Genomic DNA, 288,358 nt, shown 5'->3' on the forward strand with positions numbered 1-288,358 from the left:
ACCCAGAAATTAAAGTGTAGCTACACTAAAAACTGAAACGGGGGTGTTAGTCAATGAAGACCAAAAGGCAGGAATTTTGAATAACTATTTCTCCTCTGTATATATTAAGGAAGAACCCATGGCAATAGATGTGCAAATGATTGCTACTAAAAACTTGCAGAATAATTGTAATTGGTTAACTCAAGACAAGGTGCTGCAGCAACTAAAGAAAGTTAATATAAACAAAGCTCCAGGGCCTGACGGTATCCATCCACGTGTACTTAAGGAACTAAGTGTAGAAATAAGTGAACCTCTGTTTTTAATCTTTCAAGATTCTTTTCTTTCAGGAAGTGTTCCGGAGGATTGGAGGAAGGCAGATGTGGTTCCTATATTCAAAAAGGGTTCAAAATCCTTGCCTGGAAATTATAGACCTGTGAGCTTAACTTCTGTGGCTGGTAAAATATTTGAAAGGTTATTAAGGGATTATATTCAAGAATTCCTTGAGAAGAACATGGTTATCAGCAAAAATCAGCACGGTTTTATGAAGCACAGGTCGTGTCAAACTAACTTGATTGCATTCTACGAAGAAGTAAGTAGAAGTATAGATCAGGGTGTTGCAGTGGAAGTGATCTATTTGGACTTTGCCAAGGCATTTGATACAGTTCCACACAGAAGATTAGTGTTCAAACTCAAGGAAATCGGTCTAGATGAAAATGCTTGTTCTTGGGTAGAACATTGGCTTAAAAACAGAGTACAAAGAGTTGTCGTTAATGGTAAATTTTCAAGCTGGACAGAGGTGGCAAGTGGTGTCCCTCAGGGGTCTGTTCTGGGACCCCTTCTATTTAACATGTTTATAAATGATCTTGAAGACAGCATTGAAAGTCATGTTTCAGTGTTTGCAGATGACACAAAACTTTGTAAAACAATACAATGTGAGCAAGATATTACTTTGCTGCAGAGGGATGTAGATAGACTGGAGGACTGGGCACTCAAATGGCAGATGAAATTTAATGTTGAAAAATGCAAAGTTATGCACTTCGGCGTAAAGAATACACAAGCAACGTATACCCTTAATGGAAGCGAATTAGGGATAACCACACACGAAAAGGACTTGGGAATTGTTATAGACAACAAACTATGCAACAATGTGCAATGTCAATCAGCAGTGGCCAAGGCCAGTAGGGTATTGTCATGCATGAAAAAGGGCATTCATTCTCGGGACGAGAATATCATTTTGCCTCTTTATAAATCACTGGTAAGACCACACATTGAATATGCTGTGCAATTTTGGGCACCTGTTCTAAAGAAGGATATTATGGCACTAGAAAAAGTGCAGAGGCGGGCTACAAAATTAATAAAAGGAATGGAACATATCAGCTATGAAGAAAGGTTAACAAATTTAAACCTATTTAGTTTAGAAAAACGTCGCCTGAGAGGGGATATGATAACATTATACAAATATATTTGAGGCCAATACAAACCATTGTGTGGAAATCTATTCACAAACCGGACTTTACATAGGACACGAGGTCTTGCGTTTAGACTAGAAGAAAGAAGATTTCGTCTAAGGCAAAGGAAAGGTTTTTTTACTGTAAGAACAATCAGGATGTGGAATTCTCTGCCTGAAGAAGTGGTTTTATCAGAGTCCATACAGATGTTCAAACAGCTACTAGATGCATACTTGCAAAAACAGAATATTCAAGGATATAATATTTCAATGTAGGGTAATAACTGCTTGATCCAAGGATAAATCTGACTGCCATTCTGGGGTCAAGAAGGAATTTTTTTTCCTAGCTTGTTGCAAAATTGGAAGTGCTTCAAACTGGGTTTTTATTTTGCCTTCTTTTGGATCAACAGCAAACATATGTGAGGAAGGCTGAACTTGATGGACGCAAGTCTCTTTTATGTAACTATGTAACTATGTATATATTTATGTATATAGATATATATTTCGTTCTACGTGTATTTTGATATATATATATATATATATATATATATATTATCACAATACAGTTAGAATGAAATAACAAACATATACTATATATCTTTTCATTATGTATTTTTAATTATTTTTTAAATTTTATTTTTTAACGTATTTAAAAAAAATTATATTCTATATAAATATATATATAACAATAATTATATATATATATATTTAATCAGTATCAGTCTATGTATAATTTGATATTAATATATATATATATATATATACATATATAGAGGGGGCGTGGCCAACGACCGCATGGAGTAGTCGCAAGCCGTGTGAGCTCCGTGTACCGCCGAGCCTACAGCGACAATTAAAGAGCCTAAACGAGCACGTAACCTACCTCCAACGGAGGCATCCACTGCACTCACCCTCATGGCACCCTCCAAACAGCTTAAACTGGCGGAATCGATCCGTTCCGGCAAAAAAGACCGCCCGCGGCAAACACAAGATGGCGACGATACTGCCGCGCAATCCCCAGACCCGAGCAACCTCACAGATGAGGAGACTGTACAAATCCCACAGGGAGATGCTTTGGTCACTAACCAGAGCCTACATACCATGCTGCAAGTCCTAAAGGAATCTCTAAGATCAGACTTCAAGCAAATTACTAAAGAAATCCGAGACGACATCCAAGAACTGGAGAGTGCCCAAACAAGCCGTTTAGAAACTAAAACGGATGACATCTGCTTGGCCCACAACGATATGGTAGACCAACTGCAGAGGTTAGAAGATGAGCAGGCTGCCCTTAAATTAAAAATGGCGGATATAGAAGATAGATCTCGCAGGAACAATCTGCGCTTCCGAGGCATCCTGGATTCAGTATCCGCGGAGGCCCTCCCGCAGTACCTACAGGCCGTTTGCGCCACTCTGGTCCCACACCTCGAGGCTGCCTCTTGGACGATGGACAGGGTACACAGGTTGCCCAGACCAGCTAGACTATCGGTCGACATGCCACATGATGTGATAGTGCGCTTCCACTACTACAAAGCTAAGGAAGCACTACTGACCGCGACGAGAAAACTGGACCGACTACCTGACCCATACCAAAATGTCAGCGTATATGCCGACTTGTCTGCAGCAACCATGGCGAGAAGGAGGGAGTTCATCAACGTAACCAAGACCCTGCGCAACCACCAAATTTCCTACAGATGGGGCTACCCGACCAAACTATTGATATGGCACAAGGGAAAATCGGTAGTAATCTTAGAACCAGAAGTGGGAATGGCGAAACTCAAAGAATGGGGTTTGCATCACAACATGGGTCACAACTCCCCGCAGAAAACACACCCCAAAAAAATTAGAGCAGACTGGACCATGGTAGGATCGCCTTCCAGGACGTTGGCGCAACATGAGGACTAATATTCGGACTCTACTATGCAGTACCAGAGTGACTCCGACCCCTTAAGTATCAATAGGGCTGCAATTGTATTGTTGTATTGTACCCTGCTAGCCAACCCCGTAATAATGAGGTGCGGCACCACCGCGCTGTTTAAGTTCCGCCACGTAACTCCCTTGCTTAAGACAACAACTGATCAATTATCTTAACGCACAGGTCGTGACTAGTTCTGGTCACAGAGCATTGACGGTTTGTTAAGCCACACTTGGGCAATCACCGTGTTAGCGTTGCCAGTGGGTCTGTTATTGAATTCACAAGCATATGACATTGCTCTGTACCGGTAATACTGGCTAAACCTATAAGCAGTAATTTTGGCACTCCACTGTAAATTACTTTATGCTCAATGTTCTTATAGCAATATTATGGTACTATGTGAGGTTAACCGTTCTAGACGCATTATAACTCTATGCAGCGGAACATCCTCTTCCACTAAGCCGTTTCTTCATCCTACCGCTAGCGCTGTCAAGAACGCAGGATTACGGCGTTATAATAGTTGATTGTTTACTACTTTTAATAGACGTCCAGACGTCTGGGTAGACCTACTGATACTAGACACTCACTCTTGGTACTCGCGCTACGTTACATTTGGAAGCTCGATAGGCTAATCTGCCATTAGAGGCTACCTGTCGGCGGGGACTCCCACCCCCTACTGCCCAACTCAGAGAGATGACAATCTCCTACAAGAGGCAGATTCTGTCCCTGCGCATTAGGCAGGTTGATTTTAATTTCTTCCCCCCAAGTTCATCCCCAATTTTGCAGTTTGTACTGATATGTTTTATATGTTTTATGTTGTTATTTGAAGGTATACACGTCCTCAGCTCACAATCACATGAGACTTATTTGCCCCGTGGTTCCCCTGACTCACCACTCATACGACACTCGAGAGAGCATGAACATCACCAACGTACACACCAACGGCCAAGCAGGCAATGTATGACAAACCTAGATAATTACATACCCACCCGTATACCTATTGCAAGGTTAAATTACAACACCCCTACCCTACCATGCGTGTTTATTAGACACGAGCTACACGAGCAGCATTCCTTACATATAACATTATGGCGGTAGCCACATTAAAAATTTATTCCCTCAACGTAAAAGGCCTCAATAGCCCACACAAAAGGCGCCTAGTTGTCAAAACTATGCACAAGTCCAAAGCCGCTATCATATGTCTCCAGGAGACAGACTTCTGCAGTCGCAACCCTCCGCAAATACGATCCACTCATTACCCCCAGGTAATCCATGCATACTCACCCCACAAGTCTAAAGGAGTAGCCATCCTGTTCCACAAGGACCGGGTGTTTCAGGAAACGAAGAGACACACAGACACAACTGGTAGACTGCTAATTCTAACAGGTAACCTTAATGGTATGCTAGTCACAATCGCCTCACTCTACGCCCCAAACGAGGCCCAACTTGCATTCATACTCAAATCCTTGAAATTAACAAACAAAATCCGGACAGGCCACGTAATCATTTGCGGAGACTTCAACAGTACCCTAGACCCCACCCTGGACATACAAAGGGAACATAACAAACCCCCAACCTCACACGCAGTCTCCACCTGTAGTGAACTGAGCAAAACACTTTTCGCCAATAACCTCTATGATGCTTGGAGATCCACATATCCGCGAGAGAGAGACTATACTTATTTCTCGCAGGTACATAAAACGTACTCCAGAATTGATCTATGTCTGGTGGACAAAGCCACACTGAGGAATATAGAGGAAGTACACATAGGCCAGAGGACCTGGTCAGACCACGCCCCACTGACAATCACATTCCGTTCCCTACACCAAGTCAGAGGCAGAGGGACATGGAGACTAAATGAAAGCCTCCTGGACGACCCAGTAGTGCTAGATACCGTAACCAAAGAGGCATCCGACTACTACACGTATAACACGACTGATTCCACCCCAATTCAAACCGTATGGGTCGCACACAAGGTAGTCATGAGAGGCATATTCATTATGGAAGGCTCAAAACGCAAAAAACACACCAATGATACCCAAAATGCTCTACACCAAGAATTGACAGTCTTAGAAGCACAAAACAAATCTAAACCACGCAAATCCTTAACTGCGCGCATCACTGAGGTACAGAGGGAATTACATGCACTCGACCTCATCACCACCGAAAGATGGATGAGATCACTCAAACTCAAATACTACACACAAGGGAACAAAGCGGGTAAAATGCTAGCCAAAAAACTAAAAACCAAACAAATGCAACCCAAAATTCCCTACATTGTATCTCCCACAAAAGGCAAGCTATATAACCCGCTAGACATAGTCAATGAACTGGTGGAGAACTATGACCGACTATACAATCTCCAAAACGACCGCACAACACCACAACCGACACCCAAAGATATAGATAATTTCTTGAAGGATATATCCCTACCACAACTATCACCTCAAGTAAGCACACTACTAGACGCCCCATTTACAACTGATGAAATTCGCAGGGCCTTCCTTTCCCTGCCCATAAACATAAAGCCCCAGGACCAGACGGACTGTCTAATTACTACTACCACAAACTGGAACCGCTTCTCACTCCACATCTCACCAACCTGTTTAACGCCATAAAAATGTCGGGCACCCTCCCTATGGAAATGTTGGAAGTGAATGTAGTCACCCTACCCAAACCGGGCAAACCACCCACATACTGCGAAAACTTATGTCCCATATCGCTACTAAATGCTGACATCAAGTTATATGCGAAACTCTGGGCGTTACGGCTAAAAACCCATCTCAAAGACTTAGTATCAACAGAACAAGCGGGATTTGTCCCCGGGAGGCAGGCAGGTGACTTTATAAATTTAATTAACTGGGCGACAATTAGCCAACAAGCAGGGATAGTTCTGGCGCTCGACGCTGAGAAGGCTTTTGACCGCCTGAACTGGGCATACATGAAAGCTACACTGACTAAAATGGGTCTCTCAACACAAACCCTAAGGGGAATTATGGCCTTGTATCAGTCCCCATCGGCGAGGATTTTCAACTCCGGCTTCATTTCAAATAAATTCCACATCAGTAACGGCACACGCCAAGGCTGCCCATTATCCCCGCTTTTGTTTATACTCTGTCTGGAAACTCTTATACTGCACATTAAAAAACACCAGGGCATAGAGGGCCTATCCACCCCTGCAGGTATCCACAAAATAGCTCTCTTCGCGGACGATGTACTCCTCTACCTCACAAACCCTACCTCCTCCATCCCACACCTGATGGCACTTCTCCAACAATACGGGCAAGCATCATACTATAAAAACAATCTAAAAAAAAACACAAGCACTTCCCATAAACATTACCTCAACCGAGCAACAGTCACTTAAAATGCACCACCCCTTTGACTGGAGAAAAACCTCCTTAAAATACTTAGGAATCAACCTAACCAAATAACAACACAATCAGTTGCCCCCAAAAAACATATCCCTTTAACCTACAAACTCCAAGCACAGTTGGACGCATGGCAACACCTAGAATTATCATGGTTAGGAAGAGTTAACACTATTAAAATGATGGCGCTACCCCATATCCTTTACTTGTTTCGCAACATACCCATACCACTAGGCGACAAGATAATCCAAAGATTCCAGAACATGTTTAATGCATACATATGGAAAAAGAAACCCCCAAGAATAGCCAGACGCCTCACGTGGCTCTCTCCGAACAAGGGAGGCCTAGGTATTCCAAACGTGAAAACTTACTACAGGGCGACGGCACTAGCACAAGGGTTAGATGCACTGTCACGCACCACCCCCCATATCTGGACCCCCCTAGAAAATGCCTGCATAAGGCAGTACACGGTAAATTCTAGGTTGAGGTCATACCGATCATGGGACCCAAACGAACGCAAACCCCTGGCCAGTACGAAGTTCTTAATAGATAGCTGGAGGAAATGGGCTTGTTCGCTCACAGGCGTGGACAACACCCTGTACTTTGCCCCGATACACACAATCTCAGAACTATCAGATGATATAAATATAGCACCATGGAGGCAACAGGGAATTACTTCGATATCCCAACTATATTCGAATGACGGTATCAAGCCGTTCCCAGTCCTTCAAAGAGAATTTGAACTCCCTCCTAGGGACGTATTCACATACCTCAGAACCAAACATATTCTCCAGTCCCTACACGCTCGCCACAGTGACAAGTCACAACTAACGACTGTTGGGCTGTACTGCATAGGGAGAAAGACGCAACTGAAACCACTATCCCTTTGTTAGACAGCACTGAACGATGCTGACCCATTCCACAAACACAAATACATAGACCAATGGGAAACAGAACTAAACACCAACATCCCTACCCCACTATGGTTACAAGCGATTCAAACTACAAGAAAGGTATCCCATAGTCTGACTCTTTGGGAAGCATACTATAAGATACTGATGAGGTGGTACTTCGTGCCCAACAAATTAGCGAACATATACCCCTCAGTATAAGATATTAACTCACAAATATAGAGCCAAAAGGTCACCTGGCTCTAGTGGTAAACGCCTCGGGATCTTTAGAAGGGGATCCACTACCCTTTCTTTGTCTCCTCCTGGTATCCTTCACTCCCAATGATTGTATGGAGATAGAAATAGGAAGATATCCAGATAATCAGGAAGTAATTTATTAAGTAAAATAAAAGTATCAAGAAAAAAAAACAAAAGATTCAATTGAATCAAAATGACAAAAAATACTTTTAAACATTTAAAGGATTTATTTTATGTCATTTTGATTCAATTGAATCTTTTATGTTATTTTTATTGATACTTTTATTTTACTTAATAAATTACTTCCTGATTATCTGGATATCTTCCTATTTCTATCTCCATACAATCATTGGGAGTGAAGGATACCAGGAGGAGACAAAGAAAGGGTAGTGGATCCCCTTCTAAAGATCCCGAGGCGTTTACCACTAGAGCCAGGTGACCGTTTGGCACTATATTTGTGAGTTAATATCGTATAGTGTTTCTTGCTCTATCTCACATTTTATTACACATGTCTGCATGATTTGGTTGTTTATCATTTACAGGATATTGTAATTACGGTTCCATCTGCATATATTGTTTATACATTTGTACAGGTATTTCAGTGCTCCACTTATATTTTATTTCTTTGTATGTAACTATTTGTGAAGGTTAAGGGAATCCTCCACTTAAGTGTAGAGCCTGATCTCACTTCGCTGTTAGAGTGTGCACTCTTTTGTTTTTACACAATATACCCCTCAGTACCTGACATGTGCTGGAGATGCGATCTCCATAAGGGAAACATGAGTCACATATTCTGGGACTGCCCCTTGATTAGGGGACTATGGCAAGCAATAGCCCGAGCTGTCGAAATGTTAACACCACGTAAAATACTGTTTACTCCGGAATGTTATCTGCTCCATCTTTCCCCCGATTTGCTTTTAGATAATAACAGATGGGTGATTATACACCTACTGACAGCAACAAAGACCAGTATAGCCAGCCACTGGAAAAGTAAACAGGTCCCTTCCCCGCTAGAAGTGTGGAACAGAATCAATGCTATCTCTGACTATGAAGGTATGGCGTATAAGTTGAAAGGCCAAACAGAGTTACACACTAAAAGGTGGGCAACCTGGCACTTGCACCGTACACAAGTGAAAAATATCAAACACACATTATAAAGTAAAATCCAACCACACGACTATGAGGTGAACACGCCACACTACATTGCAAGGTGATATATATACATACCTCAGCATACACTCTCGATCATCATCATTCTATATGTCGGGGTACGACTGAGCTATTATGCGCTCTCTCTCTTACCCTTCATTGTTTAAGAATATCCAGGGACGCAGCCTAAGTATACCAGTTCCTCCCTCCTCCCGAACTTTTCACTTCTACCCCCTGTGTCACCCCCTCCTCTAATATCCGTGGTACATATATTTTCCATCTGAACAATAGCAATAATCGTGTATAACGACAAGACGACGTCAGTATCATAAGTATTACTAGCTACACCATTGTTAGTATTTCAGTCGCTCACTCCATTGTAGAACACGAATGTTAGATTTGACCACTATGCAAAATGAGCGTTTAAAATGTTTAAAATGTCTGTATAAATCCATGATCTGAATGAACATGCAATGCTACTGTACAAATGTACCTACTACCCTCCCCGTTTTCTCTTCTGTACCCTAATGTCAATATCTTTTTTTACGTTGTGAAAAACAATAAAGTCAAACATTGAAATATATATATTAATAGTAAAATACACCTAGACAGTGTATGTGTGTGTGTATATGTGTATATGTATATATTTGTGTTAAGGGCTCATGATAGTACAGAAGATACATACACTGTTAGGTGTGGGATGGTATTAAAAGAGCAAGTCGGTTGTGGTGTGCCGAGAAGAAATGTAAGAAGAAGGAATTAATAATGAGGAGTGGGTGGGAGGGTGATGCAGCGCTGACCTCGAACGGTATGGAGCCAGGTAAGGGGTGTCCCTTAAGTAGGGAGAAGGTGAGTCATACGCCCATCCCACAATTACAGGCCAAAAGGCCTTAATACTTGTGTTAAGGGCTCATGATAGTACAGAAGATACATACACTGTTAGGTGTGGGATGGTATTAAAAGAGCAAGTCGGTTGTGGTGTGCCGGAACCGATGATGAGGTAGGCCTGTAAATAAAGAGGGCAAAAGTAGAAAATCTAATTTATTACGAAACGAGCAATATACATACTTTAACCAGACATATCTTGAAAGGCATTTCTAACTTCTTGTACTGGGTTAGGTATGTATCTAGAGTATGCAGAAGACTTCCAGCGTCCTAGTGACTTGATAACATGTACTGGAATGTTTGCACTGGACGCTGTAGTGACTGCTCCTATGCGGAAGGAGTGGCCCGAATAGTTAGTTGCTTTTAGGCCTAGTTGTGTAAGTAATGACCTGACGTGGGTCATGAAGGTGGTGGTAGTGAGTACAGAACCTTGTAGACAGAAAAGTGGTTAAGATGGTGATGCTATTTAAACCTGGGTATATGTGTCCAGTAATGTGACGGGGCACCATTCGTTGTGGGTAGGATAGTATCTAACCTCTACCGGAGGTGCGTGTTGATTGGTTTTGGAGTGATGCAGAGCCAGGATATAGTAATCCATGTGTTTTGTTAAGTGTGAGTGAAGCAGAATGTGAGTGGACTGGGTTGTGTTGATGGCGGTAAATTCTCTTGGTCTTAAAAACCCATAAAAAGCCAAATAGATAGCGGTTTTAATAGCAAGGTTTGTGTTGTTGGCAAAGGGTTTTAAATCTAGTAGTTGGGATAGATCTTTGAAAATATTGACGTCTATGGGTAGCCTTTGCGTAGTACGTGGGGGTTCGGATCTCTGAATACCCCTAAGGATGTTTTTGATCTGGTAGGAGGACATGAAACTAGTGTTGTTTGGTTGTAATGTTAACATGTGATGTTGTATGCCTGTTAGATATAGCTTGATTGTGTTGTATGATAATTTGAGTTTGAGGTGGCAAAAGGAAGCAAAACCCAACAAGGATGTCATAATGAAAGGTTGTGCGATATTGTGTGATGACAGAAATCTTCTAAACAGAAGGAAAGCCCTGTCATAGGTCTTCTGGGTATTGTAGGATAGCGCTAATTGTGACAATGTCCGGCTATGTTGAAAAAAATGGAAGAATGAGACAGCGCTTACTTAACTTATAGGCAGCAACCTTAAAAGGAATCCCTCAAACCCTTTAAAATAAGACAAGAAAAACAATAAAAAAGGCTGCGCCGCAATCAGTAATAAAAAGTCCAGTTAAAAGGCAAAAGTCCAAATATATTATCCTTACAAATGGTCTTTAGTGATGAGGTCTTCTACTATTGCAGTGGATCCACTTTATATGAAAGATAAAAAGAGAGAAGGACAACCAATGGTGCAGTATGTAAAATTCAAGTATAGACGTAAAGGAGTAATAATATAAAACTCACATTTGCCAGAGCTAATAACCAGCTCTGGGGTGAAGCGCATACAGCGGTTTAATCCCCGCTTGTGGGATATAAATGGATTCCTCTCCGTCACTGTTGTCCAATTCTCGGATAAAAAGAGACAACCAATAGTGCTCACTGTATGGTAATATTGATAAAAGAATAAAAGAATGTACTTACAAGACAAGAGCAGACTAACTGCTCTGTGATGACAGCGTGGGTGGATTTATCCCCACCTAAGGATTTCTTTAGGTACAGGAAACTTCCAAAGATGTATTTCAGAGGTTTTACATAAAACCAATAAAAGGTGAATAAGATAATACTAAAAAGCCAGGGTAAAATAGATTGTGTCTATAAAAAAGGTAATTGGCACAATAAAATGACCAAAAATACTTTAATATATATAAAAGAACACAATATTAGATATCCATAACGCGTTTCGTCAAAAAGACTTTTTCAAATGGAATAACAGTGATACCTGGCTAGTAGGTGTTAAATAAGAACAGAATTAATTTGAATTTGGCGCCAAAAATTGGAACATCCAATCAGAAATGAGAACAGAATTAAAACAGAATTAAAACATAAAATACATAAATAACTCAATGGATACATAGATAATACTACTATTAGATGATTCTGATACATAGAAATCTAAAACGATGGTGAGAAAGTGTGTTTTGGAGTGATTTAAAATAGTTTACTTCAGAACTAAACCGCAATGCATCAAAGGAGTTGTAGTAAAAATAGCCGTGAATTGCAGTAACTCAAAACATATCAAATTTATATGTATGTAAGAGGCTAAGAACTGTGTTTAATCATAGAATAAGTGGGATACAAAAACGAGCAGGGGAAATAGAATAAAATATAACTTTGAATAGGTCACATGATGATCAGCACTTCCTCAATTCAGAAGTTAGAGCCGAAATGCATGGTGGGAAATGTAGTTAACCACAAATCCACAATAGCAGCTAAATGTAATACAGCAAATCTAGCTGAATTATTCTCAAACCAATTAGAAGAAGGGGGTACTTACTATAAAACAAATATCAAACTAAAAAATCCTTTTTAGCAATTAAAAATCCATATTTAAAGGAAAAAATAGGGGGGAATAAAAAGTCCATAATAAGAGAAAGCAGAAGGGATCATCTTAAACATATAATAAATAAATAAATGGATAAGACAATATAATAATAAAAATAATAAAATACCAGTATAAAATGCATATATATTAAATAACCATACAAACATATATTTAAAGGTGCCGGCATCAAATTTTATAAAAAGTTGTGCAGATCAAAATCTGCATTCAAACCATGGGGTATAAGAGTCTGGAGTTTATACACCCATTCCATCTCCGTTTTTCCAAGCATCTTTTTTATGTCACCTCCACGCCAAGGGATAGAACATTTTGTTATACCAATACATTTTAATAGACGTGGATCTCTATTATGCATAATAAAATGTTTGGATACTGTATGGTTCAAGTATCCTTTTTTAATATTTCTGCAATGTTCGCTCAGTCTTATTTTTAAGCACCTAGTGGTCATCCCCACATATTGGAGGCCACATGGGCACTCGAGCAGATAAATAACATTTTTCGTATTACAGCATATAAAATCATATATATTATACACTTCTTTAGTCCTATTTGACATGAAATTTATAACTTTAGATGGGTTAGAATGATCTGTAGTTTTACATACAATGCATTGTTTGCATCTATAAAAACCTTTCGTTTGGGGGAAAAAAGATAGATTTTTGGAAGGTGATTTTTTAGTAAAATTTGTGGTTAAGATAGATTTAAAATTAGGTGCTCCTCTAAAAACAATTTGTGGGTGAGTGGGTATGATAGGGTTAAGTATCTCATCATGTTTGAGTATATGCCAATGTTTTCTTATTATTTTTTTAACATCATTTCTTTTATTATTAAAATTAAAAATAACTGGAAGTGAAATTGATTCGTTGTTTTCTTTATTTTTGTACATCAGAAGTTCTTTTCGTTCTTTTTGTTTAACTATACTAATTGTGGTGTTTAGATCGGGTTCTAAGTACTTTTTTTCCATGAATTTATTTTTTAAAACCTCTGCTTGTTCGTTAAAATCTGTGAGTTCGGAACAATTTCTTCGGAGGCGCAACAATTGACTCTTTGGAGCACTCTCAAGCCAGGGCTTATAATGGCAACTGGATCTATCTATAGCTGTGTTTACACATACTTGTTTAAAAAAGGTTTTTTGTATGAAGTAGTCCCTTATTGATAAAAATTTTAAGATCTAAAAATTAATAGATTCCTTACTGTATTCGTGAGTGGGAATAATACCCCTATTATTAGTATTTAAATGATTAATAAAATCAATAAGGTGGTTTTCTGGTCCATCCCAAATAAAAAAGAGGTCATCTATATATCTGAAGTAAGAGACTAGGTTTGCCCGCCATGTGTGATTTCCCCAAATCGCTTCGTTTTCCCAGTCCGCCATAAACAAATTAGCGTAGCTGGGGGCAAACCTAGTCCCCATGGCAGTACCTCTCTTTTGCAGATAAAATGAGTCTAAAAACCAAAAGTAATTATTATTTAAAATAATCTTAATACCTTCTATTATAAAATCAATTTGGATGTCTGGGATCCTAGCTTCTTTAGTTAAAATTTATTTTATAGCTTGGCAGCCGATATCGTGGGGTATAATGGTATAGAGAGACTGGACATCACATGTGACTAATATAAAATTGGTTTTCCAGGTAAAATCATTTAAAAATTTTAAAAGCGACATGGAGTCTTTTAAATAAGATGGCATAAGTTTAACCGAGGGCTAAAGGAGGGTATCAATATATTGGGATAGGTTACATAAAAGTGAGCCTATCCCAGAGACGATTGGTCTACCTGGAGGATGTTGCTAATTTTTGTGAATTTTGGGTAGGAAATAAATGACAGGGGTGATCGGGAATTTTTTATTTAAAAAATTATATTCATGTTTGTTTAAAATATTTAAATTAGAACCTTTATTTAAAAAAGTGGATAAAATAGTTTGTATATTTTTAGTAGGATCAGATAAAAGTTGTTCATATACATTTTTGTCTTTTAATTGCCTATGAGCTTCATCTATATACATTTTACTAGACTGAATAACCACTCCACCACCTTTATCGGCTGGTTTGATGACAATATCCCTATCTTTTTGAAGTTCTATGATTGCCTGTCTTTCAGCATTTGTGAGGTTTTGGGAATCATATTTTTTATATTTGATTTTTTCTAAATCTTTTTGGACAAGTTTCTCAAATAGGGTAAGAGGAGCCGATTTAAAATGAGATGGGTAAAACTTAGATTTTTCTCTAAGATGTGTATTTATAAAGGAAGTGTTCTCTATCTTTGGAGAGGGGGTGGGATAGATGGGATGAGTTCTTCATTATTTTTGTTTATAAAGAATCTTTTAAGTGTGGCTTTTCTAACGAATTTATTAACGTCAAGAAAGGCTTGGAATGAGTTAAAAGAAGAGGTAGGGGCAAATTTAAGACCTTTACTTAAAACAGACAATTGTGCAGCTGATAAAACTTTTTGAGATAGATTAAAAATACCACTACAGGATTTAGTAGAAGGTATTAATGTCTTTCCAATCTTTCTCTTTTGTTCCCGTCTTCCACTTCGTCTTCCTCTAAGCTTAAAATTATTTTTGGGAACATGAAGGGTGCGGTGTCTGGGCTAGTGAGGGCTGGTGGGTGCGTATCTCTAAAAAATGGTCCTCATTATCCAAGTCTGAATCGACTGATAACAATTGGTACCTGTTAGGGTGATTTGGGATAGTGGGTGATTTGGAGTAGTTAGAATACTCATTATGGTCATTCATGTACCTTGATCTTTGTGGTTTAGGTGAAAAATTAAAACCAGAGGAATTGTGATATCTGGGGGATTGGGGTACAGGGTTAAAATTATGGTGAGGAAATTTTCTTTGTTTGTGTAATGGTAGTTGATATGTGTTAGTGTTATCTTGATAGGGTAATTTGGAAGGGACGTGATGTTGATGAGAAAAAGTTTTGTGTGGTCTCATTGTAGATGGGGATTGGTGGTGAGGTTTCCGTTTATTATAATTCCGATAATTGGAGGGTGGTGGGTATGACATATTGTTGTAAGAATGGGAGTTATTGTATGTGTAGTTTTTATGATTTGGTCTAGAGGGATAGTTATCTGAGGCGTACTTTTTTTTAAGGTGGTACTTTCTTACTTGTTTATTTGAATAGTCTGTTTTATCCCTAATATATTTTCTGATTTTCAGATGCTTTGTGTCAACTTCAACTTTTTCAATTTTGTTTTGGATTAGTACAGAGTTTTGTTTATAGGCCTTAGTATCAGTAAATGGTAGGAGTTTTTCTCTAAGGTAATTTATTTCAATGTCGAAAATAGACAGTTTTTTACTTTTTTTAACTATAAGTGTTTCCATTAAACCAAACGTACATAGCTCCAATTTATTGTTCCACTCCTCCATGAACTCAAGGTCATCTTGATCAGAGGTGGGTAATTTTAAAAGTCTTAGACCCCGAGGGGTAACTTGCTCATCTATATATTTTTTAAAGGTGGCAATTTCCCATTTGAGCTTAATTTCTGTAGATAATGCTTTTTCTAATTTTGTGAATAAATCTTGTTGATTAAAATAATGAGGAATTGTTTGGATAGAATTAATTACCTCTGTGTTAAATACATTATTGACATCAATCGTATATTTATTCCGGAATTCGAAGATAGACATATTGAGAAAGTTAAATAGCAGCTATCCCAAAAGGGAATTTAATAGAATGTTGAAAAAAATGGAAGAATGAGACAGCGCTTACTTAACTTATAGGCAGCAACCTTAAAAGGAATCCCTCAAACCCTTTAAAATAAGACAAGAAAAACAATAAAAAAGGCTGCGCCACAATCAGTAATAAAAAGTCCAGTTAAAAGGCAAAAGTCCAAATATATTATCCTTACAAATGGTCTTTAGTGATGAGGTATTCTACTATTGCAGTGGATCCACTTTATATGAAAGATAAAAAGAGAGAAGGACAACCAATGGTGCAGTATGTAAAATTCAAGTATAGACGTAAAGGAGTAATAATATAAAACTCACATTTGCCAGAGCTAATAACCAGCTCTGGGGTGAAGCGCATACAGCGGTTTAATCCCCGCTTGTGGGATATAAATGGATTCCTCTCCGTCACTGTTGTCCAATTCTCGGATAAAAAGAAACAACCAATAGTGCTCACTGTATGGTAATATTGATAAAAGAATGTACTTACAAGACAAGAGCAGACTAACTGCTCTGTGATGACAGCGTGGGTGGATTTATCCGCACCTAAGGATTTCTTTAGGTACAGGAAACTTCCAAAGATGTATTTCAGAGGTTTTACATAAAACCAATAAAAGGTGAATAAGATAATACTAAAAAGCCAGGGTAAAATAGATTATGTGTCTATAAAAAATTACCCAAAATTACCCTACCCAAAATTCACAAAAATGAGCAACATCCTCCAGGTAGACCAATCGTCTCTGGGATAGGCTCACTTTTATGTAACCTATCCCAATATATTGATACCCTCCTTCAGCCCTCGGTTAAACTTATGCCATCTTATTTAAAAGACTCCATGTCGCTTTTAAAATTTTTAAACGATTTTACCTGGAAAACCAATTTTATATTAGTCACATGTGATGTCCAGTCTCTCTATACCATTATACCCCACGATATCGGCTGCCAAGCTATAAAATAAATTTTAACTAAAGAAGGTAGGATCCCAGACATCCAAATTGATTTTATAATAGAAGGTATTAAGATTATTTTAAATAATAATTACTTTTGGTTTTTAGACTCATTTTATCTGCAAAAGAGAGGTACTGCCATGGGGACTAGGTTTGCCCCCAGCTACGCTAATTTGTTTATGGCGGACTGGGAAAACGAAGCGATTTGGGGAAATCACACATAACGGGCAAACCTAGTCTCTTACTTCAGATATATAGATGACCTCTTTTTTATTTGGGATGGACCAGAAAACCACCTTATTGATTTTATTAATCATTTAAATACTAATAATAGGGGTATTATTCCCACTCACGAATACAGTAAGGAATCTATTAATTTTTTAGATCTTAAAATTTTTATCAATAAGGGACTACTTCATACAAAAACCTTTTTTAAACAAGTATGTGTAAACACAGCTATAGATAGATCCAGTTGCCATTATAAGCCCTGGCTTGAGAGTGCTTCAAAGAGTCAATTGTTGCGCCTCCGAAGAAATTGTTCCGAACTCACAGATTTTAACGAACAAGCAGAGGTTTTAAAAAATAAATTCATGGAAAAAAAGTACTTAGAACCCGATCTAAACACCACAATTAGTATAGTTAAACAAAAAGAACGAAAAGAACTTCTGATGTACAAAAATAAAGAAAACAACGAATCAATTTCACTTCCAGTTATTTTTAATTTTAATAATAAAAGTAATGATGTTAAAAAAATAATAAGAAAACATTGGCATATACTCAAACATGATGAGATACTTAACCCTATCATACCCACTCACCCACAAATTGTTTTTAGAGAAGCACCTAATTTTAAATCTATCTTAACCACAAATTTTACTAAAAAATCACCTTCCAAAAATCTATCTTTTTTCCCCCAAACGAAAGGTTTTTATAGATGCAAACAATGCATTGTATGTAAAACTACAGATCATTCTAACCCATCTAAAGTTATAAATTTCATGTCAAATAGGACTAAAGAAGTGTATAATATATATGATTTTATATGCTGTAATACGAAAAATGTTATTTATCTGCTCGAGTGCCCATGTGGCCTCCAATATGTGGGGATGACCACTAGGTGCTTAAAAATAAGACTGAGCGAACATTGCAGAAATATTAAAAATGGATACTTGAACCATACAGTATCCAAACATTTTATTATGCATAATAGAGATCCATGTCTATTAAAATGTATTGGTATAACAAAATGTTCTATCCCTTGGCGTGGAGGTGACATAAAAAAGATGCTTGGAAAAACGGAGATGGAATGGGTGTATAAACTCCAGACTCTTATACCCCATGGTTTGAATGCAGATTTTGATCTGCACAACTTTTTATAAAATTTGATGCCTGCACCTTTAAATATATGTTTGTATGTTTGTATGGTTATTTAATATATATGCATTTTATACTGGTATTTTTATTATTATATTGTCTTATCCATTTATTTATTTATTTATTTATTTATTTATTATATGTTTAAGATGATCCCTTCTGTTTTCTCTTATTATGGACTTTTTATTCCCCCCTATTTTTTCCTTTAAATATGGATTTTTAATTGCTAAAAAGGATTTTTTAGTTTGATATTTGTTTTATAGTAAGTCTTCTTCTAATTGGTTTGAGAATAATTCAGCTAGATTTGCTGTATTACATTTAGCTGCTATTGTGGATTTGTGGTTAACTACATTTCCCACCATGCATTTCGGCTCTAACTTCTGAATTGAGGAAGTGCTGATCATCATGTGACCTATTCAAAGTTATATTTTATTCTATTTCCCCTGCTCGTTTTTGTATCCCAATTATTCTATGATTAAACACAGTTCTTAGCCTCTTACATACATATAAATTTGATATGTTTTGAGTTACTGCAATTCACGGCTATTTTTACTACAACTCCTTTGCTGCATTGCGGTTTAGTTCTGAAGTAAACTATTTTAAATCACTCCAAAACACACTTTCTCACCCTCGTTTTAGATTTCTATGTATCAGAATCATCTAATAGTAGTATTATCTATGTATCCATTGAGTTATTTATGTATTTTATGTTTTAATTCTGTTTTAATTCTGTTCTCATTTCTGATTGGATGTTCCAATTTTTGGCGCCAAATTCGAATTAATTCTGTTCTTATTTAACACCTACTAGCCAGGTATCACTGTTATTCCATTTGAAAAAGTCTTTTTGACGAAACGCGTTATGGATATCTAATAAGGTGTTCTTTTATATATATTAAAGTATTTTTGGTCATTTTATTGTGCCAATTACCTTTTTTATAGACACATAATCTATTTTACCCTGGCTTTTTAGTATTATCTTATTCACCTTTTATTGGTTTTATGTAAAACCTCTGAAATACATCTTTGGAAGTTTCCTGTACCTAAAGAAATCCTTAGGTGGGGATAAATCCACCCACGCTGTCATCACAGAGCAGTTAGTCTACTCTTGTCTTGTAAGTACATTTTTTTATTCTTTTATCAATATTACCATACAGTGAGCACTATTGGTTGTCTCTTTTTATCCGACAGTGACGGAGAGGAATCCATTTATATCCCACAAGCGGGGATTAAACCGCTGTATGCGCTTCACCCCAGAGCTGGTTATTAGCTCTGGCAAATGTGAGTTTTATATTATTACTCCTTTACGTCTATACTTGAATTTTACATACTGCACCATTGGTTGTCCTTCTCTCTTTTTATCTTTCATATAAAATGTCCGGCTATGTTGCATGATAGCGTCTAGTCCATTACTAGTTGTTGGAAAGGTGGAGTGGTCGTGGCTGTGCGTGCAGCTGACGGAAGTATTTGTCGAAAAGCCTGTAAATTGAAACAAGACAAATGGTGAGCACTGCAGCCATGTTGCATACACCTGGGACATGCACACAAACCAAGAAAAAATTGTGACACGCAGCCAGCCAGGTGAGTTTCCTCAAGAACCTCATAATGGTCAGTGATTTGGATCGACCTTCGTTAATGATATGACATGTTGCTTGGTTGTCTGAGTAGCAACGTACTGACGCACCTGCCCATAGATGCCCCCATGTCACGGCAGCTGCCACAATGGGATATATCTCAAATAGAGCTGAGGTAGTTGAAAAACTCTCCAGGTCCTGAACCTCTGGAGGCCAACTACCCCAAAGCCATTCATTCCCGTAAATTGCTGCAAAACCTGTGGTAGACACCGCGTCTGACCAGATGGTAGGTGAAGAGTCAGACAGTTCAGGGAGGAACATGCTTATCCCATTCCAGGTGGTTAAAAAGTTTCTCCACATAAGTAGGTCTGCCGTGGCCTGGGTATCCAGGGGTAACCTGTGTGCATCATTGCTAAACAGTGGGAACATGTGTAGGAGTCGTGAGATGAAAGCCCGGCCTTGAGGTATAATGCGCATGGCGAAATTTAGTGACCCAAGTAGAGATTGTAATTCTTTGCGGTTGCAAGTACCGAGGTGTAAGTAAAGGTTGATGTTGGTAAGAATGTTTTCTATCTTGGTGTGTGGCAGGCTGGCTTGCATGTTGGCTGAGTCTAGTATGATTCCTAGGAAAGTGATGACTGTATCTGGTCCTTCGGTTTTGGTGGGGGAAACTGGGATGCCCACCTGTTTAAATAGACTGATGGTTTCTATGAGGCTACTGGGTGGGGAAATATTCTCTTCGATCAGTAAGAAATCATCCAGGTAGTGTATAACTGTAGGGCATCTGGCTACATTTAACAATAACCAGCATAGTGTTTCGGCGAATACGTCGAAAATGGCCGGACTACTTTTTGAACCAAACGTTAAGCGTGAGAAAAAGTAGTAGTGCCCGGCCCACTTAATGCCATGCAGGTGCCATAGTGTAGGGTGGATAGGCAATAATTTGAAAGCATTTGTTATGTCAGTCTTGCTGAGCCATGCTCCGACCCCTGCCTGCATGATAGCCGTAATGGCGTGATCTATGGTGGAGTATTGAAGGGAAAATTTCTCAGAGGGGATAAGGGAGTTCAGACTTGGTGTGGCAGAGGTGTGAGGTGCAGACAGATCGATGATAAGTCTTTGTTTGTGGGAAGACTTCCCCGTGACAATACCAATGGGATTTGTCCTCCATGTGGTAAAAGGAGAGGACTGAAAGGGTCCTAATAAGAAGCCCTCTGCCACTTCTTTGGCTATAAGAGTGCTAACCGCTGTAGGGTTTTGTTGGGCAGATTGCAGATTAGGGCATTCAAGGATTCCTGAAGGCATGTGTATTAGACCAGTATGGAATCCTTGTGATAGACCAGTGATGATGAAGTCTACCAGGTGTCTAGATGGATGTAGTGACAGTAGTGCCGTGAGTACAGAAATATTTATATCCATTAAGTATTGCTTAGGGTACATTTTATTCGGACACATAGTTTTCGCATGTGCCCTAAAACATTTTGAACATATGTGCAATAACCGACATCCGCTGTAATTACATGCACCGACATTGAAATTATTACATATTTGGGATTTCCCCAAAAACTTGATAGGACGTCCCAGTTTATCTTTGGGCGTTTTCTCTGCTGAACCAACGGAACCAGTGCCCTGAGAAGTAGTAGGTTCGTTTGCAGTGGTAGGACAAAAATTGGCCGTATGGGCCATGGCAGAGCAGTATGCACAGGCCGGTGCTCTCATACCTGCAAAGTGTCTGCAGAAAATGACCGTATCGATCTTACTCCAGTTGGACCTTTTCCCGTACTGAGAGAAGGCGCCAGAAACTTTTGCAGAAAAGGATCTATGGTAGTCATAGAAAGCTGACTCAACATATTTGTTGCCCAGGTCCACCAGCCTGTGCATATACAAGTCAAACTCCTCACGTCTGTGGGGATATACAGTACACCTCACATCACGATAAATACCAAAAGCTAAAACAAATTCTGGAATAGTAAATTTCCTATTTAAACGTGCATCCCTAGCTTTTATCACCACAGAAACATCGTCATAAGCGTATGTTTTATGTTCCACTATATCCTGGGAGGCAATGAGTAGTGAGGCCAGATTGACATCTTTACCTGCCAGGATATCTTTTTTGAGGTGTTCGGGTATCATGTGGGCAGGGTGAACCTCTTCGTCGTCCGAGGTGATGGCTGTGGAGACTGATTGCAATCCAGCCACTGCCGTGGGGATTGCCGCGGCCCTTCCAGCCATGGTGAGGCTGTAGTGACCGATTCAAGTGTCTCCAGCCTAGAATTGACCTTGCTCATAGAGGCCATGAGGGATGTGAGCATGCCATGTATGTCTCCTGGGTTGGACTGGCTAGATCCCTCCCCGGCGTCCCTATTATCGGTTGAGGTGTGCAGTAACTTGTAAAGTTCTGCTTTCCTTTCTGTTGCTGGGAAAGGGATATGTCGTCTCTTGAGTTCGCTAGTGATGCGAGGGATAGTCCACGACCTGAAAGAAGCTGGGCTAGCCATATCCTCCTCCTGTGATGGGGTGTTTGCTCTGGCCGGAGTACTCGGGATGGAGAAATCCTCTACCCCTTCTTGAGACATACTAGATGAAAAAATATATGGTTAGCGTGAAAACCCCAGGGGATGTACTGGCAAGCTAATTATGCCGGATAAGGCGAAACATTAATCTTGTTATTCGGTGACAGGTGAGGCCCTGCTAGTTGCCAAGTGGCTGTGAGAGGCTCTATCTATGCGTTGGCGCGAGGGGTTATTGAGGCCGCCCGACGTAGCGGCAGGAGTTCGTAGGCCTCTCGGTGACAATAAAAGAAAAACAGGGGAAGGGAGTGACAGGTGACGCCCTCTCTATAATTTTGCGAGGCGGCTAACTTACGTGTGGCCCGGGGGGCATTACCTCCGAAACGTTGAGGCGGGGTGTTGGCCTCGCGGACCACTAACCGATAGGCAAAAGCCCAGAGGGGAGATACCTATTTGGGCCTATAACCCCTACCATTTGCCAGTTAGTCCTCAAACTTAAAATAATTGCATATTAAGGCAATCCATAGGAGTTCCAGCAAGTAGTCTATAGGTGGTCCCTGATAAAGCTGAGAATTCAATAGAATATTCCTTAAAGCCTTAATCCCTTGCTCATGGGGGATTATCGTATACAAACTTTGGACGTCCAAAGTAACCAGTAGTATGTTGTCGTTTCTGTTAAACGCACCAGGGTATGTAACACATTGTATTACTGAAAGGTGAGTGCCAAGCTTTTGGATATATATAGATATACCAGGCTCATCCAATGCACAGTGGCGAGATTGGTCTCGTCACAATATATATATATATATATATATATATATATATATATTGTGACGAGACCAATCTCGCCACTGTGCATTGGATGAGCCTGGTTAGGCTCATCCAATGCACAGTGGCGAGATTGGTCTCGTCACAATATATATATATATATATATATATATATATATATATTGTGACGAGACCAATCTCGCCACTGTGCATTGGATGAGCCTGGTTGCCCGTCTGCTGCCTTTAGACTATGGCTCCATGTTGAAACGCTTGATTTTGCCCTGCAAAGAGACGAAAGCCGGGTCATTCGGTACTTGCCCTATTTGAATAGTGATACTGTAGCGGAGAGGCAGTATAATCCACAAGGTCTCCGCTGGTAGACAGGAACACAGGCAATAATCAGCATAGGCAGGTACAGCATACAATATTCCAGGTAGTGTAATAAGAATCCTTCCCTCCCAAGAACTAGACGAGACATAGGCTGGGAGTCAACTGAGTGCTTTATTCCAAGTTCCAGCATTTATGCAGGTCCCCATGCAAGGGGTTTCCATAATGACATAGCAGGGGCATTCCCCACGTTTCTCCCATCATGAATTGCATTTCTCCCATCAGGCACTGCTGGACGAGAGGGATACTCCCACTGGAATATACCGTTAAGTGGATTATCCCCTCGTGCAGCAGAACCGACAATTTACATTTAAAATCCATAACTTGGGTAATATTCGGTACATTAACATGGCTGGACGTTCAGTAGATAGCTGGGGTCTGAGCGCACATTTCGTGAAAGTACCGCTCTGATCCCAGCTTAAATAACCGAACGCCGCACAAAATACATATTATACTTATGCTTGCTTTAACCCCTTAAGGACACATGACATGTGTGACATGTCATGATTCCCTTTTATTCCAGAAGTATGGTCCTTAAGGGGTTAAATTACCGATTGAGCTTAGGAGACCACATTACCGAAAGACCGGGGCTCCCGAATGGCTTGGAAGTCCAGCGGTATTCGTGCCATCGAGTAGCCGATTTTAGTTCCAGGCGCTCGACGACCAAATCCCGCTGGACGAACAAAGGATCCAAAATGGCCGACCGCCGCATGGTCGGTAGTCGAACGACGGCCACCCTGAATCCTCTTAAACACCGATTGCAACATTGTTGCAATCCTTAATGGGGGCCACACGACCTCCTGTGTGTGGTCTCCCTTCGGTAGTTTGTTCATTTCACGAATGGTGTTGAAATTCACCGTTAGTGAAACGATTACCTGAATGCTGGTGGTTTTCATGCCGTCAGCATACGAATGCTAGCATTCCCCTGAACCATAGTACACATAATACATACACGCTTGGTTCTTTTAAAGGGGTATACACATACATTAACAGTGTTTATACATACAGGACAATATATAGTGACTGTATTTGCCACAATGCTCCCCCAGAACCAAGCCGGCATACACAGTCTGATCCTAACGGATCGGCTTGGGGATGTCCGGGAGAGTACTCACGGATCACTTGTCAATGTCTGTTTGTCTAGATAACCCGTCGGCGTTGCCGTTTTGTTTCCCAGGGCGGTAGTGGATGTTAAAGTCAAAAGGCTGCAGCGCAAAAACTCCAGCGCAGCAGCCTGGCATTGTCTCCGGACACCCTGTTTAGCCACACCAACGGGTTGTGATCCGTGAGTAAAGAAAAAGCTTGTCCATACAAATAGGGTTGTAACTTTTTGAGGGCCCACACCACAGCGCAGGCACTCCTTTTCAATGGCGGCGTAGCTCACTTCCCGGGGTAAAAGTTTCCTGCTTAGATAAGCCACTGGGTGCTCGCCGCCATCCGCTCCGACTTGGCTCAGTACTGCTCCCAATCCAAACATAGAAGTGTCTGCATGGACGAGAAATCGTTTAGTTGGATCGGGAGCCGAAAGTACAGGGGAGTTTACAAGAGCGGTTTTAAACTGCTGAAATGCCTGTTCGCACTCTGGGTTACTATCTTAGGTAGATTCTTGCGGGTAAGATCAGTGAGGGGTTTGGCGAGGGAGCTGTAATTGGGCACAAATTTATGATAGTACCCTGCGGTACCTAAAAATGCTAAAACCTGGGTCTTAGTGCGGGGGGTTGGCCACTTGGCGACGGCCTCTATCTTAGCCGGCTCAGGTTTCTTCTGACCGCTGCCTACCCGGTGTCCCAAATACTGGACCTCGGCCATCCCTATGTGGCATTTGCTGGGCTTGAGGGTCAATCCTGCTTCCCTAATGCGGTCTAGTACGGCTCCTATGTGGGTCAGATGTTCGGGCCAGGAGCAGCTAAAAATGGCGATATCGTCTAAATACGCACAAGCATACTCCTGGAACCCATCCAGTAGCCGATCCACCATCCTCTGGAAGGTAGCCGGGGCATTTTTCATCCCGAATGGCATGACTCTGAACTGGTACAAGCCAAACGGGATGACAAACGCCGGCTTAGGGATGGTGTCCTCGGCTAGTGGAATTTGCCAGTACCCTTTGCACAGATCTATTGTGGTGAGGTACTGGCCTCTGGCCATTTTATCTAGGAGTCCGTCTATCCAGGGCATCGGGTAAGCATCGGAGGTGGTTTTGTCGTTGAGCCTCCGGTAGTCTACGCAGAAACGGGTCGTCCCATCCCGTTTCGGCACTAGCACTACTGGGGAGGCCCAAGGGCTATCAGAGGGCTCTATCACTCCTAGCTGGAGCATCTCCCCAACCTCCCTATGCATACTCCCTTTTATGGATTCTGGGAGGTTGGCGAAGGGGAGTTTGGTCTAAAGTTTCTACTTTGTGGGTGGCTAGGTGGGTGTATCCGGGCAAGTTAGAGAAGGTGGCCCCTTTTTCCCTAATTAAGTGTTGGACTTGAGTCCATTCTTGGGCGGTTAACCGCTCCCCCAGCTGTATCTCTCCCAAATCTCCGGTCTGGCTCTCCTGGTCTAAGAGATCGGGGAGAGGTAAGTTATCACAATCCTCGGCTGCGGATGCGCAGTTCGCAGTGACCTCTTCTGTCCGCTCTTGGTAGGGCTTGAGCATGTTCACATGGAGCATGCGTTTGACCCCTGTGACTGGGCCGATCACATAGATGGTATCGCATATTTGCTCTACCACCTTGTATGGGCCTTGCCAGGAGGCCTGCAGCTTGTCTTTGTGTACGGGTCATAATATGAGTACCTTTTGCCCCACCTGAAAGCTGCGGTCTCTGGCTCCCCTATCGTACCATCGGCGCTGTCGCTGTTGGGCCGCCTGGAGGTTGTCGCGCACAGTCTGAGTCAGGGCCTCCAAGCATTCCCTAAACTCCAGCACATATGGTACGATAGGTGTGCCATTAATGGTCCCTTCTCCCTCCCAATGTTTGTTCCCTGATTAAATCGAGGGGCCCCCTCACTCTCCTCACGAACAGAAGTTCGAAAGGGGAGAATCCGGTGGATTCTTGGGGTACTTCCCGATAGGCGAACATTAAGTGGGGAAGGAACCTTTCCCAGTCTTTCTGGGTATCCATGAACATCCGGATCATCTGTTTGAGAGTGCCATTGAAACCTTCACAGAGCCCGTTGGACTGGGGATGGTATGCGGAGTTCAAAATTTGTTGCACTCCACATAGTTTCCAGAGTTGGTGCATCACTTCGGCGGTAAACTGAGTACCCCTATCCGAAATAATCTCCCGGGGAAATCCCACGCGGGAGAAGATTCCCATTAGGGCGTCAGCTACCGTTTCTGCGTGCACATTGGTCAGGGCCACTGCCTCAGGGTATCTGGTGGCGTAGTCTACCACCGTTAGAACTATTATATCGACCGCGACCCTGCTAAAGGGTTCTTCAATTATGGGGAGGGATCGTAGCCGGGCCTTGTAACGGTCACCCCTCTTCCCTACCCTTTGGCAGGTATCACAGGTCTGGCAATACCGCCGTACATCCTGGGAGATACCTGGCCAAAATAAATTCTGGGCTAACCTGTGTTTCGTCCTGCTAATCCCTAAGTGCCCGGACAGGGGTATGTTGTGCGCGATGCGCAGCAGTTCGAATCTATATTTCCGGGGGACAATTAATTGCTTAATAGGTATGGGAATTGCTCCTGCTATCACTTTCTCGGCTTGGCGGTATAGGAGTCCCTTATCCCAGATGTACCTTTCTCCCTCTAACCCTGCCTGATTTTTGTCTATCCGGTCTTTGTACAGTTTTAAGGAGGGATCTAGAGCCACTTCTGACCCAACTTCTAAGGGGGACGCCCAGGTGGTGATATTATGCAAGGGGTTACATTGCTTACCTGAGCCTCAGAGTGGTTAGGTGGTGCTGTGGTGCGAGCCTGTTGTCGAGTTACAACCGGATAAGCTTCCCATATAGTAGATTGGGGAACAAAAGCTGAAGTCAGCTCCCCCAGATCGTTGCCCAAAATAACATCCGCTGGTAAATCCTGCATTAGGCCCACCTCCACATTTCCATTCTCCGCTCCCCAATTCAGGTGTACCTTGGCAGTGGGGATCTTGTAGATCGCTCCCCCTGCTACACGTACTGCCACACATTCCCCTGTGAGGTGACTTTTAGGTACTAGGTGGTTGCGGACCAGCGTTATAGTGGCTCCAGAGTCTCGCAACCCCTGTACCTTTCTCCCCTCCATCTGTACCTCTTGCCTGTGCCCTTGCCGGTTGTCAGAGGCGGCTTGGACCGGGTTTACCTCATGTAATGTACCCAGAGGTTCCTCGGTGGAAGCTAGGACTTCGGGGACGTGGTATGTCTCGGCTTGGGCACAGTGCACCGCTGCTCGTTGGTTGGGTGCCGGGGGATTCCAGCTGGGACGTGGTAGGTCGCGGGGGCAATCCTGCTGCATATGTCCCTGTTGGTTGCAGGTGTTGTGGTGGAATCTCGGTAAAAATAAATTTAGTAGGCCGAGATTACCACGTGGCATGTGTACGTGCATATGCTGACGTATCGATCAGTTGGTTGCACGAGGCAAGATACGATCAGTAGTGTACGGAGCATGTGCAAGAATACAGGATGTAGTATTCCCCTCCTCCATTGTGCTGGACAAGCCATGCGGTCAAGCAGGAAGTTAATTCTTATTTGTATTGATTGGTCAAGAGAATGTGCGGGTGGAGCTTAATATGGGAGGAGTTATGTGCCTATATAAGGAGCCTGCACTATTGTCCGGGGCTCAGAACTTGCTGTATTTTGGTGACATTAGTCCCTCTGAGTCCCGATCGGTGATCCAATAAAGAATCTCTTCCTTCCTGAAGAAACCTGTGTCCATCTCTCTGTGCTTGGCTTCCATCAGTTTCTCCGGTATCATTTGGTGCATTGGCCGGGAAGCTCATCGTTCAACGGTAGCTGAGAGGCAGAGGCGTGAGACGGTCTATCTTTGCCCACGTTCTCTACGGCTGCACCCCTGAACTTCTGCGTGGACCTCCCTTCGTCTCGGCGCCACTGATCTGTTGTCCAGGAGATCATCGGCCTCTACGTAAGAAGTGCTGGGGTGTCCCCGTCGATGAGTGTGAACTCAGGTTCAGGAACGAGGAGGTAAGACAACTGCTGTTTTAGACGGCAGACCCACTAGGGGTATACCGATTGTGCGGTAGGCCCATAAGGGGTTTGAATTGTGTATGGAATCTGCCCCCTCTGTCGGAGGGAAGGAGCGAAGGCGCACCGCTCAATCGAACGCTCTTTAGTAAGACCGTTTGATTTGGTTAGTCAGGCGGGGTCCTGTGTAAATAGCCCTAGCCGGACACCGGTGTCTTGTCTAGACTAGCGTTCTAGGGTGTATATTACATTCGCTAGGTCGGAGGGACCGGGAGACTAAGCGGCGCCTGTGTAAATTCGGTTCGCTAGCTCTCAACCTATCTTGGCTAAGTGGGAAGGCGTGTAAATTTGGAACCCACTAGATTTTTGATAGAGTAATCGACTAAGAGGCGTCTGTGTAAATTCGGTCCTCTAGTTCGCTATATGTGGTGCTTGGGCAGTGTGGCTAACCAAAACGGGTGTACATAGTTTTAGGTAGTCCATTCAAGGTACTGGCCAATAGTTTAGTTGGGATTGTAAATGTGTTAAAGATTGTTAGTAAAGTGTATATCTTGTTAGATAGCGCAAGCTCAGCCGTCTAGCGAGAGTGTTAATAGTGTGTTGCTGTATCATAGTGCACGGTACCATAACCCTGTATATTTACTGACACTGTATATAAATACTAATCATTGTCGTCTATTGCATGTTTAACACCATAACCACTAATAATTGTATTGTGACCTTAAATTGTGCTTTGACCTATGCTAACCGTACTGTAACCACTATTTGTAAAAGACGATGTTACTGGGGTGTGTTATAGATGGGTAATTCATATATAGAGAATTATAGCGTGGGTGACTGTATAGTTTCGCCAAAGGGCATAATATTGATTATCTAGTGACTGGTGTAACAGCTGTGTGTGTACGGGAATTCCCTGAGTGTTTATTGTGTTATTGTGTACGTTTCACTTGGTAACCGTACCACGTGGTGCTGTTGCCAGAGGAAACGGGTGTGACTGTTGAATAGTACGCGTGCATAGTATTCGTTGTCAACGACGTTCCATTGATAAGTATGGGCGCGTCGGAGTCAATGATTCCGGATCCCTTAGGTTGTATGGTAAAGAATTTTAAAAAGGGATTCAAAACATGTGATTTTGGGGTTAAAATGTCTCCTGTACGTTTGGTTACTTTGTGCACTAGGGAGTGGCCTACTTTGGTTGCGGCATGGCCGCCACGTGGTAGTTTGGATCCAACCCTGATACAGCGTGTACACGTGGCTGTGTCAGGTAGGCCTGAACTTTACGGGCAGTTTCCATATATTGATTGTTGGAGACAGGCCGTAAACGACTCGCCAAAATGGATTCAGATACGCCACGAGGTCGCCTCATGGTGGCCAGGACTTGTTTGTCCACTAGGACTGTGGTTAGGCCCATTTTGGACACGCCCTCTGAGTCCGAGATTCCTTTGCCGCCCCCTTACTTCCCTTTAAGAGGAAATGACGCGAATGCAGGAAGTTCTATACCCCTCTCCTCATTGCCCTCATCCACTTCCGCTTCCTCCTCTAGTACAGAATCCACCCCCCCTCGTATTAAACCTCCCCTTCCGGAACCAGAACCAACCCCCGTTAGATCTAAATATCCTGATTTGGCGCCACTTCAAACTTCTGGTCAAGCTTCTTCTAGCTCGGCTGGGAGTATTCTATTTACTAACTTTTCCCAAAATCAAGCTCCCACATCCTCATGCCCTATTTCCCCCCGACTGGAACCTCTAACTGACGCCCCTCCACGTAGCCCAATACTAACCCGACAACTGACCGGTACCCAACAATTAAAACATTATCAGATGCCTCTTCATCTGAATCCTGGGTCAGCCTATATCGATGCCGCAGGTCAAATGGCACATGCTGACCCAGTCTTCGTATATGTCCCGTTCACGACTACCGATCTCTTGAATTGGAAGACCCACAATTCCTCGTACACTGAGAAACCACAAGCTATGACCGATCTGTTCACCTCGATAGTTCAGACACATAACCCGACATGGGCTGATTTCCAGCAGTTATTAATGACATTGTTCAATAATGAGGAAAGGACAAGGATTAATCAAGCGGCCATTAAAGCGCTAGAGGATAGAGCCCGTGCTTTGAATCAAGCCAATCCAGCAGCATGGGCCGCAACACATTACCCTAATACCGATCCCGATTGGAATGTAAATGGCGCAGATATGGTTCAACTCAGAGCCTATAGAGACGCTATAATTGCTGGCATGAAAGCCGGAGGGAAGAAAGCTATTAACATGTCGAAGACAGTTGAGGTGATTCAGAAAAGTGATGAAGCGCCCAGTGTCTTTAATGACCGATTATTGGAGGCATACCGCTTGTATACCCCCTTTAATCCGGAAGACGCAGATAATTCCTGAATGGTAAACTCTGCCTTTGTCAGCCAAGCTTACGGAGATATTAAGCGCAAGCTACAGAAGTTAGAAGGGTTTGCAGGAATGTCTATCACCCAACTAATGGAGGTAGCAAATAAAGTATACATGAACAGGGAAACAGAGACTAAGAAAGAGGAAGAGCGCAAGATGCGTAAAAAGGCTGATATGCTAGCGGTAGCGATCGCAGGCGTAGATAGACGGGGCCCAGATAGAGGCGATAGTAGATGGAGTAGGGAGCCTTTGAGTAGGAATCAGTGCGCGTATTGCAAGGAAGAAGGGCATTGGAGAAACGAGTGTCCGCAAAGAGAGCAGTACGAGAGAGACCTACCCAGGGCAGGTTACGGAAACTTTAGAGGTAGAGCGAGAGGTAGAGGAGGCCCCGGAGGGAGCAATGGTAATAGAGGGAGTAATGGGAACAGAGGAAGTGTAAGGGAAGATAGGTACTATCCAGCAGCGCAAAGGTCCCGCGATAGAGAAGGTAGGGACTTTGTAGGATTGGCTGACACGGTCATGGAGGACTATTGATACCGACCGGGCTCCATCCCCCTTGGTCGAGCGGAGCCTATGGTCGATGTATCAATAGGGGGAAAAAGGAGTGCGTTCATGATCGACACTGGTGCTGAACATTCGGTGGTGACTGACCTAGTTGCTCCTCCATCTGGAAGAACTATTACTGTAATAGGAGCAACTGGAAGAAGTGCTGCAAAACCGGTTCTTAAAAGTCGACTCTGTACATTGGGAGGCCACGTAGTAAAACATCAATTCCTTTATATGCCTGAATGTCCAGTCCAATTGCTGGGACGTGATATGCTATCTAAGTTACAAGCGCAGATTACGTTCCTACCAAATGGAACAACATCCTTAAAGTTTAATGGACCTTCAGGTATTATGACATTATCCGTACCAAAGGAAGAAGAGTGGCGACTTTATACAGCGTTGACTAGCCAAAACCCTAGGAGTGATGAGTCCTTATTCAACATACCAGGAGTTTGGGCAGAGAACAACCCACCAGGACTGGCCCGCAATATTCCACCTATTAAAATCGAACTAAAACTTGGGGTTTATCCAGTAAGCCTAAGACAATATCACATCCCGCAGAAGGCTAAGAAGAACATCCAATCTTATCTGGATAAGTTCATACGGTATGGTATCCTAAAATTCTGTACTTCCCCCTGGAACACCCCATTGCTGCCTGTTCAAAAGCCCGGTACAGATGAGTATCGACCTGTGCAGGACTTGAGAGCAGTCAATGATGCGGTTGTTAGTATACATCCAGTTGTGCCCAATCCATATAACCTGCTTGCTTTAATTCCGGGCGGGGCTACTAACTTTACAGTTCTAGACCTCAAAGATGCCTTCTTTTGCCTCCGAATTGCCGCAGAAAGTCAATGTATCTTCGCTTTCCAATGGGAAAACGCTGTAACGGGCTCAAAACGCCAAATGACCTGGACAAGACTGCCCCAAGGGTTTAAAAATTCACCTACCCTATTTGGTTCAGCTCTAAGTCAAGATTTATTGGATTTCGAGTCCATCCCAGGAGAGTGTGTATTGTTACAATATGTAGATGACTTGTTGATAGCAGCAGTTACAAAGGAAATATGTCAGCAAGCAACGCACGATCTACTACACATTCTCTGGAAGGCAGGATACAAGGTGTCTAGAAAGAAGGCTCAGTTGTGTTTGCCAACTGTCAAATATCTGGGATTCCATATCTCTGAAGGTCAAAGAATTATGGGGCCAGAGAGAAAAGAAGCTGTGTGCCAAATACCGATACCCAAGAATAGAAGACAAGTGCGAGAATTCTTGGGGGCAGCAGGCTTCTGTAGGATATGGATTCCCAGCTACGCGATACTGGCAAAACCTCTGTATGCAGCTATCAAAGGTACAGAGCACGACCCCTTCTTATGGACTCAAGAACAGCAAACGGCATTTGAAGATGTGAAGAAGGCTTTGATGAGTGCCCCAGCATTAGGTCTACCTGATCACACACGACCATTCTACCTGTATGTACATGAGCAAAGAAGAATGGCTGTGGGAGTATTGACACAGTACTTGGGATCATGGCAAAGACCTGTCGCCTACATGTCTAAGCAACTGGATGCAGTGGCCAGCGGACTTCCACCTTGTCTAAGAGCCGTAGCTGCAGCCGCCCTGCTAGTAGCTGAAGCCGATAAACTCACTCTGGGTCAAGAACTTTATGTACGAGTCCCACATGCAGTACAGACGTTGTTGGATTACAAAGGAAATCATTGGTTTAGTAACAGCCGTATGACCAAGTATCAAGCAATATTGTGTGAAAACCCAAGAGTGCATTTAGAGACTGTAAATACCTTAAATCCAGCTACCCTTTTGCCACAACCTACTGAAAGTCAACATGATTGTTTGGAAGTAATGGATGAAGTATTTTCAAGTAGACCAGATCTTCGTGATTTTCCCATCCAGAACCCCGATGTTCAATATTACACCGACGGCAGTAGTTATGTGAAAGAAGGGATCCGCTATGCGGGATATGCAGTAACAACGATAGACAAGGTGATAGAAGCTCGGCCACTGGTAAAAGGAACATCAGCACAAAAGGCAGAATTGATAGCACTGACATGAGCGTTACAATTGGCTGAAGGTTTAAGAGTGAACATCTACACGGACTCCAAGTATGCGTTTTTAACCACTCATGCCCACGGAGCTTTGTATAAAGAAAGAGGACTATTGAATTCAGAAGGCAAAGAAATCAAGTATGCAGCTGAAATCCTACAACTATTGGAAGCAGTGTGGGAGCCGAGAGAAGTCGGTATTATACATTGTCGAGCGCATCTGAGAGGAGATGGTGATGTAACCAAAGGAAATCGGATGGCAGATAGTGCAGCTAAGCGTGCCGCTGAATCGGGAAGACAGGAGTATGTGGGGCATACAGCTGCTCTTATACCAACTCCACTGTCTCAATGGACTCCAGTTTATACAGCTCAAGAAGAGGAGTGGTTAAAGACTGAACCTGGAAAGTATTTGGAGAACAAATGGTATCAGTTAGAAGATGGAAGAATAGTCATTCCAGCATCACTAGCGGTAGAAATTGTCCAAAACTATCACAACGGGACACATTCTGGGAGAGACAGCACAGAAGAATCTCTCAGAAAACATTTCTACATACCAAGATTGTCCAACTTGACTCAGGCCATTGTACGAAGATGTGTAACGTGTGCTAAGAATAATGCAAGACAAGGACCAGTAAAGCCACCAGGAGTCCAGTTTATGGGGGGACTCCCCATGTCCGATTTACAAATTGACTATACAGTGATGCCTAAATCTGGTGGACATCGCTACCTGCTGGTAGTTGTGTGTACCTATTCAGGCTGGGTAGAAGCATGTCCTACTCGTACAGAGAAAGCAGGAGAAGTTGTGAGATTCCTGTTACGAGAAATAATACCCCGATATGGACTACCCTGCTCTATAGGATCGGACAATGGTCCAGCTTTTGTTCTTCAGTGCCTACAACAACTGACTCATATGCTTGGTATAAAGTGGAGGCTTCATACGGCATATAGACCCCAGAGTTCTGGTAAGGTAGAGAGAATGAATAGGACTATTAAGAATCAGTTGGCTAAAATGTGTCAGGAAACCCAACTTAAGTGGAACGTTCTCTTGCCCATAGCTCTATTGCGAATCCGCAGTACACCTACCAGAAGGATGGGCCTCTCTCCTTTTGAAATCATGTATGGGCGACCACCTCCCGTACTTGGTAACTTAAGGGGGGATTTGAGTCAGTTGGGAGAAGGAATTACCCGGCAGCAGGTTGTAGAGTTGGGTAAGACTATGGAGGAGGTACAGAAATGGGTACAAGATAGATTACCTGTGAATATTTATCCCCCAGTTCATAGTTACCACCCAGGAGACCAAGTGTGGATTAAAGAGTGGAATAATGTACCGTTAGGGCCCAAGTGGAGAGGTCCTTATGTTGTTCTTTTGTCTACCCCTACAGCGATAAAAGTAGCCGAAGTGACTCCGTGGATACATCACTCCAGGGTTAAACCAGCAGCAGTCGATTCTTGGCAAGTTACAGCAGATCCAGAGAATCCCTGCAAGATCCGGTTAAAACGCACGACTCAGTCGGAGTGACGAGGAACTTTGTGGATTACAAATTTTATTGTTTCAGAGATTTGGTAAGTGAGTGAGAAGGCCATAATAAAGCCTGTCCGCTCACCGTGTAGTGTATAAGCCAGGAAAAGTCTCGAAGGGACCCCTGTGAAGACGAGCAGAACTCCATTCCCTGCTGCCCTTACATCCTGGAAGCTGAGGTGCCTTCGCACGGACGAAGACTGAGGATGACGACGAAAGATGTGTTTATGATAACGTTTATTTATGTGTATTTTTATATTCAGGAAGGTAGAGGTACCGACACTCCTAGCTGTGAGGTATGCATTAAGACTACAAGAACAGGTAACCATATTTCCCAAACCCTAATTTGGCATTCACAATACGAGTGTAAAGGAGATGTATCAAGATGTAGATACCTAAATATAGAATATAGTGTGTGCCATTTAGGAGTAGGAGAACCTAAGTGCTTCAGTCCAGAGTATCAACCTCGTACAATTTGGTTGACTCTCAGGAATGGAGATCCTCAGAGGACCCTAATTAATAAGACGGTATTAGAATCCGTACATTCTTCGGGTGTTCTGCTATTTGATGCGTGTAAGGCGATATCAAGTGGTAGAAAGCCGTGGAATGTATGTGGGGATCTTAGATGGGAGAGGACGTATGGGTCTAACGATAAATATATTTGTCCCAGTAGTAAAAATAAATATGTGAGTCCTAGATGCCCAAATAGAGATTATAACTTTTGCCCATATTGGTCTTGTGTGGGGTGGGCAACTTGGGGACAGACAGTAGACAAGGACATGATTGTGACTAAGTTGCCTACCAGCCCATATTGTAAGTCTATGGAATGCAATCCAGTCCATATACTTATAAATAACCCCGACAAGTTCTTAGATAAATATGGTAATTTATTTGGGTTTCAAATATATGGGACGGGTTTAGATCCTGGGACAGTATTGTTTATAGGGATAGAGACTGATACGGTATCCTCCCAAACTCATCAAGTATACCATTCCTTGTATGAAGAGATGAGCATAGATAATAAGATCCCCCATAATGCTAAAAACCTGTTCATTGATTTAGCCGAAAGTATTGCCGGTAGTCTTAATGTTACCAACTGCTATGTGTGTGGAGGTACTAACATGGGAGACCAATGGCCTTGGGAAGCAAAGGAGGTAATGTCCGGTTCTGAGGCAGTTGACCAATTAATCTCTACACAAGCCGATTATCATATGAGTGTTAGAGGTAAATCTGAGTGGAGATTAAAGACCTCCATCATAGGTTATGTTTGCATAGCAAGGAAAGGAATGATGTATAATACTTCTGTAGGAGAATTAACTTGTCTAGGGCAAAAAGCTTATGATGATGATACGAAGAATACAACTTGGTGGTCGGCTTTAAATGTCTCAGAACCATCTAACCCGTTTGCAAGATACGCCAATTTAAAGGATGTGTGGTTTGATCTATCCATCACATCTACCTGGAGAGCCCCAGCAAATTTGTACTGGATCTGTGGTAAGAAAGCCTATTCGGAGTTGCCACAGGACTGGGAAGGGGCATGTGTGTTGGGTATGCTCAAACCATCCTTCTTCTTGTTACCTATTGAAACAGGTGAGACTTTAGGTGTTAAAGTGTATGATGTGAATCATAGGAAGAAAAGGGGACCCATAGAGATAGGTGCCTGGGAAGATAATGAATGGCCTCCCCAGCGTATTATAGATTATTATGGGCCAGCCATGTGGGCAGAGGACGGTACCTTTGGTTATAGAACCCCAATTTATATGCTCAACCGTATTATAAGATTACAGGCGGTGGTTGAGATCATTACTAACGAGACATCACAAGCGCTCAATCTTCTAGCGAAGCATAATACCAGGATGAGGACAGCAGTATACCAAAATAGATTAGCCTTGGATTACCTTTTGGCAGTAGAGGGAGGTGTATGTGGGAAGTTTAACCTGAGCAATTGCTGTCTTCAAATAGATGACGAAGGGCAAGCAATAGCTGAGCTTACTAGCCATATGGTTAAACTAGCGCATGTGCCTACTCAGGTATGGAAAGGGTACAATCCAAGTAGTTGGTTTGGTAGCTGGTATGAGTGGTTTGGAGGGCTTAAGGCAGTGGTAGGTGGAGTCCTACTGATTTTAATGTTGTGTCTACTCCTGCCGTGTCTTATACCCTTAGTAGTTAGGTCTGTGCAAAGCCTGATAGAAAATATAGCAGAGAGTAAGGCTGCTGCACAGATAATGGCAATTTATAAATATAAGGCTCTAGATCAGGGAGAACCAATGCAGGAAGATGAGTGTTGAAGATTCACATCATAAGATAAGTCTGGTCTGGTTCAAGGTAACTTGCGGTGTATGCAAACTAAGGTTAAGTGATGCCTCAAGTAATTGTGAAATATCAAGAGGCATCAAAGGGGGGAATGTGGTGGGGGAATTTAGTAGGCCGAGATTACCACGTGGCATGTGTACGTGCATATGCTGACGTATCGATCAGTTGGTTGCACGAGGCAAGATACGATCAGTAGTGTACGGAGCATGTGCAAGAATACAGGATGTAGTATTCCCCTCCTCCATTGTGCTGGACAAGCCATGCGGTCAAGCAGGAAGTTAATTCTTATTTGTATTGATTGGTCAAGAGTTATGTGCCTATATAAGTGTCAGGGTACCTGCGGTCTCTACCTCCGAAAGAGGTAGAGACTTAGCTGTTCCTCCATCCAGACGGCCTGATGGCTCTCTTTACCACGGTCTATCCGGTCATGCAAGGCCGGCCGCGAGGGAGTGACTGCCTTTTACAGCATCTAGGCAGGAAGTTGTCATCAGGACACTCCTCCGGAACGACCTGTCACTCAATTGCTGCAGGACCAATCAGGACGCCTCGGAGGCGTGGTTACTGCTCTGAACAGGGTATTTAACAGAGCTTCTTTCATTAGCTCATTGCCCTGTCGTGGTTCTAGCTTGTTCTAGTCACTCAGTGCTTGTGTATTCTATTATTCCCTTTTGGTTTTGACCCGGCTTGTTTACCTTACTCTGCTTATCTCTGTTACCCTTGATTCGGCTTGTCTCTCGCTTACCTGTCTTCTGTTACCCTCGACCTCGGCTTGTCTTTGACCATTCTATACTGTACTACTTACGTTAGTCCGGCCATTCTAAGGTCCGGTATACGTATCTGGCTACTGTTTGTACTCTGCGTGTTGGATCCCTGTCCCGATCCTGACATTACGACAGGGCCAATGGATCCTGCGAGTACAAACAGTCAGCTTGCCTCTCCTGATCCTAGGTTTGAAGCCATGGATCACAGAATGGATCAGATGGCGCTTGCGCTACAGGCTCTATTATCTCGTGCCAATAACCCACCAGAGGAGATACGTAATACCCCTGTTTCTCCTGTCGGTTCAGGTCTAGAGGTAGCCACAGTGGGTGCTTCTTCTCGCATTACCCCCCCAGTACGCTATGGTGGGGCTCCTAAGAAGTGTCGTGGTTTCTTAAACCAAATTAGTATCCATTTTGAATTGCAACCTCGCTCTTATCCTACAGATAGGGAAAAGGTAGGATTTATTATCACCCTACTTATTGAGAAAGCTCTGAGATGGGCCAACCCATTATGGGAGAACGATAACCCATTAGTTTATAACTTAACGCCTTTGTAGCTGCTTTTAGAAGAACATTTGACCCTCCAGGTAGAAAGGTTAATGCAGCCAGATTACTGTTGCGTCTGAGACAGGAGAACCAAACACTGGTGGATTATGCACTAGAGTTCAGGTCTCTGGCGTCAGAGTGGAATGAGCAGGCGTATATGGATGTATTTTTGAATGGCTTATCTGAAGTAATCCTTGATGAGGTTGCTACCAGAGAACTCCCTGAGAATTTAGAGGATTTAATTTCGTTCATCTCTCGTATAGATGAACGTTTAAGAGAGAGACAGAACACTCGAGAGAGGAACCAGAGACCTTCTTTTAGGTTAGCCCCCGCTTTTCCAAGTCCTGACTCCACGGTATCTTTGCTTCCTAAACCTATGCAGATAGGGTATACCCGCCTCTCTGAGGAGGAAAGACAGTACAGGAGAAGAGAGGGTTTGTGTATGTATTGTGGAGCTAAGGGTCATTTACTCTCGAACTGTTCTAACCGCCCGGGAAACGCTCGCACCTAAGTCTCTCTAGAGGACAGGCCTTGGGTGTTTCTATTTTGTCCTCTACTCCTAATTATAAAGATCACAGGCTTCTGCTACCAGTTTCCTTAACTTGCGGGAGGGAAGTAGTAAGGGCTATGGCTTTGATAGATTCCGGTGCGGCTGAGAATTTTATCGACCAAGCCTTTGCTAGTGTAACGGATCGCCTGGCACCCCGACTTGGTACCTCCGTTAATGGATGCTCCTAGTGCTTCCTGAGGACTCCAAGCACTCTGGCAGACACCACAATCACCGAATCCGAGAAACCTTTTAAATTCTCCCAAGCCTATGAATGCTGTAGACCATTGAATAGGAACCATACGAATAGGCTTGTACTCCTAGCAGTCAACTGGAACAGCACTCAATAAATCCTTCCCCCCAATAATGAGACGACACATCACTTTGAGGGTAAAACAGGAACTCTAGACTGGGACACCCAGTCTGCCAACAAGTACATACAGGACACTCCCAGGGGGAGGATGAAATTAACCAATCACATGGATGTACCTCCCACACATTTCCTCCCCTTAGATTAACACTTAACACAATTATACTGTACACCTTTTTCCCCAATTCCTGGATGTACCCCAAATACATATGATACACCTCCAAAACAGGTATCCCCTGATAGCCCTTATTCAGGGGGACAACATATGTAAGAATCAGCCCATTCGGATAAATGGTTCAGGAGTTATGGGACTTTAAAGTATTGACCGACCGCATGGGTAAAGTATCCGAAAACAGTTCCATGCATTTTGGCCCTGCGGTCGGTCACAAACAGGTGAATGAAACATACGAATTACTTGGGTTATAGAGACTAAGGGGGATTCGCATGAATCCCCTAGTTCGTATGTTTCTTTCTACCGAACGGCGGGCCGTTCGGTAGTTTCCCCACGAAATCCTGGAAGTCTGGAGGTCTCAGCGGTGTTTACCTAGTCGAGTGTCCGATTTCAGTTCCAGACACTCGACGGCAAAACACCGCTGTTCGGCAGTTAAAGATGGCCGCCGCCACGTGGTTGTTTCCCGAATGGCGGCCACCCAGAGGACACATAATACATTACATGGATTGCCAATTACCTGTTTGCAACATTGTTGCAAACGGTAATTGGAGGCACACTTATTCCTGGGTGGTCTGGTTGTTCGGTAGTCTCATTCAATATAATGAATGGAGTGATTCTACCGAACAATCAGATGAATGCTGCATATATATCACCCAGGTTAAACTTAACACATAATACATATACAATATACAGGCAGTACAATAGGATAGGCTTCACAGTCTTAAAGGGACAGTAGTCCCAAAATGTCCATTGCTGGTTTTAAAGGGCCAGTAGCCGCAATATAAATTAGTACATGCCCAAATATAGTCTTTAGAGTGCAATATGTCCAGGGGCCATAGTCAGCGGGTAGGAGGCTAGCAGCCAGGCTTCTCCAGCCCACAGTGGCGAAGTTGGTTTCGCCACAGCTAGTAAAAACAATTTCCCATCCCAGCTAAGGGAGACACCCTTGGCCGTTCAGGCCATAGATGGTAGACCACTACTAGACCCTGTTATCTTTCGTGAGACCATACCCATTGAGTTAAATGTTGGTATCCTACACGTGGAGAATTTATCTCTTCTGCTCATTTCGTCTCCTTCCGTTCCCATAGTTCTGGGGTACCCATGGTTGAAAGAACATAACCCTATTATTGATTGGGAGTTAGGGGAGATACTCTCGTGGGGCCAGGGCTGCCAGGATCGGTGTTTGTGCAAGGTTTCTCCATTAGCTAATATTAACATACAGGAGAATCCTACTCAGTCCACAGAAAGACAAATACCAGACCTTTACCTAGACTTAAGGGCAGTGTTTGACAAGAAGAATGCCGATTCTTTGCCGCCACACAGGTCATTTGACTGTAAAATTAAGCTTCTACCCGGGACTATGCCTCCGAGGGGCCATGTATATCCTTTGTCTGTTCAGGAAAACTCGGTTCTAGAGGAGTATATTCAGGAGAATTTAGAAAAGGGATTCATCAGGAGGTCTTCTTCTCCGGCCGGGGCGGGGTTCTTTTTCATTAAGAAGAAGGATGGCACGCTGAGACCTTGTATCGATTACCGAGGCTTGAATAAAATAACTGTCAGAAATGCCTATCCTATCCCACTGATTACCAAGTTATTTGATCGTCTTAAGGGCTCCAAAATCTTCACCAAGTTAGATCTCAGAGGGGCTTACAATTTGGTGAGAATCCAGCAAGGTCACGAGTGGATGACGGCATTCAATACCCGGTATGGCCATTACGAATACACTGTTATGCCATTTGGACTATGCAATGCTCCTGCAGTATTTCAAGAGTTGCAACATGGTCTATACTGCAAATTGGAAAAGTGCAGTTTTGATCAGTCTCAGGTAGACTTTCTTGGGTACGTGATTTCTGGGGAAGGTTTTAAAATGGATCCTGGTAAACTCCAATCTATTTTAGACTGGCCTTTGCCCAAAGGACTCAAGGCTATCCAAAGGTTTATTGGTTTTTCCAACTACTATAGGCACTTCATTAAGGGTTACTCCTCTATCATTGCGCCTATTACCAATATGACCAAACAAGGGGCTGATACTAAGTTCTGGTCTGAGGAAGCTCTTGGTGCTTTTAAGACTCTCAAGGAACTTTTTGCCTCAGCTCCCATTCTAGTTCATCCTGATACGACTCTGCCTTTCTTGCTCGAGGTCGATGCTTCTGAGACAGGAGTTGGGGCTGTTCTGTCTCAAAGGTTAGGGGTGGATAAACCGTTACACCCTTGTGGTTTCTTCTCTAAAAAATTTTCTGGGCCTGAGAGCAGATATGACATCGGGGAGAGGGAACTGTTAGCGGTCATTAAGGCTTTAAAGGAGTGGAGACATTTACTGGAAGGGATACTACACCCTGTTACTATCCTAACGGATCATAAGAACTTGTCTTATATTGGGGAGGCTAAGCGCTTGTCCGCCAGGCAGGCTCGCTGGGCTTTGTTCCTCACTCACTTTAATTATGTACTTACGTATAGACCTGGTTCTAAGAACTCTAAAGCCGATGCTTTGTCTCGTCAATATGAACCATCCACTATAACTGAACCACTTCTGTCCTCCATAGTTCCTAAGGGGAATATCATCGCGAACACGAATCTCAGGATTCACTCTCCATTGCTTTCTGAGATCATGAAGTTTCAGCATTTGGCACCCAAACAGACTCCTGGGGATCGACACTTCGTTCCTGCCGCTCTCCAACTGGAGGTGCTACGCTGTCTCCATAACAGCAAGGTGGCTGGGCATCCTGGCATCCGCAAGACTTATGCGCTGGTCTCTAAAGATTTTTGGTGGCCTGACTTACGCAAGGATATTAAAGAATTCATCGGGGCATGTGAAGTTTGTACCAAGACCAAGCTACCCCATTCGCTTCCATGCGGATTTCTGCACCCTTTAGAGGTTCCTGAAAAGCCTTGATCCTGCCTGGCAATGGACTTCATTGTTGATTTGCCTATCTCTAAAAAGCAGACTGTCATCCTCACTGTGGTAGACAGATTTACTAAAATGGCTCACTTCATTCCCTTACCTAAACTCCCATCTTCGCCCGAATTAGCGGAGATATTCGCCAGGGAGATTTTCTGTTTGCATGGGATACCTTCCCAAATTGTCTCTGACAGAGGCTCCCAATTTGTTTCCCGTTTTTGGAGATCATTCTGCTCCCAACTAGGCATCAAATTGAATTTCTCCTCTGCCTATCATCCTCAGTCCAATGGAGCTGCTGAACGCACTAACCAAAAAGTTGAACAATATTTACGTTGTTTCGTTTCAGAACACCAGGACGATTGGGTCGGTTTGATTCCTTGGGCGGAGTTTGCACATAACAATCTCATTTGTGATTCTACGCATTCTAGCCCTTTTTTCTTGAATTATGGCTTTCATCCTTCCATCCTTCCTTCGGAGTCTTCTTCTCAAGGGATACCGTCGGTGGATGTTCATGTTGCCAATTTAAGAGAGTTGTGGGATCAAACTCGACAAATCCTTTTGCACAATTGTACGCTGGTCAAAAAACACGCTGACAAACGTAGAAGGGCAGCACCGGTGTTTGTTCCAGGCGATAGAGTATGGTTAAGTACTAGAAACATTCGGTTAAAAGTGCCGTCCATGAAGTTTGCTCCTCGATATATTGGACCTTACAGGGTACTGTCTCAAATTAACCCAGTTGCGTATCGTTTAGCGTTGCCTAATGCCTTACGCATTCCTAATTCATTTCATGTTTCCTTGCTAAAACCATTAATATGTAACAGGTTCTCCTCCACGATCGCCCCTCCCCGCTCAGTTCAGGTGGAGGGTCAGGAGGAGTATGAGGTCAATTCCATCGTTGATTCTCGAATCTCCCGGGGGAAACTGCAATATCTGGTCGATTGGAAGGGTTATGGTCCTGAGGAGAGAAGTTGGGTACCTCAGGAGGAGCTGCATGCTCCCCGTCTCCGCAGGGCGTTTCACTCTCGATTCCCTTCTCGCCCTGGTGTATTCCGCCCGGTGGGCGTATCTGAGAGGGGGGGTACTGTCAGGGTACCTGCGGTCTCTACCTCCGAAAGAGGTAGAGACTTAGCTGTTCCTCCATCCAGACGGCCTGATGGCTCCCTTTACCACGGTCTATCCGGTCATGCAAGGCCGGCCGCGAGGGAGTGACTGCCTTTTACAGCATCTAGGCAGGAAGTTGTCATCAGGACACTCCTCCGGAACGACCTGTCACTCAATTGCTGCAGGACCAATCAGGACGCCTCGGAGGCGTGGTTACTGCTCTGAACAGGGTATTTAACAGAGCTTCTTTCATTAGCTCATTGCCCTGTCGTGGTTCTAGCTTGTTCTAGTCACTCAGTGCTTGTGTATTCTATTATTCCCTTTTGGTTTTGACCCGGCTTGTTTACCTTACTCTGCTTATCTCTGTTACCCTTGATTCGGCTTGTCTCTCGCTTACCTGTCTTCTGTTACCCTCGACCTCGGCTTGTCTTTGACCATTCTATACTGTACTACTTACGTTAGTCCGGCCATTCTAAGGTCCGGTATACGTATCTGGCTACTGTTTGTACTCTGCGTGTTGGATCCCTGTCCCGATCCTGACAATAAGGAGCCTGCACTATTGTCCGGGGCTCAGAACTTGCTGTATTTTGGTGACATTAGTCCCTCTGAGTCCCGATCGGTGATCCAATAAAGAATCTCTTCCTTCCTGAAGAAACCTGTGTCCATCTCTCTGTGCTTGGCTTCCGTCAGTTTCTCCGGTATCAGTGTGGCATTGTATCGGGGGTCGAGCCGGATACCTGGGGGTGTAGATGTTATTGGTTAACCCCGGGCATGCTGGTACTGCTGCGGGCATGGCTGGTACTGGTGTGGTAGGCCCATATGTGGTTTTTATTTGGGCCCGCTGCTCGCTCCTGACATCCTGGAACTCATCGGCCAGCTGGGCTGCGTCTTGTAGGGTGCGTGGCTTCCGATCTCGCACCCAAACTTGTAAATGTGGAGATAGTCCTCCAAAGAACTGTTCTATTACCATAAGTTGGAACAGTTCATCTAGGGTGGTTACTTGGGTGGCTTCCAGCCAACCCTTGGCTGCCCTTTGTAAGCGGTGGGCCCATTCCGTGTGAGTGTCCCTGGGTAGCTTTTTAAGTTCTCGGAACTTTAGCCGGTAGGCCTCTGAGGTAATTGCATACGTGGCTAGAATAGTCTGTTTTACCTTGGCATAGTTTGTGCTGTCCTCATCTGGTACGGCACGATATGCCTCTGCAGCGCGACCAGATATCTTTCCTGCCAGTAGGGGTACTTGATCCTCCGTGCTGATATTGTGCAAATGGCATAGTCTTTCAAAGTCCTGCAGGTAGTCGTCTATCTCTCCGTCGGCTTCTGTATAGCTTTTGAAAGCTTGGTAGGGAACTTTTGCTTTCCCTGGTAGGCTCTGAACAGGTAATGTGCCTCCCGTTTGGGGGGTCATCTGCGACCTTCGAAGCATGATGTAATCCTGCACATCGTTATAAATCCTGTCAGCCATCTGGTCAGCTAGTGCTGGTGAGAACAAAGCCATCCTGCTCCTGTATTCCCTTTCAAATTCCGTTTGCTCCTCCTCCCTTGGAGGTGCTGCGGCTCTGTCCCTTTCCATTAGCTCTGCTATTAATACAGCCTTTGTCTTGCTGCTGGCTGTTGCTCCTCTTGCCTCCAGCAATTCTTTCAGCGTACTTCTCTTTAGGAGCGTGTAATCTGTGTTCATTTAATGGCCGTTCGTGAATAAATAAACTAACGAATTGTTGCTTTCGTTTAGAATTCTGCTGAACGCTGCTTTGCTGGGTAGTTGAAATCCCGTCGCTTGCCACCAATTGTAGCGGAGAGGCAGTATAATCCACAAGGTCTCCGCTGGTAGACAGGAACACAGGCAATAATCAGCATAGGCAGGTACAGCATACAATATTCCAGGTAGCGTAATAAGAATCCTTCCCTCCCAAGAACTAGACGAGACATAGGCTGGGAGTCAACTGAGTGCTTTATTCCAAGTTCCAGCATTTATGCAGGTCCCCATGCAAGGGGTTTCCATAATGACATAGCAGGGGCATACCCCACATTTCTCCCATCATGCATTGCATTCCTCCCATCAGGCACTGCTGGACGAGAGGGATACTCCAACTGGAATATACCGTTAAGTGGATTATCCCCTCGTGCAGCAGAACCGACAATTTAAATTTAAAATCCATAACTTGGGTAATATTCGGTACATTAACATGGCTGGACGTTCGGTAGATAGCTGGGGTCTGAGCGCACATTTCGTGAAAGTACCGCTCTGATCCCAGCTTAAATAACCGAACGCCGCACGAAATACATATTATACTTATTCTCGCTTTAAACTACCGATTGAGCTTAGGAGACCACATTACCGAAAGACCGGGGCTCCGGAACGGCTTGGAAGTCCAGCGGTATTTGTGCCATCGAGTAGCCGATTTTAGTTCCAGGCGCTCGACGACCAAATCCCGCTGGACGAACAAAGGATCCAAAATGGCCGTCCGCCGCATGGTCAGTAGTCGAACGACTGCCACCCTGAATCCTCTTAAATACCGATTGCAACATTGTTGCAATCCTTAATGGGGGCCACACGACCTCCTGTGTGTGGTCTCCCTTCGGTAGTTTGTTCGTTTCACGAATGGTGTTGAAATTCACCGTTAGTGAAACGATTACCTGAATGCTGGCGGTTTTCATGCCGTCAGCATACGAATGCTAGCATTCCCCTGAACCATAGTACACATAATACATACACGCTTGGTTCTTTTAAAGGGGTATACACATACATTAACAGTGTTTATTCATTAACAGTGTTTATTCCATTCATATAAATGAAAGACTTTGGCTCCATGGCAATTGAACTGTATGTACGTGATCTGAGCGCCATTCAGTAATAATGTGCGCTCAGATCTAAGCTATCTGGGGATATGTTGAATGTACCTGTTTTATGCAATAGCTGCACAGTTATATATTTTTATGTATTTTATTGTCTTTTGCTACCATGTGTTCAATGGAGTTTTGCCTCTGTCCTTGGAGATAATTGGATTTCTTCCCAATTATCTCCAGGATAGAAGACTCTGTGGAACTGGTTTTGGGCAGAAAAGCCATGCTTCATTTGGTCACAAAGGACTTCGATCTAACTTTTGAACCAATGGACCAATTTGGATGATTTTGGCATATGTTTGTATTTGGAGTATGCTGATTCTGAAAATGTGAATGTGATGTATACTTTTAAAGTTATGAATAATGTGGAAACGCTGTATTTCTCTGTCTGGGATAATTACATTAACCCATTGTGTAAGGTCATTGTATCACAGGCAGAGGGGAGGATTTTGTTTGGGAGTGTCTGAGTGTATTGTATGTGTTTATTGGTGGTTTTCCGAAACCCTGTGGGTGGTACTAATTTGTATATAAGAACAATAAACCCACTGCTCTGTCTGTTCACTGCTTGACCCTCAACACGGAGCTTTGTCTCGTTCTTGGGGGGGGGGGGGGGAGGGATGTATTGTATGCTGTTCCAGTTCGACTGCTAGGAGTGTAAACCTTTCGTATGGTTTCTCCTATTCGGCTGTTTACAGCATTCATATGGTTCCAGTTCGGCTGTTTATGGCATTCATATGCTTCTCCAGTTCGGTGGATTGGTGTCTACAGTAGCTATGCCTGTGTCTCTGGAAGGGGAAGATCTACTAAATGGCGGTTTAACCCTTTTATGCCTGGGGGTGCCGTTACATATATATATATATATATATATATATATATATATATTTAAATTCTAAAATTATACGTGTATATTTATGTAATATCTTAACATACTTATTTGATTTTACTAATTAAAATGTGAGGGACTTGCCTGACGACCCAAGCAGAACGTCAAAACAATTTAATTGGCAAGCCCTATATTTATCCCTGCAACTTTCCAAAATACCATAAAACCTGTACATGGGGGGGTACTGTTGCACTTGGGAGATGTTACTGAACACAAATAAGAGTGTTTCAAAACAGTAAAATGATGATGTCATCAGTGAAAATACTGTTTTGTTGTGAAAAATTCTAAAAAACTAATATGAATGCTAAGTTTGGCCAGCGTTTGTCACGAAGTGGCTACAAAAAAAGTCTGGGCTTAATTAGAGTTGAGCGGACACCTGGATGTCAGGGTCCTGGTATGTGGCCGCACAAACGCTGGTGCTCAACACCAGGGGGCGTGCGGTTACCCTGCACAAGACCCTGCTATTTAATTCCACACTGTGACTCCTAACTTCTACATCAGGCATACTGGGTCCCGGTCGTCCAACCGCCACCCAGTCAGTGTCTGGGTCCAGGTCACCGGACTGCGAAACTGCGAATGCCTCGTTAAACATGTTATGGTTATTTTTATCGCTTCAACTGTTACTTGGATAACTGTGGGAATTCTAAAGATAATATATGCCAATGAGCACTAGGGGACAGCCGCTCCACTTTTGCACCCTGCTCCCTCTTGTGCTGTGCTGGTGCCTCTGTGCGACCAGCGCCTCTTCCTCCAAACTGCACACTTCACTCGCATGACCTTGATTCCATGTGGGGTCTAGGACCCCATCATCATCCAAATCATCTTCCGCCCACTCCTCAACCCTGCCCTCCTTGCCGGTATGCACACTGCAGAAAGCCACAGCAGTTGGAACCTGTGTTTTTCCAGCATGTCTGCAAAGTCTGCAAAGGACATATGGAAATTGTATTAGAATTGTATCCAGGCAACAGTTTTCCCTATAAACTGACCTCTCAGTTCGACTTGTGAGGGTATTGCCCTAGAATTACAATATTGTGTAAGTACCCAGGGGCGTATTAGCCGCGAGGCAAACAAGGCATTTGCCTTGGGCGGCATTTTTCAGGGGGCGGCAAAAAAAGCCGCCCCCAAATGCCCAGGGCAAATGCCTTGTTAGCCTTGCGGCTAACAAGGCATGCTGGGCGGCCGGCGGGTTGCTGAGAAGTGCGGGTAGGTGGGCGGGCGGCGAGGGAGCACTTCCTCTGAGCGGTCTGCTCAGCTCCCTCGCGCGCCGCAGAGTGAGGCTGGGAGCCGGAATATGACGTCATATTCCGGCTCCGCCTCCCAGCATCACTCTGCGGCGCGCGAGGGAGCTGAGCAGACCGCTCAGAGGAAGTGCTCCCTCGCTGCCCGCCCACCTACCCGCACTTCCCAGCAGCCACTGGACCACCAAGGAGACAGATACCCCCCCCCCCCCAGCATTCCCAAAGGTAAGGAGGCTGGGGGGGTTACATTTAAAAAAAAAATGTATTAAATATGTGAGTGAGTGAGTGTGTTTGTATGTCTGTTAGTGTGTGTGTATGTCTGTTAGTGTGTCTGTGTGTATGTCTGTTAGTGTGTGTGTCTGTTAGTGTGTGTGTGTGTCTGTTAGTGTGTGGGTCTGTGTGTGTGTGTGTGTGTTAGTGTGTGTGTGTATGTCAGTGTGTGTTAGTGTGTGTGTCTGTAAGTATGTGTGTGTATGTTAGTGTGTTTGTCTGTTAGACTGTGTGTGTGTCTGTTAGACTGTGTGTGTGTATCTGCTAGTGAGTGTGTGTGTCTGTTAGTGAGTGTGTCTGTTAGTGTGTGTTTCTGTTACCTAGTGTATGCGTATTTGTCAGTGAATGTGTGTGTGTGTATTTAGAAGGCGGGACGGGGGAAGGGTTGGGTGGGGGTGGCGCGGGCGGGGGGGGGGGGGGGTTGGGTGGGGGTGGCGTGGGCGGGAGGGGGGCGCCTGAGTTTTGTCCTGCCTAGGGCAGCACAAAACCAGGATACACCACTGTAAGTACCTCTTAGCTATTGATAACTGGTTTAAATATAGCAGCTTGTTATCTGGTAGTTTCTAGTGTAGAAAATATAAATATGTTTTCTATCACTTAGATCTGTGTTGTAGATGTGAAACAATATTACAAGTGACCGATGTAGTATTGAATCAAAGTTCCATTTGCAAAAAAAATTCTCGCCCATCTTCTGTGGGTTATTGCATTTTTAAGATGTAGACTTATTGTATCACACTAGCCATGCACAGGTAGATTGTCTGGCACGTTGTTTTGGTGTTTGGTTTTTAACTTTGTAGTTGTGTCTTTACACAATATAGAAATGTATATGAATGCTTCTGTATATGAAGTGATCACAATAACACTTATTTTTCACTTTTTAAAAAAAATAAATCAGGCTAAACAAAAATTGGTAATTAACAATATGACATCTGAAAAGCACATGAAAGGATGCTGTATGATTTTAAAAAAGAACATACTACATGAAGGTCCTGTTCACTAGAGGGTGTGGTCATGAATGTAACCAGTAAAACTTTGTTTTTACAGCCACTTGTTGGCCCATACATATTTTAAAACTTGTTTAATTTTGTTATAGCATAACTTGTAGTCTTGTTTTTAACTTGCCTATAATACATATTATTGTATGACACTTAGTGTATTTTATTCATTGATTACTGAATTTTAATAGTCTAAGATCATTAACATGTCAACAGGCAAACGTAACCCGAATGATTTGTCTCAGTCTTGCCTTCTATACTACCTGCACCATAGGCAACATTTATTTGTCTTTAGACTTTCTTGAGAAGCGGTAACTAGCCGGTGTTGCACACATACACCAGATATGAAGTGCACACCCCAAATGTACTACATAGCACCCAGAAAATTAGAATGTTTACAACTGTGCTGTAAGCGCACTATTAGACGCTTCAATTTTACTCTCAGATATGAAGAGCAGGCCCCAAAATGTACTATTTAGCAGATTAGCACCGATAAAATAAGAATTTTACAAGTGCGCTGTAAGCGCACTGTTAGACGCTTCTATTTGACTCTCAGATATGATGTGCACCCCACTAAGCTACTATTTAGCACCAAAAAAATGTGACTTTTTAAAACTCTGATTTAATCGTTGTATTTGACGCTTCTATTTGACTTTCAGATATGAAGTGCACACTAATGTACTAGCTTGTAGAATTCTTTTCTAAGCTGTCCCTCACAGCGGCAGCATCCTCTCCCTACACTAATAAGACCTCATGTGCGTGTGGCGCTATGTGACTCCAGCTTATATATAGAGGCTGGGTCACATGCTGCACTGGCCAATCACAGCCATCCCATTAGTAGACATGGTTGTGATGGCTTCTAAGGGCACACGAGTCAAACGCTTGTTGATTGGCTGCCCTGCAGCCTTTGAAAACGCGCCATTAAATCGTCGAACACCGAACTCCAACTCGAACATACAGTGATATGTCCGTGTTTGGGTCCGGGGTCCAAAAAACGTAATGTTCGGTACAAACTCGAACTTTACAGTCTGGGTTTGCTCAACTCTAGGCTTAATCTCTAGGCATCATTAAACTAAACAGTTCTGGTGACTATAGTGTCCTTTAATGACAAATGCAATCCTACTAAAGCTTGAACGATTTAATAAACTGCTTAATTTATTTATAGAGTTGCATATTTCTCAAATTAAACTTCCATCAATACTGATAATTTATGGTCTTATGTTTTTTTTTTTTTTTCTTTTTATTCTTTATATTACAGACAGTGATAACTGCCAGAAATGTCCTGACAATGAATATCCGGATGAAAATAAAACAAATTGCATTCCCAAAACGTATGACTTTCTGTCATATGAAAATGATATTCTGACTTTAGTTTTCTCTTTAATCTCTCTTTTTTTTTCACTCATAACTGTCTTTATTTTGGGACTATTTATTTTATTCCGGGACACTCCCATTGTCAGAGCAAATAACCGGAATCTCAGCTTCATCCTCCTGGTCTCTCTCATGCTGAGCTTCCTCTGTGTGTTTCTGTTCCTCGGTCGTCCTGTGGATATAACCTGCAAGCTGCGTCAAACCTCTTTTGGGATCATCTTTTCAGGAGCTGTATCTTCTGTACTGGGCAAAACAATCATGGTTTATATGGCTTTCAAAGCTACTAAACCAGGCAGCATGTGGGTTGGGGTCAAAGTGTCTAATACCATAGTTCTGATATGCACATCTATCCAGATCCTAATTAATGTTCTTTGGTTGTGCATTTCCCCTCCTTTTCAAGAACTGGACATGCACTATTACCCTGGAAGGATCATCATTCAGTGTAATGAAGGCTCAGTTATTGCGTTCTACTCTGTTCTGGGTTATATGGGGGTTCTGGCAGCTGTTAGTTTTATTATTGCTTATTTAGCCAGGACATTACCGGACAGTTTTAATGAGGCCAAGTATATCACCTTCAGCATGCTGCTGTTCTGTAGTGTGTGGATTGCAATGATCCCGGCCTATCTGAGCACAAAAGGGAAAGACATGGTGTCTGTAGAGATCTTTGCCATATTAACTTCTAGTGCTGGCTTGTTAGGCTGTATATTTTTTCCTAAAATTTATATAATGCTTATAAAACCTGAAATGAATACCAAAAGGCATCTTCTGGACAAAATTAAGTCATAATATATTAAATATCTATTGAAATCTATTGAGATCTATTTCATAGTCATAAAAAGCCAAGGAACAGAAACAAAATATAGCATAAATGTTTGATTTTAGCAGTGCAGCTATCAAAACCGTGGAGGCATGCTCCATAGGAGCAATCTCTTGAGCCCTGATCTGATACAGGATAAGTGCTCTGGAGTGTTTGACCACAGTGTAACATTAAGCTTGTAACAATCTTACACTTTGAGAAATCACTGTATAAATATCAATGAACCATTTGATGCTTGAGTGTAACAGTAGCTAAATGGTGGCACAGTCAGGGCCGGCTTTAGGGGTGTGCGAGCTGTGCGGCCGCACAGGGCGCCATGTAGCAGGGGGCGCCGTGCGGGCGCACAGCCGGCCGGGATTTAAAAAAAAAAAAGATGTTTTTTTTTTCAAATTTGCAGTGGGGGCGGAGCTTACCGTGCGGCGGGGGCGGAGCTAAAAGCGCCGGAAAACTGCTGCAGGGGAAGCAGGAAGGAGTGCCTGCTTCCCCACCAAACAGTCACCAGGAGCTGCACTGCCTCCACAATGAACTCCACAGGTAACTGTGGGATTGTCAGGTGAGTGTGACTCTCTGCCTGTGTGTATTACTGTCTGTGTGTGAATGACTGTCTGCCTCTGTGTGTATGACTGTCTGCCTGTGTGTGTGTGTGTGTATGACTGTCTGCCTGTGTGTGTGTGTGTATGACTGTCTGCCTCTGTGTGTGTCTGTGTGTATGACTGTGTGTGTCTGTGTGTATGACTGTCTGCCTGTGTGTGTGTGACTGTCTGCCTGTGTGTGTCTGTGTGTGTGTGTGTGTGTGTATGACTGTCTGCCTCTGTGTGTGTCTGTGTGTATGACTGTGTGTGTCTGTGTGTATTACTGTCTGCCTCTGTGTGTATGACTGTCTGCCTCTGTGTGTCTGTGTGTATGACTATCTGTTTTGTGTGTGTCTGTGTGTGTGTGTATGACTGTCTGCCTGTGTGTATGACTGTGTGTGTCTGTGTGTATTACTGTCTGCCTCTGTGTGTGTCTGTGTGTATGACTGACTGTCTGCCTTTGTGTGTCTGTGTGTGTGTGTATGACTGTCTGCCTGTGTCTGTGGATTGTAACGGATCGCCTGGCACCCCGACTGGGTACCTCCGTTGAAGGATGCTCCTAGCGTTTCCTGAGGACTCCAAGCACTCTGGCAGACACCACAATCACCAAACCGGAGAAGCATATGAATACTCTCAAGCATCGAATGCTGTATACAGCCGAATAGGAAAAAACATGCAAATAGGTTTACACTCCTAGCAGTCAAACTGGAACAGCATACAATAAATCCTCCCCCAATAATGAGACAACATTTCACTTTGAGGGTTAAACAGGAACTGAGGCTGGCACTCCCAGCCTGGTTTTTATTACAGTTGTTGAGAATACAGGACCGTCCACAGGGAGGGACAAAACAACCAATCAATCTGTACAATACACACAGACACTCCCACACAAAATCCTCCCCTCTGCCTGTAATAGGATTACTGAACACAATGGGTAATCTCATTATCACAGGCAGAAGAATACAGTTTTATGAAACATATCACAGGGACCCCAAAACATGCAATAACCCCATATAAAGTATATCCTCAGAACCAGGGGATCTGGGTGAACCACATATCCAAAATTCACCCAGATCCATTCAGTAGTTTGGAAGATACAGTTTAATGCAGATTCCGCAGAACATATACAGATTATATAAAAAATAATTACTGTATAATGTGTCCCCTGTTGTATAGTTTAAAACTACTGCACGATGTCGTTGTGTACCAAATACCGGCGAGATGGCACAGTGTAGAAAAGTCACAACAATGTCTGTGAGTTAAAATGGCCGCCATCCATTGTTCTCACCATGTGCTTCATCCATTGTTCTCACCATGTGCCTCTGATACATGAAATGGTGGCCACCCAGTAACTCCACAGTATGTCCCCAGATGGTTTTTAAAGGGCCAGCAGCAGCACCATACAAATCCAATATGCCCAAATATTGTACTTGAAGGGCCAAATAACCCAGGGGCCATAGTCAGCAGGTAGGAGGCGGGCAAACAGGCTTCTCCAATGCCCAGTGGCTAGGTTGGTTTCGCCACATGGATGTCTTCCTGTGTGTGTGTATGGCCGTCTGACTCTGTGTGTGTGTGTGTGTGTTTGTGTGTCACATACAACCAGTACACGCATATCACACACTGTTAATACACACATAGCATACATATCACACACAGTCATCACACCTACTATCACATACACAGACAACACAAACATTATAGTATACATGGATGACGGGGGGGGGGGGGCGCTGTGAAGATTTTTCGCACAGGGCGTCTAAACGCCTAAGGCCGGCCCTGGGCACAGTGATATACTAAGGTGTAGAACAGGGGTCAGCAACCTATGGCACATGTGCTATGCATGGCACTCAAGGTGCCTTTGCTCAGCACTCTGTCCTATCAGGAGTTCCAGTGTGACTTCAGCTAGTACAACCTGAACGAAGATTGCAGGTGGTGAGGGACAATTCTCAATTTACGTATTGTAGCACTTAGAGGAAATTATGTCAGATCAGTTCACCCCTGCGCTGGAGTAGAGTTGCCCTTGACCTGTACCTGATCACCCCAGGGAAGCCACCCACACTGCTACATATACACAGATCTGCAGAAGAAGCCTCGCCCTCATACAAATAATGCAAACAGCCCACACACAAACACACAGTCACCACAAACCCCACACCACTGACAATCCACATACATGCACACAATCCCACAAGCAGCCTCTCACATGCTATACCACAAGCAGCCTCAAACATACACACACCACCAAACACACAATGTTACATATCAACCAGACACACAATTCCAAAAGTACCTCCCAATGGCGTAAGTGCCGCAGTCGCAGGGGTCGCAACTGTGACCAGGCCGTCACTCCAGGGGGCCCGGCCGCATGTCGACCCCTACAACCGGGGTTCCTGCCGGCATTGTAGTGTGACCCAAGCCACACAGAGCAACTGCCGAGCCACATTGAATGGGCCCCTGGGGTGGCCCCAAGAGCATTTTGCTGGCAATGTATTTCCTGGGGCCCAGTCAGCTCTTTAAGAGCTCGAAGGTCCCCAGTGATGATGTCAGAGCTGGGAGAAAGCCGTCACATCCTCCCAGCTAAAAGAGCAGTGAGGGATGAGAGCACCATGGCAGGAGACAAGAGAGTCAAAGTGGGAGCTTTGACTCCCATCAGCCTGAGCCAGCCACTGTATCTGTACATAGGTGTATCTGTTTGTATGTGTATATCTTTGTTTGCATAAGTTTCTGTATGTGTATCGGTTTGTATTGGTATCTGTATGTCTGTATGTGTATCTGTTTGTGTGTCAATTTGTGCCCCTATGTACCTGTATGTGTGTCACTGTATATATCTGTATGCTTGTCATTCTGTGTATCTGAATATTTGTCATTAAATGTGTCTGTTTATCTGCATGCGTATCTGTCTGTATGTATCTATGCAACTGCATGTGTGTCTGTGTGTTTTTATTGACGATTTTTCAAACAACAATATAAACATTTATACAAGAAGATATAATAATAATAATAATAATAATAATAATATTAGTTAATCTAGAAAATAACATAATAAAACAGCGGATAAACTCTATAAGTACAATCATTCAGTGGGATGCGAATAATAACTTATCAGTTTATATACACAATCAAATATATACAACATATTAGCAATCATCATCCAGTCAGAAATGGACTACAAAATAAGATTACAATTGAAGCTGATGTTTTCTTCCCATAAAAAAACACTCTTGTTTAAAAATGTCAGTTTTCGATGTTGGTAAGTGGAAAGCTAGTTCGCAATGTCTATTTTCAAATATGAATTGTATGACCTCATTTATGTGGAAAGTTATTTAATAGCTTTCCAGTATTGGGTGATAATTGTCGTTGCAGAAATTAGAAAATGGACTTGTATAATTTTATTATAATTTGGTAAATTTATGGGAATTTGCTTAAAGAGACAAAGCTTTGGTGTCAAATTATCAATTGAATTCTCAACAGTTTTAATTAATGTATGTATCGAATTCCAATAAGGTCTAATTTTAGGGCACAACGACATGTGACACAAAAATCACCTTTCCCCACACAGCATGTATGTGTATGTGATGAATTCAATTTGTGTCATCTAGAGGGAGTAAGGTACCAACAGTATAATATTTTATAATAGTACTCTAAATGTGCCACACTAGTGATGTCGCGAACACAGACATTTTCGGTTCGCGAACGGCGAACGGGAACTTCCACAAACGTTTGCGAACCGGCGAACCGGGCGAAGCGCCATTGACTTTAATGGGCAGGCGAATTTTAAAACCCACAGGGACTCTTTCTGGCCACAAAAGTGATGGAACATTTGTTTTAAGCAGACTAACACCTGGACTGTGGCATGCCGGAGGGGGATCCATGGCAAAACTCCCATGGAAAATTAAACAGTTGATGCAGAGTCTGGTTTTAATCCATAAAGGGCAGAAATCACCTAACATTCCTAAATCACAATGGATATGGATTGACACCTGACATATGACATATTGACACCTTGACATATGGATTGACACCTGTCCTCTGAGACCCTGATACACACTGACACAGAGCAGAATAGGGACTGTTCCCCCTACATAGGGTCACTTGGCAGGTATGGATTGACTCCTGTCCTCAGAGACCATGATACACACTGACACAGAGCAGAATAGAGACTGTTCCCCCTACATAAGGTCACTTGGCAGATATGGCGTGGTCGTGGGAGGAGGAGGATGACTTTCACCTCTTCCCCTGTTAGATTCCCGTTGTGCTGTGACATCACCCTTATACGCTGTGTAAAACATACTTTTTAATTTATTTTGTAAATGCTGCATCCTTTCTGACTTGTAATTCGGTAACATTTCCGCCACTGTCTGCTTATACCGGGGGTCTAGTAGCGTGGACACCCAGCACAGGTCGTTCTCCTTCAGCCTTTTTATACGAGGGTTCCTCAACAGGCACGACAGCATGAAAGACCCCATTTGCACAAGGTTGGATGCCGAGCTACTCATTTCCCGTTCCTCCTCCTCAGTGATGTCAATGAAGGTATGTTTTTCCGCCCAGCCACGTACAACACCACGGGTACCAGATAGGTGACAACGAGCACACTGGGATGCCTGTTGTGGTTGGTCTTCCTCCTCCTCCTCAAAGCCACATTCCTCCTCTGACTCCTCTACCTCACAATCCTCTTCCAGCGTTGCCGCAGGTCCAGCAAGCGATGCTGATAAGGCTGTTTCTGGTGGTGATGGTAACCACAACTCTTCCTCTTCCTCTTCACGCTCATCTATGCCCTGATCCAGCACTCTTCGAAGGGCACGCTCCAGGAAGAAAACAAATGGTATGATGTCACTGATGGTGCCTTCGATGCGACTGACTAGGTTTGTCACCTCCTCAAAAGGACGCATGAGCCTACAGGCATTGCGCATGAGCATCCAGTAACATGGCAAAAAAAATCCCAGCTCCCCAGAGGCTGTCCTAGCACCCCGGTCATACAAATATTCAATAACGGCTTTTTCTTGTTGGAGCAGGTGGTCGAACATTAGGAGTGTTGAATTCCAACGTGTCGGGCTGTCGCAAATCAAGCGCCTCACTGGCATGTTGTTTCGCCGCTGGATATCGGCAAAGTGCGCCATGGCCGTGTAGGAATGCCTGAAATGGCCACACACCTTCCTGGCCTGCTTCAGGACGTCCTGTAAGCCTGTGTACTTATGCACAAAACGTTGTACGATCAGATTACACACATGTGCCATGCACGGCACATGTGTCAACTTGCCCAACTTCAATGCCGCTAACAAATTTTTTCCGTTGTCACAAACCACTTTGCCGATATCCAGTTGCTGCGGAGTCAGCCACTTTTCCACCTGTTCGTTCAGGGCGGACAGGAGTGCTTGTCCGGTGTGACTCTTTGCTTTCAAGCAAGTCAAACCCAAGACGGCGTGACAATGCCGTATCCGGGATGTGGAATAGTACCTGGGGAGCTGGGGGGTGCTGTTGATGTGGAGCAAGACGCAGCAGCAGAAGAGGACTCAGCCGAGGAGGTTATGGAAGAGGATGGAGTAGGAGGAGTAGAGGAGGTGGCAGCAGGCCTGCCTGCAAGTTGTGGCAGTGTCACCAACTCCTCTGCAGAGCCAAGCATTCCATGCTTGGCAGCCGTCAGCAGGTTTACCCAATGCGCAGTGTAGGTGATATACCTGCCCTGACCATGCTTTTGCAGACCAGGTATCAGTGGTCAGATGGACCCTTGCCCCAACACTGTGTACCAGACATGCCATTACTTCCTTTTGCACAATCGAGTACAGGTTGGGGATTGCCTTTTGTGAAAATAAATTTCGGCCGGGTAGCTTCCACTGCGGTGTCCCAATAGCTACAAATTTTTTGAACGCCTCAGACTGCACCAGCTTGTATGGTAAAAGCTGGCGGGCTAATAGTTCGGACAAGCCAGCTGTCAGACACTGGGCAAGGGGGTGACTTTCTGACATTGGCTTCTTACGCTCAAACATGTCCTTGACAGACACATGACTGTGGGCAGATGAGCGGGAACTGCTCAAGGCGAGAGATGGTTGAGAGGGGGCAAGGAGGACAGCAGTGGTTGATGTGGCTGAAGATGCTGGACCAGGAGGAGGATGGTGGCTTAGAGTTTGCGTGCTGCTTGTACTCATGTGTTGATCCCATAGGCATTTGTGATGTGCGATCATGTGCCTACGCAAAGCAGTTGTACCTAGGTGGGTGTTGGACTTCCCACGACTCAGTTTCTTTTGGCACAGGTTGCAAATGGCATCGCTGTTGTCAGAGGCAGACACACAAAAAAAATTCCACACTGCTGAGCTCTGCAATGATGGCATTCTGGTGGTGGACATAGCATGCGTTGATTGGCGTGCTGTCGGGCTGACCCCGGGTGCCGATGTATGATGTCTGACTGTGCCACTAGCTCCTTGCGACGACCTCCCCCTGCTTCCAACTCGTCTCCTCCTCCTCTTCTCTGTCTCCCCATCTGAACTTTTGCCCTGTTCTTCTTGCCGAGCGGGCACCCACGTGACATCCATGGACGCATCGTCATCATCAACCGCTTCACTTGTATCTGACAACTCAGCAAAGCAAGCAGCAGCGGGTACAACATCATCATCATCACACCGTACGTCCATGTGTGTAATGCTGCCTGCCTGAGACATATCCCTGTTATCTACATCCTCTGGCATTAATGGTTGTGCATCACTCATTTCTTCAAACGGATGTGTGAATAACTCCTCTGACATACCAAGTAAAGCAGCTGTGGTGCTAGTTTTGGTGGTGGCGGCAGACAGGTGAGTGGTATCTTGAAAGGTGCCTGAAGCTAAACTGGAGGAGGATGGTGCGTCAAGGTTCCGAGTGGAAGCTGTAGAAGATTGGGTGTCCTGTGTTAGCCAGTCAACTTTGTCCTCAGAACTTTTCAGGTTCAGGGTACGTGGCCTCTGAAAACTGGGCATTATTCTAGGGCCAAAGGGAATCACAGCACCACGACCACGATGGCCCCTGCGGGGTGGTCGTGGTGCTGTGATTTTTTTGGATTAGTGGTACTATGCGTGCAAGCTACTGTGAGACCAGATATGAGTGGCAATGTGCACTGGCAGAGGTTGGCAGAGTACACGCTGTAGGCCTGACACACCCGCTTGAAGACAAGTAACTGCTATTCAATCTATAACAGTGAAAAAAGTTTTTTGGTTTTAAATGCACGCTATTGTGACACCAGATATGAGTGGCAATGTGCACTGGCAGAGGTCTGCAGAGTACAAGCTGTAGGCCTGACACCCGCTTTAAGGACACTGACTGCTATTAGCTTACAGTGAAAAACTTTTTTTTCTTTGTAAAGGCACGCTATAGAGACACCAGATATGAGTGGCAAAGTACACTGGCAGAGGTTGGCAGAGCACACGCTGTAGGCCTGACACCCGCTTTAAGGACACTGACTGCTATTAGCTTACAGTGAAAAACTTTTTTTCTTTGTAAAGGCACGCTATAGAGACACCAGATATGAGTGGCAATGTGAACTTGCAGAGGTTGGCAGAGTACACGCTGTAGGCCTGACACACCCGCTTGAAGACAAGTAACTGCTATTCAATCTATAACAGTGAAAAAAGTTTTTGGGTTGTAAATGCACGCTATAGAGACACCAGATATGAGTGGCAATGTGAACTTGCAGAGGTTGGCAGAGTACACGCTGTAGGCCTGACACACCCGCTTGAAGACAAGTAACTGCTATTCAATCTATAACAGTGAAAAAAGTTTTTGGGTTGTAAATGCACACTATTGTGACACCAAATATGAGTGGCAATGTGCACTGGCAGAGGTTGGCAGAGAACACGCTGTAGGCCTGACACACCTGCTTGAAGACAAGTAACTGCTATTCAATCTATAACAGTGAAAAAAGTTTTTGGGATTTAAATGCACGCTATTGTGACACCAGATATGAGTGGCAATGTGAACTTGCAGAGGTTGGCAGAGTACACGCTGTAGGCCTGACACACCCGCTTGAAGACAAGTAACTGCTATTCAATCTATAACAGTGAAAAAAGTTTTTTGGTTTTAAATGCACGCTATAGAGACACCAGATATGAGTGGCAAAGTACACTGGCAGAGGTTGGCAGAGCACACGCTGAAGGCCTGACACCCGCTTTAAGGACACTGACTGCTATTAGCTTACAATGAAAAACGTTTTTATCTTTTTAAAGGCACGCTATAGTCACACTAGATAGGAGTGGCAAAGTGCACTTGCTGAGGTTGGCAGAGTACACGCTGAAGGCCTGACACCCAGACGCTTGCAGACAACTAACTGATATTAGCTTACAGTGAAAAACTTTTTTTCTTTGTAAAGGTTCGCTGTAGAGATACCAGATATGAGTGGCAAAGTACACTGGCAGAGGTTGGCAGAGTACAGGCTGAAGGCCTGACAACCAGACGCTTGCAGACAACTAACTGCTATTCAATCTATTACAGTGAAAAAAAAAACGTTTTCTTTTTAAATGTCAAGCTTAAGCTATTGTGACATAGAAACATAGAAACATAGAATGTGACGGCAGATAAGAACCATTCGGCCCATCTAGTCTGCCCAGTTTTCTAAATACTTTCATTAGTCCCTGGCCTTATCTTATAGTCAGGATAGCCTTATGCCTATCCCACGCATGCTTAAACTCCTTTACTGTGTTAACCTCTACCACTTCAGCTGGAAGGCTATTCCATGCATCCACTACCCTCTCAGTAAAGTAATACTTCCTGATATTATTTTTAAACCTTTGTCCCTCTAATTTAAGACCATGTCCTCTTGTTGTGGTAGTTTTTCTTCTTTTAAATATAGTCTCCTCCTTTACTGTGTTGATTCCCTTTATGTATTTAAATGTTTCTATCATATCCCCCCTGTCTCGTCTTTCCTCCAAGCTATACATGTTAAGATCCTTTAACCTTTCCTGGTAAGTTTTATCCTGCAATCCATGAACCAGCTTAGTAGCCCTTCTTTGAACTATCTCTAAGGTATCAATATCCTTCTGAAGATAGGGTCTCCAGTACTGTGTACAGTACTCCAAGTGAGGTCTCACCAGTGTTCTGTACAATGGCATGAGCACTTCCCTCTTTCTACTGCTAATACCTCTCCCTATACAACCAAGCATTCTGCTAGCATTTCCTGCTGCTCTATTACATTGTCTGCTTACCTTTAAGTCATCAGAAATTATCACCCCTAAATCCCTTTCCTCAGATGTTGAGGTTAGGACTCTATCAAATATTCTGTACTCTGCCCTTGGGTTTTTACATCCAAGATGCATTATCTTGCACTTATCCACATTAAATGTCAGTTGCCACAACTCTGACCATTTTTCTAGTTTACCTAGCCATTTGGCTTATCCCTCCTGGAACATCAACCCTGTTACATATCTTAGTATCATCCGCAAAAAGACACACCTTACCATCAAGACCTTCTGCAATATCACTAATGAAAATATTAAAGAGAATGGGTCCAAGTGCAGATCCCTGAGGTACCCCACTGGTGACAAGCCCAAGCTTCGAATATACTCCATTGACTACAACCCTCTGTTGCCTGTCACTCAGCCACTGCCTTACCCATTCAACAATATTGGAATCCAAACTCAAAGATTGCAGTTTATTGATAAGCCTTCTATGTGCAACAGTGTCAAAAGCCTTACTGAAATCTAGGTAAGCAATGTCTACTGCACCACCCTGATCTATAATTTTAGTTACCCAATCAAAAAAATCAATAAGATTAGTTTGGCATGATCTCCCTGAAGTAAACCCATGTTGTCTCTGATCTTGAAATCCATGTGTTTTTAGATGTTCAACAATCCTATCCTTTAACATGGTTTCCATCACTTTCCCCACTACGGAAGTAAGGCTTACTGGCCTATAGTTGCCCGACTCCTCCCTATTACCTTTCTTGTGAATGGGCACAACATTCGCTAACTTCCAATCTTCTGGGACTACTCCTGTTAGCAATGATTGGTTAAATAAATCTGTTAATGGTTTTGCTAGTACACCACTAAGCTCTTTTAATAGCTTTGGGTGTATTCCATCAGGTCCCATTGACTTATTTGTCTTTACTTTTGACAGTTGAAATAGAACCTCTTCCTCTGTAAACTCACGTGTGATAAATGACTCATTTATCCTTTTTTTTTTTTAATGGAGGTCCCTTTCCTTCATTTTCAGCTGTAAATACCGAACAAAAATATTCATTGAGGCAGTCAGCTAGACCTTTATCCTCATCTACATACATTCCTTCTTTTGTTTTTAATCTAACTAATCCTTGTTTTACTTTTCTTTTCTCATTTATGTATCTAAAAAAAGTTTTGTCCCCCTTTTTTACTGACTGTGCTATTTTCTCTTCTGTGTGTGATTTGGAAGCTCTTATAACTTGCTTAGCCTCTTTCTGCCTAATCTTATAGGTCATTCTGTCTTCCTCACTCTGGTTTTTTTTATAATTACTAAATGCTAACTTTTTGTTTTTTACTATTTTGGCCACATCTGCGGAGTACCACAGTGGTTTCTTTTTTTGCTTTTACTGCTTTTACTGACAAGCCTAATGCATATTTCTGTTGCCTTCAGTAGTGCAGCTTTTAAATAATCCCATTTCTTTTGGACTCAATTTAAGTTGCTCCAGTCTGATAATGACTCGTTTACACATATTCTAATTTTAGAAAAGTCTGTTTTTCTAAAGTCTAAAACTTTTTTTTTTGTGTGGTGTGACTCCGTCACTGTTCTTATATTAAACCACACTGACTGATGATCACTGGATCCTAAACTTTCACCTACAGTAATATCTACAGTGACACCAGATATGAGTGATGGCACTGGGCAAATGGGCACAGTATCCACTGTGAGCCTGACACAGAAGCTGGCAGGCAACTAACTGCTCTTCAATCTATTACAGTGAAACAAATGTTTTCTTTTTAAATGTCAAGCTTAAGCTATTGTGACACCAGATATGAGTGGTGGCACTGCGCAAATGGGCACAGTATCCACTGAGCCTGACACAGAACTGGCAGACAACTAACTGCTATTCAATCTATTACAGTGAAAACCATTTTTTTCTTTTTAAATGTCAAGCTTAAGCTATTGTGACACCAGATATGAGTGGTGGCACTGGGCAAATGGGCACAGTATCCACTGAGCCTGACACAGAAGCTTGCAGACAACTAACTGCTATTCAATCTATTACAGTGAAAACATTTTTTTTCTTTTTAAATGTCAAGCTTAAGCTAATGTGACACCAGATATGAGTGGTGGCACTGGGCAAATGGGCACAATATCCACTGAGCCTGATACAGAAGCTGGCAGACAACTAACTGCTCTTCAATCTATAACAGTGAAAAAAAGTTTTCTTTTTAAATGTCAAGCTTAAGCTATTGTGACATCAGATATGAGTGGTGGCACTGGGCAAATGGGCACAGTATCCACTGAGCCTGACACAGGCTGGTAGACAACTAACTGCTTGTAGCGGAGTAGAGGTATTATCCAAGGTATCTCCGCTGGTAGACAGACAAAAATCGCTATGTCGTCCAACTAAGCGCACGCGTATTCTTGAAACCCATCTAATAGTCGGTCCACCATCCTCTGGAAGGTGGCTGGGGCATTTTTCATCCCAAATGGCATGACCTTAAATTGGTACAGGCCAAATGGGGTGACAAAGGCCGACTTGGGTATAGCGTCCTCGGCTAACGGGATTTGCCAATACCCCTTGCAAAGATCAATGGTGGTTAGATATTTACCCCTGGCCATTTTGTCTAATAACTCATCTATCCGGGGCATGGGATAGGTGTCGGACACTGTTTTATCATTGAGCCTCCTGTAATCTACGCAGAAGCGGGTTGTTCCATCCCGCTTCGGCACTAGTACTACTGGGGATGCCCATGGGCTATCCGAAGGCTCAATTACTCCTAACTGCAACATTTCCTTAAGCTCTTTGTACATATTCCCCCTGACTGCCTCGGGAATGTGGTAGGGCGGCTGACGGATTCTACCCGGTGAGTGGCTAGCGGGGTATATCCGGGGAGGTTGGAAAAGGTAGCTCCTTTTCCCGAATTAACTTTTGGGCCTGAGCTTTCTCCTGGGGGTTCAAGCGCTCTCCTAACTGTACGGCGGCTAGATCCTCTTGATGGGTTTCCCAGGCGAGAAGGTCAGGCAGGGGTAGGTTATCTGCGTCCTCGGCGGCCGAGGCGCAGATGGCGGATACCTCCTCCGTGCGCTCGCGGTAGGGCTTCAGCATGTTCACATGTGGATGGTAGGTCCCTCCCGGTTGGGGAGAGTCTACCGGGGTAGGTCGGGGAAGGTTTGGTGGGGAGTACACTTCAGGTGAGGAGGGCTTTTTGGGGTGCTGTCCTTACAGCAGAGATCAGATGAGTCCTTCAGGACTGTAGTGGACACTGAATACACTAGCCTAGCTATACTTTTCCCTATCAAATGAGCAGCAGCTACACTTTCCCTCCTCTATCTAGGAATGCAGCTTCAGAATGAATCTAAAATGGATGCTGTACAGGAGGTGGGAGGGTCTGGAAGGGAGGGTCTGCTGCTGATTGGCTGGAATGTGTCTGCTGACTGTGAGGCACAGGGTCAAAGTTTAGTCAATGATGATGAATAGGAGGCGGATCGAACCGCGCATGTGTTCGCCCGCCGTGGCGAACGCGAACACGCTATGTTCGCCAGGAACTATTCGCCAGCGAACAGTTTGGTACATCACTATTTAAAACAAGTACCTTATAAATGTTTTGTTAAAACCAAAGATGTAATAAGTGAAGCCATGTCTTGGCACTCAATAAATTACTCTTTACTGTTATCCACTATGTATAATTGCGATTTGAAAAATACAAAATAAAAAGTAAAAAAATAAAATAAATTGTCATCTATTTGCTGCAATCTCCTTATGGCATACATTATGTGGGTAGGACATGTAGGAAATTAAACAAGAGAATATTAGAACATAAAAACAATATAAAAAATAATTACAAAAAACATTTAGTCCCCATTCATTGTAATAATTGTCCAAGGTTTAATCGAAAATCTATGTATTATATAGCTTTAGAAAAAGTAAAAACCCACGGGAGGGAGGAGATAGAATGTAAAAATCAGTACAAATAGAAACCTTCTAGATAAACCAAACTAGAATCCTACAACCAGGGGGGCTTAATGTTGATATAGCTGTATAATGCTTTTTAGCTGAACAATTTGCCTATCTTTTATTCTTCACATTGTTAATTATATTTTATACTTTTTTATGTATTTGCATCTTTTTAGTAAAGTTGTCTTTTTTATAAAAACATAAAAAATGTAAATAAAATATATAAAAAAAAGAATAGCCTCTTTAATTTAGGTGTATTGAGACCCTGTGCATTGATTGAAAAGACTTTTAATGTCATCTGTACAGAGCCCACTGAAGTCCCCCCCTGCCAACGCCTCACACAACTGGGATAAGACATACACACAACAGACAATTTTACATTCACCTTTACTGTCTTAAGACAATGTCTAAATAGACAGAATCCTAGCCTATATTTCTATCTAGACTAGATCACAGTTTCCGACAGGATCAGGGTAATAGGTGGAGTCTAATACATTCAATATTCCTTCCTAATCTACCTCTCCCTGAGAAAAAATAAATAAAAATGAATAAATAATTAAAAAAAAAAGTAAAATCCCTCATGCATCCCACCAATATTTCCTATAATAGACTTTCTATTTACTTCTTTCAATTTTGTGTGATAAATTCTAAACCATATAAAGTGCATTCCAAACATTAATTTTAAGTGCTAAATTTAAATATGTGTTAAGTGCCTATTTATTAACCAAAGAGCCCCCTCCCTTTACAATTACTGATTTTACAATAACTTCTTCTTAAGCAGAAAGTCCCTCATGTTCTCTAACCAATATTTCCCATAATCAACTTTTTTTTGCCCCTTTTTCTTTAAATTATTATGAGTGATAAATTATTTGTCATATAAAGTGCATTCCAAGGGGGCGTGGCCTGATACCCGATGTGAGCGGTCGCACTTGCTCGGAGCTCCCGACCGGTGGCAACGAAACTGGCTAAAAACCGCATATAAACCTGCTACATGGGCAATAAAAAGAAGCACTACCCGTCCCTGAACACCCAGGACTCTGGCACTCCCAAAAAATCTGGCGGCCTCGATAAATACTTCCGAGACACGGTGAAAATCCTCGGAGAGGGCCTAGCTGAAAACATGGCGGCGCCATCTTTCCCGCGCGACTCACCTCACCCCAGCACAGAAGAAGAAGATTCTCCTCCAGCAAAAGAAATACCGGACGGATTGGCTAGCATTCGAGAAACTCTTAAAAACTTACCGTCCAGAGATGAACTCGCTGGCATGATCTCAAAGCTGGAATCCTCCGTGCAGGACCAGATCTCCACTCTGACCACCGATATCAGGCAAGTGAACACGAGGGTGGGGGACCTGGAAGAAGACAGGGACCAGATCTTAGACAGACTCCTTCACCTGGAGCAAAATCAAAAGAGCAGTGACACTAAAATTCTGTATGCCATGAGAAATACAGAGGATTTAGACAACAGGGGACGGAGAAATAATATTAGGATAAGGGGGCTCCCAGAATCTCAGGGAAACCCTGAAAATCTATTTCATCTACTCCAATCCCTGTTTAATAAAATCATGCAAAGGCCTGAAGACACACCAATCCTCCTACACAGAGCTCACAGGGCATTAAGGCCTAAGGGCTTGCCACAGGAGTCCCCCAGAGACGTAATATGCAGAGTGCACTACTACACTGAAAAATAAGCTATAATGAGGAATGCCAGAGACACCACTGACATAATTTTTAATAACACAAAAATATTGATTTTACCAGACCTGGCATGGCTAACCCTAAGGGGTAGAAGAACCCTGAGACCGCTTACAATGGCCCTGCAACAAGCCAATATCAAATATAAGTGGGGTTTCCCCTTTTCCCTAACAGCCTCTCATCAAGGAATACAAGCTACATTAACTTCAGCGGCAGAAGTAGAGGCCTTCACATAGCGATTAGGCTTACCTAATATGGAAATACCAGACTGGTATGAAATGTCAGAACCCGAGAAGACTAAGCCACAACAGCAGAGACAAACAAGCCAAGCTATGGACACACGGAAAAGAATGTCGTGGAAAACCCCACCAGCATCGCCCTTTCTAAGATCGAGAAAACACCCAATGACCCCAAGAAAAATAAACTGACAAAACCGAACACAAAAAGGGGACAACAGACTCTAAACTATAAGGGACATATAAAGTGGAACTCTATCTACCCACCTGACTAAACCTCTGATATTGGAAGGGGTAACTATAAACAGCAGCTAATGTATAATTTTGTTGCAGAAAGATTGTGAAATTAATATGTTATTAGTTTGTAGATTAGAGGTCTCCACATAGCTTCACTGAGTTATTTAAATTTACATAGCAATAGACAGAACATGCTTAACCCATCTTGAAACAAAGATGCCCAATTGTAGTACAATTTGACTCTCACAAGATGTAAGACCAGTTGAGAACGTGAAGCGTCAATATTCCGCCTCCAGGGACGCTACTTAGCAGTGGAGGCGCTATAGAAAAAGCATACCCACTTAAAAAGCATTATCGAAAGTAAGAAGTGTCCACGCTCCCACAGGACACAGATAAGTGCCCATTTGGGCCGTGAGCGGTACAAACTAACTAAATAGTAACTATATCATAAAATCATTAATTTCCTAAGCTAGCTACTACAGCTGGGCACACTTAGGACACAGTACTGTCTCCTTTATAGAGGTCTATTATAAGGTTTAATCATTAATTTCACTGTAAGTTCAAACAGCAGACCTCTATACCCACACGAGAAGGCTCGGATTCGTCACTGAACCTTCTCTCGTAGTACATCAAACTCGCTACTTCTTAGAAATTGATTTGTAAATAGTTATTGCTCCTATATTGTATCTGTTCATAATATATTGTTTTGTTTGGCCGTATTTCGGCTACCTTACGCTTACATACACACACTTACAAAACCTTCCCGCTACTTGTGATCACTACACGAGTTACCAACACACCAGATTCCCCGGTACAAAACCAATTATCACTAGACGCTAAGCCTAGACTATCACCTGAACATGGGATCACTCCGTATTTGCTCAATAAATGTTAGAGGGTTGAATACACCCGAGAAGAGAAAAATGGTATTAACTGATTTAGTGAAAAATAAAACAGACATAGCATTCCTCGAGGAAACGCATTTAAGGGGCCCCGACGCACCGAAACTTAAACACCCAAACTTCCCCTACATTTACTATAACAATTACAATCTGAGCAAATCACGAGGAGTGGCAATATTAATAGGAAGAAAGGTCCCATTCACGTACTCCTCTCATATGACAGACGAATCAGGCAGATTCATCATCTTACAGGGAATGATAGGGACGGAGCATGTTACCCTGGTATCCATATATCTCCCCAACAAACACCAATGTGGGACGCTAAGAAAAATCATGGCCAAAATCAAACAACACACAAATGGCATACTTATAATAGGAGGAGATTTCAAAGTCTCCCTAGACGCCAAAAGGGATACCACCTCGGCTCATAGCACACACCTCAATGCCTCCAGAATTCAAATGCAACATATCATCAGAACCCATCAATTATCTGACTGTTGGAGAGTCTTCCACCCAACAACAAAAGACTATACACACTACTCCAACCCCAATAAATCTTTTTTTTTTTTTTTTTTTTAAATCTGTTTATTAGGTTTTCAAGAGGAAGAAGAATAATCGTTGCGAAATTCAGTACTTTGTGTGAGAAAATAGTATGTCGGACACGCAGGTCCTTGAGACTTCAAAATATTACATGGAACATATATACACATTATGGGACATAACTGACCGGGCTGTTTTAGTTTAATGGAGACCAGCCGTATCACACCCAAGCACATGGGTAGACAGATAATATGCAATATTACTCATCAACACCTAGCAGTCCCTAGTAACGACATGCATAACCCCGTAGAATTCACCAATGAGTTGCTTGTCGCTGGTATATCCTGCTATCCAGTGTGTTTTAGGTATTTCAGCGGTGGGGATGTCACATGTATATCGAGAGGTCGGGAAGGATGGTGTGTCGCTAGGGTGTCGCGGTATACATCAAGTGTAGGTATGAGCTTGCGTGTTAAGTTACTGACATATCACTGTGTCTGCCAGGGATACAGGCGTTAGTGTGAGAGGTGTCTGCCATGTCATCTGCCCGTGTGTCCTCCGACCAGTTCCAACCAGGGTGCATGCTTTGCAACAGCGTGGTGTTATCGTGTCTATGAGTGTGTTTATGTAATAGGTGTGTAGTCGAATATGACAAATATTGTAGAAGAAAAGTAAATGGAGTTACGAAGATGAGGAGAGTGTGAGGGATTCAAGAGGGGAGAGGGAAAGAAAGGTTGAGGGGGGGTAGGATTTCCATGACCTATCCCAAGCCAGGTCCGGCGTTCCGGGTCTCCCCTCCCCCAACTACCGCTCCGCTCGCCCGCCCGTGGTCCGGTCGCCACCTGAAACGAACATGAACCATGGCTGCCACATTTCCGCATGCCTGTCTTCCCTGCCCGTTAATGTGGCTTGAATTGCCTCTGCGCCCTGAATGTCCTCGACCCTGCGGATCCACTCCTGGACTCCTGGTGTCTCTGTTTTCTTCCAGTAGAGCGGGATTAGGGCCTTGGCCGCATTGAGTAGGTGTCGGAGGATGGTTCGTTTGTACTTGGATCTCGAGAGCTGCGAAATGTGTAGGAGGACAAGAGCCGAGGACCATTCCAACTCGCCTCCCAAGATTTCCTACATCTTATCTTTGATGAGGTCCCAATATGGGGTTATCAAGCGACATTCCCACCATATATGGGTTAGCGTGCCCCTCTCTTCCAAGCATCTCCAGCATGTGGGGGATGTCGTGGGGAAGATTCTATGGAGCAGCGTTGGGGTCCTGTACCAAGATGAGATTAATTTATAGTTCGTTTCCTGGAATTGGGTACTTAAGGAGCTCTTATGTTGCCAGAACAGAGCATTTTCCCATTGCTGGTCTGTGAATTTGGTGTCCAGGGCTGTCTCCCATTGTCTACGGAATGTGTTGTTTTCCGTTAGATGTCCTACTAGTAAGTGTTGGTAGAGGGTGGATACCGGTTTGCGAAGTGTGGAGCCCCTATCGCATCTCTTTTCGAACCATGTGAGGTCCCTGTGCAACCGTGCCCTATCTTGCATGGTGTTGTAGAAGTGCTGTATTTGCATATATCTCAGAATGGTCAGGGGCGTCCGGGGCGCCAGGTCTAGCAGGGAATCCAGGGAACGGAGAGCTCCGTCTCGTAGGATCGTGTAGATGGGTACATATTCCCGACCTTCCGCGACAGGGCCACCGCCGTATTGAGAATCCTCCACCTATCTTCGGGTTATGTGTGACGGGGAGTAATGGGCTTGGGACAGGTGAGATATGAAGTTGGTCTCTCATTCGGTTCCAACCGGCCAGGGTTTGAGCGATGATGCCTCCTGATTCCCAATTGCCACTGGTGTTGATGTTACCTGTCCAAGTGGCAGATTTCAGTTGGGCTTCTTGCCCGTCCCTGGTTAGCGTCACCCATTGTTTGCATCGTGTGGTGGCATGCCATTCTAGAATGCACTGCAGGATGGTAGCCTGGTGGTAACGTCGAAAGTCCGGCAGTGCTAGGCCCCCGCGGTGTCTCGGTAGGCAAAGTAGGTCGTGTCGAAGCCGTGGTCTCTTCCCCATCCACACATACCGGGTAGCTGCTGACCTCAGTGTGGTGAAAAAGTGAGGTGGTAGGCATAACGGGATAGTCTGAAACGAGTACAGGAGCCTGGGTAAGATGTTCATTTTAAGAACTGCGATCCTCCCGAACCATGTTATGTGTGGATAGGACCATCTCTCCATGTCAGCCAAGACCTTCTGCAGCAGTGTATCAAAGTTGTGAGTATATAGTAACCCCGGATCCGTCGTAAGCCAGATACCGAGGTATCTCATCTTGCAGAAGCACCATCGGAATGGGAACAGGGAGTCCAAAGCTCGGTATTCCGCATCTGGGATAGTGATGTTAAGTACTTCGCATTTGGTTAAATAAAGCTTCAAACCTGATAGCGTGCCGAATCGTGATATCGTCTCCATCAGGTTCGGTATTGTGGTTCTAGGCGAGGTGATGAAGAACAGGAGGTCATCCGCGTATGCGGCGACCTTATGTTCCGTTCTATGCCCTGAGTATCCTCGTATGTCAGGGTGTTGTCTGATTGTCTGGAGAAGGGGCTCCAGGGACAGGGCGAACAGCAGGGGTGACAACGGGCAACCCTGCCTCGTACCGTTTGAGATAGCGAAGTCAGCGGTAAGTGCCCCGTTAACACGTACCGAGGCCCGTGGTTTGTGGTACAGTGCCCGAATCCATGTAAGGAGCCGCTGTCCAACCCCCAACCAGCAGGTATCGCCATCTCACCCGGTCGAACGCCTTTTCTGCGTCCGTGGAGAGGAGCATCAGTGGTTTTCTCGTTTTTCCCTTCATGCTGTATCGCGAAGGCCCTCAGGGTGCTATCCCGTGCCTCACGGCCGGGTATGAAACATATTTGGTCTTTGTGCACTAGCGCAGGTACTACCGGCTGAAGTCTCATTGCCAGAACTTTAGTGTATAGTTTGGCGTCCACATTCAGCAGGGAGATCGGACGGTAATTACCGCAGATCATCGGGTCTTTCCCAGGTTTCGGAATAACTGTTATTATAGCCGCTTGGGATTCCGCCCCGAAGTTTTCTCCAGCGGCGACCGCATTGAGCGCTTTCGTGAGCCAGGGTACTAATATGGAGGAGAACGATTTATAATAACCAATGGATAGTCCGTCTGGGCCCGGGGATTTGCCTTTTATTGCCGATTTTAGGGCTGCCGAGAGTTCCTCCTCAGAGATCAGGGCATCTAGGTTCTCCGTTGTGTCTTGGTCGATCACGCGTGTGAGGGTTTCTTGTAGGTAGTCCCGTATCCCTATCTCTTCTGCGTCGGAGTCAACATGTCCTGTGGGCGAGTGTATATTATAGAGTGAGTTGTAGTAGCTCCTAAGTTCTCCCGCAATCTCACTCGGGAAAATCGTCGTGGTGCCTGAAGAGGTGCGTAAAGCGCGGACCTGGGAGCGGGGTGTGTTCCCCTTCAGGAGGCATGCCAGGTATTTTCCACCCTTGTTGGCATGGGTATAGAAGAACCCCTTAGAGCGATGTAGGGACCTAAGATAGCGTTTCGTGAGTAGGTCTCGTAGTTGGCGTCTAGCCTGCATGAGTGCCCCATATACCTCAAGCAACTGGGAGCGTTTATGTCGTTGCTCCAGTTCCGCAATGGATTTGTAGAGAGCCGCCATTTCTCGGGCGGTGTCCTTCTTCTTTTTGGAGGCTATTTGGATAAGTACGCCCCTGATTACGCTTTTGTGGGCCTCCCATATTGACACCCTAGACGTGTCTGGTGTGTCATTCTCCTGAAAATAATGTTCCAGTGCTTGGGTGATTTGTGTACGTGTTCCAGGGTCTAGAAGGAGTGCCTCATTTAGCCTCCAGGACCATGTAGAGGGTCGAAAAAGGGGTGAGTCAAGTTCGACCACAACTGCGCCATGGTCAGACCAAGTGGCTGGGGTTATAGTAGCTGATATTAGTCGTTGAAGCCCTACTTGGCGAATAAAAATATAGTCTATACGGGAGTATCGACCATGTACTGCCGAGTAGTAGGAGAAGTCCTTAGTGGAGGGATGCAATGTCCTCCAGCAGTCTACCAATTCCAGGTCCCCCAGTGACCGTTTCATAGAGCGTATGGTGAGTTGTGGGATGCTACTGTGTCCTGTAGAGGAGTCCAGGAGTGGGTCCAGGGGTGCGTTGAGGTCTCCGCCAAAGATTAACGTTCCCTCGGAGAAGCAGCTCAGTTTGTTTAAAGTGTCTCTCAGAAATGGAGCCTGTCGTTTGTTGGGCACGTACACAGTGGCAAACGTGTATAGCCTACCTGCAAGTGTACCTTTAACGAAAAGAAAGCGGCCTTGAGGGTCCACAATACTGTCCAATTTTTGGAATTCTAGTTCCGCCACAAGCAGGATGGCGACTCCCGCCTTCCGTGCTGTGGGGTGGTCACAGAAGTGGTTGGATGGGTAGGACTTGTTACGTAGTTTAGGAGCGGCTCCCTGCCGGAAGTGTGTTTCTTGCAACATAGCAACTGATATACGATTCCTTTTAAGTTCTCGTAATAAGTGGGTCCGTCGTTCCGGAATGTTCAGACCTCTGCAGTTTAGGGTGAGGACAGACAGGGGAGCGGGGCGATAGGCATCAGGGGAATCAGGCGCTCTGTCGGCATTCATGGCGGCAACGTCCGGTCTCACCTTTCCTATTGGCTGCAGCGGTGCAATCCCTCCGGGGGTTCACCGCCCCCACGGACCAGGCCCGAGAAAGCCAAAGAGGTATAGGGCAGTGTCAGTGGTAGGGGGAGGGGTAGGACAGGTAGGACAGGATAGAAAGAGGGGAGCCCGAAAGTGGGCGAGAAGAATAAAAGTGAAAGAGATGTGCCTGTGTTTACAGGCTTCACAACTGGGACCACAGGAGTCTCAGAAGGGCCACCTCCACTATGGAGGAGACTCGTGCTACAGCTAGAGACCAGAGGTCCCACTCCGGCTTCCAGTCCAGGTAGCAGGGAGCCTCTGGCGTCCACTGTGCAGGATAAGCACGAGTGTGTGTTGGGGTGAGCGGCCTTGCACCAGCCGAAGGTGGGGTAGTATGTGGTTATAGGAGTGGGTCTCCGTAACCGGCCCCCTCTATTACATAACATTATACATGATGAAGAGTGATCCATTAAAGTTAGGAATATGCATGAATAACAGAACAACAATAATGGTATAATTACAACTTATTAATTGTGTTTATATAACAGAACCTAAAATTGACATAGTAGTGCCATGTAAGTAACCGTAGGATGAGGTAACAATCCCTCCTTGTCCCCCCTCGTTTTCCCGCCCCCATATTTCCCAGGGAGTCCCCCCGTCCTCCGCTTTCGGTTAGACATCGTCTCCCCCCCATCCGGTCTCCTCCCCTTCTTGTCACAGCCTGTCATGGTTCCCAACCTGTTCCCCGGGTTCCCCGGGACATGTGTGCTAGGATGGTGCGGTAAGGAGGCTAGAGTCGGGAGGCCATGTTCCCATGATGTTATCCCTATGGTCAGTCAACATGCGGTGGGGTAATACGGAGACTATCGGTCATCTGGGAGTTTGGTGCCCCAGTGCGTCATGTAGGTTGTAGCTGTCACTTTACGTCACATGGTGGGGTGGCCTGGGGGTGTACATCACCTAGCCTGTGAGTGTCACAGACGCCCGTCACGTCTTGGGTGGGCTGGGGCTGGAGTGCTTCATGATGTCTTGAGGGTTAGGGCGTCTGCCTTTGCCTGAGAGAAGCCCCGGGGGAAAGTTTGCGAAAGTTGTCACATCCCCCCCAGTCAGCGTGTGGGCACAGTGTGAGGTCTACGGGTATATGTGCAATACATTCCAACTGCATATGTTAATAAACATGAATGAGGGTGGAAGGGTTTTCGACATAGCTTTAGATAGTACATGCCACACATATTGAACACCTTATTCCCTTAACCCATAGAGTACCTCCAGTCCCCCTTGTTCCAATGTCCCTTCCCCTGTGCCCCCACCCCAACACTTTAGTTCCAATACTGTAACGAACCATCCCAGAGTCACCACTTTCATACTATGGCTTAGTGTCGACGGGTCTGGTGACAGTGTGACATAGGATACGGGTCGTGTTTCCAGGACCCTTGGGTTCTCAGCAAATAGGGCCCATGATGGGGGAGAGGAGAAGTTAGCGCCTTTGGGGGTGTTGAGGGGTTAGCCACTTGCCATATGAGAGCCAGATCCCATCGTGTCTCGTAACCGTCCCCCACCCAAAAAGGAAAAACGTGGATTCCGCCCACCCCACGGTGTGCAGAGATGACCTTCGGACAGCGGGGCTTTATGTTTCCAGGTGGGGGGCCCCCCTCCGATCAGGTTGTGTGGGGCCTGAAGACTGGGCCCTTCCCGGGGGGGGGGGCTGTTCTCCCACAAGGTGTATCGATGGCCAACTCCCCCCCCTAACTTGCGTCAGTCCCCGTATGTCAAGGCCACCCTACATCCTACCCCAAAAACAAAAGTGGGGTAAATAAAATAAAACATGTTCAAGTTCATGTCCTCCCTCTGGGAGCGGGCTACCGGCTGGCGGTATGGGCTTCGGTGGCGGGGGGAAAATTGTCTCAACCCGGGAGCGTGAGGGGCAAAAACTAAGCGGGGGAGGGATGTACTCACGCGTCCCGATCACCAGGACCCTGTCGGCGGTGGTGGGGAGGTAGATCCGCCGGGGAGCCACCTCTGCGTCTGCGTCGGGCTCGCTGTTGTCGAGGTGCCTGTTCCGCTGGGCCCAACACCCAGTTGGTGATTGGTGTGGGTGGTAAGTTGAGTTCCTCCAGGAACCGAGGGATTTCCTCGGGCCATCTGGCTGGTATCCAAGTGTCACGGTGTCTCGCCAGTAGTGCGAATGGAAAACCCCACTTATACGCAATATTATTTTCTCGGAGCAGCGCCGTCACTGGTCGAAGCGCACGCCTGGCTTCCAGTGTGAGAGGGGATAAGTCATTGTACAGAGACACTTGTGAGCCTCTGAAGGGCCATGTGGGTTGTTCTCTCGCTTTCCTCATAATAGCGTTTTTAATGGGGAAGGAATGGAGGCAGCAGATGATGTCTCTAGGGCTGTCGTCTTGCACTCGCGGCCTCAGAGCTCTGTGTGCCCTTTCAAATTTGTAGGATTGCGGTGCGTCCGCGCGTAGTAGGGAGTTAAACAGTTCCGTGAGAACCTCCTCCGTGTTCTCCTTCCTCTCAGGCTCCGGGATCCCCCGGATCCGAATGTTACATCTTCGGCCTCTATTATCGAGGTCTTCCATGTGTCTGCGCATGTTGAGTATCATATCCCCTTGTCGGGCAATTGCTGTGTCAGTGGCCGCAAGTCTTCCCACCTGGGCCTCGGCCGAGTGCTCCAGGGCCTGTATGCGGCCTGCTTGCTTGTCCACCTCTGCTCGGAGCCCCGCGCCATCTCTGCTCTCAGGGCGTCCTGGATAGTCGTTGTTTGGGTAAGTAAGTCCGCCTTAGTGACCATGGTGGCCGCCATGGACCTCAGCTCGATGCTGATCCGCTCCAGTGTCTGGGAATCGCCGCCTGTTGTCGAGGCGATGGATCGCAGAGCCGGGCTATGGCTTTCGTTCCCGCCGGTGGCAGCATGCGGGGGCTGCAAGTAGCCATCCATCGGTCCCTGTTGGGAGCTCGGGTGCGGAGTCTTAGGTGTCTGTGGGTGCTCTGAGCGTCGGTTGCGACCCATTTGTGTTCTGTAGCTAGCGTTGGATCACTTTATCGGAGTAAGGTTCGGCGGAGCTCAGAGATCAAGCGGCCATCTTGGTCGGTGTTCAAGCCACGCCCCTCCAACCCCAATAAATCTTATTCCAGAATAGATTTCTTCCTAGTAGGCCATAGAGACTTGGGCTTAATATCCGACACCTCCATAGGTCCAATGACTTGGTCCGATCACTCACCAATCTACCTCACGATCACCATACCTTCTCTCCCCCGCCCCAAAGGGACCTGGAAACTAAACCCAACTTTGCTAGAAACGAAAAAAGTAAAAGACTCAGTTAACGAAGTGATAAAGCTCTATTTCCAGGAAAATAAGACTCCTGATACAACTGCTTTCACACAATGGGAAGCTCATAAAGCATTGGTCAGAGGGGAACTGATAAAATGGGGATCACAACTTAAACGTGAAAAACAAAAAAATTGATTATCTACATAACAAAATCTCACAACTAGAAAATTCCCATAAACTAAATATGACAGACACAGTATAAACACTGTAAACTTCTAGCTCTTAGATCCGACCTTAAATCTCTCTTACGAGACAATGCGAAAAGAGCAATTCTCTGGACTAAACAATTACACTATGCTCAAGGAGACAGATGTGGGAAATTTCTCGCACAAGCCTTAAAACAAAAACAAACACTTACATACATCCCTAAAATAAAACGAGCAGACGAGTCCTACGCCCACACCACGGAAGACATAGCTGAAACCTTCCATGCATACTACACCTCGCTATACAATTTAAAAGAGATAGGGAACAACACAAATGACATTAAAAAATACTTAGAAAACAAATTTGACACAATTCTCCCTCTGGCTGCAACAAGATCATTAGAAGAGCCCTTTACTATCGATGAAATTAAAATGGCAGTAAAACAAACCCCATACAATAAAAGCCCGGGTCCTGATGGATTTTCAGCATCTTATTACAAGATGTTCCAAAAGGAGCTCATCCCACACCTACTTGAAGCAATTAATTCCATACCACATCATGAACGCATTCCAAGCCAAGCTCTGGAGGCGACAATCACACTCCTGCCCAAGCCAGGAAAAGACACGGAGAGATGTGCCAGTTATAGACCAATATCCCTGATAAATGTGGACATAAAAATCTTTACTAAAATGCTAGCGACTAGACTTAAGCCTTTCCTCCAAGACCTTATACACCCAGACCAAGCTGGTTTTGTCCCAGCAAGAGAAGCAAAGGATAACACATCCAAAATCATAAATTTAATACATGCTACAAAATACACAAACTCCCCAACGCTACTCCTGGTGATTGATGCCGAAAAGGCATTTGACAGAGTAGACTGGGCATTCATGTTCAACACTCTAGAGTCGCTGGGATTTGGTACAAGATGTATTCAATGGATAAAGGCCATCTACTCCCTCCCCACAGCCAGACTTAAGGTGAATGGACAACTGTCCAGACCTTTCACGATAAGTAACGGCACCCGGCAAGGTTGTCCGCTTTCCCCGCTGCTATTTATACTGTCGTTAGAACCCCTACTACAGGCGGTCAGACACCAACCAGATATTAAAGGCATTAAAGTGCAACAACATGAATACAAAGTCTCGGCCTTTGCAGACGACTTACTCTTCACCATAGATCATCCTACACATAGCCTACCTCATCTAACAAAAACTCTAGAGGAATATAGTAAATTTTCCAACTTCAAAATCAACACAGACAAATGCGAAATTCTCAACATTACCACACCCTTAGATCAAGTTAAGAAGTTACAACAAACATACCCTTTCCAATGGGCTCCCTATTCCATCAAATATCTAGGGATTAAAATAACCAAAACACACAAATCTCTATATAAAGAAAACTTCCCTAATCTAGTAGCCGCAATCCGGAAAGACTTAGATAGATGGGACAAACCCCACTTCAGATGGATGGGCAGGATAAATATTATATCAATGAATATTCTTCCACGTTTTTTATACCTTTTAAACACTATTCCAATACACATTTCGGGCACCTTCTTTAGAACTATCCAGTCTATGCTCACCTCATTTATATGGGTACATAAAAGACCACGGATTGCTTTCAATGTGCTCACCAAACCTAAGGCAGACGGAGGGTTGGGTTGCCCCAACATACAAACATACCATAAAGCTATACATCTAGGAAGGATCTTAGAATGGTCGAGAGAGGGAAACACAAAAGCGTGGGTCAATATAGAACAATCACAACTACAAACACCTCTGAAATCTCTTCCCTGGATTTTATCCACAGGTGAGGAGGGATTAGCAAGAAACCTGCCTACCGTTTTGGCCACTCTTCAAACATGGCAAAAATTACACCTGCACGCAGACTTTACACCAACACATTTCCCTACTACCCGATATCTCATAACCCCAAATTCCCCCCGGGAAGGGACAATGCACTCCTGGCGAGTATCAGACCTAGCTCTAGAGATAGAGGAGTTACATTACAAGACCTAATTTCCTCAGAAGGTCTCACACCACTTACGGCCCTCTCAGACTCGAAAAATCCAACGATGACGCAAACTCTCCAATATTTTCAGATAAAACACTTCTTATCTAAAGAAGGGCTCCTACAGTGGCAACCTAGAGAGGTTACACGATTTGAAAGACTTTGCTCCCTCCCACCCAAAACGAAAATAATCTCCACTTGCTATAACTTGATACAAAAAAACACAAATGGAAATCTCCCGTGGTATACAATAAGAAATAATGACACGTGGTTCTCTTCCCCCATTGAAGATAAGTAATGGACAACAATCTTCAATAAAATGTTGAAGTCCCACTCCAGTATCACACTACAAGAAATAAATTATAAATTCCTGTCCCAATGGTACATCACACCTGTAGATATCAACAAATTTGATCCAAATACCTCACCATTATGCTGGAGATGTATGAAAGTACAGGGCACTTACAAACACATATGGTGGGAATGCAGTAGGGTAGGGGGCTTATGGAGAGAAGTGCAGAGAATCACTGAACAAACCAGTGATATCCGACTACCATTCACCCCTGAGACACTCTATTCTTTCACACCCCTATCTCTATTCACAAATTCAAAAATTCTCTGATATTCTACCTACTAACCGCAGCTAAACTTGTAATAGCGGGGCTATGGAAAACTAATATAAGACCGTCCAGGAGGGAATGGTTTCAGAAAATTGAAGACATTCACAAAATGGAGGAACTAAGAATGTCTTCTTTAGGCAAATCTCAATTATATAACTCAATATGGCACCCGTGGAAATCGTTTCTTCTAAGCTCAAAATAAATTATAAATTATAAAAATACGGGGACAAATGTCTGGTCAAATACACACATATGTACACGAGGGAAGTAACGACAAATCGACAAATGTACTGACAATTTTATTCAACCTAAATAATGTATACCTAAATGTACACAATTGAGAGTTATGACGTACCAGTAACACTAATGAGATGTTATTTATATCACTATCACAATACCTGTAACCAAACTTGTACTGTAAGCGAAATGTATGTAAGCTTTATGAATACAGTTATGTTTATATCTTTATGGCTATATCTAACCAAGTTATGTGACTTGTAATGTTTAACCTGCAAAAACGAAATAAAAATAAAAAAAATAAAAAAAAATAAAGTGCATTCCAAAACTATCATTCTAAGTGATACATTTAAATATGTGTTAAATGCTAATTGTAGATTATGCTAGCTTTAGTGTACCTATAATCTTAATTTTATTAATGACAGGAGGCGAGTATTTGCTTAAGTCTCTCTTCACTAGTATTTGCTTAAGTCTCTCTTTACTAGAACTCCACAGCAGCACAGAAAAACAACCAATCAGAAAAAAGTTAGGCACTATAAAACTCCCATCCCCATGTATCATTTCCTCTTTCAAGCTGCGACAAAAAAACAGAATAAAAGGCAGAAAACATAATGGGGAAGAAACGAAGTCCTAGATACAACGATGTCCACCTTCCGTGAAGAGCTGTCAAACCAGATAACGTTGATGGACTGTAAACTGAAACGAGAGAAAAAACAGAATCGAACAGGTTGATCATCCAAAGAAATGTACTCTGAATAAACATGTAGGCACCCAATGTAGCAACCAAAGTCATCTTAACATGTAGATATCCCAACCCTACTATGAAAAACAGAGATAAGAAACAAGAAACAGGTAGCAGAGACAACAAGCAGAGTTGCATACGTACCTGATTAAGCTAAACTATAACATTAAACAAGGGAGGGATAAGAATTGGCGGGAAATACTCGCCTCCTGTCATTAATAAAATTAAGATTATAGGTACACTAAAGCTAGCATAATCTACAATTTTATAACATGACAGGAGGCTTCATATTTGCTGTTTTAACGCTCAGTCAACAAATCCAACGCTGTTTGTTTCGCTGGTACCTATTCTCGGAGCTACCCGAGCAATCATAAATGGACTTACCAACAGCGATAGATGACAATACCTCGACCGATGGGGATGTCAGTTGATGAGGTATCCCAAAAACGGAAAAAAAGAAACATCCTCCGCTGATAGATCCAATGTACGTGGAGTCGCGACCTGTTACCTACCAGCTGGTCCATGAGCTGATAAACTGACCTATTAGCCATTATCCTGCAGTTATAAAATGTCAAAGGTCATTTGCGGACTCAGGGCCGCGATAAGACACTGCCACTATGTCTCAACTCTTGATGTATAAGATTGCTCCACCGATCGTGCCAGGGTCACCCGGCAATGTGGCCTTGCAGGCAGATCTTCAATCCCAAGGAATGCATCTAAGTCCACCACCAAATCGCGATAGAACCAAGTAGGCTCTTTCGTTCCCTCCTGGCCTACCCGGTGAGATGTCTCCTCCGAGAATAAATTTATAATGCAGGCAAGAATGTGGTCAAACTAGCCATATCCTAAGTGATTCCAATATTCCAAGTGAACTGTGTAATCCTGGACGCGGTAGAGGAAAGACTCCAAAAGGACGTCCATTCAGGGTTCCGAACTGAACTTGTGTGGAGGGACTGTGGTCGACTATTCTGGGAGTAGCGAATCCCAGGAATATTCAAAGGGATGGGAAGCGCCAATCGGAGTGCAGATTTCCATCCAGATATGTCTTCGTCTAAGAGTGAAAGATGTCAGCGTAGGAGTCGGGGTGCACCAGGTACCCCCACAAAGTCTCGTAGGTCTCCATGACAGTAGTTGAAAGTAGGTTAGCATGAATCCAGAACAAAATGGCTCCCGTGAGGGATAAATAGAGTATAAATGGAGGACCCCCATCTCCGAACCCTGTTAATCAGGTATGCGTTCCGAGGAGATGGGGCAGTCCTGCCATCTTATCCCAAGATCGTAATGACCGGGGAACTCAATACAACCGGGGTTACCGGTCTTACCATGAGATCCATGTGAACGGTTTACCTTCAGACCGGGTAATAGGCCTTCCTTAATCATGTTACTCGAGCAAGGCAGAGCCCGTTTGCTCCATGAAGGTCCCCGTATCTCCTGCCACCTAAATATGGGAGAAACTGTCTGAGCAGTTGTTCGCAATGGTCTGGATATCCAAAAACAGAAAGCAATCCTCTGCTTTATATGGTGCAGAATATACCCAAACCTGCACTCACATAATACCTGAGTTCCATCCGTTAGCCGTACCATCTCCAGGAGTGTGTATAAATAAGTGGGAGTCTTCCCCCGGTATACCTCTGTGAGAATACCCATCCATTACAGGAGATAGACTAGAGGGACCCAGTCTAAATATGTATATCTTGCATGACCAGGCAGTCCTCTATATCAAAATAAGTAGCACGGACGTCAGATCTAATTGCATGCAGGAGGGACGCCCCTCCATGTAGTCACCGATGTCTTGCACAGGTACAAGTCTGTGTGATGAACAAATGGTCAGCACTGTAGAGCGTCGAGTGTATGAGAGAGCCGCGCTCTCTACTAATGCGATCGAATATCGTGCTAACGTCTGGCTGATAGCCTGAGCGGGCCGCACCCGTAAATAACCAAACAGTGGAGTCTGCATCCGTGACCTTTCCTCTCTATGAGAATGTTTCCTCCAAACATGACCCCTGTATCCAGCTCAGTCTCTGGCTGAGGTTGAGGGAGGGCTGTGCCCTCTAAAAACAAATCAGTGTCCGGTTCCGTATCTGAGAGGGGTTCGCTCTCTGTTCCTGAAGATAAAATATTCTCGGATCGAAGTGATGGAGGGCCGCACCCTCCTGTGATCCAAGCTAGAGTCCCTCGAGACTCAGGGTGACCAACTATAGGGTACACCAAATACGAGTATCCGCATAAGGCTGAGGGTAATCTACGGGAAAACGATGGAAAACTATCAACTGACCGTCCAGAACCCGTGCGCACGGGGTCCAGGCTGACCTTTGGTAGTCTGAGGAAAGCTGGAGACGTTCTCCGCAATCCACGAGCACCCGGGAGGTCGGAGGAGGTCAAGTCAGGCCTCTTGACAACCCGAGCGAAAGGAAAATGAAGTCACGAAAACGAAAAAAACAACAATAACGTAGATACGAGTAAAAACGCAAATTCTATCTCAGCTAGAAGGCAAATAGCAGGCCGGAAGGTAAGACAAGTAAGCCCCACTGAGACAAGGAAAAACACCGCGTTCTCCTGTAGGTTTCCGAGCGCCGGTCCATGCCTGTGCGAAGTTTTCCTTGGAGATGTGTGTCCGGGGTCTTCCTAAGAAACCCTGCCCTTCAGGCATGAGGTTTAGGGCCTTCACCCTTCCCACCATATTCAGATGGCCGTACACTGGTGTCCTCTTGGATAGTATGGCTATGGTGCTTGTCTGCACACCTGCCTATTTGCCTGTCACTCGTGGGCACTGGCTTTTCCTCAGTGACATTCCCCTAGGCCTGCGGCCAACAGGGGGTTCGGCACCAACAGAAGGGCACAGGCCCAGCAGGCCAAACGAATGGACACAGAATAGTTTGCCAAGCAAATAGGCACGGACATAGCAGGCCACTCAAACAGGCACCGACATAGCAGGCCAATAAATGGAGCCCAGGCATAGCAGGCCGTTTAAATGGGCACAGACAAAGCAGGCCGTTTAAATGGGCACAGACATAGCAGGCCGTTCTAATGGGCACAGACATAGCAGGCCTTTCTAATGGGCACAGACATAGCAGGCCGTTCTAATGGGCACAGACATAGCAGGCCGTTCTAATGGGCACAGACATAGCAGGCCGTTCTAATGGGCACAGACATAGCAGGGCATTCTAATGGGCACAGACATAGCAGGCCATTCTAATGGGCACAGACATAGCAGGCCATTCTAATGGGCACAGACATAGCAGGCCAATCAATGGGGCACAGACATAGCAGGCCAATCAATGGGGCACAGACATAGCAGGCCAATCCTGGGTTGTATATGATATCATATGATTATATGTTATTTATATAGCGCCATCCAATTCCGCAGCGCTTTACCATGGGCCTTGAATGAGTAATGGTGACCTCTGAGCTTGGGTAGAGTTCCCCAAAAAAATTGCAGATCTTCAGAGCACTCTGACATAGGGCCCCAGACATCAAACCTTTTAGACAGCGTAATGCCGTGTGAATAACTTGAACCGGGCCGGGCAGTCCCTAAATGCCCAGCAGGCAAATAGCGGTATACCAGCTGCATTGGGTATAAGCGGAAGTTGTGTCAGTGATTACCATGTCCATGAAAGTAAGATGCATTGAGCGATACGCTCCTTACTGTGAAGTGGTATGCACATACTCACACAGATCTGTTTGATGTTTCAATCATTAATATAGATACCATCCTCATCTCTGAAAATATTGTAAAGTATCAGTGCAGACTGGTCTTCCCATACCAGTTTGAGCCAGATCCAGGTCTGGTAACCTTATATCTATGCCATGGACGGTGAATTCGTACCAGAGTAGTCTCCTCTGAGACCCCATGGCTGGACCCGAAAAAATATATACTGTGAAGCACATGAATCCTAGATCATAATACCTGTAACTCACAGAAATCCGTGATGGACACTGTCAGCAAAAAACTCACAGTATCCTGAGATATAGACAGTCAGCCAAACTCACAGCGATCTGTGATATACACTGTCAGTAAAACTCACAGTATCCCACGATATACACTAACAGCAAAACTCACAGCAAAATGATATACACCGTCAGCAAACTCACAGCAAACTGTGACATGCACTGTCAGTAAGACACACTGCAATCTGCGATATACACCGACAGTAAAACACACAGCAATCCGTGATATACACCGACAGTAAAACACACAGCAATCTGTGATACACACCGTCAGCAAACTGTGACATACGCTGTCAGCAAACTGTGACATACGCTGTCAGCAAACTGTGACATACGCTGTCAGCAAACCGTGACATACGCTGTCAGCAAACCGTGACATACACTGTCAGCAAACAGTGACATACACTGACCGAAAACAGTGACATACACTGACCGAAAACAGTGACATACACTGACAGTAAACGGTGACATACACTGACAGTAAACAGTGACATACACTGACAGTAAACAGTGACATACACTGACAGTAAACAGTGACATACACACACAGCAAGACACATAGCAAGCTAAATAAACAACTGCATAGAACACATAAGCCTGACATGAAAAGAAATCTGATATAAAAAGCCATAAAGCTCACAGCAAGCTGTGAGATATACACTGTTATGTAAAACTATAGTCATATAGCAGAAAGCCGGGGGATCTCAGCAGGGCAACAAATGCCGAGATCTGACCATGGAAGGAGGAGGGGCCGCGAGCAGGCGCCCCTTCTCTAGCCGGTCGGATCCACGTGGCTGAAAGAAACCCGGCCACGGCGATGCGGCCACGTCTGTGACCAGACCCGGTTGCGGGGTACTTGCGTCTGACCGCGAGAAACCCCGGGCGCCGGCAGGCTCACACCAGAGTTCGGGGAGTCAGAGGAGGCAGCCAAGCGGCTAGTCTCCTGACACCCCAAGCGGAGCGCCCGCAGCCCCACGGGGGGGGGGGGGACTAATAGAATGACGCTAGGGAGTGGGTGGGGGGAGGGGGGTAAGCAAACTGAAGGGGGACCCCCCAAAAAAACACCACATCTCCAGAAAGAACATCCCCAAAGACACAGGGGAACGAGCAAAAAACGGTCAGAAATCCCGAAGCAAAATTAATAAATAAATAAAATAACGAAAAACACTATAAATAATCTGCAAATAAACATATAAAAGGAGAAAGGCTATAACTAAAAAACATAGCATAAAATATATACAAGCAATATATAATCAATATAATATGATATCAAAAAAATAATTATGACTAAATACAAAATACACAATATAGATATAACTAAATACTAAGATATAATGATAACATCATGACTAAATTAAATAAATATGTACCCTAAAGAAATCATAATAAAACCCAAAGCCCCCCCACTATAAGCAGGAGGCAGTGGTACTCTGACCTGTACTGTCTGCAGAGCAGCAAAGAAAGAGAAAATGATGCATGGGGAGGGGAGTTTTATAGTACCTAACTTTTTTCTGATTGGTTGTTTTTCTGTGCTGCTGTGGAGTTCTAGTAAAGAGAGACTTAAGCAAATACGAAGCCTCCTGTCATGTTATAAAATGTAGTCATCATGCAAAAAGTGCAATTTTTCTATTCCGCTTCTTTACTAGATTATTTACGCTTACAAAAATTATTTTAAGGTAGTTTTCTTCTGAGTAATAGGTTTGTATACCCATGCAAGGTGCTAGTTTTGTGTGCCACAAATTCACACGTGGAACTATTTTCGGACACTCGATGGCATGAACACCGCTAGGACTTCCATACACTTGTAATTTCGTACGGAAACTATCGAACAGTGCGGCATTCTCCAGAAATTAAGACACGAACGTGGGAAATATCACAAGCTAAGTGACAAACCAACAAAGTTGATATTTCGTGTATTTTACACAGCTAAAAACTCTGGAACTCTGTTGGGCAGGCGCCTCGTGTGTAGCCGGCTAAACTTTGACTTCCATGGAAATCCCGAACCCCTGAACAGATCTGGGTGATTTTTGGATATGTTTGTCACCTAGATTGTGGCTATCAGGGGATATCACGTTTGTGGGGTTGCCATATTGTTTAGGGGTACTTTCGGGTTACCAGTAAAAAAAATTACTTTTTGTGCTGGGAGATAATGGAGTTAGATAGGCTCAGCTCTAGATTCAACTATCTCCCCAAGCACAGAAGATAGAGTTTTCAACTGTAAAAGGGGAGTGTTGTAGAACTGTAAAAACATGTTGATTGGTGTAACAATTTTGTCACCCTGTGCCCCACAAGGTCCAGGGGGTGTACCCCTTGTATGGGGAATTGTCATAAAAGGCCAGCCTTGGGCATCCATTAAACAGTTTGTTTTACCCCTTCATGAAGTCTTGGCTCATGTTTGGGGATTGAGAGCTATATTACATTAAAACTGCAGTGCAGTCAATGACACAGCAAAAAACACTGTAATCCTAGATGTCAACGACACAGCAAAAACTACTGTAATTCCAGAGGAGTTACATCTCCGCATAGAATCCCCTCCACTATTTGGAAGCAGACACCATGCAGTCAAACACTTCTCTGGTGAATACCTCACCAACGCAACAGAGAAAGTTAATGAACAGAGGCAGTAGGCCAGATGAAGATCTCTGTAATGGATCACAGATGATTAGTTTTACTTTTGAGAAATCTATAGTAGGAACTCTGAATGAACAACATAAACTGGGTGGCTAGTTTGTAAATGCACATGGAGAAGGAGCAAATAGTACCTTTGTAAAATGTTAAGATCCTTAAGGAAAGTAGAGGGAATGTGATGGCACCTTTGAGGTCACAAGATGTTGGTAGGTCGAGTTTTAGAAACAATTGAGATCCATTCCCTGGCTAACACTGGCATTGTTAAGTCTGCTGGGATGGATGGTGCTCTCTGAAGCGAAAATGTTCCAATGCTTCATGGTCTTAAACACCAATTCAGGGTCAATGATGACCCATGTGGTGCTGTTCCTTATTAGTGATTTTTCAGTATATTGGTAAGAACTACCTTTCAATGGTGCATGGTGTATAAACTAGATTAAACTACCTATATAAAATAGGTATGTAAATCGTGTTTGGTTTAACCAAGGTAGACAAGAACTTTGCACACGGCAATCCATGGACCCAGTCAATTTGGATAGATAACACATTGAGCCTTCAGCATGGATAATTTCTATTATTAGGATCACTAGGTCCACCCCCATGGCCGATTCTGGGATATCATCAATTTGGATGTTTTTCCACCTTGAGCAGTCCTCAATTTCTAGCTTTTCTTGCATGACTTACACGTAATCAGTAGGTGATGACATGTTTCTAATTTATCTGTGGATTCAAACATATCAGTAATTAGTTTGTTAATTCTAAGGTAAGTATCTTTATATTAGGTTGAATGTCTTGTCTTAAGTCTTTGAGCAGGCCTTCCATATGGTCTTTAAAGGCGTCTTAATCTAGTACTGCAGCCACAGCTCTTTTAAGGCTTTGCAACATCATCTTAGGAGGCCTTATGGTCCAGAGAACTAGTCAAGTGCTTGTGCACTGTAAGTTTGCCTTCAAGTATCAGAAACTTTGATGATTTTCCCTGGGAATTTTTGCTTTCTTGGGCTATCATAAAATTGGCCACAATAGCCTCTGTGAACTACGTTAGGTCCTGCTATTCTTTGTGGAAAGCAGAGGTCCTCTAGCAAACAAACATTTCCAACATATAAGTCACAATCCTTATATAACTATTTTGCACAAGAGGTTTTGTTTAGATAATTAATATTTATCATTCGTACAATTTAATCTGGAAAAGCTTGGGTACTTATTCAGTTTATTTGTTTAAATTCCCACAGACTGCACATTATGTTTAATATGACAAATGAATGATTAGATTTTACCATCAATAGTTTGGATTAATTGCCATAAATTGTGAATTAATTCATTAGATAAAACAGCCCTTTGATAAACTGTGCCTCTTGATTGGGCAGTTAAATTGTTAATATCTATGTCTAATGTCTATTTGAAGCTTTTTTCTTTAAATTATATATTTGTTAATGGAGAATAGTTTTAAGTAACAGTTTAATAAAATAAATAAATAAAACAATGTTATTTTCTATTCTTGCTGTGAATTCTTGTTTATTTCTATGATGTTTGGGAATTGGGTATATTCACTTGTGTAAATCTGAATGTATGTATATAGACTATGGATTATTATATAAACTGCAGCTCCATGGTTTGTTATAGAGAGAGCCCTGAACACAGATACACAGAGAGCAAGCACATCTTCACAGGACCGAGAAGGACAGAGAGTCTCTAATGGAGATTTTCGGACTAATTATCCTGTGTGTAATTGTTGGAACATGTAAAATGCAGAATTCAATGCCTGCGTGCTCTCTAAGCATACAAGATTTTTTATTTGAGTATGAATATTATAAGGAAGGAGATATCATCATTGGAGGACTTATTACTGTGAATTTGGCTGTAAGAATTGGATATTTAAAGACTTTAAATTCCTTCCCTGCGTATAAAATATGTGTAGAGTAAGTAACACTCAAAATTTCAAGGTGTAATTTTGCCAAATCTAAAAGTTCCTTGTCACCATGACAAAGTTCTTTGTAAAAGTGTATTTAAAGTAGTGAACATTCCTTGTGAATTCAAAGTGAATTTCAGATGTAAAGTCAAAATAGTTGAAAAGGAAAACAATCTTTGTCAGCTGGGCATCAGTCTGGCTACTCTGGCATTAAATTTGAATAATGCCAGTACCCAGATAGATTTGTTTAGAAATGTCTTTCTTAAAAGTGGGATGGATACATGAGAATAGCTTTTAAGTAATTTTAAGTTATTTTAAGTAATACATTCCCAGCCCCAGCAAGAGAGACTGATAAGCTCCCAAATATAAATTGGTGACTGACTACTTAAGGCAACAGCTACGTGCTCCCCATATAATGTCCCTGATGATGGTGCGGTATACACTGAGACACATACTGGGTCACTGTTAGATTTTCTATGTAATGTTATAGGATACACATTCTTGTTTTAAGTAGTCCCTCACCTGTTTGCCTTCTGAAGTGTATTAGTCCCACTTGCCAAGATGGGGTCAGCTATGTCGTAAAATTTGGTAGCAGGAAGCTGTGGAGTTATTTATGAAGTAGCTAGTGACTGGTATGTAGGTTGCCTTGAGCGACTGAAGAATATTTTGGTTTGTAGATTGTTTCTTACAAATCATGTAAACTGGTTCATCCTACAGGCTGTATTTGGTGTTAGGATATTATATTTTGTATGTATTTTCCATCTCATTGGCATTCAGTTTATCTGCTGAGGACTAGTTGTGGTGGAAGCTACAGGATGACCTAGAAACATCTAGAACGTATGTGGTTAAATTGCTGTACAAACACTTAGAACCAAGGCGCATGTGTATGAAATGCCAGGAATGCTTACAAGTAGCTAATGTTAATTGGGTAATATTTGCTGCAGTTTGGGTGCAACTCTTGTATTTCCTCTATACGTATGAAGTACGTCATTTATGATATATAAGCTTTGTTCAGATTAATGGATTGTTCAGCCCTTTTGAGACATGAGTCTGGATGAAACACTGGGCAGAATAAATCGTTTTTTCCAATGACCCGTGTCCGGAGTGATTCTGTGTTACCTGATACCAATAGCATCTGCTACATAGACAGCCTGGCTGGTGGTTAGGGGCAGCGGGAGGATGGGTTAAAGAGCTTAAACTGTATATTATTACATCTAAAGCTGGCTTCTATTTATTAGCTGCTGTGCTTAAGCTGTTACAATAAAACTACAGCTTTGGAGCATCACAGGAGATCATCAGAAGGACTGTAGGCCCAATTTCATCCTCGCAAGGGTTGAGTTTTCACTCACCAAATTTCAAGTACTGCTCCTTTACATAGAATTTCCTGAGTCACATTTTATATTATACATTACAGTAAATATAGGAATCATGAAATGTATTCTTACTGCTCTATGCTGTTTTATTATTTTATCAATAAAGGGGTCTATTCACTAAGCAGGAAATTGTGGTAAAAAAAAATGTTATATTTGGAAGAACTAATATTCATTCAGATGCGATCTTAATCTTAGGCATTTTGGTCTATATTTTGCTTTTGCTCATTAATATTCAACTTTTTAGTAAATAAACCTCTGAGACCAGCTTATCAATATATAGCTATAAACATTTTCTGTTTAAAGGAAATAAAATCCTTTTTGGGTGGACTGTGGTGTTAGGAAAAAAAACATTTTGTCTAGCCTGTCAAAAAAGTTAGAAATTGATTCTCATCTTAATGAGTGAAACCCCTTCGACTTAGTACTTCTCATATCTCTGTTAGCACTGTATGCTCAAACTAATTGTTTTGATGCTATCACAACATGGTGTACACACTATTGTTATATAGATTTTCTCTTTTTTACCATGTATTATTGTTCAATTTTCTAGAAGTTATAAATTATTGTCCTCTTGGCCATCTGGTTGAACTCAACCATACTCCCCAACATCTTCATCTGCCTGAGGTTCTCACTTAGACCATGTAGGATACTGTCTAGCAGGGTTGGACATCAGTGCAGTCACATGTACATCCTCTTGGTAGGAGAGGTAGTGATGTACCGAACAGTTCGCTGGCGAATAGTTCCTGGCGAACATAGCATGTTCGCGTTCGCCACCGCAGGCGAACACATGGGCGGTTCGATCCGCCCCCTATTCATCATTATTGAGCAAACTTTGACCCTGTGCCTCACAGTCAGCAGACACATTCCAGCAAATTAGCAGCAGGCCCTCCCTTCCACACCCTCCCACCTCCCTCCCAGCATCCATTTTAGATTCATTCTGAAGCTGCATGCTTAGTGAGAGGAGGGAAAGTGTAGCTGCTGTTCATTAGATAGGGAAATTGATAGCTAGGCTACAGTATTCAGTGTCCACTACAGTCCTGAAGGACTCAGCTGATCTCTGCTGTAAGAACAGCACCACAAAAAGCCCTTTTTAGGGCTAGAACATCAGTCTGCTATTTTTTTTTCTGTGTAATGTAATTGCAGTTGCCTGCCTGCCAGCTTCTGTGTCAGGCTCACAGTGCATACTGTGCCCATTTGCCCAGTGCCACCACTCATATCTGGTGTCACAATAGCTTAACCCCTTAAGGACACATGACGTGTGTGACATGTCATGATTCCCTTTTATTCCAGAAGTTTGGTCCTTAAGGGGTTAAGCTTGACATTTAAAAAGAAAAACATTTTTTTCACTGTAATAGATTGAAGAGCAGTTAGTTGTCTGCCAGCTTCTGTGTCAGGCTCAGTGGATACTGTGCCCATTTGCCCAGTGCCACCACTCATATTTGGTGTCACAATAGCTTACGCTTGACACTTAAAAATATTTTTTTTTCACTGTAATAGATTGAAGAGCATTTAGTTGTCTGCCAGCTTCTGTGTCAGGCTCAGTGGATACTGTGCCCATTTGCCAAGTGCCACCACTCATATCTGGTGTCACAATAGCTTATGCTTGACATTTAAAAAGAAAAACATTTTTTCACTGTAATAGATTGAAGAGCAGTTAGTTGTCTGCCAGCTTCTGTGTCAGGCTCAGTGGATACTGTGCCCATTTGCCCAGTGCCACCACTCATATCTGGTGTGACTATAGCGTGCCTTTAAAAAAAAAAAAGTGTTTCACTGTAAGCTAAAAGCAGTTAGTTGTCTGCAATCGTCTGGGTGTCAGGCCTTCAGCGTGTGCTCTGCCAACCTCAGCAAGTGTAATTTGCCACTCATATCTGGTGTCTGTATAGCGTGCTTTTACAAAGAAAAAAAGTTTTTCAGTGTATGCTAATAGCAGTCAGTGTCCTTAAAGCGGGTGTCAGGCCTTCAGCGTGTGCTCTGCCAACCTCAGCAAGTGTACTTTGCCACTCATATCTGGTGTCTCTATAGCGTGCCTTTACAAATAAAAAACTTTTTTCACTGTTATAGATTGAATAGCAGTTAGTTGTCTTCAAGCAGGTGTGTCAGGCCTACAGCGTGTACTCTGCAGACCTCTGCCATGGCACATTGCCACTCATATGTGTTGTCACAATTGCATGCATTTAAAACCAAAAAACTTTTTTCACTGTTATAGATTGAATAGCAGTTAGTTGTCTTCAAGCGGGTGTGTCAGGCCTACAGCGTGTACTCTGCAGACCTCTGCCATTGCACATTGCCACTCATATCTGGTCTCACAGTAGCTTGCACGCATAGTACCACTAATCCAAAAAAAAATGACAGGCAGAGGCAGGCCACCCCGCAGGGGCCATCGTGGTCGTGGTGCGGTGATTCCCTTTGGCCCTAGAATAATGCCCAGTTTTCAGAGGCCACGTACCCTGAACTTGAAAAGTTCTGAGGACATAGTTGACTGGCTAACACAGGACACCCAATCTTCTACAGCTTCCGCTCGGAACCTTGACGCACCATCCTCCTCCAGCTTAGCTTCAGGCACCTCTCAAGATACCACTCACCCGCCTGCCGCCACCACCAAAACGAGCACCACAGCCGCTTTACTTGGTATGTCAGAGGAGTTATTCACACATCCGTTTGAAGAAATGAGTGATGCGCAACCATTATTGCCAGAGGATGTAGATAACACGGATATGTCTCAGGCAGGCAGCATTACACACATAGACGTAAGGTGTGATGATGATGATGTTGTACCCGCTGATGCTTCCTTTGCTGAGTTGTCAGATACAAGTGAAGCAGTTGATGATCACGATGCGTCCATGGATGTCACCTGGGTGCCCGCTCGGCAAGAAGAAGAACAGGACGAAAGTTCAGATGGGGAGACAGAAAGGAGGAGGAGGAGACGATTTGGAAACAGGGGGAGGTCGTCGCAAGGAGCTAGTGGCAGAGTCAGACAGCATGCATCGGCACCCGGTGTCAGCCCGACAGCACGCCAATCAACGCATGCTGTGTCCACCACCAGAATGCCGTCATTGCAGAGCTCAGCATTGTGGCATTTTTTTGTGTGTCTGCCTCTGACAACAGCGATGCCATTTGCAACCTGTTCCAAAAGAAACTGAGTCGTGGGAAGTCCAACACCCACCTAGGTACAATTGCTTTGCATAGGAACATTGTCAGGCCCTACCTGCCGGCATCCGCTACCCTGAGACTTCCGGGTAGACGGAGCTCGGCGGCCACACCCCCTTCTCTGACGCGGTCTCCCCCACGCTACATAGGGAGACCGCGCCAATGTCAAAACGCTGGATTATTGAAAGCCTCCCCGCGAAAGTTTGAATCTACAAACAATTCTAATTACCTTCTCTGTGTACCGGAACCGGACTGGAAAACGCTGACCTACCTTCTCCTCTCCTCGACAACGGAATTGACAAAGGACTTCTCTCTTACCTGCAAAAGCTTCATTCTCTCTGGGAACAAAACACCACAGACCCTGGACTGCCACCCCTACAAAGCTAAGTAGTACTCATCATCCTAAATTGGATTCTGACTGCTCTGCAATTCTGCCTACTCTCTATTGCTTCAATCTAACTAATTATCCTGCAGCATATTGACTAATTCTGCCTTGGAAGTCCCTCTCTGCTATGGACTAACTATTGCCTTCACCTAAATTAACTGCAAGTTCTGCTGCTGCTTATCTTCTGCCAAATATTTAAAGATACGGTACACGTACTAAGTATTCTTTATTTCATTTTTCTCCATTAAATCAAATAATCAGTTATCTGCAGTTGTGTTCCATATTGTTACGAAGCAAGCATTACAGAATAATCCAGCCTCTTTTGTAATGGATCCAGCAGATCTCACTTCCAAAATCACTATATTGAACCAAAGAGTTGATACGCTTGCCCAAGGCATGCAAGATCTACAGATTACCAATGAACGGATCCTTACTTATGTAAGAGACTTGCAAACACATACTCCTCATACTGTTACACACTCGGCTAGTGACCCTGCTGTCTGCAATCCCGAAAAGTTTTCTGGAGATCGGTCCCAATACAGGGAGTTTCTTAATTCCTGCAAGTTATTGATTGCTTTAAAACCTAGATCTTATCCCACTGAAAGATCTAAAGTTTGTTCAGTTATTTATTTTCTAAGAGGTGAACCCATGGCCTGGGCTCACTCCTTTCTGGAGAACGATGACCCCATCTTAGACTCCTTGGATGAATTCTTTGAAGCCATGTCTCTTCTTTATGAAGATCCCAATAAACAAGCTACAGCAGATTTAACCATCAGAACCTTGCATCAAAGAAACAGACCCGTCGAAGATTACATTGCTGAATTTAAAAGATGGGCACCAGAAACTCAATGGAATGACATAACCCTACGCAACCAATTCCGTATCGGGTTATCCGAAGCAGTAAAGGATGAACTCTCAAGAACTGAACTACCTACTACACTGAATAATCTGATTCAACTTTCCATCAGCATTGACAGACGGCTTAGGGAAAGAAAAGCAGAGAAATCTCTCTCTAGTTCATTATGGAAAAAACATTCACTCCGTCAAGGGCACCTGAGAAACCGATAACACCAACAGAACCTATGGACATAGGGGTGGTAAGAAGTCCTCTTACTCCAGAAGAGAGAACCAGAAGAAGACAACTGAACCTTTGCATGTACTGTGCTTCACAAGATCATGTGATCCCAGAATGTCCTCTATTGAAACGTCCAAGAGGCGGTAAGCATGCTTCTATCACTTCTATACTGAGTGTACTTCCTCCAAAATCAACCTCTACTTTCTCCTTTGTTTCTCTCATATTACAGTGGGACAAAGAAAGAATTACGACTGAGGCCATTATTGATTCCGGTGCAAATGGGGTGTTCCTTGACTCATCCTTTGTAACAAAAAATAAAATTCCTTGTGTTCAAAAAAGTATTTCCGTCTCTGTCAGAGTTATTGATGGCTCCTTAATATCCTCGGGGCCCATTCGAGATGAAACTATTCCTTTAAGAACAACTACTAATAATATTCATTCCGAATTTCTTGTATTTGATGTTATCACATCTCCTCTTTATCCAATTATACTAGGAATCGACTGGTTAAGGACTCACAACCCCCAAATTACATGGTCTCCCTTCTCTCTCACCTTTGGCTCTGCATATTGTAAGGGAACATGTTTACAACACATCCCCATTTTGCAAGTTACTGAAGAACCAATTATACCTTCCGTCTATTCTGAGTTCACTGATGTATTTAGTAAAAAGGAAGCTGAGACACTTCCACCTCATCGACCCTATGATTGTCCAATTGACCTCGTTCCTGGTGCTCCTGTCCCTTTTGGGCACATTTATCCTCTCTCCGAATCAGAGTTAAAAACCCTCAAGGAATACCTGGATGAAAACCTCCGTAAGGGGTTCATTAGACCTTCCAGCTCACCGGCTGCTTCCAGCATGTTTTTTGTAAGAAACAAGGACCAGACTATACGTCCCATTATAGATTACAGATCTTTAAACAAAATAACCGTCAAAAATCGTTATCCTCTTCCCCTGATAAACGAGTTGATCGAAAGGTTAAGAACAGCTACCATCTACACTAAACTTGACCTTCGTGGGGCATATAACCTTGTTAGAATCAAAGCCAATGATGAATGGAAAACTGCGTTCAGGACCCGATATGGCCTTTACGAGTATCTTGTTATGCCCTTCGGGCTCTGTAACGCCCCCGCAACCTTTCAGCATTTCATAAACGACATCTTCAGGGATCTTCTAGATGTATGTGTTATCATTTACTTAGATGATATACTTATATATTCTAACAGTCTCGAGGAACACAGGAAACACGTGAGATGGGTGTTATCCAGACTAAGAACTCACAAGTTATCCCCTAAACTAGAAAAATGTATTTTCGATGTTAATGAAATTACCTTCTTAGGGTACGTTATCTCACCTCATACAATAAGAATGGATACTTCCAAAATAGATTGTATTCTCAATTGGTCTACTCCTACTAATGTAAAGGACTTGCAACGTTTTCTTGGGTTTGCCAACTTCTATAGGAAATTCATTAAAAATTACTCCGATGTTGCTCATCCACTTAATCTGCTTAACAGCAATAAACGTCCCTTTGCTTGGAACGAAAAGGCTCAAGCAGCCTTCGATGAACTAAAGAGAAGATTTACAACTGCTCCTATTCTTCAACTTCCGAATCCTGCATTTCTCTACGTTCCTGGAAACGGATGCTTCAGAAACAGCTATCGGAGCGGTCCTCTCTCAACACCAAACACCTCAAGATCCTCTCCATCCAGTTGCCTTTTTCTCACGATCCATGTCTCCTGCTGAAAAAATTACCCTATAGGAGAAAAAGAATTATTGAGTATTAAAGCAGCCTTCGAAACCTGGCGGCATATTCTTGAAGGGACACAAACTCCTGTAATAGTATATACTGACCACAGAAACCTTGAATATCTTCATTCTAACAAAACTCTTTCGGCCAGACAAGTCAGATGGAATCTTTTCTTTGCTCGGTTTAATTTTCAAATTATTTATAGACCCGGATCCAGAAACAAAAAGGCGGATGCCCTGTCCAGAATCCACCAAGGTCCTCCTTTAATTGGAACTCCTCCATCTAAAGTTATTGGTATCATATCATCATTAATAGATGACATTAAAAATCTCAAGGAAGAAGCTCTTGAACTTCCCAAAACAAACAAACTAACAAAGAAAGACGGTATCTACTATTTCAAGAACAGAATTTATATTCCTCCCATATTTAGGAATAAAATACTCGACTTAATTCACGATTCTCCTTTGGCGGGTCATCCTGGTATAAAAAAGACACTAGAGTTATCTACAAGATATTATTGGTGGCCTCGCCAGGACAAAACCATCGAATCCTATGTCAAAACCTGTTCAACCTGTCAGAGATCCAAGTCTGAACATCATCAACCATTTGGTCAATTATTGAACCTACCTATCCCTGAAAGACCTTGGCAGTCCATTTCAATGGACTTCTTGGTAGAACTCCCTCCTTCTCAACATCATACCACCATTTTAGTAGTGGTAGACCGCTTCACAAAAATGTCCCATTTTATTCCCTTGAAGAAGTTGCCCTCTTCATCTGAACTTGCTAAAGTATTCATCGACAATATAGTGAAACTTCATGGACTTCCTGATGAAATCATATCAGACAGAGGAACGCAGTTCACCTCCAAATTCTGGAACGAGATGTGTTCCTCCCTCCATATTCAACGCAAATTATCTTCGGCCTATCATCCCCAAACCAGTGGGCAAACTGAAAGAGTCAACCAATGCGTTGAACAATACTTACGATGTTATTGCTCTTACTTACAAGATGATTGGATCACATGGTTGCCGATGGCAGAATTTTCGTACAACAACTCTATTCACGCCAGTAGTAAAATGACTCCTTTCTTCTCAAACTTTGGGTTCCATCCCTCTTCATTTCCTGACCTAAAACTTCCTTCTTCTAACCCCAACGTCTCAAATCAGAACGCTTTCATGTCTTCCCTTTTCCTCAGATTACGTGAAAATCTTAAACTCGCGTTGTTAACTCAAAATAAGTTTTTCGATGCTAAAAGACAACCTCCTCCTGCTTATCAAATAGGTGATCTTGTATGGCTCTCCTCAAAAAACATTGTCAACAACCGTCACTCGAAGAAACTGAATTCCCTCTTCCTTGGTCCTTTCCAAATATTGTCAATCATCAACAAAAACGTGGTTAAATTGAAGCTTCCACCTAATTTAAAACTTCATCCTGTCTTCCATGTTTCCTTGCTTAAACCTCACCTCTCCGACCCTTTCCTAAGGGATCCTATTACTACTCCTGATCCTATTTTGGTACAAGGTGAAAAGGAATACGAGATCCAAAGGATCCTAGATTCGCGGATCCATCGTGGCTCCCTACAATGTCTCGTTAGGTGGAAGGGTTACGGAATTGATGAGGATACTTGGGTTAACTCCACCGTAGTCCATGCAAACAGGCTAATTACCGCGTTTCATAAACGCTACCCATCTAAACCTCGTTGATAGCACCCTGTGGCTGCTTCTTACGGGGGGGGGGTACTGTCAGGCCCTACCTGCCGGCATCCGCTACCCTGAGACTTCCGGGTAGACGGAGCTCGGCGGCCACACCCCCTTCTCTGACGCAGTCTCCCCCACGCTACATAGGGAGACCGCGCCAACGTCAAAACGCTGGATTATTGAAAGCCTCCCCGCGAAAGTTTGAATCTACAAACAATTCTAATTACCTTCTCTGTGTACCGGAACCGGACTGGAAAACGCTGACCTACCTTCTCCTCTCCTCGACCACGGAATTGACAAAGGACTTCTCTCTTACCTGCAAAAGCTTCATTCTCTCTGGGAACAAAACATCACAGACCCTGGACTGCCACCCCTACAAAGCTAAGTAGTACTCATCATCCTAAGTTGGATTCTGACTGCTCTGCAATTCTGCCTACTCTCTATTGCTTCAATCTAACTAATTATCCTGCAGCCTATTGAATAATTCTGCCTTGGAAGTCCCTCTCTGCTATGGACTAACTATTGCCTTCACCTAAATTAATTGCAAGATCTGCTGCTGCTTATCTTCTGCCAAATATTTAAAGATACGGTACACGTACTAAGTATTCTTTATTCCATTTTTCTCCATTAAATCAAATAATCAGTTATCTGCAGTTGTGTTCCATATTGTTACGAAGCAAGCATTACACACATGATCGCACATCACAAACGCCTATGGGATCAACACATGAGTACAAGCAGCACGCAAACTCTAAGCCGCCATCCTCCTCCTGGTCCAGCAACTTCAGCCACGTCAACCACTGCTGTCCTCCTTGCCCCCTCTCAACCATCCGCCACTCCGTCTCCCGCCTTGAGCAGTTCCCGCTCATCTGCCCACAGTCAGGTGTCTGTCAAGGACATGTTTGAGCGTAATAAGCCAATGTCAGAAAGTCACCCCCTTGCCCAGCGTCTGACAGCTGGCTTGTCCGAACTATTAGCCAGCCAGCTTTTACCATACAAGCTGGTGGAGTCTGAGGCGTTCAAAAAATTTGTAGCTATTGGGACACCGCAGTGGAAAGTACCCGGCCGAAATTTCTTTTCACAGAAGGCAATCCCCAACCAGTACTCGATAGTGCAAAAGGAAGTAATGGCATGTCTGGCACACAGTGTTGGGGCAAGGGTCCATCTGACCACTGATACCTGGTCTGCAAAGCATGGTCAGGGCAGGTATATCACCTACACTGCGCATTGGGTAAACCTGCTGACTGCTGCCAAGCATGGAATGCATGACTCTGCAGAGGAGTTAGTGACACCGCCACGACTTGCAGGCAGGCCTGCTGCCACCTCCTCTACTCCTCCTACTCCATCCTCTTCCAGAACCTCCTCGGCTGAGTCCTCTTCTGCTGCTGCGTCTTGCTCCACATCAAAGGCACCCCCCCCCCAGCTCTCCAGGTACTATTCCACATCCCGGATACGGCAGTGTCACACCGTCTTGGGTTTTGAAAGCAGAGAGTCACACCGGACAAGCACTCCTGTCCACCCTGAATGCACAGGTGGAAAAGTGGCTGACTCTGCAGCAACTGGATATCGGCAAAGTGGTTTGTGACAACGGAAAAAAATTGTTAGCGGTATTGAAGATGGGCAAGTTGACACATGTGCCGTGCATGGCACATGTGTGTAATCTGATCGTACAACGCTTTGTGCATAAGTACACAGGCTTACAGGACGTCCTGAAGCAGGCCAGGAAGGTGTGTGGCCATTTCAGGCATTCCTACACGGCCATGGCGCACTTTGCCGATATCCAGCGGCGAAACAACATGCCAGTGAGGCGCTTGATTTGCCACAGCCCGACACGTTGGAATTCCTAATGTTTGACCGCCTGCTTCAACAAGAAAAAGCCGTTAATGAATATTTGTATGACCGGGGTGCTAGGACAGCCTCTGGGGAGCTGGGAATTTTTTTGCCACGTTACTGGACGCTCATGCGCAATGCCTGTAGTCTCATGCGTCCTTTTGAGGTGGTGACAAACCTAGTCAGTTGCACCGAAGTCACCATCAGCGACATCATACCATTTGTTTTCTTCCTGTGCTGGATCAGGCCGTAGATGAGCGTGAAGAGGAAGAGTTGTGGTCACCATCACCACCAGAAACAGCCTTATCAGCATCGCTTGCTGGACCTGTGGCAACGCTGGAAGAGGATTGTGAGGAAGAGGAGTCAGAGGAGGAATGTGGCTTTGAGGAGTAGCAGGAAGACCAACCACAACAGGCATCCCAGGGTGCTCGTTGTCACCTATCTGGTATCCGTGGTGTTATACGTGGCTGGGGGGAAGAACATACTTTCATTGACATCACTGAGGAGGAGGAACGGGAAATGAGTAGCTCGGCATCCAACCTTGTGCAAATGGGGTCTTTCATGCTGTCGTGCCTGTTGAGGGACCCTCGTATAAAAAGGCAGAAGGAGAACAACCTGTACTGGGTGTCCACGCTACTAGACCCCCGGTATAAGCAGAAAATGGCGGAAATGTTACCGAATTACAACAAGTCGGAAAGGATTCAGCATTTGCAAAATAAATTAAAAAGTATGCTTTACACATCGTATAATGGTGATGTCACAGCACAACGGGAATCTAACAGGGGAAGAGGTGGAAGTCATCCTCCTCCTCCTCCCACGACCACACCGGCAAGGACAGGACGCTTTAAAGACTTGTTGTTGATGGAGGACATGCAGAGCTTTTTAAGTCCTATGCATCGCCACAGCCCTTCGGGATCCACCCTCAGAGAACGACTCGACCGACAGGTTGCAGACTACCTCGCCTTAACTGCAGATATCGACACTCTGAGGAGCGATGAACCCCTTGACTACTGGGTGTGCAGGCTTGACCTGTGGCCTCAGCTATCCCAATTTGCAATAGAACTTCTGGCCTGCCCCGCTTCAAGCGTCCTGTCAGAAAGGACCTTCAGTGCAGCTGGAGGTATTGTCACTGAGAAGAGAAGTCGCCTAGGTCAAAAAAGTCTAGATTACCTCACCTTTTTTAAGATGAATGAGGGATGGATCCCGAAGGGACTGACACTGGGCGATACATTTGACTAAGAAAGGCCTGATGAGATGAGCTTCCTTGGGCTAAAAATGGTCCACACACTGCTGTATTTTAGCTCTGAATGCCGGTTGACTTGCGTGACTTATCCGCCACCAACTAGGGTTCAAGCCGCAATGTTTTAGGGCACTTTCTGCCTGTGAAACAAACATTAATTTTTCTGGCTGCTGCTACAGCAGAGGCAGCAACAATACCTAATTTTTCGGGCATGTGTACATGCCTAATTTTTCGGCCCTCTGGTGCTGCACTGTGGCTTCAAAAACCAAACCAAAAAAAGGCACATAGTGACCCTATGTAGGGGGAACAGTCCCTATTCTGCTCTGTGTCAGTGTGTATCAGGGATTTGACTATCTTTATTCAGATTAAAAAATTACAATTCCAGGAAAAATTTAACAAACATTTACAAGAACATGTTATGCACATCATAAAAACAACGTGAACCTCTTTAAAGCAACAAACGTAAGACAAAAAGTGCGTACACACAATGTGTAAGGGTTTGAAAGAAAATTCTGAATCCTTACATGTAAACTTTATCATTTGTTTGATTTTTGGGAACAATATATAAACTACAAGCAGCGTGAAAACTATAAAAACTAAAGTGGCCATGCTGATCAAATTAAATACTATGCTTTACACAGCGTATAAGGGTGATGTCACAGCACAACGGGAATCTAACAGGGGAAGAGGTGAAAGTCATCCTCCTCCTCCCATGACCACGCAATATCTGCCAAGTGACCCTATGTAGGGGGAACAGTCTCTATTCTGCTCTGTGTCAGAGTTTATCTTGGTCTCTGAGGACGGGGAACAGTCTTAATTCTGCTCTGTGTCAGTGTGTATCATGGGCTCTGAGGACGGGGAACAGTCTCTATTCTGCTCTGTGTCAGTGTGTATCATGGGCTTTGAGGACAGGTGTCAATCCATACCTGCCAAGTGATCCTATGTAGGGTAAACAGTCTCTATTCTGTTCTTTGTCAGTGTGTATCAGGGGCTTTGAGGACAGGTGTCAATCCATATCTGCCAAGTGACCCTATGTAGGGTAAACAGTTTCTATTCTGCTCTTTGTCAGTGTGTATCAGGGGCTTTGAGGACAGGTGTCAATCCATATCTGCCAAGTGACCCTATGTAGGGGTAACAGTCTCTATTCTGCTCTGTGTCAGTGTGTATCATGGTCTCTGAGGACAGGTGTCAATCCATATCTGCCAAGTGACCCTATGTAGGGGTAACAGTCTCTATTCTGCTCAGTGTCAGTGTGTATCATGGTCTCTGAGGACAGGTGTCAATCCATACCTGCCAAGTGACCCTATGTAGGGGGAACAGTCTCTATTCTACTCTTTGTCAGTGTGTATCATGGTCTCTGAGGACAGGTGTTAATCCATACCTGCCAAGTGACCCTATGTAGGGGGAACAGTCTCTATACTGCTCTGTGTCAGTGTGTATCATGGGCTCTGACGACAGGTGTTAATCCATACCTGCCAAGTGACCCTATGTAGGGGGAACAGTCTCTATTCTGCTCTGTGTCAGTGTGTATCAAGGTCTTTGAGGACAGGTGTCAATCCATATCTGCCAAGTGACCCTATGTAGGGGGAACAGTCCCTATTCTGCTCTGTGTGGGTGTGTATAAGGGTCTCTGAGGACAGGTGTCAATCCATATATCAAGGTGTCAATCCATATGTCAAGGTTTCAATATGTCACATGTCAGGTGTCAATCCATATCCATTGTGATTTAGGAATGTTAGGTGATTTCTGCCCTTTATGGATTAAAACCAGACTCTGCATCAACTGTGTAATTTTCCATGGGAGTTTTGCCATGGATCCCCCTGCGGCATGCCACAGTCCAGGTGTTAGTCCCCTTGAAACAACTTTTCCATCACTTTTGTGGCCAGAAAGAGTCCCTGTGGGTTTTAAAATTCGCCTGCCCATTGAAGTCAATGGCGGTTCGCGAACATTTGCGGAAGTTCCCGTTCGCCGTCCGCAAACCGAAAATTTTGTGTTCGCGACATCACTATTGAGAGGTTCTTTGTCCTCACTTTTGGGGGGCGTTCATTTTCTCTTTCTCCACCTATCCCTCATATATCTTTCTCTTTTCTTACATTTTTTTCTGTGCCAGGCCTTTGTCTGCCTCTTTTCTGATTCATGTTTTCCTTGATGTGGGGCTCTGTCATGAGACTCCGGTTCTGCGCTTGTGACTTTTCTGCAACACTTGCAGTTGCTAATGCCAGTAAGGTTTTGTCATGTATAAATAGGGGCATAAACTCTCGGGAGGAAAATATAATTTTGCCTCTTTATAAATCGCTGGTAAGACCACACTTTGAATATGCTGTGCAATTTTGGGCACCTGTTCTAAAGAAAGATATCATGGCACTAGAAAAAGTCCAGAGACGAGCTACAAAATTTATAAAAGGAATGGAGCATTTTAGTTACGAAGAAAGGTTAAAAAAATTAAATCTGTTTAGTTTGGAAAAACGGCGCCTGAGAGGGGATATAACATTATACAAATATATCCGGGGCCAGTACAAACCTTTATCTGGAAATCTATTCATAAACAGGGCTATACATTGGATATGAGGTCAAACATTTAGGCTGGAAGAAATGAGATTTCATCTAAGGCAAAGAAAAGGTTTTTTTTACAGTAAGAGCATGAAGGATATCGAATTCTCTGCCTGAAGAGGTGGTTTTGTCAGTCATTACAGATATTTAAACTGCAATTGGATAAATACTTGCAAAATCATAACATACAGGGATATAATTTCTAATTAGTGGGGTAATAGCTGCTTGATCCAATGAGACATCTGACTACTATTTTGGGGTCAAGAAGGAATTTTTTCCTAGTTTGTGGCAAAATTGGAAGCGCTTCAGAATAGGTTTTTTGCCTTCTTTTGGATTAACAGCAAAAATATATATAAGGAAGGCTGAACTTGATGGACGCAAGTCTCTTTTCAGCTATGTAACTATGTAACTAGATCTCAGGTAGAACTCAACTGGTTGCCCTCCATCCTACTTTTTGGGCGGTGCGCTTCTGGATGACTCTTGGTCCAGTGGGGTGCTCTTCCTTGTAAATCGTGTCTCCCCTTTGGTTCCAAGGAACTGTCCGCATCACTGTGAGCTTCTCCCGCTCTGTGTTTTCATAGGGCTCATTAGCTGTCTCTGATATTTTGTAGCAATTATAGCTTACCAATTATAACTTTTACATGTCCATACACTTAATTGTCGGGGCTTAAATATTCCGCAGGTCTCAATTGCTTCGAGGCCTCTGTCATGACCATGTTACTATAGATTTTATACAAGAAACTCAATTCAGGGATGGAGCGGCACCTGCAATTCGGAGTAAACACTTCCCAGACTCTTATTTTAGCAATCATCCCACGGTTCGTAGAGCTGGCATAGCCATATTAATGGCAGCAAAATTGAAGTTCATAGAGATAGATAGACTGGTTGACCCAAGGGAGCCAATTCATATTCTTGAAAGGGGATATAATGGCTGGTAGATACACACTAGCAACTATGTATGTCCCCAACAGCACTCAGTGCCAATACATCCGCAAGGCTATTGCTAAGCTATCTTCCTTCATTGAGGGAATTTTGATTCTGGGTGGGGGATTTTAACATTTCACTGAACCCCATAGAAGATTATCATAGCTTCCTTAGGTGGCATGGGCTTTGTAGATATAACTTTGGGAAGGATAAGCATAATTTACAGCTGCCCTAAAGCTAGGGTGAGCGTGAATGGTGCCTTGACAGATGCTTTACCAATACATAATGGTACCAGGCAGGAGTGTCTACTTTCTCCAGTGCTGTTTGCATTGGTGCTAAAACTGTTCCTAAGAGCAGTTGGGGGTGGGGGGGGGGGTTGTTGACATTGAAGGTTTTTCATGGAAAACCTCCACCCACAAGATAGCAGTCAATGCAGATGCTCTTTTGTTCTTTATCAAACACCCCATGACAACTCTTCTTCATTTAATGGCATTGTTTGAATCTTATGGAGCTCTCTCAGGATATAATCTTAATCTGTCCAAATGCAAAGTGCTTAACATATCAGTGTCAGGATTACTAGTTGATCCAGCACGTAGAATTGTGTCACACAGTTGACTAATAGGTAGCATATTACTGGGCCTTAGAATGGCCGGACTTAACGTACCAAAGAGTAGTCAGGATACTTGCTGAGGTCAGGGGATACAGAAAGAGACACAACGATAAGGGAAAGCCAGGAGTCAGGGATACCAGAATACAGGGAAGTCAAAATCAAAGCCAAAGTCAAAAACTAGAAGAAACTTGAATCAGGAAGGCGCTCTCGGACAACCACTAGGGAAACCATGACAGGGCACTGAGCAGGATGAGAACTGGGCCTAAATACCCCTCCTCTTTATCTGTTAGGCTGTAATCAGCCTTTGACCCCAATGGCAGTTACCAGGTTTCAATTTGCATAATTGCTGCTTAGCACAAACCCTCCTGTGGATTTGATTGCTGCTCGGCACAACTGTAATTAATCACATTTTTATATGCGGATGAATAAGTGAAAATCAGCAACTGCTACAGAGGAACATTATTTGTTGTCAATTCCCATTCCATTGGTACACCTTGCATATGAAGTATTTAGGAATCTCAATCAAGCTAACCCTACTGCCCACTATCAAATGAACTTTGTAACATTACTCAACACCATTAAGCAAGACTTAAAAAATGTAAACTACCTCCACATAACCTGGCTTGAAATAATTGTAGTAATAAAGATGAACATTCTCCCTTGGCTCTTGTGTCTGTACCAGACTATACTGGTTGCCCTTCCGACAGCTCACTTTGCCTCCCTACGATCTTCCATTATAAGATATGTCTGGAGAAGGGGAGAGATCGAGACTCAGACATGAGATACTTTGTCTGCCAAGATGCTAACGAGGGTTGGCCTCTCCAGACTTCCTTATATACCACCATGCTACAGTGTTGCGAAGGATCCTGGAGTAGCACATTTACTCGCCACATAAGCAATAGATCGCATTAGAAAAGGGGAGATTTTCTCCTTTTCTCCTGGAGATGGTATGGAATTTGAGGGGGGTAACATCGGAAAGGTTGAACACAGATGAGGCCATCAGAGTCCCATGGCAAACAACACCCAGATAGGAGGTGTGTATCAGGGGCTTTGAGGACAGGTGTCAATCCATATCTGCCAAGTGACCCTATGTAGGGGTAACAGTCTCTATTCTGCTCTGTGTCAGTGTGTATCATGGTCTCTGAGGACAGGTGTCAATCCATATCTGCCAAGTGACCCTATGTAGGTGTAACAGTCTCTATTCTGCTCAGTGTCAGTGTGTATCATGGTCTCTGAGGACAGGTGTCAATCCATACCTGCCAAGTGACCCTATGTAGGGGGAACAGTCTCTATTCTACTCTTTGTCAGTGTGTATCATGGTCTCTGAGGACAGGTGTTAATCCATACCTGCCAAGTGACCCTATGTAGGGGGAACAGTCTCTATACTGCTCTGTGTCAGTGTGTATCATGGGCTCTGACGACAGGTGTTAATCCATACCTGCCAAGTGACCCTATGTAGGGGGAACAGTCTCTATTCTGCTCTGTGTCAGTGTGTATCAAGGTCTTTGAGGACAGGTGTCAATCCATATCTGCCAAGTGACCCTATGTAGGGGGAACAGTCCCTATTCTGCTCTGTGTGGGTGTGTATAAGGGTCTCTGAGGACAGGTGTCAATCCATATATCAAGGTGTCAATCCATATGTCAAGGTGTCAATATGTCACAAGTCAGGTGTCAATCCATATCCATTGTGATTTAGGAATGTTAGGTGATTTCTGCCCTTTATGGATTAAAACCAGACTCTGCATCAACTGTGTAATTTTCCATGGGAGTTTTGCCATGGATCCCCCTCCGGCATGCCACAGTCCAGGTGTTAGTCCCCTTGAAACAACTTTTCCATCACTTTTGTGGCCAGAAAGAGTCCCTGTGGGTTTTAAAATTCGCCTGCCCATTGAAGTCAATGGCGGTTCGCGAACATTTGCGGAAGTTCCCGTTCGCCGTCCGCGAACCGAAAATTTTGTGTTCGCGACATCACTATTGAGAGGTTCTTTGTCCTCACTTTTGGGGGGGCGTTCATTTTCTCTTTCTCCACCTATCCCTCATATATCTTTCTCTTTTCTTACATTTTTTTCTGTGCCAGGCCTTTGTCTGCCTCTTTTTTGATTCATGTTTTCCTTGATGTGGGGCTCTGTCATGAGACTCCGGTTCTGCGCTTGTGACTTTTCTGCAACACTTGCAGTTGCTAATGCCAGTAAGGTTTTGTCATGTATAAATAGGGGCATAAACTCTCGGGAGGAAAATATAATTTTGCCTCTTTATAAATCGCTGGTAAGACCACACTTTGAATATGCTGTGCAATTTTGGGCACCTGTTCTAAAGAAAGATATCATGGCACTAGAAAAAGTCCAGAGACGAGCTACAAAATTTATAAAAGGAATGGAGCATTTTAGTTACGAAGAAAGGTTAAAAAAATTAAATCTGTTTAGTTTGGAAAAACGGCGCCTGAGAGGGGATATAACATTATACAAATATATCCGGGGTCAGTACAAACCTTTATCTGGAAATCTATTCATAAACAGGGCTATACATTGGATATGAGGTCAAACATTTAGGCTGGAAGAAATGAGATTTCATCTAAGGCAAAGAAAAGGTTTTTTTTACAGTAAGAGCATGAAGGATATCGAATTCTCTGCCTGAAGAGGTGGTTTTGTCAGTCATTACAGATATTTAAACTGCAATTGGATAAATACTTGCAAAATCATAACATACAGGGATATAATTTCTAATTAGTGGGGTAATAGCTGCTTGATCCAATGAGACATCTGACTACTATTTTGGGGTCAAGAAGGAATTTTTTCCTAGTTTGTGGCAAAATTGGAAGCGCTTCAGAATAGGTTTTTTGCCTTCTTTTGGATTAACAGCAAAAATATATATAAGGAAGGCTGAACTTGATGGACGCAAGTCTCTTTTCAGCTATGTAACTATGTAACTAGATCTCAGGTAGAACTCAACTGGTTGCCCTCCATCCTACTTTTTGGGCGGTGCGCTTCTGGATGACTCTTGGTCCAGTGGGGTGCTCTTCCTTGTAAATCGTGTCTCCCCTTTGGTTCCAAGGAACTGTCCGCATCACTGTGAGCTTCTCCCGCTCTGTGTTTTCATAGGGCTCATTAGCTGTCTCTGATATTTTGTAGCAATTATAGCTTACCAATTATAACTTTTACATGTCCATACACTTAATTGTCGGGGCTTAAATATTCCGCAGGTCTCAATTGCTTCGAGGCCTCTGTCATGACCATGTTACTATAGATTTTATACAAGAAACTCATTTCAGGGATGGAGCGGCACCTGCAATTCGGAGTAAACACTTCCCAGACTCTTATTTTAGCAATCATCCCACGGTTCGTAGAGCTGGCATAGCCATATTAATGGCAGCAAAATTGAAGTTCATAGAGAGAGATAGACTGGTTGACCCAAGGGAGCCAATTCATATTCTTGAAAGGTGATATAATGGCTGGTAGATACACACTAGCAACTATGTATGTCCCCAACAGCACTCAGTGCCAATACATCCGCAAGGCTATTGCTAAGCTATCTTCCTTCATTGAGGGAATTTTGATTCTGGGTGGGGATTTTAACATTTCACTGAACCCCATAGAAGATTATCATAGCTTCCTTAGGTGGCATGGGCTTTGTAGATATAACTTTGGGAAGGATAAGCATAATTTACAGCTGCCCTAAAGCTAGGGTGAGCGTGAATGGTGCCTTGACAGATGCTTTACCAATACATAATGGTACCAGGCAGGAGTGTCTACTTTCTCCAGTGCTGTTTGCATTGGTGCTAAAACTGTTCCTAAGAGCAGTTGGGGGTGGGGGGGGGGGGTTTGTTGACATTGAAGGTTTTTCATGGAAAACCTCCACCCACAAGATAGCAGTCAATGCAGATGCTCTTTTGTTCTTTATCAAACACCCCATGACAACTCTTCTTCATTTAATGGCATTGTTTGAATCTTATGGAGCTCTCTCAGGATATAATCTTAATCTGTCCAAATGCAAAGTGCTTAACATATCAGTGTCAGGATTACTAGTTGATCCAGCACGTAGAATTGTGTCACACAGTTGACTAATAGGTAGCATATTACCGGGCCTTAGAATGGCCGGACTTAACGTACCAAAGAGTAGTCAGGATACTTGCTGAGGTCAGGGGATACAGAAAGAGACACAACGATAAGGGAAAGCCAGGAGTCAGGGATACCAGAATACAGGGAAGTCAAAATCAAAGCCAAAGTCAAAAACTAGAAGAAACTTGAATCAGGAAGGCGCTCTCGGACAACCACTAGGGAAACCATGACAGGGCACTGAGCAGGATGAGAACTGGGCCTAAATACCCCTCCTCTTTATCTGTTAGGCTGTAATCAGCCTTTGACCCCAATGGCAGTTACCAGGTTTCAATTTGCATAATTGCTGCTTAGCACAAACCCTCCTGTGGATTTGATTGCTGCTCGGCACAACTGTAATTAATCACATTTTTATATGCGGATGAATAAGTGAAAATCAGCAACTGCTACAGAGGAACATTATTTGTTGTCAATTCCCATTCCATTGGTACACCTTGCATATGAAGTATTTAGGAATCTCAATCAAGCTAACCCTACTGCCCACTATCAAATGAACTTTGTAACATTACTCAACACCATTAAGCAAGACTTAAAAAATGTAAACTACCTCCACATAACCTGGCTTGAAATAATTGTAGTAATAAAGATGAACATTCTCCCTTGGCTCTTGTGTCTGTACCAGACTATACTGGTTGCCCTTCCGACAGCTCACTTTGCCTCCCTACGATCTTCCATTATAAGATATGTCTGGAGAAGGGGAGAGATCGAGACTCAGACATGAGATACTTTGTCTGCCAAGCTATGGAATTTGAGGGGGGTAACATCGGAAAGGTTGAACACAGATGAGGCCATCAGAGACCCATGGCAAACAACACCCAGATAGGAGGTGGTTTACCGTTGTAAGGTGCTCTCTATGCTGTACCCATACCTTTTGGTGGGACACTTGTAGAGCAAAACAACATTTTGTAGACAATGGAAATCAATTATTGAATCATAAAATCTCCTTCAGCTTCAGATATCAGAAATCTAACTAGAAGCTATTGTCATTGTAGTATAGGACGCCTGCTTTATTTCACAGGATATTCCAAGATGATATCTTTAACCCCTGTTGAAGATGTGGGTTTGGAGAAGTAACAGTCAAACATATTTAGTGGGATTACCCTGCTATAGTGTTGTCCTGGGATGAAATTAGACTTCAGATCGGTTTAGGCGATACAGCACCTTTTGATTTGGTAACTATACTGTTGCACTTTATATCTACTCCCATCACAGCCTATAGGAAATCAATGTTACAAAATCTCCTTAATGCTGCCAAGTTCTTGTGCACTGGAAACAAGATAGAGCCCCTACAATTGAACAATGGATGGTTAGGGTGGAAGACATTCTCATTGTCAGAATCTATGCACACTTCTTTGCAGGGAACTGGCATGAGGCATGTTGAACGCTGGTAACCCTATTTGGAGTTTGGAGTTTGTGGCGTGGAGGGACACTGGGATGGTCGGGTGGTCTCGGGTGGTCTCGGGCCTTTTGATTGTGGTGTGCCCCTGTGTCGTCTTTATTTTCTCAAAGCTGCATTACTTTTTTTCTGTTTCCTATTGTTACGGTTACCCTTAGTCTCGCTGAGAGTTGGACCGCTTAGTAGTCTGGATTCCTATTGTTGAAGCGGGAGAGGGACTGGTTCCATAGCATTCCATACGAGTCCTGTAAATGTAGAACAATCCCACTAGCTATAGCACAGCTAGGATACCCTTTTACCCACAAAACGAGTCGAGGCTGCGATTTGAGGGTCAAAACAAGAACTGAGGACTGGAATACCCAGCCTGCTTTTTATTAGAATTTAGGGCAGAAAGAACACACCCAGGGGGAGGCATAAAATCACCAATCCAGTACAAGGTACAACCCACACATCTCCTCCCCTGGAGAGTCCTTGTTCCGGGGACCAACATACTTAAAAATCAGGCAATTCGGATGAAGGGTTCAGGAGGTACAAGGTTCCAAAGTTTTAACCGACCGCACAGACCAACTAGCCGAAAATAGTTCCATGAGTTTTGGCCTTGCGGTCGGTCTTCGTTCACACGATGAAAATACCCGAAAACCTTGTCATCTATTCGAATCCTTATGGTCGCCGGACTCCCCATGGTCCATTAAACCTTTCTACCGAACGGTGGGAGGTTCGGTAGTTGCTGTCCGAATTCCTGGGAGTCTGGAGGACTCAGCGGTGTTCGCCTGTTCGCGTATCCGTTTCTAGTTCCATGTGGTTACAGGCAAACACCGCTGGTCGTGTGCAAGATGGCCGTGAACATGTGCAAAGTCCCGAAATGGCGGCCACCTATTCCGAGCACAAAGGATTCGTAGGAAATCATCCAAATGACTGCATAGCCAAAACTGGTACTTGAAAGTGCACAATAAACTGAAGGCTTCTGTAACACCTATTTACTGTTCTTACTCTGACTTCTGTTGTCGTACCTCTGGAAGCCACAATTTTAAGAGGATATAAATGTTAGGTAGATATGTGTGTGTGACCCTGAGCTGGGAGAAAAACGCTCTCTTAGATATAGCCTTAAACTACACCTAGACTTTGTATCACATATATTGAAAGCATCCTTAACAGGGGAGTATGGTGGACTATGGCCTTTTTTAAACCCATGTATCATACACACCTACCTTGAGGCAGAAACATTGTCTCTTTACTAATGCAGAAAGATAAGTCCTGCGCTCATTCCCATCACTAGGCGACAGCAATGACTACAGTACACATCAGCCCCAATATATAGTAAAAACCAAAGAAAAACAAGTTACCTGTGCTCTCTCCTTAATCCCTATGTATTTTTAAACAAATGGAGGTTTTTTAGTTACCTCCAATGGCCATGAGAAGATGAGCCCACCTGCCAACGTCAAGGCAGACCCCCCTAGGTGGGTCCTAACTAACCATTCACCTTGCTTCCTTGAGCCTCTGGCAAAAATCTCTACTGAGACAGAAAGGGTATTTTTTATATACACCCCTATATATTAACCCTTAATAGGGAGCACATGGGATGGGCGGCTGCTTTGTCTCAGTAGAGATTTTTGCCAGAGGCTCAAGGAAGCCTAGGGGGGTCTTTCTGCATTTGTATCCATTTTTTGTAACACTCAGCCTTGTTACAATGCAGCCGTCCATCCCATGTATATAGGGGTGTATATAAAAAGTACCACTTTCTGTCTCAATAGAGATTTTTGCCAGAGGCTCAAGGAAGCAAGGTGAATGGTTAGAGTTAGGACCCACCTAGGGGGATTGTCTCTTTACTGTCTAAAGTTTTAGCTGGTACTCTATTTAGTGTTCCTGCCTAGTACGTAGACCTACTCTTACCTTCTCATGTATTAAGATGTATATCATGCAGAATGTGAAAAAATTGGAAAATCTGTCAAAACAACTATTCTCGCCTGTATTATGAAGCATCACTGCCTTAGATTGGTACCTCAATTAACGTGTCTAATTGTATGTAATTCACTTACTATGCTCATACTCTATTACCTGCGGGTACACCTCATGCAGTTACGTTTTGGTTTAATGTCGTTGTTTGTTTGGTGGGAGAAATGGGAGAAAAAGCAGCCAAAAGTAAAATAGTGTCTACAAAATCATCTAAGCTCACCTGTCTGATCCTAACTGGCCTCTTACTGAGGAGTCTCAAAGCAACAGGAATGAGAAGAAGACTCTGTGGATTGCTCGGTTTCTGGTTGCCCTGCAACTATTCTCATGCCCACTGACCGCTGTCCAAATCTCCCAACTTAGGTTTAATACATGATGTGTCATCATCTGCTGAGATCAAATGGCCACTTACCTCTCTCTACATAGTTATTAAAAAAAAAAATTAGGGAAGGCTGGAAGAATAATCACTGATGCCACAAGGTGGGTGTTTGGGAAAGCTTTGTTCTAGTTAGGTTGGAAGGGGTCAGTGGTGTATCCTGGTTTTGTGCTGCCCTAGTCAGGACAAAACTCAGGCGCCCCCCTCCCGCCCGCCCCACCCCCATCCAACCCTTCCCCCCGCCCGCACCACCCCCACCCTTCCCCTGCCCCGCCTTCTAAATACACACACACACATTAACTTACAGATACGCATACACTAGCTAACAGAAACACACACTCGCTAACAGAAATGCACACACACTAACAGACACACTCACACTCACTAACAGACACACACTCACTAGCAGATACACACACACTCACACTAACAGACACACACACTCACACTAACAGACACACACACACACGCACTAACAGACACACACTAACAGACATACATACACACACACTAACAGACATACACACTAACAGACATACACACACACACACACACTAACAGACACACACTAACAGACATACACACACACACTAACAGACACACACTAACAGACACACACACACACACACACACACTAACAGACATACACAGACACACTAACAGACATACACAGACACACTAACAGACATTCACACACACACTAACAGACATACACAGACACACTAACAGACATTCACACACACACACTAACAGACATACACAGACACACTAACAGACATTCACACACACACTAACAGACATTCACACACACACTAACAGACAGACACACACACACTAACAGACAGACACACACACACTAACAGACAGACACACACACACTAACAGACACACACACACATACACACACACACACACACACACACTAACAGACATTCACACACACACACACACACACACACACTAACAGACATACACACATACTCACTCACATATTTAACACATTTTTTTTTTTTAATTTACCCCCCCCCCCCCAGCCTCCTTACCTTTGGGAATGCTGGGGGGTTCCTATTTCTCCCTGGTGGCCCAGTGGCTGCTGGGCAGTGCTGGCGGGCGGGCGGCCGGCGAGGGAGCACTTCCTCTGAGCTGTCTGCTCAGCTCCCTCGCACGCCGCACAGTGAGGCTGGGAGGCGGAGCCGGAATATGACGTCATATTCCAGCTCCCAGCCTCACTGTGCGGCGCACGAGGGAGCTGAGCAGACAGCTCAGAGGAAGTGCTCCCTCGCCGGCCGCCCGCCCGCCAGCACTGCCCAGCAGACCGCCCAGACGGCATGTCAGTTAGCCGCAAGGCTAACAAGGCATTTGCTCTGGGCGTTTGGGGGCGGCTTTTTTTGCCGCCCCCTGGAAAATGCCGCCCAAGGCAAATGCCTTGTTTGCCTCGCGGCTAATACGCCCCTGGAAGGGGTGACTGGTTTGTTAATTGACCAGTGAGTTTTTTTCTCTCTTTTTTTGGATAAATTCACAATTTTAAACTAAAAATAACTACCTTTACCCATATTTCATTAATACAACATAGCAAAAGGAAAATGATTACACTTAATCTTCATTAGACTTTCTTCCTATTTTTCTTTAAACCAGATATATAATGGCTAATATTGAAATAATTAAGCCAGGCAATATTGCTACTATTTTCGCATGTCAGCACATTCATGGTCCCCTTTTTTCTTAATGTTCTGGCTGTGCAAAATGCTTCCCTAAATCTTTTTTCTTACTGAAATTTCCCTAAAGCACACCGTGACATGAACTGAATTCTGCATTTTTCCATCGTTCCCCCTAAAAAATCCATCTTCACAAGTATTTTCCTTAATCCTCCTTTTGAATTTCGTGCCCCATTTAGTGTATCTTATTCCCCTTTAGTCTTACTGCTAAAGCCCTTTAGTATATCGTATCCAAAAGTTTTCCCTTTTTTTGTCTCTTACTTCCCTCCATCTCCTCTGTGCGTATCTTTCTACCCCAGTCCCTTTTGTGTGTCACTTCCCATCCCACAAACCCTTTTATCTCTTTCTCCCCTTCCCCAGTCTCTCTGTGCGCCTGTTCCACCAGCCCCTTTTGTGTAACTATTTCTCCCCTTTCCCATCCACTATTTTTTTTATCCCCAGCTCCTCCATGTGTCTCTTTCTTTCCCTAGTCTCTTTTGTATCTCTTTTTCCCCAAGCACCCCTATGTCTCTTTGTGTCCTCCCAGCCCCTCTGAGTGTCTCCCCCAGCCACTGTCTGTCTCTTTTGCCCATTTCATAGCCCCTGTCTGACTCTTTTACCCATTCCCCAGACCCTTTTATGTCCCTTTGTGTCCCCACAGCCCATCTGGGTATCTCTTCCCTAAGCCCCTGTTTGTCTCATTTGCCCTTTCCCTAGCTCCTATCTCATTTTTGCCCCTTCCAAAACCCCTTTGTGTCTCTTTATGTCACTCCAGCCCAGGGCCGGACTGGGAGAAAAATTAGGCCCGGGCATTTTTCAATCAGAGCGGCCCCCTAAGAAGGGGGCGGGGCCACTAAGGGTGTGTTTTGTCATCACTAATGACAAGCACGCCCCCTCTCAAAGTGAGCATGTTGGTTCAATGCGCAGAGCCCCCTGAAGAGCTCTAGCATGAGATAAAGGCCCTGAATTTGTTCTGTGCAGCGCAAGCAAATTTAATAACATGCTTGCGCTGTGTTTGCTTTTAAATTGTCTCTGGTGTCTCCACAAGTGGGATAGCAGAGGACAAAAGGACCAGGAAAGTGTATGGTGCATGTGTTTGGAGCCTGCTTGTTTGATTGTGTGTGTGATGTAGAATTATTAAAAATCTTTATTGAACTTGTATTGAATTATTGTACTAACTCCATTTTAACTGCATACTGTGAATCCTCCATTTTGTCCTCCTAACCTGACTTCTTCAATCCTCCATTTTGTCCTCATAACCTAACTTGTTCATTTTAAAACTACATTACATGACAGAATTTCCCAGCACATCTAATACAATAGACAAAGACTGTATTCTCTATAAAGACATGATTAACTCAGGAACTGCTGACTTTACTGACTTTCCCCTAACTTGCAACATAGTATAATTTGAAGGCCACGAGAACACAGTAGTAATGAAATGTTCTATTCATAAGAGACCTTGCACCTGGACATGAGGCCCGATATCACTGACTGTGTAAAATGACGCTCAAGCCCCCCTTTCCACCGAGTAAACCTCATGCTGGGAAAGATGGCGCCTGAGCCTTCTGTCCACACCCTTGTCCAGAACAATACCACCTCCCGGTGGGAGGACACCTAGCTGGTCACTCAAATCCCTGAGCCAATTAATAATATTGATGGGTGGACACTGATATAGTCACATAACGTTTAATCCAATTAATGATGTTTATTTGTTATTATCTGATATTCAATGATGATGTCATTTTGCTTTTAAAAAGATCTGCACAACTGTTTTCCAACCAGATTGCATTAAATTTTCTGAAGTGCTTTTAACCTGAACTCCATGTGTCAGTGTGAGCTTACTTCTGCGTATACGCAATTTAATCATCTCAGATTTGGACAGGAACAGATAGACATTTAAACATATTTGTTTATTTCTAAATTAATCTACATCAATTTGGCGCATCCAACGTGGGGCATCGGGCTATGGCCTCTGGCCGGTGAGCCGTCCTAAGGAAGATGCTGTTGGACGGGGGAATCCTGGGGGTAGGAAAGGAGACTGATCACCTCCAGGTACACGGTAGAGACTTCTGCAGAGCCACCGGTATGTTCCGGCCCCTTGGATTAACCCGTCCACGTGTCTGTGACTGCTTCCCGGGAGGACATCAAAGACAGGTAATATCTTGCCCGGTGTCTCGTTACTCACTTGTTTACCTGCATTTTAGTCTATCTGTTGCCTGGGTGTGTTTGAATTGTTTGCCTGTTTCCCCATTTTGAGATAAAGGGGGGGTGGGGACCTGCAGGGGATTTGCCTGGGGTTCTCTGTCTTGCTTGTTTTCCCCTTTTTGGGATAAAGGGGGGTGGACCTGAGGGGACTTGCCTGGGTCTTCAGTTTGTCTGTCTATCTGTTTGTATTTTACCCCTTTTGGGATAAAGGGGGGTGGACCTGAGGGGATTTGCCTGGGTCTTCTGTTGCCTGTTTTACTCCTTTTAGGAACCACGGTGCTGTGGTTGTAGGGAAAAAGGGGGGTTGACCTGTGGATGTGTTCCTGGGGGTCTTCTTTTCCTGTTTTACTCTTTTAGGAGCCTCGTGGCTGGGGCTGTAGGGAAAAAGAGGTGTGTTGGATCTGTGGAGATTGTGTAGACTCATAGTTTCCTGGGGATCCTTCTGGTGTCACTTTGATAGCCTAGCTAGCTTCTCTGTGCACGTTACTCTGCTTGCAGAGTGGTGGTACCCTCCAGCTTTGAGCGCTGAGCTGGAGCCATTCCAATTTTTATTTGTGGTGCGTGAATTCGGGCAGGCATTGCTGTCTTCATCACCACGGAGTAGTGAGACTTATAAAGTGGGTTTTTATAGGGGCACTACAAGGGTGAGGGTAGCGCAGACACTATTAGTGGGCTGCTGTGTCGAGGGAGGCATATGGATTTCGGACCGGTGTTAGCTGTTATCCTTGGCCGCTGGTAGTAAGATACTACGGGATTGAGGGAGGTGACTTTGGAGTAAGCACACGAGTAAAGGAAAGGGATTACTGTTGATTTTATTTGAACTGTGATGCATGCACTGTATTTCAATTGTTTTGTTGTCTTGTTTGTCTAATTAGGAGTCTCATGAACTCCTGTGTCTGTCTCTAAGGATTTTCCTTGCCTTTCATCTTTTCTACACTTTCTATATTATTATACTATCCACTCCCATTTCTCTTAAAAGGGAAGTGATTGGTCACACACTTCTCACCTCGCTCCAATCCGTGTCTACCACCCCGGGTAGGCGGATTCAGTGACTAGTCTACGTTTTGGGAAGACGCACCTGAGAAAGACCCACGGTTCTCGGGTGGCAGTCGAGCATTGTAGACGTTCCTGTTCAGTTTTCCTTCTCTCTCCCTATATCTAGGACGCTGGTATAGGGGAAAAAGGGATTATGGGGCAGGATTTAAGCAAGCCCAGTAAGGGCTGGCTAGCGCGTGTGATCTAGTTGAAGATAGAGATTGCTAAAGTGTGTAAAATTGCTGTGCCTTCACGTGGTAGATTACTGACAGAGAAGAAAGCAAGCTTACTGGTACAGAGTAGCAATGCAATTCAGCAGGAAGGTTGGGCTGAGGAAGAACTAGATCACAAAGGGTTAAGAATGTATGTATATCATAATAATTGTTTTTGTATTTTGTATTAGCCATTACCCTGGTAGAGGGTGGGGGTTTTGTATTGAGTTGCACTGAGAATATTATTAAATGTTGTGCTTTTGTGTCTCTTTGCTTTTGCAATAACTGTAACGTGGCTATCCTTCTGTCTTGTTACTGTACAGCATTGACATGGTTAAAGAGATTCTGCTGGCAGTCTCTCTCTCTCCCACTTCCCCCGCCTTCCTCTCTCTCTTGCTTTCTGTGAGGGGGGGTTGCGTGCTTGCAGATTCAGATTTGTGTTTCGTAGAGTTATTACTGATAAGACTTAGCAATGGAATTTTTGCTCGGAAATATTCTAATTGTGTATTTTGTTATTTCAATTGAAGTTGATAGGATCGTGTGGGGGATGTAGCTCAATGTTTATTGCGAAGGTTAGGAAAGTGAATCTGATGCAGGAATAGAGAATTATTTGGACGAGTTAAAAATGTAAAGGCAAGTGTGATTTGTTGCAATACTATGCAATGTGGATAGAGGGAATATGCAAAGTTGTTACGTTAGATTGTGAAGAGGAAAAGTGAATTGGTAATTGTTGGTTGCATCCCGTGAGTTTATTTATTTATTTGGCACCATGTTATTTCAAAGCTTCATGGACTGTTACATGTATAATGCTTTCATTTGTCAGCTGAAATGCCCTACAAGAAAATGGCCCCTAGAACAAAAGAAGGTTGTCCTTAGTACCCACGCCTCCTCCTGCCCTCACTCTGCCCTTAGTGAGGTCATATCCGCCCGTGTATTGTGTCATGCTCATCCTATCTTAAAGACATGCTGTCTTCCTTAATTCCCATATATTATGAACAAAAAGGTTACGGTTACTAGGATTATCCTGCTATTAGTTTCCCTGTGTCAGGAAGGTGTCTGTGACAAGTATTGGTTAATATGTAGATAGAATATATATATGTCTATCGTTTCACGTATAAGTAACAAGTGTGTTTTAGCTTTGTGTACAAAGATTGATAACATGCTGAAAGAAGGGTTATCTTAAAGAACATTTACTAAAAGAAAGTTCTAATAAACCAAGATTTCTTGAACAAATGGTAATACAATTAGGGATTGGTTTCAAAATGTTTTTACTGGATAATGTTTGCCTCCAGGTTAAAAGACTGACTAACATAATTTTTTTGTTGTAAGCCCAGATATTTTATTATTGCATATGCATAGGAATTGAGACTTTGGGCATTATAGTATATTAATTCTAGATCTGTTACTAGCAGCAAGTGCTTAGCCTTATGCCTATCCCACGCATGCTTAAACACTTCTACCAGTTAACCTCTACCACTACAGTTGGAAGGCTATTCCATGTTTCCACTACCCTCTCAGTAATGTGATGCTTCCTGATATTATTTTTTTTAAACCTTTGTCCCTCTATTTTTGAGACTATGTCCTCTTGTTATGGTAGTTTTTCCTTCTTTTAAATATAGTCTCCACTTTTACTGTGTTGTTTCCCTTTATGTATTTAAAATGCTTTTATCATCTTTTCACCAAGCTATACCTGTCAAGATCCTTTAACCTTTCCTGGTGAATTTTACCCTGCAATCCGTGAACCAGTTTAGTAGCCCTTCTTTGAACTCTCTCTAAGGTATCCATATCCTTCTGAAGATATGGTCTCCAGTACTGTATCCAGTACTCTAAGTAAGGTCTCACCAGTGTTCTGTACAATGGCATGCGCACTTCCCTCTTCCTATTGCTAATACCTCTCCCTATGCAACCAAGCATTCTGCTAGCATTCCCTGCTGCTCTATTACATTGTACATTGTCATTAACAGCCAGAAACTGGAGAACAAGAAATGTGAATTAATGTATAGCCTTTTATAAGCTTAACAAAATCTCCATTATCTTTTCCATTTATTTTCCAGAAGACAATGTTATTTGTCTATTTCGTATGTTTTAAAAATACATTATCAGTGAAGAGTAGAATAAATTTTATCCCATTTGCGAGACATAAAATTGTGATAATGTATATTTGTGATATAAGTAGAAATTACATTTTGAGATGTTAGATATAAATTATTAAATTAAGAACGAGAGTCAGGGATAGCGTCTGTCTCCGCGGGCACAAGACCCCGTGTGGAGAAGTGGTGGGCAAGCCATCATGGGCCACCCATGGGAGTGAAACGTTCGAGGCTTGTGGAGACAAGATGAGCATGTTAGCCTTTTATTATTTTTCTCTAGGGAAAGCATAGGGCCAGTTAATAGTTGTTGTACATGGGCTATTTGCAGCCTCCATTGCATTTCTACCTAGTCTTGATTTCTGATGTATCCTCCATTGCTACATCACCTGTCTGCTCCCTTACCTGCCCACCCCCGCTTATTCCTCCCACCGATCCCTCCCCTTCATCTGCAGTCCCCCACTTTCTCCTCCTACTCCTCCCTCTACTCCACCTTCTCCTCTCTCCTCCTACTTCTCCTCTACTCCTCCTCCTACTCCTCCCTCTACTCCACCTTCTCCTCCTCCTACTCCTTCTTCCTGCTCTTACTCCTCCTTCTTCTTCCTGCTCCTCCCTCTACTCCACTTTCTCCTCCTACTCCTCCCTCTCCTCCACCTTCTCCTCTCTCCTCCTACTTCTCCTCTACTCCTCCTCCTACTCCTCCCTCTACTCCACTTTCTCCTTCCACTCCACCTTCTCCTCTCTCCTCCTACTTCTCCTCTATTCCTCCTTCTCCTCCTCCTACTCCACCTTCTTCCCTCTCACTCTATCCGCTACTCATTCTTCCATCTCCCCACCACCATCTCTATATCCTTTATATGCTTCCTCCCTTCTTATTCCTTACCAATTTCCTCCACCCATAGACAACTCTGCCTCTACCTGACAACATTATATTTTGAAGAAAAGTTGCTCTGGCCACTCTTCCGCCACTTCCCAGGGGGGAATACCACACTGAAAGAACTGTTTTGGGCACTCTCAAGGAAATAGTGCGGCCCTGACCCAGATTCCCATGGAAGTAAGGGAGGTGGCTGTCCCTCATGTTTTTTCTTCACTAAGTCCCCAGAAATCTCATGAAAGGAACTTGACTCATTAGAACAAAACATGAACATTCAATTTACAAATCTCTACAGAGGGGGGTCAGCAAGAGAACTGTGAATAGAAAGACAAAGTAGCTTTACCAGATCCTGACTCCACTCTGTTTGCGAATAAAGAGGAAAGGTACCATACTGGATTTGCTGTTGCTACAGAAGATCAGGTACGTCAAGCACCTTCACTTTCCTCACTCACATCTGCTCAAGACGCTGAATTGACAGCCTTCTCAGTGGCATACAAAATGCCTGAAGGAAGACATGCCAATATCTACACTGACTCAAGACATGCCCTGGGTGCAGCACATTATTTTGGATCAATCTGGAAGATAAGAAGCACCACTCAGCTGACTAAAAGCTGCCAACCAAGCCACAAGTGCACCAAGGGAAGTGGACAGAATGGTGTCCGCTAAAGAAACTTCTATACTCACCATGTAGATCCTACCTACAGATCTCAAGCTTCTAAAAGAATGACAAAGCAGCTACTGACCCTGAAGAAATACAAAGCTGGAAAAACAGAAAGGGGCAACCCTTGAAGACGGGCTGTACTCCAACGCTCTTAAGCTCTGTTTACCCAAAAACATGTACTGGGCAGTGAGCCCATGGAACTTTATACCTATCCAAGACCCTCATGAACTCTTTGATCTCTAAATACTCTAAAGCACCTAGAATTACTCCTCTAATCACCAGTCACTGCCGATCCTGTGTTATTTGTGCCAAGGACAGCTCAGGCAGAAGAGGAGGAGAATCCTAAGCACCTAGCTAACTCTCAATATCCCTTTCAAGAATCCAGGTGACAAAGAGCTACTGGGTCAAATATGCACTAGTTATAATAGACATTTTGTCAGGATGGCCAGAAGCCTAGCCGGTCATCAATGTGACAACCAAGACCATATATCCAATAGTGCATTGTGAAAGTTGCAGAGATCACTCAGTGGATTCATTGTTCCAGATTCAAGACTCTCTCTATCTCTGCAACATGAGAAGTAACATTTGTTGATTTTGACACACTTTTGACTCTAAAGAAAAAAAATGACTTGTTAAATAAAAAGATACCAGCAAGTAGGTGTTTGATGGCCATAATAATGCCTGACCACCTGCCATCGATGGAAAGCCGAGGACCCCAAAAGGAGACCTCGTGAAGCTGAAGAGATCCAAATGCCAAGCTTCCTCAGGATTATTTGCCCATCCTGAGTTTGTGGTGATATTAATATTGACTAAATGATCCGAGTCCACCTACGCTGATGTAGCGTGGGACAGGTTTAATACTACACCCTAGCCAAGGTTATTATGTCAATACACATAATACATGACAAGGTACTCTTGACACACCACATTCATGCTTCAGAACATAAAAAGGAGCACCCCTCTAAAGGGAAAGTTTGATATATATATATATATATATTGATGCCATAGGTGTGCCAAGGGGGGTACCAGATGATTTTTCAGTAAAGGGAAAGTTTGAGTCCATTTTCCCAACCGTCACTGCTAATAATAATAATAATATTTTGATTTGCATTTATTATATCTATTGCAACCAACAACGTTTACCTGTCACCATGACTTGTTGTGCCTATATTCCAGATAACACAGGTCCATATGGTAATGTAAGCTTGTCTATTTATGATGTCCCTCTGAAGAACTAAGAAGACTTTAAGAACCGTTACTTCATAGGGTTTTGTGCCTTTGGGCTAACCTGTCTTCTGAAACTAACTAATAAAGTTTATCTCTTAGAATATTAACATTTCATAGGGGGGACTGATGTAGAATTATTAAAAATCTTTATTGAACTTGTATTGAATTATTGTACTAACTCCATTTTAACTGCATACTGTGAATCCTCCATTTTGTCCTCCTAACCTGACTTCTTCAATCCTCCATTTTGTCCTCATAACCTAACTTGTTCATTTTGAAACTACATTACATGACAGAATTTCCCAGCACATCTAATACAATAGACAAAGACTGTATTCTCTATAAAGACATGATTAACTCAGGAACTGCTGACTTTACTGACTTTCCCCTAACTTGCAACATAGTATAATTTGAAGGCCACGAGAACACAGTAGTAATGAAATGTTCTATTCATAAGAGACCTTGCACCTGGACATGAGGCCCGATATCACTGACTGTGTAAAATGACGCTCAAGCCCCCCTTTCCACCGAGTAAACCTCATGCTGGGAAAGATGGCGCCTGAGCCTTCTGTCCACACCCTTGTCCAGAACAATACCACCTCCCGGTGGGAGGACACCTAGCTGGTCACTCAAATCCCTGAGCCAATTAATAATATTGATGGGTGGACACTGATATAGTCACATAACGTTTAATCCAATTAATGATGTTTATTTGTTATTATCTGATATTCAATGATGATGTCATTTTGCTTTTAAAAAGATCTGCACAACTGTTTTCCAACCAGATTGCATTAAATTTTCTGAAGTGCTTTTAACCTGAACTCCATGTGTCAGTGTGAGCTTACTTCTGCGTATACGCAATTTAATCATCTCAGATTTGGACAGGAACAGATAGACATTTAACCCCTTCAGGACCGGCCTGTTTTTGCGATGTTTGTACGTTAAGGACCAGAGCAGTTTTAACACTTTTGTGGTGTTTGTGTTTAGCTGTAATTTTCCGCTCTCTCATTTACGGTTCCCATACAAGTTATATATTGTTTTTTTCAAGACAAGAAGGGCTTTCTTTACATACCAGTATTTATATTATGTCATATATTGTATTTAAAAAAAATAATGAAATATGGTGAAAAATAGAAAAAAAAACATGTTTTTGGACTTTTACTTGAAAAATCTTTTACTTATCTACAAAAGCTAATGAAAAAAACTGCTAAATAGATTCAAAATTTTGTCCCGAGTTTAAAAACACCCAGTGTTTACATGCTTTATTGCTTTTTTTTGCAAGTTATAGGCCTATAAATACAAGTAGGAAATTGCTGTTTCAATATATATATATTTTAAATGTATCAATAGTGACATTGTTACACCGTTATCTGTCATAAATCCCCGAAACACACCTAACATGTACATATTTTTTAAAGTAGACAACCCAGGGTATTTACAATGGGGTATGTCCAGTCTTTTTTAGTAGCCACCTAGTCACAAACACTGGCCAAAGTTAGCATTTATATTTGTTTGTGTGTTAAAAATGCAAAAACCGCTAACTTTGGCCGGTGTTTGTGACTAAGTGGCTACTAAAAAAGGCTGAACATACCCCATTTGCAATACCTTGGGTTGTCTTCTTTTGTAAATGGTATGCCATCATGGGGCTAATTCTCATTCCTTGGCTACCATACGCTGTCAAAGGCAACCTAACCAATCTGACAAATTTCAATAAAAAAAATCAAGCCTTATATTTGACCCTGTAACTTTCACAAACACTATAAAACCTCTACATGTGGGGTACTGTTATACTCAGGAGACTTCGCTGAACACAAATATTAGTGTATCAGAACAGTAAAATATATCACAGCAATAATATCCTCAGTGAAAGAGCTGTTTGTGTGTGAAAAATGCAAAAAACTTCACTTTCACTGACAATATCATCGCTGTGATATGTTTTACTGTTTTGAAACACTAATATTTGTGTTCAGCGAAGTCTCCCGAGTAAAACAGTACCCCCATGTACAGGATTTAGGGTGTCATAGAAAGTTACAGGGTTAAGCACAGTGCTAGCAAATTAAATTATCTGGACTTTTGGCCTGGGTTGGCAGGCAGGTCCCTCAAATTGCAATCATTAAAATTACTTAATTAGGTAAAAATATTACATAAATATGCACGTAGAATTTTAATATATATACATATTTATATATTTGACGTCTACGTGTATATTTATGAAATTAATAATGTAATTTTGTATGTGGACATATGTATATTTCGTATTATTTTTATTTATTTATTTATACATAGATATATATATCATTACATTCTAAGTGTATTTTGATATAAATATATATATATCAATATCAAAATACTGTTAGAATAAAATTGAATATATATATATAATTTTTTTTTAATTATTAAAAATTATTTTTATTTTTTGTTATTTATTTTTATTAACATATTATTTGTATTTTATAATAATATATATATACCATATATATAGTTATTATATATATTGTATATATTCGTGTGTAATTTAAATATAAGTGTATTTTTATATTAATATACGTATATATAAATATAAAAATACACTTAGTGTGACATTATATATATGATACATATACATATATTATATATATAGATATAATACATGTATATATATCATATATATACACATATTATAATTTTTTTTACACTGATTGTTTTTTTTTTTAACTTTATTTTATGATTTTACACTTGCAGGGAGACTGCCTGTCAGCACAGACAGTCCCCCTGCAGGCAGATACAAAGACCCCTATTGCGGTCATGTGATCGAGTGATCACATGGCCGTGGGGTCCTGATCTGCCGAGGGGGGACTGCCCGGGCAGACAGGCAGTCCCCCTGGACCGGGAGGAGAGCTGATCGCCGCCGTGGGACCGACGGCGATCAGGTAAGTAGCCCAAAACCGTTATGACGGTTCAGGACCGTCAGCGGTCCAAACGCACGTTTTACCGCTGACGGTCCTGAACCGTCAGCGGTCCTGAAGGGGTTAAACATATTTGTTTATTTCTAAATTAATCTACATCATGTGTGTAGAGTGTGGTGTGGTATTGTGTAAATAGGTCAATTTCATTTGTGTTTGTGGTGTAATATGTGTGGCTAGGGGCTGTAGAGAGTGCGTGTATAGGGGCATAGTGTTATAGGGGATGTAGCGAGTGTGTGCATACGGGCTGTAGTGTGTGTGTGTATAGGTGATGTAGTGTGTGTAGGGGTTGTAGAGAGGGTGTGTTTAGAGAATGTTGTATGTGTTTGCTGACAAGGAATGTAGTGTGTGTGTAGGTGGTGCAGTGTGTGTGTGTGTGTAGGAGATCTACTGTGTAAAGGACCCAGTGTGTGTATAGGAGATTGTGTGTGTGTGTGTAGAGGATTAAGAGTGCATATAGGGTAAGGAATCTAGCGTGTATCTGGAGCGTAATGTGTGTAGTGGTGCAGTGTGAGGGGTGCTGTAGTGTGTGTGTGTATGTGTATATATATATATATATATATATATATATATATATATATATATATATATATATGGACGTATTGTATGTGTGAGGGGCGCAGTGTGTGTGTGTATGTAAGAGGGGTGCTGTGTGTGAGGGTGTTTTTATGTGCCGTCACATTCTAGGTTTCTAATTTTCTTTGTCTGTTAACTCACTGAGGGTTATTTTATATATTATATATATATATGTGTGTGTGTGTGTGTGTGTGTGTGTGCTGTATATGTGTGAGCGAGGGTGCTGTGTGTGTGTCTGAGGGTGCTGTGTGTGTGTCTGGGTGCTGTGTGTGCTTGGGTGCTGTGTGTGTTTGGGGGTGCTGTGTGTGTCTGAGGGTGCTGTGTGTGTCTGAGGATGATGTGTGTGTTTGGGTGCTGTGTGTGTTTGGGGGTGCTGTGTGTGTCTGGGTGCTGTGTGTGTTTGGGGGTGCTGTGTGTGTGTGAGGGTGATGTGTGTGGGTGATGGTGCTGTGTGTGTCTGGGTTCTGTGTGTGTCTGGGTGCTGTGTGTGTCTGGGGGTGCTGTGTGTGTTTGGGGGTGCTGTGTGTGTCTGAGGGTGATATGTGTGTCTGAGGGTGCTGTGTGTGTTTGGGGGTGCTGTGTGTGTTTGGGTGCTGTGTGTCTGGGTGCTGTGTGTGTTTGGGGGTGCTGTGTGTGTCTGGGTGCTGTGTGTGTCTGGGGTGCTGTGTGTGTCTGAGGGTGCTGTGTGTGTCTGGGTGCTGTGTGTTTGGGGGTGCTGTGTGTGTCTGAGGGTGCTGTGTGTGTCTGGGTGCTGTGTGTGTCTGGGTGCTGTGTGTGTTTGGGTGATGTGTGTGTTTGGGGGTGCTGTGTGTGTCTGGGTGCTGTGTGTGCTTGGGGGTGCTGTGTGTGTGTGAGGGTGCTGTGTGTGTTTGGGGGTGCTGTGTGTGTTTGAGGGTGCTGTGTGTGAAGGTGCTGTGTGTGAAGGTGCTGTGTGTGTGTGGGTGCTGTGTGTGTCTGGGGGTGCTGTGTGTGTCTGGGGGTGCTGTGTGTGTCTGGGGGTGCTGTGTGTGTTTGGGGGTGCTGTGTGTGTCTGAGGGTGCTGTGTGTGTCTGAGGGTGCTGTGTGTGTTTGGGGGTGCTGTGTGTGTTTGGGGGTGCTGTGTGTTTGGGTGCTGTGTGTGTTTGGGGGTGCTGTGTGTGTCTGGGGGTGCTGTGTGTGTATAGGGGTGCTGTGTGTGTCTGAGGGTGCTGTGTGTGTCTGAGGGCGCTGTGTGTGTTTGGGTGCTGTGTGTGTGAGGGTGCTGTGTGTGTCTGGGTGCTGTGTGTGTTTGGGGGTGCTGTGTGTGTGAGGGTGCTGTGTGTGTCTGGGTGCTGTGTGTGTATGGGGGTGCTGTGTGTGTTTGGGGTTGCTGTGTGTGTTTGGGGGTGCTGTGTGTGTCTGATGGTGCTGTGTGTGTCTGAGGGCGCTGTGTGTGTTTGGGTGCTGTGTGTGTGAGGGTGCTGTGTGTGTCTGGGTGCTGTGTGTGTTTGGGGGTGCTGTGTGTGTGAGGGTGCTGTGTGTGTTTGGGTGCTGTGTGTGTTTGGGGGTGCTGTGTGTGTTTGGGGGTGCTGTGTGTGTCTGAGGGTGCTGTGTGTGTTTGGGGGTGCTGTGTGTGTTTGGGGGTGCTGTGTGTGTCTGATGGTGCTGTGTGTGTTTGGGGTGCTGTGTGTGTTTGGGTGCTGTGTGTGTTTGGGTGCTGTGTGTCTGGGTGCTGTGTGTGTTTGGGGGTGCTGTGTGTGTTTGGGGGTGCTGTGTGTGTCTGGGGGTGCTGTGTGTGTCTGGGTGCTGTGTGTTTCTGGGGGTGCTGTGTGTGTGAATGTATATTTTATTTAAATTTAAATATATTTTTTATTAATTAAAAAAAATATATATATATCCCCCCTCTCTTACCTTTAGCCTGGGAGGAGGGGGGGATCTGTTCTGCCTGGGGGAGGGGGGTTTCGTTCTGCCTGGGGGGAGGGGGGGTTCCGTTCTGCCTGGGGGGATCCGTGTTGCCTGGGGGGAGGGTGGTTGCCTTCTGCCTGGGGGGATCCGTGTTGCCTGGGGGGAGGAGGGGTTCTGTTCTGCCTGGGGGGATCCGTGTTGCCTGGGGGGAGGGGGGTTCTGTTTTGCCTGGGGGGATCCGTGTTGCCTGGGGGGAGGGGGGGTTCTGTTCTGCCTGGGGGGATCCGTGTTGCCTGGGGGGAGGGGGATGTTGCCGTGTTGCCTGGGGGGAGGAGGGGTTCCGTTCTGCCTGGGGGGATCCGTGTTGCCTGGGGGGAGGAGGGGTTCCGTTCTACCTGGGGGGATCCGTGTTGCCTGGGGGGAGGGGCGGGTTGCCTTCTGCCTGGGGGGATCCGTGTTACCTGGGGGGAGGGGGGGTTCCGTTCTGCCATCCTTCCCTGGTGGTCCAGTGGTGAGAGTGAACTCTAGCCCCTGCAGGCTAGAGTTCACTCTCGCGAGATCTGAGCGTTGCCGTGGTAACCGCGGCAACGCTCAGACCTCGCGAGAGGACCCGGCGGAGCTGCTGGCTAGAGCTCCGCCGGTCCTCTCTCCTGCCTCCCTCCCTCTCCTGCCGGCGGCCGCCTAGAAGTGCCTGTGGACCGGTGAGGGAGATCTTTGATCTCCCCACCAGCCCATGGAGACACACAGCAGGGCTGGCGCTCGGGTAGCGCTGGCCCTGCAGGGGCTGGCAGGGGAGATCCTGTGATATCCCCTGCCGGCCTCGGCCCCACGGCCATCGCGGCCCACCGGGCATTTGCCCGGTGGGCCCGATGGCCAGTCCGGGCCTGCTCCAGCACCTCTGGGTGTCTCTCCCCGTACGCACCATGTCAGTATAGTTTGCTTATTGCCCTGTCTGTCTATTTGGCCCCTTTCAGAGCTCCTGTCTGTCTCTTTGCCCTTTCCCCAGCCTATTTGTGTCCTCTGGGTGTCTCTCACCCCAAGCCAATGATTTTCTATTTTGCCCCTCCTTTGAGGTTTTCTTTCATCATCCTGTGCCTGCTCACATTACTGTGCAGTGCGGCCGAGCCATGGACCGTGGTAGAGGAGGTTCGGTATACTCTACCAGGTCTGACAGGTACCTGTTCGGCTCTCTCTGTGGGCACTTTCTGTCAGACCGGGAAGAGGATACAGAAGCTATGCCGCCTTATGGTTGCACCGGCCCTGGTTCTGTGAGAAATTACAACAGATAGCAAATAGTAAATTGAGATGATTGTTACTGGCAGTTCATACCTATAGTTCACAATATATAAATTATAAAACGTTCTAGAGGCTGTAAATTACTACAGTGCACCTTTACCATCTAATGCATGTGGTATCAGAATCTTAATTACTATTTCTCACAGTATACCACTCACAAAGTAATTGTAACAATTGTTACTTTATTATTTTATAAAATTCATAACATGATTATTACAGCTATTACTTTAAAACCTGTTGATTAACCTATTACAATAATACAACCCACAGAATTCAACCTTACGAATACCGAAAACTACTGGCTTTTATTTTTACAATTGATGAGATTAATAACAACCCAGAACTTTTACCCAATATCACTCTGGGTTACCACGTGTTCGACTCTTGTGGAAAAGCTCACAAATCTATAAAAAATCTCTTCCAAATACTGTCTGGGGAGAATAAGGAAGTTCCAAATTATTCCTGTCGGAAACTGGACAAACTAGCTGGATTTGTAGGAGATAAACTGTCTGTTACAACCATCCCGATGGCACAAATTCTGAGTCTGTACGGATACTTGCAGGTAATATTTATGGGAAATGGATTAACAAGTTACATTGTAAACACAAATAGTCTAATTTTATGAATGCATATCATGAAATATAATGTTACTCCTCTAGTGTTTACCTAAAGTGGGCAGTATTACATTTTGCAACCCCTTGCACTAAGGAAAATGAAAAGCAGATCAGGTCAGCCCGAGGAGCTCCATATTTATCCAAATTGGAGAGCTTTTATTTACTCCTTTTAGCTGTCTTAGGCCCAACCAATACTGTCTCCCACTATCACATGTGTACCTTCTTTTCAGTATATATTTAACATAAAAATAATACTAAATAAATAATCTCTAGTACCTGCCATCTGCTACACTTTGCTCTACTAATGCAATGTTTAGTTGGACTGGTGAAGAATATGATATTGGATAGTTTCTATTTATTCACAAAATGTAGCTGATTTTTATGACAGAAGTGCTAAGTGTAAATGTTGGCATCCAGTTAGCCAGTATTCAATAGACTTGTGTAAGGAAAACAAATTTGGTTTGTCAAAAATGATTCTTTAAAAAAAAAAAATTGCTTGGATAAACCTCAATTTGTCTAAGTGACATTTCGGTTCAAATTTCATTCTTTTGCTTGTTTCAGGAAAAAAAAAACATTTGGAAGAAACTAAATGGAAAGAAAACATGCCTATCAGTGTACTACAATGTCAAAATGTTTTGGAAATTGTGACGAGAGGTCAGATACCCTGTTAGTCTGTTTGGAAAAGGGGAGAGATGTGACGAGAGCAATCTCGCCACATTGCATTGGAGAAGCCTGGTTGCCCGCCTGCTGACTTTGGACTATGGACCGGCAGTTAAACGGTTAATTTTACTGTGCAGAACGGTTTATTCAAGCCTTTCTGCACAGCCGTTCGGTAGATTCTGTCTACCGCACGAACCGCCTTCTGTTAGCCTCCCCAGAGCCGTGGGGAGCCGTAAGGCGCTGTTAATTGGCCACCCAGAAGCTAGCGTGTGCCTTCAATCTACCTCCCGGAAGCCGCGGTTAACTGCGGCTTAACGAGCGTGTGCAGTCAATTGACCACCCAGTAGCTGCGGTTAACCGCAGCTTAATTGACTGATACTGGGTGGCCGCGATTACACTTAGCGGCCGCTAGGTGGCGGCGTTATGGAGCTCCCCGGACGGCCAGCGGTGCTCAGCCCGGAATCAGTGCACTAAAAGTGGACACTTTTACGTGCAGGCACCGCTGAGCCTCCAGCCCCCTGGTTCCTATTCGTGCGATTTAGCCGAACACCGGTTAATTTGGTAGTTTGTATATGTGAATGTGTTAACCCAGATAGCTATGCCATGGAGCCAATTCGTGTAATTAAAGACTCTGGCTCCATGGCAATTGAACTGTGTGAATAGGATCTGAGCGCTATTCTGTAGTTTTGTGCACTCAGATCCCAGCTATCTGGGGATATGTGACATATCTGTGTTTTATGTATAAAATTTAATATTATATGTTTTAATGTATTTTACTGTATTTGGGTCCCCACGTGTATAATGGAGTATGCCTCTGTCCTGGGAGATAATTGAATTACTTCTCAATTATCTCCAGGATAGAGGGAGGGCAATTAGGATGCATTGTGGGGATGTTGTACTTCTGTGTGTCTGAAATGTGATACATGTCTGTCTGTGTTACAGTCTTCCATCTGGTCCCCTAGGGGAGTGTTCACCAGGTGGGAGACCTGCATAAATACTGGGCGGGTAGCCCTGAATAAACAGACCACTGCTTGACCCTCAACACGGAGCTTTATCTCGTTCTTGGGGGGATTTACTGTATGCTGATTGCAAGGAGTGTAAGCTGATGCCTGCTTTTCCTGTTCGTCTGCTAGCAGCTATTTGTGAGGTTCCAGTTCGGGAGTTGGAGTGCTATTTTGTATCCAGTTAGGGAGTTTGGTGTTCTGCAGTAGTGCCTGTATATCTGGAAGGGGAAGATCTCCTAAACGGTGGTTTAACCCCTTTATGCCTGGGAGTGCCGTTACAATTGGTGGCAAGCGGCGGGATCGTTCCTACAGGCAGAAGGACAGCTACAGGAGACCCCATTTCTTTGGATTTTACAATTTGTGGGCAACGCATGTCTCAATACAGCGTCCCTGACAGCACAAGGATGGAACCAGCAGTGGAGTATGATGAGAGTGTCATGGATGACCGAGATGCAGTCCGCAAAGGCATCTGGTACTGGGTATTGCAGAGTACCAGCGGGGCGAGAGACTCCCCAAGGAAGACCAGCGATTGCAGAAGCGACTAGCCCTGCGGATGCCTTTCCTGGGAGAGCAGCCCCTGGAGGAATGGGTGAAGGAATTGGAGCTCCGGGTATGGCAGGAAATGTGGCTGGAGGATGCCTACCAGGCGCTCTGGTGGTATGGGGCACAGTACCTTCCCTGGACAGCCGAGCATGACAAGCCAGAGGGAGAGGAGTTTGATGGTCCTGGCTTGTTATGGGAGTCTTTTTCAGAGCTCAAATTTGGGAGCCCTACACAAGCCCGGTTCAGTGATCTCTTGGAGTGGAGGGAGAGCAGGTATGACTGGGACGACACTCACGAAATCTAGCAAGACCTGGTCCATCTGGTGACCCGGGAGATGGAGCTAGAACAGGACTACCAGCAGCTGTTCCAATTTAGTGAGAAGGCTCAGCAGGAGAGCAGCATGACAGACCCAGAGCCAGACCCATTCAGCGGGGATGAGATGGTAAAGTTTTACTGGGAAGAACCCCAGGTGGCTGGTGTAGATGGGATCGAGGTCTCTCCACGGGTCCTGCAGGGAATTGTGAGCCCAGTCTCTATTCCCCAGCGGCAGTGTGAAGTGCAGGGAGAGGAGAGCAACATCCTCCCTCCCCAGCAGCAGGCTGAGTTACATCAGGCAGAGGTAGTTGTTCCTGCCCTCCAGCAGCAGAGTGATATGCCGGGAAGGCAGTGTGAAGTGCAGGGAGATGAGAGCAGCGTCCTCCCTCCCCAGCGGCAGGCTGAGTTACAGGGGGCAGAGGTAGTTGTTCCTGCCCTTCAGCAGCAGAGAGGTATGCCGGGAAGGCAGTGTGAAGTACAGAGAGAGGAGAGCAGCGTCCTCCCTCCCCAGTGGCAGGGTGAGCTACAGGGATGCTGGGCAGTCGGCTTAGATCCCCAGCGGCAAGGTTATTTTTTGGGAATTGGGAGCCCAGGCTCCATTCCCCAGCGGCAGTGTTATTTGTTGGGAATTGGGAGCCCAGTCTCCATTCCCCAGCGGCAGAGTGTCCAGCAGGGAATAGAGAGCCCAGTCTCCTTTCCCCAGCAGCAGGACTCTGTATTGGGAGTGGAGACAGTCTGTCTCCCTCCCCCGCGGCTGAAAGTATATATGGGAGAGGAGCTTGCTACCCCCTCTCCCCAGCTGCAGATTATTAATGTGCAGGGAATAGAGAGCCCAGTCTCCTTTCCCCAGCGGCAGAGTGTTCTATCGGGAGAGGAGCCTGTTACCCCCTCTCCCCAGCGACAGCTTAGAGTACCAGGGGGAGACTGTAAGCCCCACAACTGTGCAGATGGGACCGTGGTCTCTGCACTTACCACACAGAGGGTAGTGGCAGCTGGTCCTGCCCCCCAATGACAGGGCTGTTTAGCCAAAGGGGATACAGTCGGTCTCCCCCTCTGGCAGCAGAGCTGTGCATCTACAGGGGAGACAGTCGGTCTCCCTCCCCTATCTGGGGATATGTGACATATCTGTGTTTTATGTATAAAATTTAATATTATATGTTTTAATGTATTTTACTGTATTTGGGTCCCCACGTGTATAATGGAGTATGCCTCTGTCCTGGGAGATAATTGAATTACTTCTCAATTATCTCCAGGATAGAGGGAGGGCAATTAGGATGCATTGTGGGGATGTTGTACTTCTGTGTGTCTGAAATGTGATACATGTCTGTCTGTGTTACAGTCTTCCATCTGGTCCCCTAGGGGAGTGTTCACCAGGTGGGAGACCTGCATAAATACTTGGCGGGTAGCCCTGAATAAACAGAACCACTGCTTGACCCTCAACACGGAGCTTTGTCTCGTTCTTGGGGGGATTTACTGTATGCTGTTAGAGACTGATTGCCAGAAGTATAAGCTGATTGTCTGCTTTTCCTGTTCGTCTAGCAGCTAGCAGCTAGCAGCTATTTGTGAGGTTCCAGTTCGGGAGTTGGAGTGCTATTTTGTATCCAGTTTGGGAGTTTGGTGTTCTGCAGTAGCTGTGCCTGTATATCTGGAAGGGGAAGATCTCCTAAACAGCGGTTTAACCCCTTTATGCCTGGGGGTGCCGTTACAGAAATATTATGCATTTTTGCAATGCAATTGTGAGTTGTCATAATTACATCAATATTTAAAAAAAATATTAAAGTAAAACTTTAGGTGCCCAGACTACATAGTCTCAGTGAAGTTGTCTGGATACAGTGTACTTGTCCCCCTTAGTCCGGGAATGTAAAACATTACAGTGCAGCATGGGCGTCCGCAGTAATTTTTCCAGGGGGGGCATAATTGTAATGACATCTATGCTTGGCCCCTTTTTGACAGTGTCATGAAGGGGAGTAGCATAGTGATTATCACATAAAGCCAGGGTGAATAGAGTTTTCACAACTATGGTGTCAGGAATACATGTTTGTATTCCTGACACTATAGTGTTCTGTTACGGTTGCCTCCAGGCTGGCTGGAAGTTGGACCGTAGAAAAGGATGCTCCTAGCGCTTTCCAAAGGACCATCAGCACCGTAGCCACCATAAGCACTGCGAACTCCACGAACCACCGCTGCTGGGCTGGTATCTCGCCGTCTGCTCTGCGCCCTGGACCTACGACCAGGCTCCAGGTTCCAATAGGTGAACCTCTCCCTTCTGTAGAGCGAAGCAGGATCAGGAACCAGAGCTCTTACAAGAGCTCAGTAGCTAAGGGAGTATGAAGAGCATAGCAATCCCTGTAGTGATTATAGCTGTCCCCTACAAACATGAGTCGAGGCTACAAGTTAGAGGGTCAGAAGAGGTCTGAGGTGCTGGAACACCCAGCCTGGCTTTTATTGAGGTTACATGCAAATAGGACACTCCCAGGGGGAGGCATAAAATCACCAATCACACATCTGGTGCAGCCCACACATTCCCTCCCCTCATATAAACAGTTAAACCAATTATTACATACAATAAGAATACAGTTTTTACACACACACTGTAACTTTAAAACCATACGTTCAATTTCAATAAAAGTTGCATATTCAGAATCAGCATACATCAAATATAAACACTTCCAAAAATCAGCCAAATCCCTCCAGTGGATCAAAAGTTAGCTGGAAGTCCTTTATGACCGACCGCAAGCACAATTTCCTGCCCAAAACAGTTCCATAGATTTGGGCTGTGCGGTCGGTCAATTTCATGCGAAAAAACGACTAAGTCCCATTTCGAACGGGACTTAGTCTCTGGAGCTGCAAGTTCCGTATGGGAGAAGGTAAGGGTCAGCGGTGTTCGGCAAAATGTGTAGCCGATTTCAGTTCCACAGAATCTTTAGCATACACCGCTGACCGCATTCGAGTAAACCAAGATGGCCGCCGCCACGTGCAATTGACCGGCAGTAACCTCACAGCCTGGGAGGTAAATTGCCTGCACACTTTAGCTTCTGGGTGGTCCGCCTGTGTGGTACTCGGTTCAGTAAGCCCTATTTACTGAACCAAGTGGGGGAAAGCCAGGAACAAGTTATTTTACCGGTCTGGGGACATAGTCTTAAAGGGGCATTGTTCAGCAAAGTCACAATATGTCCCCAGACGGTTCTTAAAGGGCCATACACACCAATAAAAGTTAATACATTTTCAGGGGCACAATCTTCCAGGGGCCATAGTCATGAGGCAGGAGGCTGGCAAATAGGCTTCTCCACAATCCAGGGAAGCAGGGCAATTTTTCATTTAAAGGGCCAGTTACAAATAGCCATTTGTAACATGTTCCTTTAAGCAAATTAAAGGAACATTCTGGTCACCATAACAACTTCATCTAAATGAAAATGCTATGATGCCAGGAAGCCCCAGGGTGCTCTTTCCTTTAAGGGGTTAAACCGCTCTCAAATGGTTTAATCCCAAAGGCTTCCTCCAGTTTCAGGTCCCTCAGTGGTATTCGGCATCTGAAACGGAGTGTCAGGAAGTGCAGATTGACGTCAGGCATGGGTGCCGCTGATTGGCTAGAGCTGACAGTTGACGCTCTAAGCAAATGGCTAGTTCCCGGTTCATAATGTTTTAAAACTTTTTTTATGAATGGGGAGCTACTGATTGGCTTAGAGTGCCAGCTGACCGCTCTAGCCAATCAGCAACACCCCTACCCAGCGGCACTCTGTGCTTCCTGACACTCAGTAAATAAAAGTGAACATATTAACACTGATATTTTTTTTTACCTGGGGAGATGAGGAAGTCCAGAGTTTCCCTGCCAGGCCCAGGTACCAAAGCCTTATGATGTGGTGTCCAGAATAAAGTGGAGGGTTCAGTTAATTTGTCCTTCCTGCTCCAATCTCCTTTTCTTCTCCTTCATTTTACAGTCTTCTTTTCCTTCTGACACTGTCTTCTATATTTGTCTCCTTCTGCTCCGTTCTGCTTATTTTGCGCCCTTCTGCTCCTTTCTCATTCAGATTCCTTTCTGCTCCTTGCAGACCCTTTCTGCTCCTTCTCCTACTTTAGCTTTGTGCTCCTTGCTGTCCTTTTCTGCTCCTTCTTCAACTTTACCTTTGTGCTCCTTCTGATTCTTTCTGCTCCTTTACCTTTGTGTTCCTTCTGTCCCTTTCTGCTCCTTGCAGACCCTTCCTGCCCCTTGCTGCCCCTGCTCCTTGCTGACTCTTCATTTAGCCCCCCCATGCCTCACTTGCCTAATCTATAGGCTGCCCCCCCATGCCTCACTTGCCTAATCTATAGGCTGCCCCCCATGCCTCACTTGCCTAATCTATAGGCTGCCCCCCCATGCCTCACTCCCCTAATCTATAGGCTTCCCCCCCTAATCTATAGGCTGCCCCCCATCCCTCACTCCCCTAATATATAGGCTGCCCCCCTATCCCTCACTCCCCTAATATATAGGCTGCCCCCCACCCCTCACTCCCCTAATATTTAGGCTGCCCCCCCCATCCCTCACTCCCCTAATATATAGGCTGCCCCACCCCATCCCTCACTCCCCTAATATATAGGCTGCCCCCTCATCCCTCACTCCCCTAATATATAGGCTGCCCCCCATCCCTCACTCCCCTAATATATAGGCTGCCCCCCTCCCTCACTCCCCTAATATATAGGCTGCCCCCCCTCCCTCACTCCCCTAATATATAGGCTGCCCCCCATCCCTCACTCCCCTAATATATAGGCTGCCCCCCCCACCCCTTACTCCCCTAATATATAGGCTTCCCCCCCACCCCTTACTCCCCTAATATATAGGCTGCCACCCATCCCTCACTCCCCTAATATATAGGCTGCCCCCCCATCCCTCACTCCCCTAATATATAGGCTGCCCCCCATCCCTCACTCCCCTAATATATAGGCTGCCCCCCATCCCTCACTCCCCTAATATATAGGCTACCCCCCCATCCCTCACTCCCCTAATATTTAGGCTGCCCCCCCATCCCTCACTCCCCTAATATATAGGCTGCTCCACCCCCATCCCTCACTCCCCTAATATTTAGGCTGCCCCCCACCCCATCCCTCACTCCCCTAATATTTAGGCTGCCCCCCCATCCCTCACTCCCCTAATATATAGGCTGCCCCCCCTCACTCCCCTAATATTTAGGCTGCCCCCCACCACCTCACTCACTCCCCTAATATTTAGGCTGCCCCCCCATCCCTCACTCCCCTAATCAATAGGTTATTTTAACCCCACCCCATCCCTCACTCCCCTAATATATAGGCTGCCCCCCCATCCCTCACTCCCCTAATATATAGGCTGCCCCCACCCCTTACTCCCCTAATATATAGGCTGCCACCCACCCCTTACTCCCCTAATATATAAGCTGCCCCCCATCCCTCACTCCCCTAATATATAGGCTGCCCCCCATCCCTCACTCCCCTAATATATAGGCTGCCCCCCCATCCCTCACTCCCCTAATATATAGGCTGCCCCCCATCCCTCACTCCCCTAATATATAGGCTTCCCCCCATCCCTCACTCCCCTAATATTTAGGCTGCTCCCCCCATCCCTCACTCCCCTAATATATAGGCTGCCCCCCCACTCCCCTAATATTTAGGCTGCCCCCCCACCCCCTCACTCACTCCCCTAATATTTAGGCTGCCCCCCCATCCCTCACTCCCCTAATCTATAGGTTATTTTAACCCCACCCCATCCCTCACTCCCCTAATATATATGCTGTCCCCCCATCCCTCACTCCCCTAATATATAGGCTGCCCCCACCCCTTACTCCCCTAATATATAGGCTGCCACCCACCCCTTACTCCCCTAATATATAAGCTGCCCCCCATCCCTCACTCCCCTAATATATAGGCTGCCCCCCATCCCTCACTCCCCTAATATATAGGCTGCCCCCCATCCCTCACTCCCCTAATATATAGGCTGCCCCCCATCCCTCACTCCCCTAATATATAGGCTTCCCCCCATCCCTCACTCCCCTAATATTTAGGCTGCTCCCCCCATCCCTCACTCCCCTAATATATAGGCTGCCCCCCCACTCCCCTAATATTTAGGCTGCCCCCCCACCCCCTCACTCACTCCCCTAATATTTAGGCTGCCCCCCCATCCCTCACTCCCCTAATCTATAGGTTATTTTAACCCCACCCCATCCCTCACTCCCCTAATATATATGCTGTCCCCCCATCCCTCACTCCCCTAATCTATAGGCTGCCCCCCATCCCATTCCTCACTCCCCTAATCTATAGGCTATTTTGAACCCCCCCAATCCTTCACTTACCTGATCTGTAGGCTGTCTCTGGATGCATGTGTTGCTCCCCTGCGGTTTCAATCAGCAGAAAGAAGCAGAGATAGATGCAGCTTCCTGTCCCTGTCTCTCTCCATACACAGCGCCACCTACTAGCCGGCGTCGGTATTGCACTGTATTTTCAATTTCACACGAAAATCAGCAGAACAAGCTGAAAAATGTAGGGGGGGCAAGTGCCCGCCCTTGCCCGCCCTTGCCCGCCCTTGCCCCCCCCTGCGGACGCCCATGCATTGCAGTTCTACAACTGCCTCTAGTGTCTGTCAAACAGACAGCCACTAATGGCACTTCATAGCGTTTGACGGAGTCAAGCAAAATCCCATAGGAAAGGATTGCTTTCCTATAGGGAAGGCCCAATGTGCATGCAGCGTTCATTGAGCATTAGGTCCTCCCAATGGCTGATGTTGGAGGAGGCAGAGCATGACCCAGTACCAAGACACATAAGTGCTGGGATTGGGTAAGTGAATAAAGGGTTAACCATTTATAACACTGGGGGAAGGGAGGGCAGAGGAACAAGTTGGTGTTAAGAATACATCTTTGTTTTCCTAACATTAAAGTGTTCCTTTAAATAAGGACGATTGTTTTTATTAATATGTGTAACTAAAAGTGTAAAACGCCATGAACGTAGTGAGGAGGGGCCGGAGTCATGGACTCTTAGGGGATTGAGTACGTTGAGTACGGGGGACACCACCCAGACTGCCCAGAGATTTATTCTCAAGACTTACCTAGTTACTGGCGCTGAGTTCGCTGAACTGAGCATATGGATGATTGGTAAACTCGATAAAGTCCCTTTGGCATAAGAGTCGTTTGTTACTCACCGTCTCTATTGAAGGCTCATTAGCGTGGTGCCGTGCTACTGTTCCGGGGTCCAGCTGGAAATAAGTTGCGGGGGCTGTAACCTTTCAAGTGGCCTGACTGCTAATCTCAGCTGCGGACGGCTTGATCGTTGTCTGCCCGTACCGGCAGGGGGATGAACGCTACACGTGAGGGATCCTTGGCGTTTACGCAAACTCAACGCTTGAGCCGAAGAGCTAAGAGTGATAAGAGTTATAATTAATATTCCTATGGATGGACACCAATCAGATAAGAATTATTGTTTTCTTTTTTTATGTCCTTATTGCTTGAATACTATACTTATACATACTCTCTTGCTACTTTGCTAAGAAAAAACCTTTTTTTTAATATATATTGTGAAGGGAAAAACCGTATAAGTGAAGGCAAGAGTAAAAAAGAGGGAATATAATCAAGAAGGAAGGAAGGGCAGGAAGAGACTCAAAGTAAATATGGAGAAGAGAGAGGATACTCAAAAGTAAATAAAGAGTTAGTGAAGAAGGGGAATAAACAAAGATCCCACAAAATATAATTACTTATTAAAGTATAAAATCAATGAGACTGAAGGCAAACAAGATTTTAAAGTCATCTAACTCTAATATTCTCCTGAACCCTTCTATAAAATAAATTATCTCAACCTTCACATCTTCATATCTAAACTACTTTCAATTACTTCCTCCCTCGGGCTATCGCAGTGGGCAAATTCTCCCACCCATGTAGCTGGCAATACCCTTGACCTAATCTTCACTTATGCATGTACAGTATCTAATATCTGCAACACTCCATATCCACTCTCTGATCACCACCTCTTATCATTTGCTCTTGCGTACCTCCTCACCCAACAACCTCAGCCTAACCCCCCTCAACTCAGGAGGGACCTTAATTATCTTGATCTCCAACAGTTGTCAGCTGACATTGATTCACAACTGCTGTCCATCCCTTCCCTCTCCTGTCCTTCACTGGCCATCTCCATATATAACTCTACTCTTACATCTGCCTTGAACACTGCAGCGCCACTCCAAACAAGCACCTCAAGGAGGATCCGCCTCCAACCATGGCATATTAAATCAACGCGCTACCTGCAAAGATGCTCCCGTTGTGCTGAACGCTCCTGGAGGAAGTCTCGTACCCAATCAGACTTTCTCCATTATAGATTCATATTGTGTTCATACAGTGCAGTCCTTGCCCTTGCCAAACGGTCCTATTTTTCCTCTCTCATTAGTTCATGTTCCCGCAACCCCAGGCGTCTCTTTGACACCTTTAATTCTCTTCTTCGCCCTGCTGTGGCCACCCCCAAAACTAACCTTACTGCTGATAACTTTGTTACTTCACTGACAAGATTGAACAGCTAAGGAAAAAATTCTCCCCTCCTTGCCTTTCTGTTTCTCAATCACACATAGATCATGCCTTTCCTACCCTTCAGACATTGTCCCCAGCTACTGACCAAGAGGTGGCTGCTCTTCTTTGCTCCTCTCGCCCCACCACTTGCCCGCTCGATCATGTCCCATCTCACCTTATCAGATCTCTATTCACGTGTCTTGTGCCTTCTCTAACACACATCTTCAACTGCTCGCTCTCTTCTGGCATCGTCCCTGCTGACCTTAAACATGCCACTGTAGTACCTATACTAAAAAAACATCCCTTGACCCATCCACCCTCTCTAACTACCGTCCTATATCCCTGCTCCCTTTTTCCTCAAAGCTTCTGGAAAGACTTGTCTTTACCCGTGTGTCTCATTTCCTCAATTCCAACTCTCTCCTTGACCCCCTTCAATCTGGCTTCCGCCCTCTCCACTCTACAGAGACTGCCCTTATCAAAGTTACTAACGACCTAATCGCAGCTAAATCCAAAGTCCACTACTCCATACTAATTATTCTTGACCTCTCAGCGGCCTTTGACACCGTTGATCATGCTCTCCTTTTTCAAACTCTTCAATCGCTTGGTCTCTGTGACTCTGTCCTCTCGTGGTTTTCCTCGTATCTCTCCCAACGCTCATTCAGTGTCTCCTTTTCTAATGATACCTCCTCCCCTTGCCCTGTCTCGGTTGGAGTCCCCCAAGGCTCCGTCCTTGGTCCCCTTCTATTTTCTCTTTATACTGCCTCTCTTGGCAAACGTATTACCTCTTTTGGATTCCACTACCACCTGTACGCTGATGACACACAGCTATATCTCTCCTCCCCGGACCTCTCCCCTGCCGTCCTGCAACGTGTCACTGCTTGCCTTTCTTCCATCTCTGACTGGATGTCCTCCCGCTTTCTGAAACTCAATCTCTCAAAAACTGAGCTCCTTGTCTTTCCTCCTCCTAATACTGATCCTCCTCTTTTGCTCTCCCTTCAAGTTTGTGGTACCAACATCAGTCCATCCTTGCAAGCGCGCTGTCTTGGCGTCATACTTGACTCTGATCTCACCTTTGAGCCTCACATCCAGCATGTTGCCAAATCCTGTAGATTCCATCTTAAAAACATAGCCCGCATCCGCCTCTTTCTTGCACCAGATACTACCAAGGAGCTTTTCCATGCTCTAGTAATTTCCCGCATGGATTATTGTAACCCTCTCCTGATTGGTCTTCCCAATAGCCGTACTGCACCCCTACAGTCTGTAATGAATGCTGCTGCTAGTTTGATTTTCCTCTCTAGTCATTTCTCTCACACCTCACCCCTCTGCCAGTCCTTACATTGGCTTCCTGTATGCTATAGGAGTCAATTCAAGGTACTAACTCACACCTATAAAGCACTGAACAACTCTAGCCCCTCTTATATCTCCTCAAAGATCCATAGGTATGTCCCTTCTCGGTCTCTCCGCTCTGCCCTTGACCACCTCCTGTCCGTTGTCCGCACTCATATGGCCAACTCGCGCTTGCAGGACTTCTCGTGGGTGGCTCCCTTCCTATGGAATAGCATGCCTACCGCCATCAGACTCTCCCCTAGTCTTGCATCTTTTAAGAAGTGCCTTAAAACCCATCTCTTTAGGAAAGCGTATGGCCTCCAAGACTAACCCCTACCTCACATACCTGTCTTTTGCCCTCTCCTAAAGGGCAGCCCACCTTATTTTATTGCAAATTCCTGTCCTAATGTGTTTTACACTCCACCTCCTATAGAATGTAAGCTCAATTGAGCAGGGTCCTCTTCAACCTATTGTTCCTGTAAGTTTATTTGTAATTGTCCCATTTATAGTTAAATCCCCTCTCATAATATTGTAAAGCGCTACGGAATCTGTTGGCGCTATATAAATGGCAATAATAATAATAATACATTCGATCTGTGTCTCCCTCCCAAAATCGGCTACTAAAAAGATAGGTTTGGTTTCAAGTGCATCAACTAAATGTGATAAAAAAAGAGACAAAACAGGATAACAACTTAGATGTATATTTCCCTCAGCAAGATAAGGAAAAGAGAAATTCTTCCACTTTTTTAACATCAATTTTGGAACCTTCCTTTACAGATACCATTAAGGATAACAAATAAGTTACTCTTAAAACGTTAACCACATGTTTACAAGCAATATTAGAAGAAATAAAGAAGGAAATACTAACAAACTCCACAGCAATGCGAACTGAAATTAGAAGCGAATTAGCTAAGCTAACAGATAAATTCCAGGCTATGGAAGATCGATTGTCAACTACAGATTTTCAGATTGCAACTTTAAACGAGGAACTAAAAGCCTTGGTAGTAAAAATCCATAACCAAGAAAATAAAACTGAAGAATTAGAAGATCGATCTCGAAGGAATAATCATAGATTCCGAAATTTAATTGAAACAAACAATCAAGAAAATTTGCAAAAAATCCTTAATGATTATTTTCAAGCTTTGGGTCTGAATCTAAACGGTTTTGACGAAAAAGTTGACAGAATACACAAACCATCAAATATATCCTCTGCAACTCCAAGAGATATCATCGCCTGCTTCCATTCATTTGAGTTTAAAGAGAAAGTACTAAAAGTCAGTAGGGATAGAATCATCAAGGATGGTCCATATTCAAAGATAATTGCTTTACCTGACTTATCTTTTAACACCAGAAGCAAAAGAAGGATGTTCGCTCCAGAAATAAATATCCTCAAGAGACATAACATCAGATTTAGATGGAGTTTTCCCACAAAGATGGTCATATTTATGGACAGTAGTACAAAGATTTTTGAACATCAAGACAAGCTAAAAACATGGTTGACGTAGAAATCTCTGCATTAATCTTTCTCGGATAGGACTTATCTGAATTAAAAATGTATTGGGTGGGATTTTTTTTTTTTTTTTTTTTTATTTGCATAAGGCTGAAAAGGTTTAAAAGGTTTTTATAACAAACTGTGGTAATCGTATTGGGTACATGTAACCTTGAATGGTATTCCGGGGAAATATTGCCCAATAACTTTTTCACTCACTGATTTAATAAGTATATTTAGATCACTGCTATATTTAGCGGCACGGAAAACGGTGGTCTCACTAAGAAATTCATAAATTGAAACATAGTGATACCGGAGAAACTGACGGAAGCCAAGCACAGAGAAGTGGACACAGGTTTCTTCAGGAAAGAAGAGATTCTTTATTCGATTCACCGACCGGGGCTCAGAGGGACTAATGTCACCAAAATACAACAAGATCTGAGCCCAGAACTGACTGTGTAAATGCATAATATAGACATATAGCTCCTCCTATAGTTAACTCTACCCACATATACTCTTTACCCAATCAGCTGAACAAAGCTTAACTTCCCTTACCTGTTAGACCACATGGCTCACCCAGAACAATGGAGGAGGGGAAGTGTTTTCAGTTTCTGCATTCCTGCACTTGCTCAATACAGTGTTGATTGTATCTTAGCTATGTGTAACTGACTAACTGATACACCAACATTTACACATATGCCACATGGCAATCTTGTCCTAGTAAATTTATTTTTACTGAGATTCCACCACATTCCCCCCTTTGATGCTTCTGATATTTCACAATTCCAGATGCATCACTTAACCATAGTTTGCTTACACCTCAGGTTGCCATGAATCAGAACAGACCTCGTAAGCATCTTAGCATCATTACAAATTCCTTCAGCACTCCTCATTCTGAATATATTCTCTCTGGGCTAAGGGTTCATACTTGCAAACAGCCATTTCATGCGCAGCTGTTTTCCTTTCTGTCGTGCTCTCTATGACACTCTGTATGAACCTAATTACCAATGGAACCAAACATGGTAGAAAGAGACACACTATAATCAACATGACTCCTCCTACCAATGTCTTGATCCCTCCAAGCTGCTCGTACCTACTTCCAAACCAACTACTAGAATTGTACCCGTTCCAGGCTTAAGTCGGTACATGCGTCAGTTTAGCCATGTGGCTTGTGAGATCAGCCACTGCCTGCCCTTCATCATCTATGTGCAGACAACAGTTGCTGAGATTGAACTTTCCACATACACCTCCTTCTATTTGCACTGGAAGTGAATGGAGGACTTTATCAACAGACCAATTGGTTTACCTGGTAAGAAGGCTTTGTGCTTTACAGAGGAATCCATAATTGCCTAATGGTAGAATGAGGCTTGAATCCCTGTATTAGAATACAATAACACTTCATGGGCATACAGTTTGGCTGTTAACCAGTTCCCTCACATATTACATCCCTCCTATTGGCAATGAAGCGCGCTAAGGTAGCCAGTGCCACTCATTATCTTCCCAGCTACCTACATTCAAGGATGCTAGCTTCTTTTTATGATTCACATCATAAACTTTAACTCTCAAGGTCTCTCCTGTTTCAATTGGCAACAAGAAGAAGGATGGTTTGAGCATACCTAATACACATGCCCCTTCCCAGTCCTGTGGTAACTCCGAATAGGCTTTCTTACCACAGCTCCAGTACAAATTTGCTGGGGCTTTCCAACTAGATGTAGCAGATAGGTCAAACCACACATCCTTTAAATTGGTATAACTTGCAAACGTGTTAGGTGGTTCTGAGACATTTGAAGCCGACCACCAGGTTGTATTCTTTGTAGTATCATCATAAGCTTTTTGCCCTAGACAAGTTAGTTCTCCTACAGATGTGTTAAACATTATTCCTTTTCTTGCTATGCATATAATGGAGGTCTTTAATCGCCACTCAGATTTACCTCTAACACTCATTTGATAATCGGCTTGAGAAGATATTAACTGTTCAACTGTCTCAGAACCGGAATACATTACCTCCTTTGCTTCCCATGGCCATTGGTCTCCCATGTTAGTACCTCCACACACATAGCAGTTGGTTACATTAAGACTACCAGCAATACTCTCGGCTAAATCAATAAACAAGTTCTTAGCATTATGGGGGATCTTATTTTCCACACTCATCTCCTCATAGAAGGAATGAAAAACCTGATGAGTCTGGGTTGCCACAGTATCGGTCTCTATTCATATAAATAATATTGTCCCAGGATCCAAACTTGTTCCATATATCTGGAACCCAAATAAGTTCCCAAACCTATCTATGAATCGTTCTGGGTCATTGATAAGTATATGGACTGGGTTACACTCCCGAGACTTACAATATGGCTTGGTAGGCAACTTAGTAACAATCATATCCTTATCTACTGTCTGTCCCCAAGTTGCCCACCCCACACAAGACCAATATGGGCAATCATTATAATCCCTATATGGGCATTTTGGACTTACGTACTTATTTTTACTACTGGGACAAATATACTTATCGTTAGACCCAAACGTTCTCTCCCACTTAAGATCCCCGCATACATTCCACGGTTTTCTACCACTTGATATCGCCTTACAGGCATCAAATAGCAGAACACCCGAAGAATGTACGGTTTCTAATACTGTTTTATTTATTAGGGTCCCCTGTGAGTCTCCATTCCGGAGGGTCAACCAAATTGTACGGGGTTGATACTCTGGATTGAAGCACTTAGGTTCGCCTACTCCTAAATGGCATACACTATACTCTATACCTAAGTATCTACACCTTCATACATATCCTTTACATTCATATTGTGAATGCCAAATTAGGGTCTGGGAAATATGATTACCTGTTATAGTAGTCTTAATGCAAACCTCACAGCTAGGTGTGTCGGTACCTCTACCTTCCTGAATAATAAAAAACATAAAAATACACATTATCAAGAGCACTTCTTTCGACGTCTTCATCCTCAGTCTTCGTCCATGCGATGGCACCTCAGCTTCCAGGGTGTAAGGACTGCAAGGAATGGAGTTCTGCAGGTCCTCTCTTCCCTTCACAGAGGTCCCTTCGAGACACCCTGGCTATGTCACGTGGGTGAGTGGTCTGGCTTTATTATGGCCGACAAAACACTTACTTACTGATCTCTTTAAACACACTTGTAATCCCAATATCTCCTCGTTACTCCGACTGAGTCATGCGATTTAACCGGATCTTGCAAAGATTCTCTGGATCTATGGTAGCTTGTCAGGAATCTGCCGCTGTTTTTTTTTTGTTTTTTTTACCCTAGAGTGATGAATCCACGGAGTCACTTCTACAACCTTTACAACTGTTGGGGTAGATAAAAGAACAACATAGGGACCTCTCCACTTGGAACCTAATGGAACAGTGTTCCATTCTTTTATCCACACTTGATCCCCTGGATGGTAAGAATGAACAGGTGGATAAATATTCACAGGTAATCTATCTTGTACCCATTTCTGTACCTCCTCCATAGTTTTACCCAACTCTACAACCTGCTGCCGGGTAATTCCTTCTCCCAACTGACTCAAATCCCCCCTTAAGTTACCAAGTATGGCAGGTGGATGCCCATACATAATTTTTCAGCAGTACCCCAGAAACAAAAGAAAGCATCTTTGAGGTCTAGGAAGGTATAGTAGGTTTACCCACCTGGTATTAAAGCAAGCAGATTAGAGGGGATGGGTACCACTGGGTGTATATTGACTACTGCATTATTAACTGCGTTTAGATCTTGTACAGGATGATACTCACCTGATCCCGGCTTCTGAACAGGTAATAATGGAGTGTTCCAAGGGGAGGTACAGAATTTTAGGATGTCATACTTTACACACTTATCCACATAGGTTTGTATATTTTCCTTAGCCCTCTATAACATATGATACTAACTAAGGCTAACAGGATACGCTCCAAGCTTTAATTCAATGTGTATTGGTGGAATATTGCGAGCAAGTCCTGGAGGATTATTCTCTGTCCATATTCTTGAAATGTCAAATAAGGATTCATCACTCTTAGGGTCTGTATTTGTTATTATAGAGTAGAAGTGCCATTCTTCTTCCCTTTGCACCGATACTGATATTATGCCTGGTGATCTATTAAACTTCAGAGACGTTGATCCGTTGGGTTTAAAAGTTATCTGGGCTTGAAGCTTTGATAATAGATCTCGTCCTAGAAGCTGAACTGGACACTCCAGCATATATAGGAACTGGTGCTTAACAAAATGGCCTCCTAGAATACAAGTATGACTCCTGAGAATTGGTCTAGCAGCACTTTTCCAAGTAGCTCCTATCATAGTTACAGTCTTCCTGAAGGAGGAGCAACTAGGTTAGTTACCACAGAGTACTCAGCACCAGTGTCAATCATGAAAGAGCTCCTCTTTCCCTCTATTGATACATCGACCATAGGCTGCACTCGGCTAAAGGGGGATGGAGCCCAGTCGGTATCAATAGTCTTCCATGACAGTGTCAGCCAGACCGACAAAATCTCTATCTTCTCTATCCCTTAATCTCTGGGTCGGGGAATAGTATTGATACCGGAGAAACTGACGGAAGCCAAGCACAGAGAGATGGGCACAGGTTTCTTCAGGAAGGAAGAGATTCTTTATTCGGTTCACCGATCGGGACTCAGAGGGACTAATGTCTCCAAAATACAACAAGTTCTGAGCCCTGGACAATAGTGCAGGCTCCCTATATAGGCACATAACTCCTCCCATATTAAGCTCCACCCGCACATTCTCTTGACCAATCAATAGAAATAAGAATTAACTTCCTGTTTGACCGCATGGCCTGTCCAGCACAATGGAGGAGGGGAATACTACATCCTGTATTCTCGCACATGCTCCGTACACTACTGATCGTATCTTGCCACGTGCAACTAACTGATCGATACGTCAGCATATGCACGTACACATGCCACGTGGTAATCTCGGCCTACTAAATTTATTTTTACCGAGATTCCACCACATTCCCCCCTTTGATGCCTCTTGATATTTCACAATTACTTGAGGCATCACTTAACCTTAGTTTGCATATACCTCAGGCTACCATGAACCAGACCAGACTTTTCCTATGATGTGAATCCCTCAACACTCCTCTTCCTGCATTGGTTCTCCCTGATCTAGAGCCTCATATTTATATATGGCCATTATCTGTGCTGCAGCCTTCCTTTCTGCTATATTTTCTATCAGGCTTTGCACAGACCTAACTACTAAGGGGATAAGACATGGCAGGAGTAGACACAACATTAAAATCAGTAGGACTCCGCCTACCAATGCCTTAAGCCCTCCAAACTGCTCATACCAGCTACCAAACCAACTACTTAGATTATAACCTTTCCATACCTGAGTAGGCACATGCGCTAGTTTAACCATATGGCTAGTAAGCTCAGCTATTGCTTGCCCTTCGTCATCTATTTGAAGACAGCAATTGCTCAGGTTAAACTTCCCACATACACCTCCCTCTACTGCCAATAAGTAATCCAAGGCTAATCTATTTTGGTATACTGCTGTTCTCATCCTGGTATTATGCTTCGATAGAAGATTGAGCGCTTGTGAGGTCTCATTAGTAATAATCTCAACCAACGCCTGTAACCTTATAATACGGTTGAGCATATAAATTGGGGTTCTATAACCAAAAGTACCATCCTCTGCCCACGTGGCTGGCCCATAATAATCTATAATACGCTGGGGAGGCCATTCATCATCTCCCCAGACGCCTATCTCTATGGGTCCCCTTTTCTTCTTATGATTCACATCATACACCTTAACACCCAAAGTATCACATATGGCATATCTTGCAAACGGGTTAGATGGTTCTGAGACATTTGAAGCCGACCACCAAGTTGTATTCTTTGTATCATCATCATAAGCTTTTTGCCCTAGACAAGTTAATTCTCCTACAGAAGTATTATACATCATTCCTTTCCTTGCTATGCAAACATAACCTATGATGGAGGTCTTTAATCTCCACTCAGATTTACCTCTAACACTCATCTGATAATCGGCTTGTGAAGATATTAATTGTTCAACTGCCTCAGAACCGGACATTACCTCCTTTGCTTCCCAAGGCCATTGGTCTCCCATGTTAGTACCTCCACACACATAGCAGTTGGTAACATTAAGACTACCGGCAATACTTTCGGCTAAATCAATGAACAGGTTTTTAGCGTTATGGGGGATCTTATTATCTATACCCATCTCTTCATAAAAGGAATGGTATACCTGATGAGTTTGGGAGGTTACCGTATCAGTCTCTATCCCTATAAACAATACTGTCCCAGGGTCTAAACCCGTCCCGTATATTTGAAACCCAAATAAATTACCATATCTATCCAAGAATTGGTCAGGATTATTTATAAGAATATGGACTGGATTGCATTCCATAGACTTACAGTATGGATTGGTAGGCAACTTAGTCACAATCATATCCTTGTCTGCTGTCTGTCCCCAAGTTGCCCACCCCACACAAGACCAATATGGGCAAAAGTTATATTCTCTGTTTGGGCATCTAGGACTCACATACTTATTTTTACTACTGGGACAAATATATTTATCATTAGACCCATACGTTCTCTCCCATCTAAGATCCCCACATACATTCCACGGCTTTCTACCACTTGATATCGCCTTACATGCATCAAATAGCAGAACACCCGAAGAATGTACGGATTCTAATACCGTTTTATTTATTAGGGTCCCCTGAGGATCTCCATTCCTGAGAGTCAACCAAATTGTACGGGGTTGATACTCTGGATTGAAGCACTTTGGTTCTCCTACCCCTAGATGGCATACACTATACTCTACATTTAAGTATCTACACCTAGACACATCACCTTTACACTCATATTGCGAATGCCAAATTAGGGTCTGGGAAATATGGTTACCTGTTCTTGTAGTCTTAATGCATACCTCACAGCTAGGAGTGTCGGTACCTCTACCTTCCTGAATATAAAAATACATATAAATAAACATTATCATAAGCACATCTTTCGTCGGCATCCTCAGTCTTCGTCCGTGCGATGGCACCTCAGCTTCCAGGGTGTAAGGGCTGCAGGGAATGGAGTTCTGCTCGTCTTCACAGGGGTCCCTTCGAGACTTTTCCTGACTTTTAAATCACTCTTTGGTGAGCGGACAGGCTTTATTATGGCCGTCTCACTCACTTACCAATCTCTGAAACAATAAAAATTTGTAATCCACAATGTTCCTCGTCACTCCGACGAGTCGTGCGCTTTAACCGGATCTTGCAGGGATTCTCTGGGTCTGGTGTAACTTGCCAAGAATCGACCGCTGCTGGTTTAACCCTGGAGTGATGTATCCACGGAGTCACTTCAGCCACTTTTATCGCTGTAGGGGTAGACAAAAGAACAACATAAGGACCTCTCCACTTGGGCCCTAACGGTACATTATTCCACTCTTTAATCCACACTTGATTTCCTGGGTGGTAACTATGAACAGGGGGATAAATATTCACAGGTAATCTATCTTTTACCCATTTCTGTACCTCCTCCATAGTCTTACCCAACTCTACAACCTGCTGCCGAGTAATTCCTTCTCCCAACTGACTCAAATCCCCCCTTAAGTTACCAAGTACGGGAGGTGGATGCCCATACATGATTTCAAAAGGAGAGAGGCCCATCCTTCTGGTAGGTGTACTGCGGATTCGTAACAGAGCTATAGGCAAAAGAACGTTCCACTTAAGTTGGGTTTCCTGACACATTTTTGCCAACTGGTTCTTAATAGTTCTATTCATTCTCTCTACCTTACGAGAACTCTGAGGTCTATATGCCGTATGAAGTCTCCACTTTATACCAAGCATATGAGTCAGTTGTTGTAGGCACTGATGAACAAAAGCTGGACCATTGTCCGATCCTATAGAGCAGGGTAGTCCATACCGGGGTATTATTTCTCGTAGCAGGAATCTCACAACTTCTCCTGCTTTCTCTGTACGAGTAGGACATGCTTCTACCCAGCCTGAATAGGTGCACACAACTACTAGTAGGTAGCGATGTCCACCAGATTTAGGCATTACTGTATAGTCAATTTGTAGATCGGACATAGGGAGTCCCCCCATAAACTGAACTCCGGGTGGCTTTACTGGTCCTTGCCTTGCATTATTTTTAGCACACGTTACACATCTTCGTACAATGGCTTGAGTTAAGTTGGACAATCTTGGTATGTAGAAATGTTTTCTGAGAGATTCTTCTGTACTATCTCTCCCAGAATGTGTCCCGTTGTGATAGTTTTGGACAATTTCTACCGCTAGTGATGCTGGAATAACTATTCTCCCATCTTCTAACTGATACCATTTGTTCTCCAAATACTTTCCAGGTTCAGTCTTTAACCACTCTTCTTCTTGAGCTGTATAAACTGGAGTCCATTGAGACAGTGGAGTTGGTATAAGAGCAGCTATATGTTCCACATATTCCTGTCTTCCTGATTCAGCGGCACGCTTAGCTGCACTATCTGCCATCCGGTTTCCTTTAGTTACATCGCCATCTCCTCTCAGATGCGCTCGACAATGTATAATACCGACTTCTTTCGGTTCCCATACTGCTTCCAATAGTTGTAGGATTTCAGCTGCGTACTTGATTTCTTTGCCCTCTGAATTCAATAGTCCTCTTTCTTTATACAAAGCTCCGTGGGCATGAGTGGTTAAAAACGCATACTTGGAGTCCGTGTAGATGTTCACTCTTAAACCTTCAGCCAATTGTAACGCTCGTGTCAGTACTATCAATTCTGCTTTCTGTGCTGATGTTCCTTTTGCCAGTGGCCGAGCTTCTATCACCTTGTCTATCGTTGTTACTGGATATCCTGCATAGCGGATCCCTTCTTTCACATAACTACTGCCGTCTGTGTAATATTGAACATCAGGGTTCTGGATGGGAAAATCACGAAGATCTGGTCTACTTGAGAATACTTCATCCATCACCTCCAAACAATCATGTTGACTTTCAGTAGGTTGTGGCAAAAGGGTAGCTGGATTTAAGGTATTAACAGTCTCTAAATGCACTCTTGGGTTTTCACACAACATTGCTTGATACTTGGTCATACGGCTGTTACTAAACCAATGATTTCCTTTGTAATCCAACAACGTCTGTACTGCATGTGGGACTCGTACATAAAGTTCTTGACCCAGAGTGAGTTTATCGGCTTCAGCTACCAGCAGGGCGGCTGCAGCTACGGCTCTTAGACAAGGTGGAAGTCCGCTGGCCACTGCATCCAATTGCTTAGACATATAGGCAACAGGTCTTTGCCATGATCCCAAGTACTGTGTCAATACTCCCACAGCCATTCTTCTTTGCTCGTGTACATACAGGTAGAATGGTCATGTGTGATCAGGCAGACCTAATGCTGGGGCACTCATCAAAGCCTTCTTCACATCTTCAAATGCCGTTTGCTGTTCTTGAGTCCATAAGAAGGGGTCGTGTTCTGTACCCTTGATAGCTGCATACAGAGGTTTTGCCAATATCGCGTAACTGGGAATCCATATCCTACAGAAGCCTGCTGCCCCCAAGAACTCTCGCACTTGTCTTCTGTTCTTGGGTGTTGGTATTTGGCACACAGCTTCTTTTCTCTCTGGCCCCATTATCCTTTGACCTTCAGAGATATGGAATCCCAGATATTTGACAGTTGGCAGACACAACTGAGCCTTCTTCCTAGACACCTTGTATCTTGCCTTCCAGAGAATGTGTAGTAGATCATGCGTTGCTTGCTGACATATTTCTCTTGTGACTGCGGCTATCAACAAGTCATCTACATATTGTAACAATACACACTCTCCTGGGATGGACTCGAAATCCAGTAGATCTTGACTTAGGGCTGAACCAAATAGGGTCGGTGAGTTTTTAAACCCTTGGGGCAGTCTTGTCCAAGTCATCTGGCGTTTTGAGCCCGTTACAGCATTTTCCCATTGGAAAGCGAAGATACATTGGCTTTCTACAGCAATTCGGAGGCAAAAGAAGGCATCTTTGAGGTCTAAGACTGTAAAATAGGTAGCCCCGCCCGGAATTAAAGCAAGCAGGTTATACGGATTGGGCACAACTGGATGTATACTAACAACCGCATCATTGACTGCTCTCAAGTCCTGCACAGGGCGATACTCATCTGTACCGGGCTTTTGAACAGGCAGCAATGGGGTGTTCCAGGGGGAAGTACAGAATTTTAGGATACCATACCGTATGAACTTATCCAGATAAGATTGAATGTTTTTCTTAGCCTTCTGCGGGATGTGATATTGCCGTAGGCTCACTGGATAAACCCCAAGTTTTAGTTCGATTTTAATAGGTGGAATATTGCGGGCCAGTCCTGGTGGGTCGTTCTCTGCCCAAACTCCTGGTATGTTGAATAAGGATTCATCACTCCTAGGGTTCTGGCTAATCAACGCTGTATAAAGTCGCCACTCTTCTTCCTTTGGTACGGATAATGTCATAATACCTGAAGGTCCATTAAACTTTAAGGATGTTGTTCCGTTTGGTAGGAACGTAATCTGCGCTTGTAATTTGGATAGCATACACGTCTGTTACGGTTGCCTCCAGGCTGGCTGGAAGTTGGACCGTAGAAAGGATGCTCCTAGCGCTTTCCAAAGGACCATCAGCACCATAGCCACCATAAGCACTGCGAACTCCACGAACCACCGCTGCTGGGCTGGTATCTCGCCGTCTGCTCTGCGCCCTGGACCTACGACCAGGCTCCAGGTTCCAATAGGTGAACCTCTCCCTTCTGTAGAGCGAAGCAGGATCAGGAACAAGAGCTCTTACAAGAGCTCAACAGCTAAGGGAGTATGAAGAGCATAGCAATCCCTGTAGTGATTATAGCTGTCCCCTACAAACATGAGTCGAGGCTACAAGTTAGAGGGTTAAAAGAGGTCTGAAGTGCTGGCACACCCAACCTGGCTTTTATTGAGGTACAGGCAAACAGGACACTCCCAGGGGGAGGCATAAAATCACCAATAACAGCAAAGTACAGCCCACAGGTTCCCTCCCCTCAGCTTGGGAGATAATTGAGTTTCCTACTGTATCTACTCAATTATCTCCAAGCTAAAACTTACACATTTTTATACATTTCTATAACTTTCCCATTTTACATGATACATTAATAAAACGTACATTTTTATGAACAACATAAATTGGGGAGCAACATACTCAAAATTCGTGAGAATCTGTCCAGTGGTTCCAGAGATATTAAAAAGTCTCTTTGGACCAACCGCACGCCTGTTTGCATGCCCACAAACAGTTCCACAGATTCAGGCTGTGTGGTCGGTCTATCTCTACCCTGAAAACCAGTAAAGTCCCATCCGAAGACGGTGTTCGAATAGTCGAACGCACTTCGACATTTGTCGAAGTGCCGAAGTAAACCGCGGTTAAAACCTCCTCGGGGGTCGCTAGTCGAGGACGATCGGTTTCCCATAAAAAGATGATGAAGTCCCATTCGAACGGGTGTTCGGACGTTCGAACGGGACTTAGTCTCTGGCTGTGGTGTCGAAGGATACGGGAAGGTACAGGTCACCGCGGACCGCGTTCGACTGTTTTAAAATGGCCGCTGCCACGTGTTCGAATGTAATGGCGCCCACTTCGGTACTTCGGCGGCTTCGGTACTTCGATTGTATCCGAAGTTCAGTATCGAGGTGAACAGTTCGGTCATGGCTTGTGGTTTCTCAGTATACGAGGAATTGTGGGTCTTCCAATTCAAGAGATCGGTAGTCGTGAATGGGACATATACGAAGACTGGGTCAGCATACACCATTTGACCTAAAGCATCAAGATAGGCTGACCCAGGATTCAAACAAAGAGGCATCTGGTAATGTTTGGGTGGTTGGGTACCGGTCAATTGTCGGGTTAGTATAGGGCTACGTGGAGGGGCGTCGGTTATGGGTTCCGGTCGGGGGGTAGTAAGACGTGGGGATGTAGAGGCTCTATTGTGGGGAAGGCCGGTGAACAGAATATTCAGAGCCGGGCTAGAGGAAGCCTGACCGGAAACTTGAAATGGCGCCAAATCAGAATAGATGGACTTAACGGGGGCTGGTGTCGGAAGGGGAGGTTTAGTACGGCGGGGGGTGGATTCTGAACTGGAGGAGGAAGCAGATGGGGACAACGGGTGGGGGGGTGTGGAACTTCCTGTACTTGTATCACCTCCCCCTACAGGGAAATAAGGGGGCGGCATAGGGATCTCGGACTCAGGGGGCGTGTCCAAAATGGGCTTAACCGTGGTCCTAGTGGACAAACAAGTTCTGGCCACCATGAGGCGACATTGCTCCTCGTGGCATATCCGGATCCATCTTGGCGAGTCGTTTACGGCCTGCCTCCAACAATCAATGTATGGAAACTGTCCGTAAAGTTCAGGCCTACCTGATACAGCCACGTGTACACGCTGTACCAGATTTGGATCCAAACTGCCACATGGCGGCCATGCCGCAACCAAAGTAGGCCACTCCCTAGTGCACAAAGTGACCAAACGTGCAGGAGACATTTTAACCCCAAAATCACATACTTTAAATCCCTTTTTAAAATTCTTTACCATACAACCTAAGGGATCCAAAATCGTCGACTCCGACGCGCCCATACTTAGCAATGGAGCGTCGTTGACAACGAATGCTATACACACGCTCTATTCAACAGTCACACCCGTTTCTTCCGGCAACAGCACCACGTGGTACAGTTACCAAGTGAAACGTACACAATAACACGATAAAAACACTCAGGGAATTCCCGTACACACACAGCTGTTACACCAGTCACTAAGTAATCGATATTATGCCCTTTGGCGAAACTATACAGTCACCCACGCTATAATTCTCTATATATGAATTACCCGTCTATAACACACCCCAGTAACATCGTCTTTTACAAACAGCAGTTACAGTACGGTTAGCATAGGTCAAAGTACAATTTAAGGTCACAATACAATTATTAGTGGTTATGGTGTTAGACATGCAATAGACGACAATGATTAGTACTTGTATACAATGTCAGTAAATATACAGGGTTATGGTACCGTGCACTATAGTACAGCAACACACTATTAACACTCTCGCTAGACGGCTGAGCTTGCGCTATCTAACAAGATATACACGTTACTAACAATCTTTAACACATATACAATCCCAACTAAACTATTGCCCAGTACCTTGATAGACTACCTAAAACTATCTACATCCGTTTGGTTAGCCACACTGCCCAAGCACCACATATAGCGAACTAGAGGGCGGAATTTACAACAGAACCCTTTTAGTCTTTCTACTCTATCAATAGTCTAGTGGGTTCCAAATTTACACGCCTTCCCACTTAGCCAAGATAGGTTGAGAGCTAGCGGACCGAATTTACACAGACGCCGCTTAGTCTCCCGGTCCCTCCGACCTAGCGAACAATATTGTACACCCTAGAACGCTAGTCTAGACAAGACACCGGTGTCCGGCTAGGGCTATTTACACAGAACCCCGCCTGACTCCAAACCAAATCAAACGGTCTTACTAAAGAGCGTTCGATTGAGCGGTGCGCCTTCGCTCCTTCCCTCCGACAGAGGGGGCAGATTCCATACACAGATTTAACCCCTTATGGGCCTACCGCACAATCGGTATACCCCTAGTGGGTCCGCCGTCTAAAACAGCGGTCGTCTTACTCGTTCCTGAACCTGAGTTCACACTCATCGACGGGGACACCCCAGCACTTACTACCTAGAGGCCGATGATCTCCTGGACAACAGACCAGTGGCGCCGAGACGAAGGGAGGTCCACGCAGAAGTTCAGGGGTGCAGCCGTAGAGAACGTGGGCAAAGATAGACCGTCTCACGCCTCTGCTTCTCAGCTACCGTTAAACGATGAGCTTCCCGGCCAATGCACCAAATTATACCGGAGAAACTGACGGAAGCCAAGCACAGAGAGATGGACACAGGTTTCTTCAGGAAGGAAGAGATTCTTTATTCGGTTCACCGATCGGGACTCAGAGGGACTAATTTCTCCAAAATACAACAAGTTCTGAGCCCTGGACAATAGTGCAGGCTCCCTATATAGGCACATAACTCATCCCATATTAAGCTCCACCTGCACATTCTCTTGACCAATCAATACAAATAAGAATTAACTTCCTGTTTGACCGCATGGCCTGTCCAGCACAATGGAGGAGGGGAATACTACATCCTGTATTCTCGCACATGCTCCGTACACTACTGATCGTATCTTGCCACGTGCAACTAACTGATCGATACGTCAGCATATGCACGTACACATGCCACGTGGTAATCTCGGCCTACTAAATTTATTTTTACCGAGATTCCACCACAGTATCTACTTCCCTGAACACCTCCTCTGTTACTACTGTCATTCCCTCCAAGACTTTCTCTATAGCCACCTCTGTAACCATCTCGTAACCTTCTCTCTTGTCTTATCTATAACTTGCTTTATATTCCCTCTGTGGGCAGTCACTTTTCCAATATCCTTCCTCTCTACAATGCGCACAGTGATTCCTACTTCCTCCCTTACTCAGCCTATTCTCAACTCCTCTATTCACCTCCCTTCCCTGTCTCTCTACACTTATGATAGCTACAGCTAGCATATCTGCCTTCATCCTCATTTTACGTTCTTCCTCCTGCTTTGTTTCAATCTCCCTGTTCATATACACCTGACTTGCAATTTCCATTAACTGTGATATGGACATTCCTACAAATCCCTTTAACTTTAGCAATTTTCTTTTGATATCACCTTGGGTCTGGCTGACAAATGCTGAGTTGTTCATTAGAGAGTTCTCAGGGGCCTCTGGATTAAAAGGAGTATATAATCTATATGACAGCAATCTCTCATAGAAAGCACTAGGTGACTCGTCTGCTTTCGTAAAGGAATTATGGGTCTTCCAATTAAACAGATCAGTCATGGTGAACGGGACATAAACAAATACAGGGTCTGCCAACTGTAATTGACCATTAATATCAATGTGTGGGGGACCAGGGGTAAGCTGCAGTGGCATTTGTAAATGTCAAAGTTGGAGGGCACTGGTCATTTGTCAGGTTAGGGTGGGACTTAGATAGGGTTGTTTAGTCATAGGTTCCGGTCGGGGAGTGGTGAGGTAGGTGGAAATGGATAAATTAATTTTACTGGTCAGTAACTTGGTTAACAAAATGTTTCGGACAGGGCTAGGAGGAGCCTGACCAGTAACCAAAAATGGTAAAAGTGTATTCCAGCATCCTATACCATTGACCATTTCATCCAGTTGTATTTCAAAACTAATTTACTGTTACTAAAGGCACACAAGGCTCAGTAATTATAGTGTTATGTCAGTGGTTATGGTGTTATCAGTGGTTATGGTGTTTTCAGTGATTATGGTATTGTCAGTGGTTATGGTGTTTTCAGTGGTTATGGTATTATCAGTGGTTATGGTGTTTTCAGTGGTTATGGTGTTATCAGTGGTTATGGTGTTTTCAGTGATTATGGTATTGTCAGTGGTTATGGAGTTTTCAGTGATTATGGTATTGTCAGTGGTTATGGTGTTTTAAGTGGTTATGGTATTATCAGTGGTTATGGTATTATCAGTGGTTATGGTGTTGTCAGTGATTATGGTATTGTCAGTGGTTATGGTGTTTTCAGTGATTATGGTATTATCAGTGGTTATGGTATTATCAGTGGTTATGGTGTTGTCAGTGGTTATGGTATTATCAGTGGTTATGGTATTATCAGTGGTTATGGTATTGTCAATGGTTATGGTATTGTGTAATTGCTGAGAATTATCTGATTCAGTGGATCAGAGTTACTGTTATTAAGAATTCTCCTCACAATTTTGACTGCTAATAATAAAACTGAACAATAATAATAAAAAAACACTAAAATACCCTTCCACCAAAAATGGCCTCAGGGTACAAGAACCAGTTGGGGGGGTAGGTAGGCACAGAGAGCACAGGTGTACATACCAGCTGCACCAGTTCTTGCTAAAGAATTTAGTTGAGGGATGGTCAGATGGGTCAGATTCCATTGGGGATGGACAGACCAGTTTTTGGTAACCATCTAGTAACACAAACTGTTTTAAACAGTCAAAATATGGAAACTGGTCATAGAATTCAAACATAATAGATACAGCCACATGTACACGCTGCACTAGATTTAAATCAAGACAGATTACCACAGAGGCCATTCTCTACTACATAAGGTAGCCAATTTAACCCCAAAATCACACACATTATATCCCTTTTTAAAGTTATTTAGCATACATTCTAAGGGATCAACAATCTTTGAATACTGGCGCATCCATACTTAGCAACGGAGCGTCTAATTCAAAGAAACACAACAAACACACCTCCAACAGTCACACTCGTTTCCCTGGCAACAGCACCATGTGGCACAGTTGCTAGGTCAAACTCATACAACAAAACATACAGGGAATTCCCGTACACACACAGCTGTTACACCAGTCACTAAATAACTATTACTGCGCCTCTTGGCGAAACTATACAGTCACCCACGCTATAATTCCCTATATCTGAATTACCCGTCTATAACATACCCCAGTAACATCGTCTTTACAAACAGTAGTTATAGTACGGTTAGCATTGGTTAGAGTACAATTTAAAGTCACAGTTAAATTAGTAGTGGTTATGGTGTTAAACATACAACATAGACGACAATTATTAGTAGTTATTAGTGATGTACCAAACTGTCCGCCGGCGAACAGTTCCCGGCGAAATTAGCGTGTTCGCGTTCGCCGCGGCGGGCGGACACATGCGCAGTTCGATCCGCCCCCTATTCGTCATCATTGGGCAAACTTTGACCCTGTGCCTCTCGGTCAGCAGACACATTCCAGCCAATCAGCAGCACTCCCTCCCTTCCACACCCTCCAACCTCCCTCCCAGCATCCATTTTCGATTCATTCGGAAGATGCATGCTTAGTGAGAGGAGGGAAAGTTTAGCTGCTGCTGATTAGATAGGGAAATTGATAGCTAGGCAAGGGTATTCAGTGTCCACTACAATCCTGAAGGACTCATCTGATCTCTGCTGTAAGGACAGCACCCCAAAAAGCCCTTTTTAGGGCTATAACATCAGGCTGCTTTTTTTTCCTGTGTAATGTAATTGCAGGTGCCTGCCTGCCAGCTTCTGTGTGAGGTTCACATTGGATACTGTGCCTATTTGCCCAGTGCCACCACTCATATCTGTTTTAACAATAGGTTAAGCTTTACATTTAAAATAAATATTTTTTTTTCACTGTAATAGAAGAGCAGTTGCCTGCCTGCCAGCTTCTGTGTGAGGTTCACATTGGATACTGTGCCTATTTGCCCAGTGCCACCACTCATATCTGTTTTAACAATAGGTTAAGCTTTACATTTAAAATAAATATTTTTTTTTCACTGTAATAGAAGAGCAATTGCCTGCCTGCCAGCTTCTGTGTGAGGTTCCCATTGGATACTGTGCCTATTTGCCCAGTGCCACCACTCATATCTGTTTTAACAATAGGTTAAGCTTTACATTTAAAATAAATATTTTTTTTTCACTGTAATAGAAGAGCAGTTAGTTGTCTGCAAGCGTCTGTGTTTCAGGCCTACTTCAGCGTGTGCTCTGCAGACCTGTGCCAGCGTGCTTTGACAGTTGCCACTCATATCTTGTGTCTCTATAGCGTGCTTTCACAACCAAAATTTTGTTTCCACTGTAATAGAAGAGCAGTTGCCTGCCTGCCAGCTTCTGTGTGAGGTTCACATTGGATACTGTGCCTATTTGCCCAGTGCCACCACTCATATCTGTTTTAACAATAGGTTAAGCTTTACATTTAAAATAAATATTTTTTTTTCACTGTAATAGAAGAGCAGTTAGTTGTCTGCAAGCGTCTGTGTTTCAGGCCTACTTCAGCGTGTGCTCTGCAGACCTGTGCCAGCGTGCTTTGACAGTTGCCACTCATATCTTGTGTCTCTATAGCGTGCTTTTACAACCAAAATGTTGTTTCCACTGTAAAAGAAGAGCAGTTGCCTGCCTGCCAGCTTCTGTGTGAGGTTCACATTGGATACTGTGCCTATTTGCCCAGTGCCACCACTCATATCTGTTTTAACAATTGGTTAAGCTTTAGATTTAAAATAAATATTTTTTTTTCACTGTAATAGCGTCTGTGTTTCAGGCCTACTTCAGCGTGTGCTCTGTAGACCTGTTCCAGCGTGCTTTGACAGTTGCCAATCATATTTGGTGTCTCTATAGCGTGCTTTTAAAACCAAAATTTGGTTTTCACTGTTATAGATTGAATAGCAGTTACTTGTCTTCAAGCGGGTGTCTCAGGCCTACAGTGTGTGCTCTGCAGAACTGTTCCAGTGCACATTGCCAATCATATCTGGTGTCTCTATAGCGTGCTTTTAAAACCAAAATTTGTTTTTCACTGTTATAGATTGAATAGCAGTTACTTGTCTTCAAGCGGCTCTGTCAGTCCTTCCTTCAGCGTGTGCTCTGCAGAACTGTTCCAGTGCACATTGCCAATCATATCTGGTCTCACAGTAGCTTGCACGCATAGTACCACTAATCCCCAAAAAAATTACAGGCAGAGGCAGGCCACCCCGCAGGGGCCTTCGTGGTTGTGGTGCTGTGATTCCCTTTTGCCCTATAATAATGCCCAGTTTTCAGAAGCCACGTACCCTGAACTTGAAAAGTTCTGAGGACTTAGTTGACTGGCTAACACAGGACACCCAATCTTGTAAAGCCTCCGCTCGGAACCTTGACGCACCATCCTCCTCCAGCTTAGCTTCAGGCACCTCTCAAGATAGCACTCACCCGCCTGCCGCCACCACCAAAACTAGCACCACAGCCACTTTACTTGGTATGTCAGACGAGTTATTCACACACCCGTTTGAAGAAATGAGTGATGCGCAACCATTATTGCTAGAGGATGTAGATAACAGGGATATGTCTCAGGCAGGCAGCATTAAACACATGGAGGTACGGTGTGATGATGATGATGTTGTACCCGCTGCTGCTTCCTTTTCTGAGTTGTCAGATACAAGCGAAGCGGTTGATGATGACGATGCGTCCATGGATGTCACGTGGGTGCCCGCTAGAAGAGAAGAAGAACAGGGCGAAAGTTCAGATGGGGAGACAGAGAGGAGGAGGAGGAGACCAGTTGGAAGCAGGGGGGGGTCGTCGCAAGGAGCTAGTGGCACAGTCAGACAGCATGCATCGGCACCCGAAGTCAGCCCGACAGCACGCCAATCAACGCATGCTGTGTCCACCACCAGAATGCCGTCATTGCAGAGCTCAGCAGTGTGGCATTTTTTGTGTGTGTCTGCCTCTGACAACAGCGATGCCATTTGCAACCTGTGCCAAAGGAAACTGAGTCGTGGGAGGTCCAACACCCACCTAGGTACAACTGCTTTGCGTAGGCACAGTATCTCACATCACAAACGCCTATGGGATCAACACATGAGTACAAGCAGCACGCCTACTCTAAGCCACCATCCTCCTCCTGGTCCAGCATCTTCAGCCATGTCAACCACTGCTGTCCTTCTTGCCCCCTCTCAACCATCCGCCACTCCGTCTCCCGCCTTGAGCAGTTCCCGCTCATCTGCCCACAGTCATGTGTCTGTCAAGAACATGTTTGAGCGTAAGAAGCCAATGTCACCAAGTCACCCCCTTGCCCAGCATCTGACAGCTGGCTTGTCCGAACTATTAGCCCGCCAGCTTTTACCATACAATCTGGTTGAGTCTGAGGCGTTCAAAAAATTTGTAGCTATTGGGACACCGCAGTGGAAGGTACCCGGCCGGAATTTCTTTTCACAAAAGGCAATCCCCAACTTGCACTCGATTGTGCAAAAGGAAGTCATGGCATGTCTGGCACACAGTGTTGGGGCAAGGGTCCATCTGACCACTGATACCTGGTATGCAAAGCATGGTCAGGGCAGGTGTATCACCTACACTGCGCATTGGGTAAACCTGCTGACGGCTGACAAGCAAGGAATGTGTGGCATTGCAGAGGAGTTGGTGACACCGCCACGAATTGCAGGCAATCCTGCTGCCACCTCCTCTACTCCTCCTACTCCATCCTCTTCCATAACCTCCTCGGCTGAGTCCTCTTGTGCCGCTGCTTCTTGCTCCACATCAACGGCACCCCCCCAGCTCCCCAGGTACTATTCCACATCCCGGATACGGCAGTGTCACGCCGTCTTGGGTTTGACTTGCTTGAAAGTAGAGAGTCACACCGGACAAGCACTCCTGTCCGCCCTGAACGCACAGGTGGAAAAGTGGCTGACTCCGCAGCAACTGGATATCGGCAAAGTGGTGTGTGACAACGGAAAAAATTTGATAGCGGCATTGAAGTTGGGCAAGTTGACACATGTGCCGTGCATGGCACATGTGTGTAATCTGATCGTACAACGCTTTGTGCATAAGTACACAGGCTTACAGGACGTCCTGAAGCAGGCCAGGAAGGTGTGTGGCCATTTCAGGCGTTCCACACGGCCATGGCTCACTTTGCCGATATCCAGCGGCGAAACAACATACCAGTGAGGCGCTTGATTTGCGACAGCCCTACACGTTGGAATTCAACACTCTAATGCAGCGGCTGCAACAATACCACATTTTTCAGGCATGTGTACATGCCTAATTTTTAGGCCCACTGGTGCAGCACTGTGGCTTCAAAAACCAAACCAAAAATAAAAATCCTCCAAGATGGCACCAATATACCAGTGGTCTAAGCATCTTCCCACCTTGGCCTAAAAAGGGGAGGTGATTCAACAATTAAAAATCTCTGCCATTTACACGTCCACTGATAGGAGACGCGGAAGGTATTAAACTGATATGAACAATACTCCACTCCTATCAGTAGGTCCGTCCCATTGTGATTTATGCCCCCCACCCACTGCGCAGGGATGGGGGCTGGGGGGAGGAAAGTAGGCCCCCCCATTGTGATTTATGCCCCCCACCCACCGCGCAGGGGTGGGGGCCGAGGGGGGGAGGACAGTAGGTCACCCTATTGTGATTTATGGCCCCCACCCACCGCGCAGGGGTTGGGGAGGACAGTAGCTCCCCCCAGTGTGTATCAGGGGCTGAGAGGACAGGTGTCAATCCATACCTGCCAAGTGACCCTATGTAGGGGGAACAGTCTCTATTCTGCTCTGTGTCAGTGTGTATCATGGTCTCTGTGGACAGGGAACAGTCTCTATTCTACTCTGTGTCAGTGTGTATCAGGGGTTTTGAGGACAGGTGTCAATCCATATCTGCCAAGTGACCCTATGTAGGGGGAACAGTCTCTATTCTGCTCTGTGTCAGTGTGTATCAGGGATCATTAGGATAGGTGTCAATCCATATCTGCCAAGTGACCCTATGTAGGGGGAACGGTCCCTATTCTGCTCTGTGTCAGTGTGTATCAGGGGTTTTGAGGACAGGTGTCAATCCATATCTGCCAAGTGACCCTATGTAGGGGGAACAGTCTCTATTTTGCTCTGTGTCAGTGTGTATCAGGGCTGGGCTTTGAGGACAGGTGTCAATGTTAGGTGATTTCTGCCCTTTATGGATTAAAAGCAGACTCTGCATCAACTGTGCAATTTTCCATGGGAGTTTTGCCATGGATCCCCCTCTGGCATGCCACAGTCCAGGTGTTAGTCCCCTTGAAACAACTTTTCCATCACTATTGTGGCCAGAAAGAGTCCCTGTTGTTTTTAAAATTCGCCTGCCCATTGAAGTCAATGGCGGTTTGCGCGGTTCGCCGGTTCGCGAACATTTACAGTATCAGTAATGTAGCGAAAGCCACTTCGCCACTGTGTTTTGGAGGGGGCTGCTTGCCCGCCTCTTACCCTGTGACTACGGTCCCTGGGCGATTTGGCCCTTTATGCACGGTATTTGGGCATACTGTGGGTTATTGGGCTGACCCAGGATTATGGGCCCTCTCATCAGCCCATACGAAACTTAAACCCCATGGCGTTTGAATTGTGTTTGTGGCATCTGAGCGTTGTTTGGATATGTTGAACGCTCAGATCCAAGCCATCTGGGGATGGGTTGAATGTGGGGGTTCTTTTTAGTATAACAGGAGTTATGTATTTTTATGTCTTTTGGTGGTTGCTGGTAACATGTGCTTAATGGAGGCTGTGTTTGTCCCTGGATATAATTAAATCAGCTTCTCCATTGTCTCCAGGATAGAGGATTCTGGGGAACTAGTTTGAGCTTCTAAAAACCATGCTTCCAGAAGGTCAAATGCACATTTGTACTAACTTTTGAACCCCTGGTCCAATTCGTATGATTTTTGAGTATGTTGTTCCCCTGAATGGATTGATTGTGTATATGTATTTTTATGCGAATGTGATGTATATTTTGGGAGTTATGAATGTTGTGTAAAAACTGTATTTTCCCTACCTAGGATAATTGTATTTCCCTGTGTGTACAGATAATTAGTTTACAGGTAGAGGGGAGGGCTATGTGTGGGATGTAACTATTGTGTGATTGGTTAATGTACGTTACTGTGTGTGTCCCTCCCCTTCATGGGAGCACCTAATAAAAAGGGATGCAAGCTAGCAGCCAGAGAGTTCTATTTTTACCCTCAACTTGAGTCCTGTCTCTTATTGGGGGAATCTGCTACAAGGGATTGCTATGCTAGGCATATTCCCTTGCTATAATCACTGAGCTCTTGTAAGAGCTTGTTCCTGCTTCGTTCTGAAGGGAGATAGCTGCAGCCTGCGGTGCTTATGGTGTCTGGTGGAGTGCTTGGAGTCCTCTGGAAGCACTAGGAGCATCTTTCAACGGAGGTACCCAGTCGGGGTGCCAGTTGATCCGTTACATTGGTGGCAAGCGGTGGGATGGCGTCCTAGTGCGAGGAGAAGCAGCTCAGAGACACCGGTAACGTGTGGAGTTGTGCAGCGTCCCTATCTTCAGCAACATAATGGAACCAGCAGTGGCTACAGCAAGCATGGCGTATAGCTACTCCGTACTAGAGTTTGGCACGATGGTAGGGTTGCACCTGAAGTTTTACGGACCCAATCCAGAGGAGAAATACGTGCGGTTCGTGTGGGACATGGTGACCCGGAACCTACAACACAGGGCGTTGAGGGAAGGCCAGTGGGCACGTTGGGAGAAACTCCAGCCACAGGTAGAGTGGGACGAGGAAGAAACCTAGGTGGCCGGTGGAGATGGGACCGAGGTCTCTCTACCGGCCCTACAGGGATGCTGGGCACCCGACCCAGATCCCCAGCGGCAGTATGTTTTACAGGGAGGGGAGACAGTCGGTCTCACTCCCCAGCGGCAGAATGTGTTATTGGAGGAAGAGACAACCGGTCTCCCTCCCCAACAGCAACCAGAGGTACCCGAGGTAGAGGACCTCATAGACTGGTCCTGGGAGGACCCCCTGCAGGCAGGTGGAGATGGGACCGAGATCTCTCCACCGGCCCTACAGGGATGCTGGGCAACCGGCCCAGATCCCCAACTAGAGCTGGAGTTACAGAAAGTGGAGAGCATCGACCTCCCCCCCAGCAGCCAGGAGAACCAGGGGGAGGTAAGTGATATTTCTCCTCCCCAGTCAACTCCTTTGTTCCCTGACCCCCCAGCAGAAGAGCTGGCAACTGGGCAGAGTGCCTCCCTTGTTTCCTTCCCCTGAGCCTGACTTTCTACAGGCTGCCCCAGCGGAAGAGCTGGCAACTGGGCAGAGCGCCGCTGGCCTCTGTCCTTCCTTTTTTCCTTACCCTGAGACTACCCCAGCTCTGACCCCGGAGCAGAGCACATCGGGCATCTGGCCCCCAAGTACTCACAGCCATTTGCCCATCAAGGCCGAGGGTGCCACAGTTTCACCCCACAACTTGGGACCTACAGGCCAGTATGACTTATTGTGGGGGGGCTATTCTGTGAATTCTTTATTGTGGGGGGGCTACACTGCTAAATTTGTTTTGTGGGTTAGACCCTCTGTGACCTATGTACCGTGGGTGGGCCATTCTGTGAATTCTTTATTGTGGGGGGGCTACACTGCTAAATTTGTTTTATGGGTGGGCTGCCCGACTAATCTAGGTACTGACAGGCAGAAGGTCAGGTACCTGGTTAGTCTACCCCCGAATGGGAAGATATGTAGCGAAAGCCACTTCGCCACTGTGTTTTGGAGGGGGCTGCTTGCCCGCCTCTTACCCTGTGACTACGGTCCCTGGGCGATTTGGCCCTTTATGCACGGTATTTGGGCATACTGTGGGTTATTGGGCTGACCCAGGATTATGGGCCCTCTCATCAGCCCATACGAAACTTAAACCCCATGACGTTTGAACTGTGTTTGTGGCATCTGAGCGTTGTTTGGATATGTTGAGCGCTCAGATCCAAGCCATCTGGGGATGGGTTGAATGTGGGGGTTCTGTTTAGTATAACAGGAGTTATGTATTTTTATGTCTTTTGGTGGTTGCTGGTAACATGTGCTTAATGGAGGCTGTGTTTGTCCCTGGATATAATTAAATCAGCTTCTCCATTGTCTCCAGGATAGAGGATTCTGGGGAACTAGTTTGAGCTGGAAAAAACATGCTTCCAGAAGGTCAAATGCACATTTGTACTAACTTTTGAACCCCTGGACCAATTCGTATGATTTTTGAGTATGTTGTTCCCCCGAATGGATTGATTGTGAATATGTATGTTTATGTATGTTTATGCGAATGTGATGTATATTTTGGGAGTTATGAATGTTGTGTAAAAACTGTATGTTCCCTACCTATGATAATTGTATTTTCCTGTGTGTACAGATAATTAGTTTACAGGTAGAGGGGAGGGCTATGTGTGGGATGTAACTATTGTGTGATTGGTTAATGTACCTCCCCTGTGTGTGTCCCTCCCCTTCATGGGAGCACCTAATAAAAAGGGCTGCCAGCTAGCAGCCAGAGAGTTATATTTTTACCCTCAACTTGAGTCCTGTCTCTTATTGGGGGAATCTGCTACAAGGGATTGCTATGCTAGGCATATTCCCTTGCTATAATCACTGAGCTCTTGTAAGAGCTTGTTCCTGCTTCGTTCTGAAGGGAGATAGCTGCAGCCTGCGGTGCTTATGGTGTCTGGTGGAGTGCTTGGAGTCCTCTGGAAGCGCTAGGAGCATCTTTCAACGGAGGTACCCAGTCGGGGTGCCAGTTGATCCGTTACAAGTAATTATACATGGTTATGGTACCGTGCGCTATAATACAGTTACACACTATTCACACTCTCGCTAGACAGCAGAGCTCACGCTATCTAGCAAGATATACACGCTACTACAACAATCTTTAACACATTTACAATTCCCAACTAATCTATTGGCCAGTACCTTGATGGACTACCTAAAACTATTTACATCCGTTTTGGTTAGCCACGCTGCCCAAGCACCACATATAGCGAACTAGAGGGCGGAATTTACAACAGCACCCTCTTAGTCTATATACTCTATCAAAAATCTAGTGGGTTCCAAATTTACACGCCTTCCCACTTAGCCAAGATAGGTTGAGATCTAGCGGACCGAATTTACACAGACACCGCTTAGTCTCCCGGTCCCTCCGACCTAGCGAACGTAATATACACCCTAGAACGCTAGTCTAGACAAGACACCGGTGTCCGGCTTGGGCTATTTACACAGAACCCAGCCTGACTCCAAACCAAAATTAAACGGGCTGACTACAGGGCGTTTAATTTCGAGCGGTGCGCCTTCGTTCCTTCCCTCCACTGGAGGGGGCAGATTCCATACACAAATAACCCCTTATGGGCCCACCGCACAATCGGTATCCAATACCCCTAGTGGGTCCACCGTCTAAAACAGTGGTCATCTTACCTCCTCGTTCCTGAACCTGGGTTCACACTCATCGACGGGGGCACCCCAGCACTTACTACGTAGAGGCCGATGATCTCCTGGACAACAGACCAGTGGCGCCGAGACGAAGGGAGGTCCACGCAGAAGTTCAGGGGTGCAGCCGTAGAGAGCGTGGGCAAAGATAGACCGTCTCATGCCTCTGCTTCTTAGCCACCGTTAACGATGAGCTTCCCGGCCAATTGCACCAAATGATACTGGAGAAACTGACGGAAGCCAAGCACAGAGAGATGGACACAGGTTTCTTCAGGAAGGAAGAGATTCTTATTCGATTCACCGACCGGGACTCAGAGGGACTAATGTCACCAAAAAACAGCAAAGTCTGAGTCCTGATCATACAGTGTAGGTCCCTTATATAGGCATGTAGCTCCTCCCATAAACAGTTCAACCTACACATACTCTTATACAATCAACCGAATAGAGACTAAATTCCAATGGAGGAGGGGAAATACTCGTATATCCTGTATTCCTACACATGCTCCTTACACTACTGATTGTATCGTTGCTGATGTAGATTAATTTAAAAATAAACAAATATGTTTAAATGTCTATCTGTTCCTGTCCAAATCTGAGATGATTAAATTGCGTATACGCAGAAGTAAATTCGCACTGACACACGGAGTTCAGGTTAAAAGCACTTTGAGAAAATTTAATGGCATCTGGTTAAAAGCGGTCTCGCAGACCCTTATAAGAGCAAAATTACATCATCATTGAATATCAAGATAACAACAAATAAACATCATTAATTGGATTAGGTGTTAAGTGGCTATGTCAATGTCCACCCATCAATATTATTTATTGGCTCAAGTACTAAGTGGCTGACTAGGTGTCCTCCCACCGGGAGGTGGCGTCATTCTGGACACGGGTGTGGAGAGATGGCTCAAGCGCCATCTTACCCAGCACAAGGCTTACTCGGTGGGAAGGGGGGCTTGGGCGTCATTTTGGGTAGTTAGTGATGTCAGACTCGGGGTCAGGTTCAGGGTCTTTTTTATGAAAGAACATTTTATTAGAGCAGTTTTCACATGGCCTAGCTATAGTATACTTTGTTTCATATTACAGGAACTTGATAATTCCGGTGTTAGTCATGTCCTTCTAGAAAATACATTCTCTATTCAATATTCTAAATGCTGTTATGAAAATCTGTCATGTAATGTAGTTAAAATGGAGTTAGTACAAAAATTCAATACAGGATCAATAAAGGTTTTTAATAATTCTATAAATTTAATAAATCAGTCCCCCCTATGAAATGTTAGATTCTAAAAAAGATAAACTTTATTTGTTAATACCAGAAGATGTGTTAGCCCAAAGGCACAGAAACCCAGTGACCGCTAGCTAGGTGTTATTGCAAAGTGCAATTCTGTCCCTTCCTTTCCCTAACAGGCTGCAGCACATCCGTCAATACGGTCAGGAAATCTCTTCACTCCGCTGGTAACCCGCGGTGGCTTATCCACCACATCTCCGCACGGCAGTCAGTTCCATAGAGACGGACGCTGTCCCTAAGCTGGTTCCCTACCTAGAACTCTTGCACTTTATCAGTAAAAGGGATAGTTTGCAGCGGTGTGACAGACCCATCCGTCTGGACTAAACCTACTGGGTTCGTCTGATTTGCCCAGTACTTATGATCCCTGGGAGATAATGTGAAGGATTGGTACTTTTTGTAAATGACACTTCGGACACAGTCAAAGCTGTCGAAGTACCGAAGTTACCAAAGATATCGAAGTTACCGAAGTCGTCGAAGTGGCCGGCATCGGACAAAGGACCACGTGGCGGCGGCCATTTTAACTTCGAACACGCCGACCCGTATTATCAACGGCCCTTCGACACTTCGATTAAAGTCGAAGTACCGACCCCACTCCGAACGGGACTTAGCCATTTTTATGCTAGAAAGTGACCGACCGCACAGCCCGAATCCAGGGAACTATTTTTCGGCAAGAAAAGGTGCTTGCGGTCGGTCATAAAAGGACTTCCGGATAACTTTTTATTTACTGAAGGGATTGGTATGATTTTTGAGAGTGTTTATGTTTAAAGTATGCTGAGTCTGAATATGTGATTTTTATGTGAATATGATATATGGATTTAAAGTTATGAAAGGGGTGTAAAAGTATATTTCAAACTGTATGTATAATGGGATTATGTGTCACACCAAGGGGAGGGGATGTGTGGGATGTAACATCTATGCCATTGGTTATTTTATGCCTCCCCCTGGGTGTGGCCTGTATGTGTGAAATGGAAATAAAAGGCAGGCTGGCAGTCCTCAGTTCATGTTTTACCCTCATAATGGAGCTTGGTCTCGTTATTGGGGGAACCGGGATTACTAGTGACTAAGGACTGCTTATGGAGATTGTATGCTGCTTAGGTCCTATTGCTGTTCGGCTGAAAGGGGCGATACGTACGATTGGAGCTCGGAAGATGGTACCGTAACAACTGGTGGCAAGCGACGGGATGATCCTCAACGCCCAAAGAGACCACTACGACCAGGAGTAAATGGAACTACAATACCAAAACCTGAGAAGAGCTACCCTAAAAGACTTATTAGAACAAAGAGGCGGACAGGCCAGTAACCTCAAGAAGAGGGACATTATTGCTTTATTGCTGGAAATGGATGGAGTATCAGCGGCAGAGGGAACCAATGGACCCAGCCCAGACGACAGAACCCCCGAGGAGGCAAGATTCGACCGGGTGGTAAGAATTAGGCTGGCCCATTATGGCCCCAACCCCTCTGCAGAGATTATCACCCAGGTTCAAGCCGCTGTGGAGGCCAACCTGCTACGCCAAAACGGTACTGCAGCAGCCCCAGTCACAGCAAACCCGGCGGACAAAAAGAAAGTGCCATTTGCAGCATTTAAAGCCTTCAGTGAGACAGAAGGAGAGATTGATGGGTACCTTGCTGATTTTGAACGGCAATGTGCCCTGCACAAGGTACCCCTGGAAGACTGGGTTGCTATACTGTCCGGCAAGTTATCCGGCCGGGCCAACGACGCTTTTCGGGCCATTCCTGATGAGGAGATCGGGGATTATGTGACAGTCAGGGAAGCTTTACTTGCCCGGTATGCCGTTACACCCGAGGCATACCGGAGGAGATTCCGAGACACTGCTAAAACCACTGGGGACTCATACGTTGAATGGGCATGTAAGGTACATCGCACAGCTGCCCACTGGATGGCAGGGTGCCAGGCGGTGTCAGGAGAAGAGGTGCTGCAGATGTTTTTATTGGAACATTGCTTCGATAAATTGCCAACAGGGGTCAGAGAGTGGGTAAGGGACCGTAAACCCTCCACTCTGCATGAGGCAGCTCGCCTGGCAGATGAGTATACCGATGCCCGCAGACTGGACAATTCCATCAGCAAGGCTCCCGCCAGAGTGGAATATAAACCAGCAACTACCACTTATCAGCCTCCCATGAATCGACCATCCGCACCCCCTCCGTCTGCCCAGTACCAACGTCCACCCCGGTTTAACTCCCGAGAGTACTCCCAACCCAGTCGGTGCTACCTGTGCAATCAGATAGGGCACAAACGACCGGAGTGCCCGATGAACACTGCAAACCAGAGCCAGTCCTGGAGGAGACCCGCAGGGGCCCCTCCCCGAGCTCCTCTCCCAGCAGCCCACTGTGTAGGGGAAGAGGAATGCTGGGGCATCTTACATGAGGCAGACCCCATTCAGGCTGCCCACCAGGACAACCGACAACACCACCGACAAAACGTAAAAGTCGACGGAAAGGAGGTCAGTGGTCTACGAGACACTGGTGCAACCCTGACTTTGCTCCAGAAGCACCTGGTGTCCGAAGCTCAACATACCGGGGATACCGTGGCAGTACGAGTAGCCGGGGGTGCAGTATTTCGCCTGCCCGTTGCCCGGGTACATTTGGATTGGGGAGTGGGCGCTAGACACGTGAATGTGGGGGTCATTAAGGATTTACCCGCTGATGTTCTCCTTGGCAATGACTTGGCTCCCCTTGTTTCGGCCTACGCCCCATGGGTCCCGCTGCAGTGGACGCTGTCACGACCCATGCCCAGACCCGTGCCGCCGAGGCCGGCCCACCTGCTGCTGAGACCCAGGTAAGACTCTCTACCCTGACTTGTACCTTAGACCAGGCCCCGTTAGGCTGGGATACCCCAGAGATGTACGGGAAAGAAACTAGGGAAGACCCGACATTAGCGACGTACAGGGCCAGGGCCGACGCTGTGGAAGAAGGAGTAGATGGGGAACACTATGAGTGGGTGGGGGATAGGCTGTACAGGATCCCGAAACCGTCCCAGAAACCGAATACCCCTCCGCAGAAACGACAACTAGTAGTACCTGCAAAGTATCGTCAGGAGATTCTGCGGATTGGGCATGATGTGCCGTTAGCGGGTCATCTAGGTTCCCACCGCACAGCTCATAGAATCACCCAAAACTTTTTCTGGCCTAATTTTAGCCGAGATGTGCGGATGTATTGTAGCACGTGCGACACCTGTCAACGGGTAGGTAAGCGGGGAGATCATCCCAAAGCTAGGCTTCAGCCGATGCCTATCATTGGAGAGCCCTTTTCCCGCATAGCCGTTGACATTGTGGGTCCACTGGCCAGGGCTAGTCCATCCGGTAAGAAATATATTCTTACTGTGGTAGACTACGCCACACATTACCCAGAGGCAGTAGCGCTGTCTAATATAGAGGCAGAGACGGTTGCTGATGCCCTGGTTAAAATTTTTACTAGGGTCGGGTTCCCTCAGGAGATCCTCTCTGATCAGGGAACTCAGTTTACCGCTGTGCTCACCCAGCAGCTGTGGAAGGTGTGCGGCATCAAACCGCTACTTAGTTCACCATATCATCCACAGACTAACGGTCTCTGCGAGCGATTTAATGGCACCCTCAAACAGATGCTGAGGACCTTTACTGACACTTGCAGGGACTGGGAGCGATTCCTGCCTCATCTGCTATTTGCATACAGAGAGGTGCCTCAGGAATCTACTGGGTTCTCCCCCTTTGAGTTACTCTATGGGAGAAGGGTTCGTGGACCCCTAGATCTCATTAGAGGACACTGGGAGGGGGAGACGGAGCAAGAAGGAACCCCCATAGTACCATATGTTCTGGAACTCCGGGACCGCATGGAGAAACTATCCCTGATGGTAAGGGAAAATCTCCGGGCAGCCCAGGGGAGACAGAAGCGATGGTACGATCGGGGTGCCCGACAGCGGGTCTTCCAGGTTGGGCAGAAGGTTCTAGTGCTCAAACCTGTGAAGGCAAACAAGATGCAAGCATCTTGGCAGGGCCCGTATAAGGTGTTAGCTCAGGTGTGTGATACTACCTACCTTATAGCCAGCTGTTCAGATGAAAGGGTTCAGCGATCCTTTCATGTGAACATGCTCAAGGAGTATCAGGAGCGACCAGAGGATGTTGCGGCAGTTTGTGCCCCAGCTACTGACGACCCAGAGAACTTACCCTTACCTGACCTGTTAGAAAAAGATCCCCAGACCGACCTTACCAGCCTTGTGCAGCTAGGAGATCGACTAAACCCGGCCGAGAAGGAACAGGCAAGGCAGCTTCTGTGGGAGAAGCAGGCGACGTTCTCCCAAGAACCCGGGTACACTACCCTAGCTGTGCACAAGGTCGAGACACCTGGACAGAACCCCCTACGACAACCCCCATACCGTATCCCTGAAGCAGTCCGAGAAGGAATGCGGAAGGAGATACAGGAGATGACCCGGCTGGGGGTTATTGAGCACTCAGATAGTCCGTGGGCTTCGCCTGTAGTCCTAGTGCCTAAGAAAGATGGGACCACCCGGTTTTGTGTGGATTACAGGCGGCTCAACGAGCGGACTACCACTGACGCCTACCCGATGCCCCGGGTAGACGAGTTATTAGACCGCATTGCCAGGGGGCGCTATCTGACCACCATTGACCTATGTAAAGGGTACTGGCAGATCCCCCTGGCCGAGGATGCTATCCCCAAGTCGGCATTCGTCACCCCGTTTGGCCTATACCAGTTCAAGGTTATGCCATTCGGGATGAAGAATGCTCCGGCTACCTTCCAACGTATGGTGGATAGGCTCCTCGATGGCTTCCAGGGATTTGCATGTGCATACCTGGACGACATCGCGGTCTACAGTGAGTCCTGGGAAGACCACCTAGTACACGTGGGGGTAGTGCTGGACAAGATTCGGGCCGCCGGCCTGACTCTGAAACCGGACAAGTGCCATTTAGGCATGGCAGAAGTGCAGTACTTGGGTCACAGGGTAGGATGTGGGAGCCAGCGGCCAGAACCAGCTAAGGTAGAGGCAGTAGCTAACTGGCCCACACCTATCACCAAGACCCAAGTGCTAGCCTTCCTAGGGACGGCAGGGTATTATCGACGTTTTGTCCCCGACTACAGCACGATTGCCAAGCCCCTGACTGACCTGACTAAAAAGAACCTACCTAGGCAGGTCCTGTGGTCTCCAGCTTGTGAAGCCGCATTTCAGGCCCTGAAGCAGGCTCTTGTGAATGCCCCTGTCCTGGCCGCCCCAGTCCCTAACAAACGTTTTCTTGTCCACACAGATGCTTCCATGTATGGACTGGGGGCTGTGCTGAGCCAGGTCGGGGAGGATGGAGGGGAGCACCCTGTGGCATATCTCAGCAGAAAGTTACTACCTCGAGAAGTGAGTTATGCGGCAGTGGAGAAAGAGTGTTTAGCCCTGGTCTGGGCACTGAAGAAACTGAGCCCTTATTTATACGGACAAGAATTTTCTCTCGTAACAGACCACAACCCCCTTGTCTGGCTTAACCGGGTCTCAGGAGACAATGGCAGGCTGCTGAGGTGGAGTTTGGCATTGCAGCCTTATAATTTCACCATCAGCTACCGACCCGGTAAGCAGAATGGGAATGCGGATGGGTTATCCCGGCAAACAGACATCCCTATTTCTTCTAAGTCCGGTCATCCCCAAGTTGACCCGCCACAGGGTCAAGCCGGGTCTGCCGGAGTGTCCCACAGGGAGGGAGCCATGTGACAGACCCATCCGTCTGGACTAAACCTACTGGGTTCGTCTGATTTGCCCAGTACTTATGATCCCTGGGAGATAATGTGAAGGATTGGTACTTTTTGTAAATGACACTTCGGACACAGTCAAAGCTGTCGAAGTACCGAAGTTACCAAAGATATCGAAGTTACCGAAGTCGTCGAAGTGGCCGGCATCGGACAAAGGACCACGTGGCGGCGGCCATTTTAACTTCGAACACGCCGACCCGTATTATCAACGGCCCTTCGACACTTCGATTAAAGTCGAAGTACCGACCCCACTCCGAACGGGACTTAGCCATTTTTATGCTAGAAAGTGACCGACCGCACAGCCCGAATCCAGGGAACTATTTTTCGGCAAGAAAAGGTGCTTGCGGTCGGTCATAAAAGGACTTCCGGATAACTTTTTATTTACTGAAGGGATTGGTATGATTTTTGAGAGTGTTTATGTTTAAAGTATGCTGAGTCTGAATATGTGATTTTTATGTGAATATGATATATGGATTTAAAGTTATGAAAGGGGTGTAAAAGTATATTTCAAACTGTATGTATAATGGGATTATGTGTCACACCAAGGGGAGGGGATGTGTGGGATGTAACATCTATGCCATTGGTTATTTTATGCCTCCCCCTGGGTGTGGCCTGTATGTGTGAAATGGAAATAAAAGGCAGGCTGGCAGTCCTCAGTTCATGTTTTACCCTCATAATGGAGCTTGGTCTCGTTATTGGGGGAACCGGGATTACTAGTGACTAAGGACTGCTTATGGAGATTGTATGCTGCTTAGGTCCTATTGCTGTTCGGCTGAAAGGGGCGATACGTACGATTGGAGCTCGGAAGACGGTACCGTAACAAGCGGTATACAGGGTGAGTTGAAATTTTGGAAATCTTGATCATCAACTGTCAGATGTGCAAAAGTTGGTGCCGCTTGGTCTACAGTCTTCTGTAGGAATTTTCTCAGACAGGGGAGGACACAACAAACGAGAAGAGCGAAAATAAAAAGAGAAATTAGTATTGCCATACCAATATGCATTAAAGCTTTTTGCCATCCTGTCATCCAACCAAACCATCTTTCCCAGGGATCTTTTATCCCAGAGTTCCTTTTTAATTCTTCAGAGAGTTTATTTAATTTCTTTATGGCCATGGTGACTTTACCATTGGGACCTGTGTTTTCTGGGATGTACGTACAACAGGTCATGGTGTCGGGCAATATTTTACATACGCCCCCTTTTTCAGCTAGAATCATGTCTAAGGCCATTCTATTCTGGAAGGACATTTGAGATGTAGCCTGCAGCTGTTCGGCTAAACCTTGGAGGGCATCTCTGGTGTAGTTAACAAAGCGTTGTTGGTTGTAATAAATGTAATTTATCCAATTTAAATTCTTGTTTGCGGTAACTATGGTAAAAAGTGATTCAAACCCCGCAGCAACTTCATCTCTTGCTTTAAATTCATTAGGCACCCCCCTAGGCACCCCAATGGCACCCCAAAACTGCCTTTTACTGGGGCTTCACGTTTAACCTTGGCTGGTGTGTGTATGGACTCATGTATGACAGGGTGTGTGTCAGAGATAATATGTATAGGCATGATGGCTTTAGCCAGAGTATACTCCCCCCACCATTCCTTGTCCATCCTGGATCTTAGCTGTAAATCCCCACACAACCAGTAAATATCCCCTAATGACCTAGTATGGAATTGCAACAGGTACATAGGGACAGTTCTGTAAGTGGCACAATACCCTTTAGAGAAGTTACCCAAGAACTTACCAATTCCATCCTAATTGGCATAACAGGTGTAGTTTCCCTTGTAAACTGTAACACCATCTGGGGGTTTGACATCCTTAGTTAGGAGAGGGTATTCTACTGTCCATGCTTCACAGAGGGACCTATTAAAGTTATAGTGGTAGGCAAAAAGACTCAAAACACATTCTTCTATATCTACTGGCAAAGTCAAAGGTACGGTGCCAAGGTGAGGCCGGGCACCACCACACACATAGCATGCGGTTCTGTTATGTTTGTTGGCATTATATTTCATCCATTCTAACCATAAATTAACATCATTAAAACCTGTTTCAGCGGCCATAGTATCTTCAAAGGTAGGGTTAGCGATGGCCATCATGTCTTTAAAGGACTGGATGTGTGGTTTTAATGGATTTGGGACCATGTGGGTGGCCCCTTGCCACTCTGGAGAGTGGCACATATCTTTTAGGTAGAAGTGCCCCAATTTGTTATAGGAACCTTTCTTCCAATACATTCCCATTACATACTGATCTGCATCCGTTGGGCTGGGATGCTCTATGTTTAGGATTAATTTCATGAGTATACCTCCTCCAGGCTTCCTCAGGGTCATTCTTTGGAGGAGGGATCTACCATGGTCATCTACCTTAGATAAGGCACTTTTGGGTTTGTAACCCCAGGCAGGCCCAGCATTCCACCCTGCAGCCCCCCAGTGGTTACAGTTATGCCCCCATTGTTTGTCAACTACACAAACATAGGGGTCCTTTACATGTGGGATATCTCTATAGATAGTTTGAATTTGTGACGTAGGAAATGGGCAGTCTACAATGTCACAGTAATCAAAAGTGTATGTAGCCACACGTGTACATGAGGAATTGTACCAGAAGGTATACCCACTGGCATCTTTAGTAATGGCTACTTGTTGAGCCTTAATTAGGCTAATTAAGGAGATGATGTACCAGGGGTACATGGTTGTGCGGTATCTGCTTCCTCTGGGGCAGGAGTCTTCTTGCAATGGGAAGCGTGGATCCAATGTGGCCTGCCGGCAAACTTGACGGAGGTTGAAGTGATCAGGAGAACTTGGAATGTCCGTCAAATCTTGGTTCCAGGGTATGTTTCCGCACAAATTTCTTGACCAGAACCCAATCTCCGGGAAGCAGGTTGTGGGTACCCGTATCAAATTCAGGATCTGGAATTGAAGAGAAAACTTGGGCATGTATTTTGTTCAAGGCACTTGCAAGTTCAGTTACATAATCTACTAAAACATCAGTTTGAAGCTGTAACTGTTGAGGGTAGTAACAACCTAACCTGGGTGCAGTCCCAAATAGAATCTCATATGGGGATAGTGAGTGCTTCCCTCTAGGTGTGTGCCTAACGCTGAATAAAGCTATTGACAAGCTTTCTGGCCAGGGCATCTTTGTTTCTTGTGACATTTTTAACATTCTGGCTTTTAGGGTGCCATTCATGCGTTCCACTTTGCCACTACTTTGTGGGTGGTAAGGGGTGTGAAAAGCTAGGGTCACTCCCAGAGCAGTCCAAATCTCTTTAGTCACTGTTGCTGTAAAGGCTGGGCCCTGGTCACTTTCAATGACTTCTGGAAGTCCAAATCTACATACAATATCTGCAAGTAGACGTTTTGCTGTTGTCTTGGCAGTGATATTGGCCACTGGGTAGGCTTCTGGCCAGCCTGAAAAAATGTCCACTATTACTAGCGCATATTCATGAGGCCCACTCTTGGGCATTTGTATGTGGTCAATCTGAATTCTCTGGAATGGGTAGATAGGCTTAGCCAGGTGTTTCAAGGGTACTTTGGTTGGTTTCCCTGGATTGCATTTTGCGCAAATAACACAGGCCTTGCAGAAGTTGTTGACCAGGGTTGTAATTCCGGGTGCCTCATAATACTTCTGTATGAGGGCAGCCATTAAGTCTTTTGACAGATGTGCAGGTCCATGTGCCCATTGGACAACTGCTGGATATAAATTCTTAGGAAGGCAGAATCTAAGGTTGTTGTAGTATACTCCATCCTTCAGGACTGCTCCTTTCTTCTTCCATTTCTGTATTTCTTCGGGGGCAGTTGTAGCTTGCTGTTCCCATAGGATTCTTAAGTCAGTAGGAAGAGTCTGCAAGGTAAAAATAGGAGTTTCTTCGTGTCCGGACACTTCTTCATCCACTTCCTGCAATTTTCTTGCTGCTTGCTTGGCAGCCTGATCAGCTAAGTGGTTGCCCTTTGCTTCATCGGTATCCAATTTCCCATGTGCCTTTACTTTCAAAATGGCCACTTCTTCCGGGAGTAGGAGGGCATCCATTAGTTCCTTGATTGCAGAACTGTGTTTGACTGGCGTACCGGCAGTGGTAAGAAATCCTCTTGTTTTCCAAATTAGTCCGAAGTCATGTGCCACACCCAGAGCGTATCTTGAATCTGTGTAGATGTTGGCACGTTTTCCTTCGGAGATCTTGCATGCTGAAGTCAGGGCTTGTAATTCAGCTTCTTGTGCAGACATTGTTGGCGGTAAAGATGATGACTTGATAACTTCATCTGTTGTGGTTACAGCATATCCTGTGTGGCATTTTCCTTCTTCATCAGCATACCTTGAACCGTCCACAAACAGAGTGAGATCAGGATCTGTTAATGGATCCTCATGTACAGTTGGTAGGTGTATTGTCTCCATTTTCATCTGTTCAAAACAGTCATGAGGTGTCTCTGGGTCATAGTCATTCACTATGACCAGATCTTGAAATTCATTTTCCAGGAAGTGGCGTGGCCATGCTTCAAGATGGTCAATTGTTGGGTATCTGACAATGCCATTTTCCTGTAGCTGTGATTCATCCATGGTGGCCCATAATTTTGCCATGGGTCCAAGATCATTCCATGATCTTGTTTTCAGCTTGTTGACAGGGACATGTGGAACAGCAATGTCCCAATGACGATACAAGTATTTGAGTTCTGAAGGTAGAAGAATCAGGACCATGCTGTTGCCTTCAGAATCACAGTAGAAGTCTTGTGCAGTGAGTTTCACCTCCACCAGATGATGGAGCTCATCTTCATAGCAAGGTTCAGGAGTGATGTTTGACTTGTACCACATAGAACAGAAGGCATATCCTGCTCCCTCGCAGAGAGGTGTTTGTCCATCATGAAAGGATAAATCAGGATGCATTTTCTTGATGCTACCAGTAAGAAGGTAGATGTAGGTTTCATCCATGATAAACCCATAGTGGATACCTCCCTCAGGCAGTGGGAGAAGAGTGGACGGATTGAGAACTTGACACCTTTGTATGGTAATGTTGTCAGGTAACAGGAGATGACATTGAAGACGTAGGTGTCTTGCAGGAGACACATGCTTGAGTTGTACTTGGTTGATGATGGCAGAAATGTCATGAGGGGCCAAGACAACTAGAGGGTGGCCAAGGACCAGGTCTGCAGTTCTTTCAATAAGTTCTCTTGCTGCAAAAACGGCCCGTAGGCAAGAGGGGGTCCCTCTGGCCACAATATCCAGCTGGCAGGAGAAAAATCCAATAGGCCTTTGACGGCCTCTTAATTCATTTGTTTGAGTAAGGACTCCTGTAGCGTGGCCTTGTCTTTCAGAGACAAATAACCTGAATGGTTTGGTATAGTCTGGTAGGCCTAGAGCAGGAGCAGATGCAATGGCACGTTTTAGTGTACAGAAGTTATCTTGTGCCTCATTGGACAGGCAGAATGGGTCTGACTTGAGTGCATCATAGAGTGGTTGCATGAGCAGAGAGGCTTCTGGGATCCATGCTCGGCAGTAGGAAATGAGGCCTAAGAAGGCATGTAGAGATTTTGAAGTCCTTGGAGGTGGAATATCCAGTACTGCTCTAACTCGGTCACGAGTGAGATGTCTAGTACCCTGGGATAGACAATGGCCAAGGAAGATGACAGTAGGTTGACAGAATTGAAGCTTGAGGAGTGCAGCTTTGCATCCTTGGTCTGCTAAATAGCAAAGTAGACTAATTGAACATTCTTCTGTTGTGGGTATGTCATCTCCACAGAGCAGCAAATCATCCACATACTGGAGTAGGACAACGTTTGGATGGTCTGATTGCCATGGATCAAGGATAGAGCACATGGCCTTTGCAAATTGACTTGGAGAGTTGTGTGCCCCTTGGGGCATGACAGTCCATGTATACTGTTGCTTTTCATGTGTGAAGGCAAACAGGTATTGGCAAATTGGATCCAGGGGTACACTGAAGAAGGCATTGGCCAGATCAATGACTGTGAAGTATTTTGCAGAAGGTGGGACCCCAGAGAGCAGAGTGTGCGGGTTTGGTACAATAGGAGTGTCCAGGACTGTTGCTTCATTCACTGCACGGAGATCTTGGACCATTCTATACTTCTCTGGTTCACCTTTTGGAGTCTTTTTCTTCACAGGAAATAATGGGGTGTTGCATTTTGATTCACACTTGACAAGAGCACCCTTCTCCAAGAGTGCTTTGATTTGAATTGAGATAGCTGCAGCTTGAGCTGGTTTTAAAGGGTATTGTGGTTTCCTTGGTAGCTTTGCTCCTGGAATGAGTTTTACCACCACAGGTGGAACTTTTAGGTGACCTATGTCCTCTGGGCCTGAGGACCACAATTTTGCAGGTACTTGTGTCTTTAGTGAATCTGGGAAATTGGACCTCAGTTCCTTTGCATCCTCATGGGGATTTTCTAAATGGAGCATCAGAGGCAGGGAGCACAAGGCTGAGGTGTCTGACACAGATAGAGGGGTAGATAGCTCTACTTGTCCATCTGGAGTGAAGATGAAAGATGCCTGCAGGCGTGAGAGGACATCAGCGCCTAACAGGTTAATGGGGCATGTGGAGGATACCACAAAACGAGCAAGCAAGCTAGGGTAGTTGCCAACTCGTAATGAAGTTGTTAAAGGACTGTGTCTTGGTAGGCCATCCACTCCTACACAAGAGACATCAATATTTGACAGAAATGATGGGTCTGGCAGATCTTGGTCTCGTAGAACACTTCGGGCTGCACCTGTGTCAACAAGAAATGTAGTAGGTTGTCCTTCAATGGGTAGAGTCACAGTGGCAAGTGGCCCCCCCTTATCCCCTGCAGACACTGCCATGACAGGGGTTAATGACACAGGCTTGCCAATTTCCTAATCTTCTGGTTCCTCTACAATTGGAACTGTCTTTGAGGCCTTGGGGACATGTGCAGCCTTTGTCACTTTCTTGGGTTCTGGACATTCACCCCTGAAGTGACCTTTAGCACCACAATTAAAGCAATGTCCATCCTCGGGTTTGGTACCTTTTGGAACAGGTCCAGGGCGGGACACCATGAGAGGAGCTGAATTGGGCCTCCTGGGAGTCTGGGCAGATTCCAGACCCCTAGCAACTAGGAGTAAGGTATCCAGAGGGACTACTTTATATTCAGGGCGTGCAGCAATGATTCCCTTGCAGCAATGATTTACCTAGCAGAGGCGGGTGTAGTAGGAGGAGCCGGAGTGGGTGTAGTGGGACTGACAGTAGCGGGTGAGGAAGGGTTAGGGAACTGGGTGGTTGCAAGTGGGAGGGTAGGGTTATTGACGGAGAGAGAGCGTAGAGAAGGAATGGCGGATGAAATGTTTGGTTTAGACAGAGAAGGTAGTGTAGGGATGGATGAGGATGATGGGAGTGTTAGGGATGATGAGGGGGAGAATAAAGATCCATCAGAATTCAGGACCGGACAAACAGGGGCAATGACGGGATGGGTTATGGGAGGATTGGGAGTGGGGAACATGGTCAGCTGGCTGTCACTCATTGCTGAATGAACCTTGGGGATAAACATCCCCTGGGCGCCATTTTGGGGCGCTGGCTGAGGGAATGCCCCAGCAACATAATTATTATGATATACATACAATTTTACACCTTTGTGATCTATTTCTTCCTCAACCCAACCTTCCTGTTGTAAAGCTCTTGCTACTTTGTACCAGGCTTCTGCAGTACGTAGTAAATCATTATCTGCAAGCTTGCCTTTCTTCTCTGTCAGTAATCTACGCCAGCTTTCTGGCTGCAATCTACCACATGAAGGCACAGCAATTTTACACACTTTAGCAATCTTTTCAATTCCCTTAACCATCTCTTCTCCCTCTCTGTCTTCAACTAGATCACACGCTAACCAGCCCTTACTGGGCTTCCCTAATTCCTGTCCCATTCCCCCTATAAAAGGCGTCCCAGATATAGAGGAAGGAAAATGAAACAGAGTGTCTACAATGCTCGACTGCCACTTGGAAGGGTGGGTCCCCCCAAGTGCGTCTTCCCAAAACGTAGACTAGTCACTAATTCCGCCTACCCGAGGTAGCCACGGATTGGAGCGAGGTGAGAAGTGTGTGACCAATCACTTCTCTTACAAGAGAAATAGGAGTGGAAAGTGTAAATAATTCCTCTATATCTCTAGAGTAAAAAGTAGAAGTAAAGTGAAAGTAGAGACAGACACAGGAGTTTGAATGACTCCCAATTAAAACAACAATTCAATTGAAATACAGTGCATGCATCACAGTTCAAATAAATTCAACAGTAACCCCTTTCCTTTACTCATGTGACCAAAGCCACCTCCCTCAACCTCGTAGTGTCCCCGCTCGGAGAACGACTTTTGTAAGTCTCACTACCAGCGGCCACAGGAAACAGCAACCATCTCCGACCCGAATCCTGTATAGCCTCCCTTGTTACAGCGGTCCGATACTCGTGACCACCACTATCCTCACCCCCGTAGCGCCCCTACGAACCCACTACCACGTGGTGCTGAAGACAGCAATGCCTGCTTGAATCCACCCGCCACAAATAAAATTGGAATGCCACCAGCCTCAGCACTCGAAGCTGGAGGGTACCACCTCTCTGCAAGCAGAGTTATGTGCACAATGAGGCTAGCTAGGCTATCAAAGTGACACCATGGGGAATCCCCAGGAAGCAATGAGTCTACACCCCTCCACAGATTCCCCCCTGCTCTTTTTCCTAACTGCTGCAGCTACCCAGCACCTAAAAGAGGTAAACAGGCAAAGAAGACCCCCAGGAAAACTTCCACAGGTCCACCCCCCTTTTTCCCTACAGCCACAGCCACGTGGCTCCTAAAAGGGGTAAACAGGCAACAGAGGACCCCCAGGCAAACACCACAGGTTATCCCAAAGGGGCACACAGACAAACAGTCCACCCGGGCACTTAAGCTAGAGACAGACTAATGCAAACACACCCAGGCAACAGATAGACTAAATGCAGGTAAACAGATGGGTAACTAAGGCACCGGGCAAGATATTACCTGTCTTTGATGTCCTCCCGGTAGCAGTCACAGACACTGGGACGGGTCAATCAAAGGGGCTGGAACATACCGGATAGGCTCTGCAGTAGTCTCTACCGTGTACTGGGAGGTGATCAGTCTCCTTTCCTTCCCCCAGGATTCCTCCGTCCAGCAGCGTCTTCCTTAGGACGGCTTACCGGCCAGAGGCCATAGCCCGATGCCCCACGTTGGGCGCCAAATTGATGTAGATTAATTTAAAAATAAACAAATATGTTTAACCCCTTAAGGACACATGACATGTGTGACATGTCATGATTCCCTTTTATTCCAGAAGTTTGGTCCTTAAGGGGTTAAATGTCTATCTGTTCCTGTCCAAATCTGAGATGATTAAATTGCGTATACGCAGAAGTAAATTCGCACTGACACACGGAGTTCAGGTTAAAAGCACTTCGAGAAAATGTAATGGCATCTGGTTAAAAGCGGGCTCGCAGACCCTTATAAGAGCAAAATTACATCATCATTGAATATCAAGATAACAACAAATAAACATCATTAATTGGATTAGGTGTTAAGTGGCTATGTCAATGTCCACCCATCAATATTATTTATTGGCTCAAGTACTAAGTGGCTGACTAGGTGTCCTCCCATTCTGGACACGGGTGTGGACAGATGGCTCAAGCGCCATCTTACCCAGCACGAGGCTTACTCGGTGGGAAGGGGGGCTTGGGCGTCATTTTGGGTAGTTAGTGATGTCAGACTCGGGGTCAGGTTCAGGGTCTTTTTTATGAAAGAACATTTCACATGGCCTAGCTATAGTATACTTTGTTTCATATTACAGGAACTTGATAATTCCGGTGTTAGTCATGTCCTTCTAGAAAATACATTCTCTATTCAATATTCTAAATGCTGTTATGAAAATCTGTCATGTAATGTAGTTAAAATGGAGTTAGTACAAAAATTCAATACAGGATCAATAAAGGTTTTTAATAATTCTACATCATTGCCACGTGCAACCAACCGACCGATACATCAACATATGCAAGTGCACATACCACTTGGCAATCTTGTCCTAGTAAATTTATTTTTACTGAGATTCCACCACACTACCATTTGTGAAAGTAGATACTACAGTGTATCTCATATGGTGTATATTGTGCCTTAACGTGATGGCATTTTTTCACCAGTTTATGTCAAACTTTGTGGTAAAATATATATATTTGCATTTTTTACATATGCATTACATTTTTGAGGTCATTTTTCAAGTCTGGTATGTTCCACTGTGATCCAACCCCCATAATTATACTGTGCAAACTCTTCTGAAAAAAACAAAACAATACCCCCAGTGCAGGCCCAGACTGGCCATCGGGCATAACAGGCAAATGCAGGTGGGCCCCAATGGCCATGGGCAGAGGCCGGCAGGAGAGATCATAGGATCTCCCCTGTCGGCCCATGCAGAGCAGGCGCTATCCTGCTGTTTGCCTTCATGGGCCACTGGGGGATCAAAGATCGGCTGCTGGCTGGGGAGGGAGGGAGGCAGGAGAGGACCCGGGGAGCTGAGTTCACTCACCACTAAGACCACCAGGGATAGCACAGTCCCCCTCCATGGCAGCACGCCTCCCCCACCCTGCTAAAGGTAAGAAGGGAGAGGGGATATAGTTTTATTTTTTTTATACAAAAAAAATACATATTTAAATAAACATGTGGGCTTCCCTCCTGCCGTTCACTCAAATCTGGTGGCGGTCGCGTCTCTCTCTCTGGCGGCCCTACATACAGCCTGAGGCTTGCTATAGCGCTCAGGTGGTGCAGCATGAGGAGCCACACCAGTGATTCCAGGCGCAGGGCTCCGGCACCTTCTGCTAAGTTGCGCCCTAGGCGACTGCCTAAGTCGCCTTACAGGTAGCGCCAGCCCTGCACACACACACACAATCTCCAATACACGCTCTGGGTCCTTTACACACTAGATACCCTACACACACACTGCACCACATACACACACTACATTCCTGACATACAAACTCTAGATCCCCTATGCACACACTACATTCCTTGTAAGCAAACACACTCTCTACAGTCCCTACACACACTATGCCCCCTATACACACACTCTCTACAGCCCCTAGCCACACATATTATACCACAAACACAAATAAAACCGACCTATTTACACAATACCACACCACAATCAGCTCACTCTGCACACGCAATCCCACAAGGAGGCTCCAAACACATGCACCATATGCTTTCCTGGCCCTTTTGTCCTCTGGTATCCAACTTATGGAGACGCCAGAGACAAGTAAAAAGCAAACACAGTGCAAGCATGTTATTACATTTGCTTGCGTTGCGCAGAACAAATATAGGGCATTTTTCCTCATCATTAGTGATGACAAAACACACCCTCTCTGGACCCGTCCCCATCTCAGGGGGCCACTGTGAAAAATGCCCGGGACAAATTTTTTTTCCCAGTCCGGCCCTGCCCCAATGTATGTCTTTGCCACTATCCAGTGAAGCTACAGTGCCTTAAAAGAGTTCTGACCATTACAGTTTTTACAATTAGAATTTTGATAAATGGATTTGATATGTCTGTCACATTTTAGGGCATTGTAGCAGTTTGACAGTTAAAAATTACCCCATAAATGCATACCATTTGTGAAAGTAGACACCATGGGCTATGGTATATTTTGAGCTTTATTATACAGTTATGTTAGCACCAATTTCTTTCAAATGTTATCATATTGTTTTATTTTTGAATTTTTATACACACATGTATTTTATTGCTTAATTTTGGAAACTTGATATATAGTACTGTAAATTAAATCACTAAATTATTCTCAGCTATATTTCCTGAGTACAAAATGACCCCCTTTGTATACCTTAGCCGGGTTTTTGTGAAAGTACAGGGCTAAAATTGTATCCGACCCAGTACAGGTTTTTTTTTTTTTTTAAATGGCAAATTGACGATGGGTCTTTCATTTTGGGGCGTTTTAGTCGCTCATATATTTAAATTATGCCACCAATGCATAACATTTACAAAAGTGGACACCATGGGGACTCTCACATAAAATATTATAAACTATTGAAATGACATTTTGTTACCATTTTGTTTCAAAGTTTGTGGTATTCGTTCAAATTTTTACATACACATAGTATTTTGATGCTTATTTTTTTAAAAATCTCCCAATGTCATAAAATTATCTTAGCCGTACTCAGCAACATCTTCTCAGTACAAATATACCCGATAATGAATATCTTTGGAAAGCAGCGATCTTAATCTTAATCCCAATCTAAGTCCCTAATCCTAAATCAAGCCCTTATTCTAAACCAAACCCTAATCCCAAATCTAACCCTCAATCTAATCATAAATCCTTACCACAATCCTAACCCATAACGTAATCCCTTGTGTAACCCTAATTATGACCTTAATCCTAATCTCAATCCTACCTGTAAAGGCACGCCCAGGCATAAAAAGGAGTTAAAAGCCGTTTAGTAGATCTTCCCTTCCAGAGACACAGGCACAGCTACTGTAGACACCAATACACTGAACCGGAGAAGCATATGAATGCTCTCAAACATACGAATGCTGTAAACAGCCAAATAGGAAAAACCATACGAATAGGTTTACACTCCTAGCAGTCAAACTGGAACAGCATACAATAAATCCCCCCAAGAACGAGACAAGGCTCCGTTTTGAGGGTCAAGCAGGAACAGACAGAGCTGTGGGTTTATTGTTCTTATATACACAGTAGTACCACCCACAGGGTTTTGGAAAACAACCAATAAACACGTACAATACACTCAGACACTCCCACACAAAATCCTCCCCTCTGTCTGTGATACAATTACCTTACACAATGGGTAATGTAATTATCACAGGCAGAGAAATACAGTTTTTCCACATTATTCATAACTTTAAAAGTATGCATCACATTCACATAAAACTTATTTTCAGAATCAGCATACTCCAAATACGAACCATTGGTTCAAAAGATAGATCAAAGTCCTTTTGTGACCAAAGGAAGCATGGCTTTTCTGCCCAAAACCAGTTCCACAGAGTCTTCTATCCTGGAGACAATTGGGAAGTAATCCAATTATCTCCAAAGACAGAGGCAAAACTACATTAAGCACATGGCAGTAAAAAGACAGTAAAATACAATAAAATACACAAGGTTACATTTATTACATAAAATACAGACATGCAACATATCCCCAGATAGCTTAGGTCTGAGCGCACATTATTACTGAATGGCTCTTAGACCACACACATACAGTTCAATTGCCATGGAGCCAAAGTCTTTTATTACACGAATAGGCTCCATGGCATAGCTATCTGGGTTAAATGAGTTCATTCAATAAATCCCAGGATCTACAGAACGCCAGGGCAGAAATTCATGAATAGACCTTTCTGCATAGGAAAATAAAGTATTTAAATGCCAGTCCATAGTCAAAAGGCAGCAGGCAGGCAACCAGGCTCCTCCAGTGCACAGTGGCGAGATTGGTCTCGTCACACTACCTTTAGCAATAGTTTTAAAATGATTCCCTCTGCTGGTGTCAGTAGAGGAATGCCCTTGCTATATTCAGCAAGGGATGCCCGTGCTGACCCTAATCCTAATCTGAGCCAGAATTTGAATTCAAATCTGAAACATAATCCCAATACTACAATTAATTATAAACCTAATCTTAAACATAAATTTAATAATAAACCCAATAATAAATCTAATACTTATTCTAAACCGAATAATAATCCTTAATTGTAATCCTTAATTTAATCTTAATCCCAATGGTTTCCCTCTGCTAATATCAGTGCTGATATTAGTAAAGGGATTTTTAAACTAAAACAGACAGTAGTAGGTTGCTGCCATCTAGAAACATAAATAAAAACAGAATGTGACGGCAGATAAGAACCATTCGGCCCATCTAGTCTGCCCAAAATCTACTGGCTATTTTCAGTATTGCAGCAACTGAAAAAGCCCAGCACTGATCAGAATGGCATTGGAGTACAGAGGGTGACCCTCCAGGTTCTGTTCAGACCCTGGGGGTCTCCCAAGCACCAGATCACTTGAGAGAATGACTGTAGCTGAGCTTGATCGCTCAGCTGCCGTGTTCTTTGTGATTTTAAAGGGCTACATACAGTGCTGACTTTCAGCACTGCATGCAGCTCATCAAAAAGTCTGGGACCACTAAAAATGGCCCCAGCTGACAGAGAGAAGCCCAAGAATCTATGGATACCTGGGTTTCCTAGTGTGAGCAGAGATGTAACCCTGCTCACACTACATTGCTGCCTTTGGGGATTTAAATCCCCATTAAAAGAGCTGCATGCCAACCTCACTTTGAGCTCTTCATGCAGCTCATCAAAAAGTCAGGGGCCACACAAAATTGCCCCAGATGAAAGAGGGGACTCCCAGGTTTCTAATGATACCTGGGATTCCTAGTGTGAGCAGGGATTTAACCCTGCTGACACTGCATTGTGCTCTATGGGGATTTAAATCCCCATTTAAACAGCTGCATGCCGATCTCAATTTAAGCTCTGCATGCAGCTCAGCTGTCAGTCTGGGGACATTAAAAATGACCCCAGCTGACAGAGAGGAGCCTCAGGTTTCTAATGATTTAACCCTGCTTACACCACAATCTATATATAGGTATTTAAAAGCCTATTTAAGCGCGCTGACTTCCAGCACTGCATGTAGCTCATCAAAACGGCTGGGGTCACTAAAATGTCCCCAGCTAATAGAGGGGAGCCACAGGTTTCCATTAATACCTGGAACTCCCTTATGTGAAATTAGGGATTTAGCCCTAATCACACCAAATTGTAATAGTGGGAATTTAAACCCCATTTAAATACTTGTTTGCAGCACTCACTTTGAGCTCTGCAAACAGAGCATTGGTCACTCTGGGGCCACTAATTCTGGCCCCAGGTGAGAGAGGGGAACCCCAGGAATCAAATGATACCTGGGGTTCATAGTTACCAGCAAGGTAATAGACCCTGCTGGAAAAATACTGCATGACGGAAATTTTTCATCATGTGTCCTTAAGGGTAGGTTCAGCATGACGCGAAAGTTCCATCATGCATCCTTAAGGTGTTAAATACGTATAACTAGGTGCTAATAGTGCAAAGCTAATATTCCCTTAAAGGACCACTCTAGGCACCCAGACCACTTCAGCTTAATGAAGTGGTCTGGGTGCCAGGTCCAGCTAGGGTTAACCCATTTTTTTATAAACATAGCAGTTTCAGAGAAACTGCTATGTTTATAAATGGGTTAAGCCTTCCCCCAAAGCCTCTAGCAGCTGTCTCATTGACAGCCGCTAGAGGCGCTTGCGTGATTCTCACTGTGAAAATCACAGTGAGAGCACGCAAGCGTCCATAGGAAAGCATTGATAATGCTTTCCTATGCGACCGGCTGAATGCGCGCGCAGCTCTTGCCGCGCGTGCGCATTCAGCCGACGGGGCGGAACGGAGGAGGATCGGAGGCAGAGAGCTCCCCGCCGAGAGCGCTGGAAGAAGGTAAGTTTTACCCCTTTTACCCTTTCCAGAGCCGGGCGGGAGGGGGACCCTGAGGGTGGGGGCACCCTCAGGGCACTATAGTGCCAGGAAAACGAGTATGTTTTCCTGGCACTATAGTGGTCCTTTAAGTGCCCAAACAAAATCCAATAGATCAAAAAAGAGATTGCACACTAGATTTACTCCTAAGAGATGCACATAAATGCTTTATTAAACCTTAAAAGGTATAACAAACAAGATGCAAAAAGATTAAAGTGGCAACAATAAGTCAAACAAATAAAACAATGACAATTACCGACACTTACACAAGCTTCTAATATCCCCATCTTTTCGGCACCTCCTGGCTGCCTTTCTCAAGGGTGTTTGTATCATGGCTTACCAGTATCTGTTTAAATATCCCACATCCACATAATAACAAACAGATAATGTTGGGCTATATCCATTATAAAAAATACAGGTTTAAATAAAGCTCTTCACAAATAAAAAGATAAGGTTATCCAGGAGCTTATAAAGTGTGGATAAATGTATCCAGAAATTAAGTAATTAATAAGTCTTAAACATATGTACAATAAACAGGAAACTAGATGTGGATTCCAATATTTAAAAAATAGAATCTATATACAATACTTTGGTATATATAGCAGCATTAAATCCAAGTCCAATTGACGAATAAATCAGTCCAAGCTAAAACAGCAGATGAACATTGAACATATAGTCTTTAAGTATGTATCATAAAACACCTTGGATCTGCCAAAAGGATATATAGCAAGATCAGCTAAGGTCCTTATGAGTTATTATACTTTCATTTAAAAAAGGAAGGAAAGAAAACAGTAAAAGATAAAAATAAAATGGAATCTAGGCTTGTGAGTATCACAAAACTGACAGCCTAATTATCAGTCTTTTATCTAAGAAAATCTGTTATTTTAATTGTATTTTATGTGGATTATCTGATACTGATTGTTTTTATGCTGGTATAAGGATTTGATTAATATCCCACATATTCCTCTTACACTAATTTATCTTTTGGTAATAATATAAGTATTCTCTATCAGAGTGTTACATTCAGGATGTCATACTGCCGATCCTTCCTATATTACATCTCCGTCAATTATGTATTACAAAGTGGCTACCTTTATGGCCATATGTTCATAATGATGTATAGATTTTTGACAAGGAGTTAATTTTTATAACATTCAATATTTTTTTTATTGTACCAACTCCATTAATCAATAATATTTTAAGTATCCCCTATCAAAGTGATGTTTCTCCATCTTTTATTTCAATTTAACCAATTATTAATATACCCTTTGTATTTTTTTTTACTTTTCCCATCTAGTATGTGGAATTCATTTGGGATCACCATCTTGATGGTAATTCATATACTCGATTTCATATAAGCAAATAAAATGTCTTAACTAATATATACACTCTGATGAATTTAATAAGAGCAAACAAATAGATATTTTTAATAGATATTTATAATACATTTTTACTTCAATTTTTATTCTTAAATTTGCTGACCTGAAATTATACACATATGCATCGCATTGTTTCATGTTATCTGATATATCTATTGAATTGTAAGTACTATATTCTTATTGTGCATGGTCTTTTTAAATCCAAGTTTGATACATAATTAGTTTTTAATTGATGACTTGTAATTTTTTATGTATATACACACTGATACTGACTACGTTAAGGATATGCCTCTGATGAAATAGGGCAGTACCCTATGAAACGCGTAAGGCTGGAATCTATGTGGAGAGAGCTGTTTGAGAAAAGAGGATCTGACGAAAGTGAAGTAGGACTCGGCAAGCTACAATCGTTGTCTGACGTCATTCTGGAGTCTCACCCCTCGATGTGAGGTCGGAGGTGACTTACCAAGAACGCGGACGCTGTCCTCACCGGCTGCTGCAATACCAACTTGGAAGGAGAATAACATCATCCATAGCCATCCAGAAGAACTGATCAGGTTATATGGTCCTTTTACTTTCCCCTACTTTGGAGAAGTTCCACAGCTCACTACATACACAGTATTTGCTGCTTTTATTATTATTGCTGATTTTTTATAATAAAGTATTTTTCTTTTTATTTGACATTTCTGCAAGTCATCTCTGATTCATACAAATCTAATTCAAAAGTATCTTCTAAAGTATCAACACGGGATTTCTATTTCTGCACATTTATTTTTGGTTGCTACAGTTGCAGTTTTTGGCGGCAGGCTCAGATTTTTTTAGATAAAAGACTGATAATTAGGCTGTCAGTTTTGTGATACTCACAAGCCTAGATTCCATTTTATTTTTATCTTTTACTGTTTTCTTTCCTTCCTTTTTTAAATGAAAGTATAATAACTCATAAGGACCTTAGCTGATCTTGCTATATATCCCTTTGGCAGATCCAAGGTGTTTTATGATACATACTTAAAGACTATGTTCATCTGCTGTTTTAGCTTGGACTGATTTATTCGTCAATTGGACTTGGATTTAATGCTGCTATATATACCAAAGTATTGTATATAGATTCTATGTTTTAAATATTGGAATCCACATCTATTTTCCTGTTTATTGTACATATGTTTAAGACTTATTAATTACTTAATTTCTGGATACATTTATCCACACTTTATAAGCTCCTGGATAACCTTATCTTTTTATTTGTGAAAACCTTTGGGAACTGGTGAAACCCCATTTCTTCCAGTTTTTGAGCTTATATTCACTCTCTGTCTTATTCCCTCTTACCTAGTCTCTGATAGACATATTCTCTGACTATCAGTACGTACCACTACTATTTAAATAAAGCTCTGTATATGTATCAAAATGTAAAACCATGCACACAAGCGCACAAACGAACCTGCACATTCGTCTGAGTATATTACATGCCTCAATTACTCATCCTGGAAACTGCCCATAAATTAAATAGACTATGCTATCACGCAAACTCCGCTGTGCACGCACAAAAATTGCTCACTGCGCATTCGCCACAATAAGCAAATAACTGATCAGTGAATAGTAATACATCCACATAGTTTTCATTACTGGTCGTGCACCCGTGCATCTACAGCATACTAGCGCCCCATCATACACAAAATAAGCAAATTACTACATGGTCAAAAATAGGATGCATAAAAAGGATATGTATAGAAAAGCGGGTGTAAAATAAAAAGAAAATAATATTTGTCACATTTAAATGGAATACCAAAAAAGTGTTACAAGTATAACCATAAAAAATAAAACAAGTAATACCACCGCCAAAGCTTTTATTAATTATTGTGTGTCTCTCACAATCATTAATAAAATCTTTTATCTTCAATGATCCTGAATCCTGCCTGCAACATTATTATTGCTGCTATATATTATAATTCCTATATGCAAATCCCTATATGCAAATAGCCCTTGTTCTTTTTGTAATGGCACAAGAAGAGCTAACACCAGCTTGAGATCTGAATGGGGACCCACCGAAGGCAGGCTAATTGAGCTGTTGTCTGTTCTCAGTACTCTTGCACCTTGTTCTTTTGGTTTGTCTGATTCATTTTCCTTAATCTTTCACCGTACAAAATTCTGCTGCCCTGAAGTTTTTTTTTTTATTTTTGGACAAAGTGATTTTTCTTCAAAGCTGATGGCTACTATCTCCCACACAGGTACAGCAACTGTTAAAAATACAATCAGTGCCCAAACCTATCAAATGCATTAAAGTTGAGTTGATGCTGAGAGCGGATCTTTAATTTCTTTCACTTCGAAAAACAGCACCACATGTTATTTGGATATGGTTGACCAAAATTTGCATAAAGCTGTCCATGATCTGGAAATCTATTCATAAACAGGGCTATACATAGGACACGAGGTCACACATTTAGGCTTGAAGAAAGGAGATTTCATCTAAGGCAAAGAAAAGGTTTTCTTACAGTAAGAGCAATAAGGATATGGAATTCATTGCGGGAAGAGGTGGTTTTGTCAGAGTCTATACAGATGTTTAAGTTGCAATTGGATAAATACTTGCAAAAACATAACATACAGGGATACAATTTCTAATTAGTGGGGTAATCGCTGCTTGATCCAAGGAGATATCTGACTGCTATCTTGGGGTCAAGAAGGATTTTTTTCCTAGTTTGTTGCAAAATTGGAAGCGCTTCAGACTGGGTTTTTTGCCTTCTTTTGGATCAACAGCAAAAGCATATGTGAGGAAGGCTGAACTTGATGGACGCAAGTCTCTTTTCAGCTATGTAACTATGTAACTATGTAACTATGATCAGTGCTTTCTCTGATTAGGGAGGTTTACTCCTAGACATCAGTTATTTCATCTGTCTTGGGAATGAGCTGAAACTAAATGGCAGCATGGGCTATTGAGAAGTGGAAGTCCCAGTCCAATTTTAGCTTTGGTTTAATATTTTTTGATAAACTTTTCAAAATGGCTTCATATTTTTGGATATTTTTTTCCAAATATTACAATATCAAAAAAATTACATCATATTTTAAAAAAATCAGCATGTCAAAAATATTAAAATATTAAGACATTAATACTGTATTTTTTAAATATTAAATAATTTAAACATTTATAAAAAAAAAAATCATTTGAAAAGTTTATCCACAATTTTTGAAATGGAGGCCTCTCTATGAATATGTAACTAGACAAAAAAAAATGGAAGAATAAAAATGAAATCAAACTGTAAATCAAGGGAAAGATTGTGTATTTTAGACTTTTCACAGGCCAATTAAAAAAAAAATATATGAATGTTTTGTGTGGTTGTATATAGAAAATAATTGAATGGTTTTGTATTTTCCTTAAAAAATAAAAATGTAATAATTATATATAAATATTGTATCAACCGATATAGATCAGCTACGGAGCGACTGACACCCTGCTTAGTGACAGATCACTTTATCCATACTTCTTCCGGACAGTTCAGGATGATCGGACTCATCATGCAGCTATTGTGAAAGTGCTGAAATATTTTGGGTGGAACTGGGTTGGAATAATCACATCAGATGATGAAAGTGGAGAGAGGGAACTCCGGGAGCTAAGCAAAGAACTCACCAGTCACGGGATCTGCATTGAGTATACTATAACAATGCCTGATAAAGATGATAAAGGGAAATATCAAGGCATGAATATTATTGAAAAATCAACCTCCCAGGTTCTAATAACATGTGGATCATGCGCTGAGTATTGTGCTTTTATTCTATATAACTCTTTAACAATCTTGAAAAATATAACCCTATTAATTAATATGTCATGGCTCTATGCTTTAACTTTTTATAATTATGGAATACTAATTGATGGCAGTTTGACTTTTATTCCTTTAATAAATTTAAGTCCCAACATTGAGATAGATTTTAAGTATGTTAACCTAGTGAATCGCCCAAAAGATCCATTACTAGAAGACTTATGGATATTTAAATTACATTGTAACTCACCAAACCATGAGAAGAATGAGTTTTATACTATTTTATATAGACAAAAACTTCATAACTGTACAGGAAAAGAACGATTTAAGGATATTATTAAAATTTCACATGATTCACAACCTTATTTTGTGATATATGCTGTGTATTCCATGGCACTTGCTTTGCATAGAATGTATTTGTCTTCACATGAGGATCATCGTGAATTAAATGCAGGAAAATACAACTATAAACACAAGGTAAATAATTAACTTATCTCAAACAGAAAGACACTTAGTTTCACCACCAGGAATTCAAAGTGAATTCAAAGAGAATTTAACATTTAAACTTTAGCTTGCACCACATGCATCAAGTCGGCACATAGTAAGTTATTATCTAAGTTCGTATGAGAGTTGCTATTATTTTTTGTTTTGTTGCATTATTGTACAATTTTCACGGTCTATAAATTGTGTATGGTGTGAGATAGCTTGAAAAAGACCACAGCATGAGTCGAAAGGTTGCGTTGTCCACTTTGCTCCAATAAAGTGACTTGAGAGCAAACAAATAAAACAACAACTTTAGTTTAATGAAGCAGTTTTGGTGTATAGCTCATGCCCCTGCTGTCTCACTTCTCAATTCTCTGCTATTTAGGAGTTTAATGTACAGAAGGCTATTAACAAAACAGGAATTAAGAGCTATATTAACAATGGGATTTAACTCCTAAATGTCAGTGAATTGAGCTGTGAGTCTGCAGGGGTACGACATGTACACCAAAACAGATTCTATGTGGCCGCACAAACGCCGATGCTCAACACCAGGGGGCGTGTGGTTACCCTGGACCGGGCCCTGATAGTCCTTTCCTCGCTGAGACTCCCATCATCATCATTAACAGGCACTCAGGGGTCCCAGTCTCCGTACCACAACCCTTGACAGCTAGAGCTTGAGTCAGTCCCAAAGATCTCTCCTTCTTATCCACAACTCCCACCTCACTTCTATCGCTCCCTCTGCTACAATCTCCTCCTCTAAGTGGCAGAACTAATGTAGACAGTGCCCTAGTGCAGGAATTATTTGAGCTATCCCCTAATGCAAAGGTGACCAATATCTGGATTCTCAACTGCTTTACAACTCCCACAATACTTTACCAACTTGGATTTTAAAAATTTCACATCCTTTCATGGTTGTATGTGTGTCCTCTTCTCCAACCTAAAGCTCATTGTAGTCTGGGAAGAACTGACCTATACTCACTTCTTTCCAACTCTGCAGGCAAAGCAATGATCTTACAGGAGCCCAGTCATGCTGTGAAAGGGCAGCAGTGTCCAACAGGGCCTCTAGTCAGAGATTCCATTTAGGGGACATATATGTTAGGACCACCCAATGGGCTCTCATAGCTTGTGGGCCCAGTGCATCCATTGCCTCCTTCTTCTTCAACACTTCATCTCCTCTCCCAGCGATCTTCTCACAAAGCAGACAAAACTGTTACACAGAAATAAGAAGCCAGCCATGGCTGTGAGTGCTAGATCCTGTTTAGCCCAATACTCACAGCCTTTGTTACAAGCAGGAATAATTACTAAAGGGATAATTATCAGGAATTCAAAATGAATTTTACATTTAATGCAAAAATAAACATACTGGAAACAGTGAAAATGCTATGGTTGATGTCACCATGTGCGGTTACTCATGGTGTCCCTCCCATGGACTTACTACTGAGCCAGACCATATCCGAGACTATAAACATACCAGCAACAACAAAAACAGCAGAATGCACACGAGCATATGTATGTGTATGTGTATGTGGAGATGTAGCGTGGGGTGGGATATGCTGCATATGCATGAAGGGGACAGGAGAACAAATACGTTTTTATATTTTTTAATTTTAAAAGATGCAATAATGTTTATTCCCCTTGCCTCTTGAGACCAGGGTGTGGACTAATTTAGATCTCTGGTGCTCCAGTGATGTTCTTTGTTGGTCTACACTTTCATCTGGTGCAAACCTTATGTACTCATATAGCAAGTTCTGTCAGTTTGATAGTATCTGAGTGTTACCATGGGGTTAAACAGCAATGCTCCAATACTATCAATGAAAATGTAATTGTTACACACTTTCAACCAAGGACCAAATCCATTGCTAGGACATTTGACTGACTTGCAGCCATTCCCTTTTCAGCTTTGGTGGTCTGGCTGAATTGCATTTTCTCAATGAGGGGGTAATTAGCAGACTGCCTCGAAGGCAAAGGTTTTCCTACTGATCAATAGCATAGTTGTCATTTGCTTGGTAGTTCATTGTTAATAGCATGTTAATAGAGATATTCTTGCATTCTTTGGATTAACTTCCTATTTCAATCCCAGCTCTGCAGAAACACATTGCTTGATTATTGAGTCTTCTTGACCTGTTTTACATATGTGAAACCACATTATTTTCCAGCCTCAAACCATGTGTGCGCCAAGTGTGTGGTACCTTAGTTCACTTGTTGGCTTCTGGCGTCGACCTAGGTGATCTGACTGGGCTTATGGATCAACCTTCCAGATTTCTACCCCATTGGCTTTTGACCTTGTGTCATGGCTTACCTTAGTTGGGAGCCCAGTAGACAGAGATTTATGCTCACCCTTGCAATTAAACACAGGCCAAGGAGATCAGGTAAGAATTCACCTGGCCTGAGAGTCTGTGCACGGGGGCTGTGCAGGATATTGCTCCAAGTCGCAGTACAGGTAAGGACACAAGCAGGAGAATTGTCGAGGGTAAGCCAAAGTCAGAGGATTCCAGAAGTCAGGATACGCAATGCGAATAAGCCAAGTTCAGGAGCAAAATGATTTTGTGGCGAAACCAGCCTCGCCACTGGGCATTGGAGAAGACTGATTGCCAGCCTCCTGCCCTGTGACTATGGCCCCATGTTAAAATGCTTGATTTCCCCAAGCAAAGACCCGAAAGATGGGTTATTCTGTACTTTCCCTATGTGAGCAGTGTTAACCCAGATAGCTATGCCATGGAGCCCATTCGTATAACAAAAGACTATGTGAAAGACTTTGGCTCCATGGCAATTGAACTGTATGTATGTGATCTGAGCGCCATTCAGTCATAATGTGCACTCAGATCTAAGCTATCTGGGGATATGTTGAATGTATATGTTTTAAGCAATAACTGCACAGTTATATATTTTTATGTATTTTATTGTATTTTGCTACCATGTGGCTAATGGAGTTTTGCCTTTGTCCTTGGAGATAATTTGATTACTTCCCAATTATCTCCAGGCTAGAAGACTCTGTGGAACTGGTTTTGGGCAGGAAAGCCATGCTTCATTTGGTCAAATAGGAATTCCCCTTAACTTTTTAACCCCTGAATGGAGTTGGCTGAATTTTGACTATGTTTATAATTAAAGTGTGCTGAGTTTGAATATGGGATTTTAATGTGTGTGGCATGTATATTTTGGAAGTTATTAATATTTGGTAAAAACTGTATTTCTCTGCCTGTGATAATTATATTAACCATTGTGTTCAGTAATCATATCACAGGCAGAGGGGAGGATTTTGTGTGGGAGTGTCTGTGTGTCTGGATTGAATGGTTGTTCTGTAAAACCCTGTGGGCAGTACTTAGTTTGTGGTTTGTGAATAAAAGAGGCTGTATGTGCCAGTACAGTCAGTTCTGCTTGACCTCAAAACGATGGATTGTATGCTGATTGCCAGGAGTGTAAGCTGATTGTATGCTTTTCCTGTTCAGCTGTTTACAGCATTCATATGCTTGAGAGCATTCGTATGCTTCTCCGGTTCGGTGGTTATGGTGTCTGCTGCAGTGCTTGGAGTCCTCAGGAAGCGCTAGGAGCATCCTTCAACAGAGGTACCCAGTCGGGGTGCCCGTCGGTCCGTTGCAGATCTGGATACACAAAAACAGGAACCAGACAGCAGGTCCAGAGTAAATTAACTGACACTGCCCTCAGGGAGAGGCAGTGTCTTATACCTGGATAATCAGTGATGCTTTACAGCTGGACCATGATTGACAGGAGCAGTTACAGTATACAAGATATAAAAGAGAGCGCATGTACTGAATAAATGAAAGACTTGCATAATAACCAATATATAGTCTAAATAAAGCAATAGGATTAAGTATTCTGAAGATGTTAGCAGCTTAAACAAAATAATTTTCCCAATTCCTATATAAAGATGCAAATATAAGTTTCAGCGCTTAGTGGATAATCCCCTTATGAGTAATAAGGGTGCATTTATATGCAGAAAATGTTTGTGATTTTAGGCAGAAAAAATAAATAAATAAAATGAAAAAATAAAAACAACTAAAGTTCAAAATAGTGGTGGAAAATACAACCAAAAAAAGTCCAGAGTCTGCAAAATCAACTTGTAAGTCCTGCAGAAAAGAGTCCAGTAATGTAATGGAAAGTGGAGGTCCAAATGTGTGTAGAGATACCTTGGGTAAAGAGAAACAAAAGAGTATATAGTGTAACTCTATAACAAATTTATTGACCAGGGTATAAAAGGTCCCCCCCAACATAAAAACTCTTACTCAAAATAAAATATGATACTCATCGTTGTACAGGAAAAAAAATCCGTGCTTGCTCGTTTCAAGTTCAGACTTAAAGTCCGGTTCCCCAGGGAAGACAGCGGCTGCCTGGTGCACTCAGGAGGGCTGTCTATAGTTGTACCAGAGGGGAAATGCTGGCGGTAAGTCCGGCTTCTTTCAGGAGCTTGTGGAGGAGGGTATGCTGCAGATGAGATTTTTCTTGCACCCTATCAACGCGTTTTGCCCTTCTTCCGAGGGCTTTTTCAAGATAGGTGCTCCAAACATTATTTGGCAGTTATATACTTTGCCGGACAAACGGATTCAAATTTCTTACATTTCTTAAACATTTCATAGACACCAATTAAAAATAAATAAATAACCACTACACATAAACGCCTGTTGTAATACAGTGATAGATATGCAGATCTTAAAAGCTATAGTACAATGCCATCCTGATGTGGTTGAAAGGCAATTCTAATATAATAATAGATATGCAAAACTTAAACAGTACCATCCAGGTATGGTTAAAAAAGGCAACCTGAAGTATCATAAAAATACATAGACTTTGAAATATACAATGGTACCAATAGTAAAACATGCTATTAATATAGTTGTACATCTTACTCTAACATCATAATATTTTGTAAACCTCATTTGTTAGTTTAAAATAGTAGCAAAAATGTTTAATTGTTGGTAATCTGATAAATGATCTTAACATACAAAATTGGTGAACACTCCTAACTTGGGGGTAACATTTTTAACAAATGCATACAGAATATCCAGTTGTCTCTCATTTTCCTTAAGGGCAGAAACTTAATAACAAATGTATCTCTAGATGAGGGAGTGCATGATATTATGTACAAAACACCAATAATGGCCGTATTTGCAAAAAGTACATTGTGATTTTCTGTATTAGAACTAAAGTCTTAACCCTTGTTCCCTTAAAGGAAAAACCTTTAGATACTGGGTGAAATGTATACTATCTTTAAGTACATAAATTATATTATTAAAGGTATATTTCATGGTGGAACTGTTATATTTGTAGATTCCTAACCAGTGGGAGTATATATTTTCACTGATATTTGCATATATCAAAAATGTAATCCCCGTATGTTAGTCATATTGACACTACAATATATGGGCTAATTCCAGTTCTGCATTCAAGCCTGAGGGGGTGAGAGTTTTCAAATTATAAATCCAGAACATTTCCGGGTATGTTAAAGTTTTACTCAATTCGCCTCCCCTCCAAGGTACTTCTATTTTTTCGATACCACAATAGGAGAGAAGTGTCGGATCACAGTTGTGGTGTGTTCTGAAGTGATTAGAGAGGGAGTGTTTGTCAAAGCTTTTTTTAATATTGTAGGCATGTTCTCTAAGTCTAACTTTAGGTGTTCTTTTAGTTTGACCCATGTATTGGAGGCCACACGGGCACTTTAACATATAGATGACCTGTTTGGTGTTACACGTAATGCAGTCCTTGATATTGAATATTTGTTTGGTTACCGAGGACTGAAAGGTTGTATAATTTTTCCCTCTAGTGCTTAATTTACATATGTAGCATTTGCCGCATTTATAATATCCTTTCTTTCCAATTAAGAAATGATTAGGTCTTATTGGCTTATTGTAACTGTGTACTAATTTATTTTGTAGCGTAGGGGCCCCCCTAAAAATTACCCTCGGTTTTGAAGATAAAATCATGGCTAAAGCGGCATCTTGCCGAAGTAAATGCCAATGTTTCTGTATGCTTTTTTTTATATGGTATGCCTGAGCGCTATAGTTAAACACCAGAGGGCATAAGTCCTCAGTGTCCTTATCTGGCTTGGCTTTCTCCTGCTTGTTGTGTAAGATTTTTGAACGTTCTATAGTAGTTACTTTATGGAGAGCTGCTTCTAATACTTTTTCATCGTAGCTTTTTTCTATAAATTGTTGTTTTACCTTATGGAGTTGTTGATCACATATTTCAGGGTCCGTACAATTTTTTTTGACCCTTAGAAATTGGCCAAATGGGACACCTGATAGCCATGACGGATAGTGGCAGCTGGAAGTCAGAATATAGCTGTTCACGTCCACAATCTTAAGAAAAGTCAACATCTTCATGGCCCACTGGGAAAATCTGTTCATCTGGCAAGGGCACCAGTGGAGGGCGAACCTGGTCTTCTATAGACGGTACATCGACGACTGTTTTTTTGTATGGAGAGGAAAGGCAGAGCTTATAGAGTTTCTCACATACATCAATAAGAACAAATATAACCTATCCTTCACATATAAGTATAGTTCTACTAACATAGATTTCTTGGATTTGGTCCTATACACGGACCAACAAGAAATTCTAAAGTCTAAGTCTTAAGAATGTGGACGTGAACAGCTATATTTTGACTTCCAGCTGCCACTGTCCGTCATGGCTATCAGGTGTCCCGTTTGGCCAATTTCTAAGGGTCAAAAAAAATTGTATGGACCCTGAAATATGTGATCAACAACAACATAAGGTAAAACAACAATTTATAGAAAAAAGCTACAATGAAAAAGTATTAGAAGCAGCTCTCCATAAAGTAACTACTATAGAACGTTCAAAAACCTTACACAACAAGCAGGAGAAAGCCAAGCCAGATAAGGACACTGAGGACTTATGCCCTCTGGTGTTTAACTATAGCACTCAGGCATACCATATAAAAAAAAGCGTACAGAAACATTGGCATTTACTTCGGCAAGATGCCGTTTTATCCATGCATTTACCTGCAAAACCGAGGGTAATTTTTAGGGGGGCCCCTACGCTACAAAATAAATTAGTACACAGTTACAATAAGCCAATAAGACCTAATCATTTCTTAATTGGAAAGAAAGGATATTATAAATGCGGCAATTGCTACATATGTAAATTAAGCACTAGAGGGAAAAATTATACAACCTTTCAGTCCTCGGTAACCAAACAAATATTCAATATCAAGGACTGCATTACGTGTAACACCAAACAGGTCATCTATATGTTAAAGTGCCCGTGTGGCCTCCAATACATGGGTCAAACTAAAAGAACACCTAAAGTTAGACTTAGAGAACATGCCTACAATATTAAAAAAAGCTTTGACAAACACTCCCTCTCTAATCACTTCAGAACACACCACAACTGTGATCCGACACTTCTCTCATATTGTGGTATCGAAAAAATAGAAGTACCTTGGAGGGGAGGTGAATTGAGTAAAACTTTAACATACCCGGAAATGTTCTGGATTTATAATTTGAAAACTCTCACCCCCTCAGGCTTGAATGCAGAACTGGAACTAGCCCATATATTGTAGTGTCAATATGACTAACATACGGGGATTACATTTTTGATATATGCAAATATCAGTGAAAATATATACTCCCACTGGTTAGGAATCTACAAATATAACAGTTCCACCATGAAATATACCTTTAAGAATATAATTTATGTACTTAAAGATAGTAATCATTTCACCCAGTATCTAAAGGTTTTTCCTTTAAGGGAACAAGGGTTAAGACTTTAGTTCTAATACAGAAAATCACAATGTACTTTTTGCAAATACGGCCATTATTGGTGTTTTGTGCATAATATCATGCACTCCCTTGTCTAGAGATACATTTGTTATTAAGTTTCTGCCCTTAAGGAAAATGAGAGACAACTGGATATTCTGTATGCATTTGTTAAAAATGTTACCCCCAAGTTAGGAGCGTTCACCAATTTTGTATGTTAAGATCATTTATCAGATTACCAACAATTAAACATTTTTGCTACTATTTTAAACTAACAAATGAGGTTTACAAAATATTATGATGTTAGAGTAAGATGTACAACTATATTAATAGCAATTTTTACTATTGGTACCATTGTATATTTCAAAGTCTATGTATTTTTATGATACTTCAGGTTGCCTTTTTTAACCATACCTGGATGGTACTGTTTAAGTTTTGCATATCTATTATTATATTAGAATTGCCTTTCAACCACACCAGGATGGCATTGTACTATAGCTTTTAAGATCTGCATATCAATCACTGTATTACAACAGGCGTTTATGTGTAGTGGTTATTTTATTTTTTTTAATTGGTGTCTATGAAACTATGAAATTTGAATCCGTTTGTCCGGCAAAGTATATAACTGCCAAGTAATGTTTGGAGCACCTATCTTGAAAATGCCCTCGGAAGAAGGGCAAAACGCGTTGATAGGGTGTAAGAAAAATCTTATCTGCAGCATACCCTCCTCCACAAGCTCCTGAAAGAAGCCGGACTTACCGCCAGCGTTTCCCCTCTTGTACAACTATAGACAGCCCTCCTGAGTGCACCAGGCAGCCGCTGTCTTCCCTGGGGAACCGGACTTTCAGTCTGAACTTGAAACGAGCAAGCACAGGTTTTTTTTCCTGCACAACGATCAGTATCATATTTTATTTTGTGTAAGAGTTTTTATGTTGGGGGACCTTTTATACCCTGGGCAATAAATTTGTTTTAGAGTTACACTATATACTCTTTTGTTTCTCTTTACCCAAGGTATCTCTACACACATTTGGACCTCCACTTTCCATTACATTACTGGACTCTTTTCTGCAGGACTTACAAGTTGATTTTGCAGACTCTGGAATTTTTTTTGTGGTATTTTCCACCACTATTTTGAACTTTAGTTGTTCTTATTTTTTCATTTTATTTATTTATTTTTTCTGCCTAAAATCACAAACATTTTCTGCATATAAATGCACCCTTATTACTCATAAGGGGATTATCCACTAAGCGCTGAAACTTATATTTGCAGGAGCAGTTACAGGTTAAGTCCAGTTCCCCAGTGCTGGAGACTTGACAAGCATAAGTTTCAGGCCAAACCAAGAACCAGGAACACATGCTGAGAACCCTAAAGCACCCAGTTTTAAATCCCCTGTTAGGCACCTCTGGGGCGACGCAGTCTGGATGTCGCGGTGAGAACTGTGACACCTTGGCTTCGGTAACCTGACAACACTTTTTCTTTTTTTATAATATATTTATTTGGTATTTTAACAAAAAATTACATTTACATTACATTTCATCAACACATAGAAACATAGAAACATAGAATGTGATGGCAGATAAGAACCATTCGGCCCATCTAGTCTGCCCAGTTTTCTAAATACTTTCATTAGTCCCTGGCCTTATCTTATAGTTAGGATAGCCTTATGCCTATCCCACGCATGCTTAAACTCCTTTACTGTGTTAACCTCTACCACTTCAGCTGGAAGGCTATTCCATGCATCCACTACCCTCTCAGTAAAGTAATATAGTCTCCTCCTTTACTGTGTTGATTCCCTTTATGTATTTAAATGTTTCTATCATATCCCCCCTGTCTCGTCTTTCCTCCAAGCTATACATGTTAAGATCCTTTAACCTTTCCTGGTAAGTTTTATCCTGCAATCCATGAACCAGTTTAGTAGCCCTTCTTTGAACTCTCTCTAAGGTATCAATATCCTTCTGAAGATAGGGTCTCCAGTACTGTGTACAGTACTCCAAGTGGGGTCTCACCAGTGTTCTGTACAATGGCATGAGCACTTCCCTCTTTCTACTGCTAATACCTCTCCCTATACAACCAAGCATTCTGCTAGCATTTCCTGCTGCTCTATTACATTGTCTGCCTACCTTTAAGTAATCAGAAATAATCACCCCTAAATCCCTTTCCTCAGATGTTGAGGTTAGGACTCTATCAAATATTCTGTACTCTGCCCTTGGGTTTTTACGTCCAAGATGCATTATCTTGCACTTATCCACATTAAATGTCAGTTGCCACAACTCTGACCATTTTTCTAGTTTACCTAAATCATTTTCCATTTGGCTTATCCCTCCTGGAACATCAACCCTGTTACATATTGTAACGGATCCTTACAAGTCCCTGGTAACTGTGAAGCAAGCAAGGGAATTACAGTTTAAACCTCTATTCATTTCATTGTCTCCTGTTCGCATGATTTAAGTGAATCCACAGTGTAAAATATAAGAGGATTCGAAAGAATAAACCGTTCGCATGATTCAGTACGAATTCCGTGTGTAAAGTATAGGTGGCCGCCATTTCGGGACTTTTACACGTGTTCGCGGCCATCTTGTGCACGAACAGCGGTATTTGCCTGTAACCGCATGGAACTGAAAACGGATACACAAACAGGCGAACACCGCTGAGTCCTCCAGACCTCCGTAAATTCGTACTGAAACTACCGAACGTCCCACCATTCGGTAGTTATGCTTAACCATCTATGGGGATTTCAGCGACCACCGAGATTCGTATGGATGACCAGGTTTTCGGGTCTTTTTACCGTGCGAACGGAGACCGACCGCAAGGCCAAAACTCATGGAACTAATTTCGGCTAGTTGGTCTGTGCGGTCGGTCAAAACTTTGGAACTCTGTATCTCCCGAACTATACATCCGAATGGGCTGATTTTTGGACATATTGTTCCCCTGAAGGAGAGCTATCCAGCGCTACCGGATTTAAAGCTGTACCCCCTGTTTTTGGGGTACATCCAGAACTTGTGTAAAAATGTGGACATTTTAATTATGTTATGTGGTTATCTGAGGGGAGGAGACGTGGGGGTGTTACCATACGTATTATTGGTTGTTTTCATCCTCCCCCTGGGAGTGTCCTGTATGTATCTGTATGTAGCCTCGTCTCGTTCTTGGAAGGGGATTATTTGGGAAGATTACTCTGCTCCTGTTTACAGCTGAACCTGACTCTCTCTGGATATCGTGGATGGGATTATACCAGCTTTACTTCTCCACAGCAGCTTGCAGGGAAAAGGACGTCTCCAGCGGCAGATACCCTCTCAATACCTGGGTAGCCGTTACACATATCTTAGTATCATCCGCAAAAAGACACACCTTACCATCAAGACCTTCTGCAATATCACTAATAAAAATATTAAAGAGAATGGGTCCAAGTACAGATCCCTGAGGTACCCCACTGGTGACAAGCCCAAGCTTCGAATATACTCCATTTACTACAACCCTCTGTTGCCTGTCACTCAGCCACTGCCTTATGCATTCAACAATATTGGAATCCAAACTCAAAGATTGTAGTTTATTGATAAGCCTTCTATGTGCAACAGTGTCAAAAGCCTTACTGAAATCTAGGTAAGCAATGTCTACTGCACCACCCTGATCTATAATTTTAGTTACCCAATCAAAAAAATCAATAAGATTAGTTTGGCATGATCTCCCTGAAGTAAACCCATGTTGTCTCTGATCTTGAAATCCATGTGTTTTTAGATGTTCAACAATCCTATCCTTTAACATGGTTTCCATCACTTTCCCCACTACTGAAGTAAGGCTTACTGGCCTATAGTTGCCCGACTCCTCCCTATTACCTTTCTTGTGAATGGGCACAACGTTTGCTAACTTCCAATCTTCTGGGACTACTCCTGTTATCAATGATTGGTTAAATAAATCTGTTAATGGTTTTGCTAGTACACCACTAAGCTCTTTTAATAGCTTTGGGTCTCTGTAGGCTTTTAAATGAACCATATCTGCGCCATTAACATTCCACTCAGGATCAGTGTTCGGATAATGGGCTGTGGCCCATGCTGCTGGATTAGCTTGATTTAATGTACGGGCTTCTTCTTCCAGCGCTTTAATGGCCGCTTGGTTTATCCTAGTTCTCTCCTCGTTGTTAAATAATGTCATTAGTAATTGCTGGCAATCAGCCCAAGTAGGATTGTGCGTCTGGACTATTGAGGTGAACAGGTCGGTCATGGCTTGAGGTTTATCAGTGTACGAGGAATTATGGGTTTTCCAATTTAAGAGATCGGTAGTTGTGAACGGGACGTATACGAAGACTGGGTCAGCATATACTAATTGACCTTCATCATTAAGGTGTGCTGAGCCGGGAGCCAAACGAAGTGGCATTTGATAATGTTTAGGCTTTTGGGTATCGGTCAATTGTCGGGTTAGTATAGGGCTTCGTTGAGGGGCGTCGGTTAGGGGTTCCAGTCGAGGGGTAGTAATGCATGGGGATGGGGAAGCTTTATTGTGGGGAAGGTCGGTGAATAAAATATTCCGGGCCGGGCTAGAGGAAGCCTGACCGGAAGCTTGATATGGCGCCAAATCAGGATATGTGGTTTTAACGGGGGTTGGTACCGGAAGGGGAGGTTTAGTAATGAGGGGGATGGACTCTGAACTAGAGGAGGAAGTAGATGGGGACAACGGGGAAAGGGGTGTAGAGCTTCCTGTATCACTTCCTCTTCCTCTTCCTGTGGAGTAAGGGGGAGGCATAGGGATCTTGGACTCAGGAGGCGTGTCCAAAATAGGCGTAACCATGGCCCTAGTGGACAAACGAGTCCTGGCCACCATGAGGCGACATTGCTCCTCGTGGCATACTCGGATCCATCTTGGCGAGTCATTTACGGCCTGCCTCCAACAATCAATGTATGGAAACTGTCTGTAAAGTTCAGGCCTACCTGATACAGCCACGTGTACACGCTGTACCAGATTTGGATCTAAACTGCCACGTGGCGGCCATGCGGCAACCAAAGTAGGCCATTCCCTAGTACATAATGTAATCAAACGTACAGAAGACATTTTAACCCCAAAATCACATTTTGTAAATCCCTTTTTAAAATTCTTTAACATGCATCCTAAGGGATCCAAAATCGTCGAGACCGACGCGCCCATGCTTAGCAATGGAGCGTCGTTTCCAACGAATACTATACACGCACTCTATTCAACGGTCACACCCGTTCCCTCGGCAACAGCACCACGTGGTACAGTTACTAAGTGAAGCGCACAAAACAAAAACACTCAAGGAATTCCCGTACACACACAGCTGTTACACCAGTCACTAAATAACAGATACTATGCCCTTTGGCGAAACTATACAGTCACCCACGCTATAATTCCCTATATATGAATTACCCGTCTATAACATACCCCAGTAACATCGTCTTTACAAACAGCAGTTACAGTACGGTTAGCATAGGTCAAAGTACAATTTAAAGTCACAGTACAATTAATAGTGGTTATGGTGTTAGACATGCAATAGACGACAAGTATTAGTATTCATATACAGTGTCAGTAAATATACAGGGTTATGGTACCGTGCACTATAATACAGCTATACACTATTAACACTCTCGCTAGACAGCAGAGCTCACGCTATCTAACAAGATATACACGCTACTAAACAATCTTTAACACATATACAATTCCCAACTAATCTATTGGCCAGTACCTTGATGGACTACCTAAAACTATCTACATCCGTTTTGGTTAGCCACACTGCCCAAGCACCACATATAGCGAACTAGAGGGCGGAATTTACAACAGAACCCTCTTAGTCTATCTACTCTATCAAAAGTCTAGTGGGTTCCAAATTTACACACCTTCCCACTTAGCCAAGATAGGTTGAGAGCTAGCGGACCGAATTTACACAGACGCCGCTTAGTCTCCCGGTGCCTCCGACCTAGCGAACAAAATGTACACCCTAGAACGCTAGTCTAGACAAGACACCGGTGTCCGGCTAGGGCTATTTACACAGAACCCCGCCTGACTCCAAACCAAATTAAACGGTCTTACTAAAGAGCGTTCAATTGAGCGGTGCGCCTTCGCTCCGCTGGAGGGGGCAGATTCCGTACACAATTCCAACCCCTTATGGGCCTACAGCACATATACCCCTAGTGGGTCCGCCGTCTAAAACAGCGGTCGTCTTACCTCCTCGTTCCTGAACCTGAGTTCACACTCATCGACGGGGACACCCCAGCACTTACTACGTAGAGGCCGATGATCTCCTGGACAACAGACCAGTGACGCCGAGACGAAGGGAGGTCCACGCAGAAGTTCAGGGGTGCAGCCGTAGAGAACGTGGGCAAAGATAGACCGTCTCACGCCTCTGCTTCTCAGCTACCGTTGAACGATGAGCTTCCCGGCCAATGCACCAAATTATACCGGAGAAACTGACGGAAGCCAAGCACAGAGAGATGGACACAGGTTTCTTCAGGAAGGAAGAGATTCTTTATTCGGTTTACCGATCGGGACTCAGAGGGACTGGTGTCACCAAAATACAACAAGTTCTGAGCCCCGGACAATAGTGCAGGCTCCTTATATAGGCACATAACTCCTCCCATATTAAGCTCCACCCGCACATTCTCTTAACCAATTAAAACGAACAAGAACTAACTTCCTGCTTGACCGCATGGCTTGTCCAGCACAATGGAGGAGGGGAATATTATATCTGGTATTCTCGCACATGCTCCGTACACTACTGATCGTATCTTCGCCACGTGCAACCGACCGACCGATACGTCAGCATATGCACGTACACATGCCACGTGGTAATCTCGGCCTACTACATTTTTTTTTACCGAGGTTCCACCACAGATTGAAACCTGTCCTCAAAGCCCATGATACACACTGACACAGAGCAGAATAGAGACTGTTCCCCCTACATAGGGTCACTTGGCAGATATGGATTGACACCTGTCCTCAAAACCCCTGATACACACTGACACAGAGCAGAATAGAGACTGTTCCCCGTCCACAGAGACCATGATACACACTGACACAGAGCAGAATAGAGACTGTTACCCCTACATAAGGTCACTTGGCAGGTATGGATTGACACCTGTCCTCAAAGCCCATGATACACACTGACACAGAGCAGAATAGAGACTGTTACCCCTACATAGGGTCACTTGGCAGGTATGGATTGACACCTGTCCTCAAAGCCCATGATACACACTGACACAGAGCAGAATAGAGACTGTTCCCCGTCCACAGAGACCATGATACACACTGACACAGAGCAGAATAGAGACTGTTACCCCTACATAGGGTCACTTGGCAGATATGGATTGTCCTCAAAGCCCCTGATACACACTGACACAGAGCAGTATAGAGACTGTTCCCCGTCCTCAAAGCCCCTGATACACACTGACACAGAGCAGAATAGGGACTGTTCCCCCTACATAAGGTCACTTGGCAGGTATGGATTAACACCTGTCCTCAGGGACCCTGATACACACTGGGGGAAGCTACTGTCCTCCCCCACCTCTGCGCGGTGGGTGGGGACCATAAATCACAATGGGGGACCTACTGTCCTCCCGCCCTCGGCCCCCACCCCTGCGCGGTGGGTAGGGTCCATAAATCACAATGGGGGGACCTACTTTCCACCCCCCCCGGCCCCCACCCCTGCGCGGTGGGTGGGGGGCATAAATCACAATGCGGGGACCTACTGATAGGAGTGGAGTATTGTTCATATCAGTTTAATACCTTCCGCGTCTACTATCAGTGGACGTGTATATGGCAGCCATTTTAGGAACCGCACACCTGGGACCCGAGCAAGGTCACCTCGTTCAAGCTGCTCTGGTTCCTTGATGAGCCAGCTGCCCGTGAGTTAACATGTCCCGTGGAGAAGCACTCTGTCCTGTAAAGCCTCACCACAAAAAGTTTAAATAAATAACAGCACTCGGAGTGGTGAGTTTAGTAAATGTTCATATCAGTTTAATACCTTCCGCGTTTCCTATCAGTGGACGTGTATATGGCAGCCATTTTAGGAACCGCACACCTGGGACCCGAGCAAGGTTACCTCGTTCAAGCTGCTCTGGTTCCTTGATGAGCCAGCTGCCCGTGAGTTAACATGTCCCGTGGAGAAGCACTCTGTCCTGTAAAGCCTCATCACAAAAAATTTAAATAAATAACAGCACTCGGAGTGGTGAGTTTAGTAAATGTTCATATCAGTTTAATACCTTCCGCGTCTCCTATCAGTGGACATGTATATGGCAGCCATTTTAGGAACCGCACACCTGAGACCCGAGCAAGGTCACCTCTTTCAACAGGCGACAAGATTTGGCCCTGTAAAACTCTCCTGGATATTATGTACAATTTCTATGGATATGGCAGTGATTTATGTAACAGGGAGATGGAAGAAGATGCTTGGTCGGTCCTCTTACTTTAAATTTTGGGCACTGCGCGGGCAAGCTAATGTGCCACCAGATAGGAGTGGTGAGTTTAGTATTGTTCATATCAGTTTAATACCTTCCGCGTCTCCTATCAGTGGACGTGTATATGGCAGCGATTTTTAATTGTGGAATCACCTCCCCTTTTTAGGCCAAGGTTGGAAGATGCTTAGACCACTGGTATATTGGTGCCATCTTGGAGGATTTTTTGAAGCCACAGTGCTGCACCAGTGGGTCTAAAAATTAGGCATGTACACATGCCTGAAAAATTTGGTATTGTTGCAGCCGCTGCTGTACCAGAAAAATTGATGTTTGTTTCACAGGCAGAAAGTGCCCTAAAACATGGCGGCTTGAACCCTAGTTTGTGGCGGATAATTCATGCAAGTCAAACGTCATTCAGAGCTAAAATACAGCAGCGTGTGGACCATTTTTAGCCCAAGGCAGCTCATCTCATCGCGCCTTTTTTAATCGAATGTATCGCCCAGTGTCAGTCCCTTCGGGATCCATCCCTCATTCATCTTAATAAAGGTGAGGTAATCTAGACTTTTTTGACCTAGGCGACTTCTCTTCTCAGTGACAATACCTCCTGCTGCACTGAAGGTCCTTTCTGACAGGACACTTGAAGCGGGGCAGGACAGAAGTTCTATCGCAAATTGGGATAGCTCAGGCCACAGGTCAAGCCTGCACACCCAGTAGTCAAGGGGTTCATCGCTCCTCAGAGTGTCGATATCTGCAGTTAAGGCGAGGTAGTCTGCTACCTGTCGGTCGAGCCGCTCTCTGAGGGTGGATCCCGAAGGGCTGTGGCGATGCATAGGACTTAAAAAGGTCCGCATGTCCTCCATCAACAACACGTCTTTAAAGCGTCCTGTCCTTGCCGGCGTGGTCGTGGGAGGAGGAGGAGGATGACTTCCACCTCTCCCCCTGTTAGATTCCCGTTGTGCTGTGACATCACCCTTATACGCTGTGTAAAGCATACGTTTTAATTTATTTTGCAAATGCTGCATCCTTTCCGACTTGTTGTAATTGGGTAACATTTCCGCCACTTTCTGCTTATACCGGGGGTCTAGTAGCGTGGACACCCAGTACAGGTCGTTCTCCTATCAGCCTTTTTATACGAGGGTCCCTCAACAGGCAGGACAGCATGAAAGACCCCATTTGCACAAGGTTGGATGCCGAGCTACTCATTTCCCGTTCCTCCTCCTCACTGATGTCATTGAAGGTATGTTCTTCCCCCCAGCCACGTACAACACCACGGGTACCAGATAGGTGACAACGAGCACCCTGGGATGCCTGTTGTGTTTGGTCTTGCTCCTCCTCCTCCTCCTCAAAGCTACAATCCTCCTCTGACTCCTCTTCCTCACAATCCTCTTCCAGCGTTGCCGCAGGTCCAGCAAGCGATGCTGATAAGGCTGTTTCTGGTGGTGATGGTGACCACAACTCTTCCTCTTCCTCTTCACGCTCATCTACAGCCTGATCCAGCACTCTTCGCAGGGCACGCTCCATGAAGAAAACAAATGGTATGATGTCGCTGATGGTGCCTTCGGTGCGACTGACTAGGTTTTTCACCTCCTCAAAGGACGCATGAGCCTACAGGCATTGCGCATGAGCGTCCAGTAACGTGGCAAAAAAATTCCCAGCTCCCCAGAGGCTGTCCTAGCACCCCGGTCATACAAATATTCATTAACAGCTTTTTCTTGTTGGAGCAGGCGGTCGAACATTAGGAGTGTTGAATTCCAACGTGTAGGGCTGTCGCAAATCAAGCGCCTCACTGGCATGTTGTTTCGCCGCTGGATATCGGCAAAGTGAGCCATGGCCGTGTAGGAACGCCTGAAATGGCCACACACCTTCCTGGCCTGCTTCAGGACGTCCTGTAAGCCTGTGTACTTATGCACAAAGCGTTGTACGATCAGATTACACATATGTGCCATGCACGGCACATGTGTCAACTTGCCCAACTTCAATGCCGCTATCAAATTTTTTCCGTTGTCACACACCACTTTGCCGATATCCAGTTGCTGCGGAGTCAGCCACTTTTCCACCTGTGCGTTCAGGGCGGACAGGAGTGCTTGTCCGGTGTGACTCTCTGCTTTCAAGCAAGTCAAACCCAAGACGGCGTGACACTGCCGTATCCGGGATGTGGAATAGTACCTGGGGAGCTGGGGGGGGGTGCCGTTGATGTGGAGCAAGAAGCAGCGGCACAAGAGGACTCAGCCGAGGAGGTTATGGAAGAGAATGGAGTAGGAGGAGTAGAGGAGGTGGCAGCAGGACTGCCTGCAATTCGTGGCGGTGTCACCAACTCCTCTGCAATGCCACGCATTCCTTGCTTGTCAGCCGTCAGCAGGTTTACCCAATGCGCAGTGTAGGTGATATACCTGCCCTGACCATGCTTTGCAGACCAGGTATCAGTGGTCAGATGGACCCTTGCCCCAACACTGTGTGCCAGACATGCCATGACTTCCTTTTGCACAATCGAGTACAAGTTGGGGATTGCCTTTTGTGAAAAGAAATTCCGGCCGGGTACCTTCCACTGCGGTGTCCCAATAGCTACAAATTTTTTTAACGCCTCAGACTCAACCAGATTGTATGGTAAAAGCTGGCGGGCTAATAGTTCGGACAAGCCAGCTGTCAGACGCTGGGCAAGGGGGTGACTTGGTGACATTGGCTTCTTACGCTCAAACATGTCCTTGACAGACACATGACTGTGGGCAGATGAGCGGGAACTGCTCAAGGTGGGAGACGGAGTGGCGGATGGTTGAGAGGGGGCAAGGAGGACAGCAGTGGTTGACGTGGCTGAAGATGCTGGACCAGGAGGAGGATGGCGGCTTAGAGTAGGCGTGCTGCTTCTACTCATGTGTTGATCCCATAGGCGTTTGTGATGTGAGATCATGTGCCTACGCAAAGCAGTTGTACCTAGGTGGGTGTTGGACCTCCCACGACTCAGTTTCCTTTGGCACAGGTTGCAAATGGCATCGCTGTTGTCAGAGGCAGACACACAAAAAAAATGCCACACTGCTGAGCTCTGCAATGACTGCATTCTGGTGGTGGACACAGCATGCGTTGATTGGCGTGCTGTCGGGCTGACCCCGGGTGCCGATGCATGCTGTCTGACTGTGCCACTAGCTCCTTGCAACGACACCCCCCTGCTTCCAACTGGTCTCCTCCTCCTCCTCTCTGTCTCCCCATCTGAACTTTCGCCCTGTTCTTCTTCTCTTCTAGCGGGCACCCACGTGACATCCATGGACGCATCGTCATCATCAACCGCTTCGCTTGTTTCTGACAACTCAGAAAAGGAAGCAGCAGCGGGTACAACATCATCATCATCACACCGTACCTCCATGTGTTTAATGCTGCCTGCCTGAGACATATCCCTGTTATCTACATCCTCTAGCAATAATGGTTGCGCATCACTCATTTCTTCAAACGGGTGTGTGAATAACTCCTCTGACATACCAAGTAAAGCGGCTGTGGTGCTAGTTTTGGTGGTGGCGGCAGGCGGGTGAGTGCTATCTTGAGAGGTGCCTGAAGCTAAGCTGGAGGAGGATGGTGCGTCAAGGTTCCGAGCGGAGGCTGTACAAGATTGGGTGTCCTGTGTTAGCCAGTCAACTAAGTCCTCAGAACTTTTCAAGTTCAGGGTACGTGGCTTCTGAAAACTGGGCATAATCTAGGGCAAAAGGGAATCACAGCACCACGACCACGACGGCCCCTGCGGGGTGGCCTGCCTCTGCCTGTCATTTTTTTGGGGATTAGTGGTACTATGCGTGCAAGCTACTGTGAGACCAGATATGAGTGGCAATGTGCACTGGAACAGTTCTGCAGAGCACACGCTGAAGGAAGGACTGACAGAGCCGCTTGAAGACAAGTAACTGCTATTCAATCTATAACAGTGAAAAACTAATTTTGGTTTTAAAAGCACGCTATAGAGACACAAGATATGAGTGGCAACTGTCAAAGCACGCTGGTACAGGTCTGCAGAGCACACGCTGAAGGATGCCTGAAACACAGACGCTTGCAGACAACTAACTGCTCTTCTATTACAGTGAAAAAAAATATTTATTTTAAATGTAAAGCTTAACCTATTGTTAAAACAGATATGAGTGGTGGCACTGGGCAAATAGGCACAGTATCCAATGTGAACCTCACACAGAAGCTAGCAGGCAGGCAACTGCTCTTCTATTACAGTGAAAAAAAAATATTTATTTTAAATGTAAAGCTTAACCTATTGTTAAAACAGATATGAGTGGTGGCACTGGGCAAATAGGCACAGTATCCAATGTGAACCTCACATAGAAGCTGGCAGGCAGGCAGGCAACTGCTCTTCTATTACAGTGAAAAAAAAAATATTTTAAATGTAAAGCTTAACCTATTGTTAAAACAGATATGAGTGGTGGCACTGGGCAAATAGGCAAAGTATCCAATGTGAACCTCACACAGAAGCTGGCAGGCAGGCAACTGCTCTTCTATTACAGTGAAAAAAAAATATTTATTTTAAATGTAAAGCTTAACCTATTGTTAAAACAGATATGAGTGGTGGCACTGGGCAAATAGGCACAGTATCCAATGTGAACCTCACACAGAAGCTGGCAGGCAGGCAACTGCTCTTCTATTACAGTGGAAACAACATTTTGGTTGTAAAAGCACGCTATAGAGACACAAGATATGAGTGGCAACTGTCAAAGCACGCTGGCACAGGTCTGCAGAGCACACGCTGAAGTAGGCCTGAAACACAGACGCTTGCAGACAACTAACTGCTCTTCTATTACAGTGAAAAACATTTTTTTATTTTAAATGTAAAGCTTAACCTATTGTTAAAACAGATATGAGTGGTGGCACTGGGCAAATAGGCACAGTATCCAATGTGAACCTCACACAGAAGCTGGCAGGCAGGCAGGCACCAGCAATTACATTACACAGGAAAAAAAAAAAAAAAAAAAAAGCAGCCTGATGTTATAGCCCTAAAAAGGACTTTTTGGGGTGCTGTCCTTACAGCAGAGATCAGATGAGTCCTTCAGGATTGTAGTGGACACTGAATACCCTAGCCTAGCTATCAATTTCCCTATCTAATCAGCAGCAGCTAAACTTTCCCTCCTCTCACTAAGCATGCATCTTCCGAATGAATCGAAAATGGATGCTGGGAGGGAGGTTTAAGGGTGTGGAAGGGAGGGAGTGCTGCTGATTGGCTGGAATGTGTCTGCTGACCGAGAGGCACAGGGTCAAAGTTTGCCCAATGATGACGAATAGGGGGCGGATCGAACTGCGCATGTGTCCGCCCGCCGCGGCGAACGCGAACACGCTAATTTCGCCGGGAACTGTTCGCCGGCGGACAGTTCGGTACATCACTAATAATAAGCACAGGTTACTGGCTATGGGAGGATAATGTATAATAAGCACAGGTTACTGGCTATGGGGGGATAATGTATAATACACACAGGTTACTGGCTATGGGGAGGATAATGTATAATAAACACAGGTTACTGGCTATGGGGGGATAATGTATAATAAACACAGGTTACTGGTTGTGGGGGGATAACGTATAATAAACACAGGTTACTGGCTATGGGGAAGGATAATGTATAATAAACACAGGTTACTGGCTATGGGGGATAATGTATAATAAGCACAGGTTACTGGCTATGGAGGGATAATGTATAATAAACACAGGTTACTGGCTATGGGAGGATAATGTATAATAAGCACAGGTTACTGGCTATGGGGGATAATGTATAATACACACAGGTTACTGGCTATGGGGAGGATAATGTATAATAAACACAGGTTACTGGCTATGGGGGGATAATGTATAATAAACACAGGTTACTGGTTGTGGGGGGATAACGTATAATAAACACAGGTTACTGGTTGTGGGGGGGTAATGTATAATAAACACAGGTTACTGGCTATGGGAGGGATACTGTATAATTGTCAGGATCGGGACAGGGATCCAACACGCAGAGTACAAAGAGTAGTTAGGTACGTATACCGGACCTTAGAATGGCCGGACTAACGTAAGAACTAAGTAGAGAATGGTCAGAGACAAGCCGCGGTCGAGGGAACGAGAAGACAGGTAAGCGAGAGACAAGCCGAGACAAAGGATAACAGAGATAAGCAGGGTAATACAAACAAGCCGGGTCAGAACCAAAAGACAATCAGAATACAAGAGCACTGGGTGACTAGACAGGCTAGAACCACGACAGGGCAATGAGCAAATGCGGGAAGCTCTATTAAATACCCCGGTTCTAGGAAGTAATCACACCCCCGACGAGTCCTGATTAGTGTTCAGGACTTGACTGACAGGTCGGGCTGGATTAGCGTCATGACGTCGGCTACTGAGCGTCGCGTCATAAAAGGACGTGGCTCCCTCGCGGCCGGCGTGTAAACGGCCGAGGGGACCGCGAGGAACGGGAGAAACAGGCCTTCTGGAAGGAAAAACGTCTAAGTCTCTCCTCTTATCAGAGGTAGAGACTACAGGTACCCTGACAGTACCCCCCCTCTCAGAAACGCCCACCGGGCGGAAGTAACTGGGACGAGATGGAAAGCGGGAGTGAAAAGCCCTGCGGAGACGAGGAGCATGTACATCCTCCTGAGGTACCCAAGTCCTCTCTTCAGGACCATATCCCTTCCAATCGACAAGATATTGTAACTTCCCCCGAGAGATCCGAGAATCGATGATGGAGTTGATCTCGTACTCCTCCTGACCCTCAACCTGAACAGGGCGAGGAGAGGAAACAGTAGTGGAAAATCTGTTGCAAATTAGCGGTTTCAGCAAGGAAACATGAAAGGAATTAGGGATGCGTAAGGCAGATGGAAGGGCTAGGCGATACGCAACCGGGTTAATCCGAGTCAGAACCCTGTAAGGACCAATGTAACGAGGAGCGAATTTCATGGAAGGAACCTTTAAACGAATGTTTTTAGTACTCAACCATACCCTATCACCAGGAACAAAAACTGGAGCCGCCCTTCTGCGCTTATCAGCGTGTTTCTTGAACAACATGGAATTATGTAGGAGAATTTGTCGAGTCTGATCCCACAACTTCCTCAGATTGGCAACATGAGCATCAACCGACGGTACCCCTTGGGAAGGAGAGACCGAAGGAAGAATGGAAGGATGAAAGCCATAATTCATGAAAAAGGGGCTAGAACGAGTAGAATCACAAACAAGATTATTGTGTGCGAACTCCGCCCAAGGAATCAAACCGACCCAATCGTCCTGGTGTTTGGAAACAAAACTACGCAAATATTGTTCAATCTTTTGATTGGTACGTTCAGCAGCTCCGTTAGACTGAGGGTGATAGGCAGAAGAAAAATTCAATTTGATGCCTAGTTGAGAACAGAAGGATCTCCAGAAACGTGAAACAAATTGGGAACCTCTATCAGAAATAATTTCGGAAGGTATCCCATGTAAGCGAAAAATTTCTCTCGCGAATATCTCCGCCAATTCAGGAGAAGTCGGAAGTTTAGGTAAAGGCACGAAAGGAGCCATTTTAGTAAACCTATCAACCACCGTGAGAATAACAGTCTGTCTTTTAGAAACAGGCAAATCCACAATAAAGTCCATAGCCAAACAGGACCATGGTCTCTCTGGGATGTCCAAGGGATGTAACAGACCACATGGAAGCGTATGAGGTTGCTTAGTCTTAGTACAGACCTCACAAGCTCCGATGAAATCCTTAATATCCTTCCGTAAAGAAGGCCACCAGAAATCTTTAGAGATCAAGGAATATGTCTTGCGAATGCCAGGATGCCCAGCCACCTTACTTTTGTGAAAACACTGTAAGAGCTCCAGTTGGAGTTCAGGAGGAACGAAGTGTCTTGCCGCAGGAGTCGGTCTAGGTGCCAGATGTTGCAACTTCATGATCTGGGCAAGCAGCGGAGAATGGATTTTGAGACTTGTGTTAGCGATAATATTGCACTTGGGTACTATAGAAGACAAAACCGGCTCAGATAAAGCAGAAGGTTCATATTGGCGAGACAAAGCATCGGCTTTAGAATTCTTAGAACCAGGTCTATAAGTGAGTATGTAATTGAAATGAGTGAGGAATAAAGACCAACGAGCCTGCCTTGAGGACAATCGCTTGGCCTCCCCAATATAGGACAAGTTCTTGTGATCTGTTAAAATAGTAACAGGATGCAAGGTCCCTTCCAATAAATGTCTCCACTCCTTTAAAGCCATGATAACCGCTAGTAGTTCCCTGTCACCAATGTCATATCTGCTCTCAGGGCCTGATAGTTTTTTGGAAAAAAACCCACATGGATGTAATGGTTTATCCACACCTAACCTTTGGGACAGAATAGCACCTATACCCGTCTCTGAAGCGTCTACTTCGAGTAGGAAAGGCAGAGTAGTATCAGGGTGAACTAAAATTGGTGCAGAAGCAAAAAGTTCCTTGAGAGTCTTGAAAGCAAGGAGTGCTTCAGTAGACCAATTCTTAGTGTCAGCCCCCTGTCTGGTCATATTGGTGATAGGAGCAATAATTGAAGAGTATCCCTTAATGAAGCGCCTATAATAATTGGAGAATCCAATAAACCTCTGAATGGCCTTGAGACCCTTAGGTAAGGGCCAATCTAAAATGGACTGGAGTTTATCCGGATCCATCTTAAACCCTTCCCCAGAAATCACATAACCAAGAAAGTTTGTCTGGGATTGATCAAAGCTACATTTCTCCAATTTGCAGTACAAGCCGTGTTGAAGAAGTTTGCGCAAAACCCTTCTGACTTGTCCGTGGTGAGTCTCAATATCTCTAGAATGTATAAGTATATCATCGAGGTATACAATAACACAGTCATGTTTAAATTCCCTAAGAACTTCATTGATCAGGTCCTGAAATACTGCCGGTGCATTACAGAGACCAAAAGGCATTACTGTATATTCATAGTGCCCATATCGAGTATTGAACGCCGTCATCCACTCGTGTCCCTGCTGAATTCTCACCAAGTTATATGCCCCTCTGAGATCTAACTTGGTGAAAATCTTGGAACCCTTTAAACGATCAAAGAGCTCGGTAATCAAAGGAATTGGATAGGCATTTCTAATGGTTATTTTGTTCAAACCTCGGTAGTCAATGCAAGGTCTCAACGTGCCATCCTTCTTTTTAACAAAAAAAAACCCAGCCCCGGCAGGGGAGGAGGATCTCCTAATGAATCCTTTGTCTAGGTTTTCACGAATATACTCCTCTAGGACTAAGTTCTCTTTAGTAGACAAAGGGTATACATGGCCCCTGGGAGGCATAGTACCAGGAAGTAGATTAATCTTACAATCAAAGGACCTGTGTGGGGGTAAAGTATCGGCCTTCTTTTTGTCAAATACCGCCCTTAAATCTAGGTACAGGGACGGTATTTGTACCTCTGTAGAATCGGTAGAATTAGTTGGTGTGTTAACTATGCAAAGCGGTGACACTTTCCGTAAACACCTCTCCTGACAACTCTGACCCCATGAGACTATTTCCCCTAATTCCCAATCAATAATAGGGTTGTGTCTCTTTAGCCAGGAATACCCCAGGACTATGGGAACAGAAGGAGATGAAATGAGTAATAGAGATATCTCTTCCTCGTGTAAGATACCAGCAGTTAAGTTAACAGGTATGGTTTCACGGAAAATAACAGGCTCAACTAAAGGTCTACCATCTATGGCCTCAACGGCCAAGGGCGTCTCCCTTAACTGGGATGGAATAGCGTGTTTGGCAACAAAAACTTGGTCGATAAAGCTCTCAGCAGCTCCGGAATCTATCAATGCCATAGTTTCTAGTACTTCCTTCTCCCAAGTTAAAGAAACGGGTAACAGAAGCCTGTGATCTTTGTAATTATGAGTAGAGGACAAAATAGAAACACCCAAGTCCTGTCCTCTAGAGAAACTTAGGTGCGAGCGTTTCCCGAGCGATTAGGACAATTTAGACGTAAGTGACCTCTGACTCCACAGTACATACACAGCCCCTCCCTTCTCCTGTACTGTCTCTCTTCTTCTGAAAGGTGAGTATTACCTATCTGCATAGGTTCTGGAAAAAGTGAGGTTTTGGTCTCAGGACTTTGAAATGATGGAGCTAGTCTAAAGGAAGGTCTACAGGTTCTATCTCGAGTGTTCTGCCTCTCTCTTAAGCGTTCATCAATGCGAGAAATTAAAGAAATTAAATCCTCCAAATTCTCAGGAAGCTCTCTAGTAGCTACCTCATCAAGTATTACATCTGATAATCCGTTTAAAAACACGTCTATATAAGCCTGTTCATTCCACTTAACTTCTGCCGCCAAGGACCTGAACTCTAGTGCATAATCCACCAGTGTTCGGTTATCTTGTCTAAGGCGCAACAGTAATCTAGCTGCATTAACTTTTCTGCCAGGAGGGTCAAAAGTTCTTCTAAAAGCAGCTACAAAGGCATTATAATTATATACTAACGGATTATCATTTTCCCACAACGGATTGGCCCTTCTCAGAGCTTTCTCAACGAGTAATGTGATAATAAATCCAACCTTCGCCCTATCTGTAGGATAGGAGCGGGGTTGTAATTCGAAGTGGATACTGATTTGGTTTAAAAAACCACGACACCTCTCAGGAGAACCACCATAACGTACAGGTGGGGTAATTCGGGAAGAAGCACCTACAGTGGCTACCTCTAGACCTGAACTCACAGGAGAGATAGAAGTATTACGCATCTCCTCTGGTGGATTATTAGGACGAGATAATAACGCCTGTAGCGCTAGAGCCATCTGATCCATTCTGTGCTCCATGGCGTCAAACCTAGGATCAGAAGGACCAAGCTGACTGTTTGTACCTGCAGGATCCATTGGCCCTGTCATAATGTCAGGATCGGGACAGGGATCCAACACGCAGAGTACAAAGAGTAGTTAGGTACGTATACTGGACCTTAGAATGGCCGGACTAACGTAAGAACTAAGTAGAGAATGGTCAGAGACAAGCCGAGGTCGAGGGAACGAGAAGACAGGTAAGCGAGAGACAAGCCGAGACAAAGGATAACAGAGATAAGCAGGGTAATACAAACAAGCCGGGTCAGAACCAAAAGACAATCAGAATACAAGAGCACTGGGTGACTAGACAGGCTAGAACCACGACAGGGCAATGAGCAAATGCGGGAAGCTCTATTAAATACCCCGGTTCTAGGAAGTTCTCAAACCCCGACGAGTCCTGATTAGTGTTCAGGACTTGACTGACAGGTCGGGCTGGATTAGCGTCATGACGTCGGCTACTGAGCGTCGCGTCATAAAAGGACGTGGCTCCCTCGCGGCCGGCGTGAAAACGGCCGAGGGGACCGCGAGGAACGGGAGAAACAGGCCTTCTGGAAGGAAAAACGTCTAAGTCTCTCCTCTTATCAGAGGTAGAGACTACAGGTACCCTGACAATAATAAACACAGGTTACTGGCTATGGGGGGATAATGTATAATAAACACAGGTTACTGGCTATGGGAGGATAATGTATAATAAACACAGGTTACTGACTATGGGGGGATAATGTATAATAAGCACAGTTTACTGGCTATGGGAGGATAATGTATAATAAACACAGGTTACTGGCTATGGGAGGGATAATGTATAATAAACACAGTTTACTGGCTATGGGGGGATAACGTATAATAAACACAGGTTACTGGCTATGGGGAAGGATAATGTATAATAAACACAGGTTACTGGCTATGGGGGATAATGTATAATAAGCACAGGTTACTGGCTATGGAGGGATAATGTATAATAAACACAGACACAAAAAAATAATAAAAAATAATAATAATAAAAAAAAAATAATGCAGCTTCAGAATTAATGTAAATTGTATGCTTTCTAGGAGGTGGGAGGGTCTGGGAGGGAGGGTCTGCTGCTGATTGGCTGGAATTTGTCTGCTGACTGTGAGGTACAGGGTCAAAGTTTACTCAATGATGATGAATAGGGGGCGGACCGAACATTGCAAATGTTCGCCATCCGTGGCAAACGCGAACATGCTATGTTCACCAGGAACTATTCGCCAGCGAACCGTTCGGGACATCACTAGCCATCAGCCAATCTACCAAACCTGTGCAACAGACTGAGGTAATTAATACTCCCTCTGACCAATTTTGGTCATCTGTAGAGTCTGAAAGGAATTTGGTGCAAGGTTTCAGGAGGTCTGGGAAAGCCACCCAGAAGCGTAAACATTGTTTTGACGGCAAGATTCCCCTTCTTGCTCAAAAGCATCTAAAAAAGGGAAGGACCAAGACCATAATAAAATCCATATATCACACAAATTAGATGAGTGTAACTTACTCAAAAGACCCTCTACATGTGAAGACAAAGGAGCTCGAGCCATTCACAGGAGCAAACCTGACTCTTTGAAATTTCCCCTCATAATTCATCCTCATCTTCTGAAGATGAAGAATCTGATGTGGATTCTGATTATTCTGCATACTCTGAGGTACTTGAGCATGTATCAAAATCTCATGATGAAAACGTCATTATGGATACGGCAGAAAAATCTTTATTTAATCCAGGATATATAAAACCTCCCCATTCAAGGAAAGGTAACCCCTTGAGCAGGCAGCTAGGAATAAGTGTGGGCTGAATCAGGGGTCAAGTCCTGGGGAATAAAGTGTGGGAACTCACTCGAGTTCCCCCGTCACCCCACCACCAGAAAAAAAAAAACTTGCATGCATATATAAACACGTACACACACACTCAGGTGCACACATACACTCACAGACACACACACACACTCACAGACAGACACACATACTCACAGACACACACACACATACGTACATACATACACTCACACTCACATACACATACACTCCCAGACACATACACTCACTCCCAGACACACACACACAAACACACCCAGACACATACACACACACACACACACTCCCTCCCAGACACATACACACACACACACTCACACACACACACACACACACACACACACACACTCACAGACACATACACACCCACTCACACACACACATCCACACACACACACATCCACTCACAGACACATACACACACACTCACAGACACACACACACACACACTCACAGACACACACACACACACACACACACTCACACACACACACACACACACATACACTCACAGACACATACACACACACACACTCACAGACACATACACACTCCCAGACACATACACAGACACACACACATACACTCACCGACACATACACACACTCACAGACACACACACATACACTCACAGACACACACTCACAGACACATACACACACTCCCAGACACATACACACACTCCCAGACCCATACATACACACACTCCCAGACACATACACACACACACTCACAGACACATACACACACACACTCACAGACACACACACACTCCCAGACACGTACACACACACACTCACAGACACATACACTCACAGACACACACACATACACTCACAGACACACACACTCACAGACACACACACACGTACACACACACACATTCACATACACAAAAATAATTTGTATATTTTTAAAAAAAAATTAAAAATGTCCACCCAGCCTCCCTACCTGGAGAGCTGGCGTGGACCTGTCCCTGGGGTCCAGTGGGGCTTCAGTGCGGCCGGCTTTTGTCTCTCTCTGTCAGACGCGGCGAGGGAGCTGTGTCCTCTCTGCTCCCTCTCGCCGCGCGGGCTGTCTGCTGATGCCGGGAGCCGGAAATGACGTCATATTCCGTCTCCCAGCATCAGCAAACGGCGCGCGGCGAGAGGGAGCAGAGAGGACACAGCTCCCTCGCCGCGTCTGACAGAGAGAGACAAGAGCCGGCCGGGGGGGTCCTTCAGGTGGCCATTAGGCCACCTCTTGGGCCCCCCCATGACAGGGGGAACACGGGGGGCATTTGGGGGCGGCATTTTTTTCCGCCCCCTGAGTGCCTGCAGGACCATAAACGGGAACGGCGTTCCTGCACTAAAAAAAGTGCAGGAACGCCGTTCCCACGCGTTCCTGCAGGACTCGAGCCCTGGGCTGAATGCCCTAGACCAACTTTAGAGAAAGTTCACAGACCCCGGACTTACATCCTACTTTAAAAAAGATTCAATGTGTACAGGCACTCTTTTTATCCTCGATAGTGCTAGGTATTAAGGTAGCCCTCAACAAATACCTTCAATATATACAATGAAACATATGATACCGCACTTAATATTAGATATAAAGCAAAATTATTATTTATTGTGCTGCCTATTTTAAGTCAGATATCTCTTAAAATCAGAAGCGTATACAAATATGGCAACGTACGATATATGTTACATGATGTTACATGATTGTGACCACATAGGTATAATATAAAACGTTTTTGTGATATATCGTACGTTGCCATATTTGTATACGCTTCTGATTTTAAGAGATATCTGACTGAAAACAGGCAGAATAAATAATATTTTTTTGCTTTATAACTAATATAGAGTGCGGTATCATGTGTTCCATTACATCCGACTTTAATACAGTTTCTAACAAAATCAGGGAAGAAACCTAACAAAGGACTTGACAGGTCACTAAAATCTGTCAGGACAAGCTAATGGATATTGCTGGTCCCATGGCAAAAATATTCAAAGTCCTAGAACAAGCTTCTGTTTCAGGGAGTTCCCCATATGTTGACATCCTTAGAGGATGGACACAACAAATTGTATGTTTTCTAGGAAACGCTAATACAGCTCTAACCACAGAAAGAAGGTGGTCAATACTCCTAAAGATTGACCCACACTTAGCCAACCTAGCCACTACAGAAGCAGGACTTGCGGCAGAAGGACTTCTGTTTGGAGACTCTTTTTTTAAGGACATTAATAAATATGTAAACCTATTTAGTTCCTTAGACAAAGCTCAAACTTCACTGAAGAGAGTTTTCAGCCCTAAGTGTGACGGTCCGTCCGTCAATCGATGCTCCTAGTGCTTACCAAGTACCATCAGCACCGCACCGGACACCATGAACTGCATCTCACCGTCTCCTTCCCACCCTGGTCCAACCTCTGGACCCAGGACCATGTGGGAAGGACCTCTCCTCTAGGAGGGTATAGCTGTATAGCTGAAGAGAGCTCTTACAAGAGCTAGCAGTGATATAGCTGTTCTCTACAACACGAGACGAGGCTGCGAGTTGAGGGTAAGAAGGTCTGAAGGTTTATTGAACAGTTTGAGTTGTTATATAGTTTTTCCCCACAAGGTTGACACCCAGGTGAACCTTGTGGTGCACAGGACACAGAATTAACAAACCAATAAAAACGGATTCTTACATGAAGAGTACACAATCCCTCCCCTCAGCCTGTGATACAATTAACAAAGACAATGGGCTAACTCAATTAACTCTAAACAGAAAAAAATACATTTTTACAAACCCCAAAAAGTACCCCAAAATACAACATATCCCCACAAAAATCACATCCCCTGATAGCCCCGGTCTGGCACATGGTCCCATGCCCAAAACAGTTCCATACACTCAACAACAAAACACTGCTGGACAATTTAAGATGGCCGCCGCCACATGTTTTAATCTGTTCTAGTTAAAAGTCCAAGGGGCAGAAACAGTACTTTTGAACATGGGTTATCATAGGGCCCAGGCCCGGACTGGCCATCGGGCACACCGGGCAAATGCCCGGTGGGCCGCGATGGCCGTGGGGCCGAGGCCGGCAGGGGAAGGTCCCAGGACTTCCCCTGCCGGTCTATGCAGGGCCGGCACTATCCGAGCGCCGGCCCCGCTGTATTCCATGACGGGCCGGTGGGGAGATCAAAGATCTCCCTCACCGGCCCACTTGAATAGATAGGCGGCCGCGGCGGGGAGAGAGGGAGGGAGCCAGCCCTCCCGGAGAGAGGACCCGGCGGAGCTCTAACTTGCAGCTCCGCCGGGTTCCTCTCGCGAGATCCGGATCGTTGCCATGGCAACGACCGGATCTCGCGAGAGTGAGCTCTAGCCCGCAGGCTAGAGTTCACTCACCACGAGGACCACCAGGGAACACTGCCATTCTGCCTCCCAGTCCCAGGTACCAGTCCCCCCTCCCAGGCTAAAGGTAAGAAGGGAGGGGGGGCATAATAATGCCTGTTATATTATTTGTTTACCCCCCCCTACACACAAAATCCATTCTAACATTTATACAGCACTCACACCCATCACACTCAGCACTCACACACCCATCACACTCAGCACTCACATACCCATCACACTCAGCACTCACACACCCATCACACTCAGCACTCACACACCCATCACACTCAGCACTCACACACTCAGCACTCTCTCACCCATCACACTCAGCACTCTCACACCCATCACACTCAGCACTCTCACACCCATCACACTCAGCACTCTCACACCCATCACACTCAGCACTCTCACACTCATCACACACAGCACTTTCACACCCATCACACACAGCACTCTCACACCCATCACACACAGCACTCACACACAGCATTCTCACACACACACACAGCACTCTCACACACAGCACTCTCTAACCCATCACACACAGCACTCACACCCATCACACACAGCACTCTCACACCCATCACACAAAGCATTCTCACACACAGCACTCTCTAACCCATCACACACAGCACTCTCTAACCCATCACACTCAGCACTCTCACACCCATCACACTCAGCACTCTCACACCCATCACACTCAGCACTCTCACACTCATCACACACAGCACTTTCACACCCATCACACACAGCACTCTCACACCCATCACACACAGCACTCACACACAGCATTCTCACACACACACACACAGCACTCTCACACACAGCACTTTCTAAGCCATCACACACAGCACTCACACCCATCACACACAGCACTCTCACACCCATCACACACAGCACTCACACCCATCACACTCAGCACTCTCACCCACATAACACACAGCACTCTCACACACAGCATTCTCACACACACACACAGCACTCTCACACACAGCACTCTCACACCCATCACACACAGCACTCTCACACCCATCACACACAGCACTCTCACTCAGCACTCACACCCATCACACTCAGCACTCTCACCCACATAACACACAGCACTCTCACACACAGCATTCTCACACACACACACAGACAGCACTCTCACACACAGCACTCTCTAACCCATCACACACAGCACTCTCTAACCCATCACACACAGCACTCTCTAACCCATCACACACAGCACTCTCACACCCATCACACAAAGCATTCTCACACACAGCACTCTCTAACCCATCACACACAGCACTCTCTAACCCATCACACACAGCACTCTCACACACACACAGCACTCTCACACACATCGTACACAGTACTCTTACAAACATCAGACTCAGCACTCTCACACACAGCACATTCAGCACTCACACCCAGCACTATCACACACAGCACTCTCACACACATTACAAACAGCACTGTCACACACATCACACACAGCACTCTCACACACCACATTCTCACACACATCACACACAGCATTCTCACACACACCACACACAGCACTTTCACACACATCACACACCGCACCCTCACATACCGCACCCTCACACACAGCATCCATCACGCACACATACTGCACCCTCACATACACACAGAACCCCCCCAACACACTGCACCACACACATACTGCATACATACATACACACACAGCACCCCTCACACACATACTGCACCCCTAAACACATTACATTCCAGACACACACTAGATCCCTTACCCAACTCTGGATCATCTACACACATATACACACTAGATCCCTATATACACTCTGAATCCGTTATAAACACACACTCACTAGATCTCTTACACATTCTGGGTCCTTCAAACACACACTAGACTCCTATACACATACACACACACACACACACACACACACTACACTCTTAACATACACACTCTGAATCACACACACACACTAGATTCCTTGTAAGCAAACACATACTACACCCCTAAACACACACTTTCTACAAACACTACATCACCTATACACACACTCTATAGCCTGTTTGCACACATGCTACATCCCCTTTACATACATTCTCTACAGCCCCTAGCCACATATGCATCACATTACACCACAGACACAACATGTCTAAAACTAACCTTATTATACAATACCACACCACAATCAGCTCACTCTACACACACGCAATACCACAAGCAGACTCCAAACACATGCACAATACTCTTTCCTGGCATTTTTGTCTCCTGGTATCCAGTTATAGAGACACCAGAGACAAGTTGCAAGGAAACACAGTGCAAGCATGTTATTAAATTTGCTTGCACTGTGCAGAACAAATACAGGTTTGTTTGTTTTTCTCATGCTAGAGCTCTTCAGCAGAGCTCTGTGCATGGTCTGCCCTGGAAGAGCATTGAACCAACATGCTCACTTTGAGAGGGGGCATGCTTGTCATTAGTGATGACAAAACACACCTCCTCTGACCCACCCCCTTCTTAGTTGGCCGCTGGGATAAAAAAATGCCGGGCCGAATTATTCTCCCAGTCCGGCCCTGATAGGGCCCATAGTCCCAGGGTAGGAGGCTGGCAAACAGGCCCCTCCAAAAAACAGTGGCAAAGTGGATTTCGTCACAGTTATGTTGCGCGCCTCTGTGCACCTCAACACTCCTGCCTCTGCTCCTCCATATTACTGAGTGAAATAGTATAGTGCTGGGCGGCCATGGCCACCCTGGCCCTCTCAGATCGATAATGGATGGGCGACTCATGACACTGGCAGTTATGGCACCCCCCTAGTAAGTGGTTTCACTGCTTGGGCCGGCCCTGTCTTTATTAAGCTAAAGTTGTTCTGGTGACTATAGAGTCTCTTTAAACTCATGAGCTGTGGAAGCCACATTACTATGGGTATATATACATAGACAAAAAGACCACCCAGGTGCAGCAATAGGTTAGGGAGGAAAGATTGATTACTTCCCTCTGGGTCTAGGCTGTAACAAAGGATTCCTCGGATCCTCACAAACTAATATGTAAAACAAGATACACCTAGATAAAACAAAAGCAGAGAACACTCACAGGGAAACACAGTTTAGTGTATATGTCCCTGCTATGAATATTTTGCACTCACAAAATAAAGGAGTAGTTCAAGCCCATCAGGTGTCTTTAGATCTTGAAGTATAATTCCTCAGGAGTACATGCAGAAAAAAGAAGAACTGGACATAGTGTGAAATCTTAATTGTATAAAAAATCACATTTAATGGAAAAACTTACAGAAAGTCAGAAGTAAAAATGCTCATCAAAGATTAAATTCCTCCCTCTGAGATGATGAATGGAAGGAGCAGGTTGCAAAATTTATGAAGCAGCTCTACGCGTTTCGTCTATATGTTAGACTTCATCAAGAGCAATAACAATCAAGTATATAAAACAATAATAAAATACAAATACATCAATAAAAGTTCAGTGTCTTCAATTCTTCTTATATAGGTCCTCTGTCAAATTCCGCACATTTTTATCATGTATTTTATTCATTTATTGATGTTTATTTTCATTATAGTTTGCATATTCCAGTATCCCTCCCTTCTAATATCCCCATTACCTCTTTATGTATTTTTTATTTCATATACCATTTAGATTAGATGTAAATCCCATCAAGCATAGCTATAGATATTCAATGTCTGAACCAGTGATGGGGGCATTCACTTATGCCTTTTATTTATGTTAATTATTTTATTTTATGTGAATTTATGTACTTATACACATTTTTTTCCCCACTTCTGTATTCACATCTCTCGGCCGCGGCTGAGGTGGAACGCATGTGCGTTCCAGCCGCGGAAAGATGACGTATTTGGTTACTTCCTCCCAGCACACTCCGCGCTGGAGGAGCGCGCGCGCGCCAGTGAAGAGGGAGAGCTAGGCAGTGAAGAGGCAGCCGCGCCGACTCCCATCATCCCCAGCCACCCTCCTGCAAAGAAAAGGTAAGAGACAGGAGGGTGGCTGGAAAATTAGCTATGTCTGTCTATGTATGTCTGTCTGTATGTATGTCTGTATGTATGTCTGTGTATGTATGCATGTATGTCTGTCTGTATATATGTATGTCTATGTATGTTTGCCTATGTATGTCTGTCTGTATGCATGTATGTCTGTCTGTATGCATGTATGTATGTCTGTATGCATGTATGTCTACGTATGTCTGTCTGTATGCATGTATGTCTGTCTGTCTGTATGTCTGTATGCATGCATGTCTGTGTGTATGTATGTATGTCTGTGTGTATGTCTGTCTGACTGTATGCATGCAGGTATGTCTATGTATGTCTGTATGCAAGTATGTCTGTCTGTAGGTATGTCTATGTATGTATATATGTATGTCTGTATGTCATTTTATATGTATGTATATATGTATGTCTGTAAGTCAGTATGAATGTATTGATACCGGAGAAACTGACGGAAGCGAAGCACAGAGAGATGGACACAGGTTTCTTCAGGAAGGAAGAGATTCTTTATTGGATCACCGATCGGGACTCAGAGGGACTAGCGTCACCAAAATCCCACAAGTTCTGAGTCCCGGACAATAGTGCAGGCTCCTTATATAGGCACATAACTCCTCCCATATTAAGCTCCACCCGCACATTCTCTTGACCAATCAATACAAATAAGAATTAACTTCCTGCTTGACCGCATGGCTTGTCCAGCACAATGGAGGAGGGGGAATACTACATCCTGTATTCTTGCACATGCTCCGTACACTACTGATCGTATCTTGCCTCGTGCAACCAACTGATCGATACGTCAGCATATGCACGTACACATGCCACGTGGTAATCTCGGCCTACTAAATTTATTTTTACCGAGATTCCACCACATTCCCCCCTTTGATGCCTCTTGATATTTCACAATTACTTGAGGCATCACTTAACCTTGGTTTGCATACACCGCAAGTTACCTTGAACCAGACCAGACTTATCTTATGATGTGAATCTTCAACACTCATCTTCCTGCATTGGTTCTCCCTGATCTAGAGCCTTATACTTATAAATCGCCATTATCTGTGCAGCAGCCTTCCTCTCTGCTATATTTTCTATCAGGCTTTGCACAGACCTAACTACTAAGGGTATAAGACACGGCAGGAGTAGACACAACATTAAAATCAGTAGGACTCCACCTACCACTGCCTTAAGCCCTCCAAACCACTCATACCAGCTACCAAACCAACTACTTGGATTATACCCTTTCCATACCTGAGTAGGCAAATGCGCTAGTTTAACCATATGGCTAGTAAGCTCAGCTATTGCTTGCCCTTCGTCATCTATTTGAAGACAGCAATTGCTCAGGTTAAACTTCCCACATACACCTCCCTATACTGCCAAAAGGTAATCCAAGGCTAATCTATTTTGGTAGACTGCTGTCCTCATCCTGGTGTTATGCTTCGCTAGAAGATTGAGCGCTTGTGATGTTTCGTTAGTAATAATCTCAACCACCGCCTGTAATCTTATAATACGGTTGAGCATATAAATAGGGGTTCTATAACCAAAGGTACCATCCTCTGCCCACGTGGCTGGCCCATAATAATCTATGATACGCTGGGGAGGCCATTCATCATCTTCCCAGGCGCCTATCTCTATGGGTCCCCTTTTCTTCCTATGATTCACATCATACACTTTAACACCTAAAGTCTCACCTGTTTCAATCGGTAACAAGAAGAAGGATGGTTTGAGCATACCCAACACACATGCCCCTTCCCAGTCCTGTGGCAACTCCGAATAGGCTTTCTTACCACAGATCCAGTACAAATTTGCTGGGGCTCTCCAGGTAGATGTGATGGATTGTCAGGGTACCTGAGGTCTCTACCTCTGAGAGAGGTAGAGAGAGACTTAGAAGTTTATCCGTCCGGACGGCATGTCTCCTCGGTCCCTCGCGGTTCACTCGGTCTTGCTAACGCCGGCCGCGAGGGAGTCACTTCCTTTTATAACAGGAGGACCGGAGGTAGACGTCATGACGCCAACCCGGAACGTCCTGTCACTCAAATCTCGGGAGACGAATCAGGACTCGCCGGAGGCGTGTCTTCTCTCCCTAGCCAGGATACTTAACAGTGGCTCTCTCATTCACTCATTGCCCTGTCGTGGTTCTAGTCCGCCTAGTCACACAGTGCTTTGTTATTCTCTTGTCTTTTGGTTCCGACCCGGCTTTGGTATTTACTCTCCTGTCTTTCTGTTATCCTTGACCCGGCTTGTCTCTCGCTTACCTGTCTTCTCGTTCCCTCGACCTCGGCTTGTCTCTGACCATTCTATCGTAGTTATACGTTAAGTCCGGCCATTCTAAGGACCGGTATACGTATCAGCTACTCTTTGTACTCTGCGTGTTGGATCCCTGACCCGATCCTGACATTACGACAGGGCCATGGATCCTGCAGGTACAAATTGTCAGCTTGGTTCTCCTGATCCTAGGTTTGACGCCATGGATCATAGGATGGATCAGATGGCTCTAGCACTACAGGCGCTGCTGTCTCGTCCTATTAATCCACCTGAGGAGATGCGTAATATGTCTGCTTCTTCTGTGGGTTCAGGGCTAGAGGTAGCTACTGTAGGTGCTTCTTCCCGAGTTACCCCACCTGTACGTTATGCTGGTTCCCCTGAGAGGTGTCGTGGCTTTTTGAACCAGATCAGTATTCATTTCGAGCTACAGCCCCGTTCATACCCTACGGATAGGGCAAAAGTGGGATTTATTATTACCTTACTCATTGAGAAAGCTCTGAGATGGGCTAATCCGTTGTGGGGGAATGATAATCCATTAGTCTATAACTATAATTCCTTTGTAGCTGCTTTTAAAAGAACTTTTGATCCTCCTGGCAGGAGGGTCAATGCAGCCAGATTACTGTTGCGCCTTAGACAAGACAACCAAACACTTGTGGATTACGCACTAGAGTTCAGGTCTTTGGCGGCAGAGGTAAAATGGAATGAACAGGCCTATATAGACGTATTCTTAAATGGTTTATCTGATGTAATACTTGATGAGGTAGCAACAAGAGAGCTTCCCGAGAATCTGGAGGACTTAATTTCTTTTATCTCTCGTATTGACGAACGTCTAAGGGAGAGACAGAATACTCGAGATAGAACCGGTAAATCTTCCTTTAGACTAGCACCATCATTTCAAAGTTCTGAAACCAAAAATCCACAGGTTTCAGAATCTATGCAGCTAGGCCTTACTCGTCTCTCAGAGGAGGAGAGACAGTACAGGAGAAGGGAGGGACTGTGTATGTATTGTGGGTCCAGAGGTCATGTACGTTTGAGCTGTCCCAGTCGTCCGGGAAACGCTCGCACCTAAGTTTCTCTAGAGGGCAGACCTTGGGTGTTTCGATTTTGTCCTCTACTCATAACTACAAAGAACATAGACTCCTATTACCGGTCTCTTTAACTTGGGAGAAGGGAACTTTAGAGACTATGGCATTGATAGACTCCGGCGCTGCTGAGAGTTTTATCGACCAAAAGTTTCTCAACAAACACACTATCCCTTCCCAGTTAAGGAAGACACCCTTAGCTGTTGAAGCCATTGATGGTAGACCTTTAGTTGAGCCTGTGATTTTCCGGGAGACCACACCTCTTTACTTAACTACTGGTATTCTACACAAGGAGGAAATATCCCTACTACTCATTTCATCTCCTTCTGTTCCCATAGTCCTGGGATACTCCTGGCTTAAAAGACACAACCCCGTTATAGATTGGAGATCAGGGGAAATAGTTTCGTGGGGTCAGGATTGTCAAGAGAATTGTTTAAAGAAAGTGTCACCTCTTTGTAGTGTCAACTCACTTAATAACGCTACCGTCTCTACCAAAGTACAGATACCGTCTTTGTATCAAGATTTAAAGGCAGTATTTGACAAAGGAAAGGCTGATACCTTGCCACCACATAGGCCTTTTGATTGCAAAATTAATTTACTTTCTGGTACCATGCCCCCCAGGGGTCATGTGTACCCTTTGTCTACAAATGAAAACTTAGTTCTAGAGGAGTACATTCGTGAAAACCTAGACAAGGGGTTCATTAGAAGATCCTCCTCGCCTGCTGGGGCTGGATTTTTTTTTGTTAAAAAGAAGGATGGTTCTTTAAGACCCTGCATTGACTACCGAGGTCTTAACAAGATAACCATCAGAAATGTATATCCGATCCCCTTGATCACCGAGCTTTTTGATCGATTAAAAAGTTCTAAAATTTTCACTAAGTTAGACCTTAGAGGTGCTTATAATTTGGTGAGAATCCACGACGGTGACGAGTGGAAAACTGCATTCAATACTCGTTATGGGCACTATGAGTATACTGTAATGCCTTTTGGTCTCTGCAATGCCCCGGCGGTATTTCAGGACCTTATTAATGAGGTTCTTAGGGAGTTTCAAGATGACTGTGTGATCGTATACCTTGATGATATACTTATACATTCCAGGGATATTGAAACTCACCACGGACAAGTCAGAAGGGTTTTACTTAAACTTCTTCAGCATGGCTTATACTGCAAACTAGAGAAATGCAGCTTTGACCAATCCCAAACTACCTTTCTTGGCTATGTAATTTCTGGGGAGGGGTTTGAAATGGATCCAGAGAAGCTCCAATCCATATTGGATTGGCCTTTACCTAAGGGACTCAAGGCTATCCAGAGATTTATTGGTTTCTCCAATTACTACAGACGTTTCATTAAGGGTTACTCCTCTATCATTGCTCCCATCACCAATATGACCAAACAAGGGGCTGATACTAAGAATTGGTCTACTGAAGCACTTCTGGCTTTTAGGACACTCAAGGAGCTGTTTGCTTCCGCACCAATTTTAGTTCACCCTGATACTACACTACCTTTCCTACTCGAAGTTGACGCTTCTGAGACTGGTATAGGTGCTGTTCTGTCCCAAAGGTTGGGTGTAGATAAGCCTTTACATCCTTATGGATACTTTTCCAAAAAATTGTCAGGTACTGAAAGCAGATATGGCATTGGTGACAGGGAACTACTAGCGGTTATAATGGCCTTGAAGGAGTGGAGACATTTATTGGAGGGTACTTTGCATCCTGTTACTATTTTGACAGATCATAAAAACTTATCCTATATTGGAGAGGCTAAACATCTATCATCTAGACAGGCTCGTTGGTCCATATTCCTCACTCACTTCAACTACGTACTCACATATAGGCCAGGTTCCAAGAATTCTAAAGCCGACGCCTTATCTCGCCAATATGAACCTACTGCCGTATCTGAACCGGTTTTGTCCTCTATAGTACCCAGGTGTAACATTATCGCTAACACTACTCTCAAAGTCCATTCTCCGCTTCTTGATCAGATAAGGAGCTTGCAGCATCTGGCACCTAGACTGACTCCGGCTTCCAGACTTTTCGTTCCTCCTGAACTCCAATTGGAGCTCTTACAGTGTCTTCACGAGAGTAAGGTGGCTGGTCATCCGGGGGTTCGCAAGACGTATTCTTTGATCTCCAAGGATTTCTGGTGGCCTTCGTTACGGAGGGATATTAAGGATTTTATCGGAGTTTGTGTGGTCTGTACTAAAACTAAACTACCGCATTCACTTCCGTGTGGCCTTTTACAACCTCTGGAAATTCCTGACAAACCTTGGTCCTGTGTGGCAATGGACTTTATTGTGGATTTGCCTGTTTCTAAAAAGCACACGGTTATCCTCACCGTAGTCGATAGATTTACCAAGATGGCACATTTCGTACCTTTGCCTAAACTCCCGACTTCTCCTGAATTGGCGGAAATCTTTGCTAAAGAGATTTTTCGCTTGCATGGGATTCCCTCGGAGATCACTTCTGATAGAGGCTCCCAATTTGTTTCACGTTTTTGGAGGTCGTTCTGTTCTCAATTAGGCATCAAATTGAATTTTTCGTCCGCCTATCATCCTCAGTCTAACGGAGCTGCCGAACGAACCAACCAGAAGATTGAGCAATACTTACGTTGTTTTGTTTCCGAACACCAGGACGATTGGGTCGGTTTGATTCCTTGGGCGGAGTTTGCGCATAACAATCTCGTTTGTGACTCTACGCATTCAAGCCCCTTCTTCATGAACTATGGCTTTCATCCATCTATTCTTCCCTCGGTTTCTCCTTCACAAGGAGTGCCGTCGGTCGATGTACATGTGGCCAATTTGAGGAAGTTGTGGGATCAGACTCGACAGATTCTTCTACACAATTCTGTACTGGTTAAGAAACATGCTGACAAACGTAGAAGGGCGGCTCCGAATTTTGTTCCAGGCGATAGAGTTTGGTTGAGTACTAGGAATATTCGTCTTAAAGTTCCTTCCATGAAATTCGCTCCTCGTTATATTGGTCCCTACAGGATCTTGACTCGAATTAACCCAGTGGCGTATCGTCTAGCCCTCCCTGCTACTTTACGCATCCCGAACTCCTTTCACGTGTCATTGCTGAAACCTCTAATCTGTAACAGATTCTCCTCCACAATCGCCCCTCCGCGCCCTGTTCAGGTGGAGGGTCAGGAGGAGTATGAGGTTAACTCCATTATTGATTCTCGTGTCTCCCGGGGGAGAGTACAATATTTAGTTGACTGGAAGGGATATGGTCCTGAGGAGAGGAGTTGGGTACCACAAGAGGATGTTCATGCTCCTCGCCTTCGCAGGGCATTTCACTCCCGCTTTCCATCTCGCCCCGGCTCCTTCCGCCCGGTGGGCGTATCTGAGAGGGGGGGTACTGTCAGGGTACCTGAGGTCTCTACCTCTGAGAGAGGTAGAGACTTAGAAGTTTATCCGTCCGGACGGCATGTCTCCTCGGTCCCTCGCGGTTCACTCGGTCTTGCTAACGCCGGCCGCGAGGGAGTCACTTCCTTTTATAACAGGAGGACCGGAGGTAGACGTCATGACGCCAACCCGGAACGTCCTGTCACTCAAATCTCGGGAGACGAATCAGGACTCGCCGGAGGCGTGTCTTCTCTCCCTAGCCAGGATACTTAACAGTGGCTCTCTCATTCACTCATTGCCCTGTCGTGGTTCTAGTCCGCCTAGTCACACAGTGCTTTGTTATTCTCTTGTCTTTTGGTTCCGACCCGGCTTTGGTATTTACTCTCCTGTCTTTCTGTTATCCTTGACCCGGCTTGTCTCTCGCTTACCTGTCTTCTCGTTCCCTCGACCTCGGCTTGTCTCTGACCATTCTATCGTAGTTATACGTTAAGTCCGGCCATTCTAAGGACCGGTATACGTATCAGCTACTCTTTGTACTCTGCGTGTTGGATCCCTGACCCGATCCTGACATGGATAAATCAAACCACACATCCTTTAAATTGGCGTATCTATCAAACGGGTTAGGTGGTTCTGAGACATTTGAAGCCGACCACCAAGTTGTATTCTTTGTATCATCATCATAAGCTTTTTGCCCTAGACAAGTTAATTCTCCTACAGAAGTATTATACATTATTCCTTTCCTTGCTATGCAAACATAACCTATGATGGAGGTCTTTAATCTCCACTCAGATTTACCTCTAACACTCATATGATAATCGGCTTGTGTAGATATTAATTGGTCAACTGCCTCAGAACCGGACATTACCTCCTTTGCTTCCCAAGGCCATTGGTCTCCCATGTTAGTACCTCCACACACATAGCAGTTGGTAACATTAAGACTACCGGCAATACTTTCAGCTAAGTCAATGAACAGGTTTTTAGCATTATGGGGGATCTTATTATCTATGCTCATCTCTTCATAAAAGGAATGGTATACTTGATGAGTTTGGGAGGATACCGTATCAGTCTCTATCCCTATAAACAATACTGTCCCAGGATCTAAACCCGTCCCGTATATCTGAAACTCAAATAAATTGCCATATTTGTCTAAGAACTTATCGGGGTTATTTATAAGTATATGGATGGGATTACATTCCATAGACTTACAATATGGGCTGGTAGGCAACTTAGTCACTATCATGTCTTTGTCTACTGTCTGTCCCCAAGTCGCCCACCCCACACAAGACCAATATGGGCAAAAGTTATAGTCTTTATTCGGGCATCTAGGACTAACATATTTATTTTTACTACTGGGACAAATATATTTATCATTAGACCCATACGTCCTCTCCCATCTAAGATCCCCACATACATTCCACGGCTTTCTACCACTTGATATCGCTTTACACGCATCAAATAGCAGAACACCCGAAGAATGTACGGATTCTAACACCGTCTTATTAATTAGGGTCCCCTGAGGATCTCCATTCCTGAGAGTCAACCAAATTGTACGGGGTTGATACTCCGGACTGAAGCACTTAGGTTCTCCTACTCCTAAATGGCACACACTATAGTCTATATTTAGGTATCTACATCTCGATACATCTCCTTTACACTCGTATAGTGAATGCCAAATTAGGGTTTGGGAAATATGGTTACCTGTTCTCGTAGTCTTAATGCATACCTCACAGCTAGGAGTGTCGGTACCTCTACCTTCCTGAATATAAAAATACACATAAATAAACACTATCATCAACACATCTTTCGCCGTCATCCTCAGTCTTCGTCCGTGCGAAGGCACCTCAGCTTCCAGGATGTAAGGGCTGCAGGGAATGGAGTTCTGCTCGTCTTCACAGGAGTCCCTTCGAGACTTTCCCTGGCTTATACACTATATGTCGGTAAGCGGACAGGCTTTATTATGGCCATCTAAAAACACTCACTTCACCAAATCCCTGTAACAATAAAATTTGTAATCCACAATAGTTCCTCGTTACTCCGACTGAGTAGTGCGTTTTAACCGGATCTTGCAGGGATTCTCTGGATCTGCTGTAACTTGCCAAGAATCGACTGCTGCTGGTTTAACCCTGGAGTGATGTATCCACGGAGTCACTTCGGCTACTTTTATCGCTGTAGGGGTAGACAAAAGAACAACATAAGGACCTCTCCACTTGGGCCCTAACGGTACATTATTCCACTCTTTAATCCACACTTGATCTCCTGGATGATAACTATGAACAGGGGGATAAATATTCACAGGTAATCTATCTTGTACCCATTTCTGTACCTCCTCCATAGTCTTACCCAACTCTACAACCTGCTGCCGGGTAATTCCTTCTCCCAACTGACTCAAGTCCCCCCTTAAGTTACCAAGTACGGGAGGTGGTCGCCCATACATGATTTCAAAAGGAGAGAGGCCCATCCTTCTGGTAGGGGTACTGCGGATTCGCAATAGAGCTATGGGTAAGAGAACGTTCCACTTAAGTTGGGTTTCCTGACACATTTTAGCCAACTGATTCTTAATAGTTCTATTCATTCTCTCTACCTTACCAGAACTCTGGGGTCTATATGCTGTATGAAGCCTCCACTTTATACCAAGCATATGAGTCAGTTGTTGTAGGCACTGATGAACAAAAGCTGGACCATTGTCCGATCCTATAGAACAGGGTAGTCCATATCGGGGTATTATTTCTCGTAGCAGGAATCTCACAACTTCTCCTGCTTTCTCTGTACGAGTAGGACATGCTTCTACCCAGCCTGAATAGGTGCACACAATTACCAGCAGGTAACGATGTCCACCCGATTTAGGCATCACTGTAAAGTCAATTTGTAAATCGGACATGGGGAGTCCCCCCATAAACTGGACTCCTGGTGGCTTTACTGGTCCTTGTCTTGCATTATTTTTAGCACACGTTACACATCTTCGTACAATGGCCTGAGTCAAGTTGGACAATCTTGGTATGTAGAAATGTTTTCTGAGAGATTCTTCAGTACTGTCTCTCCCAGAATGTGTCCCGTTGTGATAATTTTGGACAATTTCTACCGCTAGTGATGCTGGTATGACTATTCTTCCATCTTCTAGCTGATACCACTTGTTCTCCAAATACTTTCCTGGTTCAGTCTTTAACCACTCCTCTTCTTGAGCTGTATAAACTGGAGTCCATTGGGACAGTGGAGTTGGTATAAGAGCAGCTATATGCCCCACATACTCCTGTCTTCCTGATTCAGCAGCACGCTTAGCTGCACTATCTGCCATCCGATTTCCCTTGGTTACATCACCATCTCCTCTCAGATGCGCTCGACAATGTATGATACCGACTTCTTTCGCCTCCCTCACTGCTTCCAATAGTTGTAGGATTTCAGCTGCATACTTGATTTCTTTTCCTTCTGAATTCAGTAGTCCTCTTTCTTTATACAAAGCTCCGTGGGCATGAGTGGTTAAAAACGCATATTTGGAGTCCGTGTAGATGTTCACTCTTAAACCTTCAGCCAATTGTAACGCTCGTGTCAGTGCTATCAATTCTGCCTTTTGTGCTGATGTTCCTTTCGCCAGTGGCCGAGCTTCTATCACCTTGTCTATTGTTGTCACTGCATATCCTGCATAGCGGATCCCTTCTTTCACATAACTACTGCCATCGGTATAATATTGAACATCGGGGTTCTGGATGGGAAAATCACGAAGATCTGGTCTACTTGAGAATACTTCATCCATTACTTCCAAACAATCATGTTGACTTTCAGTAGGTTGTGGCAAAAGGGTAGCTGGATTTAAGGTGTTTACAGTCTCTAAATGCACTCTGGGGTTTTCACACAACATTGCTTGATACTTGGTCATACGGCTGTTACTAAACCAATGATTTCCTTTGTAATCCAACAACGTCTGTACTGCATGTGGGACTCGTACATAAAGTTCTTGACCCAGAGTGAGTTTATCGGCTTCAGCTACTAGCAGGGCGGCTGCAGCTACGGCTCTTAGACAAGGTGGAAGTCCGCTGGCCACTGCATCCAATTGCTTAGACATGTAGGCAACAGGTCTTTGCCATGATCCCAAGTACTGTGTCAATACTCCCACAGCCATTCTTCTTTGCTCGTGTACATATAAGTAGAATGGTCGTGTGTGATCAGGTAGACCTAATGCTGGGGCACTCATCAAAGCCTTCTTCACATCTTCAAATGCCGTTTGCTGTTCTTGGGTCCATAAGAAGGGGTCGTGCTCTGTACCTTTGATAGCTGCGTACAGAGGTTTTGCCAGTATCGCATAGCTGGGAATCCATATCCTACAGAAGCCTACTGCCCCCAAGAATTCTCGCACTTGTCTTCTATTCTTGGGTATCGGTATTTGGCACACAGCTTCTTTTCTCTCTGGCCCCATAATTCTTTGACCTTCAGAGATATGGAATCCCAGATATTTGACAGTTGGCAAACACAACTGAGCCTTCTTTCTAGACACCTTGTATCCTGCCTTCCAGAGAATGTGTAGTAGATCGTGCGTTGCTCGCTGACAGATTTCTTTTGTAACTGCTGCTATCAACAAGTCATCTACATATTGTAACAATACACACTCTCCTGGGATGGACTCGAAATCCAGTAGATCTTGACTTAGGGCTGAACCAAATAGGGTAGGTGAATTTTTAAACCCTTGGGGAAGTCTTGTCCAAGTCATTTGGCGTTTTGAGCCCGTTACAGCGTTCTCCCATTGGAAAGCGAAAATACATTGACTTTCTGCGGCAATTCGGAGGCAAAAGAAGGCATCTTTGAGGTCTAAGACTGTAAAGTAAGTAGCCCCGCCCGGAATTAAAGCAAGCAGGTTATATGGATTGGGTACAACTGGATGTATACTAACAACTGCATCATTGACTGCTCTCAAGTCCTGCACAGGTCAATACTCATCTGTACCGGGCTTTTGAACAGGCAGCAATGGGGTGTTCCAGGGGGAAGTACAGAATTTTAGGATACCATACCGTATGAACTTATCCAGATAGGATTGGATGTTCTTCTTAGCCTTCTGCGGGATGTGATATTGTCTTAGGCTCACTGGATAAACCCCAAGTTTTAGTTCAATTTTTATAGGTGGAATATTGCGGGCCAGTCCTGGTGGGTTGTTCTCTGCCCAAACTCCTGGTATGTTGAATAATGTCTCATCACTCCTAGGGTTTTGGCTAGTCAACGCTGTATAAAGTCGCCACTCTTCTTCCTTTGGTACGGATAATGTCATGATACCTGAAGGTCCATTAAACTTTAAGGATGTTGTTCCATTTGGTAGGAACGTAATCTGCGCTTGTAATTTTGATAGCATATCACGTCCCAGCAATTGGACTGGACATTCAGGCATATAAAGGAATTGATGTTTTACTACGTGGCCTCCCAATGTACAGAGTCGACTTTTAAGAACCGGTTTTTCAGCACTTCTTCCAGTTGCTCCTATTACAGTAATAGTCCTTCCAGATGGAGGAGCAACTAGATTAGTCACCACTGAATGTTCAGCACCAGTGTCGATCATGAACGCACTCCTTTTTCCCCCTATTGATACATCGACCATAGGCTCCGCTCGACCAAGGGGGATGGAGCCCGGTCGGTATCAATAGTCCTCCATGACCGTGTCAGCCAATCCTACAAAGTCCCTGCCTTCTCTATCGCGGGACCTTTGCGCTGCTGGGATATATCTATCTTCCCTAACACTTCCTCTGTTCCCATTGCTCCCTCTATTACCATTACTCCCTCCGGGGCCTCCTCTACCTCTCGCTCTGCCTCTAAAGTTTCCATAACCTATCCTAGGTCTGTCTTTCTCACACTGTTCTCGTCGAGGACACTCATTTCTCCAATGCCCTTTTTCCCTACAGTATGCGCACTGATTTCTACTTAGAGGTTCCTCATTCCATCTACTATCGCCTCTATCTGGGCCCCGTCTATCTACGCCTGTGATCGCTACCGCTAGCATGTCTGCCTTTCTACGCATCTTGCGCTCTTCCTCTTTCTTACTTTCTGTTTCCCTATTCATGTATACCTTATTCGCTACCTCCATAAGTTGGGTGATGGACATACCTGCAAACCCTTCTAACTTTTGTAGCTTGCGCTTAATATCTCCATAAGCTTGGCTGACAAAGGCGGAGTTCACCATTCGGGAATTGTCTGCGTCTTCCGGATTAAAGGGGGTATACAAGCGGTATGCCTCCAATAATCGGTCATAAAAGACACTGGGCGCTTCATCACTTTTCTGAATCACCTCAACTGTCTTCGACATGTTAATGGCTTTCTTTCCTCCGGCTTTCATGCCAGCAATTATAGCGTCTCTATAGGCTCTGAGTTGAACCATATCAGCACCATTTACATTCCAATCGGGATCGGTGTTGGGATAATGTGTTGCGGCCCATGCTGATGGATTGGCTTGGTTTAAAGTACGGGCTTTATCCTCTAGTGCTTTAATGGCCGCTTGATTAATTCTTGTCCTTTCCTCATTGTTGAATAAAGTCATTAATAACTGCTGGCAATCAGCCCATGTCGGGTTATGTGTCTGTACTATTGAGGTGAACAGATCAGTCATAGCTTGTGGTTTCTCAGTATACGAGGAATTGTGGGTCTTCCAATTTAAGAGATCGGTTGTCGTGAATGGGACATATACAAAGACTGGGTCAGCATGTGCCATTTGGCCTGCGGCATCGATATAGGCTGGCCCAGGATTCAGACGAAGAGGCATCTGATAGTGTTTTAATTGTTGGGCAACGGTCAACTGTCGGGTCTGTATGGGGCTACGTGGAGGGGCGTCAGTCATAGGTTCCAGTCGGGGAGAAATAGGGTATGGGGATGTGGGAGCTTGGTTTTGGGAAAAGGTTGTAAATAGAACACTTCGAGCCGAGCTAGATGAAGCTTGACCGGAAGTCTGAAGTGGCGCCAAATCAGGATATTCGTTTTTAATGGGGGTTGGTTCTGATTCCGGAAGGGGAGATTTAGTACGAGGGGGGGTGGATCCTGTACTGGAGGAGGAAGCGGAAGTGGATGGGGGTAATGAGGGGAGGGTTGCAGGACTTCCTGCATTTGCGTCACTTCCTCTTAACGGAAAGTAAGGGGGCGGCAAAGGGATCTCGGACTCAGGGGGCGTGTCCAAAATGGGCCTAACACCAGTCCTAGTGGACGAACAAGTCCTAGCTACCATGAGGCGACATTGCTCCTCGTGGCATGTCTGGAGCCATTTTGGCGAGTCATTTACGGCCTGTCTCCAACAATCAATATAAGGAAACTGGCCGTAAAGTTCAGGCCTACCTGATACAGCCACGTGTACGCGCTGTACCAGAGTTGGATCCAAACTGCCACGTGGCGGCCATGCCGCAACCAAAGTAGGCCACTCCCTAGTACACAAAGTGACCAAACGTACAGGAGACATTTTAACCCCAAAATCACAAGTTTTGAATCCCTTTTTAAAATTCTTCACCATACAACCTAAGGGATCCGGAATCGTTGACTGCGACGCACCCATACTTAACAATGGAACGTCGTCGACAACGAATACTATAAACGCGTACTTATTCAACAGTCACACCCGTTTCCTCTGGCAACAGCACCACGTGGTACAGTTACCAAGTGAAACGTACACAATAACACAATAAACACTCAGGGAATTCCCGTACACACACAGCTGTTACACCAGTCACTAGATAATCAATATTATGTCCTTTGGCGTAACTATACAGTCACCCACGCTATAATTCTCTATATACGAATTACCCGTCTATAACACACCCCAGTAACATCGTCTTTTACAAATAGCGGTTACAGTACGGTTAGCATAGGTCAAAGCACAAGTTAAGGTCACAATACAATTATTAGTGGTTATGGTGTTAGACATGCAATAGACGACAATTATTAGTACTTATATACAGTGTCAGTAAATATACAGGGTTATGGTACCGTGCACTATAATACAGCAACACACTATTAACACTCTCGCTAGACGGCTGAGCTCGCGCTATCTAACAAGATATACACTTTACTAAACAATCGTTAACACATTTACAATTCCCAACTAAACTATTGGCCAGTACCTTGAATGGACTACCTAAAAACAATCTACATACGTTTTGGTTAGCCACACTGCCCAAGCACCACATATAGCGAGCTAGAGGACCGAATTTACACAGACGCCTCTTAGTCGATAACTATCAAAAGTCTAGTGGGTTCCAAATTTACACGCCTTCCCACTTAGCCCAGATAGGATGAGAGCTAGCGAACCGAATTTACACAGACGCCGCTTAGTCTCCCGGTCCCTCCGACCTAGCGAACAAAATATACACCCTAGAACGCTAGTCTAGACAAGACACCGGTGTCCGGCTAGGGCTATTTACACCAGAGCCCCGCCTGACTAACAAAATCAAACGGTCTGACTAAAGAGCGTTCGATCGAGCGGTGCGCCTTCGCTCCTTCCCTCCGACAGAGGGGGCAGATACACAGATTTAAACCCCTTTGGGCCTACCGCACAATCGGTATACCCCTAGTGGGTTCTGCCGTCTAAAACAGCAGTTGTCTTACCTCCTCGTTCCTGAACCTGAGTTCACACTCATCGACGGGGACACCCCAGCACTTCTCACGTAGAGGCCGATGATCTCCTGGACAACAGACCAGTGGCGCCGAGACGAAGGGAGGTCCACGCAGAAGTTCAGGGCTGCAGCCGTAGAGAACGTGGGCAAAGATAGACCGTCTCACGCCTCTGCCTCTCAGCTACCGTTGAACGATGAGCTTCCCGGCCAATGCACCAAATGATACCGGAGAAACTGACGGAAGCGAAGCACAGAGAGATGGACACAGGTTTCTTCAGGAAGGAAGAGATTCTTTATTGGATCACCGATCGGGACTCAGAGGGACTAGCGTCACCAAAATACCACAAGTTCTGAGTCCCGGACAATAGTGCAGGCTCCTTATATAGGCACATAACTCCTCCCATATTAAGCTCCACCCGCACATTCTCTTGACCAATCAATACAAATAAGAATTAACTTCCTGCTTGACCGCATGGCTTGTCCAGCACAATGGAGGAGGGGGAATACTACATCCTGTATTCTTGCACATGCTCCGTACACTACTGATCGTATCTTGCCTCGTGCAACCAACTGATCGATACGTCAGCATATGCACGTACACATGCCACGTGGTAATCTCGGCCTACTAAATTTATTTTTACCGAGATTCCACCACAGTATGTCTGCATATTATTATGTATGTGTCTTTATGTCCTTGTGCATGTGTGTCTGTATGTATGTTAGTATGTGTCTGTCTGTCACTATGAATGCCTGTGTGTATGTCCCAGTATGTGTGTGTCAGTATGTATGCCTGCATGCGTGTATGTCTGTTTCAGTATGTGTGTCTGTTAGTATGTATCTGTGTCCTTTTGTATCAGTGTGTGTGTTTGTGTCTGTGTGTGTATTCCTGTGGGCGGTATTTGGAGGCGGACCCAGTGCAGTGGCGGATTCAGGGGGGGGGCAACGGGGCAATTGCCTCCCCCCCCCCGAGAAAACCGACGGTCTCCCTCTCCCCTGCCAGCACATGCAGGTGCTAGCCCTGCAATGTGCCTGCGGACCGGAGGGGAGATATCTCTCCCCGGTCCGCAGGCACTATGCTGGCAGCCGGCAGGGGAGGGAGAGAGGACCCGGGAGCTCAGCCTGCAGCTCCTCCGGGTCCTCCTCTTGCGAGCTTGGAGCGTTGCCGCGGTTACCACGGCAACGCTCCAAATCTCGCGAGAGTGAACTCTAGCCCTGGAGCTACGGGCTAGATTTCACTCTCCCCACTGCAACCACCAATGAATCCCACTGGGACCACCAGGGATCAAGAAATGTCCCCCCTTCTCCCAGTAAAGGTAAGAAGGGAGCGGGGACATAATTAATATTTATTTTAATTTAAAAAAATGTAAAAAAAGCATATTATCAAAAAGTCCCCCATGCCTTATAGCACACTCTCACACCCTACACACACATTGCCCCTCCCACACATATACTGCCCCCCCATTCACACACACTGCCCCCTCATACACACACACTGCCCCCCCATACACACATACTGCCCCCCATGCACACACACTGCCCCCCCATACACACACTGCCCCCCATACACATACACTGCCCCCTATACACACATACTGCCCCCCATACACACACAATGCCCCCCATACACACACACACACTGCTCCCCATACATACACACTGCTCCCCATACACACATACACTGCCCACATACACTGCCCCCCATACATACACACTGCCCCAGACATACATACACTGCCCCCCATACACACACACTGCCCCCATACACACATTACCCCCCATACACACATACACTGCAACTGTCACACACACACATACTGACACACACATACACTGCCCCCCAACACACACACTGCACCCCTGACATACACTGCAACCTTCACACACTGTCCCCCTCACACACACACACTGCACCCCTCACACATTGCACCACTCACACACACCACTGCTCCCATGCCCTATGACAGCCCCATTTCTCAGCAGACCTCAGGTAAGTTGTCAAACTGTTCTTAAACGGTTTGACTACTTACTCTGGGAGGGGGTCCCGGCACTATTGGCACCATAACCACTACACTGAGCTGTAGTGGTTATTGTGTCTTGATTATTTAGTTAAATAATCTACAAGTGCCCCTCCCGAGATCAGGCTATGGATCCGCCACTGACCCAGTGGGCATATTTGGAGGTGGGCCCCAGAGGCCCAGACCCTGAGCTGAGTTAGGGGCCCCAAAATTTCTGGTGGTGGCCCTGGTGGCAGTAATTTAGTACTATAAATTGCTCAGCGGTCGAGGTATGTTAGCTTCACAGGTAGTTATTATCAGATCCTGCTTGTTAACATACATGTAACAATGTAACAAAATGTAATATGGATGTAATATGGACATAACTAGGATTTTAGGGAAAATACAGAATACTTATAGGGAGGATTACAAAATAACACAAAACTATGTTTACTACACATAAAAAAATAAAATGTATATATATTTAATAGGGCTGTGAGTTTCCAGAGCCCCACCATTTTTAAACTTGATAAGCAACTATTACTGGAAATCAAATGGTCTTACAATGAATGGTCTTTACTGTGTTGTTAATTGAATCATTTCTCTTCTTATACAATACATATGTTTCCTGAGCTGTATATCTTAAAGGGATTCTCTAGTGCCAGGAAAACAAACATGTTTTCCTGGCACTGTAGAATCATGAAGTGCCCCCCTCCTTTCCGCCCCCCATGCCACGTTGCTGAAGGGTTAAAGCCTCGTCAGCCACTTAGCTATATCCAGCACCGATGTCCCTCAGAGCAGGGTTAGGCTCCAGCCACTAGTGATGTCGCGAACACGAAATTTTCATTTCGCGAACGGGAACTTCCGCAAACGTTCGCAAACTGGCGAACCGGGCGAACCGCCATTGACTTCAGTGGGCAGGAGAATTTTAAAACCCACAGGGACTCTTTCTGGCCACAAAAGTGATGGAAAAGTTGTTTCAAGGGGACTAACACCTGGACTGTGGCATGCCGGAGGGGGATCCATGGCAAAACTCCCATGGAAAATTACACAGTTGATGCAGAGTCTGGTTTTAATCCATAAAGGGCAGAAATCACCTAACATTCCTAAATCACAATGGATATGGATTGACACCTTGACATATGGATTGACACCTGTCCTCAGAGACCCTGATACACACTGACACAGAGCAGAATAGAGACTGTTCCCCCTACATGGGTCACTTGGCAGATATGGATTGACACCTATCCTAATGATCCCTGATACACAATGACACAGAGCAGAATAGAGACCGTTCCCCCTACATGGGTAACTTGGTAGATATGGATTGACACCTGTCCTCAGAGACCATGATACACACTGACACAGAGCAGAATAGAGAATGTTCCCCCTACATAGTGTCACTTGGAAGATATGGATTGACACCTATCCTAATGATCCCTGATACACAATGACACAGAGCAGAATAGAGACCGTTCCCCCTACATGGGTAACTTGGTAGATATGGATTGACACCTGTCCTCAGAGACCATGATACACACTGACACAGAGCAGAATAGAGAATGTTCCCCCTACATAGTGTCACTTGGCAGATATGGATTGACACCTATCCTAAGGATCCCTAATACACACTGACACAGAGCAGAATATAGACTGTTCCCCCTACAGAGGATTACTTGGCAGATATGGATTGACACCTGTCCTCAGAGACCATGATACACACTGACACAGAGCAGAATAGAGACTGTTCCCCCTACATAGGGTCACTTGGCAGATATGGATTGACACCTATCCTCAAAGACCATGATACACACTGATACAGAGCAGAATAGAGACTGTTCCCCCTACATAGGGTCACTTGGCAGATATGGATTGACACCTGATCCCTGATACACACTGGCCCAGACCAGAATAGAGAGTGTTCCCCCTACATGGGTCACTTGGCAGATATGGATTGACACCTATCCTAATGATCCCTGATACACACTGACACAGAGCAGAATAGAGACTGTTCCCCCTACATAGGGTCACTTGGCAGATATGGATTGACACCTATCCTCAAAGACCATGATACACACTGATACAGAGCAGAATAGAGACTGTTCCCCCTACATAGGGTCACTTGGCAGATATGGATTGACACCTGATCCCTGATACACACTGGCCAAGACCAGAATAGAGAGTGTTCCCCCTACATAGGGTCACTTGGCAGATATGGATTGACACCTATCCTAATGATCCCTGATACACACTGACACAGAGCAGAATAGAGACTGTTGCCCCTACATAGGGTCACTTGGCAGATATGGATTGACACCTGTCCTCAGAGACCATGATACACACTGACACAGTGCAGAATAGAGACTGTTCAGTCTACATGGGTCACTTGGCAGATATGGATTGACAGCTGTCCTCAGAGACCATGATACACACTGACACAGAGCAGAATAGAGACTGTTCCCCCTACATAGGGTCACTTGGCAGATATGGATTGACACCTATCCTAATGATCCCTGATACACACTGACAAAGAGCAGAATAGAGACTGTTCCCCCTACATGGGTAACTTGGCAGATATGGATTGACACCTGTCCTCAGAGACCATGATACACACTGACACAGAGCAGAATAGAGACTGTTCCCCCTACATAGGGTCACTTGGCAGATATGGATTGACACCTATCCTAAGGATCCCTGATACACACTGACACAGAGCAGAATAGAGACTGTTCCCCCTACATAGGGTCACTCGGCAGATATGGATTGACACCTATCCTAATGATCCCTGATACACACTGACACAGTGCAGAATAGAGAATGTTGCCCCTACATAGGGTCACTTGGCAGATATGGAATGACACTTATCCTAATGATCCCTGATACACACTGACACAGAGCAGAATAGAGACTGTTGACCCTACATAGGGTCACTTGGCAGATATGGATTGACACCTGTCCTCAGAGACCATGATACACACTGACACAGAGCAGAATAGAGACTGTTCCCCCTACATGGGTCACTTGGCAGATATGGATTGACACCTATCCTAATGATCCCTGATACACAATGACACAGAGCAGAATAGAGACTGTTCCCCCTCCATGGGTAACTTGGTAGATATGGATTGACACCTGTCCTCAGAGACCGTGATACACACTGACACAGAGCAGAATAGAGAATGTTCCCCCTACATAGTGTCACTTGGCAGATATGGATTGACACCTATCCTAAGGATCCCTGATACACACTGACACAGAGCAGAATAGAGACTGTTCCCCCTACAGAGGGTCACTTGGCAGATATGGATTGACACCTATCCTAATGATCCCTGATACACACTGACACAGAGCAGAATAGAGACTGTTGCCCCTACATAGGGTCACTTGGCAGATATGGATTGACACCTATCCTAATGATCCCTGATACACACTGACACAGAGCAGAATAGGTACTGTTCCCCCTACATAGGGTCACTATGTGCCTTTTTTTGGGTTTGGTTTTTGAAGCCACAGTACAGCACCAGAGGGCCGAAAAATTAGGCATGTACACATGCCTGAGAAATTAGGTATTGTTGCAGCCGCTGCTGTAGCAGCGGCCATAAAAATTGATGCTTGTTTCCCAGGCAGAAAGTGCCCTAAAACATTGCGGCTTGAACCCTAGTTGGTGGTGGATAAGTCACGCAAGTCAACCGGCATTCAGAGCTAAAATACAGCAGCGTGTTAGCCCAAGTCAGCTCATCTCATCAGGCCTTTTTTAGTCGAATGTATCGCCCAGTGTCAGTCCCTTCGGGATCCATCCCTCATTCATCTTAATAAAGGTGAGGTAATCTAGACTTTTTTGACCTTGGTGACTTCTCTTCTCAGTGACAATACCTCCTGCTGCACTGAAGGTCCTTTCTGACAGGACACTTGAAGCGGGGCAGGCCAGAAGTTCTATCGCAAATTGGGATAGCTCAGGACACAGGTCAAGCCTGCACACCCAGTAGTCAAGGGGTTCATCGCTCCTCAGAGTGTCGATATCTGCAGTTAAGGCGAGGTAGTCTGCTACCTGTCGGTCGAGTCGTTCTCTGAGGGTGGATCCCGAAGGGCTGTGGCGATGCGTAGGACTTAAAAAGCTCTGCATGTCCTCCATCAACAACACGTCTTTAAAGCGTCCTGTCCTTGCCGGCGTGGACGTGGGAGGAGGAGGATGACTTCCACCTCTTCCCCTGTTAGATTCCTGTTGTGCTGTGACATCACCCTTATACGCTGTGTAAAGCATACTTTTTAATTTATTTTGCAAATGCTGCATCCTTTCCGACTTGTTGTAATTCGGTAATATTTCCGCCACTTTCTGCTTATACCAGAGGTCTAGTAGCGTGGAAACCCAGTACAGGTCGTTCTCCTTCAGCCTTTTTATACGAGGGTCCCTCAACAGGCACGACAGCATGAAAGACCCCATTTGCACAAGGTTGGATGCCGAGCTACTCATTTCCCGTTCCTCCTCCTCAGTGATGTCAATGAAGGTATGTTCTGCCCCCCAGCCACGTACAACACCACGGGTACCAGATAGGTGACAACGAGCACCCTGGGATTCCTGTTGTGGTTGGTCCTCCTCCTCCTCCTCAAAGCCACATTCCTCCTCTGACTCCTCTTCCTCACAATCCTCTTCCAGCGTTGCCGCAGGTCCAGCAAGCGATGCTGATAAGGCTGTTTCTGGTGGTGATGGTGACCACAACTCTTCCTCTTCCTCTTCACACTCATCTACGGCCTGATCCAGCACTCTTCGCAGGGCACGCTCCAGGAAAAAAACAAATGGTATGATGTCGCTGATGGTGCCTTCGGTGCGACTGACTAGGTTTGTCACCTCCTCAAAAGGACGCATGAGCCTACAGGCATTGCGCATGAGCGTCCAATAACGTGGAAAAAAAATTCCCAGCTCCCCAGAGGCTGTCCTAGCACCCCGGTAATACAAATATTCATTAACAGCTTTTTCTTGTTGGAGCAGGTGGTTGAACATTAGGAGTGTTGAATTCCAACGTGTCGGGCTGTCGCAAATCAAGCGCCTCACAGGCATGTTGTTTCGACGCTGGATATCGGCAAAGTGCGCCATGGCTGTGTAGGAACGCCTGAAATGGCCACACACCTTCCTGGCCTGCTTCAGGACGTCCTGTAAGCCTGTGTACTTATGCACAAAGCATTGTACGATCAGATTACACACATGTGCCATGCAGGGCACATGTGTCAACTTGCCCAACTTCAATGCCGCCAACAATTTTTTTCCGTTGTCACAAACCACTTTGCCGATATCCTGTTGCTGCGGAGTCAGCCACTTTTCCACCTGTGCGTTCAGGGCGGACAGGAGTGCTTGTCCGGTGTGACTCTCTGCTCTCAAGCAAGTCAAACCCAAGACGGCGTGACACTGCCGTATCCGGGATGTGGAATAGTACCTGGGGAGCTGGGGGGGTGCCGTTGATGTGACACCCAGACGCTTGCAGACAACTAACTGCTATTAGCTTACAGTGAAAAACTTTTTTTCTTTGTAAAGGCACGCTATAGAGACACCAGATATGAGTGGCAAAGTACACTTGCTGAGGTTGGCAGAGCACACGCTGAAGGCCTGACACCCAGATGCTTGCAGACAACTAACTGCTATTAGCTTACAGTGAAAAACTTTTTTTCCTTTTAAATGAACGCTATTGTCACACCAGATATGAGTGGCAAAGTAGACTGGCTAAGTTTCGCAGAGTACACGCTGAAGGCCTGTCACCCGCTTGAAGGACACTGACTGCTATTAGCTTACAGTGAAAAACTTTTTTTCTTTTTAATGGCACGCTATTGTCACACCAGATATGAGTGGCAAAGTGACTGGCTGAGTTTGGCAGAGTACACGCTGAAGGCCTGACACCAAGACGCTTGCAGACAACTAACTGCTATTAGCTTACAGTGAAAAACGTTTTTTCTTTGCAAAGGCACGCTATAGAGACACCAGATATGAGTGGCAAAGTGGACTGGCTGAGTTTGGCAGAGTACACGCTGAAGGCCTGACACCCGCTTTAAGGACACTGACTGCTATTAGCTTACACTGAAAAACTTTTTTTCTTTGTAAAAGCACGCTATAGAGACACCAGATATGAGTGGCAAAGTACACTGGCAGAGGTTGGCAGAGTACATGCTGAAGGCCTGACACCCAGACGCTTGCAGAAAACTAACTGCTATTCAATCTATTATAAATGTCAAGCTTAAGCTATTGTGACACCAGATATGAGTCGTGGCACTGGGCAAGTGGGCACAGTATCCACTGTGAGCCTGACACAGAAGCTGGCAGACAACTAACTGCTATTCAATCTATTACAGTGAATTTGTTTTTCTTTTTAAATGTCAAGCTTAAGCTATTGTGACACCAGATATGAGTGGTGGCACTGGGCAACAGTATCCACTGTGAGCCTGACACAGAAGCTGGCAGGCAACTAACTGCTATTCAATCTATTACAGTGAAAAATATTTTTTTTCTTTTTAAATGTCAAGCTTAAGCTATTGTGACACCAGATATGAGTGGTGGCACTGGGCAAATGGGCACAGTATCCACTGTGAGCCTGACACAGAAGCTGGTAGGCAGGCAACTGCAATTACATTACACAAAAAAAAAAAAGAAAAAAAAAAGCAGACTGATCTAGCCCTTTTTGGGGGTGCTGTCCTTACATCAGAGATCAGATGAGTCCTTCAGGACTGTAGTGGACACTGAATACCCTAGCCTAGCTATCAATTTCCCTATCTAATGAGCAGCAGCTACACTTTCCCTCCTCTCTCTAAGAATGCAGCTTCAGAATGAATCTAAAATGGATGCTGGGAGGGAGGTGGGAGGGTCTGCTGCTAATTTGCTGGAATGTGTCTGCTGACCGTGAGGCACAGGGTCAAAGTTTGCTCAATGATAACGAATAGGGGGCGGATCGAACCGCGCATGTGCTCGCCCGCGGTGGCGAACGCGAACACGCTATGTTTGCCGGGAACTATTCGCCAGCGAGCAGTTCGGTACATCACTACCGGCCACGCTCCTCCCCCGCCGACGTCAACCGGCTAGGGAGACCTAATGCACATGCGCGGCAATGGCCATGCATGTGCATAAGACCTCCCCATTGGAAAACATTATTCAATGATTTCCTATGGGGATTCCGGCGATACTGGATTTCCTCATGCATAGCGTGAGGACGTCCATCGTCGTTTAGACGATCAAAAGTTGGCTAAGAACCCGGAAGTCCCTCTAGTGGCTGTCTAGTAGACAGCCACTAGAGGAGGACTTAACCCTGGAAGGTAATTATTGCAGTTTATAAAAATTGCAATAATTGAAGATTATGCTAGCTTTAGTGTACTAATAATCTTAATTTTAATAATGACTGGAGGCCTTATGAGCCTAACAACTCTTTTTGCTCTACACAATTAACTGAGCTGTCACTTGCTTTGGAAGAGGTTGTGGACATGGAGCAACAGACAGTGTCAGATGGCTCAAGGTGTATCGTAAGTGGCACCCCTTAGTATCTATGGATATGCATGCCATTGCAGTAGCAATAAGGTCTCAAGAAATAGAAAAAAGGTAACACAGACATTAAAAGAAACACTGTAGACACCCAGACCACTACAGCCCATTGCAATGGTCTGGGTGCCAACCAGGGGCGGACTGAGAACCCTCAGGGCCCCCGGGCAAAATAAATCAAAGGCCCCCTTACAGGCCCCACCCATACTCTGCAGCAAGCGCCACCCATGTCCCGCCTCCATGCACCGCCTCCAGCCACACCCTACACAATCTTTAGACACAAGGAACAAAAGTGCAATAATCCCTTCAAGGCCCCAGTAGAGACTACAATTGAGGGCTAATGGGCCATGGAGGGGGGTCTTTCTAGCAGAGGCTATCTCAGTGTCCCCTCCCTCTCTTCTTACTCCCCCTCCCTCTCTTCTTACCCCCCCTCTTCTTACCCCGCCTTCCTCTCTCTTCTTACCCCCCTCCCTCACTTCTTACCCCCTCCCTCTCTCTTCTTACCACCCCCCTCTCTCTTTTTACCCCCCCTCCTCTCTCTTCTTACCCCCCTCCTTCTCTCTTCTTACCCCCCCACCCTCTCTCTTCTTACCCCCCTCCCTCTCTCTTCTTACCCCCCTCCCTTTCTCTTCTTACCCCACCTCCCTTTCTCTTCTTAACCCCTCCCTTTCTCTTCTTACCCCCCTTTCTCTTCTTACCCCCCTCCCTTTCTCTCCCAGGATCTCCCCTGACGGTCTATGCAGGGCCGGCACTATCCGAGCGCCGGCCCTGCTGTATTCCATGACGGGCCGGTGGGGAGATCAAAGCTCTCCCTCACCGGCCCCTTTGGACAGGCCTGCGGCACATGCAGCTGGGGAGGGAGGGAGAGGACCCAGCGGAGCTTAATCTTGCAGCTCCGCCAGGTTCCTCTCGCGAGATCCGGTGCGTTGCCATGGCAACGACCGGATCTCGCGAGAGTGAACTCTAGCCCACAGGCTAGAGTTCACTTACCACTGGACCACCAGGGATTCTGTGCGATTGCTGGTCCCCCCCTCTCTACCAGGTACCAGCTTGCCACCCCCCCCCCTCCCAGGCTAAAGGTAAGAAGGGAGGGGGGGACACAATGCCTACTTTTTTAAATTTTATTTTCACACAACACAGCACTCTCACACACAGCACACACAGCCCTTTAACACACAGCACTCTCACACCCATCACACACAGCACTGTCACACAACACAGCACTCTCACACACATCACACACAGCACTTTCAGACACATCACACACAGCCCTCTCACACCCATCACACACAGCCCTTTAACACACAGCACTCTCACACCCATCACACACAGCACTGTCACACAACACAGCACTCTCACACACATCACACACAGCACTCTCACACACATCACACACAGCACTTTCACACAACACAGCACTCTCACACACACACAGCACTTTCACACCCATCACACATAGCACTCTCACACACATCACACACAGCCCTCTCACACACAGCCCTCTCACACCCATCACACACAGCACTTTCACACAACACAGAACTCTCACACACATCACAAACAGCACTTTCACACAACACAGCACTCACACACATCACACACAGCACTTTCACACAACACAGCACTCTCACACACATCACACACAGCACTTTCACACACATCACACACAGCCCTCTCACACCCTTCACACACAGCACTTTCACACACATCACACACAGCCCTCTCACACCCTTCACACACATCACTTTCAAACACATCACACACAGCCCTCTCACACCCATCACACACAGCACTTTCACACACAGCACTCTCACACCCATCACACACAGTACTTTCACACAACACAGCACTTTCACACAACACAACACTTTCACACAACACAGCACTCTCACACCCATCACACATAGCACTCTCACACACCTCACACACAGCCCTCCCACACACACAGCCCTCTCTCACACAGCCCTCTCACGCCCATCACACACAGAACTTTCACACAACACAGCACTCTCACACCCATCACACACAGCACTCTCACACACAGCACTCTCACTCACATCACACACAACACAGCACTCTCACACCCATCACACAACACAGCACTCTCACACACATCACACACAGCCCTCTCACACATAACACTCTCACACACACATCACACACATCACTCTCACACCCATCACACACAGCACCCTTACACACATCACACACAGCACCCTCACACACATAATAAACAGCACCCTCACACACACATCACACACAGCACCCCTCAAACACAGCATCCATCACACACACATACTGCACCCTTCACATCCAAACTACATCCCTCACAGACACCCACTGCACCCCTCACACATACACACTGCACCAAACACACACACACACACAATACTTACGAACATATTTGTATTACATTGAGTTAACTATGACAGCTAGTTCTACGACTGTTGACTTTTTGGACGTGAGGGTGAGCATTGAAGACAATAAGATATTGTACACCCTGTTCACGAAACCCACTGATCGGAATACACTTCTCCATGCCACAAGCTTTCATCCCAATTCGTTAAAGGCATCATTGCCTTACACACAATTTTTAAGGGTCTACAGGAACAACTCGAACCCGAACAGAGCCAAAGAGCAAATCCAGATAATGTGGAACAAATTTCTTGAACTAGGATACAAGACAACAACTTTAAATAGTGCTTTACAGAGATGCAACCGGATTGAAAACACACCAGATATTAAAAGCCAACGCCTGTTTTTTCCTACCATCTATAATACAGCGTCCTCAGCACTTAGGAGATCAATTAATGCCAACTGGCGGACAGTAAGTAACGATACCTCTCTCCCCAGTATATTCTCAGTTCCACCAATGATGAGTTACAAGAGGAACAAGAGCCTAAGAGACCTATTGGTTAGAACAGATCCCCGCCACTGCTACGAGATCAAAACAGTGACCAGTAACCTGGGGTGTTACCGCTGCTTGGGATGTGTTACTTGTGGACACATGGTCCCAGGCCGCATGTTCTCACACCCTCTAACTGGTAGGCAGTATACCATCAAACACCGCCTAACATGTACCAGCGATTTTGTCATTTATAAATTGACATGTCCTTGTGGGTTGGCCTACATTGGCAAAACAGACCTACCGTTGAGGGAACGCATTTGAAATCATCGGTCAAGCGTATCGGGATAATAGCTCTGAATTACCTGTGGCAAGACATTTCTTAGAGGCCGGACATGCCCTTCCAACTCTTAAATTGATGGCAATTGACCAGATACCACAACCAAGACGAGGAGGTGACAGTAAGAAAATGCTTCTGCAGAGAGAGATCTATTGGATTAGAACTTTGGAAGCGATTACATCTAAAGGACTCAACGAGAAATACTCTTTAGCAGTCTTTCTTTTATTCCCTTACTGTGATCCAGACAATCTTACGTTGACTCCAGATAAGCTGGAAATTACCCGTAAGCCCACCCGATGGGATAGGCTGGCGGTATAAAATGCATTAATGACGGAGGAGTAACATTGGTCTGTTAGGCCATTCTGGAGTGACTTACAAGATATCGATGAAGGACCCATTGACCATACATGTAATATGGAATGGCCCTGGTTGGGTTTCTGAGAATCACCTGTATGGTACTATTATGTGTAAAGACTATTTAACATGGGCAATTTTTCTCCTTAGGTGATATCATTCTGGGAAGGCAGGGGTCTCTATAAGATGTAGTATATATTCATTGAGGAGGAGTTTGAGAGGGTTGTGCCTTGTCGCACTGTCTAAGCTGGACAGATAGTTGGTACCCTCCACGGCAACTTGATTATAATTCTGGGCTTTGGATCCACAATACGGTGGTGACCCGAATGGGGCTAGAGTATAACCTCCAAATGATTATTCTCACATTGATACATTCTCTTGACACTGAGTGGTCATTTCTAGAGTTTAGGACCCTTATCATCCTGAGTTTGGATATGTATTGAGATACAGAGTGGTATATTTGTAAATTTGTAAATATGTAGAAATGATTTGTTCAGGGGGGGTTGGTTATTATAACAGGACACAGGACATAGATACCTAGGTTCTTAGGACACTTTCACATATGATGTTTGCTTATAGCATTTAATTATTGCTCCTTTGTCTGGTACTAGCTGTTTAGCGGACATAGTTGTGTGACATAATTGCTTCCGGTTATATATGTCAATCCAGGGGTAATTAACTCTATATGTGGATTTTCATCCTCCAGCCAATAGTGTGTTATTGTTTTTAAGTCTGTCAGCAACATTTTTAGTTGTGCTGAAAATATGGAATTATGTGGTGTTTATTCTATGTGGAGTTTCTGCCTTCTAGGCGTCTGGTCCCCATAGCAACCCAGTGTAAGCAGCCCGATAAGAGGGCTGCGTAATGACGCACGATGACGTCATCGGAATGCAACCGACATTTTCGGCGCGAAAATGAACCGTGACGCTTGGAGGGGAGGTCCAGACCCAGGAGGGGTGAGTTTGTTGATTACTTGGTGTGGGTATATAAAGGGGGTTTGAGTATGTGTTTATCTTGTCCTGATGAATGTCTAGAATATCTAGACTGAAACGTTGATATCTTTTAACTGGAACATTAAAAGCTATATTTTATGAAGAAGTCCATGGAGTGCGGTCTATTTCTCCTGTCTATATCTCTGCCGATCAAGCACCGGCCATTTTTTCTGGATTACACAGTGAGTGCAGCACCTTTTGTATTTATATATATATATATATATATATATATATATATATATATATACATATATATATATATATATATATATATATATATATATATATATATATATATACACACAACAGCACCCCTCACGCACATACTGCACTCCTAAACACATTACGTTCCAGACACACACTAGATCCCTTACCCAACTCTGGATCATATACACACACACTAGATCCCTTTATACACTCTGAATCCATTATATACACACACTCACTAGATCTCCTACACATTTTGGGTCCTTCAAACACACACTAGACTCCTGTATACACACACACTGCACCACCTACACACACACACTACATTCTTAAAATACACACTCTGGATCCCTTATAAACACACTAGATTCATTGTAAACAAACACATAATACACCCCTAAACACACGCTCTCTACAATCCCTACAAACACTACATCACCTATACACACACACACACACACACTATAGCCTGTATGCACACACTTACTACATCCCCTATACACACATTCTCTACAGCCCCTAGCCACATATGCATTACATTACACCAAAAACACAACACAACTAAAACTGACCGTATTACACAATACCACACCACAATCAGCTCACTCTACACACACGCAATCCCACAAGCAGGTTCCAAACACATGCACAATACTCTTTCCTTTTGTCTCCTGGTATCCATTTATAGAGACACCAGAGGCAAGGAAACACAGTGCAAGCATGTTATTAAATTTGCTTGCACTGTGCAGAACAAATACAGGGCTTTTTTTCTCATGCTAGAGCTCTTTAGCAGAGCTCTGCGCATGGTCTGCCCTGGAAGAGCATTGAACCAACATGCTCACTTTGAGAGGGGGCGTGTTTGTCATTAGTGATGACAAAACACTCCCTCTCTGCCCTGCCCCCTTCTTAGTGGGCCGCTGTGATAAAAAAATGCCCTGGCCGAATTTTTCTCCCAGTCCGGCCCTGAATAAGGTGGTTTGCTGCCGTGAGCAATTGGGATGTCAGGTAGTTTTCCTTTTTATTGAAATCATGGAGTGGCAGCATAAATATTAAATGTTCGGGTGTGAAGGGTATCTGTTTGTGCATAAGGGTCTGTATGAGTTTGTGTATGCGACTCCAAAAATTTTTAATTTTAGGGCATTGCCACCAGATGTGTGTCGGATTTGCCTCCCCCTGCCCGCATCTCCAGCAAATATTTTGTGTTCCTGTGAACATTTTGCTTAGTTTGAAGGGGGAGTAGTGCCAGCGGGTTAGGCGTTTATAGTTACTTTCCTGATTGGTGGTTGCAATGGACATTTTGTGGGTTCTGATAAAAATGTGCTTCCATTGCTCTCCTGAAATGCCTATATTCATTTCTCTAGTCCACTTGGAAGCGAATCCCGGGGTGTCAATTGTGTCGGAATGTAATAGTAGTTTGTAAATTGTATATGACAATTTCTGTTTTAAAGGATGCGTTTTACACAGCCGTTCAAAAGTTGTCAGTTCCCTGTTTCCCCCTGGCAGCGATAGGTTCATATTTATGTCTGCATGATAGATCCATATTTTTAGCTGCATAAGTGTTAATCATTTGAGCTTAGACATGGACATGTGGCACCTTTTAAACAGTGACATTTGTTTTCCTCAAAGCTCCATCAATATATGAATACAAAATGTGACCAGGAAAGAAAATGGAATAAAGTCTGCTTTAATGATAGAGGAGAAATACCTCATAAATATAAACTAACATATGCAACATCAGACTATAAAGATAATACATATACACTTATTTCAGTTGGAAAGTTAGATATGTCACTTACTGAAGGACAGCAACTCACTATGCTTACAGAAGTACAGTGGAAAAGTGGAAAGGTAAGTTATTTAATACAATATTTGCTCTTTATATACGTATATATAATTAAAAAATTACTTTTCCATCCCTCTAGATGGTATTTTTGTGTATTCATCATTCTCTGGTTCTCTACCAGAAACCTGGGAGTCTGAGGGTTCTGCACAGTATCTTTGCTGTTCCTAAAACTACACTCTTCTGGACAAAGTTTTCATATGTCCTGCTTGGAATTTTCTGAAGACACTCTCCCAACTTTCAGACCCAAGTGTTCCTATCACCAATAGGACACCTACTGCCTTCATTTTCCATTTCTTTCTAGCTCCTCTTTCACTCCTTGGAATATGGGTTGGTTAGCGCAGTGGTGATGCTACTGTCTTAAAACCGGGAAACCCAGTTTTGTATCCTGGTCAGACAACCTCACTTGGGAATTTTCCTCAAGGCTCTGACACACCATTTATCATTATGACTAATTTTAATTAACTAATTTTGTTGACGTTCCATAATCTTACGGTAGACATTTAGTAAACATGCCACTATACACTTGTCCAAGCATGCATGAGTAAGCTGTATCGCAAGTTAGGTCTGTTCAGCAAGTTTTTCAGCTTAAAATGCTAGGTTTTTGCTTCTTTTGTGCAGGAGCTATTGAGATACACATCCAGCCATCTTGGACGTCAGGCCGAGCCCCCCCTATTGTTTTGTTTTTTTGAGAAGGTAAAAGAGTAAGTAGTTTAATTTAGTGGTTTGACGTCAACCATGGGTTCCCTCCATGCTTGTAGGCTGTTCCAATGCTTGCCTATTTCTATTGCAGAAATGACACTCCCACAGTACAGCAGCTTATAATAACCATTCAATAGTGTAACGGATCGACGGGCACCCCGACTGGGTACCTCTGTTGAAGGATGCTCCTAGCGCTTCCTGAGTACTCCAAGCACTCTAGCAGACACCACAACCACCGAACCGGAGAAGCATACAAATGCTCTCAAACATATGAATGCTGTAAACAGTGGTGTATCCTGGTTTTGTGCTGCCCTAGGCAGCACAAAACTCAGGCGCCCCACCCCCCCCCGTGCGCCACCCCCACCCAACCTTTACCCCGCCCCGCATTCTAAATACACACACACACACATTCACTGACACATACGCATACACTAACTAACAGAAACACACACTCGCTAACAGAAACACACACTCGCTAACAGAAACACACACTCGCTAACAGAAACACACACTAACAGACACACACACTAACAGACACACACACTAACAGACACACTAACAGACACAAACTAACAGACACAAACTAACAGACACAAACTAGCAGACACACACACTCACAGGCAAACACACACACACACACTCACATGCAAACACACTCACAGACACCCACACTCACAGACACCCACACTAACAGACACCCACACTAACAGACACCCACACTAACAGACACTAACAGACACACACACACACAAACACACTCTAACAGACACACACACACACTAACAGACACACACTAACAGACACACACACACACACACTAACAGACACACACACACACTAAGACACACACACACACTAAGACACACACACACACTAAGACACACACACACACTAACACACACACACACACTAAGACACACACACACTAAGACACACACTCACTAAGACACACACTCACTAAGACACACACTCACTAAGACACACACACTCACTAAGACACACACTCACTAAGACACACACTCACTAAGACACACACACTCACTCACTAAGACACACACACTCACTAAGACACACACACTCACTCACTAAGACACACACTCACTAAGACACACACTCACTAAGACACACACTCACTAAGACACACACTCACTAACAGACACACACTCACTAACAGACACACACTCACTGGCACACACACACTAACAGACACACACACTCACACTCACTAACAGACACACACACACTCACTAACAGACACACACACACTCACTAACAGACACACACACACTCACTCACATTAACACTTTTCTTTTTTTTTTTACTTTAACGCCCCCAGCCTCCTTACCTTTGGGAATGCTGGGGGGGGGGGTCATCTTTCACCCTGGTGGTCCAGTGGCTGCTGGGCGGTCGGGCGGCGCTGCTGGGCGGGCGGCGAGGGAGCACTCCCCCTGAGCTGTCTGCTCAGCTCCCTCGCGCGCCGCACAGTGAGGCTGGGAGGCGGAGCCGAAATATGACGTCATATTCCGGCTCCCAGCCTCACTCTGCGGCGCGCGAGGGAGCTGAGCAGACAGCTCAGGGGGAGTGCTCCCTCGCCGCCCGCCCAGCAGCGCCGCCCGACCGCCCAGAAGCAGCCCAGCATGTCTGCTAGCCGCAAGGCTAACAAGACATTTGCCTTGGGAATTTGGGGGGCGGCTTTTTTTGCCGCCCCCTGGAAAATGCTGCCCAAGGCAAATGCCTTGTTTGCCTCGCGGCTAATACGCCCCTGGCTGTAAACCGCTGAACAGGAAAAGCATACAATCAGCTTACACTCCTGGCAATCAGCATACAATCCAATTCCCCCAATAACGAGACGACACTTCGTTTTGAGGGTCAAGCAGAACTGACTGTACTGGCGCATACAGACTCTTTTATTCACAATCCACAAACATAGTACTGCCCACAGGGTTTTGAAATACAACCAATCAATCCATACAATACACACAGACACTCCCACACAAAATCCTCCCCTCTATATAACATATCACAGGGACCCCAAAACATGCAATAACCCCATAAAAATATATAGTATATATATCCTCGGAACCGGGGGATCTGGGTGAACCACATATCCAAAATTCACCCAGATCCGTTCAGTGGTTTGGAAGGTACAGTTTAATGCAGATTCCGCAGAACATATACAGGTTATATAAAAAAGAATTACTGTATAATGTGTCCCCTGTTGTATAGTTTAAAACTACTGCACGATGTCTTTGTGCACCAAATACCGGCGAGATGGCACCGTGTAGAAAAGTCCAAACAGTGTCTGTGAGTTAAAATGGCCGCCATCCATTGTTCTCACCATGTGCTTCATCCATTGTTCTCACCATGTGCCTCTGATACATGAAATGGTGGCCACCCAGTAACTCCACAGTATGTCCCCAGATGGTTCTTAAAGGGCCAGCAGCAGCATAATAAAATACAATTGATACCGGAGAAACTGACGGAAGCCAAGCACAGAGAGATGGACACAGGTTTCTTCAGGAAGGAAGAGATTCTTTATTCGGTTCACCGATCGGGACTCAGAGGGACTAATGTCTCCAAAATACAACAAGTTCTGAGCCCCGGACAATAGTGCAGTCTCCTTATATAGGCACATAACTCCTCCCATATTAAGCTCCACCCGCACATTCTCTTGACCAATCAATACAAATAAGAATTAACTTCCTGCTTGACCGCATGGCCTGTCCAGCACAATGGAGGAGGGGAATACTACATCCTGTATTCTTGCACATGCTCCGTACACTACTGATCGTATCTTGCCTCGTGCAACCAACTGATCGATACGTCAGCATATGCACGTACACATGCCACGTGGTAATCTCGGCCTACTAAATTTATTTTTACCGAGATTCCACCACATTCCCCCCTTTGATGCCTCTTGATATTTCACAATTACTTGAGGCATCACTTAACCTTGGTTTGCATACACCGCAAGTTACCATGAACCAGACCAGACTTATCTATGATGTGAATCTTCAACACTCATCTTCCTGCATTGGTTCTCCCTGATCTAGAGCCTTGTAATTATAAATTGCCATTATCTGTGCAGCAGCCTTCCTCTCTGCTATATTTTCTATCAGGCTTTGCACAGACCTAACTACTAAGGGTATAAGACATGGCAGGAGTAGACACAACATTAAAATCAGTAGGACTCCACCTACCAATGCCTTAAGCCCTCCAAACCACTCATACCAGCTACCAAACCAACTACTTGGATTATACCCTTTCCATACCTGAGTAGGCACATGCGCTAGTTTAACCATATGGCTAGTAAGCTCAGCTATTGCTTGCCCTTCGTCATCTATTTGAAGACAGCAATTGCTCAGGTTAAACTTCCCACATACACCTCCCTCTACTGCCAATAGGTAATCCAAGGCTAATCTATTTTGGTATACTGCTGTCCTCATCCTGGTATTGTGCTTCGCTAGAAGATTGAGCGCTTGTGAGGTCTCATTAGTAATAATCTCAACCACTGCCTGTAATCTTATAATACGGTTGAGCATATAAATTGGGGTTCTATAACCAAAGGTACCATCCTCTGCCCACGTGGCTGGCCCATAGTAATCTATAATACGCTGGGGAGGCCATTCATTATCTTCCCAGGTGCCTATCTCTATGGGTCCCCTTTTCTTCCTATGATTCACATCATACACTTTAACACCTAAAGTCTCACCTGTTTCAATCGGTAACAAGAAGAAGGATGGTTTGAGCATACCCAACACACATGCCCCTTCCCAGTCCTGTGGCAACTCCGAATAGGCTTTCTTACCACAGATCCAGTACAAATTTGCTGGGGCTCTCCAATTAGATGTGATGGATAGATCAAACCACACATCCTTTAAATTGGCGTATCTTGCAAACGGGTTAGATGGTTCCGAGACATTTGAAGCCGACCACCAAGTTGTATTCTTTGTATCATCATCATAAGCTTTTTGCCCTAGACAAGTTAATTCTCCTACAGAAGTATTATACATCATTCCTTTCCTCGCTATGCAAACATAACCTATGATGGAGGTCTTTAATCTCCACTCAGATTTACCTCTAACACTCATATGATAATCGGCTTGTGAAGATATTAATTGGTCAACTGCCTCAGAACCGGACATTACCTCCTTTGCTTCCCAAGGCCATTGGTCTCCCATGTTAGTACCTCCAAACACATAGCAGTTGGTAACATTAAGACTACCGGCAATACTTTCAGCTAAATCAATGAACAGGTTTTTAGCATTATGGGGGATCTTATTATCTATACTCATTTCCTCATAGAAGGAATGGTATACCTGATGAGTTTGGGAGGATACCGTATCAGTCTCTATCCCTATAAACAATACTGTCCCAGGGTCTAAACCCGTCCCATATATTTGGAACCCAAATAAATTACCATATTTATCTAAGAACTTGTCAGGGTTATTTATAAGTATATGGATGGGATTGCATTCCATAGACTTACAATATGGATTGGTAGGCAACTTAGTCACAATCATGTCCTTGTCTACTGTCTGTCCCCAAGTTGCCCACCCCACACAAGACCAATATGGGCAAAAGTTATAATCTCTATTTGGGCATCTAGGACTCACATACTTATTTTTACTACTGGGACAAATATATTTATCGTTAGACCCATACGTTCTCTCCCATCTAAGATCCCCACATACATTCCACGGCTTCCTACCACTTGATATCGCTTTACATGCATCAAATAGCAGAACACCTGAAGAATATACGGATTCTAATACCGTTTTGTTAATTAGGGTCCCCTGAGGATCTCCATTCCTGAGAGTCAACCAAATTGTACGGGGTTGATACTCTGGACTGAAGCACCTAGGTTCTCCTACTCCTAAATGGCACACACTATATTCTATATTTAAGTATCTACATCTTGATACATCTCCTTTACACTCGTATTGCGAATGCCAAATTAGGGTCTGGGAAATATGGTTACCTGTTCTTGTAGTCTTAACGCATACCTCACAGCTAGGAGTGTCGGTACCTCTACCTTCCTGAATATAAAAATACACATATAAAAACATTATTAGAAACACATCTTTCGTCGTCATCCTCAGTCTTCGTCCGTGCGAAGGCACCTCAGCTTCCAGGATGTAAGGGCTGCAGGGAATGGAGTTCTGCTCGTCTTCACAGGGGTCCCTTCGAGACTTTTCCTGACTTATACACTCGTTGGTGAGCGGACAGGCTTTATTATGGCCTTCTCACTCACTTACCAAATCTCTGAAACAATAAAATCTGTAATCCACAAGGTTCCTCGTCACTCCGACTGAGTCGTGCGCTTTAACCGGATCTTGCAGGGATTCTCTGGATCTGCTGTAGCTTGCCAAGTATCGACTGCTGCTGGTTTAACCCTGGAGTGATGTATCCACGGAGTCACTTCGGCTACTTTTATCGCTGATGGGGTAGATAAAAGAACAACATAAGGACCTCTCCACTTGTACCCTAATGGTACATTATTCCACTCTTTAATCCACACTTGGTCTCCTGGGTGGTAACTATGAACTGGGGGATAAATATTCACAGGTAATCTATCTTGTACCCATTTCTGTACCTCCTCCATAGTCTTACCCAACTCTACAACCTGCTGCCGGGTAACTCCTTCTCCCAACTGACTCAAATCCCCCCTTAAGTTACCAAGTACGGGAGGTGGTCGCCCATACATGATTTCAAAAGAAGAGAGGCCCATCCTTCTGGTAGGTGTACTGCGGATTCGCAATAGAGCTATGGGCAAGAGAATGTTCCACTTAAGTTGGGTTTCCTGACACATTTTAGCCAACTGATTCTTAATAGTTCAATTCATTCTCTCTACCTTACCAGAACTCTGGGGTCTATATGCCGTATGAAGCTTTATACCAAGCATATGAGTCAGTTGTTGTAGGCACTGAGTAGCCCCGCCCGGAATTAAAGCAAGCAGGTTATATGGATTGGGCACAACTGGATGTATACTAACAACCGCATCATTGACTGCTCTCAAGTCCTGCACAGGTCGATACTCATCTGTACCGGGCTTTTGAACAGGCAGCAATGGGGTGTTCCAGGGGGAAGTACAGAATTTTAGGATACCATACCGTATGAACTTATCCAGATAAGATTGGATGTTCTTCTTAGCCTTCTGCGGGATGTGATATTGCCGTAGGCTCACTGGATAAACCCCAAGTTTTAGTTCGATTTTAATAGGTGGAATATTGCGGGCCAGTCCTGGTGGGTTTTTCTCTGCCCAAACTCCTGGTATGTTGAATAAGGATTCATCACTCCTAGGGTTTTGGCTAGTCAACGCTGTATAAAGTCGCCACTCTTCTTCCTTTGGTACAGATAATGTCATAATACCTGAAGGTCCATTAAACTTTAAGGATGTTGTTCCATTTGGTAGGAACGTAATCTGCGCTTGTAATTTGGATAGCATATCACGTCCCAGCAATTGGACTGGACATTCAGGCATGTAAAGGAATTGATGTTTTACTACGTGGCCTCCCAATGTACAGAGTCGACTTTTAAGAACCGGTTTTGCAGCACTTATCCCAGTTGCTCCTATTACAGTAATAGTTCTTCCAGATGGAGGAGCAACTAGGTTAGTCACCACCGAATGTTCAGCCCCAGTGTCGATCATGAATGCACTCCTTTTTCCCCCTATTGATACATCGACCATAGGCTCCGCTCGACCAAGGGGGATGGAGCCCGGTCGGTATCAATAGTCCTCCATGACCGTGTCAGCCAATCCTCCAAAGTCCCTACCTTCTCTATCGCGGGACCTTTGCGCTACTGGATAGTACCTATCTTCCCTTACACTTCCTCTGTTCCCATTACTTCCTCCGGGGCCTCCTCTACCTCTCGCTCTGCCTCTAAAGTTTCCATAACCTGCCCTATGTCTGTCTCTCTCATACTGTTCCCTTCGTGGACACTCACTTCTCCAATGCCCTTCTTCTCTGCAATACGCGCACTGATTCCTACTCAGGGGTTCCTCATTCCACTTACTATCGCCTCTATCTGGGCCCTGTCTATCTACGCCTGCGATCGCTACCGCTAGCATATCTGCCTTTCTACGCATCTTGCGCTCTTCCTCTTTCTTACTTTCTGTTTCCCTGTTCATGTACACCTTATTTGCTACCTCCATTAGTTGGGTGATAGACATACCTGCAAACCCTTCTAACTTTTGTAGCTTGCGCTTAATATCTCCGTAAGCTTGGCTGACAAAGGCGGAGTTTACCATTCGGGAATTATCAGCGTCTTCCGGACTAAAGGGGGTATACAAGCGGTATGCCTCCAATAATCGGTCATAAAAGACACTGGGCGCTTCATCACTTTTCTGAATCACCTCAACTGTCTTCGACATATTAATAGCTTTCTTCCCTCCGGCTTTCATGCCAGCAATTATAGCGTCTCTATAGGCTTTCAGTTGAACCATATCTGCGCCATTAACATTCCAATCAGGATCATTGTTAGGATAATGTGTTGCGGCCCATGCTGCTGGATTGGCTTGATTTAAAGCACGGGCTTCATCCTCCAGTGCTTTAATGGCCGCTTGGTTAATCCTAGTCCTTTCCTCATTATTGAACAATGTCATTAATAACTGCTGGCAATCAGCCCATGTCGGATTATGTGTCTGAACTATCGAGGTGAACAGATCGGTCATAGCTTGTGGTTTCTCAGTGTACGAGGAGTTGTGGGTCTTCCAATTCAAGAGATCGGTAGTCGTGAACGGGACATATACGAAGACTGGGTCAGCATATGCCATTTGACCTGCGTCATCGAGATAGGCTGACCCAGGATTCAGACGAAGAGGCATCTGGTAATGTTTGAGTTGTTGGGTACCGGTCAGTTGTCGGGTTAGTATAGGGCTACGTGGAGGGGCGTCGGTTAGAGGTTCCTGTCGGGGGGTAATAAAGCATGAGGATGTGGGAGCTTGATTTTGGGAAAAGTCGGTGAATAGAATACTCCGAGCCGAGCTAGAAGAAGCTTGACCGGAAGTTTGAAGTGGCGCCAAATCAGGATATTCAGATCTAACGGGGGTTGGTTCTGGTTCCGGAAGGGGAGGTTTAATACGAGGGAGGGTGGATTCTGCACTGGAGGAGGAAGCGGAAGTGGATGGGGGCAATGGGGGAAGGGGTGTAGAACTTCCTGCACTCGTACCATTTCCTCCTAAAGGGAAGTAAGGGGGCGGCAAAGGGATCTCGGACTCAGGGGGCGTGTCCAGAATGGGCCTAACCATAGTCCTAGTGGACAAACAAGTCCTGGCCACCATGAGGCGACATTGCTCCTCGTGACATATCTGAATCCATCTTGGCGAGTCGTTTACGGCCTGTCTCTAACAATCAATATATGGAAACTGTCCGTAAAGTTCAGGCCTACCTGATACAGCCACGTGTACACGCTGTACCAGAGTTGGATCCAAACTACCACGTGGCGGCCATGCCGCAACCAAAGTAGGCCACTCCGACGCGCCCATACTTATCAATGGAACGTCGTTGACAACGAATACTATGCACGCGTTCTATTCAACAGTCACACCCGTTTACTCTGGCAACAGCACCACGTGTTACGGTTACCAAGTGAAACGTACACAATAACACAATAAACACTCAGGGAATTCCCGTACACACACAGCTGTTACACCAGTCACTAAATAATCAATATTATGCCCTTTGGCGAAACTATACAGTCACCCACGCTATAATTCTCTATATATGAATTACCCGTCTATAACACACCCCAGTAACATCGTCTTTTACAAATAGCGGTTACAGTACGGTTAGCATAGGTCAAAGCACAATTTAAGGTCACAATACAATTATTAGTGGTTATGGTGTTAACATGCAATAGACGACAATGATTAGTACTTATATACAGTGTCAGTAAATATACAGGGTTATGGTACCGTGCACTATGATACAGCAACACACTATTAACACTCTCGCTAGACGGCTGAGCTTGCGCTATCTAACAAGATATACACTTTACTAACAATCTTTAACACATATACAATCCCAACTAAACTATTGGCCAGTACCTTGAATGGACTACCTAAAACTATCTACATCCGTTTTGGTTAGCCACACTGCCCAAGCACCTCATATAGCGAACTAGAGGGCGGAATTTACAACAGCACCCTTTTAGTCTATTTACTCTATCAAAAATCTAGTGGGTTCCAAATTTACACGCCTTCCCACTTAGCCAAGATAGGTTGAGATCTAGCGGACCGAATTTACACAGACGCCGCTTAGTCTCCCGGTCCCTCCGACCTAGCGAACAAAATATACACCCTAGAACGCTAGTCTAGACAAGACACCGGTGTCCGGCTAGGGCTATTTACACAGAACCCCGCCTGACTCCAAACCAAATCAAACGGTCTTACTAAAGAGCGTTCAATTGAGTGGTGCGCCTTCGCTCCTTCCCTCCAACAGAGGGGGCAGATTCCATACACAGATTTAACCCCTTATGGGCCTACCGCACAATCGGTATACCCCTAGTGGGTCTGCCGTCTAAAACAGTCGTATTACCTCCTCGTTCCTGAACCTGAGTTCACACTCATCGACGGGGACACCCCAGCACTTCTTACGTAGAGGCCGATGATCTCCTGGACAACAGACCAGTGGCGCCGAGACGAAGGGAGGTCCACGCAGAAGTTCAGGGGTGCAGCCGTAGAGAACGTGGGCAAAGATAGACCGTCTCACGCCTCTGCCTCTCAGCTACCGTTGAACGATGAGCTTCCCGGCCAATGCACCAAATGATACCGGAGAAACTGACGGAAGCCAAGCACAGAGAGATGGACACAGGTTTCTTCAGGAAGGAAGAGATTCTTTATTCGGTTCACCGATCGGGACTCAGAGGGACTAATGTCTCCAAAATACAACAAGTTCTGAGCCCCGGACAATAGTGCAGGCTCCTTATATAGGCACATAACTCCTCCCATATTAAGCTCCACCCGCACATTCTCTTGACCAATCAATACAAATAAGAATTAACTTCCTGCTTGACCGCATGGCCTGTCCAGCACAATGGAGGAGGGGAATACTACATCCTGTATTCTTGTACATGCTCCGTACACTACTGATCGTATCTTGCCTCATGCAACCAACTGATCGATACGTCAGCATATGCACGTACACATGCCACGTGGTAATCTCGGCCTACTAAATTTTTTTTTACCGAGATTCCACCACACAATATGCCCAAATACTGTATTTAAAGGGCCAAATCTCCCAGGGGCCATAGTAAGCAGGCAGGAGGCGGGACAATCAAATACACAGTAGGGTTTAGCTGAGCAGCAATCATGCACACCTGGTAATTGCCTTTGGGTCAAAGGCCAGTTACAGCCAATCGGATCCAGAGGAGGGGTATTTAAACCCAACTCTCCTCTTGCTCATTGCCCTGTAGTGGTTTAATGCCTATGGTTATCCGAGAGTGCGTTCCTGATCTTGATTTTCTGGAATTTGACTTTGGCTTTGTTTTGACTTCCCTGATATCTGGTATCCTTGACTTTTGGCTTTCCCTCATCTTTGTGTCTGATTCTGTGTTCCTGACCTCTGCTAGTATTTTTATATTCTGGGAGACGTTATGTATGGCCATTCTAAGGTCCATTTATACGTTATCCTTAGTCCTAGGTGTGACACAGTACTGCGTGCTGGATCAACTTGTAATCCTGACACAGAACACTATAATGAATAATACAAATATGATTGATCTTATAATCCGAAAGCTTTGCAAGCTACTCTTTGAATGCCCAGAGACTTACCTGCTTTCACGTGATCTGTATCTCACATTACTCCAACTGTGTGCTTCATCTGTTTTCTTCATCCATCATCTGCCCCAAAACTTACTGAATCATAGTTATCTACCATCCTCTATCTCTAAATAGAAACAATTACTCTGTGAATATTTCTGTATATTGTAATTACATAATATATCAACTGAACTCTAAAGACAAACAAGGGAATCCACTAGATCTGAATAGTTTTGCTATTAATGATTATAATAAGTAGTTAGTCTTTTATTACTTTAAAAAGTATTTTGTTAAACACAGAATTCCCTGCTTACTTTACAGCACTGTATAACCACTCCCCAAAACACACTCCTGACAATCTAGACTACGTGGCTCATACAACTTCCTTTCTCGATGGCCTCCCACTGCCAAGGGTCTAAAATGAGGACATAGAGTGCCTAACAGCATTGATTACAGCCAAGGAGGTACAGACCGCCATATCACACCTGAAGGGCAACAAGGCACCAGGCCCCGACGGGTATGATATGAGCTACTTTAATACCTTTAAGCATGAAATAACACCTCACCTAGTGAACCTATGCAACCACTTTCAAGAGGGAGGCACACCTGACACAGCCATGGCCACAGCTAACATAGTCCTGCTGCCAAAGACCCCACATAAACATACCACAGGCCCATATCGCTAATCAACTTCGACTTAAAATAATTTGCCATGATTCTCGCCTCTAGACTCAAACCACTACTAACGCGATTGATACACCCAGACCAGGTGGAGTTCATGCCAGGGAGACAGCTCTTCGAAAACACTCAAAAAAGCACAGACCTACTCTAATACATGAAGGAAGCCGGAAAGCCCTCTCTGGCTCTTTCAATAGAAGGCTTCCCTGACCCCTTTTGCACCGCTGTTAGAGCACTATAGATGGACATCCATGCCCAAACTTTCATCTCAGGAGCACCAACGACCGCCTTCCCTCTGCGCAATGGAATGCAACAGGGATGTCCACTCTCACTGCTGCTTTTTGCGCTCACTTTCAAACCGCTGCTACTTGCGATAAGACAGAACTCGATTCGATGGGTAGAAATAGCAAGCCAATCCTTTAAAGTCTCGGCGTTTGCGGACGATGCACTGTTGACCATTACAGACCCGATTCAGAGCTTGCCTCACCTCCTGACCCTCATAACACAATAAGAGGATGTTATGGTTACCCTTAGGCTGGCTGAGAGCTGGACCGTTTAGTAGTCTGGATTCCTATCGTGGAAGAGGGGAGAAGCTGCTTTGCATAGTATTCCATACGAGTCCTGTAAATGTAGAATAATCCCACTAGCTATAGCACAGCTAGGATACCCTTCTGCCCACAAAACGAGTCAAGGCTGCGATTTGAGGGTCAAACAAGAACTGAGGACTGGAATACCCAGCCTGCTTTTTATTAGGATTCAGTACAGAAAGAACACACCCAGGGGGAGGCATAAAATCACCAATCAAGTACAGGGTACAACCCACACATCCCCTCCCCTCAGATAACCAGTTAACATAATTAAACGTACATTATTTTACCCTAGTTCTGGATGTACCCCAAAAACAGGGGTATCCCCGGATAGTCCTTGTTCAGGGGACCAACATATTTAAAAATCAGTCAATTCGGATGAATGGTTCGGGAGATACAGGGTTCCAAAGTTTTGACCGACCGCACAGACCAACTAGCCGAAAATAGTTCCATGAGTTTTGGCCTTGCGGTCGGTCTCCGTTCGCACGGTGAAAGGACACGAAAATCTTGCCATCCATTCGAATCTTTATGGTCGCCAGACTCCCCATAGTCTATTAAGTCTTTCTACCGAACGGTGTGACGTTTGGTAGTTTCTGTACGAATTCATGGAGTTCTGGAGAACTCAGCGGTGTTCGCCTGTTCGCGTATCCGTTTTTACTTCCATGTGGTTACATGCCAACACCGCTGTTCATACGCAAGATGGCCGCGAACACGTGTAAAGTCCCGAAATGGCGGCCACCTATTCCGAGCACAAAGAATTTGTATGAAATCATCCGAACGGCTGCATAGATAAAAATGGTACTTAAAGGTGCACAATAAAACTAAGGCTTCTGTAACAGGGGATGTCTCAGGCTACAAAATAAACCCTTCTGAAATGGTAGCACTGCCCTTCCACAATACAGTCACAGAGATGTCGACCATCAGGCAAACCTACAACTTCAGAATAGAACCAAGGGAGCTGACGACTGACCCTGCCCCCCTCTGCCTACAAAACTACACACCACTCTTTCAAACCCTGATAAACGACCTAGAGACATGGACCGACAGACCTTTATCTTGGCTGGGACGACTACTCGCGGTAAAAATGAATATCTTACCGAGACTACTCTTTCTGTTCCAGTCCTTACCCATCAGGCTTACAAAAGGAGACCTGACATCTATGCAAAAGGCACGAGACTCCTTTATATGGCAGAATAAACGGCCTAGACTGGCCCGAAACCTATTATACCGACCCAAGGACAGAGGGGGCCTGAGCCTGCCCCACATACACCACTATTTCCTAGCAGCTCAATTGGTCCAGATCATTCATTGGCACTCACCCCCAGAGTGCAGACGATGGGTGGACAGAGTCAATTGTATCTATGGGTCTTAAAGACTACCTGCCCAGCCATCCTGAACTCCCTACAAATCTAGGATCAAGTTAAGAGTAAATACACACTAGGGAACGATCCATCACCACTAACCCCAGTTCTTAGGAACCGCGCTTTCCCTCCAGGACTCAGAGCTTAGGGACTTCAGAGGCATAGAAGCCACAGGGCTACAAAGATACATTCATCTGTACATAAACAATGACGTAGTCACCTATGACCACTTAAAAAGTAAAGTTCCACTCTAAACTAGGGACTACTTCCGTTACCTGCAAATCAGGAACTTCGCCCACACACGAGAGATCCAAGCAGCACCTTAACTACGAGGACACAACCCAGACCAAACTTATCACGCTCTAATACCATTAGACACATTAGCTCGGAGTCAGGGGAGTGCTGAACCCTCAGATACACAGATCAATGGGAAGCCGACCTGGGAGAGGCTCTTGAGGGAATTGTAACGGCTACCCAGATAGAGAGAGGGTTTCTGCCGTTGAAGACGTCCTTTTTCCCTGCAAGCTGCTGTGGAGAAGTAGGCTGATGTAATCCCATCCACGATATCCAGAGTGAGGAGCAGGTTCAGCTGTAAACAGGAGCAGAATAATATTCCCAAATAATCCCCTTCCAAGAACGAGACGAGGCTAAGTTTTGAAGGGTCAAGATGAACTGAGGACTGGAACACCCAGCCTGCTTTTTATTAGAAATAGATACACACAGAACACTCCCAGGGGGAGGATGAAAACAACCAATAATACAGATGGTAACACCCCCACGTCTCCTCCCCTCAGATAACTACATAACCCAATTAAAATGTCCACATTTTTCCACCAGTTCTGGATGTACCCCAAAAACAGGGGGTACAGCTTTAAATCCGGTAGCGCTGGATAGCTCTCCTTCAGGGGGACAATATATCCAAAAATCACCCCATTCGGATGTACAGTTCGGGAGATATAACGTTCCAAAGTTTTGACCGACCGCACAGACCAACTAGCCGAAATTAGTTCCATGAGTTTTGGCCTTGCGGTCGGTCTCCGTTCGCACGGTAAAAAGGTATGATATTCTGGCCATCCATGCGAATCGCGGGGTTCGCTGGAATCCCCATAGATGATTGCATATAACTACCGAACGAGGGGACGTTCGGTAGTTTCCGTACGAACTTATGGAGGTCTGGAGGATTCAGCGGTGTTCGCCTGTTTGCGTATCCGTTTTCAGTTCCATGCGATTGCAGGCAAACACCGCTGTTCGCACACAAGATGGCCGCGAACACGTGGAAAGTCCCGAAATGGCGGCCACCTCTGCATTACACGTGAAATTCGCACGGAACCAGACGAACAGAGGAATGGAGCGAATGGATGTGTAAATTGTAATTCCCTGGTTTGTTTCACATCCACCAGAGGTTGTTAGGGATCTGTTACACTGCTCCCCTTTTGTGGAACACTCCGGCAGACCCGGATTGATCCTTTTCGGGTCAACTTGGGGCTGTCCGGTCCTTTGTTAGGGCAATAGTTCTGTTTGTCTGGACAGACCGTCCGCGTTCCCATTAAACTTGCCAGGGCGGTATTGGATGGAGAAATTGTATGGCTGTAGTGCGAGACTCCATCTCAGTAAGCGTCCATTATCTCCAGCTACTCTGTTCAGCCATACAAGGGGGTTATGATCAGTAATTAAGGTGAATTCTTGACCATACAGATATGGGGTTAATTTCTTTAGGGCCCAGACCAGGGCTAAGCACTCTTTTTCCACTGCCGCGTAACTCACTTCTCTAGGTAACAGTTTTCTGCTGAGATACGCGACAGGGTGTTCGCCCCCGTCTTCGCCGACCTGGCTTAGCACTGCCCCCAGTCCGTACATGGACGCATCTGTGTGGACGACAAATCTTTTGTTAGGGACGGGGGCAGATAAAACAGGTGCATTGATCAAGGCTTGTTTCAAGGTTTGGAAGGCTGTTTCACAGGCGGGAGACCACAGGACTACTCTAGGTAAATTCTTCTTTGTTAAATCTGTCAAGGGTTTGGCGATGGCGCTGTAGTCAGGGACAAATCTCCTGTAGTACCCTGCTGTCCCTAAAAAAGCTAACACTTGTGTCTTAGTGTGGGGTGTGGGCCAATTGGCTACGGCCTCTATTTTAGCGGGTTCTGGTCGTTGTTTCCCACAACCCACCCGGTGTCCCAAATACTGGACTTCAGCCATGCCAAAGTTACACTTCTCCGGCTTTAGAGTTAGGCCGGCGGCCCTAATCTGATCCAACACAGTCTCTATGTGTTGTAGGTGTTCCCCCCAAGTCTCGCTATAGATCGCAATGTCATCCAGGTATGCGCAAGCGAAGTCCTGGAAGCCATCAAGGAGGCGGTCCACTAAGCGCTGAAAAGTAGCTGGGGCGTTTTTCATCCCGAAAGGCATGACCTTAAACTGGTATAGGCCAAACGGGGTGACAAACGCCGACTTAGGGATAGCGTCCTTGGCCAGGGGAATCTGCCAGTACCCCTTGCACAAGTCAATGGTGGTCAGATAGCGTCCCCTGGCAATGCGATCCAATAGCTCGTCTACTCGGGGCATGGGGTATGCGTCGGTCACAGTTCGGTCGTTGAGGCGTCGGTAATCGACACAGAACCGGGTCGTCCCGTCCTTTTTGGGGACTAGGACGACGGGAGATGCCCAGGGACTGTCGGATGGCTCTATAACCCCTAGTTTTAACATTTCCTGAATCTCCTTCCTCATCTCTTCTTTTACAGCCTCGGGAATTCTATAGGGAGTTTGTCGGAGCGGGGCTTGTCCTGGGGTTTCTACGTAATGGGTCGCTACAGGTGTGTAACCTGGCTCCTGGGAAAAGGTTAATCTCTTTTCAACTAGTAGTTGCTGGAGTTGTTCTCGTTCTGTGGGAGTTAATCGCTCCCCTAGCTGTACTGTATTAAGCAGAGTTTTGGACTCGGGGTTGGCTAATAGATCAGGGATGGGGAGACTGTCAGGGTCCTCAGTGGCGGGGATGCATATGGCGGCTATGTCTTCGGGCCGTTCTTGGTATTCCTTTAATAGGTTTATATGAAAGGACTTCTGTATCTTTTCGTCCTTGCTACTGGCAATGATGTAGGTGGTGTCACAGACCTGGGCTACTACTTTGTAGGGGCCTTGCCAGGAGGTCTGCAATTTATTTCCTCGAACGGGTTTAAGTACTAGAACTTTCTGTCCTACCTGGAATGTTCTCAGCCTAGCGTTCCGATCGTACCAATGTTTCTGCCGACCCTGGGCCGCATGGAGATGATCCCGGGCCATCCGGGCTAACTGTTCCATACGGTCCCGCATTTCTAGCACATATGGTACGATGGGGACACCTTCGTGTTCCGTCTCTCCCTCCCAGTGCTCTCGGATGAGGTCGAGAGGGCCTCGCACCCTCCGTCCATAGAGCAGTTCAAAGGGAGAGAACCCAGTGGACTCCTGCGGCACCTCCCGGTAAGCAAACAGGAGGTGTGGCAAAAATCGCTCCCAGTCTCTGTATTCCGCCGTAAAGGTCCGTAGCAATTGCTTTAGGGTACCATTAAAGCGTTCACAGAGACCGTTAGTCTGGGGGTGGTACGGTGAACTAAGTAGGGGCTTAATACCACAGACCTTCCACAACTGCTGGGTTAAGTCTGCGGTAAACTGGGTCCCTCTGTCCGACAAGATTTCCTGGGGAAATCCTACTCTGGTGAATATCCCGACTAGCGCACTAGCGACAGTGTCAGCCTGGATATTCGTCAGAGCGACGGCTTCTGGGTAGCGGGTGGCATAGTCCACCACGGTAAGAATGTATTTCTTACCAGAGGGACTGGGGTTAGGTAGGGGTCCTACTAGATCGACTGCCACCCTGCTAAATGGTTCCTCGATCACAGGCATAGGGGACAGTCGAGCTTTCGGATGATCCCCTCTCTTCCCCACCCTCTGGCATACATCACACGTGCTACAGTAACGGCGCACGTCCTTCGAGATTCCTGGCCAAAAGAAGGTCTGAGTGATTCTGTATGTTGTGCGGTTACCCCCTAGATGTCCTGCTAACGGAATGTCGTGGCCAATTCGGAGAAGCTCCAATCGGTACTTTCTAGGTACCACTAATTGGCGCTTCTGCGAAGGAGCACAGCCTCTCTTCCTGCCTTCGGTTAATCTGTATAATCGGTCCCCTTCCCATATAAAACGTTCCCGCTCATCCCCTCTATTGTCAGCTAGTTCTCGGTACTTTCGGAGGGTGGGGTCCTGTCTAGTTTCCCTCCCAAACTCCTCTGGGGTGTCCCAAGCTAGCGGTCTATCTGTAGTGTCATTGCTAGGTGTCTGTCGGTGGCTTACCTGGGTCTCCCGACCGGTTGGCGGATCGTCCTCGATACGGGTCTGTGAGCGGGTGGTCACGGGGCAAGCCGCAGCAGTAGTGGGTAAATAGGCCGAGGCTAGAGGGCCAATATCATTGCCCAACACGACCTCAGCGGGTAGGTTGTCCATAATGCCCACCGTGGTCTTTCCTGACCCGACTCCCCAATCCAAGTGTACCCGGGCGGTGGGTAAGCGAAAAACAGCCCCCCCTGCGACCCGAACAGCAACAGTACGGTTAGACACAAGTTCTGGTTTCACCAGATGCTTTTGTATTAAAGTGATGGTAGCGCCAGTGTCCCTTAGGCCTTGTGCTATCTGTCCATTTACACGCACCTCCTGACGGTGGTGCTGGCGATTATCTGGGGAAGCCGCTTGTATGGGGTTGGCCTCATATAATATTCCCAGGCATTCCTCAGGGCTCCCTTCAATTTCCAGGCAGTGAGCAGCAGCGGGGCGTGAAGATGGGCTTTCGTTGTTAGATGTGCGCCTCCAATTATTATTGGCTGATCCCAACGGGCAAACACGGGCAATATGTCCCAGGTTGCCGCAGCGATGACACGTCACTCTGTAGGATTCCCGGGGCTGGTTGTTAGACCCTTGAGGACGTGGAGGTCCTGGGGGTACCGGGGCCCGGAATTCTGTGCGTGCAGCGTATGTTGGGGTGCGGGCCTCTGTTCTAGGTGCTGGTCGTGTAGTACCTTGGCTCACTTTTCTCGTTTCCACATATTCGTCCGCTAGTCGTGCTGCCTCATTTAAGTTGGCTGGGCGGCGATCTCTCACCCAATCCTGTGTATCTGCCGCCAAATCTTGGAAGAAATGTTCCATCAAGAACAATTGTAGCACTTCTTCTCCGGTGTTAGCATTGCACCCTTGCATCCAATGTGATGCCACCCTTTGTAGCTTGTTTGCCCATTCCATGTGGGAGTCCGCTGCCTTCTTTTTGGACTCCCGGAAGCGACGGCGATATGCCTCTGGGGTGACTGCGTATCGGGTGAGTAGTGCGGCTTTCACCCGCTGATATTGTGTGATATCTTCGGCCGTGAGTGCCCGAAAAGCCTCATTTGCTTTTCCTGAAAGTTTTCCAGCCAGAATAGTAACCCATTGGTCTGGGGGTATCTGGTGCAGTGAGCACTGCCGCTCAAAATCTGCCAAATACCCATCAATCTCTTCCTCATTTTCTGCAAACGCTTTAAATGCAGTAAATGGTATTTTCCTCCCTGCAGCAACGGGAGGAGGAGTAGGAACTATATGTGTACTAGCTTGTTGCGCCAATACATGTTCCGTGTCTTGCCTCCTCTTAGTCTCGATCTCCTCTTTTGCGTTCTTGAACAGTCTGTCTACTAGCTCCGTGGTCTTTTCCGGATATAATGCTAATCTTCGCTGTACAATAGCAGTGAGTACATCGTTCTCGCTGACCGGTGCAATAGGTTCAGTTACCTCCATGGATCTATCCATTTCGTCCAGCTCCAGTAGGTCAGCTATCAGCTCTCTCCTTGGTCTGTTACTAGCACTCCTACCACGATTTTCCAATAGATCTTTCAGTGTGGGTCTTTTCAGCTTGGCATACTGAGACTCCATTCAGCACTTGCTCCTTGGGCAAAAAGAACCATCCCACCGCTGCCAACCAATGTAACGGCTACCCAGATAGAGAGAGGGTTTCTGCCGTTGAAGACGTCCTTTTTCCCTGCAAGCTGCTGTGGAGAAGTAGGCTGATGTAATCCCATCCACGATATCCAGAGTGAGGAGCAGGTTCAGCTGTAAACAGGAGCAGAATAATATTCCCAAATAATCCCCTTCCAAGAACGAGACGAGGCTACGTTTTGAAGGGTCAAGATGAACTGAGGACTGGAACACCCAGCCTGCTTTTTATTAGAAATAGATACACACAGAACACTCCCAGGGGGAGGATGAAAACAACCAATAATACAGATGGTAACACCCCCACGTCTCCTCCCCTCAGATAACTACATAACCCAATTAAAATGTCCACATTTTTCCACCAGTTCTGGATGTACCCCAAAAACAGGGGGTACAGCTTTAAATCCGGTAGCGCTGGATAGCTCTCCTTCAGGGGGACAATATATCCAAAAATCACCCCATTCGGATGTACAGTTCGGGAGATATAACGTTCCAAAGTTTTGACCGACCGCACAGACCAACTAGCCGAAATTAGTTCCATGAGTTTTGGCCTTGCGGTCGGTCTCCGTTCGCACGGTAAAAAGGTATGATATTCTGGCCATCCATGCGAATCGCGGGGTTCGCTGGAATCCCCATAGATGATTGCATATAACTACCGAACGAGGGGACGTTCGGTAGTTTCCGTACGAACTTATGGAGGTCTGGAGGATTCAGCGGTGTTCGCCTGTTTGCGTATCCGTTTTCAGTTCCATGCGATTGCAGGCAAACACCGCTGTTCGCACACAAGATGGCCGCGAACACGTGGAAAGTCCCGAAATGGCGGCCACCTCTGCATTACACGTGAAATTCGCACGGAACCAGACGAACAGAGGAATGGAGCGAATGGATGTGTAAATTGTAATTCCCTGGTTTGTTTCACATCCACCAGAGGTTGTTAGGGATCTGTTACAGGAATAGACTGGCAGGAAATCTGGGAGGCATGCACTAAAGTGTCCATGTGTTTCACACTCCAAGAACAAAGCTACAATACACTCTTTTTAGATGGTACATGACAACCAGGGCCGGCGCTACCTGTTAGGTGGACTAGGCAGCCGCCTAGGGTGCCCCTTGGGAAGGGGCGCCGCCAGGAGTGCCGCCCCCCCTCATGCTGCAGCTGCCCGAGCGCTCTGTAGAGAGCCTCAGGCGGCTGTAGCTTTGCTCGGGCTGGTGCGTCCATGAGGGTGCACCGCACGGGTGCAGCATGAGGAGAGGGGCTGACAGGAGGGAAGTGCTCAGCGCTCCCTCCTGTCACTCCCTCACTGCAGCGTGGCAGAGCTCTGTATGGTCCACTGGTACAGGGAGCATCTGTCTCCGGTGCACTTTCTTTTAGTCCATCTGGGTACAGGAAACAAAAGCTTCCTGTACCCGCGGACCATACAGGGCTCGGTCATGCTACAACAGAGGTAGGGGAGGGGGGAGAAATTAATTGACAGGGGGGGAAATTGATGGGGGGGGGAAATTGAGAGGGGGAAGAAATTGACAGGGGGGAGAAATTGATGGGGGAGGGGGAGGGGAGAAGAGAGTGACAAGGGAGGGGGGAGAAGAGAGTGACAAGGGAGGGAGAGGGGGGGAGAAGAGCGTGACAAGGGAGGGAGAGGGGGGAGAAGAGAGTGACAAGGGAGGGGGAGAGATTGACATCCATCTCACACACACACACACAATCACACACAATGCACCCCTTTCACGCAA

The 288,358-nt window shown here is 44.7% G+C and overlaps 1 protein-coding gene across 1 annotated transcript; it reads left to right on the top strand.

Moving 5' to 3' along the window:
- Positions 1-50,138: 50,138 nt before the first annotated feature.
- LOC134566004 (vomeronasal type-2 receptor 26-like) lies at positions 50,139-52,368 on the top strand. The gene is made up of 2 exons (XM_063425719.1): positions 50,139-50,169; positions 51,470-52,368. Exons 1-2 carry the CDS (start codon positions 50,139-50,141, stop codon positions 52,366-52,368), a joined length of 930 nt encoding a protein of 309 aa, XP_063281789.1.
- Positions 52,369-288,358: the final 235,990 nt, after the last annotated feature.

The sequence above is a fragment of the Pelobates fuscus genome, chromosome 6, assembly GCF_036172605.1.
Source record: "Pelobates fuscus isolate aPelFus1 chromosome 6, aPelFus1.pri, whole genome shotgun sequence".
Lineage (NCBI taxonomy): Eukaryota > Metazoa > Chordata > Amphibia > Anura > Pelobatidae > Pelobates > Pelobates fuscus.

Coding starts and splice junctions, on each gene's coding strand:
- LOC134566004 (XM_063425719.1), top strand. CDS start 50,139: ATGACATCTGAAAAGCACATGAAAGGATGCT. Junction 50,170..51,469: donor AAAGCACATGAAAGGATGCT/GTATGATTTTAA, acceptor TTTATATTACAG/ACAGTGATAACTGCCAGAAA.